Source organism: Perognathus longimembris, chromosome 17 (genome assembly GCF_023159225.1).
Source record: "Perognathus longimembris pacificus isolate PPM17 chromosome 17, ASM2315922v1, whole genome shotgun sequence".
Taxonomy (NCBI): domain Eukaryota; kingdom Metazoa; phylum Chordata; class Mammalia; order Rodentia; family Heteromyidae; genus Perognathus; species Perognathus longimembris.
Window position 1 is genome coordinate 6,840,798 of NC_063177.1, and position 245,275 is coordinate 7,086,072.

At 49.2% G+C, this 245,275-nt stretch overlaps 21 protein-coding genes and 5 non-coding genes across 37 annotated transcripts; 5 read left to right on the forward strand and 21 right to left on the reverse strand.

Annotated features, from left to right (window-relative positions):
• The first annotated feature begins 2,029 nt into the window (after nucleotides 1-2,029).
• On the forward strand, nucleotides 2,030-29,865 carry Fxr2 (FMR1 autosomal homolog 2). Its single transcript, XM_048365290.1, has 17 exons — nucleotides 2,030-2,551; nucleotides 13,261-13,313; nucleotides 13,659-13,752; nucleotides 15,134-15,205; nucleotides 15,284-15,432; nucleotides 15,682-15,775; nucleotides 17,862-17,978; nucleotides 25,290-25,460; nucleotides 25,663-25,741; nucleotides 26,511-26,620; nucleotides 26,787-26,873; nucleotides 27,144-27,369; nucleotides 27,550-27,747; nucleotides 27,831-28,031; nucleotides 28,123-28,218; nucleotides 28,335-28,435; nucleotides 29,173-29,865. Exons 1-17 carry the CDS (start codon nucleotides 2,471-2,473, stop codon nucleotides 29,266-29,268), a joined length of 2,025 nt encoding a protein of 674 aa, XP_048221247.1. The 5' UTR covers nucleotides 2,030-2,470; the 3' UTR covers nucleotides 29,269-29,865.
• A 1,530-nt stretch (nucleotides 29,866-31,395) lies between these two features.
• Sox15 (SRY-box transcription factor 15) lies at nucleotides 31,396-32,841 on the forward strand. The gene is made up of 2 exons (XM_048365294.1): nucleotides 31,396-32,053; nucleotides 32,499-32,841. The coding sequence occupies exons 1-2, from the start codon at nucleotides 31,524-31,526 to the stop codon at nucleotides 32,653-32,655; spliced, it is 687 nt and encodes a 228-aa protein (XP_048221251.1). The 5' UTR covers nucleotides 31,396-31,523; the 3' UTR covers nucleotides 32,656-32,841.
• On the reverse strand, nucleotides 32,775-37,245 carry Mpdu1 (mannose-P-dolichol utilization defect 1). 3 transcript variants are annotated; one of them, XM_048365291.1, is made up of 7 exons: nucleotides 37,089-37,245; nucleotides 34,706-34,771; nucleotides 34,389-34,521; nucleotides 34,031-34,116; nucleotides 33,811-33,929; nucleotides 33,559-33,669; nucleotides 32,775-33,402 (listed from the first exon to the last, which is right to left on the reverse strand). In XM_048365291.1, exons 1-7 carry the CDS (start codon nucleotides 37,189-37,191, stop codon nucleotides 33,277-33,279), a joined length of 744 nt encoding a protein of 247 aa, XP_048221248.1. In that variant the 5' UTR covers nucleotides 37,192-37,245; the 3' UTR covers nucleotides 32,775-33,276. The 3 variants fall into 3 exon arrangements, with proteins under 3 accessions (XP_048221248.1, XP_048221250.1, XP_048221249.1); XM_048365293.1 differs by having other exon boundaries at nucleotides 34,389-34,516; nucleotides 37,089-37,159; XM_048365292.1 differs by lacking the exons at nucleotides 34,706-34,771; nucleotides 37,089-37,245 and having other exon boundaries at nucleotides 34,031-34,152; nucleotides 34,389-34,525.
• Nucleotides 37,246-38,225: 980 nt separating this feature from the next.
• Nucleotides 38,226-40,571, reverse strand: Cd68 (CD68 molecule). The gene is made up of 7 exons (XM_048365544.1): nucleotides 40,126-40,571; nucleotides 39,593-40,050; nucleotides 39,348-39,467; nucleotides 39,137-39,215; nucleotides 38,865-39,035; nucleotides 38,464-38,599; nucleotides 38,226-38,432 (listed from the first exon to the last, which is right to left on the reverse strand). The coding sequence occupies exons 1-6, from the start codon at nucleotides 40,163-40,165 to the stop codon at nucleotides 38,466-38,468; spliced, it is 1,002 nt and encodes a 333-aa protein (XP_048221501.1). The 5' UTR covers nucleotides 40,166-40,571; the 3' UTR covers nucleotides 38,226-38,432; nucleotides 38,464-38,465.
• A 133-nt stretch (nucleotides 40,572-40,704) lies between these two features.
• On the reverse strand, nucleotides 40,705-45,981 carry Eif4a1 (eukaryotic translation initiation factor 4A1). Its single transcript, XM_048365542.1, has 11 exons — nucleotides 45,838-45,981; nucleotides 44,492-44,540; nucleotides 44,232-44,364; nucleotides 43,749-43,888; nucleotides 42,897-43,065; nucleotides 42,462-42,571; nucleotides 42,172-42,315; nucleotides 41,957-42,094; nucleotides 41,779-41,868; nucleotides 41,472-41,551; nucleotides 40,705-41,365 (listed from the first exon to the last, which is right to left on the reverse strand). Exons 1-11 carry the CDS (start codon nucleotides 45,858-45,860, stop codon nucleotides 41,221-41,223), a joined length of 1,221 nt encoding a protein of 406 aa, XP_048221499.1. The 5' UTR covers nucleotides 45,861-45,981; the 3' UTR covers nucleotides 40,705-41,220.
• Nucleotides 41,607-41,745, reverse strand: LOC125366589. Its single transcript, XR_007213885.1, has one exon. It is a non-coding gene; the product is annotated as a small nucleolar RNA SNORA67 (small nucleolar RNA).
• On the reverse strand, nucleotides 42,661-42,797 carry LOC125366626. The gene has a single exon (XR_007213918.1). It is a non-coding gene; the product is annotated as a small nucleolar RNA SNORD10 (small nucleolar RNA).
• Nucleotides 43,337-43,482, reverse strand: LOC125366600. The gene has a single exon (XR_007213896.1). It is a non-coding gene; the product is annotated as a small nucleolar RNA SNORA48 (small nucleolar RNA).
• LOC125366598 lies at nucleotides 44,062-44,196 on the reverse strand. Its single transcript, XR_007213894.1, has one exon. It is a non-coding gene; the product is annotated as a small nucleolar RNA SNORA48 (small nucleolar RNA).
• An 821-nt stretch (nucleotides 45,982-46,802) lies between the features above and the next one.
• Nucleotides 46,803-55,535, reverse strand: Senp3 (SUMO specific peptidase 3). The gene is made up of 11 exons (XM_048365534.1): nucleotides 55,211-55,535; nucleotides 53,822-54,535; nucleotides 52,857-53,096; nucleotides 52,655-52,766; nucleotides 52,026-52,173; nucleotides 51,849-51,896; nucleotides 51,028-51,105; nucleotides 48,367-48,504; nucleotides 48,126-48,209; nucleotides 47,954-48,004; nucleotides 46,803-47,334 (listed from the first exon to the last, which is right to left on the reverse strand). Exons 2-11 carry the CDS (start codon nucleotides 54,522-54,524, stop codon nucleotides 47,224-47,226), a joined length of 1,713 nt encoding a protein of 570 aa, XP_048221491.1. The 5' UTR covers nucleotides 54,525-54,535; nucleotides 55,211-55,535; the 3' UTR covers nucleotides 46,803-47,223.
• A 936-nt stretch (nucleotides 55,536-56,471) lies between these two features.
• Nucleotides 56,472-59,348, reverse strand: Tnfsf13 (TNF superfamily member 13). Of its 2 annotated transcripts, none has more exons than XM_048365539.1 (6): nucleotides 58,061-59,348; nucleotides 57,624-57,702; nucleotides 57,460-57,507; nucleotides 57,184-57,302; nucleotides 56,842-56,980; nucleotides 56,472-56,609 (listed from the first exon to the last, which is right to left on the reverse strand). In XM_048365539.1, the coding sequence occupies exons 1-6, from the start codon at nucleotides 58,295-58,297 to the stop codon at nucleotides 56,500-56,502; spliced, it is 732 nt and encodes a 243-aa protein (XP_048221496.1). In that variant the 5' UTR covers nucleotides 58,298-59,348; the 3' UTR covers nucleotides 56,472-56,499. The 2 variants fall into 2 exon arrangements, with proteins under 2 accessions (XP_048221496.1, XP_048221495.1); XM_048365538.1 differs by having other exon boundaries at nucleotides 57,624-57,705.
• A 33-nt stretch (nucleotides 59,349-59,381) lies between these two features.
• Tnfsf12 (TNF superfamily member 12) lies at nucleotides 59,382-69,409 on the reverse strand. Of its 2 annotated transcripts, none has more exons than XM_048365536.1 (7): nucleotides 69,174-69,409; nucleotides 68,969-69,019; nucleotides 67,970-68,045; nucleotides 67,118-67,171; nucleotides 67,000-67,035; nucleotides 60,320-60,444; nucleotides 59,382-60,133 (listed from the first exon to the last, which is right to left on the reverse strand). In XM_048365536.1, the coding sequence occupies exons 1-7, from the start codon at nucleotides 69,330-69,332 to the stop codon at nucleotides 59,882-59,884; spliced, it is 753 nt and encodes a 250-aa protein (XP_048221493.1). In that variant the 5' UTR covers nucleotides 69,333-69,409; the 3' UTR covers nucleotides 59,382-59,881. The 2 variants fall into 2 exon arrangements, with proteins under 2 accessions (XP_048221493.1, XP_048221494.1); XM_048365537.1 differs by having other exon boundaries at nucleotides 68,969-69,016; nucleotides 69,174-69,408.
• A 5,681-nt stretch (nucleotides 69,410-75,090) lies between these two features.
• On the reverse strand, nucleotides 75,091-122,700 carry Polr2a (RNA polymerase II subunit A). 2 transcript variants are annotated; one of them, XM_048365422.1, is made up of 31 exons: nucleotides 122,202-122,687; nucleotides 116,475-116,607; nucleotides 116,200-116,336; nucleotides 115,930-116,103; nucleotides 115,460-115,741; nucleotides 114,962-115,123; nucleotides 114,616-114,836; nucleotides 114,256-114,388; nucleotides 112,537-112,661; nucleotides 112,200-112,410; nucleotides 110,734-110,943; nucleotides 110,480-110,648; nucleotides 110,220-110,314; nucleotides 109,631-109,834; nucleotides 108,366-108,588; nucleotides 107,185-107,368; nucleotides 106,661-106,832; nucleotides 106,471-106,576; nucleotides 106,184-106,389; nucleotides 104,938-105,162; nucleotides 104,540-104,786; nucleotides 104,113-104,213; nucleotides 102,030-102,134; nucleotides 101,746-101,928; nucleotides 101,376-101,579; nucleotides 101,018-101,204; nucleotides 100,777-100,890; nucleotides 100,487-100,636; nucleotides 99,221-100,397; nucleotides 90,385-90,391; nucleotides 75,091-75,101 (listed from the first exon to the last, which is right to left on the reverse strand). In XM_048365422.1, exons 1-29 carry the CDS (start codon nucleotides 122,292-122,294, stop codon nucleotides 99,241-99,243), a joined length of 5,913 nt encoding a protein of 1,970 aa, XP_048221379.1. In that variant the 5' UTR covers nucleotides 122,295-122,687; the 3' UTR covers nucleotides 75,091-75,101; nucleotides 90,385-90,391; nucleotides 99,221-99,240. The 2 variants fall into 2 exon arrangements, with proteins under 2 accessions (XP_048221379.1, XP_048221380.1); XM_048365423.1 differs by lacking the exons at nucleotides 75,091-75,101; nucleotides 90,385-90,391 and having other exon boundaries at nucleotides 98,892-100,397; nucleotides 122,202-122,700.
• A 525-nt stretch (nucleotides 122,701-123,225) lies between these two features.
• Nucleotides 123,226-125,568, reverse strand: Slc35g6 (solute carrier family 35 member G6). The gene is made up of 4 exons (XM_048366004.1): nucleotides 125,501-125,568; nucleotides 125,366-125,414; nucleotides 125,201-125,218; nucleotides 123,226-125,045 (listed from the first exon to the last, which is right to left on the reverse strand). The coding sequence occupies exons 1-4, from the start codon at nucleotides 125,566-125,568 to the stop codon at nucleotides 124,032-124,034; spliced, it is 1,149 nt and encodes a 382-aa protein (XP_048221961.1). The 3' UTR covers nucleotides 123,226-124,031.
• A 1,600-nt stretch (nucleotides 125,569-127,168) lies between these two features.
• Nucleotides 127,169-144,932, forward strand: Zbtb4 (zinc finger and BTB domain containing 4). Its single transcript, XM_048365849.1, has 4 exons — nucleotides 127,169-127,307; nucleotides 139,096-139,166; nucleotides 139,574-140,613; nucleotides 141,262-144,932. Exons 3-4 carry the CDS (start codon nucleotides 139,583-139,585, stop codon nucleotides 143,204-143,206), a joined length of 2,976 nt encoding a protein of 991 aa, XP_048221806.1. The 5' UTR covers nucleotides 127,169-127,307; nucleotides 139,096-139,166; nucleotides 139,574-139,582; the 3' UTR covers nucleotides 143,207-144,932.
• A 2,582-nt stretch (nucleotides 144,933-147,514) lies between these two features.
• On the reverse strand, nucleotides 147,515-158,094 carry Chrnb1 (cholinergic receptor nicotinic beta 1 subunit). Its single transcript, XM_048366489.1, has 11 exons — nucleotides 157,992-158,094; nucleotides 157,772-157,911; nucleotides 157,130-157,174; nucleotides 155,898-156,007; nucleotides 155,643-155,751; nucleotides 155,189-155,336; nucleotides 154,732-154,941; nucleotides 150,846-151,069; nucleotides 148,918-149,087; nucleotides 148,478-148,625; nucleotides 147,515-148,164 (listed from the first exon to the last, which is right to left on the reverse strand). Exons 1-11 carry the CDS (start codon nucleotides 158,047-158,049, stop codon nucleotides 148,024-148,026), a joined length of 1,503 nt encoding a protein of 500 aa, XP_048222446.1. The 5' UTR covers nucleotides 158,050-158,094; the 3' UTR covers nucleotides 147,515-148,023.
• Nucleotides 158,095-158,257: 163 nt separating this feature from the next.
• Nucleotides 158,258-163,564, reverse strand: Fgf11 (fibroblast growth factor 11). The gene is made up of 5 exons (XM_048365998.1): nucleotides 163,224-163,564; nucleotides 161,492-161,602; nucleotides 161,211-161,314; nucleotides 160,491-160,689; nucleotides 158,258-160,226 (listed from the first exon to the last, which is right to left on the reverse strand). The coding sequence occupies exons 1-5, from the start codon at nucleotides 163,414-163,416 to the stop codon at nucleotides 160,156-160,158; spliced, it is 678 nt and encodes a 225-aa protein (XP_048221955.1). The 5' UTR covers nucleotides 163,417-163,564; the 3' UTR covers nucleotides 158,258-160,155.
• A 100-nt stretch (nucleotides 163,565-163,664) lies between these two features.
• Nucleotides 163,665-167,914, reverse strand: Tmem102 (transmembrane protein 102). 2 transcript variants are annotated; one of them, XM_048365995.1, is made up of 3 exons: nucleotides 167,653-167,884; nucleotides 166,283-167,547; nucleotides 163,665-164,889 (listed from the first exon to the last, which is right to left on the reverse strand). In XM_048365995.1, exons 1-3 carry the CDS (start codon nucleotides 167,864-167,866, stop codon nucleotides 164,338-164,340), a joined length of 2,031 nt encoding a protein of 676 aa, XP_048221952.1. In that variant the 5' UTR covers nucleotides 167,867-167,884; the 3' UTR covers nucleotides 163,665-164,337. The 2 variants fall into 2 exon arrangements, with proteins under 2 accessions (XP_048221952.1, XP_048221953.1); XM_048365996.1 differs by lacking the exon at nucleotides 163,665-164,889 and having other exon boundaries at nucleotides 166,019-167,547; nucleotides 167,653-167,914.
• Nucleotides 167,915-172,023: 4,109 nt separating this feature from the next.
• On the reverse strand, nucleotides 172,024-176,328 carry Spem3 (SPEM family member 3). The gene is made up of 4 exons (XM_048366009.1): nucleotides 176,191-176,328; nucleotides 175,606-175,663; nucleotides 175,473-175,480; nucleotides 172,024-175,431 (listed from the first exon to the last, which is right to left on the reverse strand). Exons 1-4 carry the CDS (start codon nucleotides 176,326-176,328, stop codon nucleotides 172,024-172,026), a joined length of 3,612 nt encoding a protein of 1,203 aa, XP_048221966.1.
• Nucleotides 176,329-177,657: 1,329 nt separating this feature from the next.
• Nucleotides 177,658-179,726, reverse strand: Spem2 (SPEM family member 2). The gene is made up of 3 exons (XM_048366011.1): nucleotides 179,589-179,726; nucleotides 179,373-179,430; nucleotides 177,658-178,958 (listed from the first exon to the last, which is right to left on the reverse strand). The coding sequence occupies exons 1-3, from the start codon at nucleotides 179,724-179,726 to the stop codon at nucleotides 177,658-177,660; spliced, it is 1,497 nt and encodes a 498-aa protein (XP_048221968.1).
• A 2,510-nt stretch (nucleotides 179,727-182,236) lies between these two features.
• On the reverse strand, nucleotides 182,237-183,478 carry Spem1 (spermatid maturation 1). Its single transcript, XM_048365997.1, has 3 exons — nucleotides 183,335-183,478; nucleotides 183,178-183,235; nucleotides 182,237-182,952 (listed from the first exon to the last, which is right to left on the reverse strand). Exons 1-3 carry the CDS (start codon nucleotides 183,476-183,478, stop codon nucleotides 182,249-182,251), a joined length of 906 nt encoding a protein of 301 aa, XP_048221954.1. The 3' UTR covers nucleotides 182,237-182,248.
• Nucleotides 183,479-184,727: 1,249 nt separating this feature from the next.
• Nucleotides 184,728-201,114, reverse strand: Nlgn2 (neuroligin 2). 4 transcript variants are annotated; one of them, XM_048366029.1, is made up of 8 exons: nucleotides 200,376-201,114; nucleotides 197,167-197,866; nucleotides 193,325-193,375; nucleotides 191,202-191,351; nucleotides 190,704-190,889; nucleotides 190,399-190,591; nucleotides 188,838-189,434; nucleotides 184,728-187,567 (listed from the first exon to the last, which is right to left on the reverse strand). In XM_048366029.1, the coding sequence occupies exons 2-8, from the start codon at nucleotides 197,621-197,623 to the stop codon at nucleotides 186,694-186,696; spliced, it is 2,508 nt and encodes an 835-aa protein (XP_048221986.1). In that variant the 5' UTR covers nucleotides 197,624-197,866; nucleotides 200,376-201,114; the 3' UTR covers nucleotides 184,728-186,693. The 4 variants fall into 4 exon arrangements, with proteins under 4 accessions (XP_048221986.1, XP_048221989.1, XP_048221988.1 ...); XM_048366032.1 differs by having other exon boundaries at nucleotides 197,167-197,419; nucleotides 200,376-201,109; XM_048366031.1 differs by lacking the exon at nucleotides 200,376-201,114 and adding an exon at nucleotides 198,570-199,120.
• Nucleotides 201,115-201,817: 703 nt separating this feature from the next.
• Tmem256 (transmembrane protein 256) lies at nucleotides 201,818-202,936 on the forward strand. The gene is made up of 4 exons (XM_048366033.1): nucleotides 201,818-201,975; nucleotides 202,272-202,303; nucleotides 202,537-202,617; nucleotides 202,708-202,936. The coding sequence occupies exons 1-4, from the start codon at nucleotides 201,819-201,821 to the stop codon at nucleotides 202,849-202,851; spliced, it is 414 nt and encodes a 137-aa protein (XP_048221990.1). The 5' UTR covers nucleotide 201,818; the 3' UTR covers nucleotides 202,852-202,936.
• Nucleotides 202,937-204,913: 1,977 nt separating this feature from the next.
• On the reverse strand, nucleotides 204,914-205,028 carry LOC125366642. Its single transcript, XR_007213929.1, has one exon. It is a non-coding gene; the product is annotated as a U5 spliceosomal RNA (small nuclear RNA).
• Nucleotides 205,029-210,295: 5,267 nt separating this feature from the next.
• Plscr3 (phospholipid scramblase 3) lies at nucleotides 210,296-215,685 on the forward strand. Of its 2 annotated transcripts, none has more exons than XM_048366048.1 (8): nucleotides 210,296-210,405; nucleotides 210,614-210,794; nucleotides 211,060-211,295; nucleotides 211,375-211,417; nucleotides 211,514-211,734; nucleotides 211,957-212,118; nucleotides 214,361-214,522; nucleotides 214,683-215,685. In XM_048366048.1, the coding sequence occupies exons 2-8, from the start codon at nucleotides 210,788-210,790 to the stop codon at nucleotides 214,737-214,739; spliced, it is 888 nt and encodes a 295-aa protein (XP_048222005.1). In that variant the 5' UTR covers nucleotides 210,296-210,405; nucleotides 210,614-210,787; the 3' UTR covers nucleotides 214,740-215,685. The 2 variants fall into 2 exon arrangements, with proteins under 2 accessions (XP_048222005.1, XP_048222006.1); XM_048366049.1 differs by having other exon boundaries at nucleotides 210,328-210,405; nucleotides 210,618-210,794.
• Nucleotides 215,685-226,353, reverse strand: Tnk1 (tyrosine kinase non receptor 1). Of its 2 annotated transcripts, none has more exons than XM_048366047.1 (13): nucleotides 226,220-226,353; nucleotides 224,286-224,464; nucleotides 224,085-224,155; nucleotides 223,820-224,011; nucleotides 223,226-223,381; nucleotides 222,858-223,039; nucleotides 222,352-222,625; nucleotides 219,777-219,871; nucleotides 218,721-218,885; nucleotides 218,375-218,454; nucleotides 216,445-216,743; nucleotides 216,265-216,360; nucleotides 215,685-216,181 (listed from the first exon to the last, which is right to left on the reverse strand). In XM_048366047.1, exons 2-13 carry the CDS (start codon nucleotides 224,446-224,448, stop codon nucleotides 216,068-216,070), a joined length of 1,887 nt encoding a protein of 628 aa, XP_048222004.1. In that variant the 5' UTR covers nucleotides 224,449-224,464; nucleotides 226,220-226,353; the 3' UTR covers nucleotides 215,685-216,067. The 2 variants fall into 2 exon arrangements, with proteins under 2 accessions (XP_048222004.1, XP_048222003.1); XM_048366046.1 differs by having other exon boundaries at nucleotides 222,858-223,141.
• Between the last annotated feature and the right edge of the window lie 18,922 nt (nucleotides 226,354-245,275).

Genomic DNA, 245,275 nt, shown 5'->3' on the forward strand with positions numbered 1-245,275 from the left:
CCAGTCCTGGGCCTTGGACTCAGGGCCTGAGCACTGTCCCTGGCTTCTTCCCGCTCAAGGCTAGCACTCTGCCACTTGAGCCACAGCGCCGCTTCTGGCCGTTTTCTGTATATGTGGTGCTGGGGAATCGAACCTAGGGCCTCGTGTATCCGAGGCAGGCACTCTTGCCACTAGGCTATATCCCCAGCCCCTCTTTTGCATCTTTTAAATCATGGTTGAATTTAGAGTTCATCATTTCAGTCCATTTTTTCTATTTATTTATTTACTTAGCCAGTCCTGGGGCTTGAACTCAGGGCCTGGGCACTGTCCCTGAGCTTTTTTTTTGCTCAAGGTTAGCACTCTACCACTTGAGCCGCAGCCCCACTTCTGGCTTTTTCTGTTTATGTGGTGCTGAGGACTCAAGCCCAGGGCTTCAGGCATGCTAGGCAAGCACTCTACCATTATACCACCTTCCCAGACCCCCTCCCCTTTGTGTGTGTGCTAGTACTGAAACTTAAAACTGAGAGGCTCCTATACTTGAGCCATTCCTCCAGTTATAGCTTCTTTCCAGTTATCTGGAAATAAACAGTCTGTTAGATTTGTCTGCCTGGGCTGGTTGGAAATTTTGATCCTCGGATCTCAGCCTCCATTGTAGCTAGGATTAAAGTCAAGAGTCACCAGAGGGCTGGGAATATGGCCCAGTGGCAAGAGTACTGCCTCTTATATATGAAGCCCTGGGTTCGCTTCCTCAGTACCACATATGTCGAAAATGGCCAGAAATGGTGCTGTGGCTTAAGCGGTAGAGTGGTAGCCTTGAGCAAAAAGAAGCCAGGAACAGTGCTCAGGCTCTGAGTTCAAGGCCTAGGATTGGCAAAAAAAAAGAAAAAAAAAGTCACCAGAGCCCAGCCTTTATCACATCTTTAGTTTAACCCTATGCATTTATAAACGCATTTACATTTCCCAACATTTTATAAATTCCTTCAGATCCAAGAGCATGTCTTATCTTTGTATTCTTTCCACTAGCCAGTGACTGGAAGTTGGTGGAGAAAATCATTACATGTGTCGTTAAAATTCCTGTACTATTTTACGCCTTTCTCCCTAACCTTCATTTTAAGTTATTTCATTTCTTCTCTTAGTTCAAGAATTAGGAGCTTGGCTGGGAGCACAGCTCAGCATGCAGAGGAGAGGGGGGGAAAATCTTAAATTTTCCTGATCACTGTCCCTGGCTTCTTTTTGCTCAAAGCTAGCACTCTACCACTTGAGGCACAGCGCCACTTCCGGCTTTTTCTATATGTGTGGTGCTGAGGAATCGAACCCAGGGCTTCATGTATGCTAGGCAAACACTCTACCACTAAGCCACATTCCCAGCCCTCCATGACAATTTTTTCTGTCCTGAATTCCTCAGCACTTACATAAGGAATCTTGTTCAATTTGTTTTTCTGCATTACATTGAAATTATTTTCTCCCACCTTTTAGTTAGCGCGTATTAACTGTGCTATGTGACGAGCTTCATGATGACAAGGTTATCCTTTTTTATTATAAACCAAGAACTATGACTCTTAACTTCTTCTACAGCTTGGTCTCGGAGGGCTGGAAGGTCCACACATAAGCACCGACTGCAAAGGCCGGCGCATGCGCATTGGACATCTTTTGCGTTTCGACTCCTCCTCTTTTTCTTGCTCGGAGCGTGCGCACCAGGAAAGACAAAGGTGGGGAAAGTGACCAAGCAGTCGTTCAGGCGCATGCTCATCCCTAAAGTGCCTGGGTTCGGAGGGGCTCTCAGCGGCGGAGAAGGTGTGGTTTATCTAATCCGGAGGCAGAAGTCCAATCCCAGGGAGCGAGCCCGGCCCCTCCCTCCCGACAATTGGCTAGCTCTCAGTGTTGTGGGGCGGAGAAAGGAAGGGATGGGAGCAGTTGGAGGGGTGGGGTGGCGGAGAGATCGCGTTCCTGCTGTTCTGCGCAAGCGTCAGGGAGCGACCAGAAGGGGGCGTGAGAGAGTGGAAGGGAATGTGGAAGCCCTGATGCGCTGGCGAGCGCGAGCTGGGTAGCCAGCCTTGGCGCCTGCGCCTTGGAACCTTGGGCTCCGCGCGCGACGGGCGGGTGCCCGGTGCGCCTGCGCAGTAGGCGGCGGCACGGGGAGGTGGAGGCCGTGGAGGGGCAGCGGCAGCGGCAGCAGCGGGTCCCGGGACTGAGGCAGCAGCGGGGGCGCCGGCGGGCGGAAGCTGAGGTGACGAAGGCGGCGGCGGCGGCGGCGGCGGCCGTTTCCCTCACGGTGGCGGAAACCAAGGCGGCGGCGGCGGACGGGGAGCGGCCCGGCCCCGGCCCCCTGCTCGTTGGCTGTGGCAGGGCCGCCGTGGGGCCGGCCAGGCTCCCGCCCCCCGCTGCTCCCCCTCCAGCTCCTCCTCCCGGGAGACGCCGGGGGCCCGGCCCGGCCCGCACTCAGAGCACCGCAGCAGCCGCCGCCGGGGGAGTCGGAGGCGGCGGCGGCGCCATGGGCGGCCTGGCCTCCGGGGGGGATGTGGAGCCGGGACTGCCCGTCGAGGTGCGCGGCTCCAACGGGGCCTTCTACAAGGTGAGGCGGCGCGCCGACCCGGGACGCCCGGCTTAGCCCCCTCCCCCAGCCCGAGCAGGAACAAGTGGGGCGGGATCGGGCTCTGCAGCTCGGTCCTGACCCTTAGAACCTCCGGCCCGCGTCCCCACCCGCAGCCCGCCCCGGGAGGCTGTGGGAGTTCACCTTCTAGTTCTTTTTTGCACCTGCTTTTCCCTCCAGCTCCGAGAGCACGAACATAAGGGCATTATTGTACCTGGATTGGCGCTCGCCGCCCCCAGGAGAAACCCCTTTTCCTGGTTACTTACTAATTGACTTTTCCTGTTTCTTACTGGAAGACATACCTTAGCCCTTAATCATATCTTCCCCACAGTCCGAGCACATGGAGAATTCTCTTTCTTCTCCCACATGACCCCCATGGGAAGACCCACTGGCCCGTATTAGAGCCTTTAATCTTCCTCCTCAGGGAGCCCTCTGCTTACTGGCTCTCTAAACACTCTTCCCCACTTTGATTTTATATTGTTTCCAGCCTAAGGAGAAAATGTGAAAATCCATTTATGACATTTTAGCCTCTTTACTTCAGGTTGTGTCAATCAAGTTGCCTCCCAGCAAGCCATGAAGTGGATCCTTTTCACTAGTCTGTGACCCCTACCACACCTTTTTCCCAAGGCCTTCTGGTCCACCATTCTTTTCTTACTGAGGGATGGATTTGTACTTCTTATCTAACTTTGACCTCTGAAATACATTTAGTTCATTCCAATAGTGGCTTTCTCTTGAGGAATGTAACCTTCAAGTTCAACATCTCTAAAAGGGAGTCTTCCTACAAATTTCCACTTGAAGACTTTGACCCATTCTCATTTCCAAATCTGACAGCATTTTTGGTAGGACAGGGGAACTTTTTTACATTTTTAAAGATTCTTTCTTATTTCAGCTTCTCATTTGCCCAAGATTTGGTTCCATAAAACTCCTTTTGCTACCACATACTTTATCTGCTCAGACTCCATTTTCTGGGACACTTTTTCCCATTTAGGCTAAGATATAGAGTTCTATCTTTCTTGCCTCCCAGGTTATCTTTGTGTGACAGGGAGAATTCTGTTTTGATTTTATGCTTGGAATTATCCTACTGCCTGATTGCTCTGACATTCTTTCATTTCATCCTAAGGAGCCTGAGGAGAAAGAAATCCTCACAGCATCACATGTGAGGAGAGCATCCTTTTGGTTCTCCTTAAGTGTTCTATCCTCACTATAGACATTTCTACTGTCTCATATCCTTGGGGACTACTTTTTCTTATATCTTCTTTTGTGGTTTGCTGCCTTAGGCTGGCACTGTACACTCAACCACAGCTCTACTTCTGGCTTTTTAGTTGTTAATTGGTAGTAATAGTCTCATACTTTCCTGCTTGAGCTGGCTTTGAATCATGATGTTCAGATCTCAGCCTCCTGAGTAGTTGGATTACAGGTATAAGCCACCAAATCCCATCTGTGTGTGTGCCAGTCCTAGGACTTGAACTCAGGACTTGGGTGCTGTCTTTGAGGGTTTTTTTTTTTGCCCAAGGCTAGTGCTCTACCACTTGAGCCATAGCTCTACTTACAGTTTTTTTTGTAGTTAATTCCAGATGAGTATCTCAGACCTTAGTGTCTGGGCTGGCATTGAGCTTCGATCCTTATTAGATCTCTGCCTCCTGGGTCGCTTAGGATTATAGGCTTGAGCAACCAGCACCTGGCACCCAGCTTTTTAATGTATTTTATATGGTTGCAAAGGGTCTTGTATTTGCCCTTAAGACTACATGGTTTCTGCCCCTACTTCAGTTGAGAAGCTTATTGGTTTTTACCCATTTAAATGCTGACCCATGTCTTCCCTCATCAGATTTCTTTATCCAGTGCCTATAGGTACACTTATCTACTTCATTATCCTCTCAAGTATTTTGTCTTTTTATTCTAATATTTTTGTATTCCCATGTAATTCTAGCATCCACCTTTTCTGTGTCTTACTGAAGAAAGCGCTCAGCTGATCTCTTGTCATTTTCCACATAACCCTTGGGACTTTTTCTTCTAGCTTGCTTCCATAACATTTTTGTTTTCTTTGGCAAAAAGTTGCTAATTCCTTTCTGGTTCTCATAGAACACATTTGCCTCTTATATCCTTTCTTCCAAACTTGCATAATTCTTGCGATGCCCTTTGACATGTTAGTCCTATTCCTCCCAGAGTCTTGTCATTCTGGATCCTTTTTACCTCAAAGTGTGCATTCTGAGGAAAGTAATTGTAAAGTCTTAGATTAAGACAAGATGTTCGTGGTTTGTTTTTTTTTCCTAAGAAGGTTGGGAGTCCGCACAGCTGGGAAAAATTGGTATCCAGTTCAAATTAACTATGAGGTGGGAGAGAAGGGACATGTGGACATGTTTCCTTTTCCATATCTGAATGTCTAACAGAAGGTCTCTCTGAATTTTTCCCTTTTTACCCTTTGTGGGTTATGGCAGTGATAGACTTGAGTGAATTGTGTGTAGGGGGAGGAGGGGCTACAGGATCACTTTAAGAGTTAAGTTTAGGGGGCTGGGAATATGGCCTAGTGGCAAGAGTGCTTGCCTCGTATACATGAGGCCCTGGGTTCAATTCCTCAGCACCACATATACGGAAAATGGCCAGAAGTGGCGCTGTGGCTCAAGTGGCAGAGTGCTAGCCTTGAGCAAAAAGAAGCCAGGGACAGTGCTCAGGCCCTGAGTTCAAGGCCCAGGACTGGCAAAAAAATAAAAAAGAGTTAAGTTTAGAGTTCAGCCAACAGCTCAGGTAATAAGAATTTTGTTTTCTGTCCCCTTCAGTATTTTCTGTTCCATGACTTGAGTTAAAAACATCAAATCTCTGACACTGGACTAATCTTTCTCCACCTTTCAGTGCCATGTAGAAATTTATCTAGTGGCAAGAAAGAAATTTATCTAGTCTGACCTTGCTACTGATTTAATATTCATGACTCAGCAAACTGGAATGGGTCAATGAGTGTTTTGGGGTTTTTTTGTTTGTTTGTTTTTTTATTTTTGTGCTGGTCCTGAGGCTTGAACTTAGGGTTTGGGCACTGTCCTTGAGCTTTTTTGCTCAATTCTTGCACTCTACCACTTGAGCTCTACTTCCAGCTTTAGTAAATTGGAAATCAGAGTCTCACAGACAAACTTTCCTTCCCTGGGCTGGCTTCAAACTGTGATCCTTAGATCTCAGACTCCTGAGTAGGTAGAATTACAGGCATAAGCCACCTGTGCCCACCTTCAAAGATTATTTACATTGTCTCTGGAACTAAAATTTGGAGATCCCTTTCTCTTCCAGAATTGAATCCTGTTTGTTTTTCTTGCAGGACAGGTATTTGATCTGGGACTGAAGTTATTTTATAAGTATCTCATCAAATTTTCTCATTCTCTTTGTTGTGTTTTGATTTGGATATTGGGTCTTGCTATGTAGCCCAGGTCAGCCTGGAACCTGCAGCCTATGTGGGCTTTGAACTCAAGATCCTCTTGCTTCAGTTAGGATTACTTTTGTAGTATATGCTACGATTACAGGCATGTACCACCATGCACAGATCAACCCTTTCCACCCCCCTCCCCCCTTTTTTTGAGACAAGGTCTCACTGTGTAGCTTGGCACTTATATTGTGTAGCTCAGGCTGGCCTTAAACTTGAGATCTTCCTGTCTTAGCCTCCTCCTGAATAGTAAAATTATAGGCAGGTGCCACTGGGTCTAGATCATTCTTGGTTTTGGTTTTGTGGTACTGGGGATCAACTCACGGTCTTAGGCAAGTGTACTACTGAGTTCAGCTCTAATTCTTGTATTAATGAATTGGGGTATTGTCTGTGTTAACATAGTTTGTTTTGTTTTGGGGGTGTTGATACTGGAGTTTGAATTCAAGGCCTCAAGCTTTTATTGGGCCTTTTCATTTTTGCCAGATTTGTCTGTCTGGGCTGGCTTTGAACCTTGATCTTTAAATCTCAGCCTTCTCCGCGAGAGAAAGAGAGAGAATGAATTAGCATGTGAGTCCTGGAGCTTGAATTCAGAGCCTAGGTGCTGTGCTTTTCCTTAGCTCTTTTGCTCAAGATTAGTGCTCTACGTTGAGGCACAGCTCCACTTCCAGCTTCTTTGGTAGTTACTTGGAGATAAGAGTCTCAGTGGACTTTCCTGCCCGAGCTGGCTTCTAACCAGGATCCTCAGACGTCAGCCTCCTGAGTAGCTGGGATTACAAGCATGAGGCGTCAGTGCCCAGCTGGCCAAGTTTTTCACCAGTTTTTTTCCTGCTTAGCTCCTAAAATCCCTCTCTGTCTTTTGAGAGCTCAGAGTAGAAGATAGGGTAAAGATGGGAACTGATTTTGTATCTTCAAATTTGATGAAATGGAAGTATCTAGAAACCTTTCCTTACACCAACATTGCTAGGCCTCAAGCTGAAGCCAGAATATGATATGGCTGTTGAATAATAATTTAGTGGTTATTCGCTAATAGTGATAATTTGATAATATTTGGTTATATTTGATAATTTAGTGGTTATTATTTGATAATAATTGTCTTGGTCTAGATGTCTAATAGATTTTACTCCTACCATCCCAGTGTGCATAGACTAAGCAGAGTTGGAGTTTAGTTTTATCACTAGTATTCTCCAAGGTGGGGGGGAATCTATTATTTGGAGTGAATGGGTAGAATTAAGGAGACAGGATTGGAATATGAAGTCAGGGAGAGAGCTTGTTTTGGAAAATAATTGAAGGAAAAATATTCTAGAGGTATAAGGATATTGTATTATACTGCAGTGTGATATAAGGGTAGATTCCATTCTGAGCTCTGCATTTCTGCCTTTGAAGTTAGTCGGTTGGAAAAACCAACTCTAGTATCATTAAATTGTGTATGTGTATATACATATATATGTGTGTGTACACACACACACACACACACACACACCCCCGCAATAGTAATACTACTATTCACTGGGGGTGGGGGTCAACCCCACTGACATGATAGAGGAGAAATGGATTAGTGCCATACATATATAGTCTTTATGAATGAGTATATCTAGTAGTGGGAAATGTCTTTGCAAGAGGCAAGCTCCAAAAAAGCTCAGGGACAGTGCCTAGGCCCTGAATTCAAGCCCCAGAACTGGTGCAAATAAGTAAATAAACAAATAAAAAAGAGGCAAGCTGGGGCTGGGAATATGGCCTAGTGGTAAAGTGCTCGCCTCATATACATGAAGCCCTGGGTTTGACTCCTCAGCACCACATATGTAGAAAAAGCCAGAAGTGGTGCTGTGGCTCAAGTGGTAGAGTACTAGCCTTGAGCAAAAAGAAGCCAGGGACAGTGCTCAGATCCTGAGTTCAAGCCCCAGGACTTGCAAAAAAAAGAGGCAAGCTCCAGACACTGGTGGCTCATGCCTCTAATCCTAGTTACTCAGGAGGTTGAGATCTGAGGATCTCAGTTTGAAGCCAGCCCCATGCAAGAAAGTTCATGAGACTCGTATTTCTCATTAACCACTAGAAAGCCAGTAATAGAACTTGAACAAAAAAGCTAATGGATGGTGGCCAGAAGCTGTATTCAAGCCCCAGTACCAATACATACACGCATATACACATATGTACACGCGCACACACACATATACACACACAGCAAGCATGTGATTCTCTTCTTGTTTGGTCCCTAACAGGTTTTGTTTTGTTTTTAAAGTTTTTATTGTAAAGGTGATGTACAGAGGGGTTACAGTTGTCACATCTTACCTCATTTTTCCCTCCTGACCTCCCTTGCTCCCAACAGGTTTTGTTGTTGTTGTTGTTTTGCCAGTCCTGGGGTTTGGACTCAGGACCTGAGCACTGTCCCTGGCTTCTTTTGCTCAAGGCTAGCACTCTACCACTTGAGCCACAGCGCCACTTCTGGCCTTTTCTATATATGTGGTGCTGAGGAATCGAACCCAGGGCTCCATGTATACAAGACAAGCACTCTTGCCACTAGGCCATATTCCCAGCCATCCCCAACTGGTTTATTTGTTTTGTTTTTGTTGTCAGTCCTGGGGCATGGACTCAGGGCCTGAGCACTGTCCCTGGCTTCTTTTTGCTCGAGGCAGCACTCTACCTCTTGAGCCACAGCACCACTCCCAGCTTTTTTTCTACATATGTGGTGCTGAGGAATTGAACCCAGTCTTCATGTATATGAGGAGAGCACTTTACCACTAGGCCATATTCCCAGCCCCCAACAGGTTTTAAGAATAAGACATTCCTGATTGCATTATACTGAGGCTTGGAGGTGGACATTTTAGAAAAATAATTTGATGAAGCTAACTGAAAAGACATTGAAATGTTCTTAGAAATCCAGATACCTCATAAAAAGGAGAAAAGAAGAAATAAAGAGAACATAGCTTAGTGTTAAAAATGATTAGTATGAATGAGGCTATGGGTTCAATCCCCAGTGTTGAGAAAATAAACAGATAAGAGAGAGGGATAAATGTTAGAGGTAGTGGGAGCCGGGAGGAAGCCACTTTAAAAGAATCTAGGAAAGAGCCTGATAGGGAAGAATGAGCCAAGTTAATAAATACCTCAGGTGACTTGTGTAGAACAAGTAAAAGTAGGTACTGATTCCTTGATGAAGTAGGGATAAACATTACTTTCTTTTTTATTTTGGCTTGAACTTGGGGCCTGGGCACTCTCTCTGAGTGCTTTGCTCAAGGCTGGCACTCTACCACCTGAACCACAGTGCCACTTTCAACTTTTATCTGTTTATGTGGAAATGTGGAACTGCGGAATTGAACCCAGGGCTTCATCCATGCTAGGCAAGCCCTCTGCCACTAAGCCACATTCCCAGTGTGGTGAAAAACATTTCTGAGGGAAGAGAATCAGAGGAAAAGCTGGGTGCCAGTGGCTCACGCCTGTAATCTTAGCTACTCAGGAGGCTGAGGATTGCAGTTCAAAGCCAGCCCTGGCAAGAAAGTTGGTGAGACTCTTTATCTTCAGTTAACCACCATAAAACCAGAAGTGTTGGTATGGCTCAAAGTGGTAGAGCACTAGCCTTGAGCTGAATGCTCAGGGATTAGGGACAGCACCCAGGCCCAGAGTTCAAGCCCCATGACTGAGCCGCCCCCCCCAAAAAAAAATCAGGAAAAATATAGGTAAGAAAGGAGCCAGTAAGAACTGCATATGCTATGGGCTCTAAGAACTTTATAATAAGGTTCTATCTCTGAAAAAGATTAAAATTGTCAGGATTAAAATTCAGGTTTCAATTTTCTCACCATAAGGAAAGAGCAATATGTTTATGATTGATCTGTTCTATGCGGTATAAGCTGTGCGGTCTCCAGGACATTTTTTGTCTTTGTCCCTCCTAAACTCAGCCATTGTTTTTAGTCACAAGGCCTAGGAATTGTTCCTATTAGTCTCTTGAAGCCCTTATTATTTTTTTTAATTTTGGGGATTGAACCCAGGACCCTGTGCATGCTAAGCATATACTGAGCCATGTGTGCTCCAGCTAAACCTCAAATCTTTATTTATTTATTTTTCTTTGAAACAGAGGCTTACTATGTAGTCCAGGCTGGTCTGTAACTATGTAGTTCAGAACTGGAGGACCTCTGCTTCTGCTTCTACTTCCTTGCCGCCACCTCCTGAACGCAGAGAGCTGTCTGCAAGATGACCAGCAAAACCTCTCTGTGTGTGTGTGTGTGTGTGTGTGTGTGTGTGTGTGTGTGTGTGTGTGTCTTTCTTTCTGTCTGTGTGTTGGTACTGGGTCTTGAACTGAAGGCCCGGGTGGGCACTGACCTTTAGTTTCTTTGCTCAAGTCTAGTGCTCTGTCACTTGAGCTACAGTTCCATTTCCTGCTTTTTTTTTTTTTTTTTTTTTTTTTTTTTTGCCAGTCCTGGGGCTTGAACTGGGCCTGAGCACTGTCCCTGGCTTCTTTTTGCTTGAGGCTAGCACTCTACCTCTTGAGCCACAGCACCACATCCAGCTTTTTCTGTTTATGTAGTGCTAAGGAATCAAACTCAGGGCTTTGTGCATGCAAGGCAAGCACTCTACCGCCAACCCACATTCCCAGCCCCTGCTTTTTTTCTTTTCTTTTTTTTTTTTTGGCCAGTCCTGGGCCTGAGCACTGTCCTAGCATGCCACTTGAGCCACAGCGCCCCTTCTGGCCGTTTTTATATATGTGGTGCTGGGGAATTGAACCCAGGGCTTCATGCATACAAGGCAAGCACTCTTGCCACTAGGCCATATCCCCAGCCCCGCCCCCCCCCCCCCCCCCCCGCTTTTATTTTGTACTAGGGATAGAACCCAGGATGTTGTACTTGCCAGGAGTCCCACTTCCTGCTTTTTGCTGGTTGATTGGAGTTAAGACTCTCACTGACTTTCCTGCCTGGGATCTCAGCCTTCTAAAAAGCTAGGAGTACAGTTGTAAACCACCTGCGCCGGGCTCTGCCTAATTTGTTTTCAGTTTGGTACCTGACACTTTTGCTCATTGGCTAGCACTCTATCAACCATGCCACGTCTCCACCCCCCTAATTTAAAAAAATAATTAATTAAATTTATGATCCCATGCTTGCTAGACAGGTGCTTGTTCTACTATGTGAGCCACACTTCTTTTTTAATTTTATTTTTTCAGTTTTCATATAAATAGATAGTCATAAAAAGAAAGGATACTTTTTTTTTTTTTTTTTTTGGTGGTGGTGCTGGGGTTTGCATTCAGCCTCATGCTTTTTTGCTCTATCCCTGATTAATACTCCAGACTTTTTTTTTTAAGTACCTTTACCTTTTTGCCCAGTCCAGCCCCATATTGTAATCTTGCTGCTTATGGCTCTCACACAGTTGGAATTACTGTCCTATACCTCCACTCCTGGCTTGAAACCTTGGGATTAAAACACCATGATATCTGACTGAGGGCATTGTTTTTCTTTTTGTCCCTCCCCCCCCTTTTTTTTTTTTGGTCATGGGGCTTGAGTGCTGTCCCTGAGCTCTTCAGCTCAAGGCTAGCGCTCTACCACTTAGAGCCACAGGGAAACTTCCTATTTTTGGGTGGTTAATTAGAGATAAGAGTCTCATGGCCTTTTCTGCTCAGGCTGGCTTTGAATCATCCTCAGATCTCAGCCTCCTAAGTAACAAGGATTACAGGAGTGAGCCACTAGCACTCAGCTTCTATTTTTCCGGTTTTTTGGTACAGGTACTGGGGGCTCAAACTTGGGTCCTTGAACTGCATTTCAGCATTTTGCTGGTTAATTTGAGATCGACTCTCCCATATTTTTGTCCCAGCTTTCCTGGAACTGAGATCTTCTGGGCTCAGTCTCAGTCCTGAATAGCTAAGATTATTGGCAGGAGTATTTTCAACAAATGGTACTGAAACAACTGTATAGCCACAATTTATTTTTAAAAGACCACCTGTGATCTGTACTGTTTGTATAGAAAATTCAACTAGAAATGGATCACAAGTTGGGATCAGGTGGTGCATGTGTGCACATACACACAATCACAGATATAAATGATAAACAAAAAAAGCTATGAAACTTCTAGAAGGAGATATAGGAGAACAACAGCCTTGGATTGGAGAGATTTATTAGACATAAAACCAACAGTCCAAATAAAAGTAGACTAATGAATTTGAACTTAAATTAGCAATCCCTGTGTGGGGGAAAAAAAAAAAAGAGAGAAGACAGGAGAATTGGGAATGCAGGTTTGCACACACAACTTGGGCATCATTTAGGATTAAAAAAAATAGATGGCCCATCTTTTTCATATGTCTATTACTCTTGCTGATCTCAAGATTGTGGTGTCCTATAGATCTTATTCTTTGAAATTCAACAATTTTCTAGCATTCAAAAATTTTATATCTTTGTTTGTTTTGTTTTGTTTTTTTGGCCAGTCCTGGGGCTTGGACTCAGGTCCTGACACTGTCCCTGGCTTCTTCTTGCTCAAGGCTAGCACTCTGCCACTTGAGCCACAGCGCCACTTCTGGCCATTTTCTGTATATGTGGTGCTGGGGAATCAAACCCAGGGCCTCATGTATACGAGGCAAGCACTCTTGCCACTAGGCCATATCCCCAGCCCCAAAATTTGATATCTTTTTAAATCCTCCTGTTTTTCTTTTGTAAACAGTATTTATAATGTTTTCAACTTTTCAGGATTATTTTCCAAGGATTCATTTGTTAGGGCACCAAGTCTGCTTAGGGTCTGTTGCTGGTTTGGGGAGCCTAGACCCTTGTCTTTTTTGGCAGATCCTGATGTCCTCTAGGTGTTCCAGGACATCTCACTGCCTCATGGGGGTATTCTTAGCTTTGCTGAATGTTGCTGGTATTTTAATTGAACTCTGGCAGGCTGCTCAGCACAACAGTAGACAAACAGAAGTCCCTGTAGGAATCAGAATAGACCACCAGTTTTCATGCTGTTCTGTTGCAGGTGGTACTTTCCCCTGTAATTAGTTCCCATTCCATAGTCTGAATTTTGCCACTTCTCTTTCCAGTATCATATCCACCCCCCCCCCTCTGTCTTTTAAGGTCTAAAACCAGGTCTCAAAAAACTCAGTACCTGTTGATTTTCACTCATTTACCAACTGAGTCATGTCTCTAACCCCTCTTTTATCTCAATGTTCTTATTACCCACCACCACAATACACCCTTACTGGCCCTGTCTTTATTTAGACTGCTTGGTTCCCCACCTAAAACTACTTTAAGGATTTCCAATATCTCTGTTCCTGATGGCTAAGATGGTGGTGAACTGTCATTTTATATTTTGTTTTTAACTTTCCTAAAATCCATTCTAGGGCTTTGTGAAGGATGTCCATGAAGACTCTGTCACCATCTTCTTTGAAAACAAGTAAGACCTTGGGAATAGAGAATCCAGCATTCTAGGTCCTAGAAGGAAAGTGAAGAGGGGGCGGCTGAGTCCTATGAGGCATGTAAAGGTGGGAGAGAACTGTGGGTTTGGGTGGGTAACTTTCCTCTCCTGGGAGATCAGAAGAAGAAAGGACAGATAATTTGGTGAGGGTGGGGGCATTTGGTAGATTCTAGCAAGATATGGAAGACACTAATATGTAGCAAGGGCTAAAGCCTAGACTCTTAATTACCAGGGAGTGTGGAAGTTGCCCCGCTGAACTCCTTCCTGAACAAATGAGCAATTACACGAATCTGAATAGCTTTCATGCCACTGTTTCTCTTACAGCTGGCAGAGTGAGAGACAGATTCCTTTTGGGGATGTCCGGCTACCACCTCCTACTGACTATAATAAGGAGATCGCAGAAGGAGATGAAGTGGAGGTAAGTGTTAGAAAGTTTGTTTATTCGTGTGCCAGTCCTGGGGCTTGAACTCCGGGCCTAAGTTTATCCTTTTAACTTCTTTTGCTCAAGGCCATCACTCTACCATTTCAAGCCACAGATCCCCTTTTGGCTTTTCATTAGTTAATCAAAGATAAGAGTCTCATGGATTTTCCTGCCTGGGCTGGCTTTGAACCTCAGTCCTCAGGTCTCAGCCTCCTAAGTAGGATTACAGGCATGAACCATTGGTGCTCAGCTTTGGGGTTTTTGTTTGTTTGTTTGTTTTTTGGCCAGTCCTGGGCTTGGACTCAGGGCCTGAGCACTGTCCCTGGCTTCTTTTTGCTCAAGGCTAGCACTCTGCCATTTGAGCCACAGAGCCACTTCTGGTCGTTTTCTATATATGTGGTGCTGGGGAATCGAATCCAGGGCTTCATGTATACGAGGCAAGCACTGTTGCCACTAGGCCATATTCCCAGCCCCAGCTTTGGGGTTTTTGAGACAGGGTTTTACTGTGTAGCCCAGGTTGGCCTAGAATATGAGATCCTCCTGCCTCTGCCACCATAACACTGGAATTACAGGCATGTGCCATCACACTTGGCTGGAAGTCAACCATCCTACACATCACTTTTTTTCTTAGTATCTTATGCTTTTTGGTTGATTTGTGCCTTTTTTCCCTCTCCCGAGTTACCACATAGCCATGTAGTGTGGAGAAGTAAAATGCACCAATTCATTAATTTTGTTGTTGTTGTTAGTAACTCCTAGTTTCCCTTATTATCGGTTTAAGAGTGGATTTAAGCTGGATGCTTAGATTGCAAACATTCCTGCAGTCTAGTTACTCATGAGGCTAGGATCTGAGGATCATTGTTCAAAACCAGCCCAGGCTTAAGAAAGGCAGTGAAACTGTTACCTCCAAAAACCACCAAAAAGCCTGAAATGGAGCTGTGGTTCAAGTGGTAGAGAGCTGACCTTGACTAAAAGAAGCTCAGTAACAGCATCCAGACCTTGAGTTTGAGCTCCAAGACAGACACCAAACAACAAAAAAGAATAGTCTTAGTGTATTTTATATTTTTAATTTTTATTTTGCTGGACCTGGGGCTTGACCTCTGGGCCTGGGCACTGTCTGAGCTTCTTTTTCTCAAGGCAAGTACTCTACCACTTGAGCCACAGTGCTACTTCTGACTTGAGTAGTTATTGGAGATAAAGAGTCTCACAGAATTTCCTGCCCAGCCTGAATTGAAACATGATCTTCAGATCTCAGCCTCCCTAGTAGCTAGGATTACAAGCATGAGCCACTGGCATCTGGCCTAAGTGTATGTTAATGTTTCTTTCATTCTTTCTGTTTTGGGGTGGTCTTTAATGTCTCTTATTCCCACCTTCTCTGTAGGTTTATTCTCGAGCCAATGAACAGGAACCTTGTGGCTGGTGGCTGGCCCGAGTGCGGATGATGAAGGGAGATGTAAGTGACTAAAGACCTTTGGAGGGAAAGATTGGAGATAGATGCTCAGGTCATGCACACTTCTTTTTTTCCTCCCAGTTCTATGTCATTGAATATGCTGCCTGTGATGCCACCTACAATGAGATTGTCACGCTGGAGCGACTTCGGCCAGTTAATCCCAATCCTCTTGCAACCAAAGGAAGTTTCTTCAAGGTTACCATGGCTGTGCCTGAAGATCTGAGAGAGGCGTGAGTGTGAGGGGGAGGTTGAGAATAGGAGATCCTCTTAATAGAGCTAGTTTTTGTTGTTCTTTCTCCCACTTCCACTTTTTAGTCTCCATTCCCTTGGCCCTGTGGGACCCTTGTTGCCTGATGTACCTTCAGCCACTTTATTTCCCACCTCTGATATTTAAATGTTGTCCCTCTATTTTCTTGGCTCCCACTCTTTCTACCTGAGCCTTTCACTGCATTCTGAGATCACTTTACTCTTCCCTGCAGCTGCACCAATGAAAATGTCCATAAAGAGTTCAAGAAAGCACTGGGAGCTAACTGCATCTTTCTTAACATCACAAATAGTGAGCTCTTTATTCTGGTGAGTTTGTTTTGCCTTTATTTCTTTTTCTTCCACATTTGGTATGGTACTAGAATTTGAACTCAGAGGCTCATACTTGCCGGGCAGGAGCTCTACGACTGACCCATACCCCAGCCTCTTAATTTTCACATAAGCCTTTTTACCAATTAACATCCCCCTCACCCCCCATTCCTGTCCTAGGGCTTGAATTTAGGACCTGGAGCTGTCCCTGAGCTTTTTTTTTTTTTTTCCTCAAGGCTAGCACTCTACCCCTAGAGCCACAGCTCCACTTCTAGCTTATTTGGAGATGAGTCTCATCTGGGCTGGCTTTTTGAACCACAATCCTTAGATCTTCTGAGTAGCTAGGCTTGAGCCATCAGCATCAGGCCAATTATTCCTTTTCCCCTTTTTAACCCCTGTGTAGAGAGGAGGAACTAAATTGTGCTTACATATATTTGTCAAAGAGAACTTTATTGCTCTTGACCCATAGCTTTTATCTATCATGGTCTAAATTTTCTCCATTTCCCACCTTCTCACCACTCGGGTTTGTTTGTTTGTTTGTTTTCCCCATCCTGGGGCTTGAACTCGGCCTGAGCACTGTCTATGACTTCTTTTCGCACTCTATCATTTGAGCCACAGCACCACTTCCGGCTTTTTCTGTGTATGTGGTGCTGAGGAATTGAACCCAGGGCTTTATGCATGCCAGTTAAGCACTCTTCTGCTAAGCCACGTTCCCAGCCCCCCTACTCAGTTTTGATTTCCTAATGATAGAACCCAGGGTCTTGTGAATTAACTCTTCTTCATGACCTGAATTTTCTTTCTCTCCTTATTTTGAATTCCTAAGGATAGAACCCAGGGTCTTGCACATGGTAGTCAAAAAAGTCAAGCACTGTATCAGGCAGTTATATACCTGACAATCATGTTATAATCTGGATTGAGGGCCCTTCATTGGATATCAGACCTTCAAAAATAGACTGATGCTGGATGCAGGTGGCTCATGCCTATAATTCTCCAGGAGCCTGAGATCTGAAAATTGGAGTGGGAAGCTAGCTTGGGCCTGAGGGTCTTTTTGGTTAGCCAGGGAAAACCTAGAAGCGGAGGTGTGGCTCCAGATGGTTGAGTGCTAACCATGAGTGAAAAAGCAGAACGAGATCACAAGGCCCAGAGATCAAGCCCTAGTACTAGCACCAAAAAGAAAGGAAGGAAGGAAGCAAGTGTGCAGCCTCCTGAGTAGCATTACAGGCATGAACCACCAGTAAGCACCCTGCCAGCTTTTGCCTTTTTTTGAGACAGGGTTTTGCTATGTAGCCCAGTCTAGTCTTTTCTTTTTTTTTTTTTTCCAGTCCAGGGGCTGGACTCAGGGCCTGAGCACTGTCCCTGGCTTCTTTTTGCTCAAGGCTAGCACTCTGCCACTTGAGCCACAGCGCCACTTCTGGCCTTTTCTATATATGTGGTGCTGAGGAATTGAACCCAGGGCTTCAGGCATAGGAGGCGAGCACTCTTGCCGCTAGGCCATATTCCCAGCCCCCAGTCTGTCTTAAACTCATGATTTTCTTACTACTTCAGCTGCCTAAGTGTTGGAATTTGAGGCAACCATCACCACTTCAGTTTTGTTTTGTATACCTCTGCTCTCAGCTCGTTTTGCTTGCTTGTTTTGGAGATTCTTTTTTTTTTTTTTTTTTTTTTTGCCAGTCCTGGGCCTTGGACTCAGGGCCTGAGCACTGTCCCTGGCTTCTTTTTTACTCAAGGCTAGCACTCTGCCATTTGAGCCACAGCGCCACTTCTGGCCATTTTCTGTATATGTGGTGCTGGGGAATCGAACCCAGGGCTTCATGTATAAGAGGGGAGCACTCTTGCCACTAGGGCATATTCCCAGCCCCTCCTTGTTTGTTTTGAGACAATGTCTTATGGTTCTCTTACACCTCCCAATCCTCCTCTACGTCCTGAGTGCTAGGGTTATAGGCATGCTTCACCATATCTTGCTTTAGCTTAATTTTGTAACCCCTGTCCTTTTCTAGGAATTTAAACATTTTCATGCTTAGTCCTTTACTCTCCTCAGTGCTTATGTAAGTCAGTTTTAATGACTTTTCCATTGGTTTCTTCCCAGTCAACCACAGAAGCCCCTGTGAAGCGAGCATCTCTTCTGGGTGACATGCATTTCCGAAGCCTGCGTACAAAATTGCTACTAATGTCCCGCAATGAAGAAGCTACTAAGCATCTAGAGGTCAGTTTTGGCTCCTCTTCTTCCTACTGAATGGTATTGTGCTCCTTCTGTCACCCCATCCTCTATTGATGCTTTTGTACTTATGGAGCAATAAGACTAAGGCCTTTCTAGTTAGTAAGCCTAGGTTGGCTGTTTTATCTTTTCCAGATGACAGAGCTCCATCCTGTTATGGAGGTTTGTTGGTTTTGTTTTTTTCTTACTGATCCTGGGGCTTGAACTCAGGGCCTAGAAGCTGTCCCTGAGCACTTGTGCTCAAGGCTAGCACCCTGCCACTGAAGCAGTGGCTCTACATCAGGCTTTTTGGTAGTTCATTGGAGATAAGAGTCTCACCGACTTTCCTGCCCAGCATGGCTTCAAACCACCATCCTCAGATCTTGAGTAGCTAGAATTATAGGCATCAGTCACTAGTGCCAGCTGGTTTGCTATTTTTGGTTTTTCTCCCTACTTCCCTGATTCTTTCCATCCTTCCCTTTCTTCCCCCCGCCCCCAGATCCAACTTAAAGGGCCTTCTGCATGCTAGTCAAGTAGGCAAGTTCCCTACCACTGAGCTTCATCTTCACCCAGTTGTTTCATCTTCTTTTTGGCTGTATTGGGGTTCAAATTCAGGTCTTTACACTTGCTAGGCCAGTTGCATTATTACCCCTAGCCACACCCTCATTTGTTATTTTATTGATAGGATCTTGTATTTACCGGGGGTGGCCTGGACTGGGACTGATCGTCCTATTTATGCTTCCTTTATGCAGGATGATAAGTGTGCATTACCACCCAGCTGTTGGTTGAGATCTTTTATTTATTTATTTATTTATTTATTTATTTATTTATTTATTGAACACAAATTTTTTGACAAGGTGTTGTGCAAAAAGAGTACAGTTACATAGTAGAGCAGTGTGTACATTTCTTGTGATATCTTACGCCCTGTTTTTCTACCTCTTCTCTAGGTCAGGTAGACATATATACAATATACAATGTATCAAGAACATATACAGTAGCCACGTGGCCACGCCCAAGAAAGTTCGCCTAGGGCTTTAAATGTAATGTCGATATTAGACCATATGTCGACAGTAGTCTTATATGAACGTACATACCTAGCTTTTGAGCTATTGTATTCCCCTGAGAGGTCAATTTTTGACCTTTATATGTTGAGTAATTGTTTGGTTTTAGTTACATACTGTTGGGTCGCTGCCCCAATCCTGTGGGGAATACTATTTGACAAGCAGTTTTTGGTTTCACAGACTTGGTCTCTACTGTCTCTCCGTCTCCCTTTGTTAACAGTCATATATTAGGGAGATCATGCCCCTTTGTTTTCTGTGTTCTCGGCTTGTCTCGCTCAACATTATTTGTTCGAGTTTTGACCATTTCCCTGCGAATAACAATATTTCACCATTCCTAATCGCTATGTAGTATTCCATTGTGTATAAGTACCATACTTTTTGGATCCATTCGTCTGTGGAGGGGCATCTGGGTTGTTTCCATATTTTGGCTATTGTGAATTATGCCGCGATAAACATGGAAGTACAAATGTCTTTTTGATATCTTGGGGTTTGCTGTTTAGGATAGATGCCTAGGAGTGGTATGGCTGGGTCATAGGGTAGGTCTATATTGAGCTTTTTGAGAAACCTCCATACTGTTCTCCAAAGTGGTTGTACTAATTTGCATTCCCACCAACAATGGAGAAGGGTTCCTCTTTCCCCGTACCCCCTCCAGCATTTGTTGTTGCCTGAGTTCAGAGTATAGGCCATTCTAACTGGGGTGAGGTGGTATCTCAGTGTTGTTTTTATTTGCATTTCCTTTACTACCAGGGATGTTGAGCATTTCCTCACGTGTTTTAAGATGAGATCTTGCTAACTTTGCCTGGACTGGCCTTGAGCTTTGATTACTGGAATTAAAGGCATAAGCCTAAAAATTATTTTAAAATACTAGGTGGCTAAAAAACAAAAGCAAAAACTCTAGATGACTAGGGGGTGTGCTTGCCTACCGTATAGGAGGCCCTAGATTTGATGGGGGGGGCGCTGGAGGGGGCCACTGTAACCAGTTACTTAAGGAGACTGAGGCAAGAGAATTGCTTAATGCATACATTAGAGGCTAGTCTGGGTAACATAGATGTCCATATCAAGAAAAGAAAAAAAAAAAACCCACAAAGGATAAAAAGCCCTATACCACCAGCACTGGTGGTTCTCGCCTTTAATCCTTGCTACTCAGGAGGCTGAGATCTGGGAATCACAGTTTAAAGCCAGTCTGGCAGAAAAGTCCCCATGAGACTTGTATCTCCAACTAACCACTCAAAAACAGGAAGTGGAGCTGTGGCTCAAAGTGGTAGAGTGCTAGCCTTGTGCAGAAGAGCTCAGGGATAGCACGTAGGCCCTTAAGTCCAAGCCCTACAACCCACCAAAAAAAAAAAAAAAAAGACCTAGATACTAAGCCAGGTGCTAGTGGTTTATGCCTGTAATTTTAGCTACTCAGTAGAGGATTGTGGTTCAAAGCCAGCCCAGGCAGGAAAGTTCATGAGACTTATCTCAAATAAATTATCAAAAAAGCCAGAATTAGGGCTATGGCTCAAATGGTAGAACACTAGCCTTGAGTGCTCCCAGCACTCAGAGACAGTGTCCAGGCCCTGGGTTCAAGCTCCAGGACCAGCAATAAGAAACCTGGGTGCCAGTGGCTCATGCCTATAATCCTAGCTACTCAGGAGGCTGAGATCTAAGGATCATGGTTCAAAGCAGCCTGGTGCATCACTCAAGAGACTGAAGCAATAGGATCTCAAGTTCAAAAACAGCCTGAACCTTCATAATGAAACTTTGTCTTAAAAAAAAAAAATCAGGGCTGGGAATATAGTCTAGTAGTAGAGTGCTTGCCTTGTATATGAAGCCCTGGGTTTGATTCCTCAGCACTGCATATATAGAAAAAGGCAGAAGTGGTGCTGCGGCTCAAGTAGTATATGCTAGCCTTGAACAAAAGAAGCTCAGGGACAGTGCTCAGGCCCTAAGTTGAAACCCCAGGACCCCCCCCCCCCTCAAAAGAAAAAAATTTAGCTGGGTACTGGTGGCTCACACCTGTAATCCTAGCTACCAGAAAGAAGGCTGTGACCTGAGGATCTCAGTTCAAAACCAGCCTGGGCAGGAAAGTCTGTGAGCCTTTTATCTCCAGTAAAGACTAAAAAAACCCAACCAAACAACAACAACAAAAACCCTTGTAAGGGGGAGGGGGGAAAGGGGAACGAGGGAGGAGGTAACAAACAGTACAAGAAATGTATCCAATGCCTAGTGTGAAAATGTAACCTCTCTGTACATCAGTTTGACAAAAAAAATTAAAAAACAAAACAAAACCCCTTGTAAGTAGAGCTGTGGCTAAAATGGTAGAGTACTAGCTTTGTGCACAGAAAAAAAGCTCAGGTATAACACCCAGGCTCAAGAACAAGCCCCAGGACTGGCAAAAGTAAAAAAATAAGCCAGGCACTGGTGGCTCATGCCTATAATTTTAGCAACTCAGGAGGCTGAGATCTGAGGATCATGGTTCAAAGCCAACCTGGACAGGAAAGCATGTGAGACTCTTGCAATAAATTACCAAAAATGCCTGAAGTGAAGGTATGGCTTAAGTGGTAGAGCATTAGTCTTGAGTAAAAGAAGCTCAGGGATAGTGCCAAGGCCCTGAGCTCAAGTCCCAGGACAGACAAAAGTAAAAAGCCAAGAAATGGGGCTGGAAATGGGGCTTAGCGGTAGAGTGCTTGCCTAGCATGCACGAAGCACTGGGTTCGATTCCTCAGTACCACATGAACAGAAAAAGCCAGCAGTGGGCTGGGGATATAGCCTAGTGGCAAGAGTGCCTGCCTCGGATACACGAGGCCCTAGGTTCGATTCCCCAGCACCACATATACAGAAAACGGCCAGAAGCGGCGCTGTGGCTCAAGTGGCAGAGTGCTAGCCTTGAGCGGGAACAAGCCAGGGACAGTGCTCAGGCCCTGAGTCCAAGGCCCAGGACTGGCAAAAAAAAAAAAAAAAGAAAAAGCCAGCAGTGGCACTGTGGCTCAAGAGGTAGAGTGCTAGCCCTAAGCAAAAAGAAGCCAGGGACAGTGTTCAGGTCCTGATTTCAAGCCCTAGGATTGGCAAAACAAAAAACAAAACCTGAGTAAGGGCTGGGGATATGGCCTAGTGGCAAGAGTGCTTGCCTCATATACATGAAGCCCTGGGTCCAATTCCCCAGCACCACATATATAGAAAATGGCCAGAAGTGGCTCTGTGGCTCAAGTGGCAGAGTGCTAGCCTGAGCAAAAAAAAACAAAAAACAAAACTGAGTAAGCCAGGCACTGGTGGCTCATGCCTGTTTATCCTAGCTACTCAAGGAGGCTAAGATCTGAGGATCGTGGTTTAAAGCCCACTTGGGGGGCTGGGAATATGGCCTAGTGGCAATAATGCTTGCCTCATATACATGAAGCCCTGGGTTTGATTCCCCAGCACCACATATATAGAAAATGGCCAGAAGTGGTGCTGTGGCTCAAGTGGCAGAGTGCTAGCTTTGAGCAAAAAGAAGCCAGGGACAGTGCTCAGGCCCTGAGTCCAAAGCCCAGGACTGGCAAACACACACACACACACACACACACACACACACACAAAACAAAGCCCACTTGGGAAAGAAAGTCATTGACACTTATCTCCAGTTAACCACCCAAAAAGCTGGAAGTGGAGCTATGGCTTGTGGTAGAGCGGTAGCCTTGAACAAAAATGTTTAGGGACAGTGCCTAGGCCCTGAGTTCAAGCCCCTAGACTGGCACAAAAATTAAAAAGTCCTGCACCAGTAGCTCACTACTATAATCCTAGTTACTTGAAATGTGTGATTGGGAGGATCATAGCTCAAGGCCAGTAGAAAAGTTTTCAAGACTCTTTCTTAACTGAGAATTAGGAGTGGTAGCATATTCCTGTTAGCTATAGCAGAAAGCTTAAAATAGGCAGATCATGGCCCAGGCTTAGCTAGGCAGGAAGCATGACACTATTTCAAAAATAACTGGTTTAAACTAGGTGTCAGTTGCTCACTCTATTAATCCTAGCTACTCAGAAGGCTGAGATGTGAAGCTCAAGAAAATTCATGAGAATCTTATCTCCAATTAACCACCAAAAAAGCCAGAAGTGAAATCGTGGGTCATTGGTAGAGTGGTAACCTTGAGCCAAAACACTCAAGGACAATACCCAGGCCCTGAGTTCAATCCCAAGACTGGCCAAAAAAAAACTTTTGGAGGGCTGGCCAGGTACTAGTGGTGGCTGACTGATGCTTATAATCCTAACTACTCAGGAAATTAAGACCTTGGGGGATCTTTTTTTCAGCTAACACAGGCAGAATAGTCTAAGGTCTGTTTTGAATTAACCAGCAAAATGTTAAACTGGAGGCATGGCTCCTGTACTAATTATGAGCAAGCAAACTAAGAGCTTGAGTCCCTAAGTTCAAGCCTTGGTACTAGCAGTCACAGACAAAAAGAGTTGGATGAATGACTCAGAAATACAGTGCCTATGTAGCAAAATTTGAGGCCTAGAGTTCAAATCCTAGCACTACAAAAAAAATGAAGGGGTGGTGTAAAAAAAAAATCTTGGCTATTTTCTGTAAGACACTTGTAAGTCTCTAAATTTCTTGCCTGCCTTTTTTTTTTTTTTTGCCAGTCCTGGGCTTGGACTCAGGGCCTGAGCACTGTCCCTGGCTTCTTTTTGCTCAAGGCTAGCACTCTGCCACTTGAGCCACCGCGCCACTTCTGGCTGTTTTCTGTATATGTGGTGCTGGGGAATTGAACCCAGGGCTTCATGTATAGGAGGCAAGCATTCTTACCACTAGGCCATATCCCCAGCCCTCCTGCCTTCTCTTGATGCAGTGTTGTTTTGTGTGTGTATGTGTGTGCCCTGGGGCATTTACTCAGGGCCTGGCACTGCCCTTGAGCTTTTTTGCTCAAGGGTATTACACCACTTAAGCCACAGCTCCACTTCTAGCTTTTTTGGTAGTTAATTGGAGAGAACAGTCTCACGGGCTTTACTTTCTAGGCTGGCTTTTTGAACAGCAATCCTCAGATCTTAAGTAGATAGGACTAAAGGCGTGAGCCACCTGCACCAGCCGATGCAGTGGTTTCAGAAGTCTTAAGTTCCAGTTTCCAATTGTTTTTGATGGCTGTTAACTCATGGTAGGAAAGCACTGGATTGCAGTCTAGAAATAACCTTTATCAGATGCTTTTCCTATTTGGTGTGTACCTGGAACAATTCTTTCCAAAACCAGCTGGAGTCCAGCAATTTCCACTAAGAAATGGTTGAGAAGTGTCATTGTGATGGCTATTCCACAGGCTCAATTTCTGCTTTTTTGAACTCCTTGCTTCTTGGGGGTGGGGGTGAGGCAGGTAGAAGGTGGTGTTATTGAACTTGGCTTTGCTTGGTTAGTGTTCTACCACTTGGCCACTTCTCCACTCTGACTTTTTGTCAGGTACAGGGGCTTGTACTCAGGGCCGGGGCATTGTCCTTTCTCTTTTTTGGTTCAAGGTTCTTGAGCTATAGCTCTATTTGTGGCTTTTAGGTAGTTAAGAATCTCTCAGATTGTCTGCCTGGACTGGCTTTAAACTTTGGTCCAGCCTTCAGAGGGTAGGATTACAGGCTTGAGTTGCTGGTTGTTTTGGAAACATAATTTTATTGGCTTTGCTACTTAGTTTGCCTCAAACTTTGATCCTCCATATCTCAGCCTCCTAGTAGCTAGGATTATAGGTGTGAGTCTCTGGTCCTCAGCAACCCTTTGCTTTTACTCAACTTGTTGGGCTTGTTTTTTGTTTTTTTTAAATACCTGTGCTGGACTTGGAACCTAGGGCCTTACCCGTGCTAGGAAGCACTCTACCACTATGCAACATTCCCAGCCCAATTAGTGGGTTTTATTTTGGGGAGGAGTTGATAGTCACCTTTAGGGTAAGAGTACCTTACACCTGCAGGAGATGGGAACCTTGTGAAAAGTAGTTTCATGCCACCTGTATTTAATTATCTTGCTAATATTGAGGATGAGGTAGGTCTGGTGTAATGACTTAGCAGGTGATGGATGTAGTATGTATCTTATTCAGGATCACACAACTAGATAATATTAGAGTCAAATCCAGAACTATGGTGGCTCCCAGCCCAAGCTACTCTCATTATGCCCTTGCTACCAAATGATTAGAATTTAAGACTTCCTGGGTTTGGTAAGCAAAAACTTCAGGGTGTTTTTGGCTTGTTTTCACACATTTTTCTTACAGTGATGCACAGGATTAGGCCTTTGGAACAGGTACTCTGAGATTCCACCACCGTGATTCCCAGTGTCTTTTTCTTTTAGACAAGCAAGCAATTGGCAGCAGCATTCCAGGAGGAATTCACTGTACGAGAGGATCTGATGGGTCTGGCCATTGGGACCCATGGTGCCAACATCCAGCAGGCCCGGAAAGTACCTGGGGTGACTGCCATTGAGTTGGGTGAAGAGACCTGCACTTTCCGCATCTATGGAGAGGTTAGCAAAAGATCTGTCTTCTGGGTCTGTTCGGGGATAGAGGGAAGTGGAGATGAGGTGGAAGCCTATTTGTGCACTGGTGGCCTCTGTCCTACTCCCCCCCCCCCCCCCGACTTTGGTGACAGCCCATTTCTCCAAAGAGAGTGGCAGGGAGATCCAAGTCTGCTGTTTTAGTAGCATTTCCCCACTGTTCTTCCCACAGACTCCTGAAGCATGCCGGCAGGCTCGGAGCTACCTAGAGTTTTCTGAGGACTCCGTGCAAGTGCCCAGAAATCTGGTTGGTGAGTTGGGGCGTGTATGAAAGAGAATAGAGGTCAGATGTGAGAGTCTTGAAAGTGATGAAGATCTGCAGCTGGGATTGACACCATTCTGTGGACTTCCATTTTCACAAGAACAGAACAGTTTGTCATAGTATGATACTAATAGAATACATTTATGGAGATTATAGTATTTGATCCCATGAAACCTTATCAGAAACCTAAACAGAAGAGAGATGAGGCTGGAAGACAATTTTAATCTTCCTTTCCTTAAAAAGTGGGGAGGGGGGGCTGGGGATATAGCCTAGCGGCAAGAGTGCCTGCCTCGGATACACGAGGCCCTAGGTTCGATTCCCCAGCACCACATATACAGAAAACGGCCAGAAGCGGTGCTGTGGCTCAAGTGGCAGAGTGCTAGCTTTGAGTGGGAAGAAGCCAGGGACAGTGCTCAGGCCCTGAGTCCAAGGCCCAGGACTGGCAAAAAAAAAAAGTGGGGAGGGCCGAGGGCTGGGCACTGGTGATTCACATCTGTAATCCTAGCTACTCAGGAAGCTGAGATCCAAAGATTGCAGTTGAAAGCCAGCCTGGGCAAGAAAGTCCCGTGAGACTCTTATCTCCAATTAGCCACCAGAAAACTGGAAGTAGCTCAAGTAGTAGAGTGCCAGCTGTGAGCTGAAAACCTCAGGGATAGTATCCAGGCCCAGAGTTCAAGCCCCAGAACCAACCAGCAACCAAACAAAAAAGGAAAAAAATGTGGGGGAGGGGAAACTTAATTCCTTCTTTATTTATTCAGGCAAAGTGATTGGAAAGAACGGGAAAGTGATCCAGGAGATTGTGGATAAATCTGGTGTGGTGAGAGTTCGTGTGGAAGGTGATAATGACAAGAAGAACCCCAGGGAGGAGGTATGGCACCCACAGTCTTAGAGATTGTGGTTTCTACAGATGGGAGAGGTGGTTTTCTGAGGGCTAGGTACTTGTAGAGGGTAGAGCACAGAAACTGTTGTTCTACCACTGAGTGGTGGAAATATTTGTTTCACTGTCTTTTCTGATGTTTGGCTCTCCTCTCCAGGGAATGGTTCCCTTCATATTTGTTGGCACCCGAGAGAATATCAGCAATGCCCAGGCACTGCTGGAGTATCACCTTTCCTACCTGCAGGTAGGCCATGCTGGAAGCCTGGGGTGGGACAAGTTGTATATAGCAAGGGGGTGAGGACTCCTGGCAGAAAACTTTGGGGTTGTGGTGTCCAGTTTGTCTCTCTATAGAACAAGAGGCATTGGTGAATATTTTAGGTGTGGGGTAAGATCCTGGAATTTTCCTTGTTTAGCTAGTGTCTTCCTTCTTGCATTCCTGAGAGGTTAGCTATATAGTGATTGTCACAGATACTGTTTCTCCTTCTGTGTGGTCGTCCATCTTTTTCCCAACCAGGAGGTAGAACAACTTCGCCTGGAGAGGCTGCAGATTGATGAACAGCTTCGGCAGATTGGTCTAGGCTTTCGCCCTCCCGGTAGTGGACGGGGTGGTGGTGGTGGCAGTGACAAGGCTGGCTATACCACTGATGAGAGCTCATCCTCCTCCCTCCACACGACAAGAACCTATGGTGGCAGCTACGGAGGCCGGGGTCGGGGCCGGAGGACTGGAGGTCCTGCATATGGTGAGACAGCTGTGGGGCCAGTGGAGGAAGCAGAGATTTGGGTGAAAGCTTGGAAAACTGATGGAGGTGAAGAAATGCTTGGCTGGGTGCTTGTGAATGAGAAGGGATCACTAATTTGAAGGTGATAATGGGTCTAGGGGCAAGATGAACAGCCCTAAGTAAACCCTTCTATATCTTTAGGTGCCAGCTCAGACCCATCCACTGCATCTGAGACTGAGTCAGAGAAGAGAGAAGAGCCAAACCGAGCTGGGCCTGGTGACCGTGATCCCCAAAGTCGAGGGGAAGAAAGCCGGAGGCGGCCAATTGGGGGCCGGGGTAGGGGACCACCACCTGCCCCCCGTCCCACTTCAAGATATAACTCTTCATCAATTAGCTCAGGTATATGATAGTTGGTGTCATGAATATGAGCCCAATGGAGAGACGTTGGTCATCTGACTCCCAACTCTGCTCCTTCATTTCAGTGCTAAAGGATCCAGACAGCAATCCCTACAGCCTACTGGACACATCGGAACCTGAGCCTCCAGTTGATTCAGAGCCTGGGGAACCTCCCCCAGCAAGTGCCAGGCGCCGTCGCTCTCGCCGTCGCCGCACTGATGAGGACAGGACTGTCATGGATGGAGGCCTGGAGTCTGATGGTCCCAACATGACAGAGAATGGCCTGGGTAAGGGGTGTATAGAGTCTGAGAAGTAGGAAATGATAATAGTGAGGGGTTGAGTGGTTGAATGTTTTGCCTTGTTTTTCTACATCCACAGAAGATGAATCCAGACCCCAACGTCGTAATCGCAGCCGCCGCCGCCGCAACCGTGGTAATCAGACTGATGGGTCTATCAGTGGGGACCGCCAGCCAGGTCAGCTGAGAGCGGGGTGCCACATGCCCTGTGAAAACCCAGCATGGGTTTATGGGAAATTCTGGGGCTGAATACATTGATTTCTTCTGAAATTTTTGATCTTCTGCCTTTCCCAGTGACTGTGGCTGACTATATCTCACGAGCAGAGTCTCAGAGCCGGCAGCGGCCACCTCTGGATCGAGCTAAACCCTCAGAGGACTCTCTTTCAGGACAGAAGGTAGGCTGCCAAGATAGAGTTCACTTGACTCCTTTCTTACTATTGTGGCTCAGAAGGCACGAAAAAATAGCCTTTGAAAACTCAGCTGCCTAGATGGCTACATCTGGTGGAGTTGAGGCTGCACTGAAAATAGTGCAAAGTTGGAGCAGAAAGTTGGGGGCCTGGTGCACTGCAAGAGTGATGAGTGGGGGCTGGGAATATGGCCTAGTGGCAAGAATGCTTGCCTCGTATACTTTTAAGCCCTGGGTTCGATTCCCCAGCACCACATATATAGAAAACAGCCAGAAGTGGCGCTGTGGCTCAAGTGGCAGAGTGCTAGCCTCGAGCAAAAAGAAGCCAGGGACAGTGCTCAGGCCCTGAGTCCAAGCCCAGGACTGGCAAAAAAACAAACAGGACTGGGGATATGGCCTAGTGGCAAGAGTGCTTGCCTCGTATACATGAGGCCCTGGGTTCAATTCCCCAGCACCACATATACAGAAAACGGCCAGAAGTGGCGCTGTGGCTCAAGTGGCAGCGTGCTAGCCTTGAGCAAAAAGAAGCCAGGGACAGTGCTCAGGCCCTGAGTCCAAGCCCCAGGACTGCCCAAAAACAAACAAACAAAGAGTGATGAGTGCTGGCCCAGGAGCATGCAGCTCCTGATCTCCAGGTGCTCAGAGTTAAAGGGAGAAAATGCCTACACTTGCCAGACTGATCAGCTGTTTTCCTTCCTCTCCATTTTCCTTCTGTTTCCTCCTTAGGGCGACTCTGTCAGCAAGCTTCCTAAGGGGCCCTCAGAGAATGGGGAGCTCTCCGCCCCCTTGGAGTTGGGTAGCTTGGTTAATGGAGTTTCATAAAACCTCTAGCCCACATCCCTCCTTTCTCCATCTCGCTTGCTGCCCACCACCATGGCCCTCATGGGCCCAACTGACCTGCGCTGGAGCTGCTCTTATCTAGGGGGGAGGGGGGTGGCACAGCAGCTTGGGTCCCCCCCAACCTCCTGGAGCTAGTGGAGGGGTGTGTAACAGGGTCATACACCCTCCCTCTTGTCCACCCTACCCCCAGGGTGAGGGGAGCCTCCCCTTCCCCATCAGACTGGATGTGCCTTTATCCTCTAATGCCCCAACCTCTGAGTACCCCCATTCTCCGCCTGTTGGTGGGGGTGCTCCTTGACCCACCCAGATTCGACGGTTCAGGGGGGCTCCCCTGCTATCCCTCCTCCCATCCTGTATCCCCCATTTCTGGGGCCTCATCACTGTGGAAGACGGGGATAGTATGGGTATCCATGGGTGGGAGGCATGGGGAAGGTTTTGGAGTAGAACCAGGGGTGTGTATGAAGGGGGGTGACAAGGTCCCCTAGGGGGAAGGGGATCTAACCTTGTGTGGTGGATGAGAAGGCGTATTTATTTTTCACTGTACAGTATTTAAAAAGAGAATAAAAAAATCCAAATGGTTCTGTGGTTCCTGTGCCTTGCTTGTCTTGTCTGGGCCATTGAATCTCCAAGATTGACCTGCCTTGGTACCTACTTTAGATCTTCGTTCCTCCACACTTGGCACTTCATTGTCCATGTGGAAAAGATATCTTCTGGGAATTCCTGAAATTCCCCAGGCCCAGGTACCCTGCTGGTCTAGCTGAGGGTGGCTTAAGGCCTTGCTGTAGCTCCCTTCCCTGGTTGCTAGTAGGTTGTTGGAGTTGGGCCACTCCTAGTCCCTGAGTCACGGTGGGGCTAGGCATGCTGCTTGAAACAGAGCTGGGACAGGCTGCTTAATCGGATTACAATTAGCTGAGACCTGGGGCACAGGTTGGGCCTTGGGCAGAGTGGGGAACTGGGCTCACCGCCCAGGGGTCCAGCCCACATCTCCTGGCCTGACAGTGCTGCTCTGTCGCATCACTGGCCTCACAGCTCCTGGGAGTTGTGCTGGGTGTGTGTGTGTGTGTTTGCTAGTCTTGGGGCTTGAAATCAGGGCCTGGGCACTGTCTCTGAGCTTCTTTTGCTCAAGGCCAGCACTTTGCCACTTAAGCCACAGTGCCACTTCTGGCCTTTCTGTTGATGTAGTACTGAGGAATTGAACTCATGGGCTCCATGCTTGCTAGGCAAGCGCTCTACTGCTAAGCCACATTCCCAGTGGAGTTGTGCTGGGTTTTCTGGCTTTCTTCATGCAGGTGTTTAAAGATAAAACCTGCCATAATTCACTGGCAGTGGAGTAATCTTATGTTGGGGGCTGGGGTTGGGAAGCTTGAGTTTTCTCACCGGGAGAAAGGTTGATTTACGGCCAAGCACCTGCTGAAATGACTCAGGAAACAAAAATGGCCTGCCTCCTGTGCCTGCCTTTTCTCCCCTCAGGGGCTGGTCAAGAGTTTTGTGAGCCTTGGGCTCTAGAAAACTCTGCAATTGGGAGTGGGACCTTCCCCAATTCCTCCTCCCTGAGGACATTTGGTGCCCCTCTACTTATCCCTTTGTGGAGAGGAATTGATTTTAATTGCGGTACTTGAGAAGGGAGGGGAGACAAGTGGATCACTCTGCTACCTATGGGAGGTTGGGAAGTAGAGCTAACCGAGTTCTCCGGCTTGGGTGGAGTGGGGGCGTGGTGCCTCTGAGGAAGTGTTGGGGCTGCTGAGGGAGAGCGGGACACCTGGGTTTGCCTAAGGGGGTGGGTGCTGGCTCGGCCCCTGGGAGGGATTGGGGAGGAGTCCTTTTAAAGGCTGTTCCCAGGCCGGCCTGCCAGCCACAGACGCGGCGCTGAGCGGTGCCAGGCCTGTGGTACCTGCGCTGTGCCGGCGGCTGCCGGTCTCCAAAGGAGGTCCCCCAGGGCTGGGCTCTCAGCAGGGTGAAGAGCGGCGGGGCTTGGGGGGAACTTGGAAGCAAAAGGGACCTGAGGAAGACCTCTCCAGCACCGGGGTGCCGGTGGATCCTGCACTCGCCTGCATTCGGTGTGCTAGGTGGGAGAGAAGGCGCCTTGCCAGGGACTGGGCTTTGGACGAGTCCTACTTTCTGGGGACCCGGGTTTCTCCGCCGCAGCTCCACGTTGGGAAGACACCGCACTGTGAGGGGTCGCAGCCTACTTTGAGAAGGGGGCACTCGGGCGCCCTTTTAAGGCGTCCCTTCAAACCATGGCGCTGCCGGGCTCCTCACAGCCCCAGGCCTGGAGCCTCGAGCCCCTGGCTCCTGTAGCCGCCACCTCCTCATCTGGGGGACTCCAGGCGCAGGACGGCGCCGGGAGCCCCGCGGCGGCCGGAGTCCCGCTGGAGAAGGTGAAGCGGCCCATGAACGCGTTCATGGTGTGGAGCTCCGCCCAGCGCCGCCAGATGGCGCAGCAGAACCCCAAGATGCACAACTCGGAAATCTCCAAGCGCCTGGGCGCGCAATGGAAGCAGCTGGGCGAGGAGGAGAAACGACCCTTCGTGGAGGAGGCCAAGCGCCTGCGTGCCCGGCACCTGCGCGACTACCCCGACTACAAGTACCGGCCTCGGCGTAAAACCAAGAGTTCGGGCCCCGGGCCTGCTCACTACAACCAGGGAAGCTACAGCCCGGTCTGTGGGGGCCCAGCCTGGGGAGCAGCATTCACAACCACCCAAGGGAGCAGAGGCTTTGGGTACCAGCCCCCCAACTACTCTACACCCTACCTGCCTGGCAGCTATGGGTAAGTGGAAAGCAGGCTGGAGGCCTCCGAGGCCACACCCAGCTGCGGCTGGATGGGAGGGGCTCCGGTGGCTCAGATTTCCCCAGAGGGCCTTCCCTACCGAGCTTTGTGTGTTGTAGTTACTGGGATGCCCCATTTCTGGCCTGTGTGTGACCCAGCTTCCTCTCCCAGCCCCCAGGGCAAGGAGAGGCCAAGCCCATCCTGCCCCTTCCTGGCCTTCTGCCCCAAAAGAGGAAAACAGCCATGCAGCACGCAAGCCTGCTCCTAAGCATGCCCTGACAGGGCTTCCCAGCTCTCTCCTAAGAGATGCTAGGGTCTGGTTCCATGGCTGATGTACCCAGCATGGCTGGCTGGGTGGCCAGTTCTACCCCTGCCTGCTCAGAACTGGTCAGACCAGTCCCCACAACCCAGGGGAGTAACCTAACCCCTATGTTTCTCTTTGCAGCTCTTCTTCACATTGTAGACCGGAGGTCCCCTCACCGTGCTCCCTCCCTCAGAGTGACCCTAGGCTCCAGGGGGAGCTGCCACCTCCCTATGCCCCTTACCTGCCCCCAGGCTCTCCTCCATACAACACTCCCCTGGCAGGTGCCCCGTGCCCCTAGCCCACCTTTCCACACATGGAACTCTGTGAAGACCATGTCCTCTTTCCCTCCCAGAACCCTCTCAATTACAATCCTCCCACAAAGCAAAACCACACTAAACCCAGTTTTTTACAATTAAATCTTGTCTGGAGTCTTTATTGTCCCATCCAGCATCACCACAGCAGCAGGAACCAGTGCCATCTCCACTCCCTTCCGCCTGGACCTGCCAGAGCAGGAAACTCCTCACCCCACCCTGGGGCCTGCCTGAGTCATTCTGCCCCCCTCCCCCCACTGCCAGCACGGGGAGGGAGGAAGCCACAAGCCCCCTGTCCCTCTAGCCCATGGTCCAAACTCTGTCTTCCAGAGCCAGAATGGAGGTGTGTATAGGTCATTTTCCCCAATAAGGAAATAACTGGAAACTCGACCAAATGAGAATGAGTACATATACATGAATGGTCTTAGAAGAGCTTTACTATCTGTTTCCACTAAAACCCTGCCTGGCTCAGGAAGTTGTAGTTGCCCAGAAATGAATGATTAAAAGTCACACCAGCAGGCAGGCTCACATGGGGTGAACCCTTTGGTTGTGTGGATGAACGGAATCAAGGAATGACTCCAGTAGCTGATTTGATCCGATGCTCAACCTTATTGTTCCTTTTTCTGCCTGTGGGGAGGCTTTGCATTCCAGTAGTAGAGGACCTGAGCAGCAATGAGGCCATTGCAGAGCGAGGAGACCACGAAGACTCCAGCCATGAGGGGGTCACCAGTTTCCTGGTGGTGAGGAAGTTGGAGTCACTCTTCGGCAGCAAAGCTCAAGAAAGGTTACTCTTAAGGACAAAGGTTCCAGAGAGGGGGCAGCTTCAGTCCTCAACTGAGAAGGGGAAAGTAAAGCTTTAGTGCCCTCTGCAGGGCAGAAGGTGTACTCACCTGAATGGAAGTGAAGATTCGGGTCAAGGAGCCCCCAAACAGCAAAAAGACTGTGATGGCTGAGAGCTGGCCTGTGTGTCCATTTTGGTAGTTTGTGGCTGCCTGGAGCAGCTAGGAGAGGAAGAATTCAGACCTTTGGTGCTGTCAGGTGCATGTCTTTCCCCATCTCTGACTTTCCCATTCCCCTCTAACATCTCCATCCTTTGGGCTTCTACTGTGCCCCCTCAACCTTAGCCCACTCCCAATACCCACCTTCCCCACCACCACGGTAGGCACATTGGAGGCCTGAAGCAGGGTAACGACAGCCAAAGGTGTGAGTGGGGAAAGGAGCACCATCAGGACCAGCGCATAGCAGGCCAGGAAAGCCACTCCTGAGGGTCAGAAACAAATCATCAGTTTTGTGAGATCCTCTAGCTTCTCCAGGCCTGAACTTCAAGCACAATTCCCAAGAACCACTGGCCAACCCCCGCACCTTTCACAGTTTCTCCTCTGAAATGCATGACCAGGAAGCAGATGGTGATGGTCTGCAGCGTCAGGAACAGGGCTTCGCCCCAAGAGCTGCGGAGTCAAGGGGTGGGAGGAAGAAAGGCAAGCCTGGAAAGAGGCAGGCAAAGCCTCCATGGCCAGTCCATCAAGGATACAGCTTTGAGTACCTTGTCCCCTCCAATACACAGCCTCACCCATGACATCAACGAGGGTGGGCATTTCACTTCTCACCTATGTTGGTGTGGAAACTTCTGGAGGTGCTTAAGCTTTCCTACCCTTTTGCCTTCCTGAACCTTAATCCCACACTAGAACTATACCCTGGGAGATGAAGGAGGGGTCCTCACCTGAAGGGGAAGTTGTTGGTGATGCTGTAGACCACAGTCCCCGTCAATGCCACTAGCTCCAGCATTACTGACTGAAGACTCAGCCCTTCTGCGCTCTTGGCTCCCAGGATTTTAAATACCTGAGGCAGCTTTACTAGGGAAAGGAAGAGAAGGGCTGAGCTGAGGAGTTCTAATCCCTTGACAGCACAATAAAACAGCTACATAATGTGTTGGGAAGCATATTCACCTCACTTCCATTAAGGGAACTAAAGCATGTATATAGCCTCTGAGAGCTCCCGCCCTTCCCAACAGTAGGCAGGGAAGATTAATATACATACCCAGAAGTGAGCCAGCCACAATGCCCAGCCCCAGGCCTTTGCTAAGGAGAATCTTGAGGCAGGGAACTGAGAAGAAAAAAAAAGAGCAGACCTGTGAAACCCAGACCAGGGCGTGCGTGAAGTGCTCCTATAGGCTGTCTTCCCCTTCCACCTCACCCTGACATGTCCACACAAGAAGTCTTCTGGGGACAGGGCAAAAGACACTGGTCCTTCTAATCATATCATATGCAACTAGATGATTTTCTAAAATAGATTTGCTGCCTTATTATTGTCTTCTCTTCCAATCCCCACCTCCCCAGATCCTGGGGCTTGAACTTGTCCCTGAGCTTCTTTGGCTCAAGGCTAGCATTCTACCATTTAAGCCACAGTGCTACTTCCAACTTTTTCTTTTCTTTTTTATTCCTTTTTGGTCAGTACTGGGGCTTGAACTTGGCCTGGGGGCTGTCCCTGAGCTCTTCAGCTCAAGGCTAACACTCTACCTCTTGAGCCACAGCACCACTTCCAATTTTCTGGTGATTAAAAACTGGAGATAAGAATCTCACAGGACTTTCCTGCTCTGGCTGGCTTTGAACCTTGATCCTCAGATCTCAGCCTCCTGAGTAGGTAGGATTATAGTAGTGAGCCACTGGAGCCCAGCTTCAGTTTCTTCATGAGTAGCTTATTGGAGATATATATCATTGACTTTCCTGCCCAGGCTGGCTTTGAACTGTGATCCCCACATCTCAGTCTCCCCAGTAGCTAGGAATGTAAGTGTGAGCCACAAGCGCCCAGTTTCTCTTCCAGTCTTAACATTCCCTACAAGCAACTACCTAAACTCCTTGGCCTTCCAAGTCTCTCCATTGCTTCTGGGTAACACACAGTAATACCAATGTAATTCACTTCACAGGTTGGCAAAAACCTCCATTTACTCAATCCTAAACCCTCTGATTGTCTGTAGCCCTTGCTGATGGACTTTATTCTTTCCAGAGTGTGCTTTTATGCCCCTAGCCACCCACAACTACCATACCCTCAAGCTTTCCCAGCAAGGAACTTGGCCCATAAGAGTCAGGCTCTAAGGGGTCACAAATGCAAGGTAGGTGCCCACGATTCACATCTGTAATTGTGGTTACTCAGGCTGAGATCTGAGAATCTTTTGAAGCCAGCAGGGGCAGCAAAGTCCGCCGAAAATGCTTGGGGACAACACCCAGGCCCTGAGTTCAAGGCCAAGTTTTGGCGTGCACAGGCACACACACACACAGAATGCTATAGGGATACAGGCATGGCTTGGTGGTGGAGTGCCTGCCTAGCAAGCAAGAAGACCCGAGTACTCTGAGTGGGTGTGTACACATACAGTGATAGTTCACTGGAGAGGTTAACAGTGAAATGATGAGAGTATGTAGTGTAGGGTGTGGGGAGGAAGACCAAGACTTCCCAAAAGGACTACTATTCAGGGTGAGCTATGCTGTGGGAATGTTTCAAAACAGAAAGAGGAAGGGAAAATATCCCAAAATTAAGATCATGAGCCTCTGTGAAGGCTGCAAGTAAACAAAGTAGAATATCAGGAGTCTTTGGGGGTGATGATAAAGGTCTGAGTCATCACAGGCTTTCAATTAAGTTTGACCTTGGATGATCCAATAAAGAACTTTTTGGGGGGGTGAGGAGGGGGGAGGTCGGTCGGTCGTGGGGCTTGAACTCAGGACCTGGGCACTGTCCCTGAGCTCTTTTTTCCCTCAAGGCTAGGGCTCTACCACTTTGAGCCACAACACCACTTGGGGTTTTCTGGTGGTTAGTTGGAGATAAAAGAGTTGAACGGACTTTCCGGCCCGGACTGGCTCAGAACCAGGCTCCTAGAGCTCAGGCTCCTGAGTAGGTAGGATTACAGGCGTGAGGCACCGGCAGGCACAGGCCAAACTGGTTTGATCAGGTATTTATCTGCTTCTATCAAATGTAACTTTTCATAGCCACGGACTGGTGCGCAGGCCTTTAATCTTAATGACTCCGAAGGCTGAGATCCGAGGACCTGGGTTCGAAGCCAGACCCGCAGACAAACCCGAGAGACTATCTCCAACTGATCAGCCAAAAGCCAGAACCGGAGGTGTGGGCAGCCCCGGGCAAGAAGGACACCCAGGAGCTTGAGGCCGAGCTCCAGCACCAGCACCCGCCGCGCGCTCACACACACTAAAGGAAGTGCCGGCACCCGGCGTCACCCCCTAGCCCAAATATAGCAAACATGGCGCACGCCCCCCCCCCCCCCCAACCAGCACACTTCCGCCCTCCTCAGAAACGCCTTCCGCCCAGCTCCCGGTGGGAGCAGCCGCGGCCGTCACCCCGTCGCCAGGCACGCCCTACTTCAGGTGCAAAGTCGGTCAAACAAGACTTGAGCTGGAGGCTAAATAAAACTCACCGTGGAGCAAATCCCACTGGACGAAAAGCTGATCGTAGCATTTCTCAGGTAAAAGAATCGGCACCAGGGCCCGTTTGAGCGGTCCGTCTGCCTCAGCCGCCATGTTGGAACGCTCACTTCCGCCAGTTTCTGCAGCCCGCCATGGGCTCGCAAGGCGCCTGCGCGTCCCGGGCCCCGCCCCTCGCGCCCTCCCGCGTCTCCCAGCCTTTCCTCTTCCCGCCTCCCGCCCCAGCACCGGCTGGGTAAGTCAAGTCTCCTAGGGAGGCCGTGCCTCCGGACGCCAGAGCTTGGAAGCCAGTCTGAGGTGCACGCCGGCGCAGTTGCCCCTCTCGCCCCTTTGTTTACGCTTCCATTTCGGAAACAAGGTTTATCCCCTCTGCCTTTCTCCGCCCCTTCCGCTTATGCGCCATCTTGTCTTCTCCCAGCCAACTTTACATTGCTTCAAGTTGAGAAAAGAAGAATGAATCCCCAAAATGGCGTTGGGGGTGTTTCTGGAGGGGAAGGGCGCTGGCAGGAGCAGACCAGTCTGCGCTGGGCAGCCCCCATGCTCTGCTTGCTCTTCTGTGTGTAGCAGCTCCTGCTGGGGACATGGAGGACAGGAGGGAGTGGGGGACAAGGGACCTCTCTGCATCGTGCAGGGCCCCAGATCTGGAAGCTCCTGTTAAAGCTAGGCAGGCACTCCCATAGGGATGGCACCAGGGTGTGCCATGCACAGGGCAAGAATTAAAGCTAGAATAAGTGGGCCCTGGCATCTCTGCCTGAGGAAGGGCACCTGGGATGCTACCAATGGGAGCTTTGGGCCACAGCACTCAGGCAGGACCCTAGCCCTGGGTGTGCCATTCTAGTGGACACTCTCCGGGGTCCCGGAGCCTCAGGCTCCGTGGTCAGCACAGTTATTCCCAACATCTTAGAAGCAGTAGTGGGGCCGGGCTCCAGGCCCGGAGGTGGCCTTATGGGGCTCCTCCAGCTGGAGGTGGAGGGGCTATTACACCATGCCCTACTGTGAAGAGGAGGACTTGTACTGTGATGGTAGTGCAAGCCATGGTCAGCATGTGGACATTTGTTCACAGACTAACACTGTCATCTGTTCTTGCCAGCTGTCTTTGGTTCCCTGTGACTCAACCACAGAAAAGCACATGACAAGAAACTCATGACTTTTAATCCTGGCAAGACAAGAGAAATCAATGACAAAGATTGGAGTAGGTTTTACTATTCTCCTGGGGAGAGGGGAAACATAGCACATATCCCCCCACCCCCTTTCCATTGCAGAAGCTCTTGTTCTTCCAAAAATAGAGGGAAGATAACTCTGTCTTTTGAGTCAGCTGCATGGTGAGGAAATGAGGGTGCCGCCTGATACATTGGGGGATGGGCAAACGCTCAGAGGGGCTCATAGGTGGAAGGGCGTCTTCGGGCGATGCAGAAGGCAACAAGTACCAGAGTGAGGAGGCCAAGGAGCGTCAGGCCAATGATGAAGGGCAGCAAGATGGATTGGTCACTGGGGCACAAGAAACCTGGCAGGAAGAATAGAAAAGTAGGAATTGTTGCTGTGGTGACTGGGGGGGGGGTGTAGGACAAAGGAGGAATATGGGGAATAGTGAAATTATGTGGGTAGATGCAGAGCAGTAACGGGTAATCTTGCAGAATACAGGGTAAGTTGCCCAACAGGTATGGCAAACCCATCATGGGGGAATCTGGGAAATTAAAAAGGGAGACCTGGAGTTGAGGAGGGGTGTACTTCCTGGGTAGTAGAAGAACGGTATAAATGGTAGTTCTTACTTGGCCCAAAGACACCTGAATGGGGCAGCTGAGCAGCCTGTAGTCTCAGGAAGAGCAGATCAAGACGAATAGCCTTAGAAAGAACAATGCTTGCATTTCTACAACTAAAGCTCCGGCCCAGGGGTGCCTGAAGATCTCGAAGGGATGCATTCTCAGCCACGAATGTCCACGCTGAACAGATGAGGAGAGATCAATCAGGTGCAATCTACCTTCCACTCCCAGCCCAGCCATCCAGTGCTAGCAATGAGATAGAGAAGGAAGATACTACTCACTTCTGGCTTTGGGGAAGGACACATTGTATTCCACTGCCATATAGTTGAGGTAGACCACTCTCTGGCTCTGCTGCAGGTCCTGGTAGGTGAACAGGAAGGCTCAGAGCATCAGAGGCAGGGGCAGTGACGCTATCTTCAGAGCAAGGAGTAAGGCAAGGGACTGAGAAGAGATGGGAACTGGGAAGGTGATAGTCATTGTGGAGCTATATACCTGCTTGAATCCAAAGCTGAGCTGTCCATACGGAAATGAGAGCAGCAGGTGGGGATGAGCACTCTCACAGCCCCCTTGAGCCTTGGTTTTGTTGGGGTTCAGTACAGAGATACCCCAGACCTATGTAAGTAAAGAGTAGTCTTGAGACTCAATGGTGTCATCACAGGTTCTGTCTTTTCTCTCTTCATCCCTCTAAACAGAATTTGCCCCCTCCCGTCCTGTGTCCCTGGCTGTTTTAGCTTTACCTTTCCTCCACTTTGGGTTGGATACAGGACTCGAATCTGTATCTGGGCTTGGAGCTGGACACAGGGCTGGGAACCGTTAGTCCATGTATAGTTTCCAATAGTACCCTTGGATCCTGGGCTAGGACTTGGAGAGGGTGGAGGTGGTGTTGGGTGGGAGGGACTGGTGGATCCTGGGGTGGTAGCAGGGCTGTTGCTTGTGGGGTAGACTGTAGCATTTCCCTGGCTGGTGACATTGGCAGGATTCAGAGTGACAGCTGTAGGTCCAAGGCTGGTGGTGGTGCTTTCGTTTGTTGGATGAACCGTGACATTTCCATGGTTGGTGGTAGTGGGTCCATGGCTGGTTGTAGGTGTTGCCGTGCTTTTGGTGGCAGTGGGCGTCACCGTGAAGGATGGCAGCAGAGTGGCAGATTTTTTGTGAGGACAATCATTCTCAGGACAGCCACTTTCCATTCCCTGGGCTTTCAGAGACTGGTTAGCATCCTAGCAATGGGCTCCTTCCCAGGGATTCCCTCCCTCCTGGCATCCCTTCTTACCAGCTAGTAGACCCAGCAAAGCCATGGAAAATAACAGCATTATGGCAGACCAGTCTCAGGCAGTCTAGCTGGGGTGTGCAAATTCCAGCTGCTCAAACCACTGTTCCTCTGCTCTTGGGAGGAATTGAAAGTCTGAACTTCCTGTAACCAGACCCCACCCACTGACTCAAGCATCTCTGCTCCGCCTTGAAATTGCTAGGTAGGGTCCTACTGGCTCTGCCTCAAGCTGGAGAAGTCACAGCAGTCACTGGTCTCTGGGAGGCTAGAAGGAAGTGGGGAAGTTGACTCCACCCTTGGGCCTACCTCAGCAAGGCCTGACAGCCAGACAAGGCCAACTTCTCCAAGGCCTCCACAATGAGCTGGGAAGGCTTTAGAGCCAAGCTGTTTGTTCCCTTCCCCTCTTGACTCCACCACTACTTCCTCTTAATGGACTCATGAGAAGCTTGTGACACTGTGGACCCAAAATCCTAGTCACACTATTTTCAGCCTTGCAAAAAGCCCAATATTAGCTAGTGAAGGGGAAACTGATAAACCTAAGTATGAAGGGAAGGACAGGAAGAACAGAGAAGCCCAAACAGGCACTTTCCAAATCATTTTATTCAGAATTTTGTGTTTGTTTCCTGAATCAATAAATACTATACAAACAATGTAAAAATGGCTACCATTTTCTCTCCCCTGTTCCCCCTTCCTAGGGATAGTCCCCTGGACACCTCATGCAGGATTTCTTCTTCCTGCTTTGGTCCAGGAAATGAGGTTAAACCAGACATGTCATACCCCCTTGAATTACTTTCAGAGGGATCCACAGTGGGGGCGGGAGAGCCTCTGGGATCAGGCGGTCACTAGGTTAAGGAAATGGATTAGTGTTTTTTGGGAGGAGACGGCGCCTGGGGCAAGAGCCTACCCCAAAGAAAAGGGTGTCTAAAATGTTCACGTTTCCTTCTTTTGCCTCAAAAAGTGACATTTATTCAAAGAAAAAAAAAAGGAAAAAAAAAAAAAGACAAGATGTCCATCCCTTGGCTCCCCTTCCCTCCCCCCTCCAGCTGCTCCTTAGCCTGCCAGGGGTTCAATCCTGGCTGGAGCCAGGTGGCACACCCCTCAGATGAGGTCAGCAACATTGAGGGGCATTTCTTCAATGGAGGTGTTGTAGAAGGTCTCGATGTCTCTAAGAGTCCTCTTGTCTTCTTCTGTTACCATATTAATAGCCACACCCTTACGGCCAAAACGACCACCACGACCAATTCTGGAAAAGTAAGGAAAATGGAGTGGGAAAGGGGAAAATGACAACTAGCAGATCTGATCAGCTCAGGGATGGGGTAATGGGGTTGGGCCAGTGCCCAGACACTTACCTGTGGATATAGTTTTCCCTGTTAGTTGGAAGGTCATAGTTGATGACTAAAGAAACCTGCTGCACGTCAATGCCTCTGGCCTGTGTCAAGAAAAAGAAATGAGAATGCCATCTATCTAGACTTAATAAAGCACACACATGTAGGCAGCCTAAGGAAGGCAAAGGAAATATTCATCCCATGTTCCCCCAAAGTTTAGGCATGCCAGATTTTTTTCCAAGTTGCTACTTTCCTGAGAGGCACTAGCTGGCCCCTTGGAGAGGGAATCACCTTGGATTCTCTTCCCATTCTTCTCTAACTCCTTACTCACCAGCAGGTCAGTAGTAATCAGTACTCTGCTAGAGCCAGATCGGAATTCCCTCATGATCACATCTCGTTCCTTTTGGTCCATATCTCCATGCTAGAAAATACACAACACAATGTGTAGCAATGGCTAAACCTAACTACCAACTGACACACACCTTACTTTGCTAAAGAAGTTAACTCACCATGGCAGAGACAGTGAAGTCTCGGGCATGCATCTTCTCAGTAAGCCAATCCACCTTCCTTCGGGTGTTGATAAAGATGACTGCCTGAGTGATGGTCAGGGTTTCATACAAGTCGCACAATGTATCGAGCTTCCACTCCTGGAGATGGGAAAAAAACCAGTCAGGGGCTATACCCTGCACCTCACTATCAGGCCCCCACCGGCACTGGCCCCCACCTCTCGTTCCACATTGATGTAGAACTGGCGGATACCCTCCAGGGTCAACTCTTCCTTCTTGACAAGGATCCTAATGGGGTCCCTCATAAACTTCTTGGTCACATCAAGCACATCAGAAGGCATTGTAGCTGACAACAAGACCACCTGGTAAAAAAAGATGACCCTTTAGAAAGGTAGATGTCATGCTTGTCCCTAACCAGGTCTAAGAAAGCTTTAAGATAACGTGACCTTGGCACTTGCTATGCTTTATTCCAACCACTTCATAATGAAGAATCACCCACAATCCTTACCTGGGTGTTGCTGTTGAGCTTTTGGAATATATCATAGATCTGGTCCTTGAACCCACGGCTTAACATTTCATCCGCTTCATCCAGTACAAACATCTTGATGTATTTAGGAGCTACAAGGCATGAATACCAATACCAAATTAGTTACCAAAAGTGTGAAATATATCTACTTCCTGCTAAAGAGCAAAGTGACAGGTAGCCTGCTCTCAGAATTCAAGGACTGATCCTTTGCCCAGGAATTCCCTGACAAGCCAGACAGCCCTGGGAAGTAGAACACTAGCAGGGCTAGACAACAGGGAAGCCAGGCTCAGATGACACGCATGGGATTCATCACAGAGCGACTCCTTGAAAGGAAAACCCATTCCTGCAAAGACTTGTCTTAAAAGATTATCATGGGAAAGGATGTGCAAGTGCCTCCAACTGAAAATTAGTACTCACACAGGTATCTCCGATTAAGCATATCGAAAACACGGCCAGGGGTGCCCACGATGATATGGGGAGCTTCCATCTGCAACTTCTGCACCTCAGCACGTACATTGGTGCCCCCAATGCAGGCATGACAGGAGGCACCCATATAATCTCCTAATGCCATAACCACTTTTTGTATCTGAACTCACAAAAAATATGTATTAGTTTTAACTGTGACAGGCTGTTGTGATGCTTTTCATGTACTTATTCACAATGAAACCTATTTCTGAAAGGTAAGTGCAACCCATTTAGCCCCAGCAACATTTAACTGTGAAGCTATACCCATCTGTACTTGCTATAAAATCATCCAAGCTAGGTGACATAAAACTTCTTTGAGCCTCACCAAGTACTAAGTCTAGTAATGTCTTTTTTTTTCCCCAAGTGTCAAAAGACAGTCTGACAACTAAGATTTCTGTGCCCTAGGCATGAAACAGCTTTGGCCACCGATCCAGGCATCAAGCTAGGATGAACAAAGGATTATCACATATTCTGCCCCTGACTGATATAAGAGCCAACACCACCAATGAGGTGTCTCTTTGCCCATTGCCAGGGGGCTTGTTAATAAAACAAATAAAACACCACCCAACACTCACGGAGCCAGTTGAGAGCTCTACTCAGCAGCCGGATTCCCATTTGACTCAGGAAGTGGTTGTGTTTGAGTAGAAAATAGCTAATGATTAACCCAACAAACAACTAAGACTACCTCATTTCTCTCAGAGTATCACTTATTCCCCAAAGCAATGCAAATTTCTATCTTTATAAGGGTGGTGGTTAAGTTCATTGTCTTTTTGCAAAGTAGACCTTTGAGGGAAAGACACTCACCTGCTGAGCTAATTCTCTAGTGGGGGCCAAGACCAAGGCCTGAGTTGCCTTTAGATCTAATTCAATCTGCTGTAAAATTGATATGGCAAATGTGGCTGTTTTCCCTGTCCCAGATTGGGCTTGAGCGATCACATCATAACCTGAATAAAACAAATAAAACATTAGTTTATTTCTGGCCATACAGCTTGAGTTCATGAGACATTCAAGTCCCAACCTTAACCAAGAATGGCTGAACTTAAATGAATGCTTAGGACAATAGCTTAAGAAACAGATCAACCCAATGGTGATAACACTGCCTTTACAAAATCAACAAATGTGTGTCCAAGGCATGAACCAGGCATAGGCATAGGCCGAAAGCCATGCTGGGATAAACATGGGATTGCTTTGCCCCTGGCTGATATAAGATGAGCATCATGAAGTAGATGCTACTTTGCCCAGAACAGGGACAGTCCACAATCTCTTGTTGAGGCTCAAGTGCCTTACCCTTGATACAAGGAAGAATGGCTCGTTGCTGGATGGCAGAGGGCTTTTCAAAACCATAGGCATAGATGCCACGGAGGAGAGACTCCGAAAGGTTCATATCATCAAAGCTGTCAACAATTTCATTCCAGTTACTCTGCAGGATGCAAAGACATTAAAACCTAAATTGTGACTTCAGACTTTCACAGACCCTCCATCCTTTAGCTTAAAAAAGTCAACTAATTTTAGATATAAAGGGGAAAAAAAGCCCGTTGCCGTCTTACCTCGATGACACCTTCTGGCTCCATCCCATCGGGGCCATTGTCTCTGGATCTGTGGATTTAAAGAGTTGGATTTTATCTCCAGTTTGCATTATCTCAGCAAAAGGTCGTGCATTAGGCCCATCAACCTTTACTCCCGAATCAACCAACAGCTACTCGTTTCCATGACACTCGGAACTACTTAAAAACTGGGACCCGGCCACATTCACAAAGCAAGGTACATGGTCCAGAGTCGGGCTCGCATGAGTATCGCCGTGTCCAGTGCCCGGATGTAGTTTTTGCTGCCCAGCCCACGTGTACTGGCCCTCCCCATTCAAGGGCCAATCGGGAGCACCTCGCTTCGCCGTACGAGCGCTCCGGAAGTCCCGCCCTCGAGCTCCCAGACTCGATAGGACATCCTCTTCCCCCCACGTCATTCCGCCCACGCCCTCCCCCGACTTCCTCCAGCCGACTCCCTCCCCCCTCGCGTTGCCCGGATGTGGGAGGCCGCGGGCGGTGGCGGCCTCGCGCACAATGAGCCCCAGCCGAGCTAGTAAGGGGGATTGCACAACACTCAGAAGCAGAGCGGACGGGGGGAGGGGAGCCCCTCGAGCCGCCATGTGCTCGTTCCTTCGGCCACCCAGCGGCTGCTTCCCCCCCACCCCATGGAACAATCCATATCCCGCCCGCCCCGTCGCGAAATGGCGTCGCCCTCCCGTACCTCAAGGCCGCTCACCCCCGAAGTAAAGTGGACCTGCCCATCCGCAGTTTGCCAATTGCTCAGCTTGTGCGGCAAAATGGACCCGCCCGCCCGGCGCCGGGTGGGCTCCTGGTGCCTCACGCGGCCGCTCCTCGGGTTTAGGCTCAGTCCTGGCCGTCAAGAAAACCAGTACTGTTCCGGCCGGTTTCTTCCCCCGCGACCCACATCTCAACGGCGGCAGAGCGGCTGGCTGCGGACCCGGGCTCCCCCGCCCCTCACGAGTGGTGCCGTCGGAACCCTCCCCCAGCCTCGCGCGCAAGCCCGCCCCCGGCGGCGAGGCAGCGCCCGGCCGCCGCCGCGCCACGCAGCCGCCGATTTCCCACGCCAGGTCGCGACCTCCTCCGGCCACTTACAGCCGGGGCTCCGCGCACGAGAGCGCCGTAAGACGAGAAATCTAGACGACCCTCGCTCGTTCGGCCCCGGCCGGGCCGTCCTTCCCTCCGACTCGACCCCATTGGCAACGTCGGCCCTGGGGTCTCCCCCCTTTGCCCCTGGGGCAGTTTCCCCCGTAACCTCGCAGGGCTGGGGCGGCAGGCTAGGCCCTGGGTGGGCCCTCAAGTGGGAACGATGGGGTAAGTAGCCACAAGCTCTTGCAAACGCCTGTTCTTACCGGGAATCCTGACTCGCAGACATGATCCTTAGAAACTAGGGCGGAGTGCCCGCCTATCGACAACTTATAGAGCCCCCCGACCCCGCCCCAGCCATCGCATTGGCTTGGCCGGCTCGGCCCCGCCCGCCGTCCCTCTGCAACTCGGCGTGACGTTAGTTCGTAGACGCTAAGGTTCGCAGCTACCATTGGGTGGCGTGAATGTCTATCAAGTTAAAGGCCCGCCTCGTAGCCTCATTGGCTAGCGGGCACGCCTCTCTCGCCGGCACGGAAGTGACATACAGAAGTCTGGCCTCGAGGCCTGGCAGCCATCTTGGGGCCCTGCACCCTTACACGTGCGGAGGCGATCGTGCCCTAGTCATGTGGCTCCGGAGGCCCTATCGCGCAAAGGGGGCGAGGTCTCAAGCCTCCAGGGACTTCCGCGCTCCTGGGAATGTCACTTCCCTTTCCCTCAGCGGCAGGTTTCCAAAGTTTTGTTCTCCCTGGCAGCACACAGACCTGACACAGCCCAGGCTTGTTGTAAGTGTAGCGGGGATGGTGTAAGCAGGAACACTACACCAAGGGCTGGGAGAGTTCCTCTGGCTGGCGGGCACTTTTGGCTTAAGGCCATGTGGAGCAGCTGTCATTCAGCTTGGCCATCCCCTCTCTCCCTGGTCCTTTCAAGCCTGTCTTGTTCCCCAGGTTTCCTCTTAGGCTCCCTTATTTTTTTGTGGGTAGTGGGGCTTGAACTCAGGGCTGAGCGCGGTCCCTGAGTTTAAGCTCCCTTATTTTTTCCCTTACTCTCTTCATCCCTGGCTGAGGAAGTTGTTTGGTCAATGAGGACAGTGGTGTTGGCACTACCTGAGCCAGGTATGGAAAACTATCTTCTAGGGTCTTAAAGAGCCCCAAACGGGTAGTCAGCAGTAGCTGGAAGACCTGAGAGAGCACATCCACAAGTCTGAACCCTCTTAAGGAAGACCACCACTATGTATCTCCAAAGGATCCTTTATTGACCAGAGCAGGACCATGGCATTTATATATATATATTTATATAAAAAAAAGGTTTGAAGATCTGGCAGGCAATAATCCCTTTGCTTGCCCACCACCCCCACACTTTCTTCCTGTCCCCTGAACATGGAAGGGAAGGGGGCAATGACTGCTCCACACAGGCCACAAGGCAAAGTTCCCCTTATAGAAAGGTGAGAAAAGGGCTTTTCCGTGGCCACGCCCTGCTCATCAGAAATCAGTATTCTCTCAAAAAGGAAAAAAAAAATACAGAAGTCAATTTAAACATTTAAATATGAAAAACAAAACGAAACCAAAGAGAACTGGATTGGAAGTGGAGTTTCTTGGGAGGGATCTCCCATGTCCCCCGGCCCATTAGTGGGCGCAGGGCATGGGGTACGATGCTCACACAGTGAGTTTGCAGTGACACAGCTCCTTGTAGATCTGCCGACGAAGTTTGGGCATGTCCTGCTGGGTGAAGCTGAATGGCTGAGACAGGGCCAGGTGCTTGCAGTACTAGGTGTTAACAAAACAGGCCATGAGAATAAGTTACTGGATATCCCATCCCTCTAAAGTGAAGACCTATGGCTATATCTTTGAGGTTTTAACCTTTCAGAGAACAATCTCATTTTATCTTTTTGTTTTGTATTTTGCCAGTCCGGGCTGGGGCTTGAGCTCAGGGCTCTTTTTGCTCAAGGCTAGCACTCTACCACTTGAGTCACAGCACCACTTTCGGCTTTTTCTATATATGTGGTGCTGAGGAGTCAAACCCAGGGCTTCATACATACGAGGTGAACACTACCACTAGGCCATATTCCCAGCCCAGCAATCTCATTTTATACAGAGAGCACCAATATCCAATAGCCAGACTTCTTTGAAATAAGCTTGGTTCTTCTAAAGCTTTTCTTAGTACATAATATACCTCAGTATTAAAATGAGGGAAAATAATAGTGAGTCAGATTTAGGCACCTGTGTCAAAACCAGAGCCAAAGACAGAGACCCAGAGTCGAGGACCAATGAAATCCATATGGCTACTCCCTCCACAGCTGATCCTGGGCTAAATGACTCAACAGCTTGAAACCACCCTTTAACTCAGTAACCAGTTCCTTAAAGCTCAGGAACCCCATGTACTTACCTGCAACACAAAGGCACCACAGTCGCTGTCATTATTCTGCCTGGCCACATTCTAAAAAATAAAAAGTAAACCCACTCACCTGTAGCCTGCCTCCCAAAGATATACCTTTAGTATCTGCCCTTTACCCACTACCCTCTGCCATCACCGCATACTATTCCTCCTGGTTACTCACCATTTTGAAGTAACCTTTCCAGCCCTGGTGGAAATCCAGTCGGTCTTTCTTCACTGCCTCTGCCTGCAGATACTTGGCAATATGCTATTTAGACAGGGAAAGACAAAGTGATGTGTTTCCTTTCTCGAATCCAGGGTATGATAATGACAAACATTCAAGTCACTTCTAATACTGAAAACCATTTTTCATGAAATGTCTTGCCACTGTATCTCCCCACATTCTTCCCTTAATCCCCTCAGACCTTAGGGCAGCGGCGATTTAGGGTGCGCTGTGAGTCAAAATAGGTGATGGTGCGTTGCCTCACATCAACAGAGATAAGGGACCAATGCACCTCTAGGTGGATAGGGATTAACAGTAGCTCCTTATTGAAGATGTCCACCTTGAAAATAAAGTGCTAGAGGTCAAGTACAATACAAAGATCCTGACAATGATCCTGAAAGTTCTAAAGAGAAAATAAGAAACAGGCAAGAGAACCCAGTGGAAGAATATAGGTCCTGCATCTGGGCTAGATTCTTGATAGTAAGGGAAGAAGGCATGCAGGCATAAAGAGACAGTATCAGAACATACAAATGCAAGGTGCCTGTGAACTGCTTGTAGGGGGCTGGGAATATGACCTAGTGGTAGTAAGTGCTCGCCTCAAATACATGAAGCTCTGGGTTTGATTCCTCAGCACCACATATATAGATAAAAGCCAGAAGTAGTGCTGTGGCTCAAGTGGTAGAGTGCTAGCCTTGAGCAAAAAGAAGCCAGGGACAGTGCTCAGGCCTTGCTTGAGTCCACGCCCCAGGACTGGCAACAAAAACAAAACAAGCAAACAAAAAAGAACTGCATGTAGGATTCTGGAGCCAGATTACTAGGGTTGAAAATCAACTCCCCCACTTAATGGCCCATGATCATAACCAAACTACTTATTGTTACCAGTGTTCTTATCTGTAAGAAGGAGAAAACAGAAGTACCCTGCTTTCACCCATTTGTTACGAGGATTAGTTAATATTCATACAATACTTAATGCATAGCATGAAGTATATTTTCAGTTAATCTTCACAACAATTCTACCACAAGTTCTCATGTTCAACTTAACAGATGAGGAAACTGTAACATGGAGAAATAAAACAATTTAAAGTCACAAAAAAAATAGCAAAGGAAAAATTTTAACTCAAAAGACTGCTTTTTTTTTTCCATTATGTCACCGCTATCTCTACTGGAACATGTCCTTGAGTAAACTGGACAAGAATTAATGCTAGGGCTAGGGGTGTGGGTTCAGTGGTAAAGTGGTACATGCTATAATCCCAGTCTACTTGATCCCAGGAGTTCAGCCCACTGGGGGTATGGGAGGTTGAGTAGGGGTGGGAAGGAAAAAGAAAGCAGATGCCAGAACAGATTTTTCTACAGCATTATACATATTGGCCTTTCAGTAACAGGGTAGACACCTGTAATGAAAAGAACTCTTGATTTTTCCTATTCCTTTCCTCAATTTCTGTAGTTACTTTGCCAAATCCCTAGTTGTTATCCTCCATTCCCATCTCTTTTATTTTCCACATCAGCCTATCAGAAGGGCTCATTGGTTCTACATGTGAAACTTACCCCTAATCTTGGTCTCTGCCCTCGGTTAGCACTCCAGTCCAGCTACCTAATAATCCAGACCACTATGCTTTTCTCCTAGTTGGTATACCAGCCTCCACTATTATCCTCTCCAGCCTGCTTAGGACTTCAATGGCTTCTCAGTACATATAATGCCTCTCTTCAGACACTATTTTTCTCCAATGTCATCTGTCACCTGGGCTTTGATTCTTCAATCATGTTCCTTTTCTATTTGTCCCTCATGTACTTGCTGTCTCCCAGAGCACTCTTCCCTCAGATCTGCACATGGCTGGTGGTTCAAGTCTCAGCTATAGGAGGCTTACTTACCTACACCACTCAATCTAAAATACACACCTCAGCCAGGTGCTAGTGGTTCCCACCTTGATTTTACCTACTCAGGAGGCTGAGATCTGAGGACTGTGATTTGAAACTAGCCCAGGTAGGGAAGTTGATGAGGCTTTTATCTCCAATAAACTACTCAGAAAAAGCCAGAGGTAGCACTGTGGCTCAAGTGGTAGAGTGCTAGCCTTTTTTTTTTTGGGGGGGGGGGATGGTCATGGGGCTTGAACTCTGGGCCTGGGCACTGTCCCTGAGCTCTTCAGCTCAAGGCTCTATCACTTTGAGCTACCCACCACTTCCGGTTTTCTGGTGATTAATTGGAGATAAAGAGTCTCACGGACTTTCCTGCCCAGGCTGGCTTTGAACTGCGATCCTCAGATCTCAGCCTCCTGAGTAGCTAGATTACAGGCATGAGCCATGGGCACCCCGCAACCACTAGCCAAAGAAGCTCAGGGTTCAAGCCTAGAGTTCAAGCCCCAGGACAGACAACAAATAAAAAATAAAAGTATACACCTCTATCTATCACATTACTGTTTTAATTTATTCACAGGACTTAACACTAATTTATGTTCCACAAAGGCAAGAAGTTTTGCTTACAGTGCCTGGTATAAACATTATATTTAGTAGAGGACTGCATAGGGTTGAGGAAAGAGTTTATAGAAAGCAAAACTCTTAAGCAGGCACTGATGGTTCACACCTGTAATCCTAGCTACTCAGGAGGCTGAGATCTGAGTGAGGATCCCATCTCAAGGCCAGTCCGGTTCAAGGCCAGCCCAGGCAGGCAGGCAAGTAAGTCCATGACACATTTATCTATCAGAAAACCAGAGTGATGCTATGGCTCGAAGTGGTAGAGTGTTAACCTTGAGCAAGAGCTCAGGGACAGCACCCAGGCCCTGAGTTCAAAGCTCTACAACTGAGGGGGGGGGGGAAGCAAAACCTATTTTTAAGAGGTAAATATTACACAAGCAAATTCATAACTCACATTTTTGGTCCACCTCTTCACCCCATCATAACCCTTGGTGCGCAGTTTATCATAGAAGAAACTGTTGAAGAAATGTACCTGTGCCAATAACACAAAGTAGCTGGATAGAATTAAGACATCTTGAAGCTTCCCACTGTTCCCTGTGGAGCTGTGACTCAAGTGGTGAAATGCTAGCCTTGAACAAATGAAACTCAAGGACAGTGTCCAGGCCCTGAGTGCAAGCTCCAGGACTGACAAAAAAAAAAATTGTTTTTAACATCTTATAGGTAAGGTCCTATCCCCATTCTTGGGGCTAACTATAGGGAAAATTACAAAAAAACTCTGGAAGGAAAATAGTAAGCTCAGAGCCAAGTTTACAGATTTGAAATTAATAAATTACTACTTACTACCTCCCCAGAGATGCTACTTATTATATATGAGATGAAAAAGACCAAAAGAATTGCTCAGAATTAACTGCAGAAATATTTTAAGAACTGAAGAATCTGGTTGAGGCTGGCCACCAGTGGTTCATCCCTATAAACCTAACTAACTGGGAGGTAGAGTTTGAATAACTGAGGTGGGGTACAGGGATAGCAAGGAACAGTTCTTGAGACCCCATCTCAACAGAAAAGCCTATCATCTGAGATGTGGCAGGAAGCATAAATAAATAGGATGGTGGTTCAGGCCAGCCCATACCAAAAAACAGCAAGCTCTGAAAAAACAAAAAAATAACCAGGGCTAGAAACATGGCTCAAACAATAATGTCCTCAGCTAACAAGCATGAAGTTCTTCTGAGTTCAAGTCCCAGTACCACCAAAGAAAAGGAATCTGGTTGAACGTACCTTTTCAGGGACTGTATCCATGACCAGGTCTCCATACATGTTCATCACCTGGGGTGAAGATGGGAGGCAACTTGCCATGGAGGGTGTGGCACAAGAATAGGGCTCCCCCATGCAGAGGACCCCAGAAGCCCTGCTCCCTGAATCCCCTCTTAGGTCTATTTGTCTGCTTCCTCTCACCTGGTCATTGAGCCAGTTCTGTCCATACAAGGTCCCCAAGTCATCCATAGTCAGCACATGCCGCTTATAGGACACTCGAAAGCCCCTCACCATGGCATTGCCCGGCATCCGCTGGTATGACTGGATCAGCTGCAGTACCAGGCCTTTCCTAAATAGGCCAAAAGTGGAACCACACAAGAGATGACAGAGTTGGCACATACAGAAATAACCCTTACTTAATCCCACCACTCAGAAGGCTCAGTGAGGCAGGAGAATCTCCAGTCCAAGGCCAGCTTGAGTTACATAGCAAGCTCCAGACCAGCTTTAGCTACGTAACTAAGACCGTCTCAAAAAGCAAAACCACAAACCAGAAATGTCCACTAACTCTCTAGTAATCTAAAGTGAATTTTCCTTCATTATAAAAGTCCTTTTGAGGATCTGCTAAGAAGCTCACACAAAGTGGTACAGGAACACTCAGGTATATGTATTTCAGGGTTTTTAGGAATTTGGCACTTTGCCTGCAGCTTCCTCTCCTTCAACTCTATCTATCAATTCTCAAGTATATCCCTGTGTGAGAAAACACAATGGCATTCTCTTTCCATCCCTTTGGTCCCAACCCTCTTTTGAGGGACATGTCTTTCAAGCCTCACCTGGAAGGTGAAGAAAACTCCTGCTGGAAAATGTCCTCCAACTTCTCTACTACCTCGTCAGTGCTGAGGGGGATGAGGCTACCATAAGTTTGAAGGAATTCATCCAAGATGCCTAAGTGAAGAAGAGAAGGAAAAGCTGAGGCCTCCAGACTCTGACCTAGGAGCTGGCTGAGGGAAGCAGCCTAGGTCCTCTACCGCTTACTCTGCACACAGGTCACATGTTCCTCCCGCAAGGGGCTGTGCTGGCCAGCTTTCTCCCCAGGTCGCTCTGTCTCTTCCACAGTGCCCAAATCAGAGCTCTGAAAAACCTCCTGAGCCCCATGGTCCCCAATGCTGCACACATTGCTGATGAGTATGCTGGGATCAGGGGGTGCCAGGCTGCGCTCTCCTTCTGGCCCTGGTGGTCCCCCAAAGCCATTGGGCAGAGTACATGAGAGGAGGCCTGTAAAGCAAGGGAAATAGGATGAGAAATGGGCCACGTAAAAGAACAAGAACAAAATTAACTGTTGCATACGAACAGTAAGACCACAGGAAAGACTGATTGAAGCAGATCTACCAATATAAATCTGCACAGCATGGAGATCCTACAAGATAATTCTATGAGGTTCTAAAAGAGAGTGGGAATTCCAATTCATAGGAGAGCAAGAAAAAGACTAGAGTTTATATAGATGCAAGTCTTAGGAATATTTGTCACTAACACATGCTTAACACAATATACAGAATATATAATAAAAGGCTCAATAAACCCTTGGTCATTTTATGAAGGATGTTAAAATGGTTGGGTATTGCTAAAAGGAAAATATTTCACAGATAAATATACCAGTAATGTACTCCATTCCTGGGAGAGGTCCCATGAAACCACAGTAAGAATGGTGTCCTGGGAGATGTACATGTGGGGACTCATACTGAGAGGAGAAAGGATTTGGAACATACAAGACTGACTTTTTTAAACCACAGCTCCTTTTCTTACTTAGAGGAAGGATGTTTCCCAGTCCAGTCTGTCTCCCAGGCATAGGCATATTTCCTACTAATAATGAGGCTTAATAAAGATAGCTAGTCTAGACACCCTTGTGCTTTCACTGGACTCACTTTTCACTACAGCACATTACTGCTGCTCCAGGCTTTTAGTCCTCCCCGGCCCCTAACTCCACCCCTTTCCCATCTTACCGGAGTCCGGGTCCAGAGAAGACTTTGGAGTCCACCTTAGTCCATCTTCCTCCATGGGGGGCCCAGAGGGCATTGGTAGAGACCCTCTCATCCCATCCTCAGCCATGAGAGCACCTAGCAGACCCAGCCGGGGTGGGGGTGGTCCCCGGGGGGAGTCAAAACGACAGCAGGGGGATGGCACCTGTGGCGTTGCACCCCCTTCCTGGGGTGAGAGATGGTTCTTGGGGTGTGCGAAACTTCGCCGCCGGCCCCGATGGCGCCCCCAAAGCTTCCAGTGGAATGTCAGCGAGGTGCTTTTTGAGTAGAGCAGCATCTGGAAAGCTCTCAGGGCTCTACGACGGCGCTGTGAGCAGGTTTTCCGATGAGTAGGACGGGCGGGGCGAGGCCTCTGAGAGGCTCCCAGCTGATGCCATCTAGGGGGGAGCCTCCAAGCTGCCACTTCCTCATCTTCATCTTCTTCCTCCTCCTCCTCTTCCTCCTCTTCACTGACTGACGCATCAAAAGAGGGCCGAGGGACAGGGAGGCGCCTGGCTGGCACTGTGGTCCCTGACCCAGGATCAGGCCCAAACCCTCCACCTGACTTGAGCCGGGGTTTAGGGGGTAGAGGCCAACGAAGACGCTCCCGCCTGGGGCTTGAGTAAGCTGTACCAGGTCCAGGAGGCTCAAGCCCCCAAGACCCGGTGCCTTGTATAGTCTCTTTCATCTTCCAGCACCCTGCAAAACAAAGATCAGAATATCAGAATCCAATCATCTCTCCCCTGCCCCCCAGGTCTAACCATAATCTATCCCTGGTCCAGGTAGAAGCAAGGGAAAATGGTTAAATGGGAACTTATCAGCTCCCAGGGTGAAATCACGTGTCTTCGCGTTCTGCCTCTCTATTTTAATACCACCAAGGGTATCTTCCTTTTGAGAGCCTAAGAAGGGCAGTTTTGTTCAGAGATGGCCTGGCACAGGAATGCCAAAAAGAGAAGACACAACTTTCAAAAGGAAACTGTTTCAGAGTGTTAAGACTGTTCTCTCATACGGGAACAAATGAGGGGGAGGGGGCTGTGGGCATGCTGAGGTCACCTGAGGTGGGAATAGGATGTAAGGCTACGCTCAGGAAGACAAGAGATGAAAGGGAAAAGGTTTTGGAGGACACTGAATCAAAGTGCTGGGCCAGAACCGAGTAGCCCAAGCCATGCGGACCCAGCTCCCCCACCAGCCTGGCCCATCCCCGGGGACTTCAATGCGTCCTAGCACCGGTATGGTTGTACAAACTGAGTCGGTGCGGTGCACACAGCTCTTAAGAAGCCCCTCCGAGGGCCTCCTACCCAGGGTTGGATGGGAGCGAGTCCTAGGAGTGGAAAAGGCCACGCAGGGTTGGGGGAGGGGAGGGGGCGTCCTCACCGGGAGCGGGGAAGCCGGGCGGCGGGCCCAAGGCGGGCGTCTCCGCCTCAGGCTTCCCGGCTCATCTCTCCGGAGACGGCGGCGGCCCCGCCACTCCTGCTGTCTTCAAGCGGAGCCGTCTCAATTCAGGATTCCAACGCTTCTGGGCCGCGCGCCGCGCCACCCAGCCGCCGCCTCTAGCTCGGCTTCAGCCGCCACCTCCTCCTCCACCGCCACCACTACCACCACCACCTCCCCCTCCTCCTCCTTCCCCTCCCGCGAGCCCCAGGCCCACCGGCGGCGAGGGCGCACGATTAAGACGTCACACCCGGCGAACGGCGCCGGCGCGGCGACCACGCACCTAGTCCCGCCTACCCGACAACGTAGAAGCCGCAGGGAACGTCCCCCCTCCCCCTCCAAGCTGCGCCTGCGCACACCAGCCGATATAGCCGTGCGCGGCGACCCCACCGCGCTCTTCTTTGCGCCTGCGTGTTCCGGCCCGCCTCATGCCCAGCGGCACCGCCTCACGCCCTGCGGCCGCAGCTCTGTCGTCTTCCGCGCCCGCGAGGCAGAGCTGGAAGCCCCCAGTATCCTGGTTTAGCGGGGCGCTGCAGAGCGCTGAGGCGGGGCGCGGGGGGACGCGGAAGCCCCTTCCAGTCAGTCTTGGTAGGATTTCTCCGAGGAGCCAGGCACGGTCTCAGCCTGGAGGGGCTTGAAGCAGAGGGGAACGTGGCTGCCAAAGTTCCGGATTCGTCGGACGCTCTTAACGACGAATGCTTAACAGACACGTCTCTGGAGATAGTGACGGGAGCCGGAGCCCCATAGGTGAAGAGAAGTGAGGATGAAGCTACTTTTGCAGAGGTGTGGTTTCGTGGACTCGTGCGGAGTGGAAGCATGGCCGCCCTCCGCCGCTAGATGGCTGTGCGGCTAGGGATGCAGCCCTGTGGGCCCATCCGGCCGGAACAATGCGCGGCCTGCCTCCCCGCCCCCCAGCCCCTTCCTGGACAATGCCCGGCCCGGCCTGCGGCCCCGCCCCCCCCCCCCCCCCCCCCCGCCCAGTCCCTGCACACAGAACACAGGGCTGCATGGGAAATAAAAATATGATCTACCTCCTTAACACCCATCAAATAAAAGTAAACGGTGGGAGTGGGAAAGGAAAAGGGAACAGAATGATGGAGTCAAACCTCAATGGAGGCTTTGTTTCTACTCATTCCTTGTCCTTTGTATAGCCAGCTCTCAGCTGCCCTCAGTGTCTACCCACAAATATGTACCCACACTGGTCTCAATTCAGAACCAACGTTTATTAACAATCACAGTTTCACAAACCCTAGAAAGGTTCCGTGTGGAGAGAGGCTAAGTTTGGCCTTTGCCCGAGGAATTCTGACATTGACAATATCCCCTTGGTGTAAATGGAAGACACCTGAGAAAGAATAGGAGCGTTAAATGAATCACAGCTATCTGCACACTCTTTTCTTTCCCCTGCCTGTTAGAGCTTAGCCTTTTCTCCTTCCCATAAAGACCTAGGCATTTTGTCCATTCCTCAGGTCTGCCTCTACACCAGGCTCCAGCCCCCTACAAGTCCCCATGCCACTATCCCAAGTCAGCCATGTCCTTTGTTCACATCCATGCTCCACTGCCCAAAGAGCCCTCACCAGAGCTGTAGCAGCTATTATAGGCCCGGTCAGGGTCAGAGGGCATACTGTGTATGCATCGAAAAAGAATCTCCTGCCTTCCGTGGCCTTCCAGAGATACGACCTGACCCATGGTGAAGGTCACATCGTGAAACAGGACCTGGCAAGAAAGGGAGGAGATATTGAAGCAAACTAAGTTGGTATGGCTCAATTCTGGGAGGCCTTTGGAACCCTGACATAGGTGCCAGGGACTGAAGGAGGGTCTTTTAAGTTTTGTATGAAAGAGATTGGTAATCTTTAGTATGGGACAAAAAGTCAGCCTACAGGCTGCTATTGTGAGGGCTAGGGTATGTCTGGGGTTACCTGGCTATACAGCAGATAAATTCCAGCATCCCAAACTCGGACAACATGTCCTTGGGCTTCCAGGCCTCTCCCACGCCAAAGAGCTGGTTGCCAGATCACCTCTGTCACATCAGAGTCCTCTGGAGGGGAGGAGTGCAGCTGGTCAGGATTTCTTTGCACTCTCAGATATTGAGCAACAACCCCCCCCCTTTCACTTGTGATATTCTCCCCACCTGCCAGCCCCAAAGTTCCTAGTTTGTGCCCCTCCCCAATGCCATTATTTAAAATATTGCTCACCCTTGGAGGTGATGTTAATGGGAACAAGGTGCAGAACTGAATGCTTCTCTGAGGAGAGAAGGAGGAAATCTCAGCAGTGTCCACCTGCTCCAGGTGCCCTGGTGTCCCCTCTCCACCATCAGCAGGGCGCAAGGTAGCCCCCCTACTGTACCGCCCTGGCTCACTTTTCCGGTTTTGGCTGAATACTGCTCTCCTTCTCCGAGATCTCCGTCCATCCTCCCAGGCTTCCAGGGCAACAGGGCTCTGCTTATATAAAGAGGGTCATGGTTAACTTAAAGATGCAGGGGTCCCAGAAAGCCTCATTTCCCAGGCCTCCCTAACACTAGCAACACTTCAGGTCTCTTAGATGCTTTTCCCAGCCCCCTGTATGTGGATGCTGGCTGCCTTCCAGGGGCTGTTAAGTACCAGAAGCATTCATCTTTAATAATTTCTCTTCCTGGAACGGCCACTCCCTTGACTTCAAACCCGGATCTCTGCTTGTACGTGACTTGAAATTTTGCAGACTGGAAGGTCAGACCTGAAGAGGCCAGATACACCCCCTACCCCCTCCACACACACCATTCCTCCTCTCCCACCCCCATCCCTATCTCCCTTCACTTACCTGTTCCCGAAGGCTATACTGGAAATATTCTTCCCCCCTCTGGGAGGGCCCTCTGCTTCTCTGTAGCCGGCTCACCTCCCTCCTTAGGTTTTGCAGCTCTGTTTGTTGGGTCAGCAAAGCAATGGCACAAGCCACTGCCCCAAGTGCTGCCCCCCAACTCAACCAGAGAGCAACTGAGAGTGCAGGCTCTCGGGCTGGACCACCCATGTGGCCTGGGGGCACTTTTGGAGCTATCATAAGCCAGAGATCCTGACAACAGCTGTGGCCTCAGGAATGGGGTGGTAAGGAGGTGATAGGAGCAGGGGTGGAGGCAAGAGTGCAGAAGGGAAGGTGGTATTACGAAAGGGAGAAATAAAAAGAAACCTGAGAAAACAAAAATGGAAGAAAAAAGCAAGCTAGGAGGACTGTGCTCCTGGCACTCCACTGTGAGACTAGTCATTGGGAGCCCTTAGTCTCAGGAGAATTTGGTGCCATTCTTTCTTAGAAGGTCTGGGCAGCCACTGACACCCAGGAAGAGCGGCCAGAGCTCAGGGACCCAGGGGCGGCCCCAGAGTTGAGGGAGGGAAGGTTGGCTGGCTGGCTATGGGGCATGGTGCCAGGAGCAGGGATGGAGGCAAAGCTGAGCAGTGTTGAGGGTTGGTGTGTGTGTGTGTGTGTGAAGGTAGAAGACCTTGGGGCTTGGACATGGGTGAGAACGCTGAAGAAGTTTTCTTATTGTGACTTGAATGTGGGGGAAAAGGGGCATAGGGTCGGTTAAGGAGGAGTGCCAGGGCCCAGAAGCTGGAAGGGCGCTGGGGTGAAGGCCCGGCTGGGCGTGTTGGAATGAGGCCCTCACTATTCCCTGTGCTGAACTTGGCAAGCAGGACTTCCTGTTTCTTAAGAAAAGCTCTTACATAAGGCTTTGGCCAAAGAGAGAGAAAAGCAGCCCCAAGCTCCTCCAGCCACTACAGGACGCCACCCCAGGACCCACAGGCCCTAAGGTCTCATCTTCCTAGGCTCCAAAATCCAATATACTGACTCTGAACCCCCCTCCAGGCTGGCTCCCACCCTGTCTCACAGCCAGCACCTGCTGAAAGTCCAGGTGTCAAGAGGAAGGGCCAGTGGCTCCTCCCAGCTAGGGATTCCCCCGCAGGAGGAAGTCCACCTCCTAGGGAAATGAGGGCTGCTGCAGGGCCTTGAGCTAGCTTTGCCCCTGGGCAGTATGCCTCTCCACTCAGTTCACCCATGCATCCCAGAGGCATGCAGCTCTGTGTTTCCCAATGCCCACACCCCATTCCCGTGACCCTCTGTTACCCTGGTCCCAAATAAACAGAAAAAAGAATTCATCATGTATCCTCTTTAATATCCACTTCTCAACATTTTGTCACAATAATAATAAAAAATAATATCTTTTCAAAATCCACAGGAAATGATCAAAGGAGGAGCTTGTCTTGGGCTCTTACCCCTCACATTTGGGAACTCCCGGCCAAGTCCCAGGCTCGTTGGCTTCCTGCCATCAGATCCAGCCCCTCCTAGCACCTGAAGGACCAGATGAGTCTTCTGGACCCATCCTCACCCACAGGGTCAGTAAACGGTGTCCTGGGGAGTTGGGGCCAGGTAGAGTCAAGGGATAAATGGGGTCATGGGAAGATCAGGGCTTTTGGAGCTGGTGAAGGAAAAGAGGAGGACTGTAAAAGAAGAACAGGAATATGTGGGCCAGGAAACAGGTGAACAAGCCTTGGCAGCTGTCAAGGGGCAGTTGTGCATCAAGGAGTGGCTTAGGGCAGGGCAGAGAGCTAGGTAAGGAGGAGCCTGGGAGGTCTGCTGGGAGACCGGGGCTCCTCAGTGAACTTGAAAAAGTCCAAAATAGGTGAGGAAGGGGGCAGCCTTGAGATGGGCCCAGGGGAGAGTGCGGATCCGCAGAGAGGACCCAGGTCTCAGAGGCAACAGCCCAGAAACCTGGCAAAGGCGAAGCTGGGGCCCTGGGGAACTGGCTGCTGTGGCTGAGAACTCCTCCAGGCATCGAAGGGTCAGCACATCATCCACCAGCAAGTCCAGCTTCAGGTAGACAGCCTTCCCCTCATCAAAGTGCACCTGGGGTGGGAGGAGGGCAGGTAGAGGGAGGCCTGTCAATGTCACATTTCCTTAGAGACCGGGGCACCCCATCCCTTCCCAAATCCAAACAAGCCTTTAGCTTGTCCCCTTTCTTTATTTCTTCCCCTAAACCAAACCCTTCTCCCTGCAGTCATGGCTCTGTCCACAGAGCCAGGTGGAGCTTACCTGACAGTACAGGTAGTAGAGCCCAGCCCTGGTAACTGTAAACTCCCCAATCTTGCGGTCATAGCGTAGAGGGCTGGAGCTGTTGATTTTGGCTTCTTCCCAGCCACTCACTGTCCCATCCACACCTGAATGTGAATGTTCAGATAAGGAAAAGTACCTTTAGAGGACCCATGTACTCCTCAAGCATTCATTGAGTTTATAAATGTGGGATCTACCTTACCCAGAAGGAATAGAGCCAGGCCCTATGAAGCCCACAGTGCAAAAACATGTATGACCAGAAATGTTCAGGACAAATGGTCACCAATGGTTGCTTCTGGGGAAAAAAAAAAATGTAGGATAAAAGGAGAAATGTGGGGCTGGGGGTATGGCCTAGAGGCAAGAGTGCTTGCCCCATATACATGAGGCCCTGGGTTCAATTCCCCAGCACCACATATACAGAAAACGGCCAGAAGTGGCACTGTGGCTCAAGTGAGAGTGCTACCCTTGAGCAAAAAGAAGCCAGGGACAGTGCTCAGGCCCTGAGTTCAAGGCCCAGAACTGGCCAAAAAAAAAAAAAAAAAGGAGAAATGTGGGGCCTTTCACATTTTATTTCATCTGTGCCTACCTTGTTTCCCTCTTATGTTAATATTATTTGATTCATCAGAATTAAAAAGAAGAACTGATCTGAGGATTGCAGTTCAAAGTCAACCTAGGCAGTAAAGTCTGTGAGACTCTTAGCTCTAATTAAGGACAAAAGAAGCCAAGAATGAAGCTATGGCTCAGTGCCTGGGCCCTGAGTTCAACCCCAGAACTGGCACACACATAAAAAATTAGAAAACATGAAATGACACCCAAATGTCCATCAGATAATAAATGGATAAACAGAGCTGGGAATATGGCCTAGTGGTAAAGTGCTTGCCTCACATACATGAAGCCCTGGGTTCAATTCCTCAGCACCACATATATAGAAAAGCCAGAAGTGGCGCTGTGGCTCAAGTGGTACAGCGCTAGCCTTGAGCAAAAAGAAGCCAGGGACAGTGATAAGGCCCTGAGTTCAAGCGCCAGGACTGGCAAAAAAAAAATGGACTATTATTCAGCTGTATAAAGGAACAAAGACTGCGCACTGAACTGATTATGCTTGTAATCCTAGCTACTCCAAGAGGCTGAGGTCTGAGGATCCTGGCTCAAAACCAGTCCCAGGCAAGAAAGTCTATGAGACTATTATCTCTAGTTAATCACCAAGAAGCCAGAAGTGGAGTGACTCAAAGTGGTAGAACACTAGTCTTGAGCAAAAAGCTCAGGGACAGTGCCCAGACCCTAAGCTCAAGCTTTAGTACCAGCACAAAAAATAAATAAAATTAAAATAAATGCAAAGGAACAAAGTACTGGTGCATAGTACCATGTGGATTAACCTGGAAAACATTATGGCAGGTGAAAGAAGCCACCACATGATACATGATCACATTTATAGGTGATATCTGAAATAGGGAAGTAGATTATGAGGAGCTTAGGACCGGGGAATGATGGGGATAGGAAGTGATGGCTTAAAGATACAGGATCTCTCTTTCTCTCTCTTTCCACATAGTTGGGATGACAAGTGTGTGCTACTGTGCCAGCTACTGGCGAGATAAACTCCTGTGAACTTTTTGCCCAGATTGGACTTCAATTGTCATCCTCCCATTAACCACTTTCTGGAGGATTATATGTGTGGCAGTGGGCATTTGGCCATATTAGGTTTTGTTTCTTTCTTTTTTTTTTTTTTTGGCCAGTCCTGGGCCTTGGACTCAGGGCCTGAGCACCATCCCTGGCTTCTTCCCGCTCAAGGCTAGCACTCTGCCACCTGATCCACAGCGCCCCTTCTGGCCATTTTCCATATATGTGGTGCTGGGGAATCGAACCGAGACCTTCATGTGTAGGAGGCAAGCACTCTTGCCACTAGGCCATATTCCCAGCCCTAGGTTTTGTTTCTTTTGGTGCCAATCCTACAGCTTGAACTCAGGGCCTGGGCATTGTTCTTTTTTTTTTTTTTTTTTTGCCAGTCCTGGGGCCTGAGCACTGTCCCTAGCTTCTTATTGCTCAAGGCTAGCCCTCTACCTCTCCAGCCACAGCACCACTTCCAGCTTTTTCTGTTTATGTGGTGATGAGGAATTGAACCCAGGGCTTCCTGCATTCTAGGCAAGCACTCTACTGCTAAGCCACATTCCTAGCCCTACGTACGGTTCTTGAGCCTTATCTGATCAAAGCTAGTGATCTACCACTTGCGCCTAAGTTCCACTTCTAGCTTTTTGGGAGGTTAATTGGAGATAAGAGTCTCATGGACTTTCCTGCCAGGGCTGTTTTTAAATTTCAATCCTTAGAGGTCAGCCTTCAGAGCAGAGAGGATTATAGCTGAGAGCCATCCAGCCTGGCCTAGCTTTTGTTTTAGTTTTTGTTCTGTTTTGTTTTTGCTGATACTGGGGTTTAAATTCAGGATCCTGTACCTACTTGGCTTGCTTGTGTACCTAGCACTCTGTAAACACTTAAGCTATGCCTCCAGCCACTTTTTTGCTAGTTATCTTGGGGATGGAGTTTCATGAACTTTTCTATCTGGGTAGCTCTGAACCACTGTTCTCCAGATCTCAGCCCCCTAAATAGCTAGGATTACAAGTGTGAGCCACCAATGGCCAGCCATATTACTTTTGGATGACTCAAGATTGATTTCCAAATTCCCTTTCTGACTTGGCTTCTGGCTTCTGTTTTTTCACGTACCACCCTGTTTCTCCAGCACTTTCTGCTTCAACCATACTGAACTTCTTGCCTCCTCTGGATTCTTGGCAAACTGTGCTTTCAAACCATGGTTCCTGGGCTGGGAATATGGCCTAGTGGTAGAGAGCTTGCCTTGTATACATGAAGCCCTGGGTTCGATTCCCCAAGCACCACATATATAGAAAACAACCAGAAGTGGTGCTGTGGCTCAAGTGGTAGAGTGCTAGCCTTGAGCAAAAAGAAGCCAGGGACAGTGCTCAGACCCTAAGTTCAAGCCCCAGGACTGGCCAAAAAAAAAAAAAGTCAAACCATGGTTCCTTTATTTGCAATGTCCTTGATGTCTAGTCCCTCTTATTATCAGCCTTTAAAGCCAGTGAGGCCTTATTGTCCCAGATGCCTTTGTAAGATGGTTTGTCATCCTCTATGATACCTTCATTATAATCGCTCCTGTTGCATGGCACAGTGATTACATGTGTATTTACTATGTCCTGTCCTCCACAGTGACTCCTTGGGCTCAGGTGTGGGTGTGACTTGCCGAGGACCTAGGCTGGTCCTTGGCAAACAGTATGTTCCTGATACATGTGTGTTGAGTCATTGAATGAAGGGATGCCTGAGAAACTACCCAAACAAGTTGTGTGTTTGTATGTATGTGTGAGAGAAAGAGAGAGACAGAGACAGAGAGACAGAGAGTATTGGGGCTTGAACTCAGGGCCTGGGCACTGTTCATTAGCTTTTGCACTCAAGGCTGGAGATCTACCACCTGAATCACAGCTCTACTGGCTCTTTTGTGGTTACATGGAGATAAGAGTCTTAGGGATTTTTCCTGCCAAAGCTGGCCTTAAACCATGATTCTCAGATCTCAGCTTCCTGAATAGCTAGAATTACAGGCACGAGCCACCAGCCCCTCTTCCCAGAGGCTTTAATGCTAACTAGTGTCTACAGAAAGCAGCAGCATCTTGACTATAAAGGAGAGACTCCTGCTGGCCCTATAGCTACCATAGCACCACATCATTGTTAGGCTTCCAGCTCTGCTGAAAGAAAGAAGGAAGCAAAAGGCAGAACTTCCTGCTCAGCCTCTTAATGACTCTTGCTCTCTCCTAAAACATAGGAGAGAAGAGACACAGGAGAGAAGAGGACATCCCAGCTGCAGAAACAGCTTGGGCAAAGACTAGTTGTGGCCCAAGGGCACAACCCAGCATGCCCTAATTGGCCCCAAATCTGACCTCCTCCAAGCTGTATAATATCCATCGGCTAAGTGGAGATAACTAGAATGTCTTCCTGCTAGAACTACTATGGGGATTAGACAAGATAAAATATGGCCTTCTATGGTAGCACACACCTGTAATCCCAGCACTCAGAAGTCAGAGGCAGGAAAATTGAGAGTTCAAGGCCAGTCTAGATAACATAGCCTCAGATGCAAATCACAGTCTACCCTCCATGAAAAACAGTCACATATTAGCTCAAGTGAATGTATTCTTGCTAAAAGGACTAAACTTATTCTTGATCAAGATCCCTCTCTAGGGCTGGGAATATGGCTTAGTGGTAGAGTGCTTGCCTAGCATGCATGAAGCCCTGGGTTCGATTCCTCAGCACCACATAATCAGAAAAAGCCAGAAGTGGCGCTGTGGCTCAAGTGGTAGAGTGCTAGCCTTGAGCAAAAAGAAGCCAGGGACAGTGCTCTCCAATTAGCCAGCAAAAGCCAGAAGTGGTAGTGTGGCTCAAGTAATAAAGTTCCAGCCTTGAGGAAAAATAATGAAGGAAGAGAATGAAGACCTGAGTTCAAGCCCCAGTATTGGCACACACACACACAAACTTCACTATTTCATGTGACCTCACGGCAGTTTCCCCACAGCCATGTTCTGAAACAGTGTTTTCTGTGAAATTCCAGGAGGCCACCCTCCCTGAGGCTTTCTTCTGACTCTGGCTTCTTCTCAGTCTCATCAGCTGGCCCCACTTCTAGATGGCCAAGGGTCAAAAACTGTAATTCAAGGCTGGGAATGTGGCTTAGTGGTAGAGTGCTTGCCTAGCATGCACGAAGCCCTGGGTTTGATTCCTCAGTACCACATAAAAAGAAAAAGCTGGAAGTGGCGCTGTGGCTCAAGTGGTAGAGTGCTAGCCTTGAGCAAAAGGAATGCAGGGACAGTGCTCAGGCCCTAAGTGCAAGCCCCAGGACTGGCAAAAAACAAAACAAAACAAAACAAAACAAAAAATCCACTGTAATTCTTGGGGCCTTTCTATCCCCTGGTGTCTCATGCAATCTTGTAGCTTTAAATAATATCCACATGACCATGACTTCTGACCTTTGTTGTCCTCACATCACCTGAGATAATCTGTGTCCAGTCAGTCATCTATTGGTGAAATTTATGATCATTTATCCACTTGCTTATTATTAAATATTTTAAAGTTACTATCGATGTCACACATGTCCCATCCTATTTCTTCCCTGGTCAACTTGTCAGAAAATAGTGTCATCCTCCCCGGAGATATCCAAGTTAAAAATCTAGAAATGGGGGGCTGGGAATATGGCCTAGTGGTAAAGTATACATGAAGCCCTGGGTTCAATTCCTCAGTACCACATATATAGGAAAAAGCCGGAAGTGGCGCTGTGGCTCAAGAGGTAGAGTACTAGCCTTGAGCAAAAAGAAGCCAGGGACAGTGCTTAGGTCCTGAGTCCATGCCCCAGGACTGGCAACAAAAACAAAACAAATAAAACAAAAAATCTAGAAATGAAGCCAGGTGCTGGTGGCTCGGTCCTAAGCTTCTCAGGAGGCTGAGATCCGAGGATTGTGATTTGAAGCCAGCCTGGATAGGAAAGTCTGTGAGATTTTTATTTCCAATTAAAGAGTAAAAAGCTGAAAGTAGAGCTATGACTCAAGTGGTGCCAGCCTTGAGCACAAAAGCTCAGGGACAGTACCCAGGCCCTGAGTTTAAGCCCCAGGACTGTCTCTCTCTCTCTCTCTCTCTCTCTCTCTCTCTCTCTCTCTCTCTCTCTCTCTCTCTCTCTCTCTGAGCCAGGTGAGGTGGCATATGCCTGTAGTCCCAACGACTTGGGAGGCTGAAGCAGGAAAATCACTTGAGCTAAGAAGTTTCAGATTAGCCTGGGCAGCATAGTAAGAGCCCCATCTCAAAAAAATACGTATATATTACATGACATTGTGAATCCTTTCTTTCCCTTACTCTTCACATCTAGCCCACAAGTAAGCCACATTCATCCCATCCACTTTGCTCCATTTGCTGCTAACAGCCCAGGCCAAGCCACTCTTTCGTCTTGCTTCCTGGCTTTTATGATGAAGGACTAATACGTTCAAAGTCCAAAAAAGGCACACTGGGACCTAGACACATCAGCCCCACAGGTGTGGAGAACTCACAAGTGGATGCTAGAAGGTGAGGTGGAGATCAAACCACAGAGCAGCTGTAGCCGAAGAAGAGATACAAGAAGATAATAAAATAGAGGAGTTTTTGTGAGAGGAGGGCCTTCACTTTGGCAGCAAAGGTGTGACAGGGTAGCAAGAGGGAGAGTGGGGAATGGGGATGGAGCCAGAGCCAGGTTTGAAGTTCAGAGGTCAGGGAGTAGGAATGAAAAGGCTGAGCAAAGACTACATGTGTTTGGAGGATTATTGATTAGGGCAGGATAACCCATGGAGTTCAGACAAGGAAAAAAAGGAATGAATCATGGCTGCTTCTTGGAGCACACAGCACTGAAGGAGAAAGATAGGGCCTTTGGTGCGGTTGCTTCCCAGGCCTGGGTTCTGTGAAAGGAAGGGTCTTCTAGGGTCCCCTGCTTGGAGAGAACTAAGAGAAAGAACTAAGCACTGAGACTTTCAGGAATTGCCTTCTGGGATTCCTCCATGGAGGGAGGGGAGGGGATTGTGAAATCAAAAGTTTGGGATCCTTTTCTCTAGAGGCCATTGCTGTGGGGGCCAAGGGAGACATCAGAAGTAGAGGTAGGGTCTCACCTGCTTGTGCTCCGTCTTGTCCCGGTTGTGGATGAACTGTAAGAGACAGGGAAGGATTGATGAGACCTGCCTCGCCCCTGTACCACCCCTCCTCTGAGCTTGCTCACTCATCACCCACCTTCGTAGTGGGCTGCAATCACCCTGCGAGCCCTCGTTTTCCGGCCTTTAGGGGCTGAAAATCAAGGAAAGACAGATGAGTAAAGCAGATCTTTAACAGGCAAGGGGGGGAAAGGGGCAAGAGGCTACAGGAACCAGTCTTTAGCCTGGCTTCCTTTAGGACCTGGCATCCTTAGTTTTGTACAAGCCTCGTATCTAAGATGCCAAGCACTTAGCTGGGCACAGGTGGCTCCAGCCTGTAATCAATCCTATCTACTTAGGAGGCTGAGATCTAAGGATCACAGTTTGAAGCTAGCCCTAGACTCATCTCCAGTTAACCAGCAAAAAGCCAAAAGCGGAGCTGTGGCTCAAGTGGTAGTGTAACAGCCTCAAGCAAAAGAGCTCAATGACAGTACACAAGCACTGAATTGAAGCCCCAGGGCCTATACCAAACAAACAAACAAATAGATAAATCACACTGAGATAACAGGCATAGGTCAAAATAGTCTCACTCATACAAGCATGAATACATGGTCATATGACCATTCCAGTCATAACTGTCTTTGCTTACTGAGGCCCAGGCCCCTGACTCCTCCAGCTTGTCCTCACGAGGACTCCAGAGGTCATCTTAACCCATGGGGCTAGGATGATCCGTGGGAAGCAGTTTCATGTGACAGAGGAGTGTCTGAGGGGAGGGTTATCATCCTTAGGTTCCAGTCTTAACTGGTTAGCTGCGTGACTCATTTCATGCTCTGTGCCTATTTCTGTGTGAAGACAGATGATTTTTACTCTGTCCACCTCAAAGGGTTCTTACGACATGACCTGCAAAACTGGTCACTTGTTACTCTTGAATATGACATAGAGGGATGCTCACCACTTCTGCGTGGCCGGATGAGTCGTTTCAGGAAAGGCATGACATCCTGGTTTTCATCTGTCTGGGAATTCAGTTCCTAGGGGAATTAAGGTCAGGACTCAATCAGGGTCTCTGAGACAAGACTGAACCCAGCAGGGCCTGTCAGAAGAGCCACCCATCAGCAATAGCCATGGAAGTCCAAGGGACCACCAGGCGCCGGTGGCTGACTCCTGTAATCCTAGCTATTCAGAAAGCTGAGATCTGAGGATCTCAGTTCAAAGCCAGCTGTAGCAGAAAGTCTATGAGACTCCAATTAACCTCTAAATTCACCTCTGATTAACCACCAAAAAGTTGGAACGGAGCTGTAGCTCAAGTGATAGAGTACCAGCCTTGAGAAAAATAAGCTAAGGGACAAGCACCCAGACCCCTGAGTTCATGACCCAGTACTGGTACACACACACACACACACACACACACACACACACACACACACACGCCACAGGAAAAGAAAAAGTCCTAGGGGCTGATCAATCAAGTGTGTAGATGAAGCCTAGTTTTCAACCCTTTCTGGAGACCAGCCAAACCTTCCCAGCTCTCCATCCTTAATCAGCAGAGACTTTGCACTCTGCAGGTGTGTTGCACACATGCCCACAATCAGTCAGCATGCACAGGTGGTACCCATCCCTCACACAATAGCATCCATCTCCTTGTGGCAGGTTCCTACCATAGCCCCACTTCACCCACAGCCACTCAACTCTTCCCATTAGGTGGCACAGCTCCGGAACTCACTCCTTCACTCAGTGGTCACCCTCTCTCTCCACACAGACATGCCCTGCACGCTGGTGCACCCTCCACCCTCACAGAAACACACATCCCAGCGTGCAGCTCTTCACACACACACAACCCACAGCCAAACACACATGCTATTGCACACAGATGATCCAGCCAGCACACTCACGTACCCAGCGCCGCCACATTTCTCCCACCCACAGCTGGCACATCGCACCCACACCTCCTCACCGGGGGCTCCAGGTCCTCCTCGGCCGCCAGCTCCTCCTGGGAAGGCTCCTGCTGGGAAGAAGGCAGCGTCACCCTGTCCTCCACCTGACTTCTCGTCCTCTGCTCATCGGCCAGTCCCCTGGCCCTCAGCCCACCCGGCCCCCAGCAGCTGCTCTGCCATCTCGGTTCCAAACGTGCCCGGGAAGGGGTGTGCTGAGGGCCTCACCTGGGCTGAGAGCGATGCCCGGCTCCCCAGGCTGACCACGGCCAGCAGGAGGCCAAGGCAGGCCAGCGCCAGGCCCAGGCCCAGCACGAGTGGGGCCAGGAGGGCGGTGCCAGGCTCCCCCCGGCGCCCCCTCCGCCTCGGGCTCCGACGGGCGGCCATGGGGGCGGGGGGCTGTGCCTGCCTCACGGCCCCCCCATCCCGGGACCCGAGGGCGGGGGGAGGGGGAGCCGCGGGCGGATCGGCCTGGGAGAGGGAGGGGCCAGGGAAACGGGGCGGAGGGGAGGGGGATGAGGACAGGAAGCCGGACACTCGTGTATGTGTGTGCGCGCGCGCGTGTGTGTGTGTAAACTCCAGCTCCCGGCGGGAGCGCAGAGAACCGCTGGAGCGCGGGCCCATCCCAGCCCCCGGGGCCCACGACGCCCGCCCGATCCGCCCCAGCCGCCCCAGCACCAGGGCCCACGGCGCCCAGGCGATGCACGCGGCCCGGAGCTTGTGCGTGCCGGGCGGCCGCTCCGGGACAGCGTGACGCGCCCCAAGGCCCTGGGAGAGAGCGAGATCAGAAACAGGCCGGGGTCCGGGCGAGGGGTCCCGTCCAGATCGGAGGAGCCCTCGCTGTCAGGGCAGCGTGCGCCCGAGTCGCCTGGGGGTGTTATCACTGACACCAAAAGGGCCATGGCAGGAGTAACAGGAAGAGAGAGCCGGAGACCACCATCCCCTCGGTGTCTTCTCTTTGAGTTTGAGCTCTGGGTCGGTTGTGTCAATGTCTGCAGGCGCAGCCACAGAGGTCAAGCCCGGGAAGCCCAGTGGGAGCACAGAAGATGTTTTCCTGGAAACCCCAGTGCTGTTTCTGCTACCGTGGGACTATGGAGTAAGAGCACAGCAGCCCCATAAGTGAATTGGGTCTTCCTGTTTTTGTTGTTATTTTGCCAGAAAAAAACACACACCCAGTTTTGTAAACAAGTAAGGCTCTCAAGGTTTCATTTAAGCTGTACTGGCCACTTCTGCACATTGGCAGTGAAAAGGATTATAAAAACAATTCTTTTGTAAGGCCAATTATGTGGGGGAGCAATAGGGGCTGTAGCCCAGTGCCTAGCATGCACGACTTTAGATTTGAGTCTCAGCATGGCATAAATAAATAAATAAGACTAATTATATTAGACACCAGTGATTCATGTTGTAATCCTAGCTATTCAAGAAGCTGAGATCTGGAGGGTTGCACTTTGAAGCCAGCCAAAATCAAAAATCTACAAAACTAACCAGCACAAAGCCAAGCTAGAGGGTGGCTCAAATAATAGAGCACCAGCCCATGAGCAAGAAAGCTGAGCAACAAGTGGTAGAGTGCTAGCCTTGAGCAAAAAGAGCCAGGACAGTGCTCAGGCCCTGAGTCCAAGCCCCAATAATGGCCAAAAAAGAAGAAGAAGAAGAAGAAGAAGAAGAAGAAGAAGAAGAAGAAGAAGAAGAAGAAGAAGAAGAAGAAGAAGAGGAGGAGGAGGAGAAAGAAAACTGAGTAAGTGTGAGACCATAAGTTCAGGCCCTGGTACTAGCACACACACACACACATAACCATAATAAATAATAATAACGCTAAAGTGAAGCTGTGGATCTGAATAAAGTGAGAACATTGATACCAGGCGTGCCCAGTCCCTGCCCTTCTTCTTTTTGCTTTTCTTTCTTCCCCACTTCCTCTCTCTTCTAGAATAGACTAGAATCATCTTCTAAAATTACAATCCCTGGGCTGGGAATATGGCCTAGTGGCAAGAGTGCTTGCCTCCTACACATGAAGCTCTCGGTTCGATTCCCCAGCACCACATATATGGAAAACGGCCAGAAGGGGCGCTGTGGCTCAGGTGGCAGAGTGCTAGCCTTGAGCGGGAAGAAGCCAGGGATAGTGCTCAGGCCCTGAGTCCAAGGCCCAGGACTGGCCAAAAATAAAAATAAAAATTACAATGCCTAACTCTTCTCTATTCCAGCTTGCACACTTTTTTTCCCCTCTTTCTTCCTTCCTTTTATTCTCTCTTCCTTTCTCTTCTTTCTCTTTTCCTTTTTCTCTTGTCACAATTATAGTACATTTATTTTTTGTGTGTGTGCTGGTACTTGAGACTTGAACTCAGGGCCTGGGTGCTATCCCTGAGCTTTTTTGCTCAAGGCTAGTGCTCTACAACTTGAACCACAGCTCTACTTCTGGCTTTTAGTGGTTAATTGGAGATAAAATTCTCACAGACTTTCCTGCTCATGCTTCACAATCGTCGGATCTCAGCCTCCTGAGAAGCTAGGAATATGGGCATGAGCCACTGGTACCTGGCACAATTACAATTTTTTTTTTGCCAGTCCTGGGGCTTGAACTCAGGGCTGAGCACTGTCCCTGTCCCTGGCTTCCTTTTGCTCAAGGCTAGCACTCTACCACTTGAGCCACAGTGCCACTTCCAGCTTTTTCTGTTTATGTGGTGCTGAGGAGTCGAACCCAGGGCTTTGTGCATGCTAGGTAAGAATTCTACCACTAAGCCACATTCCCAATCCCACAATTGTAATATTTTTGATTACTATTTATCTCCACAACTACATTGGAAGATACTGCATATGTCAAAAATATAAATCGGGGGGCTGGGAATATGGCCCAGGGGGGAGGGGGGGAGGCCAGTGGGGAGAGAGAGAGAGAGAATTAGAAGTCAAAGAAAGAAGGTCCAGATGCAAGCTGATCCTTAAGATTGTCATCCAAGTTGAGGAAAGAACTAAGAGAAACATGAGGAGAGCACATGTACAATGAAGAAAGCTGGCTGAAGCCTCCAGCAGGCTTGAGGTAGCAGAAACTCTTGTTTTCTTCCATAAGAGTCTTACCTGCCATACACATTCCTTGAGTTGCCAGACAGCACCCCAACATGAAAGTCTAACCCATGCAAAGGCTTTCTTTCTTTCTTTCTTTCTTTCTTTTTTGCCAATTCTGGGGCTTGAACTCAGGGCCTGGGCACTGTCCCTGACTTCTTTTTGCTCAAGGGTAGCACTCTACCACTTGAGCCCAGAGCCACTTCTGGCTTTTTTTGTTTTTGTGGTGCTGAGGAATCGAACCCAGGGCTTCATGCATGCTAGGCAAGCACTCTACCACTAAGCCATATTCCCAGCCCTATGCTTGCTTTCTTGAAGTAAAGGAGACACTCTCTGTAGGGGCCTGACATTATAGGGGGATTATAGCCAGGTGTAAAACATGGGATGGGGCGGGGGGAAGGTGGGAGAAAAATGAGGGAGGAGGTAACTGTAATATGGAGGTCAGATCTGGCCAGCACCATCATTGGTTGTTGAGGGGTGTCAGATTGACTCCATCTCAGATTAGTTAAAGAGAGCAGAAGCTGACTCCATCTTCACTAAGCTCTTCCCCGCCCTATCCAGGGAAGTTTCCCTTCTCTGTGATAAGATTGTGTAAACTGCTTGACCACCTGAGGTGTGGAAGGTTCAAGGTTAAACCTGTGCCCTCCCATGAGTGGGCGTATCCACCTGAATCACGTGAGCCCTGCCAAATCCATGCGCCAAGTCTAACTAACATGATAGGTTGGTTCAAACAGTTGCTATGAGGCAGATTGTAACTCCATTGGCCACCTGCATGTGACCTGGCATGCTCTGTAAGTGTTGTAACCTCATTGGCCACCTGCATGTGGCAAGCTTGACCATGTGGTGTGTGCTTTTACAACCCGACCTTGAGCGTGGCCCGGGGGTGCAGTCCCAGCTCCTGAGTCTGACCTGTGACGCTGGCCGGTCAGTATACTTTTTACTTCCCCAATAAATTCATCTTTTCACTTGAGACTGTCTCTGAGTGGTGGACTCTTGGAGGGATGGAGGATTCCCCACCACCACCACTCAGACCCCTTTACATTGTGGTCCCCTACCTTGGGGGGGACCCCATTACAGTAACAAGTTTTGTTTTTTTGTTTTTTTGCCAGTCCTGGGGCTTGGACTCAGGGCCTGAGCACTGTCCCTGGCTTCTTTTTGCTCAAGGCTAGCACTCTACCACTTGAGCCGCAGCACCACTTCTGGCTGTTTTTTTTCTGTATATGTGGTGCTGAGGAACTGAGCCTAGGACTTCATGTATACGAGGTGAGCACTGTAGCACTAGGCCATATTCCCAGCCCCTAGGAGGTAACAAGTTTGATAAGAAATGTATGCACTGTGTTATGTATGAAACTGTAACCCCTCTATACATCACTTTGACAATAAATTAATTAATGAAAAAATAAAGAGGGCTGGGGATATGGCCTAGTGGCAAGAGTGCTTGCCTCGTATACATGAGGCCCTAGGTTCGATTCCCCAGCACCACATATACAGAAAATGGCCAGAAGTGGCGCTGTGGCTCAAGTGGCAGAGTGCTAGCCTTGAGCAAGAAGAAGCCAGGAACAGTGCTCAGGCCCTGAGTCCAAGCCCCAGGACTGGCCAAAAAAAAAAAAAAAAAAAAAAGAAAGAAAAAATAAAGAAAGCAAAAACAACAGACAAAGTCAATCAGCAGAGTGAGATCTATGTGTGCAGACTCAAAACTATGCGGGAAGTGAAGGGAGATTTAGTCTCATCAACTACAGGAATTTTTAAACTTGGTGCAGTAGACTTATCCTTGGTTCCAGAGCAGGGTACTATAAATACAGACACTTGGGGAAAGGTTGGCAAAAAAAAAAAACCAACCCAAACAGACAGTGTTCTGATATTTATTTTCATTCTGTGGATGTTTATCGAATTTCTTGTGGGTCAGTGGGTGTTTATTAATGAATATCTTGCCTATCAGTGGATGCTTATCAACGAATGTCTTGCTGATTGGTTGGGGATTAGGAAGGTACCTTCCTCCTCCACTCTGATAGAGGTATAATTCAAAACCTTTCCTCTGCAGTGCCAGGATAGGAGCAGCTCAGAGACAACTGTTGTGCCAAGTCGCGAAACCACCACCAAGAAGACCACCGAGACCCAGACATTCCGAAATGCAAAAGCAAGGCAAGGCTTTATTAAGTGAGCTGCAACTCGGGCCTCATCCTACCCACCGACACAGTGGAGGTTAGGAGGGAGCCCTGAGCTGCGATTGCACAGGGCTTATAAAGGCAAAGAACAAGGTTACAACAATCAGGTGTTCAAGCAAGCAAGATTAGGACACAGGTACAAATCTGATTGGCTCGGGGTTCGATTCTAAAATGGGGTTCACGTGGTAAAATGGGGCCTGACCACTTCATTTCCCTCTTTTTGGTACCTTGGGAGCCAATCATGGCTCCATTCTGTCCATTTCAATGGCTTGCATGTCTAGGGGATGATATAGAGGTAAGGCATGGGCCAGTAGGGCCCAATGTAGTAACCAAAGGGCCTGTCACCATTTCTTACAAGTATAGTCTCTGTACCTCTGTTTTGCATTCCTCTAGTTTATCCTGCCTCATCTTCCCAAAAACAACTCTGGTCCCTCGGTTTTAAAGGGGGGCTGATGGGTGAAGATCATCCATCTTCTGTAACTTCTTCAGGCTGACTCAGGGGCGTTGACCTTACCTAGCCAGGAACCTATAACCTTAGTCTACTTTACCAAGGGACTGTAGGATTACTGCAAACTGAAAATTAACTTTCAGCTATACAGACTTACCATTAGCTGTATAGTGTTTAGTATCCAAATGTAAGCAACAAAATAATACATAAACTTCTCAGCTGTGCTTTAAGGGTCGGGTGGCTATACCCATATTCCTGAGCAAGCCCAAAACTACCTAAAATAAGGGGGTCACCTCACTTTGGAGTGAGCTGCCAAAATAACATCAACACTAGCCAGGGTAGTAAGGAAAGAAGGCAAAAAGAAAATTATAACAATATTCAGTCTAACTTTCTTTTCTTGAGGCGAAGGTGAAGTGGCTGAGTCGGGTGCTTGGAGACCTCCCATGTTCCACCACGGTAGTCGTCGTCCAGGGCAAAGGGGTCAGCTGGCCTGGCGTGGAAGCAATGACCCCAAGCGGCGATGCCGTCTAGGGTTCCTTCCACCGTGGTTCTAAGGATTTCAGTCCCCTGGTCTGAATAAATGGGGGGTAGGAACAGAAGCAGAATCATATAATGCCTTAAGTTGGGGTCACATTCTTGTGCACGAGCTGCAAATAATCGAGTTTACACAAAAATTCAGCATCATCCAAATCAGCAAGCAATTCAGTCTGAAGGCTAGGGATAATGGGTGGGGGTACCCGTATATTATTTCAAAAGGAGTAAAGCCAAGCTGATAGGGAGAATTTCTTACTTTAAGCAGAGCAAAAGGAAGGAGTGACACCCAGTCTGCGCCAGTCTTTAAGGCCAATTTAGTTAAGGTCTCTTTTAGAGTACGATTCATTCTCTCTACCTGTCCTGAACTCTGGGGTCTATAAGCACAATGTAATTTCCAATCCGTCCCCAGTGCTGTGGCTATTCCCTGACGTACTTTTGAGATGAAAGCCTGTCCATTGTCTGACCCAATGGTGGATGGGAAGCCATACCTGGGTAGGATTTCTTCCAGGATCTTCTTAGCCACTATTCGCAGTCTCATACTTTGTTGGATAGGCTTCAACCCATCCTGAAAAGGTATCTACAAAAACTAGCAAATATTTGTAGTTTCTGTGAAATCTACTTCCCAATACACACCTGGCCTATTCCCACAGAGGCAAGCTCCTTTAGTAATCTGTTGATTGAGGGCATTGGCAAGCTGACAGGCCTTGCAATTTTTAACAATATCTTCAATAAGTTGATCTCCTTGTCTAATTTTCACTTTGGAGTGTCCGAGCAAGTCCTGCATTTTTCGAGTTCCCATGTGAGAAACTCAGTGGATTCTCTTAAGGATCCCCTTACCCAGCCCTTGTGGCAGGATAAGTTTCCCTTCACAAGTTTTCCACCAGTCATTGTTTCCTTCTCTGTCCAGGGGTTTGTGGGCCATGGGAATTTTCTTTATCCACTCCAAGTCTTCTTGGGAATACTGGGACACAGGAGGCAAAGCTCGTGGCCCTGGGTCTACTAAAGTCTGTTCCCAGGAACTCTGACTTGTCTGGCTGATTTAGGCACAGGGATTTTCAGGACAGTCTCTTTACGTGCATCTGACAGGCAACGCTTGCCCTCTCTTAATATGAAGCCCAGATAGGTGACTTCAGGTTTATGAATTTGTGCCTTTTAACATTCTAGTTTGTAAAAGCTTTTTTCTGACTGGCTGGGGAACTGATCTCTGATGACCTAAAAAAATTACCTTTGCAGGCCTTTAACATATCTCAATAAGGACACAATCTCAGGTCTACAAGCTTTCTTTCCTAAACAGATGTATCAACTTAAAATTCTCACTGCCAGTCAGAGCTTTGAGTAAATGCGGTGGGCGGGGGGGGGGATTTTAATCTATTCTCTCATTTGACAAACTTACCCTTACTAACCACTATCACAGATGACTGGCAAGTTCCTGCCCAGTAGACAGACATGGGCATTGGAAAGGCATGCTTATGAACTATTCTTCTAGGACTTCCCGGCTTTGATTAACTTTTGAAAGGCCAAACAGGAGTGACTCTAGGATCTGACACCATCTCTGCCATCCAAGCAGCGGCTTACTGCCTCTGGATGCCCCATCACTTTTGTACCAGGCGGAGTGACTTTCCACTGGACTTGGACTCAGGGCCTGAGTGCTGTCCCCCAGCTCTACAGCTAAAGACTAGCACCCAACCACTTTGAGCTCCACACAACTCCGTTCCCAGCACTCTGCTGGCTGATTAGAGACAAGTCTCTCACAGGGACCTTTCTTTGCCCGGGCTGGCTTCAAACTGCAGACTCACTGATCTCACTGATCTCAGTGAGTCTTATAAAGGGCCACTTTACTCCAATTATAAGCAACAAGGTGGTCCACACAGAAGTAGTTTTTAAGCATGCTCTCTTACCTGGAACTTATTAAGGGTCAGTATTAGATCTCGACAAACTTGTAGGAATCACCTGTGCTTCTCTGTGGGCCTGCTGGAAACTGTTACAAAAAACCTACAAAGCAGCTGGAATGGCAATTAAACATTTTGGTAGCCATAATTCTCCTTTTCTCACTTTGCAATAATTATTTAGGACAATTTTACTTCCAAATTTCTTATCTAGAAATGTATTCTTGATTTCCAAAGCCTTTTTAACACCAACACAACATTTTAGCTTTTATCTGCATCGGAAAAACTGAAGCTCACAGGCATTCTGAAACCAGGTGCCGCCCTTTGCCTACGGGCTGCTTGTTTCAAAAGAGCTTTTTTTTTTTTTTCCTTCAGTCCCAGTTACTGCATGGCATGAAGACCTTTGAATTTTTCCTTAATGCAAGAATTACAATTAGAAATACTTATCCATTCAGCTTTCCAATATATTAGTGAGAAACACTGGCCCATTTTGCCATTTCTTCCTACATACATAGAGTTAATGAGAGTTTACTTCTATCCCCATTAGTTTAGTATATATATATATATATATATATATATATATATATATATATATATACACCCTTTTAAATCCAAATTTCTGACACTTAGCTCTGATTTTTTTTAAATTTTAATTAAAGAACCCTGAGAAATCCTTTAAAGCATTTGGTAATGCCCAAACTTGATGACCCCTTTGACTTTAAACTTAAACTTAGTTTAAACTTAGTTTTGCATCATACTGCAGTCTTGAACATGTTCACACTCACACATGCACACACACATACATTTTCAAAAGAACTTAAAGCGCGCAGAATAAGCATCGGCCGTACATTTTAAGACAAAAACCTTTAACAAATGATTTTAGCATTCTCCAGCCTCATTTTCCAGGGCTTGATAGTTTTAGTAAAACATTTTTAGTCTTAGTAAAACATTTTAGCACACCAAATAATTTTCTGCTTAACAAGGCTGGGTGGGGGCCCCCCTAGAGTTCTTTTTTTGCGGACACTCTCACTGATTGACTGATTGTGGGCTGTCACCTGTACATCTTTCCAGTGAGCTAAAGTCAAGTCCAGGGGAGTGGAAGGAACGTTCCCCATCATCTGTTTGTCAGTCAGGCACAGCGCAAGAAAAAAAAAAACACACACAAAAATAATCATAGGCACAAAGACCAAACAACACTTACAGACAGACTTAGGGAGCCGCGGCTTACAGGTTCTACTGTGTCTCTCCTGCCCCTGTGTGGGGGCAGACTACACAGTCTCACTGTGTCTCTCCTGCCCCTGTGAGGGGGCAGACCACACAGTCTTCAGGCTCTCTCTCTCCCGTTCCTGTGTAGGAGCAGACCAGACAACCCCGAATATAGAGTGGACTAGACGGGCGCCCGTTAGAAGGGCCTCCCGGTCCAGTCCTTCAGGTTCAGGGTGGTAGTGGGAAGCCTGAGCCCCCTGTGGAGAGCTTGAGGTGTCCCCCAAGTCCCCCAGGACTGCCCATACGAGCGTGTCCACTCCGGCTGGTCCTTCACTACTTACAGGTTCAGATTCAAGCGGCTGGCCTAAACAGAAAACAAAACTACAAATCACACAGACACAGACACACAGAATGAACAGCCCTATTTTCTTACCTTTGGAGTCAGGGGTCTCGGGGGTCTCTGGGGCCATCCCGGACGAGCCCCCAAATGTTGTGCCAAGTTGCGAAACCACCACCAAGAAGACCACAGAGACCCAGACATTCCAAAATGCAAAAGCAAGGCAAGGCTTTATTAAGTGAGCTGCAACTCGGGCCTCGTCCTACCCACCAACACAGCGGAGGTTAGGAGGGAGCCCTGAGCTGCGATTGCACAGGGCTTATAAAGGCAAAGAACAAGGTTACAACAATCAGGTGTTCAAGCAAGCAAGATTAGGACACAGGTACAAATCTGATTGGCTCAGGGTTCGATTCTAAAATGGGGTTCACGTGGTAAAATGGGGCCTGACTTCAAAGTATGGCACTTCAACAACAACAGTAAACAGCAAAAGGAGCTAGTGCCTCTGTGGTCAAGGATCAGGCCCTGAACCAGAAAAAGGTGATTCAGAATGGAACACTGGTCACGACGCAGACTATGATCATGTGGCTGAAAAATTAACCTCTCTCTCATGTCATGAGTCTAGGGCTTCCAGCTTGGTCAAAAAGAAACCTCAAGGCACGATCACCTTTATAGGCTGCCCTTCAAGAGCACGCGGAGCAGGAGAGGATTTGCCTGGTTTCTAGGCTTTCCCTGTGTTTGAGAGAACAGTCCTGGCCAAAATCCACAATATCATGAGCCAGTGCTTTTTAAAACCCTAAAAGAGCTAAACACAGTTGTTGAGGCTTGTGGGCCTATGGCTGCCTTCACCATGGGTCTTCTTGAAAGCCTTGAGCTCCTCCTCCCAACAACTGGGCTGATCTTGCCAGGGCAGTTTTAAAAGGGGGTCAAGGGCTGGGAATATGGCCTAGTGGTAGAATGCTTGCCTCGTATACATGAAGCCCTGGGTTCCATTCCTCAGCACTATATATATAGGAAAAGCCAGAAGTGGCGCTGTGGCTCAAGTGGTAGAGTGCTAGCCATTAGCAGAAAACAAAAAACGTAGAAGAAGAAGAAGCCAGGGACAGTGCTCAGGCCTTGAGCCCAGCACTGGCCAAAAAAAAGAAAAAAAAAAAGGTGAGTGTGTGTGTCAATATCTGTTGTGGAGGATAGCCTATACTGAGTTGTGCCAAGATCACACTGCCCCAGGCACCAGAATGGAAATGTTACTAGGACATGGTGCTGGTTCGGGGCCAATATCAAAGAGTGCAGCAGCAACTTTTTATGCCTTTAGAAGCCTATGTGGTCATGGCACGATTAGCAAAGGCAAGTGTGGAAGGAACTTCCTCCATCAGGAGATGGGGCACGGGAATCAATTTAACCAGTTTAACCCAGTGTCCCAGTGAACCCTGTGAGGAATTGGTTAGTAGATTAACAAGAGATGTAGGTAGACTCACCTCAGATCCAGAAGAAGAAAAAAAAAGATCATAAAATAGTTAGCTTTTGGAAATGCCAATCCTATGTGGAAAATAGCCCTTCAGCCACATTGAAGTAAGACTACTCTGAGAATTGCTCCACCTGTGCGCAGGCCCAGGGCTGCTCATGCGTGAGGGGCTGCCAACAGCTGCTCTTCTTAAAGGCATAAAAGGGCCAGCCTCAAACCAGGAGTGTTTTAGTTGTGGGAAGCCTGGTCACTTGGCTAGACAGTGCAGACAGCACAAAACCCAGCAATCTCCTCAGGGGGTGGCTGCTTCTGGTGGGGGAATGAGAAAACCCAGAATTTGCCCCCCACTATAAAAGAGGGGTCCATTAAGCTAATGAATGTAGATCCAAGACAGATTTTCAGGGCAATCTTTTGGTTCTAGGAAATGGAAGGAGGGGCCAGCTCCCATCCTTCCAAACAGTGAAGGCAGTGAACTCTACCCCTTCTCAAGACTGAAATAGCCAACCATTGAGACTCTACAGGGGCACAAAGGGAGTGCGGGTCTGGACTTCTGTGCCGCCATCCAGTTTGCATTAACTCCTGATCAAGGACCTCAGTCAAGCAGGACTGGAATTTAGGGTCCTATTCAAAAGAGAACAGGGGGAGGCTTACATTAGGTAGAAGTAGTGCCATCAGGAGGGGACATCAAGTTCTACCTGGAGTAATAAGTGAGGACTACCAAGAAGAGATTAGGATGGTTTAAGCTACAAAAACAATTCAAGATGGGCGCTGGTGGCACTTCCCTGTAATCCTAGCTACTCAAGAAGCTGAGATCTGAGGATCATGATTCAAAGCCACCCTGGGCAGGAAATTCATGAGACTCTCATCTCCGTTTAACCACCAGGAAACCAAAAGTGGTACTATGGTTCAAAGTAGTAGAGGACTAGCCTTGGGCAAAAAAGCTCAGGGACAGCATCCAGGCCCTGAGTTCAAGTCCCATGACCAACAAAAACAAAAACAAACAGCAAACAATTCAAAGTATCCAATCATGCCAAAAAACTGCAACACTGGTATTTCTGCCTAATTAATTCAATCTCCTAAAACACACAAACACATGCACACACACACACACACACACACACACACACACACGGTTTCAGGTTGTCTAAAGTGGTCTAAAGTGTTTTGAATTTTTTTTTAAATCACCCAAAATAAGCCAAAAAATTATTAAGTAATGAAAAGACCTTTTGGGGCTTGTTAAATCCTGAAGCAGATATCTCAGTAATTGTAGCTAGACATTGGCTGTCTAATAACTGGCCCTCTAAACCTACTAATACCTTGGATCAGTCTAAAAAAGTATCACAAAGTTCTCAACTTCTAAGATGGGAAAATAGAGAGGGTCATAGTGGACATTTCACCCCCTATAGTCTTGTTGATCTCTTTGCTATGTTATGGGAAAGAGACATCTTTTCAAAAATGGGAGTGTTACTATAAGTCTAGACCTCCAGCTGTCTATTCTCTTCAGTATAAATGATGCCTTTCAGGGGCTGGGGATATGGCCTAGTGGCAAGAGTGTTTGCCTTGTATACATGAGGCCCTGGGTTCAATTCCTCAGCACCACATATATATAGAAAACAGCCAGAAGTGGCGCTGTGGCTCAAGTGGCAGAGTGCTAGCCTTGAGTCCAAGCCCCAGGACTGGCCAAAAAAAAAAAAAAAAATGATGCCTTTCATAGCCCCCCCGCCCCCCCAAAAAAGATGTGTTAGTGTTTAGTCCCTCTCCAATAGTTACTAGCTAAATTCTAGATCAAGAATATTTGTCAGGCTGGGAATATGGCCTAGTGGTAGAGTGCTCGCCTCGTATACATGAAGTCCTGGGTTCGATTCCTCAGCACCACACATATACAAAAAACTGGAAGTGGCACTGTGGCTCAAGTGTAGAGTGCTAGCCTTGAGCAAAAAGAAGCCAGGGACAGTGCTCAGGCCCTGAGTTCAAGCCCCAGGACTGGCAAAAAATAAAACCAAACAACAACAGCAAAAAGAATATTTGTCAAGTCAAGGTTTAGGTAAAATACAAGATAACATTGCTGTCCATCCAGCTCCATCTTCATGTACATAAGCAGGGGTTTAGGTTATGACACATCTTTTTCCTTGAGCCACTGATTCATTTTCCCACTCAAAAAGCTACAGATAAGAGGCTGGGAATATGGTCTAGTGTTAAAGTGCTCGCCTCGTATACATGAAGCCCTGGGTTCGATTCCTCAGCACCACATATATGGGAAAAAGCTGGAAGTGGAGCTGTGGCTCAAGTGGCAGAGTGCTAGCCTTGAGCAAAAAGAAGCAAGGGACAGTGCTCAGGCCCTGAGTCCACGCCCCAGGACTGGCAACAAAAACAAAACAAAACAAGCTACAGATAAAATAAAATGGTGCTAGGAGGTTGGGTAACAGCAGTATTGAGATGTCCCCACAGACCTACAGGACTTATGAAAACTTCTAATGTCTACCAGTTTCATCAATATGATCAGTCTTCTGTGTTAGATCCCAGGGGAGCAGGCACAGATTGAACAGGTTCCTGTGCCTGTGTGAGCCATCCCTTTCTACTTCTTTTTTTTTTTTTTGGCCAGTCCTGCGCTTGAACTCAGGGTCTGAGCACAGCACCACTTCTGGCCATTTTCTGTATATGTGGTGCTGGGGAATTGAACCCAGGGCCTCATGTATACGAGGCAAGCACTCTTGCCACTAGGCCATATCCCCAGCCCTCCCTTTCTACTTCTTGCCAGCTCACTCAACACCACTCAGTATGGGTGAACGTGGAAAGTGACTTGTAGTCATTGTAACTTGATAAATTGCATCTCTAGCACAAACACAGGGAAGGATCTTCTGGTTTTACACAGGCAGCCATTCATCATGATTCCTAGTAATCTTACTAGCCCTTGGCATGCTGATAAAGGATTACAAGTTGTCAAAGAGATGCGCGAGTATCTATCCAGATATAAATGAGTGGCCTCACTTGTTATTTTAGGTATAGTGTCCTTGGTCACACATATAGCTACTTTTGTTACATTTGCTGTCACCCTGACTGTAACATTCACACCTGCCATGCAATAAACCTGTTGGCTCATAACATGTCCCAGACCTTTGAGACACAGGTTGATTTTGATTCTAGGATTAATGCCAAACTAAATACTCTGGAACAAACGGTACTTCTATTAGGTAATGAATTGGATGCTCTAAATAAACAAACTCTCCTTTGCCACGAAGTACTAAAATCTATTTCTGTAACCAGCCTTCATTATAATGGGTGGCAGTACAATTAGTCACAAATGCAGGCTCACTTGCAAGGAATCTGGCCAGGTTCCAAGACCACCTTGGTTTGAAAAATTTGGCATTATTCAGTTCCAAAAGATACATATAGAGGAGTCTTCCCATGCACAAATATCACACAAGAATTTACAAGAATTAAAGGGCTAGGTAGGCACTAATGGCTCACGCCTGTAATCCTAGCTACCCAGGAGGCTGAGATCTGAGGATTTTTGGTTTCAAGCAGCCTGGGCAGAAAAGTCCATGAGATTCCCCCAACCCCTAGCCCCCAGTCCTGGGGCTTGAACTGAAGGCCTGGCTGGGCTCTGTCCCTGAGCTGCTTTTGCTCAGGGCTAGCACTCTACCACTTGAGTCACAGCACCACTTCCAGCCTTTTCTATTTATGTGGTACTGAGGACTCAAACTCAGGGCTCTATGCATGCTAGGCAAGCACATTCCCAGCCCCTCTGTGAGATTCTTATCTTCAATTACGCACCATAAAAAACTAAGAAAAGTGGTGTTGTGGCTCAAAGCAGTAGAGCACTAGCCTTAAGCAAAAGAGCTCAAGGACAACGCCCAGGCCTGAGTTCAAGCCCCAGGACTGCCATACATATATACATACAAGGCTTTAATCTCAATGTCTTTTTTTTTTTTTTTTTTTTTGGCCAGTCCTGGGGCGTGGACTCAGGGCCTGAGCACTGTCCCTGGCTTCTTTTTGCTCAAGGCTAGCACTCTGCCACTTGAGCCACAGCGCCACTTCTGGCCGTTTTTTTTCTGTATATGTGGTGCTGGGGAATTGAACCCAGGGCCTCAGCACCCTTGCCACTAGGCCATATCCCCAGCCCCTAATCTCAATGTCTTAAAACACTCTTCATGGTATTTAGTTGTGACTTGCAATCATATTCTTTTATATTGTTCCTACAGTCATCAGAAAGGCAGCTGAAAGAGGAATTTCTGGATTAAAGATTCAAGATCATGGCTGGGAATATAGTCTAGTGGCAAGAGTGCTCACCTCATATACATGAAGCCCTGGGTTCCATTCTTCAGCACCACATATATAGAAAAAGCCGGAAATGGTGCTGTGGCTGACGTGGAAGAGCGCTAGACTTGAGCAAAAAGAAGCCAGGGACAGTGCTTAGGCACTGAGTCCAAGCCCCAGGACTGGCAAAAAAAAAAAAGACTCAACATCATCATCTTGGGCTGGAACAGCCAACAGTGGCTTTAAATAAAGAAAAATAGGGAGATGTTGGGGGCCAGAGACACAGCTCTCGATCAACACTTCCAATCAACACTTGCGATCAACACTTCTAATCGACAGATGATCAGTCCGAAGCCATAAAAAGAGAATGTTTTCCCAGTCTCAACCTGTACTAGACATTGAGCTCAGCTAGCTCTAACTGCAGGCCTTTTGTTTCCTGTTATTGCTAAAGCCACTGGTGCCTGCTAAAGACAACTTGTCACAAACATCTTGACCTGTCCCTGCCCTTTCTTGTGCAAAAACCCTGTGTAAATAAATGTACCAAACAAGAATTTGAACTGCTTTAGTCTCTCAGATTTCTGAGTGCTGACAGTCCACCTGGTTGCAGCTTTCTGTAGAGTGTGTGTGTGTGTGTGTGTGTGTGTGTGTGTGTGTGTGTTCCTCAATCTCCTTCCATCTTCCCTCAGATACAGCTTGACATAGCAGGCTGCTGTCCTGCCTTCAAAGAAAGTGAACTAATTTTTCTTAGGGAAATTCAGGCTTCTAATATGAAGGGAGCAGTCCAGAAAAACTGTTCCTTATTCTTACATTTGGGGTTGTTGAAAGTGTCTTGGGATATTAGAGTAGAAATGAGGACCTGCAACTCGAGAAGAACTCAGCAAGAAACAATTTTCCTTCTGCAGCAGAACATGCTACTACAGGAAGCTAAGCATGTGAGTAGCTTAGTCCACCCAGGTTTTATCCCATTATTGCCCCTTGCTTGAATAGTCAGAACTTAGGTTCACTATCTTATGCAATGGGCTAGTTTAAAGGGGATTAAGGGGGCTGGGAATATGGCCTAGTGGTAAAGTCCTCATCTCGTATACATGAAGCCCTGGGTTTGATTCCTCAGCACCACATATATAGAAAAAGCCAGAAGTGGCGCTGTGGCTCAAGTCGCCAAGTGCTAGCCTTGAGCAAAAAGAAGCCAGGGACAGTGCTCAGGCCCTGAGTTCAAGCCCCATGACTGGCTAAAAAAACAAAACAAACAAAAACAAAAAACAAACAAACAAAAAGGGATTAAGGAGCTGCTATGTAGCTCAGTGACAAAGCACTTGCCTTGCAAGTGCACAGTCCTGGGTTCCATTCTCAGTACCAAAAAAAGAAAAGACATGGGCTGGGAATATGGCCTAGTGGCAAGAGCGCTTGCCTCTTATACATGAAGCCCCTGGGTTCGATTCCCCAGCACACATATATAGAAAATGGACAGAAGTGGCGCTGTGGCTCAAGTGGCAGAGTGCTAGCCTTGAACAAAAAGAAGCCAGGGACAGTGCTCAGGGCCTGAGTCCAAGCCCCAGGACTGGCAAAAAAAACTTACAAAGATACAAGATGTGGCTTAACTAAAATAGCTTCTTGAAAGATGGTGGCCACTCAAAATGCAGTGCAACCATTTTGACAGAAAATATTCTAACTTCTACTGGTCATCTGCAGTACGACAGTTGACATCAGCCCTCCAAACTAAAGCCTTTCCATATCAGTTAACCACAAAGTTTCTAGGCAGAATTTTCAGCTAGACAGAACCCTAGGGGGAAATTAGTACAACATATACATCAGCAGAGAAAACTCTAGGACACTTAGGTAATTTTTTGATTAAATATTACCATAGGGGGAAAATGGTTGCCTTAACCCTCTTAAAGTCCCCAGCTGAAAACTGACAAAGACAAAAGAAAACTGGGTATCAATCAACTGAATGCTGTGGAGATGCAGAGGAACCTGGGTTGACCTGGGAGAAATTATTCGGTATTTGCTAAGTCTGTTTTTGAGGTGACTTTACAGTACATAGCTACAATGAGTGGGAATAATCAATTATATTTGCATGCTTTGTTTAAAAGCTTTCAACCCTTCCATCCATTATTACAGATTGGAGTTTATATCCTAAGTATGTCATTCAAAACCTCACCTTTATGCCCTAAACTAATTTTTGAAAGAATTTTATGGTTATTGTAAAGGTGATATACAGAGTTACAGTTACATAAATCGGGTAAAGAGTACATTTCTTTTTGGACAATGTCAGTCCTTCCCTTGCTGTAAAGTACCTTCTGAGTGTGTCATTCTAGGGACTTCTGATTTCTACCAACAACACCAAAAAGAATAAATCAATGACTTAAATGAGAAAAAAAAAGCTATAGAATTGTATTTAATTGATAGGACATCCATCAAGGACCTAAATGCTTGACACATTCTCCTAGGAATAACAAGTAAATAAAAGATTTGAGTGCTTGGAGAATGTTGTGGTTTGGGATCAGGTATCTGTAGTTCACATTTTTTTGTTTTGTTTTGTTTTTATTGCTAGTCCTGGGGCATGGACTCAGGGCCTGAGCACTGTCCCTGGCTTCTTTTTGCTCAAGGCTAGTACTCTACCTCTTGAGCCACAGCTCCACTTCCGGCTTTTTTCTATATATGTGGTGCTGAGGAATCGAACCCAGGGATTCATGTATACGAGGCGAGCACTTTACCACTAGGCCATATTCCCAGCCCTGTAGTTCACATTTTTGTTGTTGTTGTTGTTGGTCATGGGGCTTGAACTCTGGGCCTGGGCACTGTCCCTGAGCTCTTTAGCTCAAGGTTCTCTACCACTTGAGCCACAGGGCCACTTCCTATTTTCTGGTGGTTAATTGGAGATAAGAGACACAGATTTTCCTGCCTGGGCTGGCTTTGAACCATGATCCTCATCTCAGCCTCCTGAGTAGCTAGGATGACAGGTGTGAGCCACAGCCACCCTGCTAGTAGCTCACATTTGTAATCAATCTTATCTACTCAGAAGGTGGAAAACAAGAAGATTGTAGTTCAAGGCCAACATGGGCAAAAAGTTTGAGCGCCTATTCTTAATCAATAGCTGGTTATCCTTGTACAAGCCTGTCATCCCAACTACTATAAAAATGTAAATAGGAGGATCACAATGCAAGCAGGCCTGGGCAAAAAGAGAGTTCTCATCTGAAAAGAAACTAGAACAAGAAAGGCTTGGCCCAGATGGTAGGTCAGCACCTGCCTAGCAGGTGCAAGGCCCTGAGATCAAACCCCAGCACTGCCATGAAAAAAAAAGTTATAATTTGAACATAAAGTGCCCCACATACATCATATAAAATTAATATATAGTCACCATTGGGAAATGGTTCATGCCTGTAATACTAGCTACTCAGGAGGCTGAGATCTGAGGATCACACAGTTTGAAGCCAGCCCGGGCAGGAAAGCTCATGACACTCATATCTCTTATTAACTGCCAAAAAAAGCTAGAACTGGAGCTATGGTTCAAGTGATAGAGTGCTAGCCGTGAGTGAAAAAGAAACTCAGGCTCTGAGTTCAAGCCCCAGTACCATTATTATTATCATTATCATTATTATTATTATTATTATTATTATTATTTTGGCCTGGGCTGGCTTCTAACTGTAATCATTAGATCTCAGTCTCCTGAGTAGCTAGGATGACATGCGTGGGCCAGTGGTGCCTAGCCTTAACTTGATTTTTGTTATCAAGTGAATGCAGCTTTTTCACTTGGACAAAGAAGAAAAAAAAAGTATAAAGCAGGAAGCCTTGCTAGGGAGCAAGAATCATTACCTGCCTTTGTCAGGCAAGGAATCACACCTGCTAATGGAAAAAACCAGAACTGGACCCTTGGAGGCAATAGATCTCATAACTTCACTTGAAAAATTAATTCAATATACTTAACCTTTTTGTTCTTGGTTGGCAGCCAAAGTTAAAATTGACTTGCACATTTTAGGACACTGATCGGAAATGACTTGGGAAATGTATAGGAAAAGTACTAAAAGAAAATCTGCCAAGATTTTTTTTCCTACCCTCTTATACTTTTAAATTTTCTACCATAATATGGAAGGAAAGAAGACATTTTCTTTTGTTGTGTTTAGAAGCCTAGTTTGACTAAGATCCATTCATTATATGAAAAGAGAGAATTGCCTGAGATCTGTAATGGTAGAGACCATATACCTTTCTGACTGTTGTGTGCCTGGAACCATCTGAGGCTTATGGATGAATATGTTTCGACCTCTCCAGGCCAGTAATGACTAACAAATATTAAGTGACAATCACAGCCTAGAAGCAGATAGTCATGGTCCCAACTTGCTGCAAATGAGGGGCTCACAGGATAAGAAACTTTCCATGCCCAAACCAGGACAGTAGGGGAGACCTGGTACCATGCCACCACACTCACTTTGGGTCAAAATTAGTAAGTGCATTTACTTCAGTAAGCTTATCAGTCAAGCAACTCAGGACCCTGTCCTGCCTTGGGTCCCCTTCGTTCTTCACTCTTACTTGCCACACCCACCATGCCAATGACTTTATTCTCCACCTCCCCTCCCTGAACAGGTTCTCCAGGCCTCTTCTTTAGTAAGATTTAGTAATCTCCCGCTCGCTCAGTCCTTGTTTCCTTTTCTTTTTTCTTTAAAAAAAAAAAAAAACTTCTTTTGGGGGGCTGGGAATATGGCCTAGTGGCAAGAGCACTTGCCTCCTACACATGAAGCTCTCAGTTCAATTCCCCAGTACCACATATATGGAAAACGGCCAGAAGGGGTGCTGTGGCTCACGTGGCAGAGTGCTAGCCTTGAGCCGGAAGAAGCCAGGGACAGTGCTCAGGGCCTGAGTCCAAGCCCCAGGACAAAAAAAAAAACTTCTTTTTGGGGCTGGGAATAAGGCCTAGTGGTAGAGTGCTTGCCTTGCATACATGAAGCCCTGGGTTTGATTCTTCAGCACCACATACATAGAAAAGGCCAGAAGTGGTGCTGTGGCTTAAGTGGTAGAGTGCTAGCCTTGAGCCTTTAGAAAGAAGCTAGGGACATTGCTCAGGCCCTGAGTTCAAGCCCCAGGACTGGCAAAAAAAAAATTCTTTTTGTGTCAGTACTGGGACTTGAACTCAGAGCCTGGGCACTCACTGAACCTGAGCTCTTTTGCTCAAGGCTAGAGCTCTACCACTTTAAGCCACAGCACCACTTCAAGTTTCTGATGGTTAATTGGAGGTGAGAATCTCATGGAATTTTTCTGTCTGGGTGACTTTGAGCTGTGATCCTCAGATCTCAGCCTCCTGAGTAGCTGGAATTACAGGGGTGAAGCTCCCATGCTTGGCTGAGACTTCTTTTCTTCTTTATGGTCTCCAACAAAAAAAGCCTAGAGGGCCTACCACTTGAGCCGTGCCTCCACCCCATGCCTTCTGTAACCATCTTTCCTTAGTCTCTGCATCAGTTTATTTTCTGTTGCCAATAATACGATATCACAGATTGGGTTTGTTTAAGAGAAAGAGATTTATTTTGGCTCAGTTTTGGAGGTGAAAGATTGAGGAGGTCATATCTGGTGATGATCTTCTTGCTGCACCAGGGTACCTGACAAGAGACTGGAGTATGTTCGTGTGTGTGTGTGTGTGTGTGTGTGTACACACGTGTGTGTGCCTGTATCCACATATGCACAGACAGACAGGATTCAGAAATAGTAAACAGCCAGGTGCTGTGGCTCACGTCTGTAATCTAGCTACTCAGGAAGCTGAGATCTGAGGATTTCAGTTTGAAGCCAGCTGGGCAGGAAAGTCTCTGAAACTCTTGCCTCCAATAATCTACTCAGAAAATGCCAGGAGTAGCGCTGTGGCTCAAGTGGTAGAGTGCTAGCCTTGAGAAAAAGAAGCTCAAGAACAGTGCCCAGGCCCTGAGTTCAAGTCCTGGGAGCAGCAAAAAAACAAAAAGTAGAAAACTTGTACTTTTTTGGCTTTACAATAGTGCAAAAGCTATACACATTCAGTAGAAACTGTATTTCAAATTTTGATAATTTCCAAGGTCCAGTGACACCAGTTGACCCTGCAATCATTGGAGGGGGGTGGTGATGGCACCACATGGGGATGACAAGGGGAGGAGGGGGACAACAGGAGAACACAGCCCAGGTCTAGTGTGGTAAGTAAGATGGTTAAGTGCTATGACTTATGACTCACTGTGATTCATATTATCTCTAGTACATCAGAACTTAATATCCCATCATAAATCAAAGAGCCTGTATAATAAATTTATAGCGCCTCTAATCTGGTCTGCCCCTTAAAGTTCTACCTCACTTCCCTGTGGTTTCCCCTACCTTGGCATTCCCCATCATAACACTAGGTGTTTCTGCCACCATTTGTATCTGTCCTCTGCTTCCCTCACTACATTATACAGGCCAGTGAGTGCAAGACTATCTGCCTTGTGAATCTTTATTACTCTGGGATGGGCTTGGCGCCTGGCACGCAGTAAGCAGCTACACAAGTCCACTAGCACTGAGCTACATTCTCAGGCCCATTATGTATTTCCATGTGTTTTTTTTTCCAGGAACCAGGGCTTGAACTCAGTCTTATGCTCTCAATAGACTATCTTTCTTTCTCTCTCTTTCTTCCTTTCTCTTCCTTCCTTCCTTCCTTCCTTTCTTCCTTCCTTCCTTCCATCCTTCTTTCCTTCCTTTCTCTCTCTCTCTCTCTCTCTCTCTTTCTTACCACAAACCTCTGTGGTAAAATTATACATCCCACTTCATAGGCAGAAAAATGCCTAGACAGCTGGGTGCTGGTGGCTCACACCTATAATCCTAGCTACTCAGAAGACTGAGATTGAGGATTGCAGTTCGAAGCCAGCCAGGACAGGAAAGTCCGTGAGACTCTTATTGCCAATTAACCACCAAAAAGCAGGAAGTAGTGCTGTGGCTCAAGTGGTAGAGTGCTAGCCTTGAGCCAAAATGCTTAGAGACAATGCCCAGACCCAGAGTTTAAGCAAAAAAAAAAAAAAAAAAAAATCCAACAAAAAAACAAATCTAGACTCTGAGAGGTAAGGGAGATGACCACAAAGTGGATTAATTGGAGTACTTTTTCTGCTGCAAGTAGGTCCTTAAAGCGGGAGGGCATTTTTTTAAAAATTGGAGATAAGAGTCTCATGGACTTTCCTACATGGCTTTGAGCTGCAATCCTCAAATCTCAGCCTCCTCTGTAGCTAGGATAACAGGCGTGAGCCACCTGGCTAAAACTTTTGTGTACAACTGAGTCACTTGGAGAGAAATCACCCAGGATGCCCAGGCCTCAACCCTAAAACTTCTTTTCACCCAGTTATGTCCTGGGACTGGAATTTGCATTTCAGGTGAGCAGCTCTGCAGTGCAGGCCTAGTGTCTGCCAAAGTGCAGCCAAAGTGTCTGAGCCCTGTCGCAAGTCCTGATGGAATCCTGCTGGAGGAGGCTTCTGGGTAGAACTGGGCCTGAGGCTGACAGCCAACAGATGCTCAGGGCACTGGCCCTGAACTTCTTTTTACACAAAGCTAGCACTCTACCCCTGGAGCCTCAGTGCAGTTTCAGGCCTTTTTGAGTAGTTTATTGGAGACAAGAGTCCCACTGAGTTTTCCTGCCTGGGCTGGCTTTGAACTGTGATCTTCAGATTTCAGCCTCCTTATTAGCTAGGACTACAGGTGTGAGCCATCAGCACCGATGGGTCGCTGAACTTTTTTAACTCAAGGCTAGCATTCTATCACTTGAGCCACAGCTCTACTTCAGCTTTTTTTTTGGGGGGGGGGGCGCCGGGGGTGGGGGTATTTTTAGTGGAGATAAGAGTCTCATGAACTTTCCTGCTTGGGCTGGCTTTGAACCACAATCCTGAGATTTTAGCCTCCTGAATAGTGATCTCTTTTAACTGTTTATAGGACAGAAAAAGGTAGGAAGATTGAGGTTTCTGTGGCCTGTCTTGGGGAGGGATTCAGGAACCAGGAACAGTTAACAACACCTAAAATATATAGAACAACCAAACTCCTTGCTGTGTAGGCAAAGGGTGATGGTGACAGTCCTAGTCTGGGTGCTATTTTAAAAAAATCACAGAATCTGGGCACCAGTGACCCACACCTGTAGTCCTAGCTACTCAAAGGAAACTGAGATCTGAGGGCCATGGCTCAATGCCAGCAGGGCAAGAAAGTCCATGAGATTTTGATCTCCAATTAACTACCAAAAAGAAAGAAACAGAAGTATGGCTTATGTGGTAGAGCACCAGTCTTTGGTGAAAAAGCCAAGGGGCAGTACTAGATCCTGAGTACAAACCCCAATACTGGTACAAAACAAAAACAAAAATACCACAAACTGAGTAGCTTTAAAAAACAGGCTCAAGAGGCCCACACAGCTGATGTCTGTGGAGGACTTGCTTCTGTTTCCAGTAACACCCCCACACAAGGGAAGGAGCAATCTCATTTCCCAGGGTCTCATCGTGAACACACTAATCCCAGAGGAATATAGAAGACAAATTGACTCTCTTCTCACAACCCTTCAGACTAAGATCAAAGAGGGTTCCTGGGAAATAACCCTTCTCTGTGTGTGTTTTTAGACCCCAGGCCCAAAGTCCAGGAGTCTCAAGTTAGTTCTGGCCCCTCACCTCCAAATGCCAAATAAAAACAAGGTAAAGGGCAGAGAAAGGAGATTGATTCCATTGCACCCATGGGAAGATATTACGTCAGTACAGAACTTCAGCTGTATTCAAAGGTTAGAGAGACTAGGAGGTAGGGAGTAAAATTGAGGACTTTCAGTTGATTTATGGGACCCAGTAACAACATCTTTACTTATTTATTTAGTTGGTTGTGGGGCTTGGACTCAGGGCCTGGGCCCTGTCCCTGGCCTCTTTTTGCTCAAGACTAGTACTCTGTCACTTTGAGCAATGCCACCACTTCCGGTTTTCCACTGGTTAATTGGAGATAAGAATCTCAGAGTTTCCTGCCTCGGCTGGCTTTGAACCAGGATCCTTGGATCTCAGTCTCCTATGTAGCTAGGATTACAGGCGTGAACCACCAATGCCCACAAAAGTATCTTTTAAGTTGCCTCTTACCTAAGCTTCTAAGTTGTAAGTATGTACTTTGGTAAAGGCAAACCTGGAGGCTGGCAATGAACTCCGACCTCATTACTGATTCTCTGAGCCTTGAGCTCCACTCAGGGCTATGTCTTAGGAGAGCAAGAGTCATCCTAGAGGCTGAGCAAAAAGTTCTGCCTCGATTGGTAACTGCAAAAATATTTTGTCAAAAAATAAGAAATTTCTATATACATCTAGAATAAAATTACCCATGAAATCATAGAGGAAAAAAAAAAAAAAAAGAAGTTCTGCCTCCTGTTTACTTCTCTCAGCAAGAGGTTGAAGCCTGATAATGACAGGGTATTGTGGTGGCAACAGGGCCACCAGGAAGTCCCTCCTGATTGGCTAAGCTGACTCGGCTTCCCATGATGCCAAGAAGTTAGGGTGAAAGACTAGGGAGCCAGGGGCTGGTAGCTGAAGCCTGTGATCCCAGCTACTCAGGAGACTGAGATTTGAGGATCAACTTCCAAAGGCAACTGGGCAGAAAATGTTATATGACGCTTATCTCCAACAACCAACAAAAGCTCGAAGTAGAGGTGTGGCTCAAGAAGTAGAGCACTAGCTTTAAGTGAAAAAAGCTAAGTGAGTATGTGAAGCCCGGGCTGGGAATATGGCCTCGTGGTAGAGTGCTTGCCTCGTACATATGCCATGGGTTCGATTCCTCAGCACCACATATACAGAAAAAGCCATAAGTGGTGCTGTGGTTCAAGTGGTATAGTGCTGGCCTTGAGCAAAAAGAAGCCAGGGACAGTGCTCAGGCCCTGAGTCCAAGGCCCAGTACTGGCCAAAAAAAGGAAAGAAACTACCACAATCCACATGGTGGGACAATGAAAAGATTTTTTAAATTTTTTCTTTTTATTTGATACATATGTAATGATTATACAAGGAAGGATTCTCTCTTTTTAAGATTGAGAACAAAGATGGTTTGTTCTAGTCAAGTTAACTCAAATTCTTCAATTCAATAAACAAGAAAAGAAAGTTACAAGATAGAAACAAATTTGGCATTATGTGTATGTGTTGTTACTATGCAAAAAAACCAAATAAGCCTACTAAATTAATAAGGATATTGATCTATTGTAAAACTGATGTTAAATAAAGGAGATTTCAGTTGGGCACCAGTGGCTCATGCCTATAATCCTACTCAGGAAACTGAGATCTGAGGATCAAGGTTCACAGCCAGCCTGGGTAGGAAGAGACAGTGGGGGCGGGGGGAGGGGGGCACAAGTGCACACTGGTACTGGGGCTTAAATTTAGGGCTTAGGGCCTGTCCCATTTTTTTTTTTTAATTGCAAGGCTGGTGTTCTACCCCTTGAGCCAGGCCTCTACTTCTGCCTTTTTGCTAGTTAATTGGAAAGAAGAATCTCTTGGATATTTTCTGCCCAGGCTGGCTTCAAATTGGGACCCTCAGGGCTCAGCTTCCTGAATGGCTAGGATTATAGGCCTGAGCCACCAGGGCCCAGCCTTTTTCATTTTGAGGGGACAAATAATGTCCTCCTATGTGGAAGGTGAAAGTACAGGAAGAAAGAACCCTGCATTCTCACCCGGCAGCAGAGCAGTCAAGTAAGAAACGCAGACTGCAAAGCCCTTCTATAACAGCATGTTTCCTTCCCTCCTGACAATCACTCCATAAGAAGACTTAGCTCCAGGGGCTGGGAACATGGCTTAGTGGTAGAGTGCTTGCCTAGCATGCACAAAGCCCTGGGTTCGATTCCTCAGCACCACATAAACAGAAAAAGCCGAAGGGGCACTGTGGCTCAAGTGGTAGAATGCTAGCTTCGAACAAAAAGAAGCCAACGACAGTGCTCAGGCCCTGAGTTCAAGCTCCAGGACTGGCAAAACATAAAGACTCAACTCCTAATAGTACCACAACGGGGATTTGTTTCAACATGACATTCAGAGGAGGCATACAGTGAAACCACAATACTAATATACTTATAATCATGCACCATTTTGTTTTCAGGATATTCCCAGGAACAGTCTTTTTTTCTTTCTTTTTTGTTTTTTTGCCAGTCCTAGGGCTTGGACTGAGCACTGTCCCTGGCTTCTTTTTTGCTCAAGGCTAACACTCTACCATTTGAGCCACAGCACCACTTCTAGCCGATTTCTGTATATGTGGTGCTGGGGAGTTGAACCCAGGGCTTCATGTATGCGAGGCAAGCACTCTTGCCACTAGGCCATTTTCCCAGTCCCCCCAGAAAGAATCTTATATGTGTCCTCTAAAGTCTCAGAGTCAGCTTGCCAATTAAGTCCCCACCCTGTGTCCCTACCTGTTAACAAAAATCTGTTAAGTTTGTTTCCCCCATGTTGTACTGTTTTCCTGGTATGATGTAAAAATTCCTGCCCCAGTTGCAACAGGCTCTTATATTCTTTCCGGGAATGTGACACCTCCCCCACCCCCAATTCCCATAGCCCACATAATTTACCTCCTTCTTAGAACTGACTCTCCCCCACAAATTCCCACAATTCACATAATGTGACCCATGTGACTTCCCATGTGACCTATGTGACTCCCCCGTAAAATTTTGTTTAAATTCTACCCACATCTATCCACTGTGGCTGCCTCCATTCCTGCTTGGAGCAGCCCAGCAAGTCTGTCCCTCAGTAAAGCCTTGAGCCCATACTGATTGCTCACCTCTTATTTCTTACATTGTACCATTTCAGGAATTCCCATGTTGGTAATATTGTAACAATATCCATCATTAATGTATATATTACAAGTAATGAAGTCTGTTCTGTGACTAGAGGATAAAAATGAATGAATAACTATAAACCTTAATATCGATGAAGCTCTAAAACTGTGTGTGTGTGCGCGCACGTGTGCACGCACCATCCCATGTTCACACTAATAACCAGGACTTGAACTCACAGTCAAGCACTCTTGCTTGGATTTTTTTTCTCAAGGCTGGTGCACTACCACTTAAGTCACAGCTCCACTTCTGGCTTCTTGGCATTTAATTGGAGGTAAGAATCTCAGGAATCTCTCTGATCATGCTAGCTTGAAACCACACATTTCTCAGCCTCCTGAGTAGCTAGGATTACAAGTCCTAGGGCTTGAACTCATAGCCTGGGTACTGTGCTCAAGGCTAGCACTCTACCACTCTAGCCACAGTGCCACTTCTGGCTTTTTCTGTTTATGTGGTACTAAAGAATCAAACCCAGGGCTTCATGCATGCTAAGCAAGCACTCTACCACTAAGCCACATTCCCAGCCCCACAGGGTTAAAAAAAAATGCTACACAAATGCTATTACTTAACTACATCCTCAGCCCACTTGAAATATTCTCACGGATGCACTGTCTATAAGAAAAACAAAAATAGGGCTGGGGATATGGCCTAGTGGCAAGAGTGCTTGCCTCGTATACATGAGGCCCTGGATTCAATTCCCCAGCACCACATATACAGAAAATGGCCAGAAATGGCGCTGTGGCTCAAGTGGCAGAGTGCTAGACTTGAGCAAAAAGAAGCCAGGGATAGTGCTCAGGCCCTGAGTCCAAGCCCCAGGACTGGTCAAAAAAAAAAAAAAATATTCACTAACATAAAATTTAACATCACAGTGCCCTCTGAGTAAGAAACCCACGGTGATGCGACCATATAATGGAAACTAAGAATTAGTTTCTTAAGCTAAGTTTCTTAAGAGGTGGAGAAAAGGAGAAAGATTATAGGCTTTCATTTATATATCTAAAGCACATTAAAAAAATCCAAACCAGGGAGTTCTCTGAAATATTTCAAGATAAAAAATAATATAAAATAGCTAAAGTGAGTCATAAGGGCATTGGAAGCAACATGGAAAGTCTGATATCCACATTAAGAAAGTGCTAATGGTGCTGCCTAATGCCTTAATCCTAGTTTTTCACTCAGGAGGCTGAGGATCTAAGGATCGTGGTTTGAAGCTACCCTGGAGCAGAAAAATCTGGGAGACTCTCATCTCCAATAAACTTAGAAAAAGCCAGAGGTGGTGCTATGGCTAAAGTAGTAGAGTGCTGCTAGCCTTGAGCAAAAGAAGCTCAGAGACACAGTGACTAGACCCTACGATCAAGCCATAGAACTAGCACACACGTGCACACACACGTGTGCGCGCGCGTATGCATGCGCATGTACACACGCACACTCTGCACTGTGCAGTTAAAAAAAAACAGCAGCAAAAATCTGGAACTGGAGCATACCTCAAGCATAGATTGCTAGCCATGAGTGAAAAAGGCCAAGTAAGAAGAGCACGAGACCCTGAGTTCAAGCCCCATTCTCAGCACAGTTGCTAATGGAAGTCAGGTACAGCTATGCTCACATCTGTAATCCTAATATTTGAGAAGATAAAATGGAAAGGATCAAGGTTTGTAGGCAGCCTGGACAAAAAGTTTAGACTGCATCTCAATGGAAAAAGTTGTGTGTGGTGATCCAAGGCTGACACCCCAACTACTATAGGAAGCATAGGACTGGGTGAGGCATGGGTCTCAGCACAAAAATGAGAATCAAGCAAAAAATGGAAATGTAGGGCTGGGAATGTGGCTTAGTGGTAGAGTGCTTGCCTAGCATGCATGAAGCCGAGTTCGATTCCTCAACACCACCTAAACAGAAAAAGCCGGAAGGGGCACTGTGGCTCAAATGGAGTGCTAGCCTTGAACAAAAAGAAGCCAGGGTCAGTGCTCAGGGACTGAGTCAACACTCAACACTGGTTTAAAAAAAAAAAAAAAAGGGGGCATGAGGGACAAGGCAACAAACAGTACAAGAAATGTATCCAATGCCAAACGTATGATACTGTAACCTCTCTGTAGGTCAGTTTGATAATAAAAATTTGAGAAAAGAAAAAAAAAAAAGTGACTCAGTAGTAGAATGTCTTCCTAGCAGTTGAGTTCAAACCCTAATACTGGAAGGGGAAAAAAAGCTGCTAATTGGAGGTAGGTAGAGTGGCACACAAACCTGTACTCTCAGCAATAAAAGAGCTAAGGCAAATAGATTTTGACTTCTAGACCTGCTTCAGCTACCTATAGACACCCTGGCTAAAAATAAGTATTAAGGAACTAATCAAAGAAGAAAAAGAAATGGCAGCTGGGTGGCAGTGGCTCACGCCTGTAATCCTATCCAGGAGACTGAGATCTGAGGATAGTGGTTCACAGCCAACCTAGGCAATAAAGTCCATGAGACTCCAATTACCACTATAGAACTAGAAGTAGAGCTAAGGCTTCAAGTGGTAGAGCACCAGGCTAGAGCACAGGACCTCAGGCATAGTGCCAGGCTGAGTTCAAGCCTCATGACCAACAACAAAAAAAGGCCAACTAAAAGCAGCCTATTATTCCCAAATCCTTTAACTTCTGCATCAAAATATGTCCATACTTTTTTTTATCTGAGGTGACGATGAGGTTGTTATTTTGTAGAAGAAACTCATTTAGTATACAAAAAAAAAGTGCCTCCTAGTGGTGGGATTGAGGGGGATCATTTTGCTGATCATGGCACTAACCCCTTGTATGCCTTCCCAGGAATGGCACAGGAACCCGGGAATGTGTCTTAGAACCCCAATTAAGCATGTAACACAGACTTTTGGTCAAAATTTGTAAACTTTATTTAAACTTCAAAAAATAACAGAGAAAAGGCAGCTTAAGCTTTGTTCTTCCCAAAGATCTGACGTATGATCCAGAGCAGAACTACCCCTATGAAGTTAAAACATCCTCTAAGTCCAACCAAGCAACAGGCTAGAAAGGACCTTCCATGTGGGGCCAGCTCAGGGAGGAACCAGGAAGAACCCCACAGCTGGTCAGAGAGACAGCACAAGTAGAGAACAAGACAAAAAGCTCCATCCAAAACGGGATCCAGAACCTCAACAGAGAACTACCACAAGGGTTATGTACACGGGAGCTGAGCTCGTATGGCAGTGCCCTCCCTCACCTTCAGTTCTCCTCATCACTGTCATCTGGGCTGATGGCTGGGCTGGTGAGGCTGTAGGTGGGGCTGGTGGGCGAGTAGCCAGGAGAAGTGGGAGAGTAGGTAGATCCTTTGGGGGAAGTGGGTGAATAGGTGGGACTGGTGGGCGAGTACTTGGGGGACGTTGGGGAGTAGGTAGGGCTAGTAGGTGAGTACTTGGGGGAGGTTGGGGTGTAGACTGGAGAGGTTGGTGAGTAAGTGGGAGATGTTGGCGAGTACTTGGGGGTGGTGGGTGAGTAGGTAGGGCTTGTAGGCGAGTACTTGGGAGAAGTAGGTGAATATTTGGGGCTGGTAGGTGAGTACTTGGGGGAGGTTGGGGTGTACTCCGGTGAGCTGGGGCTGTAGGAAGGGCTGGTAGGGGTGTACTTGGGTGAAGTAGGGCTGTAGCTGGGAGAGCTGGGGCTGTAGCTGGGAGAGCTCGGGGTGTATGTTGGAGACTGTGGGGTGTACCGTGGGCTTGAAGGGGAATAGCTTGGTGAGGTTGGGGAGTAGCTGGGCGAAGTTGGGGAGTAGCTTGGAGAGGTTGGGCTGTAGTTGGGGCTTGTTGGTGTATAGTTAGGGCTAGTAGGTGAGTAACTGGGGGACGTTGGGCTGTAGCTGGGTGATGTTGGGGTGTAATTGGGACTGGTTGGAGAGTAGTTAGGGCTGGTAGGTGAGTAGCTCGGCGAAGTCGGTGAGTAGCTCGGCGAAGTCGGTGAGTAGCTCGGCGATGTCGGTGAGTAGCTGGGCGATGTGGGAGAATAGCTGGGTGATGTTGGCGAGTAACTGGGAGATGTTGGGGAGTAGCTGGGTGAAGTCGGGGAGTAGCTGGGTGAAGTTGGCGAGTAGCTTGGCGATGTCGGCGAGTAGCTTGGCGATGTGGGTGAGTAGCTTGGTGATGTGGGTGAGTAGCTGGGTGATGTGGGTGAGTAGCTGGGTGATGTGGGCGAGTAGCTGGGTGATGTGGGCGAGTAGCTGGGTGAGGTAGGGCTATAGTTGGGACTGGTTGGAGAATAGGATGGGGAAGTCGGAGAGTAGGAGGGCGAAGTGGGGGAGTAGGAAGGACTCTGGGGTGTATAGCCTCCAGGGGAGCGAGGCTCATATGCAGGTGAAGTAGGTGAGTAGCTGGGAGACATAGCACCACCTGTAGGGAAGAAACAGATGAGGAAGGTAAGTGATGGGAAGACTGGCCAGGCAGGAAAGGCTGAGGAGGACATGCGAGTGCTCGCTCACCTGGTGAGGGGATGTACGGGCTGGAGGGGCCTGGGGAGCCCGGGGAGCCTGGTGTAGGAGACCAGGCGGGAGAGTAACCTGGGCTGAAGCCACTGGCATCTGAAGCAGCACTGGGAGAGAATCCAGCTGCGCCTGGAGTCATCCCACTCCCTGGAAGGGAAGAGAGACAGGCTAAGCCCAGAGCTGAGTCCCATGCCCCCTTTCTTCAGCCTCCACTCCCGACTGTCCACCATTCCAGCCCAGCTGCTTCTGAGCTGCCCTGAGGGCTCCTCCGGGACCAGGACACTCACCAACACTAGGAGACCAGGCACCATAGGCTGGAGTTGCACCTTGGTTCCAGGGTGTCATGGCAGGAGAGATTCCTCCCATGGGACTGGGTGCTGAGCCGAAGAACATGCCGGTGGCTGCAAAGAAGCCCAGAGTGACTTGTGAGGAGCAGCACCATGGACCATGGATCCCCTTGGGCCACGGCCTGCCTCAGGCCCCCCCCAGATCCGGTGGGTTCTGTGCAGTGGAAGCAGTCATACTCACGTCCAGCAGCCCCCAGGCCGGGGATGTTGGTGGGGATCTCCATCCCATACTTGCACTTCTCTGCATCCAGCAGGAGGTCGAAGCAGCCGGTGCCAGCGGGGGCCAGCTGGCCCAGCATGATGTTCTCAGAGACTCCCTTCATGGGGTCGCTTTCTCCGTGGGCAGCTGCTTCCATAAGCACATCTACCTAAATGGCCAGAAGAGGACAGGCCCTGTCAACCCCTCCCCACACACAGCCCCCAGATTGCCCCACAGCGTAGGGGCCACCCAACCTTTAGCAGTGGAGAAGCAGTGCCAACCAGGCTCCCTCCCCTTCCCAGGAAGCTCCTGCCCTCCTCCGCTCCCGCTCTGCAATTACCGTTTCTTCGAAGGAGCATTTCATGAGCGGTCCAGTGTCCTGGCGGTTGACTCCATGTCGAGTGATGGCCATCAAGTGGCCACGACAGGTCATGGTATCACACAGGAGAGCCAAGTGCCGGTAATTGACATAAGAACCATCAAAGGAGATGACATGGTACAGCTCCCGCTCCAGGGCTTTCCGCACGGCCTCAATGCCTAGTACCTACAATGAAGGTGGAGGGGTTAGGGCTCTCCTCCCCAAATCCACAGGCAGCTGAGTCAGGGGTCAGTGTATCCCACTCCAAGAAGATTCAAGATTCATGTGTGGGCATGGAAGTCATGAAGAGAGTCCTTGGAAAGGCCACATGCAGCCCAAGCTGCAGACTCACCGTGAAGATCTCCACAATGTCGTTGGATGTGGTGCGCACAGGGTCCACGTCCTTCTCACTCAGCACCCGCATCAAGCTCACACCGTCCGTCTCTAGGATCCACTCCTGCAGGGCCTTGAACTCTCCATCCTCTGTGATGATGATCTTCTTCTTGTTGTCCGTCTGGGGCAAGTGCATGTACACCTGGAGGGCAGAGCTAGTTCCAGTCAGGCAGGGCAGGACAGGGGAGGAGGGGGAGGAGGGGGAAGAGAGGGAGGAGAGGGTCTAGATGAAGAAAGGCCGACCTTGCTAATCTGCTCAATGCCCTGCAAGGTCATATCCGTCAGCATGTTAGACTCAATGCAGCGCAAAAAAACATCATCATCCATCTTGTCCACCACCTCTTCTTCCTGCAGTAAAACAGTGAGGTGAGCAGTCCTAGAACCCTCTAGGCTCCTTACTGCTCCATCCCAAATGACAGCCTGACAAGGACCTCAACAGTCAGCCAACATAAAGTTACAGTAATAAAAGAAACCCTAGGAAGAGGCACCTACACTCTGTTACTCTAACAGTTTGTACTTTTTTTTCCCTGTGCTAGTACTGGGGCTTGAACTCAGGACCTGGGCACTGTGCCTTAGCATTTGGTTATGGATGGTGCTCTACTACTTGAGCCACACCTCTGCTTCTGGCTTGCTTGCTGGTTAACTGGAGATAACAGTCTCTTAGATTTCTGACTAGGCTGGTTCTAAATTTCAATCCTCAGACCTATTTCCTGGAGTGATGTTTTCTGTTTTTCTTTTGCCAGTCCTAGGGCTTGAACTCAGGATCTGAGTACTGTCCCTGAACTTGTTTGCTGAAGGCTAACGATCTACAACTTGAGCCATACTCCACTTCCAGCTTTTTCTGGTAATTTATTTATGGTAAGAGTCTCACAGACTTTCTTGTCGGGCTGGCTTTACCACAATTCTCAGATCTCAGCAAGAATTATAGGTGTGAGCCATCACATGCCCCTAGCTTTTTTTTTTTTTTCTTAACAGCTATTTACCACCTGGTCCCTACAAATAGGTGTAGCCAGATGGAGAGCATTCCCTATTCTGCTTTTGGCGCTCAGCTGAGTGCTTGCCAGCCTCATATGAAAGGGAAATATTGGGGCTGGGGATATAGCCTAGTGGCAAGAGTGCCTGCCTCGGATACACGAGGCCCTAGGTTCGATTCCCCAGCACCACATATACAGAAAATGGCCAGAAGCGGCGCTGTGGCTCAAGTGGCAGAGTGCTAGCCTTGAGCGGGAAGAAGCCAGGGACAGTGCTCAGGCCCTGAGTCCAAGCCCCAGGACTGGCCAAAAAAAAAAAAAAAAAAGAAAGGGAAATATTGGAATATACTATATCGATTTAAGTATACATTATAATGAAATTCCTCTTGTACAATTCAGGCTAATACAAAAAAAAAAGGTGGGTGGGAAGAGACCTCTTTTAATGCATATAGAGTGTGTGTGTTATGTCCAGATAGTAATATTTTCTTGGCAGTACTGGGGTTTGAACTCAGGGCCTTGCACTGGCTAAACAAGTACCACCTGAGTCATACAGGCCAGGTCTAATATTTTCCTCACTAATCTCTGACATTATTTTAGTAGTAAGTTCTTCAGTTATAAAGTAGCAGGCAACCAGTCATGTTGACACATGCCTATAATCCTAGCACTCAGAGGGCTAGATCAAAAAGTCTGAGGAGAAAAATTAAGTCTGAGGTTCAGCTAGGTTCACAGTGAATGCAAGGCCAGCATCTTAAAAAGAAAAAGCAGGGGGCTGGGAATATGGCCTAGTGGTAGAGTGCCTGCCTCCTACACATGAAGCTCTCTAGGTTCGATTCCCCAGCACCACATATATGGAAAACGGCCAGAGGGGGCGCTGTGGCTCAGGTGGCAGAGTGCTGGCCTTGAGCGGGAAGAAGCCAGGGAAGGTGCTCAGGCCCTGAATCCAAGGCCCAGGAATGGCAAAAAAAAACCCAAAAAACATTTTCACAGATCTTATTATGCTCAGAATCACACTACTTTCCCAAGGACACAGTAATTTCTCTTGTCCAGCGGGCTCCCCAACCCAGCTTTGCCCTGCTACCTTAGATGTGTACAGCGCAGGAAAGCCAACTACAAGACCCTGGAGGAGTGAGGCCAGCAGATAGGGCTATGACAAAGTACCCTTTCCCCACGCCATCGGTTTTGTCTCATGGGATAGTGTGCTTTGAATTTCAGAGATTTTTGTGCTACAAGTTTTAATCATTATTAACCACTACTTCCTATTCCTAAATTAGGTGAGTACGACTAGACTTCATTTCTTTGGTGATTCCTCAGGATTTAACAGCTAAAATGCCCGTTTTCCCTTGAGTCTTGTTTACCTCTTGCATCTTGTTCTCATCACTGTTCATAATGCGGATACGAAGGACCAGCTTCTCTGCATTATCATCATTAAAGATGCAATTCAAGTCATCACCAAAACCTAGTAGGGAGAACAATGCACCATGAGAAAGTTCACATTGAGCAGGACTTGCTTCCTTATCATTGCCCATTTGCAGTTCTCCTTGCATAGGGTATTCTTTTGGCCTATCCTCCCCCAAAAACCTTTCCATAGATTCCCTCTAGGAAGAGAGAAATGGCACACTTGAAAAAGAGAGTGAGTGCAGAAGAGATCGATCTGTAAGGTGTGAAGACCTTGGAGAAGAAATCCACTAGGGAGCAGAGCTGGTACACAAATGGCAGGAGGACTCAAGTGCAATGAACACAACAGATGTGGTAGCCTAGGCAGGACTCCTAAACTAGACGTACCAGCATTAATTTTTTCTGCAATCTGTTCCATGGTCAGCTTCCTGTCAGTCATGTGCTTCCGGTCCAGTTCTACACGCAACAGCCAGGGAGATATTCGGGCCACATCAAAGTCAGGCATCTCATAGTAGACATTCACCCACTCCTGATCCTCGGCCACCACAGTGCTCTGGGGGTTGGGGTCATAGTAGATGGCTGTGTTGGCAGTCACCTTCCTCAATGTTGTATGCTCCAGGCGACACAGAATGTCCTGGGGAGAGAAAGGGACTCATGGCACAGGCACTGGGATAGATCCAAAGGTCTCTTGAAATCTGAGTACTGAAGGAGTCTCCAATGCTTGATTCTAGGGGGAGTTTATCTCCTTTCCTTCCTATCAAGGGGCCCCTGGCTCCAGTCCCTACCTTGGCCCTCTCTGCATCACGAGCAGACTGGCCCAGCAGGAAGACAGTGAGTGAAGGAGTCTTTGGCTTCTTGGAAATGTTGATGAGCTCCTTGAGTCGAGGCACACCCAGAGTCACATTCTTGGCAGACACACCAGCATAGTGGAAGGTGTTTAAGGTCATCTGAGTGGCAGGCTCTCCAAGAGATTGTGCAGCCAAAGCTCCAACCATTTCTCCAGGATGGGCCTAAGGAAAAGCTAGCATCAGACAAAAGCCAACCCTGCCTGCCTTGGCAATGAGTAGGACCTAGGGCAGACGAGTTGAGCAAAGGCAGAGCGACTTAAAAATTACACGTGTGTGTGTGTACATATACATATGTATACACATATATGCATATATATGTATATATATGAATGTGAGTTTTTTCTTGTTGGTTGTGGGGCTTGAACTCAGGGCCTACATGCTGTCCCCGAGCAGTTTTTGCTCAAGGATAGCACTCTACCACTTTGCGCCACCGTTCCAGTTTTTTGGTGGTTAATTGGAGAAAAGAGTTTCTTGTATTTATTTGCCCAGACTGGCTTTGGACTTTTGATTCTTTTATCTGAGCCTCCTGAATAAATTATAGGCGTGTACACTGGAAGTCATTAACTTTTTTCAATGGTGTGTTGTTGTACTTCCTAATCCATTTCTAAAGAACTTATGGCTAAATTTGTATCAATTCAGAAGCATGCTTATAATTATGATGATTTCCCCTCTTTTGGTTATTCTGAAAAATCCTTGAAAATAGTGAAAACATATTCTAATATCTGCAACCATCTTTTCAACTTACTCCCTCCAATTCCTATCTAAATTGGAATTCTGCACATAGGAACTGAAGAGTGGCTGGGGTGTGTTTCCCTAAGTTCTACCAATAGTATTCAACACACCCCCCGCCCCCCGCGCCCAGGGCCACCCCTCCACCATAGCCATAGGCATTTTAGGAAAATAAATGATACTATTTCATACCCTAGTCAGTCATGCCACTTTATTTTCTGTGTGACTATCATACAATATAATCACTCTGAGCCTGTTTCATCACTGCCACGTGGGACTGAAATTCTCCTACTAGGATCATTTCAAGGTTGCTATGTACAAAAGCGTAAGGCACCAAGGCTGCTGGTATACAGCAGACTTTCAAAAACTGAGAGCTATTATTCCTAAAGTGGAAGTTGGACAAACCAACAATACAATGAGAAAAACAAGGCCAAGAGAGAAGTTCAACACTCACAATGGCTTGGTTGAACTTGGACTCTATCTCCCCAAGCAGCCAGTCAAAAGCCTCTCCGCTAAGCCGGAACTCCTCGGCCATGCGCCGGGAACACAGTGTGGATCGTAGGTGGATGTTGAAGAGCAATGTGGCATTCTCCTGAGCCTGCCGACTTAGTGGGTCATCCCCATTCACAATCACTAGCTTCTTGCTCAATTCCTTAACTCCTGGGACCCAATGAGGAGTAAAGAGATGGTTAGAACAAAATCAGACTCCGACCCCCCCAGACTCCCTAAGCAGTTACTCACCCTCCACCACTTTGATGGGGTGAAGGTCAGAGGGAAGACGAGGGTTGATGTGGAAGATTTTCTGAGCATTCCAGATCATGCGTAAGAGGTTACAGGGAAGGACAACCTGAGGAGGGATCGGAAGGAGGAGTCAGGGGGCAGCCATCCAGCACAGCATGTCTCCAGCCTAACACTTCCTATCCACATGTACCTTGCTGTCACCAGTTGGGAAGATAACCCTGAGCACTTCTCGATCCTCCCGCATCCGCTCAAATTCTCGCTCCAGCTCATTCTGTATATGTGCATTGCTCAGCACATCCTTTACCAAATCCTCCTGCAGAGTGCGCCGCAGGGCCCTTTCATTGGTATAATCAAAGCGGAACCTGCATGTAGGAAAGGGACAGGGTTAGGGGGACAGGTTCTCATCCCTATAGCAGTGTGAGGTACCACAAGTGCACAACTCACCAGGAACAGTGCTCTGGACGCAAGAAATTTGGCCAAAGACTGCCAATAAGACCTGAACATGTACCTGTTCCCTATGTTGTGTTGTACCATCACTAGGGACAAAGCCGGAACAGATCTCAAATCTGCCTCAATTCCCCCCTCATGGAGCAACTGTTTTAGATGGGCGGGAAAATGTGCTAAGTAAATGCTCTGCAAGACATACTTCGGGAATCTCATAACTCAGGCCCTAAGGCCCAGAGGAATGAACCACCCACTTGCTCGCCTCCTTACTTCTTCTCAAAAGCCTTGTTAGAAGGCTTAAGCGTGGCCAGGTTCTGGAACTCAACACTCTCGCCTGCCAAACCATCCTCGCCATAGCGCAGCTGCACCACTTGGTTGATGGAGTTCCTCACAGTTGCATCGTATTTTACCATCACAGACTCCATGGACTTGATGAGTCGCCGCTGGATATAGCCTGTGAAGGAGAGGAAGTCAATGGTGGAACCGAGGTAAAGAGAATAAAGCCCCCGAAGATCCAACCTTAGCCAACCTTCAGTGGTCTTAACCCACCTAGTTCCCATAAAAACCGGCTAGTAGCCCCCTGTACTACTAGTTAGTAGCCACTTACACATTAGACAAGTGTTCTATCACTAAGCTATACTCAACGTCTCTCCTAGGCTTTTTAGGGGGCTGGTATGGGTACCGTCCTTGAGCTTTTTCACTAAAAATTAGCACTCCGCCACTTAAGACACAGCTCCACTGTTTTTGTTGGGGTTTTGGTGGGGGGGGGGGGGTTGGTGTTTTTTTTGGAGATAAAACTTGCAGACTTGGGACTGGGAATATGGCCTAGTGGTAGAGTGCTTGCCTCCCATACATGAAGCCCTGGGTTCGATTCCTTGGCACCACATATATGGAAAAAGCCAGAAGTGGTGTTGTGGCTCAAGTGGTAAAGTACTTGCCTTGAGCAAAAAGAAGCCAGGGACAGTGCTCAAGCCCTGAGTCCAAGCCCCAGGACTAAAAAAAAAAAAAAAAGTTGCAGACTTTCCTGCCCAGGCTGGCTTCGATCTGAGATCCTCAGATCTCAGCCTCCTGAGAAGCCAGGATTAGAGGCATGAGCCACCAGGGCCTAACTTACATCCAAGGCTTTCTGACCAAAACATACCATATGATGAACTGAGTCAACAAACCATGTTAAGGAAGCCAGGGTCTATCCAATACCATGGGATGTTCTAAAGTAATCTAAACAAGAGTTTTTGTCTTTTCTTCTAGTGCTAGGGATTAAACCCAGAGTAACCCAAGATAGACAAATACATTAGCACTGAGCTATATCCTCCTAGCTCAGCTAATTCTTGAGCTTTAGTATCTTAACTTTCCAGAGGCAACATACCACCTCTAGAAACAGAAGCCCTGAGAATCTCTACTCCCCAGAGGTTCCTTGGCCAGGCACTGGAGTGCCCTGAAGGAGGCCTCACCAGTCTCTGCAGTCTTGACAGCTGTGTCGATGAGACCCTCACGGCCTCCCATGGCATGGAAGAAGAACTCAGTGGGCGTGAGGCCAGCCAAGTATGAGTTCTCCACAAAGCCACGGCTCTCAGGCCCATAATCATCCTTGATGAAGTGAGGCAGAGTTCGGTGCTTGAATCCAAAGGGGATCCGTTTGCCCTCCACATTCTGCTGCCCCACGACAGCAATGACCTAGAAAATAGAAAAGGTGGGCTGCAACTAACCCTTATTTAAAGCCTTGAGAATAAGAATTCCATTGTAAGAGAGATCTAAAATGCAACTATGCATGATAACACATAACAGTTTTTGTTTTGTTTTGTTTTTTGGCCAGTCCTGGGGCTTGGACTCAGGGCCTGAGCACTGTCCCTGGCTTCTTTTTTTTTTGCTCAAGGCTAGCACTCTGCCACTTGAGCCACAGTGCCACTTCTGGACGTTTTCTGTATATGTGGTGCTGGGGAATCGAACCCAGGGCCTCATGTATACGAGGCAAGCACTCTTGCCACCAGGCCATATCCCCAGCTCCACACATACAGTTTTTTTGATGCATTTATACATAAACTGAAAGTTATTCTTTTGAGGAAGAATTCAAAGGTCTAACTCTTCTAAACAACTAAAGTACTGTTTATGAAAAGAAATACCAGAAAACAGCCTTTTTGGGGGATGGGGAGAGGACACAGAATGGAGGGAAGAAGGGTGAACAAATGTAGTCATTATATTTAATGTACATGATTAAAAACAAACTATGGGGGCTGGGAGTATTGCCTAGTGATAAAGTGCTCGCCTCGTATACATGAAGCCCTGGGGTCAATTCCTCAGCACCACATATATAAAAAAAGCTGGAAGTGGCGCTGTGGCTCAAGTGGTAGAGTGCTAGCCTTGAGCAAAAAGAAGTCAGGGACAGTGCTCAAGGCCCTGATTTCAAGCCCCAGGACTGGCAAAAAAACAAAACAAAACAAAAAAATAAACTATGTAACTTGAGGGTACGGATGACAGAAAATGTGGGAGAACAAAGGAAGGGGTGACACTGACCAAGAAGCATTGTACTCATAACCTGACTTGTGGATTGTAACCTCCTAATACAAGTACTTAATTTAAAAATTCTGGGTCCAATCCTTAGCACTGCAAGAAAATACCAATAGTTTCCAATATTCTATATTCCCCTATACACTGACCTCCTTCTACACTCCTCCTTCAGATTTCGATGTGGCCTGTCTGGAAAGGCATGGTTCCTCACCTGGGAGATGTTGATCTTGGATCCTTTAGCACCAGACACCACCATAGACTTAAAGTTGTTATATTCAGACAGAGATTTCTGGGCCGAGGAGCCAGTTTTGTCTCGGGCATCGTTGAGAATGCGATTCACCTGATTCTCAAATGTCTGACGCAGGGTATTCCCTGGAGTGGGCTCCAGCTCATTGTTATGAGCCTTTTCAATGACCTGGAAGCCAAAATTTCAGTGAGACATCAATCCCTGCTCTATTCCCCTACTTCAAACATCCACTTTGCTTTTATTTTCTGTGTGTCAGTCCTGGGGCTTGAACTCAGGGCCTGGGCGCTGTCCCTGAGCAATTTTGCTTAAGGCTAGTGCTCTGCCACTTGGAGTCACGACACCACTTCCGGTTTTCTGGTGATTAATTAGAGATAAAAGTCTCATAAACTTTCCTGCCTGGGCTGGCTTTGAACACCAATCCTCAGATCTCATCCTCCTGAGTAGCTAGGATTACAGGTATGAGCCACCAGCACCCAGCTCATTCTGCTCTTATTGATGTTAAAGTCCAAAGTTCTTCAGAGCCTTTTCTTCTCTTCCCAGCCTTCCCTCTTACCTCTATTACATCCTGTTTAGCCTTCTTAATAGTGTTCTGAATGTCTTGGTAAGTCTTAGAATCAGCAATAGAGTCCCCAATGCCAATGGTATGACCTAGAGGGAAAGAGAAACATCAGCACCGTATCTGGACTCCTAAGTGATGAGATGAAGGGGCAACAAATCCAAGGAAGAAAAGAGTAAGGAGTAGAAAAACAAGAGGAAGAAGTGGATTCCTGAGAGAGTGCTAAGGGAGGGTTTAGGAGAGCCCACCATACTTGCCTTCAATGAGGAGCCAGTTGTTAATGACAGTTTGAATGTTGGAGTAGAAGAGGCGAGTGGTGTCATGACCCATCTCAAGGTAGGAAATGTGGACCAGGGAGCCAGCTGAGGTACCAAGAGACTTCTTACATAGAATGCCCATGATCAGCTCCCCATTCTCCACCACTACCTGTGGACAAGCACCAAAGCTTTGTTCTGGTTTCTCAAGTTCAAATCCAAATCCTGGCCCCACATGTGCAGAAACCAGTCCCCACCTTCGTGTCCCCAGGAGAGATGTGTTTATAAGGGCCACTGTCTTCGTCATCAGGATGGGTGCTGTGGGTACGGATACAATTGATGTGGCCAGGTATGATGAGGGAGAAGATCTGTTTGCCGGTCCATAGGGGCCGGGGCTTAAGGATGGCTGGCTGTGGAACCTTCCCATCCCATGTAGACAGAAACATTAGAAGGTTCATCACTTCACCCTATGAGACAAATATCAAGAAAGATGCAAAGTCAGACTGCAGGTCTCACAAGTGAAGAGAATGTTGGGAAGACTCCCTGCCCAAGGAAGAAAACCCATTTGGGAGCTAAAAAGGATGCCAGAAAGTGTCTTCTAAACTTTCAGTTAAAAAAAAAGTCAGAATGGCTGGGAATATGGCCTAGGGGCAAGAGAACTTGCCTTATATACTTGAAGCCCTGGGTTCGATTCCCCAGCACCACACATGTAGAAAACGGCCAGAAGTGGTGCTGTGGCTCAAGTGGCAGAGTGCTAGCCTTCAGCAAAAGGAAGGCAGGGACAGTGCTCAGGCCCTGAGTTCATGGCCCAGGACTGGCCAAAAAAAAAAAAAAAAAGGCAGAATATAACTGCTTATACAATTAACATAGGCTAGCTTAAAGAAAAAATCATTGCTGGGTAGGTGGCTCTTATCTATAGTCCTAGCTACTCAGGAGTTCTTAAATCTGAGGATCACAGTTCAAAGAGAGTTTAGGCAAGAAAGTAAAGTATATGAGACTGTTATCTCCAATTAACCACACAAAAAAAGATTTTAGTGGACCTGTGGTTCAAGTGGTAGAACATTAGCCTTGAGCAAAAGAGCCCAGCAACAGCACCAGGGCCCTGAGTTCAAGCCCCAAGACTAACACAAAGAAGGGAGAGAGGGAGGGAAGAAAGGAGAGGAGGGAGGGAGGGAGAGTGGGAGAAAATAGGGATGTGAAGGTAAAGAGACAAAATCTTAACATGGGTTCATTTATTTTCTCTTCACCTTTATTTTATAACAATACTTGAAATCACATATAATTTCAAGAAATTAAATAGGGACCGAAAGCCATATATATATATATTTTTTTTTGCTAGTCCTGGAGCCATATTTTTGGCCTCCAATCTTTTTTTTTTTTGCTAGTCCTGGAGCCCAGTGCTCAGGCCCTGAGCACTGTCCCTGGCTTCTTTTTGCTCAAGGTTAGCACTCTACCACTTGAGTGCCACTTCTGGCCTTTCCTATATATGTGGTGCTGAAGAATCGAAGCCAGGGGTTCATGTATATGAGGCAAGCACTTTACCACTAGGCCATATTCCCAGCCCGGCCTCTGATCTTTCCTAAGCACTTTCTACCTTACCAGGTAAGTTCAAATAGGATGAAGAAGAAGAAGAAAAAAAAATTAGTTCTTCCTCCTGACCTCCCCATACCATCCCAGAGACCCCTCTTAACTGCCCACCCCGGCAGACTGCTGGACTACACACCCGCTCCAAAAAGACGTCTCTCTTTGTGAATTTGCGTACTGCGGTGAGTGTGTCCTGCACAATACCCATGACTGGTCGATTGCTTTGGGGTGTGACAATCATTCGAGGCACCATGGCTAATTCCTGGATCTCTGCTCTAGTCTCCAAAGACTGTGGCAGGTGCAAGTTCATCTCATCTCCATCAAAGTCTGCATTGTATGGAGTTGTCACACTGCAGTGAAAGAGGGAATTTATTCAGAGTTTGGAAGAAGTCCTCAGTGACATTTAATGAGCAGCCCAGCCTGCTCCATCTTGACTTGCTTCCCTTCCAGCCTGTTTCCCTCAGCCAGGAACTGACCTAAGATTCAGACGAAAAGTAGACCAGGGAAGGATGCGAACCCGATGCCCCATCATGGACATTTTATGCAAAGTTGGCTGACGATTGAAGATAACAATGTCTCCATCACACATGTGCCGTTCCACCTAAGGAGGCAAGGTACAGAAAAAAGCTCAATTGGTTAGGCATCGCAGCACACACCTGTTATCCCTGCCCTCGGGAATCTGAAACAAGATAGTAAGTTGAAGGCCAACCTGGAAACAGTGAAATAAAGTTTCAAAAGAAACATTGGGAGCTGAGAACATGGCCTAGTGGCAAGAGTGCTCGCCTTGTATACATGAAGCCCTGGGTTCAATTCCTCAGCGCCACATATATAGAAAAGGCCAGAAGTGGCTCTGTGGCTCAAGTGGCAGAGTGCTAGCATTGAGCAAAAAGAAGCCAGGGACAGTGCTCAGGCTCTGAGTTCAAGCCCCAGGACTGACAAAGAAAAAAGAAAAGAAAACACTGAGTTGGGCACTGGTATAATCCTAGCTACTCAGGAGGATGAGATCTGAGGATCACCATTCAAAGCCAGCCTGGGCAGGAAAGTCTATGAGACTCTTATCTCAAATTAACCACCAGAAAACTGGAAGTGACACTGTGGCTCCAAGTGGTAAGAGCACTGAAACTCAGGGACAGTGCCCAGGCCCTGAGTTCAAGTCCACGACCAAAACAAACCCCACATTGGAGTTGGAGGTGTAGCATCATCGGTAGAGTGCTAGCCAACGAGCAAAAGCACCTGGTAATAAGTTCAAGTTCCAGTCTTGGAACAAAAAAGAAAAGGGTTCAGTGAAGAAAGTATGCTAAGAATTAAATAACAATGTACCTGAGTCCCTTATAGATTGGGTAGTATTAAAATGTAGTACCCACCAACGTCAAAGAACTCAGTCTGAGAAGAAAACAACAAATGTGAAGTTTTCTGCATGGGTCCCTCCCTCTTCCCTTGCCCCTGGGCTGTAACCCCCACACCCTGATGCCAGTGGCTAGCAATTACAGCACACCTGGGACAGTAGAAGCTTTTTTTTTTTTTTTTGCCAGTCCTGGGGCTTCGACTCAGAGCCTGGGCGCTGTCTCTGGCCTTTTTGTATATATGTGGTGCTGAGGAATCGAACCCAGGGCTTCATGTATACAAGGTAAACACTCTTGCCATTAGGCCATATTCCCAGCCTAGTAGAAGCCTTTTAAGAAGACATTCACAAGATCGGATCCTAATGAACAATAGTTACTGATGGTCAGCTCCCATTCCAGAAGGTCTAGTGCTCCAGTGACAAAAGAAAACCTGGCCTAAGCCAGGCTCTGGTGGCTTACTCCTATAATTCTAGCTACTCAGGAGACCTGAGGATCATGGCTCAAAGCTAGTCCAGGCAGGAAAGCCCATGGCACTGTTAACTCCAATTTATCACCAAAAAGCCAGCAGTGGCTCAAGTAGTAGCACACTAGCCTTGGGCAAAAAATTTCAGGGACAGCGCCCAGATCTGAGTTTAAGCCTCAGGACCAGCACGTGCGCGCGTGCACATACACACACACCACACACACGAAGTGGAGGTGTGATTTAAGTTGTAGAGGAGCAGCCTTAAGTGAAAAAGCTAAGGCAGAGTACAATGGCCCTAAGTTTAAGGCCTCAATACTGACAAGACATGTGTGCATGTGTGCGTGCATGCACACGCACACACACACACACAGCGCCCTGGTGTTACATGCCTTATAGCCTGTCTGCAGGTGAAGGTCACTGGGTTTGGGGTGGAAACGCAGGTCAATTCGATCGCCATTGTCTCGGATGATATACTTGGCTCCTGGGTACTGGCTGTTCCCCCTGCGTACCAGCTCCTGTAGTCTAGGAGGAAAAAGTATTTTGAACAAAATGATACCCAAAGAGCCTCTGTTGCCCTAAAGCCCCAAGTGGAAGCCAAATCTCTCAACTTTAATACTCCTCCTCCTCCTCACACCAAGTCCTCTTCCCCAGATGAAGGTCACATTCCACCCCTCTCTCCGCTTCACTGAGGCCATTGGCTCTACCCCCAACACCCACCACTCTGGGCAGAGCTTTGGACTGGGACAAACCTGTCGATGTTGAAGGGGGTGACGATCTCTGCAAAGGTCATGTTGGCAGCAATGGAGCGAGGCACGCCAACCTGGTCAATGGACAAGTTGGGATCGGGAGTGATGACAGTGCGGGCTGAGAAGTCCACTCGCTTGCCCATCAGGTTCCCTCGCACCCGGCCTTCCTTGCCCTTTAGACGCTGCTTCAAGGATTTGAGGGGACGTCCAGACTTCTGCATGGCCTGTGAGGAAACATGACCAGGAGGCAACCCAGCAATCAGTGCTGGGCCTTCCTCCAGAGCACTCAGGCCTCGTGCTGGCCCCCACCCAGGCTCCTATCCACTGGGGCAGGAGTGTGCAGACGCACGCGGGGCAAGCCGGGCAGCTCATTGTCCACCATGGTGGCCACATGGAACTGGAGGAGCTTCACGTCCTCTGCGATGACATGGGCAGCCGCACCGTTCTGCTCATTGCGTCGCAGCTGATTGTTGATCTTCACAATGTCAGCCAGTTTGTGAGTCAAGTCATCCTGAGGTGGGAAGTCAGTATCATCAATGTGCAGCCACCACCAAATGGATTCTTAAGCTGGCATTTGCCAAGCACATACTGGAGGAGCTCTCCTCTTCACACCATACTAGGAGTCAGGGGCAGGCCTGCTTACTCTCATTTTACCAATATTGAAGCCCCCTGTAAGATTTAACCATGCTACAGGCCCCCTTAAAGGTCATACAGCCAGCAGGTGACAGGGTCCTTACTTTCCATGTCAGAACTATACACCTGTCCCTTAGCACATGACACCCTTTAAGGACCTCTCCCTTTTAGATTCCTAACCCTCCACCCAAAAGGCAGTCCTAGAGCCACTGACCTGGTTTCGAGCAGAGCCCTGCATCACTACAGCAGGCCGCACTGAAAGAGGGGGCACTGGCAACACTGTGACAATCATCCATTCAGGCCGGGCATAGCGGGGCTCCATGCCTAGCACAAAACACTCTTCATCTGAGATGCGCTTGAAGATCTCATGCACTCGCTCTGGACTCAGCAAGATCTTCTTCTCCTGGGAGTCTTCATTAACATGCTTCCATTCAGCATACAGCTCCAGTCCTGAGCGCCGAATTCGGGGCTGGTACCGCCCACAGCCACCATGGCCCTTCAGAGACAAGAGGATCATCAGCTCCTCCATGCCAAGCCACTTCTGCCACACAAGGCCAGCTCTTTCTGCTCTTCTGCGTCCTTCTGGTTTCCTGACCTTTCCGCAGCATCCTCTAGCCCTCCCTCTAGGCCACTATGATCTCTTCCAGCCCTCTCCGTCCCCCAGTGTCTGCCATTCCCAGTCACCTTCTCTTTGGTCAGATCCTCATCGCCCTCAGGCTGTTCCACACCGAATTTGTTGTCCATCTCCTCCCCGCCCTCGCAGATGTTTTTGCCCTTGCAAAGGTCATACACATGTGTGAGTCGCTTCTTGGGCTGTCCCTTGGACTTGGCCAGAATGTCCTTGATTTTAGGATTGTTCTGGGGACAAAGCAAAGCATGGTCAATTGGGTTTGTCCCCTTGTTTCCCCAGTCAGGAGACTCCCTCCCCTAAGCTGGGGCCCATGCCCTACTCACCGAGTCCACAAGCAGTTTGGAGCAGAAGAAGCAGACACAGCGTAAGACCTTCATTGTTTTCACCAGAAACCCCACATGAAATACAGGCTTGGCCAGTTCAATGTGGCCAAAGTGGCCAGGACACTCTGTCATGTTTCCTATGAAAACACACATCTTGTTATTTTCCTCCTAGCTCCCCATCACTGCAGACTATCTCTCCAGGTTTCTACACCAGCCCATTAATAACCCAAGCCTCTATCCTTCCCTTTGAGACCTTTCTGGTCCCTGGCATTTACCTGCACATGTCTGGCAGCGACCAGTCCGCTCAATCACTCCTTGCCTGGGATCCATCAGCCCCCCAAGCTTGGGACGGCCTCCCTCGGTGGTTTCTGGATATTTTATACCACCCTCTGTCACAGACATCCGTTTCTGTAGAAAATAGAAGTCCAGTAACAACTAAATAGGATTTCTAGTTTCTTTCTAGCCTTCCTAGCTAAAGCTGTAAGAAAGCTATAAGGTGATGGTGGCTCTTACCTACAATCCTAGTACTCAAGAGGCTGAGACCTGAGGATCAAGGTTCAGAGCCAGCCTGGGCTGGCTCATCTCCAATTAACCAGTAAAAAGCCTGGCAAGACTTATCTCCCAATTAACCAGTAAAAAGTCAGAATTAGAAGAGTTTCTCAAGTAGCAGAGCATCATCAGTGAGAGAAAAAAGCTGAGCCAAGAGATTGAGGCTCTGAATTTCAGCTCCAGTACACACAAAGAAAAAAAAAAGAAAAAAGTCTGGGCACTAGTGGCTCATGCCTGTAATCAAGAGGCTAACTAAGATCTGAGGATCAGTTTGAAGCCAGCTCAAACAGAGAAAGTCTGTGATACTCTTTTTTTTGGCCAGTCCTGGGCCTTGGACTCAGGGCCTGAGCACTGTCTGTCCCTGGCTTCTTTTTGCTCAAGGCTAGCACTCTGCCACTTGAGCCACAGCGCCGCTTCTGGCCGTTTTCTGTATATGTGGTGCTGGGGAATCGAACCTAGGGCCTCATGTATCTGAGGCAGGCACTCTTGCCACTAGGCTATATCCCCAGCCCCATGTGATACTCATCCTAACTAACCACCAAATAAACCAAAAAATGGAGCTGTGGCTCAGGTAGTAGAGCACTAGACTTGAGCAAAAAAGATCAGGGACAGTGCCCAGGTACTGAGTTCAAGCCCCAGGACGAGGAAGGGAGGAAGGAAGGAACCCCTAAATTACTTATATAAGAACTGTGTTTACGGCTGGGGATATGGCCTAGTGGCAAGAGTGCTTGCCTCGTATACATGAGGTCCTAGGTTCAATTCCCCAGCACCACATATACAGAAAATGGCCAGAAGTGGCGCTGTGGCTCAAGTGGCAGAGTGCTAGCCTTGAGCAAAAAGAAGCCAGGGACAGACAGTGCTCAGGCCCTGAGTCCAAGCCCCAGGACTGGCCAAAAAAAAAAAAAACTGTGTTTAGCCAGACACTGGTGGCTCACACCTGTAATCCTAGCTACTCAGGAGGCAGAGACCTGAGGATCGCTATTCAAAGCAAGACCGTGCAGAAAAGTCCATGAGACTCTGATCTCCAATTAACCACCAGAAAACTGGAAGTGGCACTGTGGTAGAGCCCTCAGCCTTGAGCTGAAGAGCTCAGGGACAGCAGCCAGGCCCAGAGTTCAAGCCCAATGACCCACAAAAAAACAAAAACAAAACAAAACAAACAAACAAAAACCTGTGTTTAACTTGGAATGAGGAGACTGGAGAGACCGGTACACTTATAACTCTGAAAATGGCAATTAAGTATCACAAGTCAAAAAGCCAGTTCCAAATGCTATATGAATCTGGGGAGTGGGAGTTATACTAGAATGTAGGCACTGAACTATAAAAACTGCTTACCTCTACAACCGAACCCCAGACTTCCCTGTAGGATAAACGCTAGGTCATTAAAATCTATAAGATTTAACTACAAAAATGAAGAAAAGAAAGATTGTTCTTTTGGAGGAAGGGCAAGGGAAGGATGCTTTATTTCTTCTCTCAAACTGAAACAAGAGTCCATGAATCAGGGGCTGGGAATATGGCCTAGTGGTAAAGTGCTTGCCTCAAATACATGAAGCCCTGGGTTCAATTCCTCAGCACCACATATATATAGAAAAAGCCGGAAGTGGCGCTGTGGCTTAAGTGGCAGAGAGCTAGCCTTGAGCAAAAAGAAGACAGGGACAGTGCTCAGGCCCTGAGTTCAAGCCCCAAGACTGGCAACAAAACTAAAACCAAAGAGTCCATGAATCTGTGCCTCTGGCAGGAACCTCTCTGCATCTGCAACCTACATTAATAATCCAGGGATGATGCCCCAAACATACCCTGCCAACTCTTCTTCAATTCCTCTCGATCACAAAGCATTCAGATAGTTTTGGCTCGTTACCATTTATTCCTTTTCTGAATTTTAGACCTGAATTGCCTTAATACTTCCACATGCAGATGGATGTGCTAGGATGTGCTAGAGAGTTTGGTAGAACAGAAATGAACAGTTGGAATCCCCAGAAAGGTGGGGCCAGGACCTGGGTTTAAATCAGGCATGGTTAAGCCCAGGATACAACAGGTGCTCAATAAATGGCCACTATTCACCAGAGCCAAGTGCTGGTGGCTCATGCCTGTAATCCTAGGCACTAAAGAGACTGAGACCTCGAGAATCATGGTTTAAAGCCAGTCCGGACTGAAAAGTCCATGAAACTCCATTTCTAATAAACCAGCAAAATGCTGGAGTGCAAGTGTATCTCAAGTGGTAGAACACTAGCTATAGGCAAGAAAGCCAAGTATAAGGTCCTTTAGTTGAAGAAGAAGGTATAATGACATCTCAAGGAGATAGGCCAATGTGTAATCACACATTCACAAGGCTACATTTCACCAGCTGCTGCTTTGTGTCCTATGAGAAATATGAAGATTTGCTCACAGTGAATAAAACTTGAAAAGAAAAGCAGAAACAGCTGGGCAATGGCTCATGCCTATAATCCTACCTACTCAGGAAGCTAAGATCTCAGAGTCATGGTTCAAAGCCAGCCTGGGCAAGAAAGCCTGTATGCTTCATCTCCAATAAACTAACAAACAAGATAGAAGTAAAGGTATGGCTCTAGAGGTAGAGCATTAGCCTTGAGCACAAAAATTCAGGAACAGCACCCAGACACTGAGTTCAAGCCATAGGATCAGAAAAAAAAGACATGAAATGTGGCCACCAGAACAGACACAACATAAGAAGCCTAAGGATAACCATCCTCAACACTTTTCACACCTACCTCTCCTCAGTCTATGCTCAACAAGTCCCAATGACTAATTCTACTTCCAGCCACTCCAAAACTGGACCAGAGACCCTACAGGCAGCACACACTCTTCCTCAGGGTCTACAGGGTTGGGGGTGTAGCTCAGTGGTGGACTGGTGGTCTGTGTACTTACCCTGTATAAAAACCTGGGTTCAGGAGGGCTGGGAATAAGCACTCTTGCCACGTATACATGAAGCCCTGGGTTCGGTTCCCCAGCACCATATATATAGAATATGGCCAGAAGTGGCACTGTGGCTCAAGTGGCAGAGTGCTAGCCTTGAGCAAAAAAGCTAGGGACAGTGCTCAGGCCCTGAGTCCAAGCCCCGGGACTGGCAAAAAAAAAAAAAAAATCTTCTGGAATTTTGGGGCTGGGGATATGGCCTAGTGGCAAGAGAGCTTGCCTCGTATACATGAGGCCCTGGGTTCAATTCCCCAGCACCACATATACAGAAAACGGCCAGAAGTGGCACTGTGGCTCAAGTGGCAGAGTGCTAGCCTTGAGCAAAAAGGAAGCCAGGGACAGTGCTCAGGCCCTGAGTTCAAGGCCCAGGACTGGCCAAAAAAAATAAATAAATAGGACTGGGGATATGGCCTAGTGGCAAGAGCGCTTGCCTCATATACTTGAAGCCCTGGGTTCGATTCCCCAGCACCACATATACAGAAACTGGCCAGAAGTGGTGCTGTGACTCAAGTGGCAGAGTGCTAGCCTTGAGCAAAAAAGAAGCCAGGGACAGTGCTCAGGCCCTGAGGCCAAGGCCCAGGACTGGCCAATAAATAAATAAATAAATAAATAAAATAAAAACCTGGGTTCAGAGGACTGGGAATATGGCCTAGTGGCAAAAGGGCTTGCCTCATATACATGAAACCCTGGGTTTCATTCCTCAGCACCACATATATAGAAAAAGCCGGAAGTGGCGCTGTGGCTCAAGTGGCAGAGAGCTAGCCTTGAGCAAAAAGAAGCCAAGGACAATGCTCAGGCCCTGAGTCTAAGCCCCAGGACTGGCAAACTAAAATAAAATAAAACCCAAGGGCTGAAGATATAGTGAACACTTGCCTAGCATGTGACTTTATCTTGCCTAGAATCAAGGAGAGGGGAAAACCATTTAGCTTTATCACACTGCAAATACTGTTTCTTATTTTGTTTTGTTTGTTTTCTTATTTTTTAAGCTTTGATCCTCCAATAAACAAAAGTGGCTCCTATGTTTATATAGTAAAACTTAATGTCACTTAATTATTAGTAAGGGTTGCTGCATCTGGCATCAGTCCCCCAATTCTGTATTTCTCTGGTACTTTACATTATTTTATTTTAATATTAACATTATTTGGAATTTATTCTGTGTTATATAGTACAAAGTCAGCCTAACACAACTGAGCCTTCTCCTCTAACAAAAAAAAATGCCTCCACTCAAAAAACAGTGGTTCTCTCTGCTGTCCTGTTAGCTCAAAGGAAAAAACACAAATTCCAAGTCACCAAAAGCTCTGCACTAGATTGTCCTCCTCAGTCGTCTCCCTTGCATTTATCCTTAACATCTTTCTCTTTGTTTCCTTAAATTTTGGGTTGTTTTGTAGACAGGGCCTGGCTTTGTAGTTCAGCCTGGCCTTGAAGCAACAATCCTTTTAATTCAGCCTCCCAAGTGCTGTCCCCAGTTTTCCACAGAGCAACTATAGTAGCATACATTATATGTATAATGCATGTGTACATTAAGTTGTCTCCTGCTCATAACTGTCCAATAGCTTCCTACTGAGAACAGAATATTGACCCTCTACAATAACTTACAATACCCCATGGCTCCAGCTGTCACACACACCCACTGAACCTCAGTGACACTGGCCTTTTCCACCCTCTACAGCATACCAACTTAATTTCCCCACCAGGCCTTTTGCACTTGTTTCCTCTCAAAAAACAAAAAACAAAAAAAAACTACTTGCCCTAGAATACGTGGCTTAGATGACAAGCTGCTTCTTTCCATTTGAATAATGACACTTTCTCAGGCCTTCCCAGACTTTGACACCATCTCATTTAAAGTAGCCCCATGGTGGAGGTGGGATGTGAGTGAGGGAAGTGAGTTTGAACAAGGTACATCCTATGCACAAATACCTATGTCAAAACAAACTCCTTGTGCAATACATTGATGCTTTAAAGAAATGGAAAAGCAAAAACTGAGTAGTTCCACCCTAGTGATAATTCTCTAACATCACCTCCTTTCATTTTATTCAAGGCATTTGCCATTAACTGCTTTGTTCATTTAACCTTGTGTATTGTCTGTCTTTTCTTCCCTTTCTCAACAAGTGCTCGAAGAGGCTGCCCTTGTTTGTCTTGTTCAGCAGTGTATCTATCCCCCACCGCCTGCCGTGTTAACTGTCACCTAACAGGCATTTAATAAATATTTGTAGTGGGAGGAAGGTAAAAACTGAGGTTGGCTTACTAATGAAATTTGTAAAGGGCCCCAAGGACTTGACTCAACTCATTGAATGTCGGTTATTCTAAAAGAAAGAATTGGTAGCCCTCTCTCTGCCCTAAACAGACCTTGGGCAGGGAGCTAAGCTCGCTTAAATCGTTTCAACATTTCACTTTGGCAACCTCGAGGCTAGACCTCGCAAGGCCTCGGCGCCATCAATCCAATCCTCTCGGCAGGCCACCCATAAGCAGCGACCCGAGCCAAGTTTCCTAAGGAACAGCGGCGAGGCGGCGGCACAGCTTACCAGCTCGTCTGGACTCAGGACTCCGAACTGCACTCTCTTGATGGTGCGCAGCGGGCATGCGCTGTCCCCGGAGGGGGGGCCACCCCCGTGCATGGTGAGGCGGGCGTGGTGCGCAGGCGCAAACCTCGCTACAAAAAGCCTGCGCCACCTCCGCCTAGGTACTCAGATCCCGTCGGGGCGGCCAGCGGGAAGGACCTCCCCAAGCTGGGAGGAAAAGGCCCGAGAAGGGAAGGGGGGAAGGGAAGGAGACGGAGAAACGAAAGGAGGAGCGAAAGGAACCTTTCCACCCCTTGGCGGAGGTTTTTCAGTTCCCAAGAAGAAAAAAAAAAAAGAGCGGGGAAAGGAGAAGGTTTTGGGGGTGGGGGGAGAAGGAGGAAAAGGGGTAATGAATAAATAAGTAACCGGGCTCCTGAACGGCAGAAGTTACGGCAGTTTGTCTCTCCCCCTTCCGGGAGCCGCCTTCTTCTCCAACCGTCCCGGCCGCGCTCTCGGCGCTTCTGAGGAGCGAACCGGCCGAATGACGCCTTTTATAGACTCGCCCCCGTCTTTCCCCCGCCCCTTCCTTTCCCGCCCTCCCTTGCGCTACGGGGCCGACCGCGCCGGCCTGCACGGAGCGCGCGCTGGAGTCGTTGATCCTCCCTCCGCGGCTCCCTGGGTTGGGTGACCTTTTGAAATAACCGGAGGGGAGTTTTCCTAATCCCGCCGGTTCCCCTCGCTAGCTCCCATTTCATACTGCCATAGGCTGTTTGGAAAATCGAGGATAAAGTTAGGCCACCTTTATTCTACTTTAGAGTAAGGTTTAATCTTCAGTTAAAAAAAAAATCATCATTCTCCCCTCCCCCCTGGTAGAAAATGGTCTGTTCTACGAATCGGTGGTGGAGGCGGGGCCGGCCGGGTCTTCTCGAGCTGATACCAGGGGAAGGCCTGGGGGCGGGGCCGCCGTTGGTCATGAATATTCAGTCTCCCCGCTGAATATGCATAAGAAGATCAAGATGGCGAATCCAACCGCTGGTCCGGAAGTAGCCGCTGGTTGTCGAGCGACCTCCGGGGGGGATCAGTGGACATCTGGACTCTGCTGGAGTGATTGTACCGAGCCTCGGACCCCATCACCCAGTCTGAGCCGCTCGGAGAAGCGTCAGCTCTGGAGCCTGCTTTGTGGAAGGACGGCTGGCTGCTGTCCTGGAGAGATCACGGGACCGCTACTACCGCGGGGGAAAAACAGATTAGCCCTGGGAGGGATGCGAAAGTCCTAGGAACGTTAGGGACCGAGGAATCGGTACACTTAGGAAAGCCTCCACCGACTGGGAGGCGGGGATCCCAAGGGATTCTCCAGGAAGAGCCATGTAGGACTTCCACTCTCCTGGCAAAGAGAGATGACACCCACTGCCTAGCCAAATATCCAGTGATCCTTGTTTGATGTTAGTGTCACGTCACCATGGGGGGGGGGGCGCCACGAGGGAGGAAAACCGTCCTCCCCTCCCCCCAGCAGCTGCCGCCTAGCTGCCTGACCACCTGCACACTCCAGCCCCATTGCTCGTCTTTCTGCTGCCCAGGGAAATTCTCCCCATGGCCCACAGCTAGCCTGCCTCGACCCCTTGTAACTAAGAACACTCCTTAGTTATGTCGGGATTCCCAAGGCCCAGATGAGATGCCCTATCCCTTGGATCCCATACTTGTTTTCCATCTTCCAGGTATCCCTCTCCACCAAGTCCCCAGTCACACTTGAATCCCCATATCAGTTCTTTTCCAGGCACTTGTTCTCCCATGTTTGTATTCGTCTCTCCTATTTACCCCTGCCCCCCCAAAGTCCCCAGACTCTCAAGTTCGATCTCACTCTTCCACCTGCCCTTGCTTCTCACAGCTGAGGTTCTGGGCGGTGATGATGGCAATGCTACCCAACACAACTCCTGCTCCCATGATGTCAGAAGGTGCCACAGTCTCATAGAGCACATAATACTGCAGCATGAGGGCCACCACTACCTCAGAGTGCAGGACAGCGCACACCAGAGCTGGGTGGGCCTTGGTGACTGCATAGCTCACACACACAAAGGAGACCAAGGCAAGGATCCCTACTGCCCCCACACAGCTCCAACTCAGAGGATCATTAGGTAGCACGGGGGTCTGCAGCACAAACAGTCCTGGCACACAGCCAATTAACCCCACCAAGCCAAATAGGAAGGCCACTGTGGGTAGGCAGGAGGGGAAGTGCAGGGAACGGTAGACCAGAAGCCCCAGCGACAAGGCCAGGCCTCCCAGGAAAGCTAGCACATAGCCCAGGGCTGTGTAGAGGCCGGTGGTTCCCTCCTGCAGTGTCCCTAGTCCAGGTCCCACAATAATGATCAGTCCCAAGGTGCTGCCCAACAGGCCACACCAGTCATAGCCGCTGAGACCCTGGCTCTCGAGGCAAAGTGCGAGCAGGGCAGAGCACACGGTGGAAGAACCTTTACGAACTGTGGCAGCATTGCCAGCAGGCACCACCTGAACTGCACTGTAGGCACATCCGATGCTGAGGACATTGAGCAGAGCATGGAGGAAGGCCCGCCCCCGGAAATCAGGTGGTCCTAGGAGAGGGTCACCACGAAGCTTAAGTAGCAGGGCAATGGGAAGGTGGAAGAGGCATCTACAGATGAGCAGCTCCAGTGAGGGCAAGTGGGAAGCCTGGTAAGCCATACGGGAGAAAGGACCCACAAAGCCAGCAGGCAGGCCCCCACCCAGCAGGGCTACAAGCAGGCCTTTGGTGGCATCGGAGGGCCGGCAGCGCTGGTTCGAAGGGAGGCCGGGCGGACTGGAAGATGGTGATGGCTGGGTGAAGTCAGGCAGGTTGAAGTAGGGGTGACTGCCAGCCTGTTAAGGAGAAAGGAACTAAAACATGAGGGCAGTTACAGTCTGGGGAATTTAGGGCAGCTTAAATGCTAGACTTTGATCTGAAATTCTGTCTGTGGGATAGTAGAGGAACTTGTAGGCACTAGAAAGGGCCTGAAAGATAGATTACATGGTACCATGTAGGCCTTAAGCATCTAGGAGGAAGTAGGGAGTGAACAGTCCTGGAGCATCATGTTTTTCTGGGCAGGTTGTTCCTGAGAGGGAAAAAACAATAACCAAAAAGAATGTTCTGTTGGCTTGAGCAAGTGAGGGCAGCTTCAGTGTGGTGTATCTGATATCACAAGCTCTAGAGACTTCTGGGTATTGTGTTTGTGGGTATCTCTAAGACTACTGGGAAGTGTTTAGGGGAGAAGGGGAAAGGAGGATGACCAGGATCAGTGTTGCCCTTTCTGTGCCCTCTGTTTCCCCATACTCACCATCTTTCCTTGGACTTCCTCTCTCCTCCTGCCTCAGGGGGGCCTGAGCCCCTCAAAGCTCCAGTCATTGTGACCTGGTTGGAGTGGGGGTGGGGTTCTTCCCCTGGAACCTTCCTGAAGAGGGTGGGCCTGTTTTCTCATTAATTCCAACTCTGTGTTTTATATCTGTCCCTGTGACTTCAGTTTGTCTGATTCTTTTTCCCCCTCTTTCTCGTTATAACTTAGTGATGATGTTTCTTTGGCTTTAAATTAGCTTATGTCTCACCTTATTTCATAAAGGTTTGTTGTTGTTTTTTGGGGGGGAGGTGCCAGTCCTGAGCCCAAGCACTGACCCTGGCTTCTTTTTGCTCAAGGTAGCATTCTACCTTTTGAGCCACAGTGCCACTTCTGGCTTTTTCCTGTTTATGTGGTGCTGAGAATTGAACCCAGGGCTTCATGCGTGCTAGACAAGCACTCTACCACTAGGCCACATTCCCAGCCCTGTCCTTAAGCTTTTTTTTTTTTTTTTTTCCCTCAAGGCTAGCTAGCAGTCTACCACTTGAGCCACAGCACCACTTTTGGCTTTTTGCTGGTTAATTGGAGATAAGAGGCTCTCAGACTTCCTGCTGGGGCTGGCTTCAAAAAAAAAAAAAATCCTCGGATCTCTGCTTCTTACCTAGCAAAGATTACAGGCATGACCCACCAGCACCTGGCAGTTTTAAGGAGAGTAGTTCTGAGGGGCTGACTCCTGAGGGTTTTTGTTTGTTTGTTTTCATTTTTCCAGCACCAGAGAAGAGTCTTGAGATTGTCTCTCTGGAGTTTCAGGACGGTTTCTTTTGAGTCTAAGTCCACCTGGTGTTTTGCTGGTGCAAATAGGCCACACCAAAACATCTGTATTTTCGTTCACATATATAGATGTGGCTATTTCCATCGGTGGAGGGAAAGTATTTAGCTGAATGTTTATCTGATTTGGTTGTCATAGACACATGTTTCACTATGTAGGGGTAAGGTCTTCTTGCCTGTGGGCCCAGTGACATCCCCACACATCCCTACACATTCCTCTGTGCAGCCCTAAGATCGCACTGATCCTGGTTCTGTGGGTCTCACGGGCCCCACTGCGAGCCTGCCATGTTGTGTATCTGCGACTCCGGAAAATGCGTGTGTGCATGTGTGTGTGTTGTGCGCGCGTGTTTGCACGCCTGCCCAGGGCAGCCCTAAGATCGCGCTGACCCTGGTTCTGTGGGTCTCACGGGGGGGGGGGGGGCACTGCGAGCCTGCCATGTTGTGTATCCGCGACCCCGGAGAGTGTGTGTGTGTGTGTGTGTGTGTGTGCACCCGCGCGCACGCGCGCTCTTCGTGGTGTCACCGCGGAGTGAGAGGCGCTGGGGGTGGGGGGGCTCCTTCCCAGAGAGGGTGGTCGTAAGCCCCTCGGGGCGCTGCAGGACATCCTGCCCTCGCGCGGTGTCCACCCTATCCGTGGGCCGACGGCTCGCGGTCCCTGCGCGGGGTCGGCCTGGCCCAGGCCGCGGGACGCGGAGCCCGGAGCCGCCGGTGCCGGCTGCGCAGCTCCGGCCTCGTCTCGGCGGCGGCGGCGGCGGCGGCGGCGCTGGGGGGGGACTGTTTCCGGGGATGGGGGTGGGGGTAGGACCGGGGCGGGGGGAGCCGATGATGTCAGCGGCGGCGGCGGCGGCGGGGCCGGGCCGGGGCCGGGCGCTGGGGGGGCCAGGGCCGAAGCCAGAGCCAGAGCTGGAGGCGGGCGAAACTGGAGCGGCCGGGGGCGGCCACGGGGATGAGCCGGGCCTGGTGGACACGGCGCCATCGCAGTCAGGTGGGCCCCAGGGCGAGCCGGGCAGAGCCAGGGCGGGCCGGAGCCCGCTGCCCGGACCCCTCCCCGCTGCCCGGCGCCGCGGGGGCCCGGCCGCGCCCCACGCCCGGGCCGCTCCCCTTCGGAGTTGACCTGGGGGCGCAGGGGTCGGGGGCTGAGTAGGCCCCGCCCCCGGGAGCGCAGCGCGCGGGGGGCGCCCGAAGCAGGGCCCCGGTGGGGGCCGAGCGCGCAGCGGCCGGGGACCCAGCTGCCGGGGGCCGTCGGGGGGTCGCTCTCACTCCTCCTTGGAAGGGTTAATCCTGCAGCCCAGTGTCCCCCTCCCTCTGTGGGGCAGGTTGGGGGTGGGGTGGGGCGGGTGTGAGCCCGAGCTAGGGCTGCAAACTGCTGGGAGGGCGATGGCGTAGGAGCCAGGCAGAGGGGGGAGGGGTGGGCCGCTGAGCGCTGAGTTGGGGTGTTCGGGGTGTGCATGGAAAGCAGGGGCCCCGGAACCGGCAGCCCGTCGGGGCAGGGTTGTGTATATGCCAGTCTTGGAGATTGTATCTCCTGCCGTGTTGTGGGGCAAGGTAAAATGCCCTGAGCAACACCGTTTGCTCTTCTTGCACCCAAGGGTCCAGGTAAGGCCCTCAACTGGGCCGGCCATAGAGATAGAAAGCCAGGAGGGGTGTCCAGTGTTGTGGGGCAGAATTACAAGATATGGCTCTGTGGCTCTGGGTGACACATTCTAAGCGGGACACAATACCTTGAGCGCAATTTGTTCATGTATGTTTTCTTGCACGCATTTCTTATGTTACACATACGAACTGTTTAAGTAAACAGTTGTTCTCTGAGTAGTTGGCCTTACTGTGTATAGGTTATGGAGGGCACCGGGATGTGCCCATTTGAAGGAGCAAGTTGCAAACCTTTAAGTTAGAAGGGATGTCAGGGTCCTATTTCTGAGGTGTGGTCCAGTTCTGGTGAGGATAGGCTGGTGGCTAGGCTTGTGTGTGTGAAAAGTGAGTGGCAAGGGAATTTGCATATCTGGAACTCAAATCCCACTGATCACAGGAAAGCGAGAAACCCTAGGGTGTGTCTTGGGTGCCTGAGGGTCTGCAGGCACAGTGTGAGGGGCTCTGGGTGGGATATGCAAGTTGTGAGATTGTGGGGAGCCAAGCAAGAAGGCTGTGTGTTTGCAACATCCTCCACATGATTCTTTCGTGGCGTCGTTTGTGGGGGCCTGTCCGGACTGTCTGTAGGGTTGGGAGGCGAACAGCAAACACTTGTGGGGTGAGAGGTGGCATGACAAGGGCAAAGTGGGCCTCAGATCCAGAGACCAGCCATAGTTGTGTGCGTGCTTCCCTTCTGTGTACCTCACTGGTGGTATGGGGCTGCCAGCAGAATGTTACGGAAAGTCGGGGAGATAAATATGGGCAGAGTAGGAGCCGCAGGCAATGGGCAGGGGCTGGTCCAGCTTGTGTTTTTATAGGGTCTGTTGTTTGCCCCTCACCCAGCGTGTCAGGGTCACTGGGAGGAGAGTCTTGGCGCCTGCAAGGGAAGTGAGCTTAGACAGAGTGGCTCCTTGGCCGTGTTTATGTAAAGGTCGGGTGTGACTTTTGTCACTAAAATGGAAAAAAGCAATGTGAAGTTTTCAGTCTCCTCTGTTCCTTCGCTTGGTTCACTTGCTCGCTCTTGCTCACTCATCCTCTCCCTCTCTCTTCCTCCTTGCGGGGGATCTCTGACGCACACTGGGCACCACTCCTGTGACTAGAAGGGCCTCAGAATTTGCTCACTAGGCAGATTCCTCAGAACAGGTTTTCTTCACCTCTGAGTCCTGGGCCCTTCAGTAGGGGTGAGTGTGTGTGTCCGTCTGTGCATGCACATGCACATGCCTGCTTGTTCCAGTTGTGTACAACATGGACTACTGCTCCTGGCTTGTAGGAGGATGTGTACAGACAAGGAGGTCGGAGGGCACCCTGGCTGGATCCTCTGCGAGAGGGAACTGGCTGCCATGCTAGGCCTGCACCGTAGGTACAAGGCAGCAGCCCTACACAACAATGAAGACTTAGGGGAGCTCTGCAACCTCCTCACTGGCATTTCCCTGTGCATGCCCTCAGTTCCTCACCTGTAAAATGGATCTTATTGCCTGACCTACCTACTTTCCAACAGTGTGTAGGAAATAGACTTGAGAAGCAGAAACAGCCCTTGTCAGCTCTCTGCCAAGACCAAGAATCCCCTTCTCCTGGCTTTGCTAATAACAATAGTTAGAACATTTGGTTTGGGTCCTGGCGCTACACCAGAAACAGTTCCCAGGGTTTTACATCCCATTACCTACCCAATCTTCATGGTAGGTACTCAAATTATTTCACTTTTTCAGGTGAGGTAAATGAAGCTCAGAGAAGTTAAGCAATTCCCCCAAAGCCATTTAGCTAGTAAGAAGTAAAGCTCATTTTCAACCCAAGGAGTTAGGTTCTAGAGTCTGTGGTCTTGTTTTGTGCCCATACTAGGAATTGAACTTAGAGTCTTAGGCACTTTCCTTTAGCTTTCTCTACTCAAAGCTGGCGTTCTACCACTTGAGCCACAGCTCCACTTTGGTTTTTTGCTAGTTAACTGGAGATTAGAATTTCACAGACTGTCCTGCCTGGACTGACTTCAAACAGCAATACTCAGATCTCAGCCTCCTGAGTAGCTAGAATTACAGGCATGAACCAACCAAACCTGGCAGAGTCTGTACTCAGAATGCTGTCCTCTGCAGCCTTTCTGAACCTCTTCGCTCACTCTCCCACTTGCACTCATTTCTGTAGAACTCAGCATCTCACCAATCCATTTCCAAAGACCAGCGTGCTCCTGGGAATCCCAGCACAGGCCATGAGAACCTGTCTTTGCTATGTAATGTGAGTCCTGGCCAGAGGGGTACAAAATGTTGATGAATCAGAGGAAGGAGAAATTGTCCTTGTTCTGTGAGTCTGGAAGGCTCACAAGGAGGAAGGAGCTTGCACTTGAGTTAGATCTTAACATTTTAGAGTGGTATTAAGAGGTCAGGGAAAGGGCATTACTGGCAGGTAAGACACCCCCCATATGCCCCAGGCTAAAGCATGGAGGTGAGCAAGCAGTGTTTGGGGAGGGAATGACACAGGTAAGATTAAGGGAACACTGGTAAAGTGGCTCATGTCTTAACTACACAGGAGGAGGCTAAGGTCTCAGAATCAAGGTTTTAAGCCAGCCTAGGCAATGAGACTCTTGTCTCCAATTATAAAAATGCTGGAAGTGGAGGCTGGGAATATGGCCTAGTGGTAGAGTGCTTGCCTCGTATACATGAAGCCCTGGGTTCAATTCCTCAGCATCACATATATAGAAAAAGCTAGAAGTGGCGCTGTTGCTCAAGTGGTAGAGTGCTAGCCTTGAGCAAAAAGAAGCCAGGGACAGTGCTCAGGCCCTGAGTTCAAGCTCCACAACTGGCAAAAAAACAAAACAAACAAAAAAGCTGTAAGTGAGGGGCTGGGAATGTGGCTTAGTGGTAGAGTGCTTGCCTAGCATGCACAAAGCCCTGGGATCGATTCCTCAACACCACATAAACAGAAAAAGCCAGAAGTGGCACTGTGGCTCAAGAGGTGGAGTGCTAGCCTTGAGCAAAAAGAATCTAGGGACAGTGTCAGGCCCTAGGTCCCAAGCCCCAGGACTGGCAAAGAAAAAAAAGAAAAGAAGCGGAAAAAAAATACAAAAAAATTTAAAAAGCCACTGGGTACCATACCTGTAATCTTAGCTACTCAGGAGGCTGAGATCTGAGGATTGAGGTTCAAAGCCAGCCCAGGCAGGAAAGTGAGACTCCAATCTCCAATTAACCACCAGAAAACTGGAAGTAGAGCTGTGACTCAAAGTGCTAGAGCTCTAGCCTTGAGCAAAAGAGCTCAAGGACAGCACCCAGTCCCTAAGTTCAAGCCCCAGGACCAACCCCACCTCCCAAGAAAAAAAGCTGGAAATGGAGGCATAGACTCAACTTGTAGAGATCCAACTTTGAGTAGAAAAAGGTAAGGGACGGCACTCAGGCCCTGGGTTCAAGTCCCAGTACTGGCAGAAGGAAGGAAGGAAGGAAGGAAGGAAGGAAGGAAAGAAGGAAGGAAGGAAGGAAGGAAAAACGGAAAGGGGGGAAAGACTAAGGGATTAAGGGGAGGCTAGAGCTCAACCAGGGCTTCTTGCGTGCCTATTGGAGGAATTTGAACTTCATTCTGGACTCAGTGGGGATCTGGGCTAGCTTTGAGCCCTGACATAATGGCTCAGGATCACCAATTAGGAATTCTGACTCCTGATGGGGGAAAGCGGAGTGGAAGAGGTAAAACCTATAGGCATGGGGCTAGCTGTGAGCCTATGACTAAAGTGTAAAGAAGGGCTTGAACTAGTTTGGGGCCAGAGAGAGATCAAGGGCAGGGCTTCCAGAGCCCTTCCCAAGCTCTCACAGTTTTAGCCAGACTTGGTGACAGAGGGAAAGGGTGGAGTCAGACATGACACATTTAGCTCTTAACACGTGAGGCTTTGTGCAATTTATGTACTCAGTTGGCCCACCATACCCCCTTCAGGACAGGATTCAGCCGTATAGCAAAGAGAGGCATTCATCATCTGGTGCAGCTAGGCCTGAATTCAAATCTTAACTCTGCTGCTTACAAGCTAGGTGACCTTGAGCAAGGTACATGCCTTTCTGAGTTTCAGTTCCCTCTTGTGTAAAATTGGGAGATTATAGCTGTGTGCCAGGGGCTCATTTCTCTAATCCTAGCTACTCAGGGGGTTGAGATCTAATAATCACAGTTTGAATTCAGGCCAGGCAGGACAATCTGTGAAATTCTTATCTCTAATTAACCACTAAAAAGCCGGAAGTGACTCAAGTAGTAGAATGACAGCCATGAGCGAAAATGGTCAGGACAGCTCCAAGGCCCTGAGTTCAAGACCCAGGACCAGCACACAAAAAATTTGGTTGAACACTTACTATAAGGTATGCACAAGGTATTGTGAGGATATGACTAAATGGGATGATGCACATAAAAGCCCCTAGAAATGTATCAGGCAAATTGTGAGTGCCCGGAATGTCATCAAGTTAGAATCATCATCCTCAGTTGGTACTAAGGAGGAGATTATAACCCCTCCTCTTTTTGAAACAGGATCTTGTTATGTAGCCCAGGCTGGCCTTGAACTGTCATTCTCCTGCCCTAGTCTCCTGAGTGCATATGTCTTCTTGCATAATATAGGTAATCATCTACATGCCCAGCTTCCAGTCAGATTTTGTTTGCTTTTGTTTGTTTTTGTTTTTGTTTTTGTTTTTTTTGCCAGTCCTGGGGCTTGAACTCAGGCCACGAGCGCTGTCCCTGGCTTCTTTTTGCTCAAGGCTAACACTCTACCACTTGAGCCACAGCGCCACTTCCGGCTTTCTCTATATACGTGGTGCTGAGGAATAGAAGAAACCAGGGCTTCATGTATACGAGACGAGCACTTTACCACTAGGCCATATTCCCAGCCCTCCAGTCAGATTTTGGAAGCAAATTCTTTTACTTACCAGAAGTTTTTGTTATTTTGTTGTTGTTTTGTTTTCTTGGTGCTGCTACTGGGGCTCAAATCAGGGCCTTGTGCTGTCCTTTGGCTTTTTCTCTCAAGGCTGATGCCCCATCATTTGATCCACACCCGCGCCTTTGTCTTTGTACTGCTTAATTGTAAATAAGAGTCTCACACTTTTCTGCCCAGGCTGCCTTTGAACCAGGATCCTCAGATCTCAGCTTCCTGAGTAGTTAGGATTGCAGGTGTGAATCACCAGCATCTGGCTCCAGAATTCTTTTTCTTTCTTTCTTTTCTTTATTATTATTTTTTTTATTTTGTATCAGTACTAGGGCTTGAATTTAGTGTCTTGAACTCTCACTTTTTTTTTTTTTTTTTTGCCAGTCCTAGGCTTGGACTCAGGACCTGAGCACTGTCCCTGGCTTCTTTTTGCTCAAGGCTAGCACTCTACCACTTGAGCCATAGCACCACTTCTGGCCCTTTTCTATGTATGTGGTGCTGGGGAATCGAGCCCAGGGCTTCATGTATACAAGGCGAGCACTCTTGCCACTAGGCCATATTCCCAGCCCCTCACTTGTTTTTTTACTTAAGGCAATCAATCTACCACTTGAGCCACAGCTCCACTTCTGCCTTCTTCTGAGATAGCTTCTCAGATTTGCCTTCCCAGGCTGGCTTCAAAACTTGATCCTCAGATCTCAGCCTTCTGAGTAGCTAGGGTTACAGATGTGCATCACCAGCATCAGGCTTCTCCAATTTTTTCCTCTCTCTCTCTCTCTCTCTCTCTCTCTCTCTCTCTCTCTCTCTCTCTCTCTCTCTCTCTCTCACCAATCCTGGGGCTTGGACTCAGGGCCTGAGCACTGTCCCTGGTTTCTTTTGGCTCAAGGCTAGCACTCTGCCACTTGAGCCACAGCACTAGTTCTGGCTTTTTCTGTTTATGTGGTGCCGAGGAATCAAACCAAGGCTTTGTGCATGCTAAGCAAGCGCTCTACCACTAAGCCACATTCCCAGCCCAAGAAAACATTCTTATCTCTGCCCTTCTGGAAGCCTACATTCTAGAGTTAAATAAGCATTATATTTTAGTAAGTGATAAGGAAAAAAATAAAGTAGGATGGGGGATATGATGTTTTCAGAGGTGAGAGGTATACAGGGAATCCCTTAAGCAAGGTGACTTTTGAGTCAAGGCTTAAAAGAAGTGGGGCAGCTGGGTGCCAGGCACCGGTTGTTCACATCTGTAATTCTCACGACTCAGGAGGCTGAGATCTGAGGATTGTAGTTCAAAGCCAGCCCAGGCAGGAAAGTCTGTGAGACTCTTATCTCCAATTAACCACCAGAAAACTGGAAGTGGAGCTGTGACTCCAGTAGTAAATTGCTAGCCTTGACCTGAATTACTTAGGGGCAGTGTCCAGGCCCAGAGTTCAAGCCCTAGGCCTGACAAAAAAAAAGAAAAGAAAAGCGGGGCAATGAGCCTTGAGTCTATTTGGAGAAAGAACATTTTCAAGTGGAGGCAACACCTTGAGGTTGAACATGTCTGGTGGGTTTGCTCAGATCCCTGCTTCAGTGCCCTCAAAGATCACATAGGCAGTCAAAAGTGGAGAAACAAGCAGGGTGCCCGTGGCTCACGCCTATAATCCTAAACTACTACTCAAGGATTAAGATCTGAGGATTGGGATTCAAAGCTAACCCAAGCAGGAAAGTCTGTGAGACTCTTACCTCCAATTAACCAGAAAGAAAAGAAAAGCAGGGGCTGGGAACGTGACCTAATGGTAGAATGCTTGTCTAGCATGCATGAAGCCCTGCATTGGATTCCTCAGCACCACATATGTAAAAAAAAGCCAGAAGTGGTGCTGTAGCTCAAGTTGGCAGAGTGCTAGCCTTGAGCAAAAAGAAGCCAGGGACAGTGCTCAGGCCCTGAGTTCAAGCCCCAGGACTGGCCAAAAATAAAGCCAGAAATGGTGCTGTGGCTTAAGTGGTAGAGCAGTAGCTTTAAGCATAAAAGCTAAGGAACAGGGCGCAGGCCACAAGTTCAAACACCAATACCAGGCCACACAGAAAAAGTAAAGAAACAGTAAGAACAAACAAATTAAAAACTTAAAATTGGCCAGGCACTGGTAGCTCTTTCCCATAATCCTAGCTACTCAGGAGGCAGAAATTTGAAGATCACTGTTCAAAGCCAGCCCAGACAGGAAATTCTGTGACCCTTATCTCCAGTTAACACACACACACACACACACACACACACACACACACACACACAGAACTAGAAGTGGTAGAGTGCAGGCCTTGAGCAAAATAAGCTCAGGGACAGTGCACAGTTCCTGAGTTCTAGCCCCAGGACTGGCACCAAAAAATTAAAAAAAGAATAAAAACTTAAAACCACAGAGCTACTAAACAACCTCGAAGTCCTTTGTTTTTTTCACCACTGCCCCCTCCATTTTCCAAGATTGAATTATAAGAGCAGGCACTGTCATCCCTTGGTTCCAGGATGCCCCACAGATCCTGAAACCCTTGTATGTTCAAGTCTCTTCTATAAAAATGACACAATTCATCTAACTCCCATGCATTCTTGCATGTACTTTTAATTATCTGAGCACTACTGTTCTAAGCCAACCTGGGAAGGAAGTCTATGAGACTCTCATCTCCAATTAACCACCAGAAGTGGAGCTGTGGCTCACGTGGAAGAGCACTAGCCTTGAGTGAAAAAAAGCTAAGGGACAGTACCCAGGCCCTAGGTTCGAGCTCGAGAACATACACATACATACACACACACACACACATTATCTTATAATACCTAATACTACATATATGCCACAGAAGTCGTTGTTGTACTGTATTGTATAGGGAATAATGCCTTACATGTGCAGTAGTGCAGCAACTTTTTTTTTTTTTTTTTTTTTTTTTTTGCCAGTCCTGGGGCTTGGACTCAGGGCCTGAGCACTGTCCCTGGCTTCTTTTTGCTCAAGGCTAGCACTCTGCCACTTGAGCCGCAGTGCCACTTCTGGCCATTTTCTGTATATGTGGTGCTGGGGAATCGAACCGAGGGCTTCATGTATATGAGGCAAGCACTCTTGCCACTAGGCCATATCCCCAGCCCCTGCAGCATCTTTTTTTTTTTTTCAGATATCTTTTCTCCTCAATTGAAAAAATCTTTATTTCAATACCATTCTTTGACAAGGACATTTTAGGTTCAGAGAAGTACCTTCCCTAAGGTTATGTAGCTTGTATCTCCTTCACTTCCCATAAGCCTTTGCATGCAGGGTCCAGTGATGAGACAGATGAAATGTGGACAGCTCTATCCAAACCTCAGTTGGGTTAGTAACAAGACCAGGGACCAAGGACTCCACCACTATAGTCCCTGAAAATGAGTTGAGTGTTTAATTTCTTAATTATATGATCATTTTGAGTATTGAAATGAGATGATGCAGATAAAATACTTTGCACAAAAGTTTTTCACAAATGGCATCTACAAAGACCACAATGATGCTGGGCACTGGTGGCTGATGCTTATAATTCTAGCTACTCAATCATGATCTGAGGATCATGGTTCAAAGCCACCTGGGGCAGGCACTCTTATCTCCAATTTACCATAAAAAACCCAGAAGTGTTGCTGTTGCTCAAAGTGGTAGAGTGCTAGCCTTGAGCGAAAGAGCTCAGGGGCAGCACCCAGGCAGAGTTCAAGCCCAATGACCCCCCCACACACAAAAGGCCATGATGATAATGATTCTGGATGATCTGTTAGTCCAGGTTTGACTTAGGATGATTCTAATAAATTCTGACAGTCCTCATCTAAATATCATAGCAACCCTCACCCAGCCTGCAACATACAGCCTTCAGGTAGGCAGGTCTGGACATGGGTAAATGGGGACTAGCATTGAACCTTGACTTCACTCACCTGCAAAGGGTTGCTACCTCTTTCCTGAAAGAAGGGGCCTTGTGGGCTGGGGATATAGCCTAGTGGCAAGAGTGCCTGCCTCGGATACACGAGGCCCTAGGTTCGATTCCCCAGCGCCACATATACAGAAAACGGCCAGAAGCGGCGCTGTGGCTCAAGTGGCAGAGTGCTAGCCTTGAGCAGGAAGAAGCCAGGGACAGTGCTCAGGCCCTGAGTCCAAGGCCCAGGACTGGCCAAAAAAAAAAAGAAGGGGCCTTGTGATTTTCATAAAGGTGAGAGCAAGTAGGCTAGTGGCACCAAAATAGGGGCTATAAGTATGATTTATTCATTCATTTATTATTTATTTTTGCTAGTCCTGGGGCTTAAACTCAGGGCTTGAGCACTGTCCCTGGCTTCTTTTTGCTCAAGGCTAGCACTCTACCCCTTGAGCCACAGCACCACTTCTGGCGTTTCCTGTGTATTTGGTGCTAAGGGAGTTGAACCCAGGGCTTCATGCATTCTCAGCAAGCACTCTACCACTAAGCCACATTCCCAGCCCTGGAGTCAAACTTTGTGAGATCAGATCCCAGCCTGACTACTAACTAGACAATCTACCATGCCTGAGTCAAAGTGGGGATGCTGACTGCAACCTTTTATTGTAGTAATGAGAAAAGAAAGGAAATAAGGCAAATAAAGTACTGGCTCTTAGGATCCCAGTGGTCCAGGGACTGCCATGGAAGGGGTGAGGGATCTGAACACAGCCCATGATGAGGTACGATCCTTTTCACCAGACTCACAGCTAGTCACTAGCCAGGAATGGACTGGATAATGTTTGTCACTTTACATTAGTACTGGGGCTTGAGTTCAGGTTCTCAAGTTCTCACTTGGCTTTTTTTCTCATGGCTGACCACCACTTGAGCTATGCTTCCAGTTCCAAGAACCAGATAACATTTGACCAGTTTGTTGGTCTATGTCTATCAGTCAGGGTTGAATTGTTAAAAGTTGAATACCGCCCTATTTACCACCTTCTTGCCATCCAGGAAAGGTGTCAGAGCTATCTCCTGGGAAGAGGGTCTTTTAGTCCAGATAATATGAGCCATAAATAGGGAAGGAACATGTTTCCCTCCCCCCAGGGGGGTAAAAAGATGAAGAACTCCTTGTGCAGGATACTTCTGAGGATATATGTGACTCAGGACATTTGGGAGTGATGCCCCACAGAGAGGCTAGATTTCCCAGAATGCATTCCCAGAGGGAGAATGAGAGCAGCTGGAGCTCTCAGGTCAGCAGGCCTCACGTATTACCAGCTGTGTGGATTTGGATAAGACATTTGTATAGCTCTGGAAGTCAGATCTTCAGTTGAAAAACGAGAACCCAAGACCCACTTGTGCCCATGGGGGAATCCACTGTCAGGTGCTCTCTGGCTAATGAGTGCCAGAACTTGGGCTTGGGTCATCTGCTCTTCCTTTTGGATAAGCATTCTGGCTAAAGGTGAGATGAGGGCAGCATTTTCTCTCTCTCTAAAGCCCAAATCTGCAGGCCACCAGGCGTCAGTACAAAGTGAAGCCCAGGTCTTCTCACTGCTGATCTGCTGACCGAAAGGTCAGTACCTTCTGGAGACCAGAGTAAGCGAAGTCCTCTGTGTGAATTGGTGGTTAACTGGCCACAAATCTTCTCAAAGGTTTATAGGACTGGAAGCCTGCGAAGTCTAATTTGAGTAGTAGTTTGGTCCAATAAGGAAAAAAGAAAAAGGGCTTGGAATGTGGCTTAGTGGTAAGAGTGCTTGCCTAACAGATAGCTGAAGCCTTGGGTTTGAGTCCTCGGTACCACAAAAACGGAAAAAGCCATAAGTGGTGCTGTGGCTCAAATGGTAGAGTGCTTGCCTTGAGCAAAAGAAGCTCAGGGACAGTGCCCAAGCTCTAAGTTCAAGCCCCAGGACTGGTTGGGAGGGAACGGGGGGGGGGGGGGAAGCTTATTATGATATGTAAATAAACTCACTGTGATAAAAGACCACATGCAAAGCTTTGATTTCCTTTGAGCCCCAAGACTGAGCCAAGTGCATTTAAGAGTGATCTGCCAGCCTTCCCTGAACCAATAAGAATTGAACTGTGCTGCTGTGTTGTTGGAGATGAATTGGGGATATGCAAATTACCTTGTTGCTGTATTTCTCCGGGCCAACAGAACAAGACTGCAATAATCTGTGTGACCTCTGCGGTCTGATTGGATGTGGCCAAGCAACCTGACAGGCTCCTGGAAGAGGTCAGAGTCTGCAGCACAGTTCTAGGGTCCTCTTTGACCCTGACAGATCCCCAGCACTTACTTCCTGGGGTCTCTTCCTTCCTAGTTTCCATCCTGAAAACCCTTCCCTTTTCTCTTCCACTCAGTTCCTTTGACATGGTTTCTGTTTCTCCACAGAAGGAGGAGGCTGGGCAAAAGGGACTCAGTGAGCCACTTCCCACTCCACTCCATGTTGGCTGTGTTCTCAGGTGAGAATTCTGTGATGACTGTAGCTAAGAGAAATTACACCTAAAGGAGCAGGCTAGCAAGGGCATCCATTTTATCCTGGCTGGGAAGTGACAGGAAATGTTATGGGGCGCTTTTCCTCCTTCCAATAACAGAGAAGTTTGCATTGCATTAATCTGTGACTTTGGAGGATAGAAGGCCTTAGCCTTCACTGTGACTTAAAATATCACTGGCCTCTTCCGGTCCACATATTAGACATTCTGGTTTTGGACATTGGCCAGACTTGGGTTAACCCCGGACATCTGTGACTCAGATTTCTACTGGGTTGTGACCAGCAGCCTCTGACTTCCTCCCAGTTCATCTCCTGGTCTCAAAAGCCCTGTACTATGCCCAGCCTTTGAGATTCTCCATGGCCTCTTTCTTTCCCTAGGCTGGCGCCATGCCACCCCCTGCAGAGGTGACGGATCCATCCCATGCCCCTGCCGTCCTGCGCCAGCTCAATGAGCAGCGGCTCCGTGGCCTCTTCTGTGACGTCACCCTCATAGCAGGAGACACCAAGTTCCCAGCTCACCGCAGTGTCCTGGCTGCCTCGAGTCCTTTCTTCAGAGAAGCCTTGCTAGCTTCAGCCCCACTTGCCCTCCCACCAGTTACTGGGGGCTCAGCTTCCAACCCTACAACCACCACAGCTGCCTCTTCCTCCTCCTCTTCCTCCTCTTCTCCTCCTCCAGCCTCCCCTTCTACTTCATCCCCACCCCGGGTCTTGGAGCTTCCAGGGGTCCCAGCAGCTGCCTTCTCCGATGTCCTCAACTTCATCTACAGTGCCCGGCTTGCCCTTCCTGATGGTGGAGGGGATGGGGCAGCTGTAGCAGAGATCGGAGCGCTGGGGCGACGACTGGGCATCTCACGCCTGCAGGGCCTAGGGGAGGGAGGCGATGCCTGGGTACCTCCAAATCCAGCCCCTGTGGCCACTTCACAACCTGAAGATAACAGCTTCCGTCCCGGGCCTAGGCCAGATGGAGAGTGGGAGGATGACAAGGTGGAGACCTCTGACTCACAGCCTTTGCTGCCCCGTCGGTCCCTCTCCTGCCCTCGATGTGGAAAAAGCTTTATCCATCCCAAGCGGCTGCAGACACATGAGGCTCAGTGTCGACGGGGAGCCAGCTCTCGGGGGCCTACTGGACTGGGACCTGGGGGTCCTGGCCCTGGGGGGCCTGCAGGAGTGGATGCTTCAGCCCTGCCTTCAACAGTGGGCTTCCGAGGTGGCCCTGAGCACTTGGTGAAGGTAGTGGGTGGCCATGTGCTCTACGTGTGTGCAGCCTGTGAGCGTTCCTACGTGACCCTGTCCAGCCTGAAGCGCCACAGCAATGTGCACTCCTGGCGGAGGAAGTACCCCTGCCGCTACTGTGAGAAGGTGTTTGCTTTGGCTGAGTACCGCACCAAGCACGAGGTGTGGCACACTGGGGAGCGCAGGTGAGTGGCCAGGCCTGGGGAGTGAGAGGAAGTGGGGAGAGGCCAAGAATTAGTGTTTAGAGGACAAAGGAAGGAATGGGCAGAGCATGGGGCCTGGCAAGTCCACCCTGGAGTCCATTTGTGTCCTGACCCCTGCTCACTCTCCCACCACCTACCTGCCTCCCTCTACCCCTGGTCCCTTCTGCTGGTGTTTATCAGTGACTTGCCTGCCATACCCTGGCTTGTTTGCTATGAGAAAAGAAAGGAAGAGACAAGAAAATTGTCCTCACAGGAGAGGAATCTGAGAATGTAGTCCTGCCTGCCAGTACTTGTAATACTCCAAACAGTGCCTGGTATTTCCATAGCGTGTTTGTCTGTTTGTAATGTTTTCCCATTCTGTCATTGGTGCTTCTGAAGATGGCTTTGGGAGGTAGAATGTGAGACTATTCCCAATTCACAACCAAGGCTAAGAGTCACACGGTGAGTGGGAGCTGTTGAGCTGGGACTGGTGCCCCCCTGAGTCTGGTAGGGTAAGGCAAGCTGCACAAAAGGAGAGTGAGCATATGGTGGTGAGGGACAAAGGTTTGAGAGCTATAGAGGACATGGGAAGCTGAGCTGCTGGTTTCAGAGCCTCTGACAACTTTGTTGCTCTCTGCTGTCCTGGCCCAGGTACCAGTGCATCTTCTGCTGGGAAACTTTTGTCACCTACTATAACCTGAAGACCCACCAGCGAGCCTTCCATGGCATCAGCCCTGGCCTCCTAGCCAGTGAGAAGACACCCAATGGAGGCTACAAGCCCAAGCTGAACACCCTCAAGCTGTACCGCCTGCTCCCCATGCGGGCGGCCAAGCGGCCCTACAAGACCTACAGCCAAGGAGCTCCGGAGGCCCCCCTTTCTCCAAACCTCCATGCACCAGCCCCTTTGGTCATGCCATCCAGCCCCCCACCCAAACCCCCACCTGCCCCTGAGCCTGGCCCGCCCCCCTCTGTCATCACCTTCGCCCACCCAGCTCCCTCTGTCATTGTCCATGGGAGCAACAGCAGCGGTGGGGCAGGGGGTGGACCGGCCAGCACAGGAGGATCCCAAGCCGCTTCCGTCATCACTTACACTGCTCCCCCGAGACCCCCCAAGAAACGGGAGTACCCACCTCCTCCCCCAGAGCCTGCAGCCACACCCACCAGCCCAGCCTCCACCACTGTTAGCCTAGCCACACCTGCAGGGCCGGCCACGGCCATGGAGGAGACCAAGAGCCGGAATCCTCGGGCTGGGCGGACTCTGACTTACACGGCCAAGCCCGTGGGTGGGGCTGGAGGGGCTGGGGGGGCCTCCGCAGGGACAGGCCGGGGCTCCTCGCAGCTACCCGCCCCGCCTCCGCTGTGTCAGATCACTGTGAGAATTGGGGAGGAGGCCATTGTCAAGCGTCGCATCTCAGAAACCGATCTGCGTCCTGGGGAGCTGAGCGGAGAGGAGGTGGATGAGAGTGAGGAGGAAGAGGAGGAGGAGGAGGAGGAGGAGGAGGAGGAGGAGGAGGACAATGAGGAAGAATCAAAGGCCAGTGGGGAGGATCAGCTCTGGAGGCCCTACTATTCCTACAAGCCTAAGCGCAAGGCTGGAGCTACCAACGGGGGCAGCAGTGGGGGCAATGGGGTCCCCCGAAGTCGGCGACCACCACGCTGGAGGCAGAAACTGGACCGGAGGGCCTGGGAAGAGAGCCCAGCAGTGGAAGGCCCAGCAGGGCGCACACGTGGCGAGCGGAGGCACCACTGTGGGGACTGTGGCCAGACCTTCACCAACCCCAGGAAGCTTCGGAAACACCAAGAGGTCCACAGTGGGGACTCCCACAGCTCCAGGACCGGACGGAGGCCTTCCACCCGCTTCACCTGCCCTCACTGCGCCAAGGTGTGCAAGACAGCAGCTGCCCTGAGCCGACATGGGCAGAGGCATGCTGCAGAGCGGTCTGGGGGGACCCCCACCCCTGTCATCGCCTATTCCAAGGGTAGTGCTGGCACCAGGCCCGGGGCTGTCAAGGAGGAGGCCCCCCAGGAGATGCAAGTGTCCTCATCTAGTGGGGAGGCTGGAGGTGGGAGTGCTGCTGCTGAGGAGGCTCCCCAGACAGCCTCACTCCAGGACCCTGTCATCTCCGGGGGTGAGGAACCCCCAATAGCAGGGGGGGGCAGCCATGTGTATCCACCTGTGCAGGAATTCCCACTGGCCTTGATAGGGAGTGGCCGGGAAGTTGGCGGTGGCAGAGGAAAACCTGGGGGTGAGGGGCCAGTGGGGGCTTCCGAGGGGGACCATGTGGAAGCTGCCAAGGTCACCTTCTATCCTGAGCCCTACCCACTGGTCTACGGCCCCCAGCTCCTGGCTGCCTACCCTTACAACTTCAGCAACCTGGCTGCTCTCCCAGTGGCTCTCAACATGGTCCTACCTGATGAGAAGGGTGGGGGGGCCCTTCCCTTCCTGCCAGGAGTCTTCAGCTACACAGTGAATCCTCAAGCAGCTCCTCCTACTCCCCCAACCCCACCCCCCCCAATTCTCCCTCCGTCAGGTCCTCCTAAGGGAGAAGGGGAAAGGCCAGGGGTTGACAGAACCCAGAAGGGAGATGTGGGGTGAGCCAGGATGTGGGATCAGGATCCCATTCCACCAGATGCCACCCTCCCTGAACCCCCACCACCAATACTAGCTCCCTGGCCTCCTTTGCCCCTTGGGAGCCCCACCACACTTTTGTGCAGGGACTTGGGTGTCCCTGGAGCTCAGGGGTCAGGCTGCTTTGTGTGAGATTGTAGTTTTCCCATCTCCTGGGAAGGGATCTTTAGTTGTTCCCCTCTCAATCTTCCTCCAGGGAATGGCTCCCATGAGGGGCAGGGCCAGCTCCCATCCCTTCCCCAGCCCTTGGGGCAACTGAGCAATATACTTATCTGAATCTCTACTCACAGCCCCCACCAGCTCTGAATGTCTAACCTGCTCCCCTCATTCGTAAACCTAGGGGGAAAACATCTCTCTCACCTCATTATCTCTGCTCTTTCTGAAGCTCTCTAAGTCCTTCCCCAGATGCTTCCCAGCACATTCCATTCTGTGTGGCCCAGGGCCTGGACCAGACCATTGTGATCACGGACCCACCCACCTGCCTGGGAGCATGGCTTCGGATTCCGTTCTTCCCAAGGGTGGGTTTCTCTCTGTCCTTGTTTCCTTCACATCCAGATGCCATGCCTTCCTTGGCTTCCACGCCTTTGGATCTTCCATATTTCTTCCTGTGCTCCTCAACTTTGGAGGTGGCCTTGCCCAATCCAGGGTAAAAGGAGGTGTGAAGGGAAAGGACACACCTCTGATCCATGACTGAGCACTTTTCTGGTCCAGGGCAGGGTACTCTTGGTTCCCTACCTTGACTTTCAGATCCAGTGACCCCCCTCCGATTCTTCCAAGGCAAAAGAGGTGAGTAGATTGTGCCTCTTCCTGCCTTTACATACAGCCTCTTCTGGGCTACACCAGATTTGAGGGTCAAGAAAGGACACCATATGGGATGGGGGAAAGAATCTATGTTCTCTCTGCTTCCCCCCTCATGGTTTCTCCCAGACTAGACCAAATAGCCAGAAAAAACTATGGGGGTTCAATGAGTGGGTAAGCCCAAGATTTGCACATGACCTTCCATCCTTACCTTTCCCATCTTCCCCAGTGTTGCTGTCCTCACTAGACACCAGATGGTTTAGGGGGGACCATCCTACTCTCCTGGTGGGCTTTGGGGTATCCCCACCAACCTTCCCTCGAAAATAGCACCTTATACCCCATCTTTGACTCAGTTCCCCACACCCAAAGATCCCAACCTAGGGAAGGGGTGCAGGGACCATAGATAGTCCCTAATCCCTAATTTGCACTAGTTAACCCTGGTCAGGGGTCCGTTTTCCTTCCAGTGGGGAGATGAGGAAATGTTTGCTCTTAGTTCTTTTTGAAAAACAGAGCCTCTCTGCTCTGTAATTGGATAAGTATTTCCCATCCCATCCACCTCCATTCAAGGGGAGAGCCAGACTGGAGGAGCAAATTTGACAAATGGGAATTGAAGGAGTGCAGTTTAAAAAGGGAGAAAGGTTATGTCGTCCACATGGCAGCATTTCTCTCAGCTACTGTTTTTTTGTTTTGTTTTGTTTTGCCAGGATGGCTGTCCTCTCAGCAACTAGAGAGGACAAGATCATGGCTTTTGGAGAGAGATGAGTTCGTAGAGCTCCAGGAGCACCCTTATACCCTCCCAGCATATAGGAAAGGGGAGGGAAGGATTTTTTTTTTTTATCGGTTGTGGGGCTTGAACTCAGGGCCTGGGCACTGTCCCTGAGCTCTTTTGCTCAAGGCTAGCACTCTACCACTTTAAGCCACAGCTCTACTTCCGGTTATCTGGTGGTTAATTGGAGATAAGAGTCTCATAGAGACTTTACAGCCTGGGCTGGCTTGGAACTGTTATCCTCAGATCTCAGCCTCCTGAGTAGCTAGGATTATAGGCATGAGCCACTGGCACCTGGTGAGGGAAGGATTTTGACAGGCTCCCTGAATGTTAAATACAGAGGAGTCACTCCATTCCTCCTCTGTCTCTTTGCACTTTTCTTGGTCTTGGCCATAGCCTGTGTGAAGAATTTCCTACTGAATGTAAAAAAAAATTCCAATTTTTAAAAGAGGAAAAGATTTCAAACAGGAAAATACAAAAAAATCACTAAAAATTCCCACAGATCTTGTTTCTGGCACTTTAGAAAAACTGCGAAAAATACATAATAAAGACTATATATATGAGATCTACACACAAATTATATGTATATATATACATATATATGTATATATATACATATATATCCACAAGAGAGACTGAGGAAAGCTTGGAGGCAGGGGACAGATGTGATGACAGTCGTCCTATACCCCTCACCTGCACTCCTCTGAGGAAAACAGGCACAGGAAAATGGAAGGGGCTGAAGATGGTGGGGAATGTGAATTTCAGATTAGGTCAAAATTCTAAAACCATGGACATTGTGAAATAATTGAGATTGTAGACATGTTTTGACAATATGATTAAGGAAAATAGCTTCCAGAATTTAGAGGTTCTGGAAAACAAATGAGATTATAGCAAAGTGGAGATTAAACTATGTATTTGAGCTTGGGAATTTGAATATCATGTTGCACATGTTGGAAATTTGGAATTTTGCAGTTTTGTCATTTGAAAATGATCTGGCCTTGTCCGTTTGTGCCCTCTTTCCCCGTGTTTCCAGGGAAGAGTGGGATGGGATGGGAAAGCCACTGGTTCTGTGCCACAACACACAAGATTTAGAATTCTACAGACTCTAGCTCTATAAGTAGTGAGGACCCTGATTTAAAGAAACTGACCAATATTTATCTCCGCATTTGTGTGTGTGTGTCCAACTCTCTAGGCCAATAAACCAACAAGACAAATGAACTGTGTTCCACAGGAGGATGCCAGATGCGATTATTTGTGTGGTTGGTGGGTCTGGGGGAAAAGGACAAGCCGCTTCACAGGGATCCTAGGGCTTGTAGCCCCGTTCTTCCTCATTACTTCCAGCAGTTGAATAGATATGGGGCTTGTTGACTCTATCTGCATTAGTTAGTTGTTGTAGCCCCTAAATTCTAGCTGACTGGTCTGACCTCCAGGGAGAAACACTCACTGAGTCCACGTCACACAACCTGCTGGGCACAAGTACTGGATGCAAGATCTGTGTCCCTGAACAACCCTGTCATGAATCAGATTCAACCCATTTTCCAGTTTGAAAGTACAAAGAGGCAAAAGGTGTGTGTCTTGGTCATAGACATGACCTTTTGCTAGCCCTTCCTACTGGTGTCAATGCTGCCTGCTATCCCTTCCCCTAAATTGTCTCTATCGATCGATCTATCTGTCATCTATCTATCTTATTGGTCATAGGGCTTCAATTCAGGACCTGGGTGCTATCTCTGAGCTTTTCTGCTCAAGGCTAGAGCTCTACCATTTTGAGTCACAGCTCCACTTCAGGTTTTCTGGTGATTAACTGGAGATAAGAGTCTCAGGGACTTTCTTGTCTGGGCGGGCTTTGAATGGGGATCCTCAGATCTCAGTCTCCTGAGTAGCTAGGATTATAGGTGTGAGCCACCAGCACCCAGCCCTTCCCCTAAATTTTTCCTAGTGTTATGGAGAAATGGGCAGGTAAAGTAAGTGAAGCATATGGGTTAGACAGTAGCGTTGAGGAAATCTGGCACAATTCCTTGATCAGAGTGGGCAGACACTAATCATCTGTAGCAAGTTGCTGACAACTGAAGTATATCAGGTCTAGTGTTACTATACATAGTAGTTTTTCAAAATATTTAAGAGAAACAAAATCCAAATATCTCAGTGAAACATCCAAATTTTAAATTTAAGATTCAAATTTTAAACTGTATAGGCCAAAAACATAGAAACAAGTGTTGAGCCTACTAGTTGAGTCACAGTTCCACTTTTGGCACTTTGGTGGCTAAATGGATATGAGTCTCATGGACCTTTCTGCCCAGACTAGCTTTGAACCATGATCCTCACATCTCAGCCTCCTGAGTAGCTAATAATAGTACAGGGGTGAGCCACTAGCACTTGGCTTCTGCTTAAGCGGCCACTGCTCAGCCATTCATGACATTTAGAATGGGATATATACTATTATTAGCTTCATTTTACAGACATGGAAACATAGAGCAGTACCAATGCTTTGGGCATCAAAACTATAATAAGTGCATTTAAAATGTGCTTGCTTTTCTTCCTTCCTTTCTTTTTTTTTTTTTTTGCCAGTCCTGGGGCTTGAACTCAGGGCCTGAGCACTATCCCTGCTTCTTTTTGTTCAAGGCTAGCACTCTACCACTTGAGCCACAGCATCACTTCTGGCTTTTTCTATATATATGGTTCTGAGGGATTGAATCCAGGGCTTCATGTATATGAGGCAAGCACTCTACCACTAGGCCATATTCCCAGCCCTAAAATGTGTTTTTTTCTTTCCTCACAAATACAGCCTTTTAGAAATAACTTCTTAAATCCTTAAGGTAGTATTTATTGCACGAGATAACAGAAAAGTAAAACCAGATATTAGTTCCCCCATGCAATGTAGGCACTATTAAGTGCATCTCTTTTAGGAATTGTTTTCCACAACAAATGTTAAGCACTTACTAGGATTCAGACTGGTGTGAGGTGCTGAGCACATTACAGAGAATGACATTTTCTGCCCTCCTAATAAAGCTTTGACATTCAAATGGCACTTCAAGAACCAAGAGAGTAAGCTAATAAGCATTTCAGGTGGGTCTTAAGCATGGAGCCTATTAGCCCTACATCTCACTTCACTGGCCAGAAAGGAAATCAGAGGCCTAATTCCTATCGAAAAAGTAGAAAGCAGACGTATAGAGCTTTACGAGTACCCGCCAGCCAGCCCTCAGTTCAAGTGACCCTTCAGTCTTCAAGGAAAGGGGTCCTCGGGGGGCAAATGGTACGTGGCATCTAGGAAAATGACCAGGGTTCCGACGCTCGTGAAGATGATGAAGGTCCACAGGAAAAGGCGATCCACTACCATGGCCACAAACTGCCAGTCCTCCTTCAGCTGAAGGTAGACAGAAGAAGCCACGTAAGCTCCAGGCCCAGACCTCCCTCCTCCCACCCCCTGCCCCAAGCCCACCTCCACAGCTCCCGGCCGTCATCTTTCTACTCGGGGTCTGAGAAAAGAGAACAGCCCAGCAGGAACCTGAGACCAAACCAACTGCGGGAGTAAAGAACCAATCGGAACGTAGGGACGGGACCAAACGGGGCATTACTTCCAATCAGAAACTGAAGCGAGTGCTAGGGGGTGGAGCTTGGATTGTAGGGTGAGGCCAGAGCCTTGGAATCCCTGCCCTGCTCCGGCTCGGTGGTCTTACAGCGTCGTAGTCCTCCTGTTCCTGCAGCTGCCGAGCTATGTAACTGATCGAGGAAATGACCTCGCGTAGCTCCTGTGGCAGGCCCACAGCCCGGTTGGGACCATCGATTAGTCGCCGTAGATCTGGGGCAGACAGTTCAGGCTGGAACCTGTAAGACGTGAGACTGAACTCGCAACGGTCCGGAAGGAATCAAAGTCAGTGACCTACGCTTCCTCTTCCGACCACCTATCATCTCTCAAAGCCTTTCAAGGCCCTCAGGATCTCCCCTCTCCTCCAGGAGATACTTCTCCAGACTCCTGAAACTTCCTCTAAACTTTAAATGCTATCTCTCCCAACGGGACTGGCAGAAGGGAAACTACAACTCCCATGATGCTGGAGCCTGGGCCAGGGCCTTCTGGGAATTGTAGTGCTTCAGTTATGTGATTGAATGTAGGTCCTACCGGTTGGGTTTGGGGAAGAGAAAATCACTCGGCGGCTTCCGAATGAAATATTCATCTGTTCCCCGACCCCAGCCACTTCCTGGAGAAGGCTGTTGGGGTTCCGGAAACTGGTCTCTCTCAGGTTTGGGCCTTTTCAGACCTAGGTACCCAGGGAGCTTGTGAATGAAAATCTGTAGAGTAAACGAGTTGTGTTAGAGAGCTCTCATGTCTTCAGATCGTGGTTTTGTAAGCAGCCATCTACCCTGTTCCATGCATCCATTCCTGTGCATCTCCGCACATGGGCCCCAGAGAGTTAAACACAAGGCAGTGAAGATGTAAGAGCTTATCCCCGTCCCTACAAGCTCCCTTTGGTTCTGGAGATGGAACCCAGCCTGGACTGTGCTTGACAAGCAGTCTACCACTTGAGCCATCCCTGTTTTGTTAGTTTGTTTTGTGTCCGTCCTGGCACTTGTACTCAAACTGGGCACTGTCCTTGAACTTTTTTGCTCAAGGCTAGCACTCTACTCACGAGCCACAGCTTCACTTTCAGCTTTTTGGTAGCTAATTGGAGACAACAGTTTCACAGACTTTCATGTCAGGGCTGGCTTTGAACCACAATCTTCAGATCTCAGCCTTCTGAGTCGCTAGGATTACAGCTGTGAGCCACTGGCTCCCGGCTCACAGGCCCTTTTTATTTTGTATTTTGTTTTTAATATCAGATCTTGCTAAATAGCTAACTTCAAACACATGATCCTCTGCCTCCTCTTCCTACCAGCCTGGGATTATAAGTGTGAACAACCAAGCTTAGCCTACTTAGAAGCTCTTTAATTCGTTGGGAGATATCCTGGGAAGAAAGGTTCTTCCATCCTGATAGTATCTATCCTTCAGGATGTTTTTCAGGGACCCAAGATGGGCAGTATTAATTAAGAGAGTATAGCATCTAAGAAATGATAATGATAGAAAATGAATATTAAGAAAGGGAATATTAATTTTATACTGTTTGAACATCTATCATGTTTTACCACTTCAACACTCTACCAGATAGCTATAGCCTAATGTCTACAAAAAGTAAGCAAAGGTTTTGTTTCTTTGTTGCACATGGAGGTTTGAACTCAAAGTCTTTTTTTTTTTTTTTGGCCAGTCCTGGGGCTTGGACTCAGGGCCTGAGCACTGTCCCTGGCTTCTTCTTGCTCAAGGCTAGCACTCTGCCACTTGAGCCACAGCGCCACTTCTGGCCATTTTCTGTATATGTGGTGCTGGGGAATTGAACCCAGGGCCTCATGTATACGAGGCAAGCACTCTTGCCACTAGGCCATATCCCCAGCCCTGAACTCAAAGTCTTATGCTTGTTTGGTTTGCTTGCTTGGCTGGCACTCTACAACTTGACCTATGCCTCCAGTCCTGAATTTTGCTAGTTATTTTGGAGATGGAGTCTAGCAAGTGTTTCTGGGCTGTCCTCAAACCTTGTTTTTCCAGATCTCAACCTCCTAAGTAGCTAGGATTATAGGTATAAACCACTAGTATTTGGCTTGATTAGTCTTTTTTTTTTTTTTTGCCAGTCCTGAGGCTTGAACTTGAGGCCTGGACACTGTCCCTGAGCTTCTTTTGCTCAAGGCTAGCACTCTGCCACTTGAACCACAGCACCACTCTGGCTTTTTCTGTTTGTGTCATACTAAGGAATTGAACCCAGGGCTTCATACATGCTAGGCAAGCAGTCCACCACTAAGCACATTCCCAGCCCAAAGAATCATTTTTAAAAAATTGAATCAATCCATTCAACTGGGACCAGTTTCCTCTGTCTGAAGAATCACCTTTGTAATTTCCTTAATAAGAGTTTGATGGTAATAAACTCCTGCAGCTTTTGCTTAAAAAAAAAAAAGTAGAGTTGGTGGGAGAGAAGAGTGATATGTGGACAAAAGGAATTAACAGGTGGAGGAAATGTATCTTACCTGACGGACCCAAAGGGGCATTTGGTGAGTGTGGGGTGAGCGATGGTGCAGGTTGAGGACCACCACACTAAGGATGACTGAGAAGGTGACAAGGATCATGGTGAACATGAGATACTTGATAATGATGGGGACTGACAGGGATGTCTCAGGTACTTTGTCTGCCAGTAGCAGCAGGAACACAGTAAGGGTCAGCAGGGCAAAGATGGAGAGTCCCATCTTTTCTCCTAGGTGGGAAGAAAGGAAGGCAGAAGGATTAGGCTTTGCCAGAAGGAAATCGCAATGGCATAGTTAATGGCCACCTTCCCAGCCCATGCAAAGATAAGAAAGGCCATCTGTATGCAAATCACTCCTACATTTGTTACTCCAGCCTGGACTTCCCTGAACTCCCGACTGCTGTCCAAATGCCTGCTCATCCTCTCCACTTGGATAGCCAGTTGGGATATAAAACTTATCTAACACTTAATCTCAGACTGGGAATGTGGCTTAGTGGTAGAGTGCTTGCCTAGCATTCATGAAGCCCTGGGTTCGATTCCTCAGTACCATATACACAGAAAAAGCCAGAAGTGGCGCTGTGGCTCAAGTGGTAAAGAAGCTCAGGGACAGTGTCCAGTCCCTGAGTTCAAGCTTCAGGACTGGGAAAGAAACAAAACCAACAACAGAAAAAAAAATCCCACCTAATTTCACCACTATGGTTTCCTCCATCTTATCAATGACAATTCCCACCTTTCCTGTGATATACTCTCCCCCTATGTACCAAATCCATAAAAAACTCAATTGGCTCTCCCTTGAATATATATTCTGAAACTGATGACAAATACCACACTGGCCCCAATTATTATAACCATGTTGTTAAACTATAAAGCAGATTATATCATTCATTTTCCCCAAACTGTCTTGTGATACCTTATCTTCAGTATGAAACCAAAGTCTTAGGTGTTACGGTATGGAATCCCAGCACTCAAGAGGCTGAGGCAGGAGCACAAGTTAGAGGACAAGCTACATAGTGATGTGGTGTGTGTGTGTGTGTGTGTGTGTGTGTGTGTGTGTGAGAGAGAGAGAGAGAGAAAGAGAGAGAGAGAATGTAAGATGAAGAAGGGAAGGAAGAAAAATAGAAAACAGAACAAACTACTATTTTCTACAAAACTTTCACCTGAGTTTCCTGCCTTCATCTGGTTTCCACTTTGTTTACTTCATTTAGTTGTTACATTGGCCTCCTCCATTTTTTGAATGTGTAAGACAGCTTCCCATTGAAGAGTCCTTGTACTTAACTGTTCTGCTTGGCACATTCTTTTTGTTTTTTGTTTTGGGGTTGTTGTTTTTTTTTTGCTTGAATTCAGGGCCTGAGCACTGTCCCTGGTTGCTGCTTCTTTTTTTTTTTTGCTTAAGGCTAGTACTCTACCAGGTGAGCCACAGAGCCACTTCTGGCTTTTTTTTTTTTTTTTTTTTTTTTTTTTTTGGCCAGTCCTGGGCCTTGGACTCAGAGCCTGAGCACTGTCCCTGGCTTCTCTTTGCTCAAGGCTAGCACTCTGCCACTTGAGCCACAGCACCACTTCTGGCCGTTTTCTATATATGTGGTACTGGGGAATTGAACCCAGGTCTTCATATATATGAGTCAAGCACTCTTGCCACTAGGCCATATTCCCAGCCCACTTCCGGCTTTTTCTACATATGTGATGCTGAGGAATTGAGTCCAGGGCTTCATGTATACGAGGTGAGCACTTTACCACTAGAATTTTTTTTTTCTTTTTGCCAGGCTGGGGCTTGAACCCAGGGCCTGAGCACTATCTCTGGCTTTGTTTTGCTCAAGGCTAGCACTCTGTCACTTGAGCCACAGCGTCACTTCTGGCCATTTTCTATATATGTGGTGCTGAGGAATAGAACCCAGGGCTTCATGTATAAGAGGCAAGCACTCTTACCACTAGGCCATATTCCCAGCCCCTTGGTACATTCTTTCCTCAAACACATGCCAGGGGTTTTCTTTCCTCCTTCAAGTCAAACATCCCCTTTTCAATGAGGCATTTGCTGGCATCTTGTTTGTAATGTGTTCTATTGATTCACTTTGCAGTACTGGGAACTGAACACAGAGCAAGTGCTCTGCCACTGAGCTATACCTCCAGCCATAATATTCTGTTTTAAAACTATGACTTCTATCCTCATACTCATCTTCGCAACACCTTTTCCCACTTTCTTCTCTAAGGACTTGTACTGTTCTAGTATACTAGAACATAATAAACTATATATATATATATTATATATATATATAATAGATTTGTTTCTTGACTGATTCTCCCACTAAAATTTAGAACTCTACAAGAGCAGGGATTTTTTTTTTAAACTAAAAAAAAATTTTTGAGACAAAGTCTTCCTATATAGCCCAGCCTGGGCTTTAACTCAATCTCATATCAAATGCTGGGATTAAAATGTACATCACTGGCTGGGAATATGGCCTAGTGGTAAAGTGCTTGCCTCAAATACATGAAGCCTTGGGTTCAATTCCTCAGCACCACATATATAGAAAAAGTCGGAAGTGGTGCTGTGGCTCAAGTGGCAGAGAGCTAACCTTGAGCAAAAAGAAGACAGAGACAGTGCTCAGGCCCTGAGTTCAAGCTCCAGGACTGGCAACAAAACCAAAACCAAACAAAGAGTCCATGAATCTGTGCCTCTGGCAGGAACCTCTCTGTATCTGCAACCCACATTAATAATCCAGGGATGATGCCCCAAACATGCCCTGCCAACTCTTCTTCAATTCCTCTCGATCACAAGGCATATACAGAAAAAGCGGTAAGTGCTATGGCTCAAGTGGTAGAGCGCTAGCCTTGAGCAAAAAGAAGCCAGGGACAGTGCTCAGGCCCTGAGTACAAGCTCCACAACTGGCAAAACAAAACAAAAACAAAAGAAATGTGCATCACCATGCCTGGCCTTGGTTAGAGAGTACATTAAGTACTCAGGGAATATTAGGTAGATAAGTACCCCATCACTGAGCTACATCCCCAACTCTCTTTCTTTTCTTTTCTCTTCTTTTTTTTCTTTCTTTCTTTCTTTCTTTCTTTCTTCCTTTCTTTCTTTCTTTCCTTCTTTCTTTCTTTCTCTCTTTCTCTCTTTCTCTCTGTCTTTCTTTTTTTCTCTCTCTTTCTTTCTTTCTTTTTTGGGTAGTACGGGGCTGGAACTCAGAGCCTCATGCTTTCCCTTAGTTTTTTTTGTTAAGACTGGTGCTCTACTACTTGAGTGACACCTCAAATTCCAGTTTTTTGCTGGTTAATTGGAGATTAGAGTTTCACAGACTTTTCTGCCCAGGCAGCTTCATACCTTGATCTTCAAATCTCAGCTTCTTGTATAGCTAGTATTACAGTAGTGCCCATCCAGGCATCATTTTGTTTTTGTTTTTTATTCAGGCATAGTTTTGTTAACTTAAAATAATCCTCTGCAAAGGGATAAGAATGGTCCCCATTTCAAGATCAAAACTTAAGGAAGCAGTACCCTGAAACTCCATTATGTTTCTAGAGGAATATTAACTACTATTTCTCAGGGAGATTGACAGTTAAAGCATGAGTGTAGATCTGAAAAGTGGGGGAGAGGAAGGTTTCTAGGAGTCAGAAAAGGAAGTGGTAGAGTTGGCTCAGCCTGGAATTTGGTTGGTCAGGGAAATGCAGGTTTCATGAATAAGAGGCTACTGTTAAGGGAGTTGGAGGAGGCCAGCAGCAGAGAGAATGTCGAACCTGAAATTGGGTCTACTTGGTGGGAGGGTTGGTGGGAGGGAAAATCTGGGATTGCTGAAGTCCAATCCTTGATGGTTCCTGTTGGCAGGAAAACCCAGCCTAGATTAAAGATGAAGGGGAAGAAACTGAGATAATGATAGGAAGACTGGGCCTCTTTCCCCCTTTCCTACCTGCATCTGGTGGCAAGTAGAAGACGAAGATGGCCAGGAGAGTGATGAGGATGCATGGAGCGATGACATTGACCCAATAGAAGAGAGGTTTCCGTCGGATGATGAGATAGAAGGTGACTTCCTGATGCTGTCCTTCCCTCCCTCCCCTTGGATCTCCCGGTGGCTGGACTAGCCGAGAGGGCTTGTGGACAATCTCCCACTGGCCATTCTCTGGAGGAGTAGGCAAAAAAAAACAAGGGCAGATTGATGTGGGTGCTATCCTGGTCAGTGCCTGATATGGTACCCTGTGCTGGGAAGCCCATCTTTAATAAGAATAAAGTCTCAATTTCCATATTGGTAAAGTGTTAATAGTGCACCAATCTTGCTGATCTCACAGGGTCACATTGGGCATCACTGGCAGTATATGTTAGAGATTGGAATTCAGAAAGCTGTGGATTTGGGAGTCATACTCACTCACCAATGAAAGTCCCTTCATGAATGTAGATTTCCTGCCGTTCCTGACCATCAGGATCTAGGCCCGTGTGCAGGCTGACCTCTGAGCTGTCATAGCTGTAGGAACTAAACACCATGGTGCAGTTCTGCCAATCAAAGGGGAAGTAGGTGACCTGGAATTGGGGAGAGGGAGAGTCACTGGAGCTGCCTAAGAACGGGCAAGGAAACAAAATATGAAGCACTAAGGAAATAGGGATCATTAAAGGAAGTGATGGATAAGCGAGGTTGCAGAGGAATCTGAGGTTTATTATTTAGGGGAGATGGAGGAAGATGGAAGAAGATTGGAAGTCAAAGAAAGTGTATAAGGGATAGTCAATGGAAAATCAGGACAAACAAGAGACAAGAGACATGGCGATAGTGGAGGAAGATAGGAATCAGTGGGGAGTTAGCATGTCTGAGAAGAGGTGGAGCCTGAAAACCTGGATGCTGCAGCTGCTTCGATAGATGCCAGGGGGCTGCCAGCGCACCGAGCCATCGGAGGACACCACGACATTAATATCCAAAGCAACATCAAAATTTCCATCATTGCTGCAGAGAAGGGATCCTCTCATCCAGGATAAGGACCCGCCCCTCTGAGGCCCCGCCCCTCTGAGGCCCCGCCCCTCTGAGGCCCCGCCCATTGGAGACTCCACCCCTCGGAGGCACCATCTTCCTAGGTTTAGGAACCATCCTACTTGTTCAGCAGCACCACGTCTGGGAGCCACACAGATTCTGGTGTGATGCGAAGCAAGTCGATGCCATCGTGTTCCGCAGGGTCCCAGCTCAGTCTATAGTCGGTCCATTCCTAGAGAAGAAGAAGCTACAGGGCTGTTCGTGGCTAGAGGCCAGGAAAGGACTTGGAATGTCTGAAAGGAAGCCCAGGAAAGAAACAAGGGAGGACACCAACAGTAGAAATTGACTATGGTGAAGAGTTGTGGGTTCTGGCTACGGCTCTGCTTTCACTCACTGGGTCTCCTATTTTTAGCGTATAAAACCAAGAGGTTGTACTAGCTTTTCTCAAAACAGTGTTTTGTTTTGTTTTCAAACTGCAGTTCATGATCCTTTAGTGAATGGGAATTGAAATATTTTTGTTTCTTTGTTTTGTGCCAGTACTGGGCTTGAACTCAGTGCCTGGGCATTATCCTTGAGCATTTTGGCTCAAGGATAGTGTTCTACCACTTGAGCCACAGCTCTACTTTCAAACCTGTTTGTTTTTCTAATAGAAAACTGCATCTGTCTAGCTTAGGAATCGTTGAGTGAAATTTTTGTTTCATTTATAAATGTGCTTTTGTTTCATTTATAAATGACACCATATATATGTATCTTCTAACTGGACTCAGACATGTTAAGAAATTGTAAAAGGAGGGCTGGGAATATGGCCTAGTGGCAAGAGTGCTTGCCTCTTATACATGAAGCCCTGGGTTCGATTCCTCAGCACCACATGTATAGAAAAGGCCAGAAGTGGCGCTGTGGCTCAAGTGGCAGAGTGCTAGCCTCGAGCAAAAAGAAGCCAGGGACAGTGCTCAAACCCTGAGTCCAAGCGCCAAGACTGGCAAAAAATAAAATGAATAAATAAAGTTATAAAAATAAAATAAATTATAAAAGGATGGGGCTGGGGATATGGCCTAGTGGCAAGAGTGCCTGCCTCATATACATGAGGCCCTGGGTTCGATTCCCCAGCACCACATATACAGAAAATGGCCAGAAGTGGCGCTGTGGCTCAAGTGGCAGAGTGCTAGCCTTGAGCAAAAAGAAGCCAGGGACAGTGCTCAGGCCCTGAGTCCAAGCCCCCGGACTGGCAAAAAAAAAAAAAAAAAAAAAAAAAATAAATAAATAAATAAATAAATAAATAAAATAAAATAAAATAAAATAAAATAAAATATAAAAGGAGCGGAATGCCCTTCCCTACTCCAGAAGGTCTCCATACCAGGTCTAAGTACACCTTTGTGCTCATCTCTTCATCTTTCTCGTTCTAGAAAGGAAAAATCGAAAGAATAGAGGTGAAAGAGGTGGAGAGAAATGAGCGAGCTGGACAAATTAACCTCTCCCAGGAAACTCTGTCTCTTCCTGAGGCCCACCATTGTAGGTCCAAAACCCATCTCCTAAAAGGCGTTAGATTAAGCTTAAATTCGACTTCAGAAACACTCTCCTCCCATCCCCTTTCGGCCTCATTACAAGCCAACCCTTCTGACCTATCATCTGGCTCGGTCCCGGGTTCCGCCCACAGTTTAGACTCCACCCAACCTCAGTCTCCGCCCAGGGCTAGTCATTGACCTGTCTAGCACATAGCTCGCCCACTGGCAGAACTGCCACGCCCTCTGCCTCAAGATCCGCCCACAGGCCAGTCCAGGAGCTGGGCAGCTCTACTTGGGGCCGGCCAAATGGCCACGCCCACGAACTTGTTCATTGGCCACATTTCTACCCAATCTCCGCTAAAGGCTTGTCCATCTTTCCGTCCAGTTTCGCCTCAGGTCCCGCCCCCGAGGCTGACCGTCCATCTGGCCTTGCCTCAAACCACGCCTCCCCATCCGGTCCACCCGTCCAGCCTCAGCCCCCCACGCGCCCTCACCAGGCTGATGAGCTGGGCCAGCATGAGCCCAATGCTGACCCCGACGCGATCTCCCACCTCTCGCGCGGGCCGCACGGAGCTGTCATAGCCCGAGAAAAGCTTCTCGCGAAGTCGACCCTCAGCCTCCGAGCCAAGGGCGCCTGCGGGAGGAGAGCGCTGGGTGAAGCCCTTGTGATTGGCCACGACCGTTGTCCCTGCCTCTTGGGGGACCTAAAGTTACCTGGTGCGAACGGCGCCCCCAGCATCCCCAAAAGCAGCAGCAGCGCCCCTGAGACCATAACCCGGCTGCGTCGCTTGGTGATTTCGCTCTGAGAACCACTGGGGCTGCCAGAGCAGGGGAAATGACGAGGCACCCAGGAATGTGCACCTGTTGCTGGGGGGCAGCTGCCAGCACACCCGCCCCGCCTGCCCTTGGGACTTAGTCCCACCCCAGCAACTGCTGTCACCCACCACTTACACATGACAGACAACACTTCAGTCGTACAAATCGTCTTTAATTGAGAAAGCGTGGAGACCTGGTTCTCTGGGAGCAGAGCCAGGAAATGAGTGGAGTCTGTGGGGTGAGTTGTATATGTGGGTGAGTGGGGGCTTCTTTTTGCAACAAGCTAGAGGTAAAAGAGCCTGAGAAAAAGTGACCAGCCTTTGAGTATACCCCTACCTAGGGATCCTGCCCAAGGTTCAGGAAATACCTTCCAAGTTCATGAATGGGGTTCCCAGTCTTTCCTAGATCTGCCACTAGCTCTGTAACTTTTTTCCCAGAAAAATCAAGTACTTTGGGGGTAGCTAAACCAGGCTGAGGTTATAAGCTGTAAGGTAAAGCAAGTTCTATTCAGAAGCTCTGGAGTTGTATGAGGTCTAGAGCCCAAAAGGTTCTCACCCTCCTTGTCCTGACCTGTAGGGAAGAAGAAGTGGAACTTATTGCTTAATTGGGGTTTCCTTACTGGGGAATGTCAAGGCTGTGTCCCATTTGTCCTTTTTTATTCTAGACTCATTAAAGACCTCAGCTTTAAAGGGGACCTAGAAGAAATTCCTGCTGAGGTAGCTAAGTGTTCATGTCCCCCCCCCCCCCAACCCAGACGCAGGTTCAATTATGCTATGGTTTTGGCTCTTTCTCCCTCCCAAGTATAAGCCAAGGATCACTCCAAAATTTGATACCCCTTCCCCAGACTCTTGTTTTTCTGGCAGAATCCCAGCTAGGATGCAGGAACTAGAAACAGTATGTAAAAATAGGGAAGAATAGGATTTTTAGAAAATTGTCTAGGAAAAACAAGAAGTGGTTCGTGACTCAACTAGAATTAATTACTTGTTTCTTTATTCTTATATTTTTGACATAGGGTCTTGCTATGCATGTAGCCCAGGATGGCCTCAATTTTTTTTCAATCTCCTACTTCAGCCTCCTGAGTGCTAGTAATACAGGCATTTGTAACCATGCCTGGTTCAGAACTAATTAGGGCTTTATGAATCATAACTGTGTCCTTTTCAGGGTTCATCTTTAATAGATCTTATTACAGAAGGTGGGAAGGTGGGTCTAGAATTTACTCTAGAGCAATAATATGGCTATATAGGCCCTAATTCCATCCTGGAGAGAAGGGCTGAGAGTCATGGCCTATGTCTTAGAGCTGAGATTAAGGAGAAAGTATGGCTCCAATAAAGGACTAGAACACCATGCTCTAGTATTGTCTCTGGGATAAGAAGGTTAAAACCTCTGGTGACTTGAGACTGGTCCCAGTTCAGGCCAAGGCCAACAGCTAGACAGGGCTCAAATCCTACCTTTTTCTACTTGTAAGCCAGGGGTCCATCAGGGATAGAAGCCTGATGGATACAAAACAGACCTTGGTAGCATGTCTGAGTTCCATCAAAGAGCCCTGGGGCAGAAATGGCCTTGTCTGGGGTGTCTGGTATACAAGAACCTGCCCAGACCAAGGCAAAAGGTAGAGTGGGGACAGAAGGAAACATCCTGAGCTCCTGTGGATCTATAAATCTATGGCTCAGTGGCAATGAAAATAAGTATAGAGCTGAGCTGGGGGTAGGGAATTTTTATGTCCTGGCTTTGTTAGTTTTGGAACACCCCCCTCCCCCAGCACTATCTCAGGAAAAGTCTTTGAGGGTTGTGATTTTGGGGGGGAAAAAGAAGTGATCAGTCAGGGCTGTTTTTAAAGATCCCCTTCTCTAACCCTCTCAGGGACCTAAGGCTCTAAAAGTCTCAGCAGCCAGCCCCTAGGCTTCTTCATGGTGGAGCACCTCAGATGTGGGACCTGGCTGCTCAGGGCATGTGTGTGGCAGCAGGGGTGGGGAAGCAGAGTCAGGAGCAGGGCTGAGAGACAGGCTGTGGTGGTGGCTGGCTCATGTGGAGTCCAGGGAGCCTCCGATCCAGGGACTATATCTCAGGGGGCAGGGGGACTGGAAGGGGAAGTCTCAGGGACACTGTGGAGAGAAGGCTCCCGGTACATGGCCACTGTGAAGTGGGAAGAGAAAGGAGCAGGGAAGGAGAATTAGGTACTGAGAAACCCAGGAAGGACCCCTTCCCCCTTCACCTACCCTCTCAGAACCCCAACCCAAAGAAAAGAGCTTCCCAAACCCCTAAAGGTCAAAGTCTTCCTGTCTTGGCCTGTTATAACAGTGTCCTTGACATTCACAGCCTGATCTGTGTGCCACTAAATGTCCATGTCAAGGTCAATACCCTCCCACACGACCCATCTTTTCTTGAATCTATACCCACCCTCCAGGAGCTTGGGCACAAAGTGGGCAGCTGCCTTGGTCTTCTTGACTCGATTTCCCTTCATAACTCGGCCTTCCTTGTCTAGGCCTAGGTACCAGGCCCGGCCAGAACGGCGTTGTCGGTAGAGAGCAGAGGCATAGAGGACATAGTAATTCTCAAAGACACACTCCTTAAAGCGACACTCAGCTGTGAAATGTGGCTGAGGAAACAAAAACCCAGAAAGACATACACAAAGAAATAGAAAAGTACATCACTGGCAGAAGAAAGCTCTTCAAGCCAAGTTATAATGTGGGGAGAGGGGGTATGGACACAAGGGAGGAAGTTACTTCCTCCCCATTTAGGGACCACAGCAAAGGGAGGGTAAGGAAGAGCCGGGTGGGCCACTGTGGATTCCAAACCAGACTCAGGCACTGGGCTGGAATAAGATCTCTTTCCTCTACTCTTTCAGTCCCTATCCTGAATGACTTAGGAAATGAATAATGAAGTCTAGAGGAGATAGGCTGACAAGTGAACTCTCTGAAACGCTGAGAGTTGAACTCCCAAAGAATCTGGGGGCATTTGGGGGAGGGAATTAAATACACCCTAGAGGAGGAATTCTGGGGTAGGTAGTGATGGTGATCAACCAAAACTGGAGCAAGGGGGGAGTCCTGAGAGCAAGATCTGTAGCTAAGGAAGGTTGTAGATTGGGGTGTTCCCAGTCCCCCAGCCTCATTGTCTCACCGAGCTGTACAGCAGCCCCTCAGCGTTCATGGCCATATAGTGTCCCAGCTTAGCACTCTGAATGGTGACCACTCGGAGCCCCACAGGGATCAAGTTGAAGTGAGCTGGAGGAGAGAGGAAGTCTCAGTACCCAGAAGCTTCACGCTCATCTGAGCTCCTCCTTACCCATCTTGGCTCTGCTGCTTTGGGGGGAGGGGGGTCAGGGAGATGGCCTGAAGAGGGAACGGGATTGTCATCTTCTGTCCCCATCTTCCCACCCGGCAGCTGGCTTCCCCTCTCACTGAAGGAGCTGGTGTCCTCTAGGGTGCCCTGGATGCTCCCGTCGGGGTTCGCCTGGAGGTAGAAACCCTGGCGGCAGAACAGCTTGGTGACGATGCCTTTGAGCTGAGGCTCTGGAGAGAGAGAGAGAGAGAGAAGCATTCATCTTTAAAAATGACATCTCTGTTCCCAGAAACATATCTACAACTTGGCAGGATCACAGGAATGAAAGCAAGGAGCGGGTCCCAGGACCCCAGTTCTTTTCCCAATGAGGAAGCTCTCTCCCACCTCTTTGGTGCCTGGAGATTAGCTGGGGTGCAGGTCCCTTCGGTTTGCTCTAACCAAGAGCTTTCAATTTATTGAAATTTATTTAAATGGCTTAATTCCTACTCTACAGCTCAACCCCACGGGGAGGGGGAGGGGAAGGAGGAGGAAGAGAGATACATCAAAAGGCATTAAAAGAGAGAGCGGCGGGGCTGCCGAAAGGGCAGTGTGTTTGCCAGTGTGGGGTGGAGGACGTCAAGGTGACCACAGAGAAGGGGCTCCCCCTCAGCAGTGGGGGGGGGGGGGGTGGCACTGGGCCCGACGCTGACTCAGCACCTGCTGCTGCGGCGGCCGCGGGGTTGGCGCGGGCCTCGCCTTGGCCCAGCGCCGCTCTGTCTGACACTGACCCATCTGTCCGTCTTTCTGTCAGTCTGCTGGTTCGCGGGGGGCGGGGGGGGGGTTTCTCCTGAGGCTCAGTCCCCCCCCCTACAGCCAGGTAACCTGCCTGGGGTAGGGGACATTCACACCATAGCGAGGAAATGGGGGGGGGCGGGGGCCGGCCAGATGGAGAGGCGGGCTGAGTCACGTGGGGGCCGGGGCGCTCCGAGGGTGGGCTGCGGACCGTACCACCGCGGCAGGCCCGGGCGGGGACTGGGGCGCCAGGGGCTCCCTCCAGGGGACCTGGGAGCCGCCTGGAGCGGAGCCAGAGGGGACTCCCCGACTGCCGGACCTGGACGGGGAACACATGCGCACCTCCCAACTCCTCTCTCCAGCAGCTTGCTCGCTGCCGGCTTGCCTGTCCCCCCTTGGAGGTGGTACGACCCCCCAGCCTCTGCCTTTCTCCAGAGGTGAACTGTTTTGAGTTCCTCCCGACACCGGTTTCGCGCAGCCCGTGGGACCCCCATTTCAGAGTCGCCGGGGGCACCGGGAAGGGGTGTGGAGCCCGCTTCCTGAGGCGCAGGTCTCGGAGGAGGGGCGCGCGGGGGGCGGGCTGGCGAGGTAGCTGCAAGGACACCCGGGGAGAGCTGGACCAGGAGGAGCAGAGCCAGGTCGGGGAGAGGGGGAGCTGGAGCGGGGGCTGGGCGGCCCGAGCTGCAGAAAGTCTCCAGGTGACCCCGCGTCCCGAAACCCCCAGGCCCCCGGGCTCTGGATTTGAAAGAATCGCGAGAACCAGCACGTAGACCGAGGACGGTGGGGGTGGGGACTCCTGTTTGGGGAGGATAGGCTGGAGCTGTGAGGCTTGGGGCGCCACACTTAGCCCCTCACACCTTCCGCCCCCCCTTGCCCTCGAAAGCAAGGAGACTCGGCATTTTGGACGAAAGAGGAGGGAAATCGAGGCACGGTCCAACAGATTCGGTCGTCCTGACCCACCCATCCCCCGCCTTGCACTTTTGGGGACCTCCCTCTGTCGGGTGTCATTCTTCAGAGTCCCCGGCCTTCAGCTCCCGGGCAGAGACCTCTGGCCCGGAGACCCCGCCCCAGCGCACTCACCCGGGCCGCGGTCCTGCCGCGCGGGCCGCCCCCCGCACAGTCGCACCTTGGACAGCAAGATGAGCAGCTGCTTCTGGCAGAGGGACTTGGTGCCGCGGGGACACACGCGCCTCTGTGCCGACACCGGCCGGCTGCCCCCGGGCTCGCGGACCTCCCGCTTCTGCCGGATCAGGCTACTGGCCAGCGCCGCCATACCGCTTCGGGAGGAGACACCCCCAAACCAGCAGGCGTCCGGAGCGCGCTGGGCTCCCCAAGAGGAGCCCTCTCACCAGGCCATGTTGTGGATGTTCAGGACCCAACTCACCGCCCCACCCACGGGACCTGAGGTTAAGCCCCAAACTCCCCCGCGTGCCCCTACAGCCACTGACTCCCACCGTCCCCCGTACCGGCTCTGGCCGACCCAGCAGCCTCAAGTGCACTCCTAAGCTGACCTCACCCACGAATTTTGTCTCCTTAGTCCTCTCCCGTGTCTTTGTCCTCACTTTCTCTATCCCAAAGCCAAGACCCCCAAAATGTCTAAGCAATAGTCCCAAGAGCCTCAGGCCCCTTTCCTCCTGTTTTGGGGCCCTGCTGTCCTGCCTACTGCGCTTTTCTAATCCAGAGGGTGTGGGTCCTTAGCTGTGGGGATATTAGCTCACTCCACCCTTGCTGGGCGGCTGTCAATGTCAAGCACGAACCCAACCTTGGTGCCTTTTGCTTTTCTCTGAACCTCCCAGGTCTCAAGCTCCAGGTAGTCCAGGTTCAGTGAGAAGGGCTACCCAGAACTTCTGTCTGGACAAGGCCCCTTTTCACTGTCCCCCTCATTTTTAATAGCACAGATTCCAGCTGCTCAAGACCATTTTCTTTCCTCACTTGTCACCCACCACTCCTGTCAAAGTCCCCTCCCAGTCAGCCCTGCCCAGTGCTTCTAAGCCAGGTGGTTGTCTAGAGGACCCTGTTACATCAAAACAAGGAGCATCTTCTCTCTCTCTGATTACCCCTTAAATTCCCTCAGGAACAGCTGGTACTGTTTAGATCCCACGCCCTCCAGTCTAACCAGCCCCTCAAGAGAGGAGTGCACCCACGTTGTCACTACTTCCCAAATGTGAATAGGCCCCCTGTAAGTCAGAACGCCTCAGAGCTTCCTGCGACTGACTTCCTCGTCCTCCCGGGAATGCCTACAGCACCCACTCTTCCTTTCCCCGACGCCCCTCAACCTGTCCTGTCCTGTTGATCCGGAAGATGGGTGGCGCTGGCTCCAGCTGCAGGCTCCTCCCTCTTTGTCCCCCGCAAGTGGAGATTCCCCCCACGCTGGGCTAGGCGTCCCGGACCCCCAGGAAGGAGCAAGGAAGTCTCTGTAGAGCGCCCCGGTCTGGCGAGGTCTGTGCACTGGGCCTGGCGGTGGGACCAGGCAGGGATGACAGCGGCGGCAGCAGGCAGCAGCGGTGGGAAGCCGAGGCAGCGGCAGCGGTGACAGCAGCTCCCCCTCCTCTGAGAGCCAGCCCGGGGGCGGGGCAGGGGGCGGAGACGCTGGGAAAGAGGGGGGTGAGGTTGGGCGGGCGGAACCCTGGGGTTCCTTGGGAGCTGGGAGTGGGGACCTGCTCCGAGTCGGGCGGTACAGCAGAGACAAGGCCGCTTGTCTCGGGGTTCGGAGGAGGAGGGATGAGAAATGCTTCTGAACTGAACCCTGGATGGTGGAGAAGTTAGGGAGGTTAGGTTTCAGATGAAATGGCAGGGCAGGAAAATGGAGAGGGACCCAAGCCTGGGATGGAATTGAAGGTGGAACTGGATGAAGTGGGAGGGTGGGGGTGGAGGTGGGGTTGGCCGTGAAATCCAGCCTGGGGGAGGGGACTCTGCTCCCCCCCCCCCCCCCCCGCTGGTCTTGGGGCTTGAACTCTGGGCTGGGTCCTTGAGCACAGAAGCTCAAGCTCAAGGATAGAGCTCTACTGCTGCTTGAGCTACATTCTGGCTTTTTGTGGTTAATTGGAGATGAGTCTTACAGACTTTCCTTCTGAGGCTGGTTTTGAAATATGATCCTTAGATCTCAGCCTCCTGAGTAGGATTACATGCTTGAGCCACCAGCGCCTGGCAATAGCTCAGCTTTTTATTTTTTATTTTAAGGGATGTGTGAGTCAGATCATGGGTCTGGACGCTGTCCCTGTGCTCTTTTTGCTCAAATAGTGCTCTACCACTTGAGCCACTTCTGGTTTTCTTGATGTTTATTGGAGATAAAAAATCTCACATACTTTCCTGGCCTGGGCTGGCTTTGAACAGCGATCCTCAGATCTCAGTCTACTGAGTAGCTAGGTTTACAGGCCAGAGAAACCAGCCCCAGGCAATATCTCTGCTTTTATGCATGCCATACTGATTATATTCCATACCTCTCTCCCTTTCCATATTGTCAGCAAATACATTTCTCCCATCTCTATTTACTTTGAAAGAATCAGCGAGAGGAGGGAGAGGAACTGGTAATGTGGTTCAGTGATGGAGTGCTTCCTAGCATGCATGAAACCCTGGGGTCAATTCCTCAGTACCACATAAACAGAAAAGGCTGGAAGTCTCTCTGTGGCCCAAGTGACAGAGTGTGCTAGCCTTGAGCAGAAGAAGCTCAGGGTACTTGCAAAACTGTTTGGTATAAATGAACTGAACAACTTATGGGGGGAAAGGGAAAGGGGGAGGGGGGAATGAGGGAGGAGGTAACAAACAGTACAAGAAATGTATCCAATGCCTAACGTATGAAAGTGTAACCTCTCTGTACCTCAGTTTGACAATAAAAACTTAACAAAAATAAAAAATAAAAAAAGCTCAGGGGCAGAGCCCAGGCCCTGAGTTCAAGCCCCGAGACTGGCAAAAAAAAAAAAAATATATAGAGATTTGCAGGAGGTAGCAGGATGTTTGAGGGCCGGATAGGCAGAGAGAATGGAAGAAACCGCTGGCAGGCCTCCTGGCGGACTGACTTTGGGCCCAGGGCACACAGTGCGTTGCCCTTGGGAGAGGCAAGCAAACACTTTCCACAGGGGTAGTAGTCTTTACTGGGCCCCGCCCCCGACCCCCGCTAACCCACCCCCTTTGCGGGCAACCTTGGCTTCCTCCACCGCGGCTCGCAGAGCCTGGGCAGGGTCCCCGCGAAGCTGAGCCAGTGCAGCCAGCAGGGCAACGGAGCTGGCCCCCGTATACAGCTTCCGGCCGTTCAGAAAATAGTGAGGCAGCGTGCCGGCCTCGAGCACGCGGCCCAGCTCATCCAGCAGCCCAAGGCAGCAAGCACCTGCATTTTCCGGCCGTGCCAAGTAGAGCGCGGGCAGCCGCTCGCACGCCCAGTACAGCAGCGTCCGCAGGAGGTAGGGCGCCGCGGTCCGGGTGCCGGCCACCAGCGGGCGCAGCAGCGCCTGGGCCGCCGCGTGCGCCTGCAGGAGCGGGGCCGGGATGCGCGCTTTGAGCGCCAGCTCCTGGCGGGCAAAACAGAGCTGCCAGCGGGGGGTGCCCGGTTGCTCGGTGCCACCTCCCGGCGCCAAGTAGAAGGAAGGCGTTCCGGAGGCCAGGGGACCCGCCCACGAGTGGCTCCGCGCACCTTCAGGCCATCCTGTGACCGACACCACGGGGACCAGGTCAAAGAGCAGGAGGCGGCGCGGGGGTCCGGACGTGGTCAGGAGGATCGTGGTGAAACCCTCGTGGCGAGCTGCGTGTACTAGGCGCGGGGCCGCGGGCACCGGCGTTAGGGACTTGGCTACCTCGGCCAGGGTAGCGAAGAACCAGGCGGCCACCAGGGCAGGGCACAAGGTAGGCCACTCCTCCCGAGCTTCCGGCGGTTGGGAGACGGGGTCCCCCGCCGCCTCCTCCGGGATGTCACCTCGCGTTTTCAAAACGGAGGGAGCGCCGTCATCGGCGACGTCTCGCCGGGGCCATTCGGTGTCCGAGAGGTCACGGGGGTCCTTTCCCAGAGAGCTGCAAGGTTCGGGCTCAGGAACGTAACCGTGCGACGGGTCCACAGAGCTTTGCCGTTCCTCGTCACTACCTCCGCTACCGACTTGCAGGATCAAATCGCGTCCGTCGGGGGCCGGGGGCCCTAGGCAGTCCCGCCAGGCGCCCCGCTCCGTGGCTTTGCACCCCAGCTCTGGGAGGCGGAGCCACGCGCAGCAGGATTCCAGATCCAGCTGTAGCTCTGGCCCGGTGCTGTCCAGCGAAAATACCGGCACAAGGAGGGTGAAGCCGGCGTCGTAGTGAGGTCCCCGGGTGTAGGGACCTAAAGGTGCAGGCCCCAGATCCAGGGAGCCCTCACGAATCCCACCGCGGAGCAGCAAGAGCTCTGCCTGAGACGGAAAACGGGGATCCCGGCGATGAACCAGACCTAAAGGAAAACATCGTGATCTACAGCCGGATGGGGTGGAGTGGAGGGCGGGGTTGGGGTGAAACCGAGGGCTGCTCCTACCTCCAGGCAAGAAGGGCTACTTACCCAGCAAAGAGAAGACAAAGTCCTTGGCCCGGAGCAGGTCGGCTCCGGGCTGCGGCCCGTCCCGCCAGCTCTCCTGCACACCCAGCTCCTGAATCAGCTGGGTCAGTTCCTGCAGCTGCGCGCCCGAGCAGAAGTCGATGTCCGTGAGCGGCCGGGCCGGAGCTGGGGGCGGCGGGCCCCACCAGGCGGCACTCCCCCACACTGCGGAAGCCATGCTAGATTTTTGTTTTTAATCTAGGGGGGAAAAAAAAAATTAAAAACCAACCGGAGGTTCCCTAGACGTAACTATCCTTGTCTGCCAAAGTCTCTCCGGTTCTTCCTCTTTTTCAGGGCCGAGCCAGGTGCCCCAGTCTACAAATGGACCTGTTGCTAATGAGTTCTGAGTGTTCAAAGTGAACACATACACACCTCCTTCGTCCTCGCCCTTTTCTCCTAAGTAGGTCCCCGCTCCTCCAGAACCGGTTCGCCTGACTCAGCAGGTAAGAAGTCGCTGTGGGGTACTTCCGACCGATCGCAGGAGCCAGTCTTCGCCGCCGTTCCCTCGTCCGCCTCCCCTCCTTTTCAGAAGTGGTTTCTGGATCTGCAGCTTCCCTTTTAGTAGCCGCAAACGTGGGGGAGGGGAAGGACGAGAAGATTCAACAGGTAACTTCTTCCTCTTGCCCACAGTCCTACGCCCCTACACTTCGGCCACGCCCCTTTCTAGAGGTTGTCGGGGCGGCTCCGGACAGGCCCCGCCTCCAGCGAGCGTCCAGTCACGCCCTTCATCTCCCATTCAACGAGCCTCCCTGGGAGTTGTAGTTCATTTCTCCTGCTTGCCGGCGCCGTAGAGCCTCGCCTCCACATCTTCCCCCCCATTCAGCTGAAGTAGTGCCTAATGGAAGTTGTAGTTCTGTGATGGTATATTACTTTGGGGTTAATCTGTCCCCGCATAATCATTCCTTGGAGTTGGAGTGAAGGGTTAAATTAAAGTGACTGTTCTGAGGTCAGTTTGTTGTTTACTTTAAAATATAAATGACCCTGAGCATGCATAAAACCCTGGAACTGGCTTGTTTGTGCTGAAGCTGTTGAGCTGCAAATTCCTTAACCACCCTAAAGTCAGACTCCCCACCGCGCTTGTAAATTCCTGGAACAAAGCTATCTTAAAGTCAGGTTCCACTCTGTGCTGTGCCTGGCCTTGGGAAAGACTGTCAATCACCCCATTTGGCCCGACAGCTTGTAAAAACCCAGAGAGCCGGGAAACTCCCTTGATAACCTTTGACAGTCCTAGAATGCCCCTAGCCCCGAGCCAATTAGCCTTCCGTCTGTACCCTAATTCTGCCCAAACACCTGGTTGCTGTAAATTTCGTAGTTTTTGCCTTTATAAGCCCTGTAAAAATCCAGCTCAGGGCTTCCTCTCTATCTCCGCTGCATAAGTGTAAGCGAGGAGGCCCGGGCCGCGGCCTGCCTGAATAAAGCCTTGCTTTTGCATTTCGGAACGTCTGGCTCTCGGTGGTCTTCTTGGTGGTCCTCCCTCGACTTGGGCATAGCAGGAGTAGAGGGGTAATTGGATTTGAACAGCACATAATGAGAGATATGTCCTATATTTCATGTGTGAGAAGAGATGCCCTGTCACTTAGACATGAGTCCTTCCATGAAATAATGACTTCCTCATTTTAGAGATACAGACTGCAACTTAGAAAAGGTACAGATGATTTGAGAAGCTGAGGCAGAAGGATTGCAAGTTGAAGGCCAATTTACACTCTGAAAGGAAAATTGTCCCAGAAGAACCACAGACCATAGACAAAGTCACGTAGAGCAAAGAGTTTATTGCCAGCAGGACCGGCAAGGCCAAGTTCCCACAGAAGAGAGGAAAATGGCACCTGAACTCTCTTTTGGGGGGTTTTTATACCCTCATGCAACTAAGGTGGGAGGTGCTCCGCCTGCCCCTCAGGTAGCCAGGGGCGGAGTCGCATTGCCAAGGGCAGAGCTTATGGGCCGGGGGACATCTAAAAGCTTACACACTCTCTTAAAAAGTTGGCTCAGGGGCTGGGGATATGGCCTAGTGGCAAGAGAGCTTGCCTCGTATACATGAGGCCCTGGGTTCGATTCCCCAGCACCACATATACAGAAAACGGCCAGAAGTGGCGCTGTGGCTCAAGTGGCAGAGTGCTAGCCTTGAGCAAAACGGAAGCCAGGGACAGTGCTCAGGCCCTGAGTCTAAGGCCCAGGACTGGCCAAAAAAAAAAATAAATAAAGTTGGCTCATATCTGTAATCCTGACTACACTCAGGAGGCTCAGATCTGAGGAGTCACCATTCAAAGCCAGCCTAGGCAGGAAAGTCCATAAAACTTTTATCTCCAATTAACCAGCCAAAACTTGGAAGTGGAGCTGTGGTTGAAGGAGTGCTAACTTTAAGTGAAAAAGCTAAGAGCAGTGCCCAGGCCTTGATAACTGCACATGTACGCATGTGTGTGTGTGCGCGCACACACACACACACACACACACACACACACACACACATTTCCCGTGACTTGTCCAAGGAGGGGTTAGTCAGGCAGGTATTTGAAAGAGGTTCCCTGCTTAAGTGTGGAAATATTTTCTTTCTTCCTTTCTTTCTTTCCCTTCTTCCGGTCTTTCTTTCTCTATGCCCGCTTTTTCACTCAAGGTTGGCAATCTACCACTTGAGCCTTATATTCACTTCCAGCTTTTTGCAGGTTAGATGGAGATAAGATTCTAATGGACTTTCCTGTTATGGCTGGCTCAGAACCACAATCCTCAGATCTCAGCCTCCAGAGCAGCTAGGATTTCAGGCATATGCCACCAGCTTCTGGCTTGGAGATATTTTCTTAAATTCAATGATGACAACTTTAAGGTAGGAACATACAGATGCTGACATTGTAATGGACGTGTGATTCATGGAAGAAGAACATACTAGCAATACCCACCTCAAACATGGAGGAGTCATAGTAGGGAAAACACTTTGGAATTTCACAGTTATTTGTACACAGAAGAGTTATCAGGGATGAAAAAAAGAAAAAGTCTAGAGGAAACTCTCAGCTTGGCTAGGTCAGAGCAATGAAAAGTAATTAAGGACAGGAAATTGCTTTTGGTAACCTAGGCTACCAGGGCCCAGAATAAGAGGTCAAATACAGCTTCAACAGAGAGTGGAACCAGGAGCCAGAATAATGGATTAGGAAAATAGGAAACCACTAGCAGGTTTATGGGTCAGAACAATCCATTGCTGGGCTGGACTTTTATTTCTTCTGCCTATAATTTCTCTCTTTGAATGGGATGGGCCTGAATATTTGGGTATGAGAATTAAGCAGAGACCCTTGAAAAATTAGAGTCCTAGAAAAGGCCTAGGAAGACTACAAGAACTAGAGCTCAATTTGGGAACCCTAGACTTGAGAGGACAGAGGCGCCTTTCCCTTCAGCTTCTAGGTGTGGGGACCTGAGATCACCAAACCACACTCAAGATGCCAGATCAGGAGAACTGAAGACTAGGTATGGTCTTAGATAAAGGCAACCAGGCATCAGCCATCCCTACATCTCACCTCCTCCCTAGAGGATGACATCTGAGCCACTCTAAAAAGAACAATGTTCTCTGGGCTCTACAAGAGTCTTGAAAATGTTCAGGGATGGTTGATAATGTTGGGGAAAGCTTCAACTCTAAAGCATCACTCTCCAATGCTATAGGACCTTTCTGTGATGCAAATACCTTGAACCCAAGCTTTCCAATACAGAAGTCACCATCCACATGGAGCTGTCAAGCTCTTGGAATGTATATGAGACTGAGAGGAAGAAAAATAATTTTGTCAGTTGTGGGGCTTGCACTCAGGGCCTGGGTGGTGTCCCTGAGCTCTTTTTGCTCAAGGCTAGCACCCTACCACTTTGAGCCACAGCACCACTTCTTGTGTTTTGGTAGTTAATTGGAGATAAGAGTCTCATAGGGACTTTTCTGCCTGGGTTGGCTTCAAACCATGACCCTCAAATCTCAGCCTCCTGAGTAGCTAGGATTACAGGTATGAGTCACTGGTGCCCAGCTAAAAAACTGTTTTTGTGTCAAGGTCTTGCCACGTACCCAAGCTGGCCTCAATCTCTGATCCTTTCACCTTAGCCACTTAAGTGCTGTGATTACAAGCATTTGCCACCACACTCAGCTCAGAATTTTAAAGTTTAATTGACATTGTACTAGACGCATTTGGCTAGAGGCTACTATATTGAAAGTGCAACTCTAGAGCCTGAAAGATAATGGACTTGGCTATGGAGCTATGGAGAAGAAGCAGGGACATAACAGTTCCAGTCTTTATCAGGCTAGGTAGGTGGTCAGCATCAGGGTTGAGGCTGAGGTGGGTATCCTCAAGCAAGCACAGAACGTGTCCTTTGGCCTCTTTATTTCTGACGAACATTTGCCCCCTCTTTATGCAAGGTCCTCATCACATTCTGATATCCCCACTCCTTGAGAGTCTCTCCTGAGTTGCTGGGTACCTCTTGGTAAAAGCGCCTGGGAGATAGAGCTTCACATTTATCCCTGCCCACTGCTATGTGTTTTTGGCGGGCATCAAAGACCACATGCCCTGCTCGGGTGCCTGGTCCAGGGCAATGGGGCCTCCAGTTGTTTTTTGGAGGCACAGACGTCCGGCGATAGTTCTGGTAGGCTGAAGGAACTGTACCCATAGGATGGTATACCCAATCTTGGCTGCCTGTCCGCCAAGATGATGGCTTCACCTCAACTAGTACAGGTACCTCAGAAAAGGTTTGCAGGTTAGTGGAGATGGCCTGGGCCTTGGAAGGGCAAGGATTTTGATGGTCTGGAACAGACCAGGATACATGCTGTTCTGCTTCCTCCTTCTGAAGAGGCATCTCATATGCACATGGCTTCTTTGAGGAGGGTATTGGCTTTGGAGTCTGATGTACACTCAAAACTTGGGCAGAATTGGTACCTGGAAGGCAGCTTTGGTTTTTGTGGAGCCCAGGATCTGGGACAAGGCATGAATCTCTGTGGAGACCTGCTTTCTGAGTAAGGCCTAGAGCCTGGGGGAGGCCAGGATCTTGAACACATGCTGGGTCCCTAGGAAGACTAGGACATTTATTCATTTCTGAACATTTGTGGAGGTTAGAGTTTTGGCTATGCTGTAGGTCCCTATAAATTCCACCGTCTTGAACAAAGTTCAGTCTTTTCTCAACTTCAGTGGCTTGCATCAAGTCCACACTCCGGTTGCAATTGGAATCATGGGTAAGACCTGGAATCCCGTAGAATCCCGGATCTTGAGTAAGGACTGGATTCTTGTAATCCCCTGAGTCTTGGGTGGGTTTTGAGCCCTGATGGAAGCAAGACCTTTTGATAAAGCCTGGGATCTTGTGGGGACCAGATTCTTGGGTAAGTTCTGAGCTCTTGTTGACTTCAGAGTCTTGGGTAAGGCCTGAGGTCTTTTGTGGTCTAGAATCTTGGCTATGGCCTATGTTCTTATAGACTCCTGGGTCTTGGACATTGCCTGCCTGTTTATAACCTACAGAATCTTGAGAATGACCTGGCTTTTTAGGGTCAGTTGCTGGGGAGAGATCTTGACTTTTGTAGATTGCTGTGTCTTGCTTTAATCCAGCCTTTCTGTAGTCCCTAGAATCTTGCATATAGCCCCGACTCCCTTGAAGTCCAGAAGTTTGGGTAACTGTTATGTTCTTGTAGAGACCAGAGGGTTGGGTATGACATGGAGTATTAAAGATACCAGAATTCTGAGTAAGACCTAGCCCCTGTGGGAGGCAAGAATCTTGAGTAGTATCTGGATTTGTGTGAAGCCCAGAGTCCTGGGAAGGAACTGGATTTTTGCAAAGGTAAGGATCTCGAGCAAGGCCTGGCTTCTTGTGGAGGTTTTGATTCTGAGTAAGGCCTGGGTTTCTGGGAACTCTGGAGTCTTCTGAAAAGCCATGATTTTGGATAATGCTTTTACTCTCAGAACATTGGGATTGGACCAAGGGCTGGGGATTGGTGGAGAACTGGGGAGGAATAGGGAAGTGGGAAGCAGGGACAGATGGAGATGGCTTGGAGGTTGGAGTTTGGGTTACGTTGGAGGGCTTCTGGTGGTTGCTGGATTGAGGAAGGACAAAGGTTCTGGGAGGAACAAGTGGCAGAGAAAGTGTACACGGTGGAGGGATGGTGGACATGGAGCCCTGGGGAGTGCTTGGAGAATGCAAGCAAGGTTTTGAAGAAGCAGCATCTTGGGTGAAAACCAGGAACTTGGGGTAGACTGGAGCCTGCGCTTCTGCGTCTTTCTTCTCAGAACTGCAAGGATGGAAGCTGCAGTAAGGGAAGGTCTTGAGCTGGCAAGACTTGTCTTTGGCGTCTTCTGAGATCTTCCACTCCATGTTCCCCAACTCCAGGTAGCCCAGTATAGATCCTGAAGGAGGCTCAGTGCTCTCTCCACCATGTTGCTTTGTTGTCTTCTCAGATGTATCAGAATTTACCAGGCCCTGCTTCTCTTGGGGCCTGGAGATGGTACCCAAGTCCTTTCTAGAATACCCAGAATTCTGGGGATCACATTTATGGATCATGTTCTGCTTTGCCCTGCGGGCATCATATACTACATGACCAGTGGAGAAGCTAGAGCCAAAAGTAGGCAAGGTGGAAGGAATCTGAGTTAGGTTGGGGTTAGGGGGGGTGGCAGAGACAGGTGTAGGGGCTGGAGTGGTCGTCATGCCCCTGGTCAGTGCTGAGCTACTGGCTGAGGTAGAGGTTAGGACAGGAGGAGTGGCTAGGGCAAAAGTGAGGAAAGGCTTTAGGGTAGAGGTTGAGGTGCAGACTGGGGTTGGGGCTGGGATAGAGATTAAGGGAGAGATCTGGGCAGAGGTTGGTGCGGGGGCTAGGGTATGAGCATGGGAATGAATGGGATGAGACTGTCCATGCACTGGGACTTGGGTTGATGTCTTCTCTGGGATATGACTTTGGGAGTGGGCCCAGGTCGGAACTGGGGTATAGATTGGGTTATGGCCCTGGGAGTAGATTGGGACATATGCAGGGACCTGGGCTGTGGCAGGACTTTGGGCTGGGGCCTGGGATGGGGTAGGGGACGGCGCCTTGGCTGGGGTAGGGGCAGGAACCTGGGTTGGAAGAGGGGCTAGGGTATTAGTCTGTTCTTGAGTTGCAGCAGGAGTTGCAGTGGGGGGTTGGCAATGAGCATGGTCTGGGGTGGGAGGTGGAGCATGGACTGAGGCATGAGTTGGAGTAGGTGGGGCTGGAGCATCAGTCAGAATAGGGGCTGGGGCATGGGCATCACAGTGGGGTGGGGTAGGTTCTGGGATACAGACTGGGGCATGGGTGGGTGGGGGATGGGCTGTGTGCGGAAGACCCTCCACCTGGGAAGGGGTGTGCTCTGGAGTGTGGGTCTGAGACTGGGTGGTGGTTTGCTCAGAGCGGTGGGTTAAGGAGTAAGGTTGGGCAGGGGCAGAGTTTGGGGCACAGTCTGGGCCTTTAGTTTTGCTGTCTTGAGGTAAATAAGGTGGAACCATGTCCAACTTGTTCATCTTCAGGAATTGGGAAGAAATCTCTGGCCTGGCGTTTGAAGATGCCTGGTCTTTCAAGTTTGTTACCCGAAGGGCCTCTCCAGTTCCCATCATCCCATCTTTCCATAGTCCCCAGGGAGCCTGTGTAGGAGCCCCAGCATATACACATTGAGGTGGTATCCAACAGCACCTAGAAATTTTCTCATCGTTCCTGTCTGGTTCCCAGGATTCGAGGTGATTAGTGCGCCTGAGCAGGAAGCTGGGGTGACGATGAAAGCGGGAAGAGACTCTTGAGCATAGGTTCTTGGGCTCAGGAGTGCAGCGTGTGCACACAGGCCGGCTACCTTGACTGCTGGGTTGCTTGGCTGCAAAGAAAGAGGAATGAGACAAGGCTTGGGTACTGAAGAAGCTGTGGGGATGGGCAGAGAAGAAAAGGGACAGCCATGTTCCCAGGAGCCCATGGCATGGTTCACTCACCTCTGGGGAAAAAATGACGGAAAATAATCCGTAAGGAGTTCTTCAGATGCCTCCAGAGCTGAAGGAAGCAGAGAAAAGGGAAAGAATCCAGAGTAAGGCAAGTCTTGAAGTTCAGCTTTTTTCTCACCACATCCCAGCAATCCTCCCTCATCAGCCCCTTCAAGACTGAAGAGACGGCTGGGTGCTGGTAGCTCATGCCAGAAGGCTCAAAAATGAGGATCTGGGTTCCAAGCCAACCCAGGCGGGAAAGTCTGTGGGACTTACCTCCAATTAACTACCAAGAAAACTATACTATGGTGCTGTTGCTCAAGTATTAGAGTACCAGCTTTGAACAAACAAGTTCATGGACAGTACCCAGACCCTAGTGTGTGCACATGTGCACACGCACACATACAACTGAGGCCAGCCATATGGTACACACCAGGAATCTCAGCATTCAGGGGTCTGAATCAGGAGGATTTTTAAGTCATCATGGACTATATAGCTGGACTCTATCAGAAAATAAATAACCCCACCCACCAAAACAACACAAAAATTAAAAAGACCAGAGCTCCCCCAGTCCTCCTGCCTAGGCCCTTTCCTAACCAGAGTCACCACGTTGATCCCCACGTTGAGCAAGATGAAGCTGCCCAGAATCAGAAGAATTGAGTCTCCTAAGTCCTGACACTTCCTGGGGTTGGTGCCAGAGCATGCTTGGGCTCCATGGTGGGCTGGCTCACCCATAGCCTGGGGTCCCAGGACTACCTGGGTCCCTTGGCTCCCACATACCCACTAGGAATCCTCTGGTGGGGGAGGGGACAAGGACTGAATCATAATGGGACAGGTGGTTGGGATCATAATGAGGGAGATGGAAGAGGAAGGGGGCCAAGGCAGAGTTCCCTGGTAACCAGGACTGAAAACCTAAGCTCCACCACTATCCCCAGTCATTTCCCCAGTGTTGATTTGTTTGGCTTGTTCAAATAGTCTTTATTGTACCATCTGGCACTATCAGTTGAGCATCTAGAACCCTTCACCCCTTGGCCATTCCTGAAAAATTCTGGGCCTCAGAATCCTGGTTGGAATTGTGAGCCTTGGTCTTTTTCTTGGTTATACTGGACCACAGACAGACCTTGATCTGCTTAGTTCTCCAAGGTCTTGACTTTTTTTTCTTTGCCAATCCTAGGGCTTGAATACAGGGCCTGGGCACTGGAGCTTTTTCAGTCAAGGTTGATATGATACTCTTACCATTTGGACCACAGTTCCACTTCTGGCTTCTTGCTGGTTAATTGGAGATAAACCTCATGGATTCTTATCTCTGGTTTCTGACCTGTTTCTTTTTTCTTTTTTTTTTTTTTTGGCCAGTCCTGGGCCTTGGACTCAGGGCCTGAGCACTGTCCCTGGCTTCTTCCCGCTCAAGGCTAGCACTCCGCCACTTGAGCCACAGCGCCGCTTCTGGCCGTTTTTCTGTATATGTGGTGCTGGGGAATCGAACCTAGGGCCTCGTGTATCCGAGGCAGGCACTCTTGCCACTAGGCCATATCCCCAGCCCTCTGACCTGTTTCTTGAGCAAAGCTGAGCCTGCTTTGGGATCAGGAAGGCTGAAGGATGCACTCTCAGAGACCCATGGACTGAAGCCGGCAGCTGCTTGAAGACAGTACACAGAAGAAGACTGATGGCAGGAGTATGGCTGCTGGGCCTCATGTAAGGAAGAGAATAGTACCGTACCAGAGGCCAGTGGCTCAGGCTAGCTGCTCAGGAGGCTGAGATCTGTGGATTGAGGTTCAAGGCCAGCCTAGGCAGGAAAATCTCTTCATTTTCAATTGACCACTAAAAAGCCAGAAGTGGAGCTGTGGCTCAGGAGGTAAGGCACTAGCCTGAGTTGAAGCTGGAACTTGTGTTCAAGCCCCAGTACAGGCGCGCGCGCACACACACACACACACACACACACACACACACACACACACACACGGGACATTGTCCCTGAATCCCCGCTGGCAGGAGAGGAGCTTCCAAACCAAATGCTACTACAGAATTTTCTGAACTTTCTCTTTATTCTTCCTCCCATGCTCTGCCTCACCGCCCCCATCCACCTTCCGGTGAGTTAAGTTTCCCAGCCCTGCTTCTGTGTAGCGAGGGCCTCGACGTCGTGGTGGAAGGTGGAGGCAGGGAGCTGGCGCGAGCCCTGCTCTCCTGCACCTGCCGCTTCAGCTCCAGGCTGTCGTACACCTGGTAGCCGGCCTTGCCGCCTGGGTTCCTACTCAGCGGGATGAAGCTGGTGGCGAGCGGGACCGGGTCGGCCGGAGCCTCCTCGGACTGGGGCTGGGGGCAGTGAGAGGGCTGCGCGCCCCCGGCCGGCGGGGCTCGCGGGTAGGCGGCCTCGCCCAGCACCGTGAGGGAGGCGGTGGCGGTCAGGGCGTGCCGGGCGTCGGCCCAGTCGGCCGCCTTGCGGCGCGCCTCGTGGGGATCCCGGGAGCTGTAGCACAGGTGGCCCGCGGACGGGTGCGGGCTGCGGCTGGGCTGGCCGTGCGCGTGTCCCGGGAGGCCCCGGTGGTGAGACGGCCGCGGGAGGTAGTCTCGGCAGCCCGGGCTCTCCAGCCGCAGGGTCCGGGACGCGCCGGCGGGCGAGGGGTCCGCGCCGTCCGCGCCGCGCCGGCGCTGCTCCCACGCGTCGTACAGCACCTGGCCCCGCGAGGAGTAGGGGCTGTGCCCGGCCGGGGTCCAGGCGGGGCTCGGGGGCGGCCGGCGCGGCGGCTGCAGGGAGGGCGGCCACGGCTCCTCCACGCCGCCCCAGAAGCGCGACTGCGACTGCGAGCAGCCGGGCGCGAAGGACTGCAGCCGCAGCTCCGACTTGGCCTCCACCCGCTTGGGCAGGCGCCGCAGCTCCGGGGACAGGTAGAGCGACGGCGGCGGCAGGCTGGCCAGGATGCCCCCCTGGCGGCCCCACAGCCCCACGTTGGACGGCAGCGCCACGGGCTTGTAGAACCGTCCGCAGGCCTTCCGTGGGCACCGGGGAGGCGAGTGTCCCTCCTCCGAGCAGGAGTCTCGGTCCTCCGTGTCATAAAAGGGCATTGGCGTCTTGCAGAGGCTCTGAAGTCTGCCACAGGAGACGGGGCGGCTGCAGAAGAATTTCCTGGGGGGCTTGGGCTTGGGCCTGGGCTGGTGGCTGCAGCGGGGGCGGCGGCGGGGCTGGCGGCGGCGGCGGGGTCGCCGGTGTTGCAGGCAGCAGCGATTGCGGAGATGGTGATAGGAAGAAGAGGAGCTGCGTGTGGGTTGGGCCATCTTTACCTGAACGGGGTCCAGAATGCAGCGAATGTGAACGTCCTTGTTCGTGGCTGGGGGGTCTTTGGGAGGACATTTACTAGCCTGGACTTCACCTGAGGGAGACAAGAGTTCATGAGAGCAGGGCAATTGCCCAGATTGGGGGCAGGCTTTTCTCTCTCTCCTTTTTGATCAGTCATGGGACTTGAACTCAGGGCCTGGGCGCTGTCCCTGAGCTCTTTTGCTCAAGGCTAGCACTCTATCACCTTGAGCCACAGTTCCACTTCCAGTTTTTTTGTTTTGTTTTGTTTGAGTGGTTAACTGGAGATAAGAGTATCTCAGGGATTGTTCTGTCCAGGCTGGCTTGGAACTATGATCCCAATATTCCAGCCTCCTGAATTGCCACCCAACAAAGCAGTTTATGAATACAGTGCATCTTGATCAATGTCACTCCTTTCATTGTCCTCCCCCATCTCTGGGGCAGGATTTTCTAGGGCTGTGATAGTCACACCTGTAGCTGCAATACTTACACTTGCGGTTTATCGGATAGAACATCTTGTCAAAGGCATTCTGGAGCCCATGCCATATCTGGGGATAGTGTGAAAGAGGAGACTAGAGATCAGGCTCCCCACCCATACCCTGCCCTGCCCCAGGCAAGCCCACACCTGAAGTCAGAGGTACAAGCTGTGGCTTGTGCCCCTGTTCAGCCCTTTTTACCCCTTGGAATGCTCCACAACATCACTGACCATAGCTGCCACATTAACACTTATGTTCACAAGAATGATGAGGCCTAGCAACAGGAATAGGATGTCCTCAGTATCCTGGGGGCTCTCTTGGTATGGGTTGCAACACCCCAGGGCTTCATACCATAGCTGGTTTTCCATGGTGGGGGGGTCCTAGGGCCGCTTGGGCCACCCCCCCCCACCAGGCCCCAACCCACACTGCAGTCATGCCAGTACCTGGACATACCTACCAGCCAGGAAAGAAGCCAGGTCATAATGAGGCAAGTTGGGGAGAGTCACAATGAAGAGGTGGCAGCTCTTTTAACCACTGTGTTGGTCCTTTACATGGCCATCTTTATCATTGGCTTCTGCTTGATGCAAGCCAGCCCCCAGATACTCCAAAGTTATCTCTTTCCCTGGAACTCCACAACTGGTTTGTTCCTGATCTGAAAATATGGTAGCTATAATTTTGAGACAATCTTCACAGAGGCTGAATCATCCACAAAAGATTTCCTCCATTTCACTCCTCTTTTCAGATTTGCCTACTTTGGGAGTTTGGTTGAGTGGTACGTGCCTTTAATCCCAGCACTTGTGAAGCTGAGGCATGCTGACAAGTTCTAGGCTAACCTAGAGACTTAAATCTCAAACAAAACCTCTTCTCTGGGGTCACCTTTCTGTGCCAGTTCTCCTCTCCTGACCATTTCCTCTAGCACATATCTTTGCTCCGCCCTTCCTTCCTGGCCAGGGGTGTCAGCCCTAGGTGTTGGTGGTCTATGAGTCCATTGGCTGCTTCAGAGATAGAATTCCTCCTTGCTTAGGTTGTTGCACCTGTCAGTAACCCGCCCCCGCTAGTTTTTCTCCTCCCATTGACCCAGTGTATTCCGAGTTGAAAAACTGGTAGCTGCCACTGTAAGGAACCAGTGTGTGGTTGTGACTCAGGCCTGTAATCCTAGCACTAGGGAGACAGAGGCAGGAGGACCTCAAGATCTAGGCCAGCCTGGGCTACATAGTGAGTTCAAGGCCAGTAGGCTGAATAAGACCGTCTTAAAAAAATACATGAAGTTTTTTTGTTTTGTTTTTTGTTTTGTTTTTTGCCAGTCCGGGGGCTTGACTCAGAGCCTGAGCACTGTCCCTGGTTTCTTTTTGCTCAAGGCTAGCACTCTGCCACTTGAGCCACAGAGCCACTTCTGGCCATTTTCTGTATATGTGGTGCTGAGGAATCAAACCCAGGGCTTCATGTATACAAGGCAAGTACTCTTGCCACTAGGCCATATTCCCAGCCCATACATTAAGTTATTAACAAAGCATAGAACAAATGTAACTGTTTACAAAAGGAGTCTTTTATGTATAGTAGGTTCATCATTGGAGTCCCACAATGGTACCCTCAGGATTACAAGTCATTCAGAAAGTAAACTACTCAGCATAAATGAACATTTTCCACCAACTTCCAAATACATAGCCAGGTGCTAGTGGCTGTCTCCTGTAATCCTAGCTACTCAGGAGTTTGTGATCTGAGAAAACTGAGACTCTTATCTCCAGCTACTCAGAAAAAGGCGGAAGTGGCACTGTTGCTTGAGCACAAAGAGGCAGAGCCTAAGCCCTGATTTCAAGTCCCAGCTGGCAAAAAAAAAAAAAAAGCTCAACCTTCTAGGACAGGAATGGAGCAGGGATTGAGTTTCCTTGCTGCCCAGTGGGTGAGATATTCTACTGATGTCACATGAAAATCTGATTTAGGTGGAAGATTCTGGTGGGCTAAGCTGACTCCATGACAATGGAAATCGACCTGTAGGAATGGGGATAGAGCTTCTGGGGCCATGCACTTGATTCTTGTCTATGTGATCATGAGCAAGTCACTTGGCCTGAGCCTCAGCCTCTAATTTGTGACATGGACAGGAGATGACAAAGGGCTGTGATGTTATGGTGAGGTACCTTATCTCCTGCTCCAAGCTTGGTAGAGGGCACAGTAGCTTCAGATTCTGTCTGGGAAACTCTGAGGACCTGATACCCTCCCTCTCAGTCACCTCTGCCCAAAGAAGCCAGGGTTTAAGACAGAACCTCACTTTCTCTGGGGCTGCAACCTAAATATGAGCTCTGGCAAGGACAAGGTCTTTGGCAAGGCTCCAGACTTGGAGCCACAGGAATGGGGGTCTCTTTAGTACATAAGTATCTGGGGATCTGGCTGGATTCAGGGCCTTCCCAGAGCACTAAAAAAAGAAAACACAAGCTTGGCAACAGTGGGTCACACCTATAATCCTAGCTACTCAGGAAGCTGAGATCTGAGGAGTGCAGATCAAAGCCAGCCCAGGCAGGGAAATCCATGAGGATCCTTCTCTCCAGTTAACCCCCAGAAAACTGGAAGTAGTGCTGTGGCTCAAAGTGGTAGAGGGCTAGCCTTGAGCAAAAAGAGCTCAGGGACAGCGCCTCAGCCCTGAGTTCAAGCCCCATGACACAGAGAGGGAGAGGGAGAGAGAGACAGAGAGAGAGGCAGAGAACGCAGCTGGGAGCCTTGAATCTCAGAAGGCTAGGAAAGGGTCCAGGAAGGGGACTGAGGGCAAGAGGTTGCTCATGGGACCCAGCTCACATTTCCTTAGCAACCAGGGATTCTGGGTTCTCTATGGGCCTTGCTCTACCACACTATCACAAACCTTACCTTCTCTCTTTTTTAAAATTTTATTTCCCCCCCATCACCTCCCTTTCAGGGAACGATATACCCAGTCCTTTCTTTTCCCTTCGGCAGTGTTGGATCCAGAAGTGAAGGGGTAGCAATGGGATAAGGCCTCTACTTCCTGGGTCAGTTCTCGAAGCCTCCGTCTCACATCTCGGGCATCATACACGATTCGGCCTGAGGAGGAGCGCCTGGAGATTTCAGGGACAATTGCGGGGCCCAAGAAGGTAGATGGGGCAGGTTGAGACTGTGCTTCCTCAGCCTCGGCACAGGCTCCTACCCTCACTCCATTATTCTTGTGGCTCAGAGCCTCTGGGCTGGGAGGTGGGGGGTTCACCGTGTATACATAGGCCTCAAGGCCCAGCTCTGATTTGAGGGGCCTTCCCTCCACTGTTGGCTGGAAGCGGATGGTCTGGGATGGTGGCTCTAGAGCATCCTGTGTCCAGGATTCCCAGACTTCCTGCGGGGGTTGGAAGCCTTCCCAGTCCTTGGGGCCGTCCCAGTGGTGGGAGCAGATTGCTGTGTGCTGAAGAGGGGACTTCTCGTCATCACTGTCCGGGGCCCAAGTGACAGGTTGCTGGGCACGTCGTGCTGGAGAGGGTCGATGGCGGCGGCGGCGACGAGTGGGTGGGGGAGTCATGCTCATTTTCACGGGGTCCATGGTGCATCGAAGATGGACTGAAGGCTGGGTTTGCTTCCCAGGCGAGGATACTTTAGTGGCTTCTGTGGGTAGGGAAGAAGGCTGGTGGAGAGGCTGGGAGGGGAGGGGAGGTATGGTGCCTGAGAGGGAAGAACAACAACAACAAGCCAGGAGGGGGGGGGGAGGGGGGAGGGAGGGAGGGAGGGAGGGAGGGAGGGAGAGAGAGAGAGAGAGAGTGTGTGTGTGTGTGTGTGTAAAAGCTAGATTGCTTTTGTTCCCCCATTACCCTAGTCCCCAGTCCTGCTTACCATTCTCACAAATGATATGGAATATTCGGTGCAAGACGACACGGAGTCGGCTCCAGAGCTAGGTACAAAAAAATATGATGACCCCACGCAGGTCCTTGACACACCAGGCTGTCCCTAGCCATCCCTCCAGCACCCTCCCATTTATCCTTGCCCTGACCAGGGTCACCATATTGATGCCAATGTTAATGCAGATGACGAGGCCCAACAGTAACAAGATGGAGTTGCCCACATCCTGGCAGTTGTTGGTGTTGGGGTTGTGATACGAGGCCCACCCAGGCCGTGGCCGCTCAGCCATGGCCATGGCGGTCCCTAGGGCCCCCAGGGCCCTTAGGCCCCCAGCCTACTATGCCCACAGTGTCTACTAGCCTGCTTGTCTGACCCAGAGGGTCCTGAGGGTGAGCGGGTCACAATGATACTGGGGCCTTCCCTCATAATGTATCAAGGGGCTACACTCAAAGTCTGGGGCCCGCCCAGGATTGACCTCCAGTTTGGACCAGGCCTTGTCAGGGGTCAGACCCTCTTACCTTGTATGCACCAGCCCATTGGCCCTGGCTTTTTGCCATCTGACCCTATCAGTCCCCACCCCTTTTCTACAACTATACCAGGTTCTATCCTGTCTCTCTCTCTCTCTCTTTTTTTTTTTTTTTTTTGGCCAGTCCTGGGGCTTGGACTCAGGGCCTGAACACTGTCCCTGGCTTCTTTTTGCTCAAGGCTAGCACTCTGCCACTTGAGCCACAGCGACACTTCTGGCCATTTTCTGTATATGTGGTGCTGGGGAATTGAACCCAGGGCTTCATGTATATGAGGCAAGCACTCTTGCTACTAGGCCATATTCCCAGCCCCTTTTTTTTTGTTTTTTGAGGTAAGAGTCTCAGCCTGTAATTCAGGCTGCTCTCAAACTTAAGATGCTCCTGCCTGAGCCACCTCCTCAGTGATAGGTTTGTAAATGTGTGTTTTTTGTTATGGTGCTGGTAATGGGGCTTGAACACAGGGCCTGGGCACTGTCCCTTAGCTTTTTCATTCTACCGCTGGAGCCATAGCTCCAATCCCAGCTTTTTAGTGATTAACTGGAGATGAGTGTCATAGATGCTTCTGCCCATGCTGGCTCTGAACTTAAACCCTCCAACCTCAGCCTTCTGAGTAGATAGATAGGGTTATGGACACTAGCTATTGGCACCCGGTCAGCCATGTGGATCTGGGGCTTGAACTCAGGGCCTGAGCACTGATACCTGAACTTCTTGGTCTCAAGGCTAGCGCACTACCACTTGAACCATAGTACCACTTCCAGCCTTTTATGTTTAGGTGGGACCAAGGTATTGAACCCAGGGCTTCGGGCATGCTAGACAAGCACTCTACCGCTAAGCCACACTCCCAGCTCAGGATTTTGATCTTAATTTGTAAGACAATCCCATTACCATGTCAACTTAACCCAGCACCACCTCTTCCTCCTCAGTCACTGAATGAGGGCTGTACTCTTCCCGTACCACCAACTCCTAACATAACAGCAGACACACCAACAGTTAAACTTTTATATTTACAATATTGTCTTCATCTTTTGCCAGGTTTAAAAATGTGTACAGAGCCGCAAAGGATTGGGGTAGGGACATAGGATTGTTCTGGAGGGGCTAGGCATTGGAGTCCGTGGCTGTATCTTGGGGTCCCCCAGCCCCCTCCATGCCTCACTGGGGGCATCTGCCTACAGGGCTCAGGGCCCAGGTCGCTAGCATTTGGAGGGCATGGTTGTTCCAAGAGGAACTAGACCAGGTAAGGAGAAGGTAAGGAGAAAATAACTTTTCCATGAGTGGAAGCAGGAGAAAGGACAGTTGTGGCAAAGTTCTGGGACTCAAGACCAGGGTCTCTGGATCTGGGTGTCAGTGAAAGCCAGTACCCATCACTACTCAAGTCTGGCACTACCATAACACAGAAAGCCATCCAGCACATGAGGACTCATTTGTTCCCTGGTGTCCACTGAAAACCCTTCCTGACATCCTTCTTCATGGAGGATTAGGGACCTCTGGGCAGTTGCCTTGCGGTGCTTTCAAATTCTTGCTGGTATCTGCCACAAGCCCTATCCTCACAGGCTTCCAACTGCTCCTCAGTGCCGCAGGCCTCATTCTCTCCCCCAACCAACCTGGTCCCTTCCTCTCCTCCATCCATTGCTGCTTTCCTTCAGCCCTGCTGTCAGGGAGGGTTGGCTGGTTAAAGGAGGGAAGGAGAGAAAGTTGGTCTGACCCTGAGATGGGGGACAGCTTTAAAGAGGGAAATGGGGATGGAGAATGGGGAACTTAGGCAGAGAGGGGCAACTATAGGGAACAAGACACAGGCGGGGTGGGGTGGGGGCCTTCTTAGCTGCCATGTGCCCCTGTCCTGTGTTCCATCTTGCCCTAAGACTGGGGGGTCCTTGGCACATTTTGAGGGTTTCCCTCCCCCAAACATATCTATTCAGTTTGGCACAGATGAGCAATGATCTGAGGACTAAGGGAAAGGCTATCCTCAGGCCCTGTGAGGGCTTTGGTCAAACATGCATGGCCTCTTTGGGTGGCATGTGCCATGCCTCCCCTTTTCCTGCCCTGTGCGCCCCCCCCCCCAATCCAGCATCTTCCCCCAGCTCTGTCAACTTGAAGCTTGTTCCTACTTGCTGTGTGAGTAGGAACTGAGTGCTGGGCCTGAGGTGGGGGGGGAGGAGGGGGACAGGGGGATGCGGGGAAGTGCTGGGGAGAGGGGGACCCTCTGCCTGGGAAACACACATCCACATGCAACATCATGTTCCCACTCAGCGAAATGTGTCCTGGACCACGGGGAAGTGTTTCCAGGCAGCACCGGGATGCACAGGTCTCCTTCCTTTCCCTGGCAGGAGAGCTGCGTCTGTTGTCTGTGGAAGGCGAGGGGCTCCCCGGGAGAACGTGCTTCATCTGACTTGTGCCATGGGGGAAACATGCTTTTCAGGAGTGGGGGGGGGGTGGGAGCTGGGGGGAGCCTGTGGTTTCCTTGCTGCCTCCCAGGCACCACCTGGTGTTGTCTGGTGGCCAAGGGTCACACTATGTGATTGCATCACTTCCAGGGTCTCCAGGGGGAATGGAGAGGGAGGGACAGGAAGAAGGCATGAGGGAACAGGATTCTGGGGTACAAATCCCCCCAGAAATTCTTTGAGGGGGTCAACATGTGTCCAGGGTGGCAAGAAAAAAAAACAAAACACCTCACCCTGCACATGGGAAAACACCCCCTCAGGAAAGCACGCCTCCACGCGGGAAAAGACTTCTGAATTTCCACAGTCCAAAGACTGGTGTCCCAACAGAGGGCAAAAAACAGCCCCAGGTGTTCAAAAGCCCAGGTCCAGAGAAGAGAATGGGGAAAACACGCATCCCGGTGGGGAATCCAGTGTCCACCTTCCCACTGGCCGATGATGTGTGACAGCTCCACAGGAGAAACGCCAGGTGCCAAGTCCTCCTCCCTGCCTTCAGAGTGGCTGGGCTGGGGAGGGCAAGAGAGGGGAGGAGATCCTCCCCACGCCGCCCCCTATACCCGAGTGGTGGAGTGGGGATGGGGTAGCGTGTTGTTGTGGCTGGCAGCGGCAGGGGGAGGCGGGGGGAAGGGCCCGAAGGGATGGAGAGAAGGGGGTGGTGGCGGTGGTGGTGGCCCCAGGCCACTGGGCAGCAGGGTCAGGGCCCCTGGGGCCAAAAGAGGCACATCGTCTGGTGCCCGGCGCAGGGCCAGGGTGTAGTCGGGTGGGCAGGCAGGGCGCAGGGCCTCAACAGGGTCCACCCCAACGCCGCCACCCCGCTTCAGCTGCAGGGAAACCAGCTCCTCTTCTGGGGGCAGCTCCCGGCCCGCAGCAGGAAGCAGGGGGCCCCCACCAGGCATGCCGGACCCGGAGCCTCCAGGCGGGCTGAGCCGCCGGCACCGCAGCTCCTGCCGCCGGTCCCGCTTGTAGTAGAGGGCTGCAAAGGCCAGGATGTTGAGGAAGAGGAGGGAGGCACCCACGGCCACAGTGACACTTAGCTCCGTGGAGTAGTCTCGAGAATCCCCAGGGAAGCGGTCGTAGGCCCTCGGGCCTGGCTCCGGCTCCGGCTCAGGTGGCAGGGTGGCAGGTGGTGGGGGCCGGCGTGTGCCTGGGGCACCGGGAGGAGGGCGAGGTGGCCAGCGCGTGGCATAGGGCGGCAGGCGTGTGGTGGTGGTGAAGAGCTCCGTGTGCAGGTTGTGCAGGTGGGGCACCAGCTCCAGCCAGAAGGCCACCTTGTTGGCTCGGTAGTTGTCGCGGACACGTGGCTTCAAGCCAATGTGCAGGTACTGCTTCTCCTTGCTGTTGAACTTGCTCCACACCACCTCTTCAAAGCGGTTGGGCTTGGTGTGAATGAACTTGGTGTCCTGGGGCACCGGCTGGTTGGGGTCGCTGTAGGCATAGGAGAGCAAGAAAAGGAGGGGTGTGAGTGTGAGGTTCCACAGGAAGGAGCAGACAGAGGCAGAAGGAGGGGGAAATAGCAAGGAAGCCAGTTAATCAGAGGGCTAAGATCTGAAGATCCCCAGTTCAAAGCCAGCCCATGCAGGAAAAGTCTGTGGAAGTCGAATGTGGCTCAAGTGGTAGAGCACCAGCTTTAAGAAAGAAAGAGGGCTGGGAATGTGGCTTAGTGGTAGAGTGCTTGCCTTGCATGCATGAAGCCCTGGGTTCAATTCCTCAGTACCACATAAACAGAAAAAGCCGGAAGAGGTGCTGGCTCAACTGGTAGAGCTCTAGCCTTAAGCAAAGAGAGGCTCAGGGACAGAGCCCAGACCCTGAGTTCGAGGCCCAAAACTGACAAAAAAAGAAAAAAGAAGAAGAAAGGCAAAAAGAAAGGAAGGAAGGAAATAAGGAAGAGAAGGAAAGAAAGCCAACAAGAGGAAAAAGCCGTAGAGGCAGAGAAATGGACATAGATATGAAAAGAAAAAGATTGCCAGAGGCAGGGCTGGAGAAACAAAGAGGGAGGAAGACAGCCAGAGATAAGGACAGAAGGATAGAGACATACCTAATGTGACAGAAGCTGAGGGTGAGAGAGAGATAGAAACAGAGACAGAGAGACAAAGACACATGAGAAGCTGGGTAATCCCAGCTTCAGGAGACTGAGATTTGAGGATTGAGGTTCAAAGCCAGCTTGGGTAGGAAAGAATGTGAGACTTATCTCCAGTTAACCTCCAGAAAAGCGGAAGTGGCACTGTGGCTCCAATAATAGAGTGCTAGCCTTGAGCTAAAGAACTTAGAGACAGCGCCCAGGCCCAGAGTTCAAGCCCCACAACTAACCAAAAAAAAACCCAAAAGACACATGAGAGATAGCAACACACAGCTTACAGCTAGCCGCCAGAGGTAGCCAAAAGAAAGCAAATCAGAGAGGGAAGGGAAGAGATGTCAGTGAAATTTGGACAACGAGACAGCCCTTATGTCCTTGGATGAAGATCAGAGTTGTCAGACAGGGCCAGAACATTGGTAGGAGTTGGGAGTCAGTGGGGTAAGTCGGCAAGGGGAGGAGAGCTAGACACCAAGCCAAAGCCACCAAGGGAGCCACCAAGAGGAAGGACAGAGGCTAAAGCTCCAACCTCAGGCCTGGTACAGAGAAGGTATTCAGTAGGGTTTGTTGGTCTCAACAGCCAAGGATGGCAAGGGTGCCCCACCCAGACCCTCTGACCCTCACCCGGTCTTGGCGAAGTTGGTCCAGTAGGTCATGACCACTGCGCTGAGCATGACATCATTCTTGGAGAAGTTGCAGGGGAAGAGGTCAGTGGCGCCCACCATAGGCACACCAAATACATAGGGCAGCTCATCTCCATGTGCTGCATCCGCCCACTCTGGCCGGCCCTCGGCCTGGCAGTGGTGATAGAAGGTGTAAAAGTAGACAGGGGATTGGTAGTCAGCATGTAGCTTGGCGGTGGCCACAGCTGGAGCCACCCATTGGTGGTCGGTAAAGAGTGCCAGCAGCGTCTTACGTCGCATCTCACCATTGTCCCGGTCAGCCCAGTCTGTATACATGAACTTGATGGTTTCCCGAAGTACATCCTTGCCCTCTGGGTAACCATACAAATTGTCCACAAAGTTGGAGACAGTAAAGTCAAAAGCACTGGCGGACACACCATCTTCACTCTCTGCAGAATCTTCCACGAACTTGAGGCCCTCTCCCTGGTTGACACCGATGAGCATGTCGTAGTTTAGGAATTCTCCCTGCTGCATGAGGATCTCAGGGTCATCGGGGACGACGTCACCATCCACCACAGGTCCAAAGGCAATATGGTAGCTGGGGAAAAGGGGAAGGGTCTCATTACCTGTTCACTGGCCTCTTCTGGGCCCAAGAGCTCACTAAGCCCACATGTCTTCCCTCTGCCTGAAAGACCCTTCTCCCCTAGTTGAAAACAACCTAGAGAGCCAGGCACTGGTAGCTCACGCCTATAATCTAGCTACTCATGAGGCTGAGTTTGGAGGATCATGATTTGAAGCCAGCCAGGGCAGGAAAGTTGGTAAGACTCTTAGCTCCAATGAACCACCATAAAACCAGGAGTAGCATTATGGCTCAAAGTGGTAGAGTGAAAAAGCTCAGGTACAGCGAATACCCAGGCCCTGAGTTCAAGCCCTATGACTGACCAAAAAGAAGGACAGAAAGACACACAGAAAGACAGACAGAAAGAAAGAAACAAAGGAAGGAAGGAAGGAAGGAAGGAAGGAAGGAAGGAAGGAAGGAAGGAAGGAAGGAAGGAAGGAAGGAAGGAAGGGAAGGAAGAAAGAAAGAAAACAACCTCCGAGGGGGCTGGGAATATGGCCTAGTAGTGGTAAAGTGCTCGCCTCATATACATGAAGCCCTGGGTTCGATTCCTCAGCACCACATATATAGAAAAAGCCGGAAGTGGCACTGTGGCTCAAGTGGTAGTGCTAGCCTTGGGCAAAAAGAAGCCAGGGACAGTGCTCAGGCCCTGAGTTCAAGCCCCAGGACTGGCAAAAAACAAAACAAAGAAAACCACCGAGAGTCCTTCAAGGCACTTGTCCCCTCTCAAATTCTTCCCAAAACATTTCATGGCACCCTGGGCTCACTTGCCCTATTTGACCACCTCTATTGAAGGAAGGAAGGCTGCTAGACGAAGGGCACTAGATGGGCCTGAAGTCCACATCTTTTTGTCCACGGCATGCCTGCAGACACCTCTCACCTCAACCTCCTTAGAAATAGGAAGGAGTGAAGGCTTGAACCCAGCCGCCTCCCACCCCCATACCGGGCTGGCTGCACATCCTGGTCCACCAGTTCCCGGGATGGCTTCCGGCGTAGACACTCCACAGCTTCAGCGCTATCCTCTCGGTCACAGCCCACCTTGGCTGCCAGCAGCCGCGTGTACTTGAGCGGCTGGTAGTTGACAGACCAGCTGGAAATGGCAGTGCCACTCTGGGCAATGGCCTTCTGGAACAGCCCTGGTGGGACAGGCAGACATCAGGGTAGGCTGTGAATATCAGCCAACAGGAGAGGGACTTGAGAGGGTCAGGGCTGTGAGAAGAGTGGGATGGGCTGGAAAGGCTGCAGTACCTTCTGAGTGGTGGGAGAGGATCAGCAAGTTGACACAGGAGGCCCCTGCCCCAGATCCAAAGATGGTGATGCGCTCAGGGTCACCCCCAAAGTGGGCAATGTTTTCACTGAGCCAGCGCAGAGCCTGGATCTGGTCCAGGAGCCCATAGTTGCCTTTTGCAGCCTGGTCTCCAGTGCTGAGGAAACCTGGGGATACAAAAAGAAGGGGCTCCCTGGAGGTGTCAACAGTACCCCTGTCCCCTATCTGGGTACTTTAGTCCAGCCTAGAACCCCTTCCACTGAGTTTACTAAACTTGTACCCCAGACTGTATAAGGCCTTTGAAATCATTTGGTCTAGCCCTGCCAAAGGAACCACAGGCAGGACTTGAAATTCAATAAATCTAGGTCCATGAATGAATATCTAAATGGCTCTTGGTGGAGAAAAAATTCCCCATCCCTTTCTACCAGGTCTGCCTCCCAGATTCTGCCCCACCCCCAAAGTTGGCCACCCACCCTCACCTAGCACCCCAAGGCGGTAGTTGAGCGTGGCTACGATGACATTGCCATAGGCGGCCAGGACTGAGCCATCAAACATGTTTCCAGTGCCCTCCATGTAGGAGCCTCCATGTAGGAACAGCATCACAGGCTTCTTCCCAGAGTCCCGGATATCTGCGCAGGGAGAGGGTGGCAGGTGGGCCAGGAGATTGGGGATAAGGACACAGTCAGACCAGAAGCAACATACCAGAGCTCTCAGGCCTACTGAAGACCAGCCAGGAGCTCAGAGGACTTGTCACTCCCATCCCTGGGGGGGCAAGACCGGATTCCCCTTCCTCCCTCCCTCCCACCCCAGCTAGTCCTGGAGGGAGGTCCCTCCTAACCCTCGACCAGCATGTATCCCAAGCACATCACCAGATGCCGGGCAGAGCTCCCAAACAGCCCAATAAGGCCAGGGTAGGAGGCCACTCTCAGGGTGCCTGCTGGAGCCCAGGACCCCTCCACACACACAGTAAAAGTCCCTCCTGGTCCTAGGAGGAGGGCACAGAGGCTGGAGGTGCTGGGAGGGTCCTGGCATTTCCTCAGACTCATGCTTTGGCCCTGACTCCACATGGCACCCTGGTCTGTGGGTGAGGGGTGTCAAGCCCTAGGGTCCCTGGGGGCTCAGTCTCTTCCCCGCCCTAATTCCTTTCTAGGTCACCTCCCCAGTTACCATAGCAACCCCCAGCCTAATTAGTGTGGCAGGAGGAGGCAGGGTGGGAAAGAGCCTGCCTAATGAAGCCAGGGTGGAACTCTGAATCTTAGACCCCCATAGACTGGCCTGAACTGGGAAGTGGTGCTGGATCCCTCCCCTGCCACATCCCCAAAGGATCCTTTAATAACTGCCACACATAGTAGGCCACATACTACTCTCAAGACTGGATAGGACTGAGGGGTGACAACTTCCCAAAGAGGATGGGGATCTAAAAGGGCCTGCCAAGGTCCCCAAGGCTAGAGTCCCATCCACTGGAACTCCCTCAGGATTCAGCCACAGTAACAGTGCTGGGTCACCTGGGCTTTCTTAACACCTGTCATCTCTGACTCACCTAGGTGCTCAAACTGGAGGTATGTTTGGACCCTCACAGCTGGTCCCCAGCACCTGGGCCACCTCCCTCATCCTTTCTTCAAGCCAGAAGGCCAGCCAGTGGGTTACTAGGCCATTCCCCTGGACCCTTCCCAGCTAGTTCCTGCCTCTGTCTCTTTAGGCCTTTTGGGTAGTCTCTTGCTCCCAGGTGGGCACCCCCTATGTGTCATCCCCAAATCCTCTTCATTCCTAACTTTCCAGCATTTTCCAGCTGGAAGCTCTTTTCCCTCCAAAGCCCTGGCTAACATGTCTTTGATTACTTGCCCTCCTCCCACCACCCCTCTCCCAGTGTGGGGGAGGGGAGTCAGAAAGGGAAGGTTCCAGGAAGAGGGGCTGGGGGCAACAAGAATTCAAAACCAACAACAAAAAACAAGATCAAGAAAGAAGAAAGAAAGAAAAAAACAACAACCAAAAAGCAAGAAGCTCTGGGGCAGATTTCAACAAGAAAAGAAAAAATAAAAATAAAAAGCTCCATCTTGGAAAAAAAGAAAAAAATTGTTTGCATTTTTTTTCAAAATTTTGTGGTGAAACTTCAAGATATTGGGCCCTGTGATAAAAAATTTCCAAATACTTTGATTCAAATGTTCACATTTTCTGTGTCTGACTGGCGATTTGATTTCTGATGTTTCAATTGTGTCATCAATTTGCCAATGTAATTTTTTTCCAAATAGTATTTTTCTCCAAATTAAATTTTTTCCAAATAGTATATTTCATGTCTCAAAATAGTCCAAATTTCTTTCGAATTCAGAACATTTTATTCAATTTCTTTCTGATACTTCCAATTTCCACCATAGTTAACTTTTCTTGCAAGTTTTCTAGTGGGTCCAACATTGTTCAAATTTCGTTTGAAGTTTTCATAATTTTTTTCCAATTAAAATTTTTTCTTTTCTTTTTTTTTTCCCTTCACTTTTTAGTTAGGAGAACGACTGAGGGGCCTTGAGGACTACGGGGCATTTAGTTAGGGGCAGGGCCATAAACTCCTCTTATAAGCAACCACATGCAGCAGCGGGATTTTTAAATCTACCTGTGTCTGGCGGATTGAGCGTCGCCTCGTCACGTTTTTTTGTGAGCGGACCTAAGACCGGGAACACAAAACAGAGAAAAAAGGACAATTTTGTGGGGAAAGATGGGGGTCAGGGGAGGTGGTGGATGGGGAGGGGAGGAGAGAAAGCAGAAAAGGAGAGGGTGGGGAGAGGCAGAAAAAATAAGCCAAAAAAAGCAAAATTTGTTTGCAAGAAAAAGAAACCAAGAAAAGAGAAAAACGTTTCTATAACCCAGTTTTGTTCCCCTCCCCAGAAAAAGTCATGCCCCAAAGAAAAGGTGGGTTTATTTTTTTGTTTTGTTTTGTTTTTTGGAGAGTAAGATGCCTGAGTGGTCTGAGGCCTGTCTTAAAACATATGGACTCTTGGCTGGAAAGAATTTGGGTTGTTGTGTATTTGCTAGTTGCTGGAAATGAAAAGGTGTTAGAGGGGGTGGGGTCGGAGGGAGGGGGAGCCCTGGAGACCAAGGCTGGCTTGCCAGCCAAGCCACCTCCCAAGGCCTCCTTCAGGGACAGGCAAGTGCTGCCTGCTGCCCCACCCAGGCTGTACAGAGAGGCTAGGCAGAAAAGACTGCTTCCCTCTAGAAAGAAGGCTCTGAAGGGCACTGGGCAGATTGGGGCTGGGGATCGCCCACCTGGCTGCTCACAGCCCCCAGAAGCCCTCTGTTCCTCACTGAAAGGCTGAGTAGGTCAGCTAGGGCTGCCCACCAACCCTGTCTTGCCTGCTGGCATTTCTCTTCCATCCATACTCACAGGCCTGGCTTATCACCTCATCTCCCCAGTATGGGCAAAGCAGGGAAAGGGGTCATCAGGTCTTGCCCTCCACTCCAACTCATCCCTCCACACTCCCACCAACCTCATCCCTTACCCAGGCCTCCTTTCCTCCCTCCCCAGATGGTCAACTTTCCATCAGCTCTACCCGCCCCCACCCAAGCTCCACTGTCAAAGATCCCTCCTCCCCTCTTGATGGGGGTTCATTCTGCAAATGAAATACAGTGCCCTGGGCCAGTGTGACACAGGTGGTGTGTGCACACATTGGAAAACTCGTTGGGAGGGACAGTGTGTCCAGCATCTGAGAAAGGCTCCACACTGGGCTCAGAGATTGGCACCAGGCTTCTTTCAGGTCAGGGGATTGGTCAGAGAAGAGCCGGATCCCAAAGACCTCAGGGCGTTCCTCAGGCTGATTTTTTTTCCCCTCAGTGGCTTCAGAAGGTATGGGCCTGGTCAGCAAGTCCCAGGCTAGCTCTGAAAAATTTCCCTGATGAGCATGGCCCCCATAAGGATCAATTGGGAACAGACTCTTTGTAAGATGATGTAGATGGGGATGAAGTCATCAGGAAGTATGCATGCTTGGGAGAATGTGGTGAGTGTGTGTGTGTGTGTGTGTGTGTGAAAACCTCTTCCTCCCAGAGATGGTGTGAAGAGTCAGTGAGATCACCTGAATGTGTCAGGCCCCAAGCAGGTCTGCAAAACGCAATGGTTAAAAATACAGGTGTGGAGGCAGGGGACAGACAACTTGTATGGAGGTGTTGTTGGCAAGGGACACTTTGTGTAGAGGTGTTAGGGTGGACATTTCAGTGGTGAGAAGTGCTGGTGTTTCACATGGGGGCAGTGATGAGAAAGTCCCATAAGGGTGGACGGCCTCTGTGCAAGTACTGGGATACAGTCTAGAAGTAGGGTTGAGATGAGTCTGGCTAGAGGTCCTGGGATGAGGGACTCATAGCTGGGAGGGCTCCATGCTAGATGGTCCATGAGAGAAGGGAATGTGGAGTGGCTAGCTTTCTTGCGGAGCGAGGGGAAGGTGAGTGAAAAGTGTGCTGAGGTAAATGGACTATATGGACTATGGGGGGATGCTTAGAGCCAGTGGCTCACACCTGTAATCCTAACTCCTAGCTACTCAGAAAGCTGAGATCTGAGGATTTCAGTTTAAAACCAGCCTGGGAAGAAAAGTCTAAGGGACTCTCATTTCTAATAAATTACTAAAAATCTAGAGGTGGAGCTGTGGCTCAAGTGGTAGAGTGCTAGCCTTGAGCAACAACAACAAAAGGCAGGGATAGCACCTAGGCCCTGAGTTCAAAGCCCTAGGACCAGCATGGGCAAGCACACAGACACATGTGTACCCCTCACACACACACTTAATCGTGGGAAGTAGATGTAGAAGGGCATAGGGTGTATGGTCTGCATGGGAGGTAGATGTGGGAGGGGCACAGGGTGTGTGGTCTGCATGAGATGTACATACACTTGAATCTGATCAGTCAAAAAGGTATGCAGTCTCTGCCAGAGGTAGGTATAGTATAGTGCATACGACCGCTAGGTAGACTCTGGGGTAAACTGTGTATGGGAAGTGCTGAAGGTGTTGGGTACTGCACAGTGCACATGCAGGGTTATGAGGGTATAGAGTGTATGTTGGTGTTATTGGAGTGTATGAAATATAGGGGTAGCAGGGAATTTGGTTCTGTGTGAGTGATGGGTTACATACCATTTCAGGAAGTACAGGGCATGTGTACTCTGTGACGCTGTTCAAAATTGTGACTTATGGGGTGTTGGAGCACATGGCTGATGTACTACTGGTTCACTGGGAACAGGATCTGTATTGAGCAGTGGAGCCTCATTCTACTGTGAGAATTGGAGTTTCTGGTCCATAGGTAAGGATACTGGAAACAGCCTGGGGAGAGGGTGCAGCAGTAGACTGGCTCTGTGGAGGTGTGGGCATGCTTTGGTAATGGTAAAATGGTGTATCAGAAGGTAATGTGGGGGTTGTTTGTGAAGATGGCTTTTGGGGTGGCTGGAATCTGATGTAGATAGCTGGAAGGTGTTCTGATTAATCTTCCTGTGTAGGTTGGTGGGTAGAGAACTATCTGGAGGCGTGAGCTGGAGCTTTAGAGAAGTCCTGTAGTAGCCAGGAGTTCATTAACAGAACCGGTAGCTCAGAGCCCCAGGGAGATGATCTGATAGGGACAGGGGGCTGTGCTGTGAGTGGAGGAGCCCTTGGCAAGAAGTTTCTCTGATCCTTCGGGGATATATAAGTATCTCTGTATAAGAGATAGAAATCTCAGTCAGGCACTGGTGGCTCATGTCTGGCTACTCAGAAGGCTGAGATCTGAGGATTTCAGTTTTAAGCCAACTGGGCAGGAAAGTCTGTGAGACTTACCTCCAAATAACCACTAGAAAACCAGAAGTGGTGCTGTGGCTAAAGTGGTAGAGTGCTAGCCTTGAGTGAAAAAGCTCAGGGAAGTGCCCAAGCCCTGACTTCAAGCCCTAACACTGATTTTAAAAAAAATCTCTTATACAGAGATAGAAGAGAAAGGAGGGAGTGAGTACCATCAACAAAGGCAGTCTGCTTAGTTTAGGGGCTCTGGGCCCCCCAGATGATGGACTAATGTCTGCTTAGGTTACCTTGGGAGCAGAGAGCCTGTTCTTAGTGTGTGGCTGCAGCTAAAGTGGGGATGACAAACCCAGGTTTCCAAGCGAGAGGCAGGTCAGGGCTGGAGTGGGCATCTGGGCAGGTGATGGAGCCATCATCAGAACACCTAGGGATTCAGGGGCTGACTGTGTGCTTCTGTGGAGGGAGGGTGGGTGAGCCTGGCACCTGCTACCCTTACCATGGTGTCTAGGGCACACACAACTGGCAGGACGGCTGTCTGTGGGTTGCTCCTGTGGCTGCCTGGCCAAGCGCCCTTACCGTCCTCGGAGGATGTGCAGACCGCAGGGACTCGGGCTCCCCTCAGACCCGCCTCAGGCCCGGGGCCGATTTCAGCGCCCGGGTGTCTGCGTGTGCGTGTGTGGGCTGTGTCCACGGGGCCCCGGCCTCGTGCCCGCGCCCTTACCGTCCTCGGTGGGCACGTAGAGGTTGAGGTACAGGCAGTCCTCGCTCTGGTTCTGAACATAGGTGGCGGCCGCCTCCAGGTTGTCGGTGAACCACACAGGCAGCATGATGGCCGGGAGGGCCCCGTGGAGGTTCTGCGGGCAGGCGGGCGGCAGGGCGGTGGCGTTGCGCACGCCGGGCCACGAGGCGGGCGCCTCGGGCGGCTGGAAGCGGCGGGCACCCAGGGGCGGCGTGGCGTAGGGCACGCCCAGGAACTGCACGACGGGGCCCAGGATCTCGTTGTTGAGCTCGCGCCGCACGCCGCGCACTCGCCCGTAGGCCGTGCTCACCACCGGGAAGCGCTCCTCCCCGAGGCTGCCGAGCCCCGGGCCCGGGCCGCCGGGGGCGCCGCCGCCGGGACCCCCTCCCCCGCGCTGCGCCCCAGCCAGCCCCACCAGACACAGCGCCAGGAGCCACATGCTGATCGGGGACCCCCCCCTCCCTCCCCGGGACCCCCCCCCTCGGAGAGAGAGAGAAGGGGGGGGAGAGGGAGGGAGACCTCCCTCGCCCCAGGAGGGAGGAGGGGGCAGGAACAGGAAAGAGGAGGGGGGCTGGGAGGGACCTAGGTTAGACTGGACCGAGAACGGGTCTGTTCCTCTCCATGGAGGGGGCAAGGGGTGGGGAAAGGGAAGGAGGTCAGAGACTGTGCAGGCAGGCCCGACCTGCGGGAGTAGGAAGGGCACGATGTGCAAGAAACAGACAGACAGACAAGACAGACGGACACAGAAAGGCAGAGAGGGGAAGGGAAGTTGGATGGGACGGACAGTAAGGAGTGGGGAAACAGAAGAGACAGTGGTTAGTGACTTGGATTTCAGACCAAGTTGTCCCGTTCTTCCTCCCACAGTCCCGCCCCCCCTCCAACCCCCAGCTCCCGCGCCCCTCAGCTACCCTCTTCTCTCAACAGAGACCCGGATTGGGAATGGGAGTCAGATGATCAGAGCAGTCACAGGACAGAGGTGAGCACCCTAAACCTAATGCTACCCTTCCTAACCTTTTTTTTTTTTAACTTTAATTTTTGTGGTGCTGGGGGATCAAACCCAGGGTCTTGGGTATGATAGCCTTCCCAGCTTCTTTATCCCTAACAAGAGGGGGCAGAGGAGTCCCAGTCCCCACCTCCCTGGGAGAGGGAATGAGATAGACAAGAGAAAAATAAAAATACCAAGTCATTAATTAGCAGGAAGTGGCGGGTTTGTTTATATGTGTTAATTACTCCTGAGCTGTAATTTCATGGTGAGGAACCCCCACCCCAGGCCAGACTGGGGCCTTTCTTTGGACTGTACAAACCCAGCACCTTCTCTTCCCTTCAACATACCATTCCCTAAGGATTAGTGCAACCTAGGACCCTCTTTCTTCTCAGGCCCTTACATTTCTTCCCTCCGAAGTTGGGGTGCTTAGAGGCACGAGTTAGAGTAGGGAGGGGATGTTGAAGGGGCAAATCCGGGGACAGATGCGTGATCCTGCAGCCGGTTGCTGGGCGACGGGATGCTGCCCTGCAATGTTACCTCGGCAACCGGCTGCAGCTTTAACCCTGGAAAGGGGGGGGGCGTTTAGAGAAAAAGGGGAAGGGGCTGTCTTGGTTGTAGGATCCATTCAGGGCATGAGAGGGAGGGGAGAGGCATAAGACAGAATACTAGAGTTTCCCCAACCTTAGCATAGAGGAAGAAAGAAGTATATATGTAGATGAAAGAGGAACCCAGGGGTACAGAAAACCATAAAAATTATCTACCTTTGCCCCCCCTCCCCTTAGCTAATCATAGCCCTGAGCTCTAGTGACCAGGCTTCTGGCTGGGAAAAAGGGGTTGCTAAGGTGGGCTTGAGGAGGCAGTAAATGAGCCCACTAACTACCCCTCCCACTCCACAGCCTTGGACCCCAGACAACACTTCTTTGCACAGCCTTTTGACCTATGTACTGGGGGCATATTTAAGCTTTCTTCTTATCCCATGCCATCCCATCCCATCCCATCCATTCACCCTCCCCTTCCCCTTGCCAGTTTGCCACCTTTGCTGCTCTGAAGCCTGGGCTGCTCAGGGCAGTAGAGTCAGGACAGAGAAGAGACCAGACAAAAGGGGCAGACACCCAGGCCATTTCAAGGAGCCCCCCATCCCCCCCAAACCATCCGCTAGAGCTGTTTGCTGACACGGGGTTTTCGGAGCCAGGCGCCAGCCCGCGGGTGGCTCTCTGCAGGTGTCAATTTATTCCAGAGATGAGGACACAGGAATCCTTTCCACTCACACTCAACCATGCCCTCCCCCTCTTTAGGTCTGGTTAAGCTCCAGTTTGCTCTTCCATCACCTAGGTGGGGGCGAGCTTGATTTAGTCCCCTAGGATTTCCACTTCTTGTATCAGGCTGGGCTCAGCCACCTTGGCCTTGCTTCCCCCCCACCCCCCAATCAACTGGGCCTGCATGCCACCCCTCTTCTTTGGGGTACTTTGGGCCCCTGGCTTCTTCTCCTCTGCCCAGCTTTCTCTCTCTTCTGCCCTCCCACTGGAGCCCCCCTTCCCTCTTACCGTATCCTCCCCCCTTCCCCATCTTTCTCCTCTCCATAGCGCTCCCTCAGAGCAGCTTTCCTCGGCTTTTTCCAGCTTGCTCCAGCTCTTGCCTTCAGTCTCTGGCTCCTTAGTCTTTTTTCATTTCACTCTTGTACATCTCTCTCCTTGGTGCCCCTCATTTTTCCTTCTCCAAATACCTTCCCCAGTTTTTTCTCTCTCTCCCTCTCCCTGTCTTTCCATGTCTCTGTCTCCCCCATTTTCTCTCCCCATCTCTGCCACATCTTCCTCCCCCTCCTCCCCATCCTTCAACCGCCTTGCTCTCTCCATTCCAGCTCAGGCCCGACTCCCCAGTCGGGGAGAGTTGAGGGATGGGGGCTCAGGCCGCAGCCCCCCCCTCCTTCCCGCAGTGGGGAAAATGGCTTGGCTGGGAAAGGGAGGAGGAGGGGGGAGGGGGAGATGGGAACACACGGGGTCTGTGGGTCCATTCAAAGGATCATTCATGGACTGGAGAGAGGCAGAGACAAAGAGACCAAGACGCAGAGACACGGCGAGAGCATCCCTAGGCGGAGACACGCAGACAGAGCAGGCTGGGGGAAACCGGGTGCAGTGAGGGAGTCAGGGAGGGAGACCCCAGTGGACCGCCACACAAGGCCCCCCACCCAGCCTGATTTAGCTCCTACCTGGCTCAGCCCTGGGGCCGTGGTGCCTCCATCCAGGGCTCCGAGTAGGGGGCGGACGGGCTTCGGGAGGGGGGCGGCGGCCTCTGAGCCCCCGCGGCCCCGCAGGCCCAGCCCCCGCCCGCAGCGCCTCACCCGGCGGGGGAGGGGGATCGCCCCAGCCCCGGGGGGCGGGGCCGGGATCCAGTCGATCCCCGGGAAGAGAGAGCCTAGGGTATGAGGTCAGGGGGAGCCCGAGAACAGGGAACCCCGCAGTGGGGACAGCAGAGCCTGGAGGGAGCAACGAGGCAGTACTGGACAGAAGATCCAGTGGCTCTTGTGCCGGCTTCGAGGGACCAGAAGGCGGTCCAGGCGGAGGATCCTACGGGATCGGGTGCTGGAGGAGGAGTCCACGGCAATCCCCAGGGGCCCGGGGCCTCGGAGCGCAGGATCCGCGGTGTAGGGGCAAGGATCCAGCCGGAATCCTCGGGGAGGGGGAGGGATCTAGTCGATCCCGAGGGCGTGCGGGAGGGGGAGGTCCAAGGAGTCAGAAGAGGGCGGGAGCGGAGTCCAGAGCCTCCAGGCAGAGGTCGGCGCGGCTCCGAGGAGGAAAGGCGGGGGTGGGAGGGAGGCTTCTGGGGAAGCTCAGCATCCAGGAGGCCCGGACTCCCGGTTCTGCGCGCCAGGGCCCGCCCGCCCCGCGTCCATCCCAGCTAGAGAGTGATGATCCGCCGGCGGAGCAGCCGCAGCAGCCCCGCGCGTCACCGCGCGGCCGCCTCCCCCGCCCCCAGCCGAGAGAGCGGCGCACACCCCCCCGTTCGCACCCGCCTGCCCGCCCGCCCTCTGGAGTGTGGGGGGACTGGAGACGGGGAAGGGGGCGGGAGTGGACAGACGGACGGATGGACGTAGCTGCCTGGGGCAGGGTGGAGACATTTTTCCGGATCTCCCACCCGCGCAGCTTTCGGGGTCGGGGGGTGGGTGGTGGTGGTGGTGGTGAGGGTGGGAGAGTTGAGCTACAGGGGCGGGGCATCGTACGAAGCGGGCGGAGTTTATGGTATCTAGGAGGGGCCATCCGCGAAGTGGGTGTGGCTTAGGTATCCTTGGAGCCGCCTCTTTTGATGAGTGGGGGCCCAGTTTGTGGCTGAACGGGAGGAGCCTGTGGGGAAAGGGGTGGAGCTCTGCGTGGCGATCTGGATCGTTGGAAATTAGCCCGAGGTGCGGAGGGGGGGGGCTCGAAGAAGCGATCAACTTGGAAAGTGGGCCAATCCGTGACGCAAATCCTTCAGTCCCGCCCTCAACCCCGCCTCCCACGGCTATGCTTCTCCGCTTCTAATTGGTTCTAGTTCCTCCGCCCGCCAGGCGTCTTCACCACTCAGAAGCGGCTTTACAAAGGTGGAAGTACCCGGGTGAGGACCTAGGCCCCGAAATGAACACGATCCTGATTGGGGACCTCTGGACCTTACTCACATGGGCTACCGGGATTGGTTGGCTTCTTGGGTGGCCCGGGCGGTGTTTTCCCCGCGCGTGACCACTCTCGCCATGGCTAGGCTAGGGTCTGCTTTCCGCCGCTTAGGTGCCTTGTCCGGAGCTGGGGCCTTGGGCTTGGCCTCCTACGGGGCACACGGTCAGGGGCTGGGGACGCAGCGGGTTGTTCTAGGGGCGCAACCTCGGAGGTTAGGTGCAGGGGCGGAGCCCATAGGAAATACTCGGCTTCCAATCGACCGGACAGCCCGCGGAACCCCAAACCTTTTAAAGTCCATCAGAATGTCTACTTAGTTCACAGTAATGTCCGACACGTGTTCCACCAATCAAGCTCCCTGGGGGAGGGGTTACCATTTCTCTCCAATGTCTACCTTGGTACCCCGGGATTGGGTATACTCAGATGGCACCCTATCTAACCTTTTCCTCTACTCTCCACAGGCGCCCATTTCCCGGATGCATACGGAAAGGAGGTGAAGTAACTTCTCCAGGCTTCCCCTCTAATCTAAACCGTGTGCGGGCCCTGCACGTGGGGACTGGGGTCCAAGCGCGGGTTTAGGGAGTAGAAAGGGCCAGCCTGTGGTAGGTGTGGGAGGGGGCAGAGGGAGCAGCAAGCTGGGACTTCAAGGATAGAGGTGATGGGAGCAAACTTTGGTTCCTGGGTTGCTTAGTAAGCTCTCCCATGGCTCTTTTCCCCCCCTTGCAGCTGTTTGACAAGACCAACAAGCACCACTTCTTACACAGTCTGGCCCTCTTGGGCGTACCTCATTGCAGAAAGCCGCTCTGGGTAATCTATCTGCCTAACCCTGACCCTACCCCCATCTACTCCCTCAAACAGCTCACTTCTTACAGCCCGTTTTCTGTGCTTTATCTCCAGGCCGGGTTGCTGCTAGCCTCGGGAACTACCTTATTCTGCACCAGCTTTTACTACCAGGCTCTGAGTGGAGACACTAGCATTCAGACCTTGGGCCCAGTTGGAGGGAGTCTGCTCATCTTGGGCTGGCTTGCTTTGGCAATTTGAGATCTTTTCTGTTTAGTTATTGGGTTCTCTGGGTATTCTTTTTTAAGGAGTTGGAGCATAGAAGGAATTAAAAGAGTAAAGCAAAGAACTTTTGAGTCGTTGTTCACCCGACCTCGTGGATAAGGAGGGATAGGGAATTCAAGCTTTTGAACTACGGGTTTCCTAAGACTAATACATGAGTCTAGGTTTTGGAGATTCTGCTTTTTGAAGTTAATTTGCTTTATTCTTACAATGGTAGATATTAGAGTCATAAAAAATGTTTGAAATATCAGAGACCTGTAATTCCAGCACTAGGGAAGTAGAGGCAGAAGGATCAAGAGTTTGAGGCCAGCCTGGAGCCTGGGTTACTTTGTGAAATATTGTTTAAAAAAAATGGAGGGGAACTGGGAATGTGGCTTAGTGGTGGAGTGCTTGCTTAGCATGCATGCATAAAGCCCTGGGTTCAATTTATCTGTACCACATAAACAGAAAAAGTGGAAGTGGCACTGTGGCTTAAGTGGTAGAGGGCTAAGTCTTGAGCAAAAGAAGCTCAGGGACAGTGCCCAACCCCTGCGTTCAAGCCCCAGGACTGGCAAAACAAAAAAGGAAGATGCATATTCTTACAAGGCCTAGTAATACACTTGGGAAGTAAAGGCAGGAGGATCTTGAATTTAAGGCTAAACTGGGCTAAGTAGCAACTGGGAGGCCAGTCTCAGCTATGTAGTAAACAACAACAAAAAGGATTCCTGGTGTTTAGTGGAAAGACTGAAAAGGTCAGCAGTGAGACAGGAGGATTGCAAGGCTAAATAAGCTGGGAGGTTGGAATCTCCTGGGAGCAATGGGCCATGGACGCATTAATATCTAAGAAAGTGGTGTGATTTGAAATGTTAGTAATGGATCCTAATCTAGTCACAAACTTGTTACCTGCCTCCTCTCAAGTGCTGGGAATACAGGTAGGTATATGCCACTATGTCCATTTAAAACTTGTTTGAACTTGTGACCTGGGTACAGTACCTGAGCTTTTTTTGTTCAAGCCTGGCAACTACCTAAGCCACAACTCCACTTCTGATTTTTTTGGTGGTTAATTGGAGAAAAGTCTCCTGGATTGGCTCTAAGCCATGACCTGGTGTGAGCTGCTATGGGTGCCCAGCCTTAAAATTCATTATTTAAAAATGTTAAGGCCAGGGCTGGGAATATGGCCTAGTGGCAAGAGTGCTCGCCTCGCATACATGAAGCCCTGGGTTCGATTCCCCAGCACCACATATATAGAAAATGGCCAGAAGTGGCACTGTGGCTCAAGTAGCAGAGTGCTATCCTTGAGCAAAAAGAAGCCAGGAACAGTGCTCAGGCCCGGAGTTCAAGGCCCAGGACTGGCAAAAAAAATAATTGGGCCCAAAGGGGAGCAACATGGAGTTAGAAGAACAAAGCAGATTCCCATCAGTGCCTGTAACCCTAGCTACTCAGAAGGCTGAGATCTGAGGATCATAGTTAGAAGCCAGCCTGGGTAATAAAGTCTGTGAGACTTTTATTTCCAACTAACCACAAAAAGTGAGAAGTGGCTCTGCAGCTCATGTAAAATACTACCCATAAGCATAAAAGCTCAGGGACAGTGCCCAGGCCAAGTTCAAGCCCTAGGAAGGCCATATAGAGGACCTCCAGAATTACCTAAGTGGCCAAGAGCTGAGACTGAATCTCCAGGCTCTTACCTCCCCCTTCAGTGTTCTGTTAATTCCACATGTAAAGAACTTTCCTTCCATGCAGTCTTGTAGACAGCCATCATAGCCAGCCTCCATGAACAGGGTCTTTAACACTTCAGTTCTGACAATGGGCTGGGCTCTTGGGGAAGTAAATAAGGCTTGAAAACTGGTCCTATTGTTACTTTTGTGACTTGCTAAGTGAAGTGTTTAAGTGAGGCTAGGTATAGTCAGGTATAGATCTGCAGATGAGAATAGTGAAATGATAATTATGGATTCCAGTAAGAAGAGGTCAGCACATGAGAGGAGGAATGATGTGCAGGATGAAGCCTCTATAGAAGTCCAGAGTATTACTTTTTTAAAAAAAATTTTTTTCTATTTTATTTTTTAGCCTTACAACAGTAAGGCCTCAAAAAATTGGCTGAAAACTCAGATTTGTTCCTCTCCACGGAAATCTTTAGTAAAAAGTGAAAGATTTATACGATCTGAAGAGAAACCAAGAGTGTTTACTTTTTTTTTTCTTGACAGTCCTGGGGCTTGAACTCAGGACTGTCCCTGAACTTCTTTTGCTCAAGGCTAGCACTCTACCACTTGAGCCACAGAGCCACTTCCAGCTTTTTCTGTTTATATGGTACAGAGGAATTGAACCAAGGGCTTCATGCATGCTAGATAAGCACTCTACCACTAAGCCCAATTCTCAGTCCCCAGAGTATTACTTTTTTTTTTTTTTTGGTCTGTCATGGGGCTTGAACTCTGGGCCTGGATTCTGTCCCTGAGCTCTTCAGCTCAAGACTAGAGCTCTACCACTTGAGCAACAGTGCCACTTCCAGTTTTCTGGTGATTAATTGGAGATAAGCATCTCATGGACTTTCCTGTCCAGGCTGGCTTTGCACCTTGATCCTCAGATCTCAGTCTCCGAGTAGCTAGGATTACAGGAGTGAGCCACCAGTGCCCAGCAGAGTATTACTCTGTGTGTGTGTGTGTGTGTGTGTGTGTGTGTGTGTCCTATGATAGTTGGATTGACTATTTTGTGGGGAGCATGTGGCTAACTTATGCTAATGGTTGACTTGAATTACATTATTAAGTTTACCAAACTGAAAGCATATATAAAGTGGTTCAAGACTTTGGGCCTTATCTAACACACAAAACTAGGATTGCATGTAGGAAATATATGCCTCAAGGGTAAGATAAGCCAAGGCCAGAAAAAAAGATAGAAGCCAAGGGCTTGGGTGGGCCTTAGTGGCAGAACACTTGTTTAGTATATGTAAGACTCAGTTCTATACATTGCAACACACACACACACACACACACACACACACACACACCCCAGAACAAACAAACCAAAAAAATGGCAGCAAAAATAGCATTAATGTTAGGATCATTTTTTAACATGGTGTCAGGTTTTCTGACACACCCCTGCAAGTTGGCATAAGGGAAGCTGAGAGATAAAAGTAAATGGTTTTATATTATACATCTACTAACTGGGTAAGCTGTGAGTCAAATTCTCTGTCTGGGGAGCTGGGAATGTGGCTTAGTGGTAGGGTGCTTGCCTAGCATGCATGAAGCCCTGGGTTCAATTCCTTAGTGCCAGATACACAGAAACGGCCAGAAGTAGCGCTGTGGCTCAAGTGGTAGAGTGCTAGCCTTGAGCAAAAAGAAGCCAGGGACAGTGCTCAGGCCCTGAGTCCAAGCCCAAGGACTGGCAAAAAACACACAAAACAAAACAAAAAAACCCAGACCCACTGAGGCCCGGTGCTGTTTGTCACCATCCTGGTGGTGATCAGATGCTGTGCACACTTAAATGAAAGACTCCTAGCCCAGTTGACTGAGTGCTGGTGACTATTGCCATGGGTTCGAGGCCCACCTGGGTGTCCAGTATACAACAGTTAGACAATAGTTAACTGAAGATAAATCTTTGCTGCCTGGGCTGACTTTGAACTGCAATCTTCATATGTCAGCCTCCTGAAAAGCTAGGATCACAGGTGTGAGCCACCAGCTTCCAGCTTGCTGGTGCTTGGACTCAGGGCCTGAGCACTGTCCCAGGCTTCTTTTTGTTCAAGGATACCTCTGCCACTTGAGCCACAGTGCCGCTTCCGGCTTTTTTTCTATATATGTGGTGCTGAGGAATTGAACCCAGGGCTTCATGTATATGAGGCGAGCACTCTTGCCACTAGACCATATTCCCAGCCCCTGTAATTTTTTTTTAAGAGACAAGATTTTAGTCTGTGATTCCAGACCAGTCCCAGAGTGATCTGGATTCCTGAGCTCAAGCAATCCTTTGCCTTAGTCTCCTGAATTGCTGAGGCTACAGGTATATATCATGAGCTTGGCTGAGTTAAAAGGGAAGGCATTGCTGGGTGCCAGTGGCTCACACCTGTAACCCTATCTACTCAGGAGCCTGAGATCTGAGGATCACAGTTTGAAGCCAGCCAAGTCAGAAAAGTCTGTGAGACTCTTATTTCTAAAATGGAATGTGGAGCTGTGTCTCAAAGTGGTAGAAACACTAGCTTTGAGCAAAAAAGTTCAGGGACAGCACCCAGGCCCTGAGTTCAAGCCCATAACAGACAAGAAAGAAAGAAAGAAAGAATGAATGAAAAGCATCATTGCAGTGATAGTAAAAACCTGAAGGAAGAGAGGTATTGAGCTATGAAAAAAAAAAAAAAAAGACGAGGCAGAAGGAACACAAGGGGAAAGGCCCTGTGACAGAACTGTGCCTTGTTTGTTCAGTGAGCAAAGACTTGTAAGGCTATAAGAGGAAAAGGTCACATGTAGCCAGGTCACATGTGACCTTTATATACTACTGCATTATACTTTGAGATAAAGTGTTGGAGGGTTTGTTTCTTTATTTTTCCCAGGCTGGTACTGGGGCTTGAACTCAGAGCCTGGGCACTATTCCTTAGCTTTTTCACTCGAAGCTCAGGTGACTCAACCATTTTGCCCATACTCTGGTCATTTTCTGTCTGCCTACCCAATCCTGGGGTTCAGGTATACTGTTCTTCCTCTTGTTGTGCCAGTACTGGGACTTGAACTCAGGGCCTCCTCACTTGGCTTTTCTGTTCAAGGCTGGCACTCTACCACTTGAGCCACACCTCCACTTCCAGCTTTTAGTTGGTTAACTGGAAATAAGTCAGTCTTATGGACTTTGCCACTTGAGCTGGCTTCCAACTGTGATCCTCAGAACTCAGCCTTCTTGAGTAGCTAGGATTAGAGCCCTGAGCCACCAGCACCTAGCCTCCTGTTCTTTATGATTTTATCCCTTGTTTTGTCTGGCAAATTCCTATTCGTGCTGAAAAACCAACACATGAACTATAGTCTTAACCAGACCCCAAAGGCAAACAGACCCACTTCAAGGCCATATTCCCAGCCCGGGTCTGGGTTTTTAAAGGCAAAAATCACTTGTACAGGCAGGTGGCTATGTATGGCATGCAAGTGGTCTGGCAAGTCAGACAAAGCAAGCAAGCAGACATACAGAAGCAGAAGTGGTGTTAGAGATTACAATTCCAGTAAACTCTGGTAAACAAAGGGAAATAAAGCAATACAATTCTTGGTTCTGGGTGTGACTGGTACATACCTATTTAGCTTAATTAACCTTAAATCTTTCTCTTTCTGAACCTTCCCCTAAACTAAAACATGCAGACTGAGTGGTCTTCCGCATTCCTTTCTCTTGCAAAAGTCAAGCAGCAATAGGTCAAGCTGCTTTTGGCTCCAGTTGTTTGGCTTAGGTTTGCCTTTCCCCAGGCTCACAACCTTGTCAAAGCCTGCCATTTCTAGGGACTCAGAAAAAGGGTTCCCCTACACCTTTCACTAGGTTTCTACGTTAACCAGCAGAAATCCAGTTAAGCCATGGCTCAAGCTGTGGAGTGCCAACCTTAAGTGAAAAGGACAAGTGAGAGCACAAGCCTCACCCCAGGACCCAGGCCCTGAGGTCAAGCCCCACAACCTGCAAAAACCAAACAAACAATCCTGCTATACACATTCCTTAAATTTATAGTAGGTGCTCATTGTCCAACTTTTGTTGGGCAAGTTAATTTCTCAATGCTGTCTTGGTGGAAGGCAGCTCATGTTCTGTGCTATGTAGAATCAGAACATGCAGGGGACAGAGGTCAAGCATTTGAGCCTGGAGCAGATGGAAGGACAGAAACTTTGGAAGATGCTGAGCAGCCCTGGCAGCAGAATCGGGACTAGTCAAGAGGGACAGGGAGCTGGAGACGGCAACAGGTCCTGCTTCTCTCCATGCTCATGGAGGTAGGTGACATGTGAATCTGTCTGGTCAGTCACTAGATAGGCAACTAAGGTCATTCTGGACTCCTTCCTCCACATCTCACCACCCAACCAAGTTCTATGTTATAATCCAAAAATCTTCAAAAACTGGTAACTTACTTTTTTTTGGTTGTGGGGCTTGAACTTGGGACCTTTGCACCTGGTAGCTTTTCTGCCCAAGGCTAGTGCTCTACCACTTTGAGCCACAACTCCACTTATGGTTTTCTGGTGAGTAATTGGAGTTAAGAATCTCAGGGAGGGCCGGTGCCTACCTCGTATACATGAAGCCCTGGGTTCAATTCCTCAGCACGACATATATAGAGAAAGCTGGAGGTGGCGCTGTGGCTCAAGTGGTAGAGTGCTAGCCTTGAGCAAAAAGAAGCCAGGGACAGTGCTCAGGCCGAGTTCAAGCCCCAGGACTGGCAGAAAACAAAACAAAACAGGCAGTCTTTGAACTGGGATCCCCAGATCTCAGCTTCCTGAGTAGCTATGATTACAGGTGTGAGCCACTAGCATCCAGCTGGTAACTTGTTTGTATGTGCTGGTACTCGGGCAACTCATGGTTGGTGTTCTAATACTTGAACCATGCCTCCAGTTTTGGCTTTTTGCCGGTTAGTTGGAGATAAGTCTCTCGGGTTTGTCTGTCCAGCATGGCTTTGAACTGCGATGATCGGATCTCACAGCCTCCTGAAGTTAGGATGATAGTTGAGCCAGTGTGGCTTTAAGCCAGTCTGGTGAACTCTGTGTAACCACTGTCAGTCATCCTTCCTTCCCTGTGGAAAGTTAACAACCTAGGTTACCTCCACTGTCTCCCAATTGCAGTTTTAAACGACCCTTCTAAAGCACAAATTTGATCTTAGATTTTAAAATCTTTTCCCTTCCTGCACGTGGACAGGACGCGCTCTCTAAATACATCTTCGGTTTAACTGAGTCCTAAGGTTGCAGACTCGCTCTGCTTAGGACCCAGACCAAGAAAACCCCTCTTTTGAGGAAGGTTTTCAGACAAGGCTTCCTCCTGGGGCTCACCTCCCGCCTGCTTATTACTGACACCATGCGGCGGCCCGTCCCCGCATGGCTGCGGCTGCGTGGAGGAAGTGCTGTCATTGCGAGCGCTCGTGTGGGTCACCGCTGCGTCAGGAGGGAAGGCAGGGAGGTCGCCCTAGGGAGGCGAAGCACCAGGAGCCAGGTCTGGAAGCTGGCGAGCGGGGCGAAGGGTGTTCCGCTGCGTCAGCGAGGCCCGAGCCGCCCTTGGGAGGACGAGCCCGGGTCTGCGCGGCCGGGCCGCGGAAGCGCGGCGACCCCTCTTTCTATCAAGGGGCGCTGAGCATTTCTTGCCTGCGGATCCGGGGAGGGTAGCCCGGCTGGGGCTCAGTCTGCCGCCTTTCACAGGCACTCACCAACTCGGGCATCAGTTGCCACCAGAGCGGAAGGGGCGGGGGCCGAAGCCCCGGCGCCAAGTCCGAGGCCACGGCGGCGGTGGCCGCCTTCGCGCGCAGACGCGCCGCCCAGGAGCGGGGCGGGGCTTGCGGGGCGGGGGCGTGTCCAGAACCTGGACCCGCCTCCACCAGAGCCTGGGAGCCGCCGAGTGCGCGGCCTGGGCTTGTTCTGGGGGGGCCTTCAGGTGAGCCAGGGCGTGGAGGGATCTGGGAGACCTCCCTCGAGGTCAAGCCATCGGTCTGACCAGAGGTCCATCTGTCCGGTCGTTCGCCCACAACCGCCTCCGCGGAGAATGGGAGAACAAAGGGAGGGGGCGGCCTGGGGGCCCCTGAGGGATTTCGGGGTCCCAGGTATCCGGCTCCGCCCACTGACACTTTCGGTTTCTCCCCGAGTCAGAGGCGCCGCCCAAGAGACCCTGGGCCGGCGCGGGGCGCAGCTGCCACTTCGCGTTTGCCTGTCCGTCTTTGTGTCTGTCTCTGTGTCTGTGTGGCTGCCTCCGAGCTTGCCTCCACGTCCACAGCTAAGCCTCCGGGACACGACCCCCTGCACACCCTCGCCCCTCTCCCATGGCAGGTAAGCTGGCGCTAGCTGGGGAGGGGGGTCTCCGTTATCCCCTCCCCACCAACTTGGGTGCCAGCTGCCGTACGCATCCTCCAGGAATGCGCTCCGACGGGCTGCGTGGGGCCCTCCCTTCCTCCCGGGGAGCCACCGCCCAGCTCCCCTACCCCATCTTTCTCAGCCAGTTCCCATCGCGCCTCCCGCAGAGCCTCGTGGCCCTGAGGCTGGGAAATAAGATGAAGCTGCGGGTATCTTTCTGATTTACTTTTCCCCTCCACAGGCTATTTGCCCCCTACAGGCTACGCCTCTTCACCCCCACCTCCCTACCCGGTGACCGCTGGGTACCAGGAGCCCGCGCTGCATCCCGGCCCCGGGCAGGCGTCAGTGCCCCCCCAGGTGCCTGCCCCTACGCCTGGCTTCGCCCTCTTTCCTTCGCCGGGTCCTGTGGCCCCAGCGCCTCATGCTCCCTTCTTGCCACTGCCAGGGGTGCCTTCTGGCCTTGAATTTCTGGTGCAGGTGAGTGGGAGGGTGTTGGGGAGGGGACTTGGGCGTCCAGGCTGGGTGGCTGATTCAGCGCTGCTCCCACTCTTTTCAGATTGATCAGATCTTGATTCACCAGAATGCTGAGCGAGTGGAAAGTAAGGAGGAGGATTCGGGCCGGGCGTCGTAATCCTAGCAGGGATGGTGGGCGTCTCGGTCAGCCAGGGGCCTGAGCCTTAGCATGTCACCTTTAGCGTTCCTAGGCTGGGAGACCTGTAACCGCTACGAACTGCGCTCAGGGACCCAGCAGCCCTTGGGTCAGGCTGCGGAGGAAAGCAGTTGCTGCGCCCGTCTGTGCTGTGGCGCCCGCCGGCCTCTGCGTATCCGCCTGGCGGATCTTGGGGACCGCGAGGTGCTACGCCTCCTCCGCCCTCTCCATTGTGGTTGCAGCTGCTGCCCCTGTGGCCTCCAGGAGGTGGGCGGAGTGGAACGTTGCCGTGGGGAGGCCTCGGGGTGGGGGTGGGGTGGGGAGGCGTTGAGAAGGCTGGCGGACGGTGGGGCAGGGCCCAGGATGAGGGGTGTGGCTTGCTTGGGAATGAGTGGTGGGGTTGGGAGTTTAATGAAGAGCCAGGACCAGTGAGAGCTTGAGCTGGGCTGCTCTGCCTCCTCCCCTGACCCTGTCTGCTTCTCACTCCAGATGGAAGTACAGGCTCCTCCCGGCACCACCATTGGCCACGTGCTGCAGACCTGGCATCCCTTCCTCCCTAAGTTCTCTATCCAGGATGCTGATCGCCAGACTGTCCTCCGGGTGGTGGGGCCTTGCTGGACCTGTGGTTGTGGCACAGACACCAACTTTGAGGTACTTGGAATAGGGAAGATTTCCTTCATGGACCAAGATAGCAGCTTCCAGGAGGCAAGATGGCAAGAGCCAGGAAGTCACTGAGTTACCACCCACTTCAGCCCGGCTTGTCACTGTGCTTAGAGGCCAGTGGAAATTGTACTCAGAGCCTACCTACTTGTGCACTTTCCCCTAATTCATAGGCTTGGGTCATCTCTAGATGTAATGCTAGACAGAGTATTCCCTGCTTTGCAGATTATGAAGTCACTCCTTTGAGTAGACATAGCCTCTAGGAGCCTGCTTGCCTCCTGGCAGTTCATCAGTCCAAATCCGTTGTGACTTCTGCCATATTTCTAGCTTTATTCTAATCAGAAACCGGATGCTAGTTGGGCTTGGGTGGCTCATGTCTGTCTAATCCTAGATACACAAGGGGCCTACATCGAGAGGCTCTAGATCAGAAGCCATCCCTGTCAGACAAGCCAATGAGACTGTACCGCCACATGGTTCAGGAAGAAGAGTTTATTGGGGGAAGCATGCTGCTGGCTCCCACGAGATGGAGGTGTACACAGGGGAAGAGAAGGGAAAGGAAAGGAAGGGGTGACTTCTGGTATGATTGGGGTTAATGGTGGAGAGGAGAGGCCTCGTTGGAACCTCCCACAGTCTGAAGGAGGTGCTGGGGCCTCAGTCCAGGATGTGACCTCAGGGAAAGGGGTGGTAACTGCCACTAGGTGCAGCAGTTACCTGGATTACAAGTGCTGTGTGGGGGCTTCTAGGGAAGGGGCCATGTGTGCACCCAGGAATAATAGTGGGGAAGGGGCCATTTTCCCTGGGCACACCTAACAGACTCCATCTCCAAAATAACCAGCAAAAAAAGCAGGGCTGGAAGAGTAGTTTAAATGTTAAAATGCCAGCTGAGCAAGCAAGCAAGCTGAGTGAGTTCAAACCTCAGTACTACCAAAAGAAAAAGGAAAACAAAAGAAAGATATCTACCTGGGGTGGGAGAAGGTTGATTACTCTTTAAGTCTGTTCTGTCTTAAGTCTGCCACGTGCTAGGCCTATGTGGGGGACTCTGGCTTAGGTTCTACTGCAAGCACCAATTTAACATCCTTGTCCTGCCACCTAAAAGGCCAAGGGATGCAAGCAGCCTGAAGTCCAAGTGATACCCTTCACACCATGCCTTTGTGCCACCAACCTAGTGTCTGGAGAACCCATATGGAAAGAATTTTAGAGTGAGGTCTGGAGAAATACCTTGGTTTCTAAAAGACAAAAGCACTCTGCAGACCCTTGAGTTCTTAGGACATTGTTTCCTGTGCAGATTTAAGGAGAGAGAAGAAAAAAAAAAGGTGTCCACCAGTATTCTTCTGATCAGGTCCTTTACCTAAGGTAGCTTGTAAAGAGTGAGTCACTTGTTAGTCAGCGGGAGGTTCTAGGATGAGAACCAATTAGAAAGGAGATTATTGTGTGCTCTCAGGATGGGAATGCGTGAAGTATGGGGTTCTCATAGGACTAGAGAGCCCCTAGTCTTGAGCCTTTCCCAGCCTGAGACTGGGCTGCAGGAAGTATCCCAGAACCCTAGGACAGTAGTGGAAGCAGATGAACAGGATATAGAAGGAAATAGCTTCAGCCCTAGTCACTACAGACTGAGCATAGAAAAAAAAGAGCCAGGAAGTCACTGAGTTACCACCCACTTCAGCCCGGCTTGTTTTGTCACTGTGCTGAGAGGCCAGTGGAAATTGTACTCAGAGCCTACCTACTTGTGCACTTTCCCCTAATTCATAGGCTTGGGTCATCTCTAGATGTAATGCTAGACAGAGTATTCCCTGCTTTGCAGATTATGAAGTCACTCCTTTGAGTAGACATAGCCTCTAGGAGCCTGCTTGGCTGGTGAAGTACAGCCAGATTTTGGCAGCTTCCTTTGCCCTCTCAATTGGGCTACTTGTGTACGTGGCACACACTGTACCAACTGTGGGTGTAGGGGACATTGGTAACCAAAGCAAATCTAGCTTATACCACTGATGTTCACTTATGTCATGCATGGTCTTTGGAGAGGAACAGATTCCAGTCTGAGTCTTCATTTTTGCTCTACATTTGTAGTATGACCCAAGGGGACCAAGGGGGAGTCTTTATTACCCCAGCTGTTACAGTAGACCAAAGCTGTTGGAAAGAGTCACTGAATGTAGTCTGCACCCAGCTGTGGAGTGAGATGGGCAGCCTGTGACACTGATGGCCTTTGCCCCAGCTGAGACCTCCCTCCCTCTGATAGGTGAAGACCAGGGACGAATCCCGAAGTGTGGGCCGAATCAGCAAGCAGTGGGGAGGGCTGCTCCGAGAAACCCTCACAGATGCAGATGACTTTGGCCTCCAGTTTCCTGTGGATCTGGACGTGCGGGTGAAGGCTGTGCTGGTGGGAGCCACGTTCCTCATTGTGAGTGGGCTGCCCCTGCCCCTCCTCCTGTCACTCCCTTCTTATTAGATGGAGGGTAGGGGTAGTTGTTACCGGGAACTATCAGGCCAGACCTGGGTTGTAATAGCTGACCCAAGTAGGCCCAGCCAGATTTCCTGTTGACAGTGGCTTCCCCCTGCAGGATTACATGTTCTTTGAGAAGCGAGGAGGCACTGGACCCTCTGCTGTCACCAGTTAGAAGCCACCTCTGGGGGAGGAGACCATCATTTCAACAAGAACTCAAGATGGTTGATGGCCCTGGCCTGGACCCTCCTCAGAGGCAGCCCCTTCCATGTAGAGGACAAACAGGGGTATCTGAGTGCCTGGGATCTAGGTTGCCCTACCCCTATCCTCTCCCCCAGCCTCCTTCACCTGTGGCCCAGAAGAAGGGGTATGTATGAGTCTCCCTGTTACATCCCAACCCCTCCCAGTAGTTTCTGAGCACACTGGCCTATCCAGCTTTCAAACTTCCCCTGCTCACTCCCTCCCACACCCTTCCAGGCCTCAGTACCAAAGGCCTTTTGTTTTGCCAGCACTGGGATTTTGAACCCTGGGCCTCCCACTTGAGCTAGGACCCCAGCCCCCAGAAGCAGGCTTTGAACCCCAGAACTATGGTTTTACCACAGGGCTGGTGGGAGACAAGTAGTACCAAAGATGGAAGATAGCCACCCTTCCCCAGCGTCAGCTTGGCCAATTAGTTCAGTCTCAGACTATGGCACTTGGAGGAGCTTCCCGCCTCCCTACCCACAGCTGTAGAGGCTGGACCCCAGGCCAACTTCCTTCCCCTCTTGGGCCCTACCACAGCTGGTGCTTGCTGCAGCTTCCCGTGCCTTATTTAACCACCCTCCCATCCCCATGCTCTAGGAAGGAGGCTGCATCTTTGTATGTGGTATTCATAAAAACTTTGTATCTTTTTGAACATTGGAAGATGTATGTAATTGGGGAAGGTGGAAGAAAGTTGGTGTGGGGAAAATCAAAAGGAACTAACTACCACAATTGAGCTGTGGTAGTTAATCTGTGCTATTAGAATCAAATGCTCTTGAGTCCAAAAGGACAATTTTCATTACCCATGGTGGCTCTGGAGCCAATCAACACATTTGAAGTCATGTGTCCCAATTCAATATGGCTGCTTCCATCATCCAAGATGAGGTAGCTATTGGCAGCTGAGGATGACCACTTCATTATGGCAGAAAGTAGACGCTTCCTCTAAATACAACGTATTGCAGCTCTTTTCCTCTAAGTCCTCCTCTTGTGTCAGGCGTGTTAGATTAGATCCTTCTTGGCATGCCTAATTGTTCTTTGGCCCTCGGAGGCCAGTAGGCAGGGTTGGAAGGAGAAACTCAGCAGTGCCTGACTCCGGGCTCCTCTGGGTTCTTTCTGTACCTGCTGCTGCAGCAGGTGAGATCTCCAGAGGTAGGAAGATCTGCCCCCCTGAAGACCTTTTCTGACTCTGCCTGGTCTTCTGTAACCAGCCCTGTGAGGGCTCCAGGTGCTCCATGCTGGTGTCTGTACCGAAGGAGGCAGAGCTCAGGATCGGGCCAGGACGTAGCGGCTGGCTGCTGACAGGTCCCACTGGTAATGCTCCAGGATGCGCCGGCAGTCAGCTCTGGACCGGCTACTCAGGTGGAAAAGCTGGTCTACCTGTGGGACAGAGGGGAGGACAGATGACTGCCAGGCAGCAGTGTGGGAGAAGAGAGAAGCCCTGGAGAAGAGTCTGGCTTTACCTTTAGGTTCCGAATGGCTGAAACCACATCTCCTCCAGTGGCTCTTAATGTCACCTGGCACTCCTGGTGGGTGACTCCATGCACGCTCAGCTCTACCTGTGGATGACAAATGTTTTGTTCCGGTCTCTGCGCTCTCCCACAAGGCCCTTTGGGTCTGGGACCATTTCAGTGAGAGCTCACCTCTCTAATCTTCCTCTGCCACTCAGGGTCAGGCAAGAGGCCTCCAGAGGGGGAAGTGGCTTTACTGGTTCCAGGTATTCCAGGGCAGTGACTGTGGAGGAATTCCCTCTTGGGTAAGGGAGGCCGTGCTCTTGGGGGCTGGCTAGGCTGAGAAGAACTGGAGGCAAAAGGAGGGCGTGGAGGCAAGTCTGGGGGTCCTCGGGGCACAGCTCTGGTATGTCGAAGTTCTGGAGGGCTTGAACCACCCCCTGTAGGACGAGGGCCCAAGGATAGAACTGACTCCAGACTCTTGGAAATGCCTGCAGAGTTGAGAAAGAAATGACTTGACAGGATGCCCGGATTTGGCTCTCAGCGTCCTGCTTGCCGTCTTCATCTGCATTGAGCTGGGTGCTTTTTACAAGAATTTTCACATGAAGGCTGGGAATGTGGCTTAGTGGTATATTGCTTGCCTAGCATTCATGAAGCCTAGGATTCAATTCCTCAGTCCCACATAAACAGAAAAGGCTGGAAGTGGTACTGTGGCTCAAGTGGTAGAGTGCTAGCCTTGAATGAAAGAAGCTCGGGGACAGTGCCCAGGCCCTGAGTTCAAGCCCCAGGACTGGCAAAAAGAAAAGAATTTTTGCACGAGCTAGGTGTATTACGTAGGATAACATAACAAAGCATGTGGGAAAATGAGCATTAACACCGAGGTGGCTAGACTTTATACGCTGGCTCAAGCCAGTAATCTTAGCTATTTGGGAGGGGGAGATCAGGGGATCACAGTTCAAGGCCAGCTTGGCATTAAATTTCTTGAAACACAATCTCACTCAATACCAGTTATTAGAAAAGCACAATGGCTGAGACAGTGGCCAACACCTATTAGCCCCAGAAACATGAGGAAGCACAAGTAGGAAGGTCACAGCCCACGCTAGCCTGGGCATAAATGAGACTCTACCTCAAAAAAACCCAATGGATCCAGGTGCCAATGGCTCACACCCATAATCCTAGCTACTTAGAAGGCTGAGATCTGAGGATTGTGGTTCTCAGTCAGCCTCGGCAGGAAAGCCTGTGAGACTCTTCACCTCCAGTTAATTACCAAGAACCTGAAAGTAGCTTTTCATGGCTCAACTAGAGAGCACAAAAATTCAGGGACAGCGCCCAGGCCCCAAGTTCAAGTGCCAGGACAGACACTCCCCCCCTCGCCCCCAAACAATAACAAAAACTAATGGAAAAAGGGGCTGGAGGTATCACTCAGGTGGTAGAGCAGCTGTCTGTCAAGGTCAAAGCCCTAAATTCAATCTCCAGTGTGATAAAAAAAAGATGGGGCTGGGAATGTGGCCTAGTGGTAGAGTGCTTGCCTCATATACATGAAGCCCTGGGTTCAATTCCTCAGCACCACATATATGGAAAAAGCCAGAAGTAGTGCTGTGGCTCAGTGGTAGAGTGCTAGCCTTGAGCAGAAAGAAGCCAGAGACAGAAGCTCAGGCCTTGAGTTCAAGCTCCACAACTGGCAAAACAAAACAAAAGAAAGCAACAGCTAAGTGGCTGGGGATCCAAAGAACTGAGAGCGCAGGGCCAGAGTGGGAAATGCTGACCAGTGGGGAAGGCAGAGGCCTTCAATCTCTTAACAATAGCTAATGATGGGGCTGGGAATGTGGCTTAGGGGTAGAGTGCTTGCCTAGCATGCATGAAGCCCTGGGTTCAATTCCTTAGTACCACATAAACTAAAAAAAGCCAGAAGTACCACGGTGGTTCAAGTGGTAGAGTGCTAGTTCTGAGCATAAGAGCTCATGGACAGTGCCCAGGCCCCCCAGGACTGGCAAAAAAAAGTTAGGATGCCCACAAAATTTGGAGGGAAGAAATCTTATATGCAAAGGCATAGGTCCGGGGCAAAGGGGCAGAATCGGAAGGTTGTTCTTGATCTCCAGCCCCTAGAGTCCACCATAGCCACCTTTCATTTTTTGCAGGGGCACGTTCCTTCTCTGGCCTCGTGCTGGTGGAAGATCCCGAAGATTTGCCTTCTCTCTGTCCCTGTTAAGAGAGTGACCCAGTTCATCCTCCACCCTAATTCCTACCTTCACATATCAGCCAATATTCTCTCACTAAGAAACAGGCTTCCAGATGTGCTGGGACTGGGGGGTGGGGGGGAGACTCCAGCTGGGAGGCCAGCCCAGCCTCACCTCCAGCTGTGCTCTCATCCTATCCCCAAGGCTTTCTCCCAAACAAGTTACTAGATTCTGTCAGATACTACCACCTCTCCATCCAAGGCCAGCTGTCTACCCCTTTCAGCTCCTCACCCATCTGTGCTTCCTCGGTGTTGCTCTCTCCTGACAGGGGAGCCTCTGTGGACTGGACGGGTGGTTGGTGGGCCCCCTAAATCCACCAGTGTCACTGCTGAGGCTGGGAAGTTGCCCATTTTGAAGGTGCGACCGTTCTGCCCTCTCCAGGTTGTAGAGTCTGGGCTGTATGAAGAGGAGCTGGTGAAGCAGACAGAAGCACGAAGAGTGGCCACTGGAGTCAGGTGCTGGTGGCCCACGCCTGTAATCCTAGCTACTCAGGAAGCTGAGATCTGAAAATTATGGTTCAAAGCCAGCCAGAGCAGGAAAGTCCATGAGACTCTCTCCAATTAACCATCAGAAATCTGGAAGTAGCACTGTGGTTCAAAGTGGTAGAGTGCTATCCTTGGGTGAAAAGGCTCAGGGGCAGTGCCTAGGCCGCGAGTTCAAGCCCCACAAACAACAAAAAGAGTGGCAATTGGGTTAAGGCCACATTTAGCTTACCATGATGCATCTGTCTGGAAGAAGGAAAGCCTTTTTCCCTCCAACAGAAAAGCGGTCTACTGACTATGGAGTGCCAGTAGAAAGGGTGAGACTATTAGACCTGGGCCAAGAAGAGAAGACCCACAAGACCAGAGTTCCAGGTGTTGGAGAAAACTAGAGAGGGGGCTAGGTTTCAAGAAGGATGACAGGACAAACTAGGTGCCCTAACTCACACTTGTAATCCTAGCAACTCAGGAAGCTGAGCTCTTAAGGATTGTAGTTTGAAGCCAACCCAGGCAGGAAAGCCCATGAGACTCTTATCTCCAATAACCACCAAAAAGCCCAAAGTAGAGCTGTGGCTCAAGTTGTAGAGCACCAGCCCTCAGTGAAAAACCCCTAAGTTTGAGCTCCATCCAGTACAGGCACAAAAGCGGAGGGGAGGGAGGAAGAAAAAGAAAAATGAGAGTAGACTCACAGGGTCAGTGTTTGAGGAAGTGGGGGCAAATAGAAAGGTGACTAGAACTCAAGGAAGATTAGAGGAAGGCTGGGAAGGAGGCCTCCCCTGGGAATCCCTGGGATGCCGGAAGCAGTCACCTGCCCTCAATGATGGTGATAGGGTCACCAGACTCCATCCGCAAAGCACCTGGCTCTGTGACATCTCTCACACACCGTCCCTCGCCAGGCCATGCCTGTGGAGACAAAAGAAAGGCCAGAAGGGGATTAATAAGCTAGCAGGGAAGAAAGGGACTTCCTTTGTGCACCCACCAATCAGAACCACACTGGGTCTGTCTGTCCCTGGGTGGGTCTTATTATCTCCTAGTTATAAGCCACTTAGAAGTAGGACAGAACAACCTTGGTCCCTTGCCAGCCTGGACACCCATAGGATGCAGAAAGCATCCAGGCAGACCAAGGAGAGTGCCATCCTGGTCACTGATTTTACCCTACACCCAAGCCTCTCAGGTCTGGGTCCTAGGTACCTCTAGGAAATTCCACACTTCGTCAGCCCTACTTCCTCAACCCGCACCCATGCTTCTTCCTCTCATTGGTTTTGTTTTGCTATATTGAGGTGTGAATTTAGGGCCTTGCTAGACTGGCATGATAGCACAGCCATACCTTTAGCCCATCTTCCTTTCACTTCTAATTCATGGCCATTGTCAAGATAATCCCTCTAAACCATTCTTGAATCAGACAAGTGAAATAACATGTAAAGTTGGCTTGTAACTCCCTTGCTGAATGGCTTTCAATGGCTCCCATAAACCCTCAGAGTGAAGAGCAAATTGCTTCAATAGAAGATACAGAGATTAAGGCAAGGGCCTTTGAGTCCAGTAGACTGGTACATTGTGTGACTGTGAAATCATTAATCTATCAGTACCTAAACCACTGTATTGGCTCAATGAGGATAAAAATAATTACCCCAGGAGCTGGGAATGTGGCTTAGTGGTAGAATGCTTGCCTAGCATGCATGAAGTGCTGGGTTTGATTCCTCAGTACCACATATATAGAAAAAAACCAGAAGTGGTGCTGTGGCTCAAGTGGTAGAGTGCTAGCCTTGAGCAAAAAGAAGCCAGGGAAAGAAACATATGAGGAAATGTTCAACATCCCTGGCAGTAAAGGAAATGCAAATAAAAACAACCCTGAGATACCACTTCACTCCAGTTAGAATGGCTTATACTCTGAACTCAGGCAACAACAAATGCTGGAGGGGGTGCGGGGAAAGAGGAACCCTTCTCTATTGTTGGTGGGAGTGCAAATTAGTACAACCACTTTGGAGAACAGTATGGAGGTTCCTCAAAAAGCTCAACATAGACCTACTCTATGACCTAGCCATACAACTCTTAGGAATCCATCCGGAACAACAGGTCCCAAGAAATCAAAAAGACATCTGCACTTCCATGTTTATCACTGCACAATTCACAATAGCCAAAATATGGAAACAACACAGATGCCCCTCCACAGATGAATGGATCCAAAAAATATGGTACCTATACACAATGGAATACTACATAGTGATTAGAAATGGTGAAATATTGTTATTCGCAGGGAAATGGTCAGAACTTGAACAAATAATGTTGAGCGAGACAAACCTAGAACACAGAAAACAAAGGGGCATGACCTCCTTGATATATGACTGTTAAGGTGGGGGAAGGGGGAGACAGTAGAGACCAGGTCTGTGAAACCAAAAAGTTCTTGTCAAATGGTATTTCCCACAGGTTTGGGTCAGCGACCCTACACTATGTAACTAAAACCAAACAACTACTCAACATATAAAGGTCAAAAATAGACTTCTCAGTATATCACAATAGCTCAAAAGCTATGTATGTACGTTCATATAAGACAAGGATAAGCAAACCCTATTGCCGACATTACATTTAAAGCCCTAGGCAAATTTCCTTTGGTGTAGGCCATGTGGCTACTGTATATTTTTTTGGTACACTGTGTATTGTATATATGTCTACCTGACCTAGGGAAGGGAAAGAAAAACAGGGTGTAAGATATCACAAGAAATATACACACTGCCCTCCTATGTAACTGTACCCCTTTTGCACAACACCTTGTCAAAAATTTTTGTTTAATTAATAAATAAATTATTAAAAAAAAAGAAGCCAGAGACAGTGCCCAGACCGTGACTTTAAACCCCAGAACTGGCAAAAACAAAAAAATTACCCATAAGGTTGTTGAGAAGACTAAATGAATGACAGTGTAGGAAGGTCTTAGTACAGTGAATATATGAATGACTGTATAAGAAGGCCTGTAAAGCACAGTGCACTAAGTAACTCACACCGTCAGGTACTCGGTGCATAGGTGTCTAGCCAGAATTATGTAACATGCCCGGAATCCTCTGGGAGGCAGCCTTGCTCACTTGGTAGCCTCATTACTTCTATTCCCCTCACACCACGTGAGGCTTCTTTTCTCTATCAAACATTCACTGGACCTCCTGCCCTCTCCTCTGAGCCCCTTTTCTGGCTCAGCCACAGAAAGCTTAGGCTTTCAGCTTACTGCCTCCCCAGGTCCCAAAGCACTCTGAAGACAGGGATTGAATGTCTTGTTCAGAGCTGGATGCCAGAGTCCAGCACAGGCATCAGGTTACACTGGTCTTATGCATGGAATCCTGTGATAGAGAACAGAGGAACATAAGGCTATGTGTATTTTGAGAGTTGAGGGTCCCTACCTCTTGGAGCAGCCCTTCCAGGTTGGAAAAGCTTGGACGATCCGCAGGGTGGGGGGCCCAGCAACGCAAGGCAAGTGAGTAGAGGGCTCTAGAACAGAAGGGAGGCCTTGGCAGCCGGGCCCGTTCCTTCTCCAGCCGATGCAGTATGAGATATGGCGGGACCCCAGCCCAGGGTTCTTCACCTCCAGAGAACATCTCCCACAGTGTCACCCCAAACATCCACACATCGGAGGCAGACGAGAAGGCCCCTTGGCGCAGGCTCTCTGGGGCACACCTGCAGAAGTAGAAGCTGAAGGGGGCAGGATGGGAGCCCCAGGAAGCTTGCCTTCTACTCAGTAGTTCCTATGCCCTGGTGCTCCCATCATCCTTAGAAGTTCTCCTTTCCAATCCCCTCCAGATCTGGTCCCAGCCTCCTTTAGAGGACCAGCCCTCTCCACACTGAGACCCTCCAGGTCTGTTCCCCAATCCCTGCTGGAACCCAACCACCAACAGAGTACCACCCTCACCAGGCATAGGGGATGGGGCGGGGCCCACCCATGACATAGCGACCATGAGCGCCACCCAGCGGCCGCACCAGCCCGAAGTCGGCCACTTTGATGGTCTGTGGGGAGGCCAGCAGCAAGTTGCGGGTAGCAAGGTCGCGGTGCACTAGACCTCGGGTTCCCAGGTAGGCCATGGCCCCTGCTAACTGCCGCAGGAAGAGGCAGAGCAGGCCCACAGGAAGTGGAGGTGTTGGGGCTGGGGCGGTTAGGCGTGCATGCAGGGAGCCCAGTGGTGCCAGCTCCATCACCTGAAGGATACAGAGGTCTAAGCCATGGTCTGGCCCCCAGCAAGTACCAGGGCTGTGGGGAAACCAGCATTAGGATCTTCTCACCATCTGCAGAGGCTGGCCCAACACTAGGCCATGCAGACGCAGCACATGTGGGTGCTCCAGGTTCATCATAACAGACACCTCTCGGAGAAAGTCTCCCAGCTCTGTGCCTACTGGACCTTCAGGACCCACCCTGAGGGATTTGACAGCCACTGGGACCTGGAGTGGAGGCAAATGGGGGTGGGGGGGGATAGCCACACTGAAGCCAGAGCAGAGAAAGCATGAAGACTGCAAGGAAGCTGGGCTGGTCACAGGTGACTCATGCCTATTATCCTAAGCTACTAAGGAGGCTGAGATTTGAGGCTCTCAGTTCAAAGCCAGACTCGGAAGCAAATTCCATGAGACTTTTTATCTCCAATTAACTAAGCAACAAGCAATGAGTAGAGGTGTGGTGCAAATGCTAGAGTGCCAGACAGGTAAAAAAGCCGAGCAAGAGCTTGAAACCCCGAGTCTGAGCTCAGTACAGGCCCAAGCACATGTGTACCCCTCCCACATGAGCACACATGCATGTGCATGCCCTCCTCCCCCACCAAAAATAGGTTGAAAGGAACAGCTTGTTCAGATACCGTGGATGAAGTTTACTTCAGGGACACTCACAGTCTGGCCACTGGGCAGTGTCCATAGCCCTCGATGTACCACACCAAAGCAACCCGAGCCCAACAGCTTGCCTCTGCACACAGCACCTTCTGGGATCAGACATTTGAGGCCCCCATCTGGCTCTGGAAGGCCTGGCAAGCTCTCTGAGGGTGTGGTAGTCTCCCTCGGCTCAGGGGCAAATCCCCCCAGGATCTGAAATAGGAGTCAGAACTCAAGGTATGCAAACCCCTGCAGAACCCTCCCTGCCACTGGGCAGCACACATACCTTGTACACCCAGTTCTTAGGCTTGACCCCTGAACGGTATCTCTTCAGAGATTCAGCCAGTCTGCGCTGGGCTAAGGAAGGCAAGAGTCAGAGGCTTGGGTGGAGGTAGAGTGCAGGAAGATTCCTAGGCAAGATGAGGGCTGGGATAAAGGGACAGTGGGGGATAGGTTGGGGAAGGGCATCATGGCAGGGGTTCCTCACCAGGCCTGCCCATGCCAATTCCATCCAGGTCCTCAGGCCTTACAAAGTCGAAATGCTCTGGCCTAGTGACATTAAGTTCTTCAAGGATGGGCCGATAGAACTGGGCCAGCTGGATGTCCCGGAGCAGCTGAAGTAGCCAGAGGGAGCTGGCCTCAGGGAGCATGTCTGGAGAAGGATGTCTAAAGATGACAGCAGTCTTCTTTAGGTATATAGCTCAGGGCAGTCCTCCGAGACACTCAGATGCCATAGAAAGGTCATCTGCCACCACTCTCAGCCCACCATCGGAAACTCAGAATACAGGGCACATCAAAGGGATCAAGGAGCCCTGCCACTTATATACACACCTCAGGAAGCACACTTCCTTATCCCCAGCACTGTAGGTGCTCTATCCTTCTACCTCTGAGAAACATGTCCTGCTCACACCTGAGATTTCAAAGTACTACCTACTCAGTATTAGACTCCAGATGCATCCTTGGCCCAACTCTAGAAATAGGGACTACTGATCCTGTATCCCTAGCATGCCCAGATACAGAATTCCTGTAGACCTGAGCTACACTCTTGCATACACTTGAGATACTTCTCCTCACACATGAGGCATTTTTACCTGGGCTTACACACTGAAGACACTCAGATACACACACACACTCACTCACTGTCTCCCATACATACTGAGATTCACTGCAAAACACGTCTAAGACAGAGCCACTTGAATATGCACTGTGAAATGCCCAAGTTTGCTGTTCTATGCTCTCTCACAGGGAAGTACATGAGACATAGAAATTCACTGCCTCCATACATCTAAGATACCCATTTAGGCCACCTTACATGTCTGAGGCACCAAGACTCATGAACTCACACAAGTCTAGCACCAGTGGCTAATGCCTGTAATCCTAGCTACTAAAGAAGCTAAGATCTGAGGATTGGGGTTTGAAGCCAGCCCTGGGAAGATATATCCAAGTTATTTTTTTTTCTTCTTTTCTTTTTTACATGCAAAATTGGATCTTGAACTCGGTACCTGACACTGTGGCTCATTGGCTAGTAGTGCTCTACCAACTGAGCCAAGCTTCCAACCCCTTGAGAGATTCTTATCAACAATTAACCACTAAAACACTGGAAGTGGTAGTAGTGGCTCAAGTGGTAGGATACTAGCCTTGAGTAAACAAACAAAAAACTAGGGGAAAGCATTCAGGGCCTGAGGTCAAGCCCCAGTATCAGCACAAAAACAAAAAGCAAAACCTCCTAAGACGTGAAGGTAGGGACTGGAAATATGGCTTAGCCGTAGAGTCCTATGGCTTAGCCGTAGAGTCCTTGTCTAGCATGCATGAAGCCCTGAGTTCAATTCCTCAGCACCCACATACACAGAAAAAGCTGGAAATGGTGCTGTGGCTCAAGTGGTTGAGTGCTAGCCATGAGCAAAAGAAGCTCAGGGACAGTGCCCAGGCCCTGAGTTCAAGGCCAGGACTGGCAAAAAAAAAAAGAAAAGAAAATACATGAAGGTACACATATGCGAGTTAGGCAGGCATCTCTTCCCCTAACCCTCACACCACCCAAAGGTCATGGCTTCTTAGCTACATAAGAAAGCAACCCTGGGAACTAAACAGGCATTTTGTGAAGCGCTGCTAAATGAAGGCCAGTGTGAGCCCAGGGACTGCCCTCAGGGCCACTGGCTTCAAGGTGGCTCCAGGCCTCTGCCTGCCTGCACAGGGGCTCTTCCTCACACACACCTGGCCGCCCTCTCCCCTCTGCCCTCTGCCCCCTCCCTCGCCCACACCTTCGCCATCCTCCCGCCATCCTCTCTCCCTCCGTAAGCATCAAAGAAGCACAGGAGCCCAGGCCTAAAAGGCAGGCCTGGCACTGCACGTCGGAGGGAGACAGGAGGAAAGGAAGGATCCAGGGAGAGAAGGAGGGGAGACTCGCCCCCGCCCCCCACGCACCTCAAGACCTCAATAGTCGGCTGCACTGCTGCACTGGTCCTTCGGTCGCTCGCAGCCCGCGGCGCGGCGCCCCGGTTAGACGCGGACCCTTACCTGGTGAAGGCGGAAGCCCGGCTGTGGAGCCGCCCAGATTGCCAGCACTAAACCCTGGGCGGGGCGGGACCTGAGGCCGCGAAGGGCGGGGCCTGGCGCTGGCTGGGGCCAGGTAGGGGCCGCGCCCCCAACAGTCCAGTGGCACCAGGTGAGAGTGGCCAGGTTGCCTGGCCTCTCCCCTCCCTTCCGCAAGGCTGGCCGGCCTCCAGGCTGTGCGAAAAGCCCCTTCCCTGACTTCCTTCACGCCCTCTTTCCAGCTCTCCAAAGAACTTTCCATCTCTTCCCACGTCTCCCTTTGGATTGAGCGCCTCCTCCCCCAAATCCTTCATCTGTGCCTCACCGGGAGCCACCCAGCCGGTGAGCAAGCACCTGAGAGAGTCACCCTGCTCAGGCCGGGCATAGGCGCTGCCCTGTGCTAGGAGAGGGGCCCTCAACGCACAATTCAACTCAGGAGCAGAAGCGGAGCCAGGCAGGGGGCTTTAGAATGGGCCCACAGCACAGATATATTGAGTATCTCTCTCTCTCTCTCTCTCTCTCTCTCTCTCTCTCTCTCTCTCTCTCTCTCTCTCTCTCTCTCTCTCTCTCTCTCTCTCTCACACACACACACAATGTAATCAACATTCTATGCCTCCAGGAGCTCCTTCGCTGACATTGTGGGTGTGGGTGTGGACGTGGGTGTGTGTACTGTGTGCTAGTGCACACAGGACTGGGGCTTGAACTCAGGGCCTTTCACTTCCATTTGGCTTTTCCCCTCAAGACTAGTCAAGACTAGTGCTCTACCACTTGAGCCAGACCTCCACTTCGCACACCTCCCCTTCCGGATTTTTTTCCCTGATTAATTAGAAGAGTCTCACAGATTTTTCTGCTGTTGCTGGCTTTAAACCAAGATCCTCAGATCTCAGCCTTCTGGGTACCTAAGATTGCAGACACGAACCAACAAGGCCTGTCTCATTGACATTCTTTTGTATAACATTAGCCATTTCATGTCCCCTCTGCCTTCCTCAGGGGCCTGCACCCTGCCACTCAGCCTGTGATCACAGAGTTAGTCTATAGCCTTAAAGAAGACTCTGAGGAGGATCATGCCCTCTCCATTTGCAGGAGAAGAAATCCAAGAGTCTTCAGACATCTGACCTGTCTTCTGTCCAGAGGAAGGATGTGTGAACAGAGCAGCTGCCATCCCCTAAAAAACAGCCCTCTCCTAATTGATAAACACAAGGGAGATTCCTGTATTAGTAGGAAAATATTCATAATGCTGTTATATAAATATATGTGTGTTTGCCAGTTCTCTTGCCCTCCAATCAGGCCAGATCAACATATTGTAATTGTTTCTTCTACATCTGTCATACCCAATACACTGTGAACTCTCCAGGTGGGAGATGGGTCTGCCTTACTCATTTTGGTGTTTTAAGTCCTTAGGACAGTATAGGCATAAAAGAAGTGCAATATGTATTAACTGTAAAGAACTCTGCTCAGCCTACTATGAGCTTTATAGATGATGTCATTATCCGCCCCCCCCCCCCCCATGGAGTTTGGACTTAGGACCTCAAGTTTGCTCAACTTGATTGTTTAGCTGGTGGTCTATAAATCTTGAGTTAACCTTCTGGACTGGCTTTCCCCCCTGGTTTTAGAGATTGAGTCCCAAGGATTTTCTTGCCACAACTGGCTTTGAACTTTTTTTTTTTTTGTCAGACCTGGGGCTTGAACTTGGTGCCTGGGCACTGTCCCTGAGCTTCTTTTGCTCAAGACCAACATTCAACCACTTAAGCCACAGTACCACTTCCAGGTTTTGAACTTTCAGACTACAGGTTTCAGCCTCCTAAGTATCTGGGATTACAGGTGTGAGCCACTGGAGTCCAGATTATTTCCTGATTGTAAAATATTATTGATAAACTGAGAGTATAGTGGCTCATACCTATAGTCCTAACTATTGAGGAGATGGAGATCTGAGGATCTAGACAGCCTGGCCAGGAAAATCCATAACTCTTATCTCCAATTAACCACACTCAAAAAAGCCAGAAATCGATCTATGGCTCAAGTGGTAGAGCATTAGTCTTGAGCAGAAAGCTCAGGGATGGTGCCCAGGCCCCAAACTCAAACCCTAGGAACCACCCCCCACCCCATACACAAACACACACACCTCATCAGTAGGTTGGTTTATTCCTATTGTGTTACTAGCCTCAAAAGCAAAACCCATGCAATTATGTACAGTACAAAATACTTGTGACAAATACTGACATGTTTATTATGCTATCTCTCATCATTTTTTAATTTTTTCACCTTGTTCTGAGGCTTCAGCTCTCGGTTTGGGTGCTGTCCCTGAGCTCCTATTGCTCAAGGCTAGCACTCTACCACTTGAGCCACAGCTCTACTTCTGGCTTTTTCTGTGATTTAATTGAAGATAAGATTCTCATAGGCTAGGTATGTGGCTTAGTGGTAGAGTGCTTGCTTAGCATGTACGAAGCCCTGGATTTGGTCCCTCAGTACCACATACACAGAAAAATCTGGAAGTGGTGCCCAAGTGGTAGAACACTAGCCTTAAGCACATGCTCAGGGACAGAGCCCAGGCCCTGAGTTCAAGCCTCAAGACTGGCTAAAAAAAAAAGAGTCTCATAGACTTTTCTGCCCAGGCTGTCTTCGAACCACAATCCTCAGATTTCAGCCTCTTAAGTAGCTAGGATTACAGGCATGAACTATGTGTGCCTGGCTAAAATTGTTTTGTTTTTGTTTTTTATCTTAAGGCTTGAACTTGAGGCCTGGGTGCTGTCCCTGAGCTCTTTTTTTTTTTTTTAGCTCATGGGTAGTACTCTACCACTTGAGCCATAGCTCTTTTTCCATCATTTTTAAATTTATATTTTTATTTCTTTTTCCTTGTTGGTACTGGAGTTTGAACTCAGGGCTTCCAGTTGGCTGGGTAGTTACTGTAGCACTTGAGCCACATTCCTAGTCCTTTTGCTTTAGTCATTTTTACGATTGGGTCTCTGGCTGGCCTGGTTATTTTCCTATTTATGCTTAGTAGCTGGGATGATACATGGAGATTCTTAGCCTTTTCGTTGGCAACTTGTGAACTTTTGTCCTGAGTGGCCTAGAACTGCAGTCTTCTGTAGTAGTTGGGATTAAAGGCATGTGTCATGATGAATGTTTGTTTCAATCTTTTGTTTTCTGGGAGTGTATTTTTTTTTTGTTGTTGTTTGTTGGTTTGATTTTGCACTGGTCCTACGGCTTGAGCTCAGGGCTTAGGCACTTTCCAAGAGCTTGTTTTTACTCAAAGCTAGTATTCTACCACTTTGAGCCACAGAGCCATTTCCAGCTTTTTGGTATTTAATTGGAAATAAGGGTCTCATGGACTTTTCTGCCTGGGCTGGCTTTGAATCTTGGTTCTTATATCTGCACCTCCTGAGTAGCTAAAAATACAGATGTGACCCACTAATAATCAGCAGGGTCTTGCTATAGTAATCCAGGCTGGCCTCAAACTCAAGATCTTCCTGCTTCAGCCTCCCAAGTACTACAATATGTGTGCTCGGCCACACCTGGCATATAATTACTGAAGCATGTTCCTTCCACTTATTTAAAAAAATGTTTAAGGGAAGAGGTGTATGGTGGCACATCCCTATTATCCTAGTATTCAGGAACTTTAAGTCATAACTTGAGTTCAAAGCCAGCCTAGGTTACATGTAGCAAGACCTTGTCTCAAAACAATACCACCATTTCTACAGGTAGTTCAGTAGTAGTACACTTGTGTAGCATACATGAGGTCCTTAGTTAGCAAAAAGCTCAGGGGCAGCACTCAGGCCCTGACTTCAAGCTCTACCACCACCAAAAAAAGTTTCAGTCTCTCAAGATTTCATCAAGGGACCATCATAGTGACTGACTCATGCCATCTAGATCGATGTCAGCATGTGCATGACCTTTGCATAAAGGAATCACCCAAGGACACATTTCTCAGCACATCTCCATGTTTTAAGAGACATAGCTATTTTTTCCTTCCACCCTCTGTGTTCTCTCCTTTGGCAATTCTGATTAGAAGTGTCTAGACCTTTGCGGTCTGCCCACCATGTGTTCTGACCTTTCATTCTTTGTATCTTAGTGATACAATCCGGGCAGTCTCTTCAGCCATATCTTCCAGTTCACCAGTTCTCTGGTTCTGTTCAATGTACTGTTTGTACTGTTGGATCCAGACAGGAAGATTTGTTTGTTTGTTTTTGAAGACTTTTGTTGGTTAGCTAAGCCCCAAAGGCTCATTCATATCTGTAAATTCTAGCTACTTAAGAGGCTGAGATCTGAAGACTGTGTTCAGAGCCAGCCCAGGCAGACAAATCCATAGATAAATCTAGAGACTCTTATCTCCGAGTAACCAGCAAGAGGCCATGGCTGAAGTGTTTGAGTTCTAGCTATGAGTGGAGAAAAGCCTCGCTGAGGAAGAACACAAGACTCTTGAGTTCAAGCCCCAGTACCAGCATGCACACAAAAACTATCAGTGTCCTTGACATTCCTATACATGCATACAATGTGTACCATCTACCTCATTCTCTCTAGTACTCAGGTGTCATTGTCCTATTTTTTTTTCTTTTTTTGGCCAGTCCTGGGCCTTGGACTCAGGGCCTGAGCACTGTCCCTGACTTCTTCCCGCTCGAGGCTAGCACTCTGCCACCTGAGCCATAGTGCCCCTTCTGGCCGTTTTCCATATATGTGGTGCTGGGGAATCGAACCGAGAGCTTCATGTATAGGAGGCAAGCACTCTTGCCACTAGGCCATATTCCCAGCCCTCATTGTCCTATTTTTATCCATGCATATAAAATACTTTGGCTACATATAGTCTCTCCCCACTCATCTTCCCCCTGCTGATGATTATTGTATTTTAATCAGATTGAACAGCCTCTACTGCTAGCCTCTATTGTAAGGATTTTTTTTTTTTTTTTGCCAGTCCTGGGCCTTGGACTCAGGGCCTGAGCACTATGCCTGGCTTCTTTTTGCTCAAGGCTAGCACTCTGCCACTTGAGCCACAGCACCACTTCTGGCCATTTTCTATATATGTGGTGCTGGGGAATCGAACCCAGGGCTTCATGTATATGAGGCAAGCACTCTTGCCACTAGGCCATATTCCCAGCCCCTATTGTAAGGATTTTTAAAATTATTCATATGAAACAATATTACTGTGCCTTCTCTACTTTTTTTGCAATATAACCACATTCAGTACTAGGTATCCATTTTACCTATTTATTTGTTTGTTTACTTTTGGGGGTATCAGGATTTGAACTCAGGATCTTGAGCTTGTTCAGTTTGCTTACTCAGCTAGTAGTCTACCACTTGAATCGAGTCTGGATTTTTGCTGGTTAATTGGAGATAGTTTCCTGGACTTTTCTGCCTGGACGACCTTTTATTTATTTACTCATTCATTCATTCATTCATTCATTCATTTGTTTGTTTGTTTTATTCATTCATTCATTCATTTTTGACTGTCATGAGGTTTGAAATCAGGGTTTGGCGCTGTCCCTGAGCTCTTTGCTCAAGGCTAGTGCTCTACCACTTTGACCCACTGCTCCAATTCCAGTTTTCCAGTGGTTAATTGGAGATAAGAATCTCACAAACTTTCCTGCCTGGGCTGGCTTTGAACCACAATCCTCAGATCTCAGCCTCCTGAGTACCTAGCATTACAGGCATGAGCCACCAAACCTGACTACAAGAATTTAATAATTCTTAAGAAATTTAAAGTCTGAGTTGGGAATGTGGCTTAGTGGTGGTGCTTGCCTAGCATATGTGAAGCCCTAGGTTAAATTCCTCTGTACCACATAAACAGAAAAAGCTGAAAGTGGCGCTGTGGTTCAAGTGGTAGAGTGCGAGCCTTGAGCAAAAGAAGCTCAGGGACAGTGCCTAGGCCCTCAGTTCAAACCCAAGGACTGGCAAAAAGAAAAAAAAAGAAAAAGAAATTTTATTTTATTTTATTTTGCCAGTCCTGGGCCTTGGACTCAGGGCCTGAGCACTGTCCCTGGCTTCTTTTGCTCAAGGCTAGCACTCTTCCACTTGAGCCACAGCGCTACTTCTGGTGTTTTCTATATATGTGGTGCTGAGGAATCGAACCCAGTGCTTCATGTATACGAGGCAAGCACTCTTGCCACTAGGCCATATTCCCAGCCCCAAGAAATTTTAACTTCAATTACATTTTCATTTTATTTCTTAAATTTTTTATTGTTATTATAAAGGTGATATACAGAGGGATAGGAACCGTTACGTAAGTCAGGTAAAGAGTACATTTCTTTTTGGACACTGTCACCTCTTCCCCTTCACTATCTCCTAGTATTTCCCTCTCATTCCCACCCACAAGTTGTATAGTTAATTTCCACATAGTGTCCAGTGAGTACCACTGCTGCATTTGTTCACCCTTTGTCCCTCCATTTCTGTGCCAATCCTTACATTCCGAAAGACAGAGAAAAAAGAAAAAATCTTGTTTCTATTTCCTATAAATGAATTTCAATAAATACTATTTTATGTGACCAGATGTATGTAAGCATTGTGCCTTTGTGTTCCTCTCCTAAGAGTATCCTCCTTTGGTCTCACTGTGAACACCTAGAGACCTGTATAGGGAGTGACCTTCTAGCTTGCCACTCATGCTTTACAATTTTCTTAATAGAGCTTGTCAACTCCAGTCAACTCAGAGGAGTAGGAAGGTTACCACAGAAAGAATGTCCCCCCAAAATCTTAGTTTCAGCAGATCCAAGGCAGCCTTCTAGCAGGAATCAGCTGCATCAGCCCATCATCTTGATCACTTTTAATAGTTTCCTGTTCCATTCTCATTTTGTTCCTTCACATTTCCTTGAAATATTTCATTTATAGTTTGAGATTTTTAGGATACTAGTCTTTATATCCTCCTAGATCAAAATCTACACTTGTGTCTTGACAATTCTTACTTGTGGATTGTTGCCTTGTGTGTCAGTGACTCAGGGTTGTGAGATCATGTATTATTAATTTTAATCTGTAGGAATCTCAAGGGCCTAAATTTGAGATGTTTTGCGTCAGACAGAAATTTCATCTGCCTCTGCCAGGAACCAGACACTCAAGCAATCCAAGAGTTCTTTAGCATTTTTCAGGAGTCCCTGATGAATGTTGGGGGGCGGGGGTCTTTAGTCAGCTCCTACACCTTGAAGAAGACTCACAAATTAGTATGCAGAACTAGCACTATGAGAATAGAGGCACTTAATATGTTTCACTAACTGAATAAACAAATGAGTGAATGAATGCCACAAGTCTCATATTAGGAAGAAACAAGGCCTTGGAAATGCAGAAAAATAAGTGGGTTTTCTTACTGGACTGGATGAAACTGTGAAAAAAAGACTTCATGAAAGAAGGAATATTTGACAGCCCAGCACTGGTAGTTCATGACTGTAATCCTAGCTACTCAAGAGATCTACTACTGAGATCTGAGGATAGCAGTTCAAAGCCAGCCCAGGGAAAGAAAGTCCTGAAGACTCTTATCTCCAGTTAGCCACCAGGAAACCGGAAGTGGGGATGTAGGTCAAAGTGGTAGAGCACTGGCCTTGAGCACACAAAATGAGGCACAGCACCCATGCCCTGAGTTCAAGCCCCACAACTGATGAAAAAAAAAAAAAAGGAAGGAAGGAAAAAGATAAAAGAAAGGAGCCTTTGAGCTGAGCTCTAAAGTTCAAGTTGGGTGTTGAATAAGGCATTTGAGTTTGAAGGGATAATATAAGAGATGCTCAAGTTCTTTGTGGGAAATACAATGGTTGCATAAGCTTCTTCATAGCTGACTATGTGCTATGTGGAATCTGATTTTTCTTTGCACATGCAGTGTCCTCCCAGATCTCAGTGCATTGGAGGTCCTCTGGGAGTTGAATGTAGGGTACACGTGGACATCTGAAGGCAGATGTAGCCAAAAAGTAGACAACAAATTAGGCATCCATTCATCCCCTGGCCAATTTTCCCTGAGCTTCTACTCTGAGCTAGGTTCTGGGAACCTAGATGAACAAATGAAGAGAATGAGATGTATGCCCCGAAGGAGCTGACCAACATAGAAAGGGGCTGGGGCCTGGATGAGGGTTCTTGGCAGTGGTCTTAACAGCCTACAGTACTAAGAGGCTAGAACAGGTATAAGAAGCCTGTAACCCAGGGAAAATATCATGCTTCCTTTCTTCCCATCGTCTCAGGAGAAAGGGGCTGTCCTACTCCAAGCCCAAGGGTTTAAAGGGGGAAAAAATGGTGTCACAGAGTAGCAGAGTTCCTTCCAAGTCCTACCTTCATACCATACAAAAACAAATAAAAAAATACAACATCCTTTCCGAAGCCAAGCACCTGTAGCTCACACCTGTAATTCTAGCCACTCAGGAGGCTGAGATCTGAGGATTGCAGTTCAAAGCCAGCCTAGGCAGGAAAGTCAGTGCAACTCTTATATCCAATAAACTATTCAGAAAAGGCCAGAAGTGGCGTTGTGGCTCAAGTGGTAGAGTGGCAGCTTTGTGCAAAAGAAGCTCAGGGACAGTGCCTAGGTCCTGAGTTCAAGCCTCAGGACCGGCAAGAAGAAAGAGAAAAAGAAAGAAAAAGGAAGGAAGGGAGGGAGGAAGGGAGGGAGAGAGGAGAGGGGAGAGGAGGGCAGGGGAGGGGAGAGAAGAGCTTTCAGGGTGCAGGTAGCTCACACCTGTAATCCTAGAGGCTGAGACCTGGAGGATAGAAATTTGAAGCCAGCCCAGGCAAAAAAGTCTGAGGCATGCTAAAATGACTCACAAATGTCAGGGAAATATTTACTGATATCTACCAGTTACTTATAGAGGACATTGCAGGCCAGGCTTGGTGGCACACACCTGTAATCCCAGCTATTCCAAAAGCTTGAGGCAGAGAGTTGCTTGAGCCCACAAATTTGAGACCAATGTTGATAATTTGTGTGTGTGTGTCCGCATGCACAGGTGTGTGCAGACATGCAAGTACTAGAGCTTGAACTCAGGGCCTGGGCTTTGTCCCTTAACTTTTATACTCAAGGCTAGTGCTCTACCACTTGAACCACAGCTCCACTTCTAGCTTTTTTATGGTTAACTAGAGATAAGAGTCACACAGACTTATCCTGCCTGGGATGGCTGTGAACTGGAATCCTCAGATCTCAGCTTCCTGAGTAGCTGGGATTAGAGGTATGAGCCATCAATACCAGGCTAATGTATTTCTCTTTACATACATGCATGTGTGCATGCATACATACATATATACATACGTACATACAAACATACCTACCTACCTACATACCTACATACAAACATGACATTACAAAGGATATGCATGAATAGCCAAATGGAAGAGATGCAAAGTGTGAGGTACAAACAAGGGCTAAGAGCTTCTGCATTATCTGGGTCTGGCATCCTCTTTTTCTTTTTTTGTTTGTTGCAGGGCTTGAACTTAGAGTCTGGACACTGTCCCTGAACTCTGTTGCTCAAAGCTGGTGTTCTATCACTTTGAGCCCCAGTGCCACTTCCAGTTTTCTGGTGGCTAATTGGAGATAAGAGTCTCACCAACTTTCCTGCCTGGGATAGCTTTGAACCGTGATCCTCAGATCTCAGCCTCCTGAGTAGCTAGGATTACAGGAGTGAGCCACCAGCACCTGGTGCTGACATTCTCTTGATACCTTCAAATACTTACCAATGCCAAGCTTTGAGAACACCACTGTGTAGGATTAATATAGAGGCTCCATTATATTGGCAAAGATTGATTAAATCCCTGGCCATTGGTAACTGAATTGAGACTCCAGCCAGTCTCCCCTCAGCATTGATTGGGGGTAGGGACAGATAAGACAAATAATTCCCACCATCTGGCAACAAGCCCATCCTTGTGAGTCTCATTAGCATGAACTCAGAACTCAGGTATGATTGAAAGGGATTTGCTATGAACAGCAGCAGATGTCCCTGGCCCCCAATCACTCAGGAAATTCCAAGGTTTTAGGAGCTCTGTGGCAGGAACTGGGACAAAGACCAAATATATATTTCTTATTATATCACAACATCACAGATGGAGAGGAGGCTGAGAATTGGGGGCACTGTAGCTTGGACTCCTAGCCTAGGTCTTCCATTTTGCTTTAGCAGGAAACCAGAGACAGAGGCTCAATTCTATTTCTTTAACTTCAGAAAAAAAATCCAGAGAACTAGAAGTTATATTTTATTTTTCCCCTTCTTCCTCTTCTTTATCTCTTCCTTTTGGAGCTCGGATTCCTTATTTCTCTTATGCTCACTGTTACCCACAAAGGAGTGTGGAATGTGGGTATTTACAGCCTGACCATCCTAACCATTTATTCATTTAGCACAGGTCCTAGGGCTTCAACTCAGGTCCTTTCACTGTTGCTTGGCTTTTTTTTTTCCACACAAGGTTAGCACTTTACCACTTGAGCCACAGCTCCACTTCCAGCTTTTTGTCAGTTAGTTGGAGAGAAGAGTCCCATAGGTTTGTCTGCCAGACTGGCTTCAAGTTTTGACCTTCAGATCTCAGCTTTCTGAGTACCTAGGGTTACAGGTGTGAGCTCAAAGCCCCTTCTCCATGCCTGGAGCGGCATCCTGTTAACACTTGAACCTGGAGGCCCAGACTGGGTACCGCCCCCTCATGTGCTTTCTCTCAACCTCAACCCCTCCAGTAGGTGCATCCAAGATGATGAGCACATTCACACCTGCAGGACCAAGTCTTCCTCCACATGGCAGAATGCTGGGAATATTGCCACTGAGGACAAGCCGCTGCCTTCACCCACTGGGTGGAAGGAGGGATACCATCTGAGCAAAGCCCATCCAGGTGATTCTCAGCTTCCTTCAAGAACAGCATTAGAAGCCAGCAAGCACCAGGGGCTGACCTGTAACCCTAGCTACTCAGGAGGCTGAGATCTAAGGATCCCAACTTGAAGCCAGCCTAGACAGGGAAGTCCGTGAGACTCTGATCTCCAATGAACCACTAAAAAGCTGGGAGTGGAGCTGTGGCTCAAGTGGTAGAGTGCTGGCCTTGAGCAAAAGAAGCTCAGGGACAGTGCCCAGGCCCTGAGTTCAAGCTCCAGGAATGGCAAAAAAAAAAGCCAGAATGCCAGTTGCTGGTGGCTCACACCTGTAATCCTAGTTACTCAGGAGGCTGAAATCTGAGGATGGAGGTTCAAAGCCAGCCCAGGCAGGAAAATGTGTGAGACTCTTATCTCCAGTTAACTACCAGAAAACCAGAAGTGGTGCTGTGGCTCAAAGTGCTGGGGCACTAGCCTTGAGCGAACGAGCTCATTTGCTAGTGCCCAGGCCCAGAGATCAAGCTCCAGGACCAGTAAACACACAGACATACAGATGCACAGACACACACACACACACACGCACGCACGCACGCGCACACACACACACACACACGATCGCAGAATCAGTGCTTTATTTGTTAGTTTCTCTGCTTCCCCTCCCATCTTATGTCAGCCTTGCAACTCAGTGAGTAATGTGGCATCCTGGCTCACTCTCCTCTGAGCCTCTCTGTACTGCTGTTCCCTCTGGAAAAGTTTTCCCAACCTAGCCTTACAAGAGCAACAAGCCTAAACATCACATCTCTTTTTCTGTACCTCAAGACCCCTGTGTTTTCTCATTATCGCATCATCACTTGGCCAGTAACTTGTCTGTCTCCCCTAATAGACTCCAAGTTCCTAGCAAGCAAGAATTTCACTCACCTTGGCATGCATAGGTCTCCAAGTCCAGACTAGCACCTGGCTCTGTGATAAATGCTCAGTAACTTCTTTGAACTCACGGATGGGCTAGACTCATCTGAGTCAGGTGAATCCAAGGAGGTTTTTGAAATCAAGGGTTCCTTTGTTGGCAGTAGTGAGGATGGAAATTTCCAAACCTTATCAATAAGCTTTTTCTTTGGAAACCCATCCCTGCCCCTCCCCTAGTTTGGGGCTCCCTGGCCCCATGTGGATGTGTTTTCCCAGACACTTGTGATAAACTCTCACTGTTTCATCATCACATCCCATCATCTTCCAAAAACCTGAGTCCCTTCCTGCCCTCATTTGCATTTGGGAGCGGGGAGTAATTGGAGCTTGAACTCAGGGCCTCCAGCTCTCAGCCTTCTTTTGCTCAGAGCTGGTGCTTCACCACTTGCTCCTCTTTTCAGTTTTGGTAGATAATTATAGATAAGAATCCCGTGGCCTTTCCTGCTTGGGCTGGCTTTGACCTTCAATCCTCAGATCTCAGCCTCATTTTTTGTTATAATTGTTTTATTTTGTGCCAGTACTGGGACTTGAAAATTCAGGGCTTTGTGCTCCCTCTTAACATTTTGTGTTGTTGTTTTTTTCATGCCTGTCCTGGGGCTTGAACTCAGGGCCTAGGTGCTAACCCTGGGCTTCATTTTGCTCAAGGCAAGTGCTCTACCATTTGAACCACAGCTCCACTTCTGGCTTTTTGCTGGTTAATTGGAGCTAACAGTCTTATAGACTTTCCTGCCCAGATTGGCTTCCTCAGATCTCAGCCTCCTGAGTAGCTAGGATTATAGGCGTGAGCCACCAGCACCCAGCTTCTCCCTAACTTTTTCGCTCAGGATTGGTGCTCTACCTACTTTTCATTTGCTTAACTTAGTTTCAGAATGATTGCCACCATCTTGCTGTTCCTTTTTCCAAAGCTGAAGCCCTCTTAACCACCATGTTCCTTCAGGCTTACAATGGATCTAAAGGCCTCCACAATACTGGAAGTTTAGGCTTCAGCCCTGGAGCCTTGCTGCCTGAGGTTAAATTCCAGATTTACTCCTTGCAAAGCTATGGGCCTGAGCAAGTTCCTCCACATAGCTATACCTTCATTTTCACCTCTTCAGAATGAGGCTAGAAGATTTGACCTGATAGCATTATTGAATTAATTGTGTCTACATGTGCAGTAGATGGCCTCCAAAATGGCCTCCAGTGGAAGTCCTCTTCAAGTTTCATCCTGTTGTCCCTTCCCACAACCAGTAGGGCTTATCTGTGTAACAAAGGGCTGTTGCAAAAACCATGGTGTGTAACTTTTGAGCTTGACCATAAAGGAAAGTACAGCTTCTACCGTATTGTCTCAGATCATGAGATAACAATGTTATGGGGACACTTGAAAGAATCCCTTGGAAAGAGCCACGTGTCTTAGAATTAAGGCCTTCCACCAGCAAGCAACACCAACTTGCCAAACTACTGAGCCATTCTGGAAGATGGAAGATGATCTTCCAGAATCACTCATACCTTAGATTTCTACAACCAAGTCCAACATGGTATCCATAACATCATGAGAGATCCTGGACTGGAGTCGTTCATCACTCACTTTAGCTGTTCTCAGTGTCCTTCCTTCCTTCCTTCCTTCTTTCCTTTTTTCTTTTTTTGTTGGGTATGGGGCTTGAACTCAGGGTCTGGGCACTGCCCCTGAGCTCTTTTGCTCAAGGATAGCACTCTACCACTCTGAGCCCCAGCACCACTTCAAGCTTTCTGGTGGTTAATTGGAAATAAAAGTCTCACAGATTTTCCTGCTCAGGCTGGGTTTGAACTTCAATCCTCAGATATCAGGCTCCTGAATAGCTAGGATTACAGGTATGAGCCACCAGTGCCTGGCTTAAAATTATTATTTCCTGTTGTGGAGCTTGAACTAAGGTCTGGGCACTGTCCCTCAAGTTTTTCACTGAAGGCTAGCACTCTACCACTTGAGCCATAGTGCCACTGCTGGCTTTTTCTATATATGTGGTGCTGAGGAATCAAACCAGGGCTTCATGAATGCAAGGCAAACACTATCTCACTAAGCCACATTTCCAGCCCTTGTTATTTTTCTTTTTATTTATTTCATTTTGTTATTTTTGTGCTGGTACTGGTGTTTGAACTAGCCTTGCGCTTGCTTGGCTTCATGCTTGTGACTGACAATATTTGAGTCACACCTCCGGTCCAGCTCTTTGCTGATTGGAAAGTGGGATTTCATAAAGTTTTGGAAGTGGGATTTCATAAAGTTTTCTGTCCCGGCTACCTTTAAACCTCAGTCTTCTAGATCTTATCCTTCTGTGTAGGTAGGATTACAGGTGTGAGCCGCTGAAGTCTAGCCCAGTTCTTGTTAAGGAATACTACCTTGTGGCATAGAATGACCATTTCATTATGCCTCTGGAGCCAGCAAGTCTGGAATTCCAGCAGGACCTGTGGAGGTGACTTCTCTACTTGGGGATGTCTGAGACATGGAAGATTGAAAGACTGGGGTGGCCTGACAAACCGAAGTTCTCATCACTCATGTGTCTGGCAGGAAGTGCTGGCTTTTACCTGGGAGCCCACTATGTGGACCCTTTCTGAAGTTGGACCTTGTGGAGAGTGACTGGGTTCTAGAGTAATTGTCCAAAAGGGAGAGAGTGGAAGGTGCCAGCTCCTTAGGGCCTGGGTCCAGAGAATGGAGCAGCATCACTTCTGCCATGTTCTATGGGTCAGGCTACCATAGCACCCACAGAGAAGAGTACACAGGCCTACCTCTCTCCACGGGAGAATTGTCAAGGTGTTCGTGGGCCATTGTTAAAGCCTGCCACACTCACAACTGCCTCCATTGTTTGGTGAAGGGCTCAAGGAAGTCAGCCCTCTGCTGAAAGGCCTACTCCAATAGGTTGGCTTTATTTGCAGAGAAAAGAAACACAGGAACTAGAGGTGTAGTCAGGAGTAGATTGTTTGCCTAGTATATATGAGATCCTGAGTTGGATTCCCGGCAAAACATACACACACACACACACACACACACACACACACACACACACACACACAAAACCAAACCCACCAGCCTTCTATGCCACTTATTCATGAAGAGCTTACTAGAGGAATGTAGCTGGGCACTGGTGGTTCAAACCTGTAATCCCAGTTACTCAGGAGCCTGAGATTTGAAGATCAAAGCCAATCAAAGCAATTCCTGAGACTTTTTTTTTTTGCTAGTCCTGGGACTTGAACTCATGGCTGAGCACTGTCCCTGGTTTCTTTTTGCTCAAGGCTAGCACTCTATCACTTGAGCCACAGCGCCACTTCTGGATTTTTCTATATATGTGGTGCTGAGGAATCGAACCCAGGGCTTCATGTATGTGAGGCAAGCACTAGGTCATATTTCCAGCTCTCCCTGAGACTATCTCCAATGAACCAGCAAAACACTGAGAGTGTGGCTCAAGCAGTAGAATGTCAACTTTTCGAGAGATAGAAAGCCTAGCAAAATCACAAAGCCCTGATTTCAAGCCCTAGTACTCACACACATGCACGCACACACACACATACACATACATGAGTGTGTATTATAAGGGTCAGAGAAGGGACTGGAGCTGTCAGAAATGTCCTAGGCTCTACCATGTGCCAGGAATGATTAAAAAAAAAAAAAAAAAGCTGGGTGCCAGCGGCTCATGCCTATAATCCTAGCTACTCAGGAGGCTGAGATCTGAGGATCATAGTTTGAAGCCAGGTTAGGCAGAAAAGTCCCCAGGAATCTCTTATCTCTAATCACTCAAAAACCAGAAATGGACGGGGTGGGGGTGGGGGGCTCAGAATGTGGCTTAATAGTAAAGTGCTTGCCTAGCATACATGAAGTCCTGGGTTCAATTCCTCAGTACCACATAAACAGAAAAAGCCAGAAGTGGCACTGTGGCTCTAGTGGTAAAGTGCTAGCCTTGAGCAAAAGAAGCTTAGGGACAGTGCCCAGTGCCCAGAACCTGAGTTCAAGCCCCAGAACTGACCAAAAAAAAAAAAAAAGCTCAGGGACAGCACCAGGCATTGAGTTCAAGCCCCATAACCTACAAAAAACAACAAACAAACAAACAAACAAAAAACCCTTAGAGCAGCAGATGGTCTAAAGGGAAGAAGGTAAACAAACGCTGATACAATGATGCCACATCTGAAAGATGCTTGGAGAAAGGCTCTACTCCACCCCAGCAGCTCAGGCACCTTTGTAGAAGAGGTAAAGTCTGAGTCATCCCAGAAGGGCAACCCAGATAGAGAGACAAGCCAGGGCGAAAGCAGAGAGAAACAAAGCATTAGGGCAACTACAAGTGATTCAGTGTAGCTGCTGGGGTGGGATGGGGGGACAGTGCTGAGAGACAAAGTTCCAGGGACATGTAGGAGCTGAATTCCCAGGAATACTAAAAACATAGGTCACTTAGCTATTGTTAAGAGTAGGGGGCTGGAAGTGTGACTCAAGTGGTAGATTGTCTACCTAGAAAGTGTGAATCCCTGAGTTCAAATCCCATTAATACCAATAAAGAAAAGGGCTGGCACTAGTAGCTCACTCCTGTAATCCTAGCTACTTAGGAGGCTGAGATCTGAGGATCATGGTTCACAGCCATCCTGGACAGAGAAGTCTGTGAGACTGTTATCTACAATTAACCAGCAAAAAGTGACAAATGGAGATGTGGCTCAAGTGATAGAGCACCAGCCTTCTATGATAAAAGCCAAGGATGAATGCAAGGTCCTGAATTTAAGCTCCGGGATTGGGGTTGCATACACATGTACACACATGCACACATGTATGTGCACACACACACGCAGAAATGCCATGCAATTACTTTTTTTTTTCTTTTGAGATAGGGTCTGACTACGTAGTCTATGCTGGCTTTGTAGTTGGAATCCTTCTGCTAGCCCTGTACTGGTGGCACACTCCTGTAATCCCAGCTACTCAAGAGGCTGAGAAAGATCTGAGGATTGCCACTCAAAGCCAGCTTGGGCAGGAAAGTCCATGAGACATTTATCTCCAATTAACCAGAGAACCAGAAGTAGCACTGTGGGGCTCAAAGTGGTAGAGTACTAGCCTTGAGCAAAAGAGCTCAGGGACAGTGCCCAGGCTCTGAGTTCAAACTCTATAACTGACAAAAGAAGAAGAAGAAGAAATCCTTCTGTTTTAGTTAGTCCCAAATACTGGGAGCAAGCATTTTATATGTATTTAGATTTCACAATATTCCTGTAAAGTATATAGCACTGCATTTCACTGAATTTAAAGTAGCATCAACTGTAATACATACTATTGTTTTTTTGTCTTGCTTAAGACAAAAACATGGTATACCTTCAACTTAGGATACATTCTGACTTTAGAGATGTTAAAATGTAAACAAAGAAGAAAAAGGCCATTGAATGATTTATATATAATCTGTATGAAGGTGAGAAGGAAGATGGACAGTGGTGGCTCACACCTGTAATCCTAGCTACTCAGGAGGCTGAGATCTGAGGAACATGGTTCAAAGCCAGCCCAGGCAGGAAAGTCTTGGAGACTCATCTCCAGTGAAGCGCCAGAAAACTGGAAGTGGTGATGGGGCTCAAGTGGTTGAGCACTAGCCTTGAGCCGAAGAGCTCAGGAACAGTGCACAGGCCCAGAGTACAAACCCCATGACAAGAAAAAAAAAAGCTCAGAGACAAGTGCCCAAAGTTCAAGCACCAGGACCAGCGCGTGCACACACACATACCAAGGGTACTTGGGTTCAAGTCCCAAAAATAAATAAGATAACAGGTATAGAAAAGTTAAATGAGCTGCCCAAAGTCCAGTAAGAAAGCTGGGATTTAAACTCAGTTTTCTCAGAGAAATGAATGGAACTGGAACAAATCATGTTAAGTGAGGTAAGCCAAGATCAGAGAGACAAACGGTGCATGTTATCTCTTATATGTAGAAATTAAATCTAAAATGCAATGGAATATGACCATTTACACAGGATTCTAGATACTCACACATGGTGAGACCAAAAGAAGTTAGTTTTAGGAGAGAATCCCAAAGGTGCAATGCCTAAGAGCCTCTTCCTATATCTATAAAATAATATACATACTGAAAGGAACTCCAAAGGAGTTCCTTTGTGGAAACAAAGGACTGATGACTCTATAGTCTTTACCTTATATACAGTGTATTCATGTGCTCATTTGTATGATGGGGAGGGGAGGGCACAGAATCAGAGGAAAAAGGGTGAAAAGTGCAACAGTGGAGTGCACGGGACATTGATGAAAGTGTGTAGATGGGAGGGAATGGGAGAGAATGGGGAAACAGATGACATTGTATGAAAGGGAGTGTGCTTATTGCCTGATGGATGTAAATGTTACACTGCTGTATATCACCTCTAAAATAACAATACATAAATTTAAAAAATCAATCTGCTCAATTTCAAAGTCTAAGTTCTGTGTCTTTTTTTATTTGATCAGTTGTAGGGCTTGACCTCAGGACCTGGGCACTGTCCCTGGGCTCTTTTACTCAAGGCTAGCGTTCTACCACTTGGGCTACAGCGCCACTTCCGGTTTTCTTGTACTTCACTGGAGATAAGGGTCTCAAGGACTTTCCTTCAGGGGCTGGTTTTGAACCAAGATCCTCAGATCTCAGCCTCCTGAGTAGCTAGGATTATAGGTATGAACCACTGGTACCCAGAGCATGAGTACTTTTGAGACTTTCAAGAGGACCCTTGCCTGGCATCTTGGCCCTAGATACTTGGACTGGGCGTTGTGGCTGGTGACAGGCCTCTTTTCTGTGTGTTCCATCTCCCAACCACCAAATCAGCTCCTGATACACAGAAGATCAGCACCAGGGGTTCTCAACCATGAGCTGTTGACATTTGGACAGGATAATTCTTTGTTATAGGGATTTTGCTGTGCCTTGTAGAATATTTAGCAGCATCTCTGTTCTCTAACAACCAGATACCTAGTCAAAACAAGCTGGGCACCAGTGGATCATGAATGACTGTAATCCTAGTTATTCAGAAGGCTGATATCTGAGGATTGTGGCTCAAGTGGTAGAGCACTAGCCTTGCACAAAAAAGCTCAGGGACAGCACCTAGTCCCTGAGTTCAAGCCCCCAGACTGGCACATACATAAAGTACAAAAAGAGCTTGGGGATGTGGCTTGCATAGTACCTGCAAGTATGAGTCTCTAAGTTGAAGCACCAGTATTGAAGGGGAAAAGTGTACAGATATTACTGAATGTCTATAGGATGGCAAATCTCTTCCCTCAGCTGAGTCCTTGTCACACTGAGAATCTTCAGCCTCCCCAGTTGCAAAGAGGCCAGCCTGGGT

What these genes read in the sequence shown, in the direction of transcription:
- Chrnb1 (XM_048366489.1), bottom strand. Translation starts at nt 158,049, where the DNA reads ATGGTCTCAGGGGCGCTGCTGCTGCTTTTGGGGATGCTGGGGGCGCCG. An exon ending in GAAGCAGCTGCAGCATCCAG is followed by an intron (nt 155,337 to 155,642) that starts GTTTTCAGGCTC and finishes CCCCAATTCCAG; the next exon opens with GTCACCTACTTCCCCTTTGA. An exon ending in TCATGAAGGGACTTTCATTG is followed by an intron (nt 154,942 to 155,188) that starts GTGAGTGAGTAT and finishes CTACTCCTCCAG; the next exon opens with AGAATGGCCAGTGGGAGATT.
- Spem3 (XM_048366009.1), bottom strand. Translation starts at nt 176,328, where the DNA reads ATGGGTGAGCCAGCCCACCATGGAGCCCAAGCATGCTCTGGCACCAAC. An exon ending in GGATCAACGTGGTGACTCTG is followed by an intron (nt 175,664 to 176,190) that starts GTTAGGAAAGGG and finishes TGCTTCCTTCAG; the next exon opens with CTCTGGAGGCATCTGAAGAA.
- Tmem256 (XM_048366033.1), top strand. Translation starts at nt 201,819, where the DNA reads ATGGGCTACCGGGATTGGTTGGCTTCTTGGGTGGCCCGGGCGGTGTTT. An exon ending in GGCCTCCTACGGGGCACACG is followed by an intron (nt 201,976 to 202,271) that starts GTCAGGGGCTGG and finishes TACTCTCCACAG; the next exon opens with GCGCCCATTTCCCGGATGCA. An exon ending in ATTGCAGAAAGCCGCTCTGG is followed by an intron (nt 202,618 to 202,707) that starts GTAATCTATCTG and finishes CTTTATCTCCAG; the next exon opens with GCCGGGTTGCTGCTAGCCTC.
- Mpdu1 (XM_048365291.1), bottom strand. Translation starts at nt 37,191, where the DNA reads ATGGCGGCTGAGGCAGACGGACCGCTCAAACGGGCCCTGGTGCCGATT. An exon ending in TGTGGCTGGCTCACTTCTGG is followed by an intron (nt 34,522 to 34,705) that starts GTATGTATATTA and finishes TCCTTTCCCTAG; the next exon opens with TAAAGCTGCCTCAGGTATTT. An exon ending in CAGAGGAGAAACTGTGAAAG is followed by an intron (nt 33,930 to 34,030) that starts GTGCGGGGGTTG and finishes TCTGACCCTCAG; the next exon opens with GAGTGGCTTTCCTGGCCTGC.
- Spem1 (XM_048365997.1), bottom strand. Translation starts at nt 183,478, where the DNA reads ATGGCCATGGCTGAGCGGCCACGGCCTGGGTGGGCCTCGTATCACAAC. An exon ending in GCATCAATATGGTGACCCTG is followed by an intron (nt 183,236 to 183,334) that starts GTCAGGGCAAGG and finishes TTTTGTACCTAG; the next exon opens with CTCTGGAGCCGACTCCGTGT. An exon ending in CCATATCATTTGTGAGAATG is followed by an intron (nt 182,953 to 183,177) that starts GTAAGCAGGACT and finishes CCCTACCCACAG; the next exon opens with AAGCCACTAAAGTATCCTCG.
- Tnfsf12 (XM_048365536.1), bottom strand. Translation starts at nt 69,332, where the DNA reads ATGGCCGCCCGTCGGAGCCCGAGGCGGAGGGGGCGCCGGGGGGAGCCT. An exon ending in GGGCATCGCTCTCAGCCCAG is followed by an intron (nt 69,020 to 69,173) that starts GTGAGGCCCTCA and finishes CCTTCTTCCCAG; the next exon opens with CAGGAGCCTTCCCAGGAGGA. An exon ending in AGGAGGACCTGGAGCCCCCG is followed by an intron (nt 68,046 to 68,968) that starts GTGAGGAGGTGT and finishes TAATTCCCCTAG; the next exon opens with GAACTGAATTCCCAGACAGA.
- Tmem102 (XM_048365995.1), bottom strand. Translation starts at nt 167,866, where the DNA reads ATGGCTTCCGCAGTGTGGGGGAGTGCCGCCTGGTGGGGCCCGCCGCCC. An exon ending in CTTTGTCTTCTCTTTGCTGG is followed by an intron (nt 167,548 to 167,652) that starts GTAAGTAGCCCT and finishes GTTTTCCTTTAG; the next exon opens with GTCTGGTTCATCGCCGGGAT. An exon ending in CCGCGGTGGAGGAAGCCAAG is followed by an intron (nt 164,890 to 166,282) that starts GTTGCCCGCAAA and finishes TCCACCATCCAG; the next exon opens with GGTTCAGTTCAGAAGCATTT.
- Senp3 (XM_048365534.1), bottom strand. Translation starts at nt 54,524, where the DNA reads ATGAAAGAGACTATACAAGGCACCGGGTCTTGGGGGCTTGAGCCTCCT. An exon ending in TGAAGAGGTGGACCAAAAAT is followed by an intron (nt 48,505 to 51,027) that starts GTGAGTTATGAA and finishes TTTATTTTCAAG; the next exon opens with GTGGACATCTTCAATAAGGA. An exon ending in TAAATCGCCGCTGCCCTAAG is followed by an intron (nt 48,210 to 48,366) that starts GTCTGAGGGGAT and finishes CTGTCTAAATAG; the next exon opens with CATATTGCCAAGTATCTGCA.
- Slc35g6 (XM_048366004.1), bottom strand. Translation starts at nt 125,568, where the DNA reads ATGACTGGAGCTTTGAGGGGCTCAGGCCCCCCTGAGGCAGGAGGAGAG. An exon ending in AGGAAGTCCAAGGAAAGATG is followed by an intron (nt 125,415 to 125,500) that starts GTGAGTATGGGG and finishes AACACTTCCCAG; the next exon opens with TAGTCTTAGAGATACCCACA.
- Nlgn2 (XM_048366029.1), bottom strand. Translation starts at nt 197,623, where the DNA reads ATGTGGCTCCTGGCGCTGTGTCTGGTGGGGCTGGCTGGGGCGCAGCGC. An exon ending in CTACGTGCCCACCGAGGACG is followed by an intron (nt 193,376 to 197,166) that starts GTAAGGGCGCGG and finishes TCCCGGTCTTAG; the next exon opens with GTCCGCTCACAAAAAAACGT. An exon ending in CTACCGCCTTGGGGTGCTAG is followed by an intron (nt 190,890 to 191,201) that starts GTGAGGGTGGGT and finishes TTGTATCCCCAG; the next exon opens with GTTTCCTCAGCACTGGAGAC.
- Eif4a1 (XM_048365542.1), bottom strand. Translation starts at nt 45,860, where the DNA reads ATGTCTGCGAGTCAGGATTCCCG. An exon ending in ACATCAATGTGGAACGAGAG is followed by an intron (nt 42,095 to 42,171) that starts GTGGGGGCCAGT and finishes TCCCATCTCCAG; the next exon opens with GAGTGGAAGCTCGATACATT. An exon ending in TGATTACTACTGACCTGCTG is followed by an intron (nt 41,552 to 41,778) that starts GTGAGTAAGGAG and finishes TTCTTGACACAG; the next exon opens with GCCAGAGGCATTGACGTGCA.
- Fxr2 (XM_048365290.1), top strand. Translation starts at nt 2,471, where the DNA reads ATGGGCGGCCTGGCCTCCGGGGGGGATGTGGAGCCGGGACTGCCCGTC. An exon ending in CATGACAGAGAATGGCCTGG is followed by an intron (nt 28,032 to 28,122) that starts GTAAGGGGTGTA and finishes CTACATCCACAG; the next exon opens with AAGATGAATCCAGACCCCAA. An exon ending in ACTCTCTTTCAGGACAGAAG is followed by an intron (nt 28,436 to 29,172) that starts GTAGGCTGCCAA and finishes TTTCCTCCTTAG; the next exon opens with GGCGACTCTGTCAGCAAGCT.
- Zbtb4 (XM_048365849.1), top strand. Translation starts at nt 139,583, where the DNA reads ATGCCACCCCCTGCAGAGGTGACGGATCCATCCCATGCCCCTGCCGTC. An exon ending in TGGCACACTGGGGAGCGCAG is followed by an intron (nt 140,614 to 141,261) that starts GTGAGTGGCCAG and finishes GTCCTGGCCCAG; the next exon opens with GTACCAGTGCATCTTCTGCT.
- Polr2a (XM_048365422.1), bottom strand. Translation starts at nt 122,294, where the DNA reads ATGCACGGGGGTGGCCCCCCCTCCGGGGACAGCGCATGCCCGCTGCGC. An exon ending in TCGCTGCCAGACATGTGCAG is followed by an intron (nt 116,337 to 116,474) that starts GTAAATGCCAGG and finishes GTGTTTTCATAG; the next exon opens with GAAACATGACAGAGTGTCCT. An exon ending in CCAAGATCAACATCTCCCAG is followed by an intron (nt 108,589 to 109,630) that starts GTGAGGAACCAT and finishes TCTATTTTCTAG; the next exon opens with GTCATTGCTGTCGTGGGGCA.
- Sox15 (XM_048365294.1), top strand. Translation starts at nt 31,524, where the DNA reads ATGGCGCTGCCGGGCTCCTCACAGCCCCAGGCCTGGAGCCTCGAGCCC. An exon ending in TACCTGCCTGGCAGCTATGG is followed by an intron (nt 32,054 to 32,498) that starts GTAAGTGGAAAG and finishes TTCTCTTTGCAG; the next exon opens with CTCTTCTTCACATTGTAGAC.
- Fgf11 (XM_048365998.1), bottom strand. Translation starts at nt 163,416, where the DNA reads ATGGCGGCGCTGGCCAGTAGCCTGATCCGGCAGAAGCGGGAGGTCCGC. An exon ending in AGAGGACACCAGCTCCTTCA is followed by an intron (nt 161,315 to 161,491) that starts GTGAGAGGGGAA and finishes TCTCTCCTCCAG; the next exon opens with CTCACTTCAACTTGATCCCT. An exon ending in AGGGGCTGCTGTACAGCTCG is followed by an intron (nt 160,690 to 161,210) that starts GTGAGACAATGA and finishes TTGTTTCCTCAG; the next exon opens with CCACATTTCACAGCTGAGTG.
- Cd68 (XM_048365544.1), bottom strand. Translation starts at nt 40,165, where the DNA reads ATGCTGTTATTTTCCATGGCTTTGCTGGGTCTACTAGCTG. An exon ending in TTTGCTGGGTCTACTAGCTG is followed by an intron (nt 40,051 to 40,125) that starts GTAAGAAGGGAT and finishes AGTCTCTGAAAG; the next exon opens with CCCAGGGAATGGAAAGTGGC. An exon ending in TTCAGGTGTCTTTGGGCCAA is followed by an intron (nt 38,600 to 38,864) that starts GTAAGAACTACC and finishes TCTTCCTGCCAG; the next exon opens with GTTTCTTGTGCCCCAGTGAC.
- Tnfsf13 (XM_048365538.1), bottom strand. Translation starts at nt 58,297, where the DNA reads ATGATAGCTCCAAAAGTGCCCCCAGGCCACATGGGTGGTCCAGCCCGA. An exon ending in AGTATAGCCTTCGGGAACAG is followed by an intron (nt 57,706 to 58,060) that starts GTAAGTGAAGGG and finishes TCTTTATATAAG; the next exon opens with CAGAGCCCTGTTGCCCTGGA. An exon ending in TAATAGCTGCTACAGCTCTG is followed by an intron (nt 56,610 to 56,841) that starts GTGAGGGCTCTT and finishes ATTCTTTCTCAG; the next exon opens with GTGTCTTCCATTTACACCAA.
- Plscr3 (XM_048366048.1), top strand. An exon ending in GCCCCTGTGGCCTCCAGGAG is followed by an intron (nt 211,735 to 211,956) that starts GTGGGCGGAGTG and finishes TTCTCACTCCAG; the next exon opens with ATGGAAGTACAGGCTCCTCC. An exon ending in TGGGAGCCACGTTCCTCATT is followed by an intron (nt 214,523 to 214,682) that starts GTGAGTGGGCTG and finishes TTCCCCCTGCAG; the next exon opens with GATTACATGTTCTTTGAGAA.
- Spem2 (XM_048366011.1), bottom strand. Translation starts at nt 179,726, where the DNA reads ATGGAAAACCAGCTATGGTATGAAGCCCTGGGGTGTTGCAACCCATAC. An exon ending in GTGTTAATGTGGCAGCTATG is followed by an intron (nt 179,431 to 179,588) that starts GTCAGTGATGTT and finishes CACTATCCCCAG; the next exon opens with ATATGGCATGGGCTCCAGAA. An exon ending in CTATCCGATAAACCGCAAGT is followed by an intron (nt 178,959 to 179,372) that starts GTAAGTATTGCA and finishes TGTCTCCCTCAG; the next exon opens with GTGAAGTCCAGGCTAGTAAA.
- Tnk1 (XM_048366046.1), bottom strand. Translation starts at nt 224,448, where the DNA reads ATGCTCCCTGAGGCCAGCTCCCTCTGGCTACTTCAGCTGCTCCGGGAC. An exon ending in CGCCCCATCCCCTATGCCTG is followed by an intron (nt 222,626 to 222,857) that starts GTGAGGGTGGTA and finishes CTACTTCTGCAG; the next exon opens with GTGTGCCCCAGAGAGCCTGC. An exon ending in GCCCCTGCAAAAAATGAAAG is followed by an intron (nt 216,744 to 218,374) that starts GTGGCTATGGTG and finishes TCAACTCTGCAG; the next exon opens with GCATTTCCAAGAGTCTGGAG.